This window comes from Rhodamnia argentea, chromosome 11 (genome assembly GCF_020921035.1).
Source record: "Rhodamnia argentea isolate NSW1041297 chromosome 11, ASM2092103v1, whole genome shotgun sequence".
Classification (NCBI taxonomy): domain Eukaryota; kingdom Viridiplantae; phylum Streptophyta; class Magnoliopsida; order Myrtales; family Myrtaceae; genus Rhodamnia; species Rhodamnia argentea.
Window position 1 is genome coordinate 21,906,247 of NC_063160.1, and position 253,748 is coordinate 22,159,994.

A 253,748-nucleotide genomic window follows, 5' to 3' on the forward strand; every position below is an offset into this window, starting at 1 on the left:
CGCTAAATTGGTCCGAAGCACGAGCGGAAGGCGGCATGCATTTTTCTGCAGTGTCTGAATAAATTACGTGGCCCCTCCCCGAATGGGGGAGGGGGAATAATTGGTCCTTCCACGAGGACAGATAAGTAATTGCGAGCCGAGAAGATCCTTTTATAGTCCGAGGAAGATGCCCCCTCAATAATACCTTCGGATTGGGCCCCGTCTTATCGCAGGGGGGAGAGATCCCTGACATTTCTGTCAAAAACCGAAAATCGAATCGGCCCCTGAATTTAAAGCACATTCATATTTTTTCCCGATTTGTGACAAGTGTACTGAAAATTAAAAAAATTATCGAATTCGACCTTAAAACTTTTAAAAAGTTGCAATCAAGCTATAAAACTTATTATCATAGTGCAATTAATTCATAAAATTTATTAAATTTGCGTAACCAAATACTTCCAATAACTCCGTCCAATTTTTTTTTTTATCAAAATAGTATTTCATTCATTTCCTCGAAATAAAATAAAGAAATATCGCAATTTAATTACAAATAAAAAAAATCTCGGATAATTTTAAAACAAAACGAGCTTTAAATAACAAGAGAAATCATCGGAATAATATTATGGGTCATATTATTGTCACAAAATCGATGGTCAATCGCCACATTCGTCTTCGGTAACGAGCACACGCCGAGATCTCCATCTATTGCTATGGCTTTTCCTTTCGATAATGCGCGTCTAGGTTTGGTATTTTCAATACCATAACCGAACAGAGTAAAAAGATTGAATGAGCACGGATATGACACCTGTGAGAGCAAAATTTTAATGAAACTCCTATGATCTTTTTCGAAATTGGACTTATTCACCAACGAAATCCGAGAAAAGTGAAACCCCGAAAACATACATCTAAAAAAACCTCAAAACTAAATTAGATCGGAATAGAAATCTCCCCAAAACGGGATAAAGAAGCTTTTAGATTTAGACTAAATCAAAAGAGAAAAACTCCCAAACAGGAGGAAGGCCAAAAAGAAAATAGAAAACCAAAACAACTTAAGAAAAAAAGGGAGGGGAGAGAGTGATCTAAGTGGAGGTAAATGTCCATTAACTGCTTGCTTCTTTTGTTGGGACAAGCGTGCCCATTCCGTAGAAGACCAATATTAAACGAGATTGGAGGGAGGCCCGCATCGAATTGAATCGAGCGTTTCAATCGCTCTTCATGACGTGGAATGATCGAGGACACTGAATATTTGGTATATATAATGCCCGATAAAGACGAGGTAATCGCGACATTCGAATCGAAATAAATTTTAGACGTACCGAATTGAGCTAGACAAGGAGGACCACGAGATGGACCGAGAGACGACGTGACTTAACATAGAGGAAATTCGGATCTCGACGTGCTCATATGCAATCTTGAAAATCGTAAACAAAAAGGTATATGTAGCTGAGGTTCATAAAACTGCATACTCAAATCTGAACCGTCGAATCTGGTGGATCCTTCGCATTTGAAACGCCTCAATCCGACGGTATTACTATTATCACGGGACATCAAGTGTCCGAAGAAATTTTGTGACCTTTCGCAACTATTTCATGACATGTCTTTTCCCTTTTGTCCCCTTTTTCGTCTTTTGCCACGTTATGTCCCTCCCACTGGACCACCATCTTGTGATTATCAACTCTTTCTTTTTCTTTTTTTTCTGGTTAAATTACCGGTTATTCTACGTTATCAATTCTTGTTTGAGTTAGTAACTTGCGTTTATTTGATTTTCTTTGAATTTACTAATTTTTGTCATTTCTAACGGGGAAAGAAAATCATCTCGTCTTGTACGAATTTTTATTAATCTTCCTTATCATTGTGTTAAATTATCAACTACCATGTACAGTTACCAACACTATTTGAGTGTGTACCAACTTCCATCGATTAAGCGATAAATTGTTTTTTGAGTTAGTGGCTCCTAATTGAGTTGCTTATCAAGAATTAGTCGTTATATTTTTTTTTCAATTTATCAACTTTTATACGGAGTTGCCGCTCTTATTTACCTTACTAATTTTGTAAACTTACCACCCATCTTTAGTAATTACTTACCTCAAGTAGCATGAGTAATAACTTTTCTCCAATTATGTTGCCGATCAGTCTTCTGTTACCTACTCTTATTTGAGTCGGTTGCGCCAATGTATATTTGGTTTATAAAATCAACAACTTAACTAATCTATTTCGGACCAAAAACTTTTCTCATTGTTTACCAATTATTATTTACTTTTCTTATGAAGATCTTAAATTTGTCAACTATTACATGAAATTACCGACTTTTTGTGTAACTTATTAACTTTTCTAAGATTAGATTATCAATTAGTTTTGGGTTATTAACATATTTGAGTAACTTACAACCATTACCATTTATTTTCCTAAACTTATAAAATTTTCTTTAGTTACCTTTTCTATTTGATCTTGTTTATTAGCTTTTTGAACTCACTAACCAACCTTAATTTCAATGCTTACCAACTTTTCTTCGATCATATTGCTCACTAACTTGCATTATCAACTCTTATTTGAGTTAGTAAACGGCATTTATTTGGTTATTTTATGTTACTAACTTTTCTTATTTGCGAGGAAAAAAAAACTTATCTTATATTCTATAAATTTTTATTTACCTTTCTTACCAGCACCTCCAATTACTAACCATTACATGAGATTACCAACATTTTCACGTGACTTATCAACTATATTCCGTTTAAGTAACTTTGGGTACGGACTCTCATTTGAGTTGATTAATAATGTTGATTTGCGCCATTCTTTTGGAAGAAAAAAAAAACTACCAACTTTTATTTACCTTGGTTAGCAACCAATTTTTACAGTTAAGTTACCAACAAATTTTACGTTAGCAACTTTTATTTGAGTTAGTTAGCAATGTTTATTTGGTTTGTCTTTTTATTACTAACTTCTCTTATCTCAAACGAAAAATACTTATGTTATCTTTTACTATTTTTTATTTACTTTTCTCACCGGCCCTTTAGATTTACCAACTATTGTATGAAATTATCAACATTTAATTGAAAAAAAATTCTCATAAAAAATAAGGAAACGTCAATAACTAACTCAAATGAGAGTTGGTGACCCAAAAGTAGTTGACAGCTTAATATGAGAAAATTTGATAAATCACATAAATTAGAGTTTGTAATTTCACACAAGAGTTGGAAAATTCAAAGCATAATTAAGAAAGATAACTGAATTTTGGAAAAAGATGAGAAAAGTCTGAAATTAACAAAAAAAAAAGTTTGGCAAGTAATTCAACCGAGATTGGTAACCTAAATGTTATATGGTCATTTGATGGGAGAAAAGTTAACGAGTGACGCTAATTTAACTAGTGATATCGGGAAAGATACGATAAACGTAAGGGTTGCTAATCAAGGAAAATACAAATTAGTATCCGCCATTAAATTAAAATTACGCATTGGCAACTAACTCAAACGAAGTTGGTAACCTAGAACCAATAGATAATTAATCCAATGAAAGTCGATAAGTCATTCTAATTTGGATAGTTAGTCAAATTCGAAGTTATACAAATAAACTATGGTAAGTAGAAAAGTTGGTCATTTGCAAACTATTAAAACAAGTTCGACAAACCTAGCCGAAAGGATAGGATAGCCCTCCATGAAGATATACCCGAGCTTCTCATGCAATTTCTCACGAGTTCGAGTGACGATAATTGCGTAGTTCCTTTGAATACGTTGATGCGTACATAAGCTGTCAATTCCTTCTTTTCCTTTGATAAACTCTTGTCTTTCTCCATAGTTTGCAACATAGCTTCGAGAGCTGCATACCGTGGGACATAACTCCACTCGAAAGCATTCGTGTTTAGATTAATTTTTGCCGGTTGAATGTAATAATCTCTCCAGTAATAAGATGGTCGAATACGGAGCGTAGGGTTTTCGAAAGACAGGTGACGAAAGTGCGAGTCACGGAGGAAGATCTTTTATTCGGGGTCAATTCCGAAATTTCAGTCATATATTCGAATGCAACAGCAACATAAAGTACAAAAAGAAGCATATTCGCATCACTTCTCAAATCCAGACTCCGAGTTACGTCAAATGCGTCATTCGGACCTAACTTAATCGAGGCAGTAATCTGATGCGGACTCGTTCAAAATGAACGAAGAACAATAAAGCGAAACTACAATATTATAAAGCCACTCTCGCGAGTCTAGCAACGGAGCTCGTACTTCTTTTCACTCATGGATAGCAACATAGTACGATTTTATATATCACAAAAGTAACACGCATGGTCGTACCAAAAAGGTTTATTCTCGGTTTATTCCCGATCTGAGGGGCTCGTCCAACATGACAAACGGATTTTAGATTAGCTTCATAGCAAATCCTACCCTAATTTAACTACGAGAATAAATTTTGCCCAATGTCCAAGAATGACGACATCGTGTTGCTACCCCCATTGGAAATCTCAATCGTAACTTAAATCTCTCGTTCAATTCATTAGATAAGATGCTGATAATTTCAAAGACAATTCATTTAAGTAGTAAGATACCCAACTGCTGGGTAATTGCTGGAAGACCCGATTCATGGGGAAGGCAATTTTAAAGTATAATAATAATAATAATAATAATAATAATAATAATAATTTATTATTATTATTATTATTATTATTATTATCTGATTTTAATGCATGCTTGATTGAGACGAGGAAACTCGACCTGATGAGGCGGGTTTGACTTGCTTGGGAGTTCGCATCGCGTCCACAGAGGAAAAAAACCCGCCGGGCTAGGTTGGCATAGTGGGCACGGGGGCCGACGTGGGATGATGACGTGGCCGCGACCCTTGGAGGTGACGAAGGGCCAGGTTTAGGGGAGCTGGGCTGCGGTGCGGCAGGGGCCACGAGGGCCACGGTGGTCTCCCGACATTTTCACTTAAATTAATTGGAGGACGAATACCGGCAAGCCGCTGACTTAGAGCGCGCATGACAATATCTTCTGCTAAAAAAAAGACGTACGATAACATGATAAAATTTATCTGAAATAGATATTCGTTTGGTAAATATTGAAATTTTTTACTTTTAGAATATTATTAAGACAAAATTTTTTACGAAAAATTATTGATTCTAACCTAAAATGCATGTTATTAAAAAAATGTAAAATGCAAATACTGATGGATTTATGTATAATTTTTCATTTAATTATTTTATGTAAATAGAGACCAGTTTTATGGAGAAAATGCTATTAATGAATACGATGGCTGAGCTAGTATATCCACGTTAAAAGCACGGTTAGTTTTCGATGCTTCCTCATCTGTATCTCTAACATGGTTTATGTTGGAATGGGCATAGTATATAAATCTTCTTGGTGCCTGAATCGTCTCTAGTTCAAAAGTGCGTCATGATACATTCGGTAAACAATTCTGCCGTCACAGCTTGAAACGGTCACAATTTATCCAGAATGCTATGCTTCACCTTTAAGAACCATCTACACAAATATTGCATACAAGTTTCCCTGTTAAATCTATTAATCCAACAAATCAACAAAAGTAATGCATCTTTAAGTGCCAAGTCGAATGCAGGAAATATCACCATATGACCTTGGAAATGCCGGGATCTTTCCAGAGGCCTTTATCGGACCTTAGCCAACTCCCTCGCCCAACACAAGTGCAGCTACTATCGAGAAATTTATTCGTAAAGTTAAGAAAACTCCGGGGTCTAGATGAAAAATGTTACGCAAGTAATAATAGTTAATATTCTGTTAAAAATTAAATGGACACACCTACCCAAGAAAAAACAAGAAGAAAATTGAAAGAAGCATGAAAGCTTCAATTACCTTGCATCAATTATCTCCAACAATCTGGTATGGTACTTGTTGATAATCTATGAGAAATTTCAAGTAAGTGTATCTGAAAATGACATTCACATACCTTGTATAGTGCTTTGAAGGGTATGAAGAATATCGACAGACAGATACATACATGTATTTTGCCTTTTCAATATCAAATTTCATTGCTTTCAAGAATCTGAGAAACAAGACGGATGACTTGTGAAGTTCAAATACGGCAACAACAATAGTACAATTGTGTTTTTGCGGGATTGCTCGGTCCACTTTAAGATATTTGCGGGATGCTATTTAACCAACTTGAGTCATTTGCTCTGTCCATTTTGCCATGATTGTGTTTTTGTGGGATGCCATTCAACCGAATCATGGAACATTTATTTCATATAGTTTGTCATATGATACAAATTTAGTGAAAAATTATCACAATCATTTTCATTTTTTTAAAATTTTATTACGTTTTTTAAAATTATTATTTTATTTAACGGCTGAAGGAGATTCGCGCCGGCGGACGACGGTCACCAACGGCGGATTGTCTCATTCTGATTTTAACTCACGGAGGGAAGTAACTTTTTTTTTTCACTTCTGAAAATTACTCAAAAACAACTTCTGTTCAAAAGTTGAAAAAATAAAATTGCTTAATGAAACGAATTTCTACTCAAGAAGTATTTTTAGAGCATAAATTCTATTTCAAAAGTGTTATCATGTGTGTCCCGACTTATCTTCGCATATCGGTTGCGCGCACGCACTCATCAACGCTTTTTTAAAAAGAGGCAAATTGCTCTATTTAAAGCACAAGCTTTCGTACATTTGAATTCCGATAAGATCTTACGGGCGGCCCTGCGAATTTTAGTGACACCGATCGACTTCGACGGAGCACACGAGCAACACGTGAAAAACACGAGTAGGTGGCCGTGTTTCCGTCGTCATGAACTGAAGCTCGCTCCAAACAGTCGAATGATGAAAAGCTTGCTCGAAATAATTGTTCGAATCTACTGGACGCGCACGGAAGAGAAGCTCACGAGATAAGCCCGTGGGTGGGGCCGCACCCGACCATGCATACGTGTCATCGGGGGGGGGCCCGGGGGATGAGCCTGGCCATGCCAGCGAGGCGGCGAGTGGGAGCCGCGCTGGTGAGACTCGACGAGACGAAGCACGCAGCAACACGCGACTTTGCGGAGTTCCGCCCGAGGTTAACCCACGTTTCCTGGTCGTGTCGCCCTTTTTTGGATATTTAATTACAACAATCTTAGATTAACTTATCCACCCACCCCTCGGGACAACATCCAGCTGCATTTCTCCACACTCAACAACTTTGCAGATAATTTTTTTTTTGGGGCAAGGACTTTCCAGATAATTTTGTTTTCGTTATGTACCATAAATTTACGGATTTCTTTATAATTGAAAAAAAAATCGGGTCAAAAGAAGAAGGATAAGATGGAGTGGTAATACATGTGGCAGAAGATGTCATTTGCAGAAAACGAAGTTTAAATTAGGTCCCCTCGAGAATTCATTAGTGATGACTTTACTCGCTACTCTTAATATATATATTTTGGGGAATGAATAGCTCTTGCGTGGCTGAAATCCTAGAAAGAAATAAAACACCTTGAAAATGTCACTATCCAGAGATGTTGATTAAGTACATGTTGACATCGGATGATAATTATTGGACCCGTGCGATGGCAATTAAAGAGGAGTTTCGAGGTTGGTAATCGCCGACCGGAAAAAGAGACACGATAATAGCGATCGAATTTGCTGAATTTATCTTTGTAATGTATAAAATTGCCGCCACTATGTTTCGAGGTTTATTCAAAGCTTAGTCCGAAAAAGAATGCTAAAATAATCGGAAGATAAGGCATGCGTGCTCGGATCTCGACAGACATTAATCGGAGTAGCGGTTAGAACGGGCTCGTCGGCATCGGCTAGAGCATAAGAAATGTGCAAGGAAACTCAACGCTTATAGCTTGCACCGGTTCGGATGGGGACGTTCACATGTCGCGTGATCAGATGTTTATTCCACGCTTATTTCGTAAGAAAGTCGGTACGACTGAATATGAAAAGAGAAATGCCGAAATTGTCCAGCGTTTACTTATCCAGCTCCTAGTTTTGCATATTTCAAATGGCGCAAGGTTGTAAGAACCCCAAACAGAGCACATGCTTTGAGAATGGAAGGATTATTCTCCGATTATTCTCACAGTAGAGCAAATGGGTGGACGCGAGACCGTGAACCCGTCGCGTAGGATGACTAACTTTTTTAGACGTTAATCACGAATTTATGTGTTAAAAAGTAAACTAATCATAGTTATTCTGCTCTACTTATTAGTTGTTGGGAAATGAAATCATTATCTTAACCTACACAATCATATAAACAACCAGGGCATGGGCGATACACGTGGCCTCACCCGCTGCCATCATTTGTTCATTAATTTTCCTAGACATTTGTTTTTGGTACGTCGGATTGGCTGTTGATTTCAAGCGCCCCCCCCCGCCCGCGCCTCTCTTCCTTTATAAGTTGCAAATTCCTGAACAAACCAATTAGGTCTACTCCTGCTCACGGGGGCGATGTGCATGATTGATATACCGACAAGATTAGGATTTGATTCGAATTGATTTTCCATTTGCTCAATTTAATTTAAGAACTTTCCTCTCTTTTTTATTAATATTAACAAAGGTGGCGCAAGACATGTGTACAAAATACGAGAACAAACATTTGAAACTGAAAGGAAAAGAGAGTTCTCATAGTTAGCCGGGGTACCGGAGATTTTTAGAAATCGAAGGTCACCCGCTTGAATCATGTGGGTTGCATGCGAGCTACTCCGAGTGGGAATGACTCGTATTGATCAAAGCCCGAGCTTGACCGGTTCATTAGACTTGTATAATGTTTCACGAACTTGTGAATATCGAGTCTCTAAACTGGTGCCCAGAATTATTCAAAAAGAAAGAAAAGAAAAAAGAGAAGGCGAACAATTGGTTGAATAAGGTCCTACTGATGAGGGGCGAGGATGCCAGCCACAGGGACAAGTATAGCCCTAGGATTGACAGGTAAAATCAAGATAACATTTGAACCGAGTCAAGTTGATAGAGTCATGCAAACAGCAAACATGAGTAGGAGCTTAACTTCTTTGCATCACATACTCGATGCTCCAAATATGACCGGATCAAGATCAAGTATCGAATTTTGATAACCAAACTATCAATGAACTTGATTTTAAGTGTATTAAAGAGGAGCTCGAGCTTATTAAATAGGGATGAGCAAAAGAGCCGGACTGAACAAGGAAGTGTCCCGGTTCCTAAATATTGGGTCCTAGCTGTGGATTAGGTTTTAGTTCTGCTGTTTTTTTCCCCTTCTTTGGGTACTTTGCTGTGATTTGCCGAAGCTTCATATCTGCGAATATTTGTGGTTGAAGATGTTAAACTTTTTTAGGACACAAAAACCTTAATCTATGCTGAAACGATTGACAATGCGGATGCTCGTTTGAAGTTGATATTTCTGTGTGTTACTTCTCTTGGGCCCTTTTTTTTTTTTATTCACTTCTCTTTGGCTTGTGTCGCGACCGATTCCTAGGCCTACTCGTGAACCGTACCGAATCGGTTCTCGGATTGGTCCAGAACTAGGTAGGCCGGTTCCCGATTCCACAAGTTGAGAACCGACTTATCATGGACTGATTACCCCTCGTAGTAAGCTTGAATATCTTTCTATATACACTTATATTCCGTAAACCTCTCCAGCGAGTATTAGCAAGTTTGAGATTGACAAGATAGTTGAGTAACTTAAACGTTAAAGACGCCGTCTTGACGATACATCGAACGTGGACGTGCCGTGTTGAAGTCACTTGCATGATCAATTTAATTGGCAATAATCATCGACTTATTTTACTTATTTGCCTTGTTTATTGACTTTTTAAACTTACTAACTATATTTGAGAAATTACTAACCTTAATTACAGTGATAATTAGAGATAATTAGCACCTTAGTCCATCTTCGTAGTTTGCAACATAGCTTCTACCTATATGCCACAACAACTAGAGGGACGTAGATCCGCTTGAAACATTGGTGATTAGATCCATCTTTGCGGGTTGAACGTAATAATCTCTCCGAGTATTGAGACGGTCGGAATGCAGAGCGTAGGGTTTTCAAAGGACAAGTAATGAGCGCACGAATTATGTAGGAAGATCTTTTTTATTATTATTATTATTATAAATTTGGGTTAGTTGCGGATTCCCATTATGTATGAACGTGACAATCAATATAAAAAAAATTATTAGAGAGAGAGAAGCATATTCGCATCACTTTTGAAATCTAGTTTTGAATTACGTCAGATGTGTCGTTCGGACCTAACTTAATAGAGTTAAAAATTTTATTGCAAACGTATTCAAAAAGCGTGAGGAATGGTAAAATGGAATCATTCTCGCCAGCCTAGCAACTCGGGCTCGTACTGCTCTCACTCGTCGGGTTTTATCGTAGTACAAGTTCGACGCCCATGGTCGTACCAGAAGGGTCTGTTCCTAGTTTATTCCCTGTACGAGGAGCTCGCCAAACGTGACAAGCGTACTTAAGATAGCTTCTTAACAGTGGATCGTTGCCCTAATCCAAGAGTGATCTTTGCCCTACCCGTTGTAACTCTCGATATTATTTTAAAATCTCTCGTTCGACACGTGAGTAGCAGAATACCAATTGCTGACCAATCGTGGGAAGCGCCTGTTCATGGGGAGTGCAAGCTTAAATTCGAGCAATTAATTTCCGATTTGACCACGGGTTTGATGCGATGAGGAAGCTCGGGTTTGACTTTGCTTGGGAGTTCGCGTCGGGTACATTTGGGGAGTGTTTGGTTTGAAGGGCACGTGGGACGACGTTGGATTATGACGTGGCGGGCGGTGACCCTTGGAGGTGACGAAGGGCCAGGTTTAGAGGGAGCTGGGTTACGGTGCAGCAGGGTCCACGAGGACCACTGTGGTCTCCCCCACATTTCGGTCAATTACTGGCCAAATCCTTGATTATGGACAGAAGCCGCAATCAAATGATGAAAAGCTTCCTCCCCAATCTCGAGAAATACATGAAAATAAAATAATCAAAATGAAATCCGTAATTGTATCTTAGTCCGAAAAGGGAAAAGAAAAGAAAGAAAAAAATTTGCTCAGGTTTGCACTCGCGAGATGTGGAGAAGCTCACCATAAGCCCCGTGGGTGGGACCGCACCCGATCACGCTGGCGTGTCGTGGGGAGATGAGCCGGACATGCCAGCGAGGCGGCGAGGGGGGGGAGCCGCTTGTCGCAGCCGGTCAAGACGAAGCGCGCAACAAACAACGTGCGGCTTTGCCGACTTTCGCCCATGTTGCCTGGTCGTTCCCCGTTCTGTACTCTGTTAAACTGCATTAAACTAACTTATCCCCGCTATCTGCATTTCTCACCTTTATTTAGTTTTTGTTTTCATGGGATAGCACCAATTGCGGATTTCTTTTTATAACGTCCGATAGAAGAGGTCACTGAAAATCATATTGCAGGGAAAAAAAAAAGTTTAATTAGGTCCCTTCGAGACTATATATCTATGTTACGCAAGAATTCATCGTGATAATTTATGCCGCGGTTCTTATGGATCTCACTAGATCTGTTGTGCAATAAATAACCCTTGCGTGGTGGTGGTGGCTGAGATCCTCAAAGGGAATGAAACACGTTGAAAACGTCACCTGTCTGGAGATGATTAAGGATCGTTGACATCGGATGATAATTATTGGATACATCCGAAGAAGTCGGGAGTCGGTAATCCACGACTAGAAGAGAAAAGACAATAGTAGTGCCCCGACTTTATTAGGTTTATCTCGATAACACGCCAAGTTGTTGTCGATGTGTTCAAAGGTTTATTCTAAGTTTATTCTGCAGAAACGTTAAAAGTAATGGAAGATAATTACCCCGATCTAGATACGCATCAATTAAAATAGGATCGTCAATGTTAGCTAAGGTGCATTGAATTCAACGCTTTGCGGCCCACATCGGTCCAGATAGGCCGTTCACGTGTCACCCGATTAGAGGTTTATTTCGCGCTTATCTCGTAAATAAGACGGTACGATTAAATATTTTAAAAAAATGCCGAAGTCGTCGTACGCAAAACGGAGCTAAGCTCCTAGTTTTGCATATTTCCATGGCACAACGTTGTATGGACCCGAATAGAGCATATGCTTTCGCAACGGAAGGTTTATTCTCGGTTGATTCTCCAGTGCGAGCAAATGGGGCAGCCGCGAAACCATGAAGGCGTCACCTAGGGCTAGGAGTAGGACGACAACTTTTCCAGACATTAATCATGAATTCATGTGTTAAGACTAAACTAATCTTAGTTATTCTGCCCAACTTAGTTGCTGGGAAAAGAAAATCATTATCTTATCCTGCATGATCATAGCAAGCGGAAAGCTAGAACAATCATCAAGATAATGGCATGCCAAAAAAAAAACAATTAATCTAAATATCTATGCCTATGGAGGATTTTTTTTTTTTGGGAAAATAAGTTTTATTTCGTGAAAAATGAATGATTTGAAAAATATCTTCATAAAATGATTGCTTATATCGTATACAAAAATGAACAGGCGAAAAGCATTTTCATCGTTTATGAAAATATCGAGACATAAATTGTTATCGATAATGAGAATATTTGCCGTTTATTAATTATTTCAAGCGTCTTTTTTTAGAAAAATATTTTTCGAATTATCCCATTTTTCGCGAAACAAACGAAACCTTATCAAGCAAAACACATAATGGGGAGCCAAGACAAGAAATTGTTAAAAAAAATAATTCATAACATTGATTTCTTTCTCGCGTGCAAAATAAATATATCGAGAAATTAAATTACCACATAATAAAAACTCGCGTCGAGATTCACACGAATGTCCGAAAAGGAGAATTCATTGAATGTAGACGCCTTCCTGACCATATATCGTACACGGACGTACCATATTTGAAATCACTCACATGATCAGTATTTAACCAATGATAATATAAAGGATTTTATTAAACGGCAACGATAAACTAAGATTGTAATAGCAATCGTATGTAAATTCATTGGTAACTTCTACAGAAGAAGAAAAATAGTATATTATGGCTCTATTTATTTCGAGAAAATTGATGCTCGTACTTTCGCAAAACAACCACCCCCCGGAGAAGAAACGTGGGTGGCCTACTACACTTCAGCCCTCCGGATTCCAAATTCGGGCCCACATCTTAGTTCAACATCCTAGCTTGCGTGACGACACCGATCTAGAGAAGGTGTTGGCCCAAGCCCAATCCCGGCCTGGTCCGGCCCAATCATTTCCAAGCTTGGATCTATTCTTCACACATGTGATTGTGGGGGCAAATTAAGAAGAGAGGTATCATTTAGGGGGTTGATTGGAAAAACCGGAGAAGTACAGGGACGGGGTCAAAATGTAATTAATTAATCCCTCAAACGCGCAAGTTGATCCACGTTTCATTGCAAGTGCTTCCGTAGCTCGAAGTCCAATCACCTGTAGATGTTCTCGGCAGATTTTCTCTCACTTTCTCTCGCATTTTCTCACCGATCCTGCTCAATTTCCTGGGATTATCCTGAGGCCTACGCTCCTCGTTCCTATGGCTGAGTGGAGCCAGATGCCCGAGGACCTCCTCGAATTCATCGCGCGACGCCTCGACACGCAGTTCGACGTCCTCCGATTCCGATCCGTCTGCTCCTCGTGGCGTTCCTCGGTCGCGCCGAGCCCTAGCCCCTCCCGGCGCGGTCAATTCCCGATCCTCCCGAGCGACGGGATCTCCGACGCGGCCCGGGAATTCCGCCTCTCCAGGCGTACCATCTTCCTCCTCGGAGTGCCCCGATCCCGCGACGAAACCTTTGCCTGCGGGTGGCTGGTCAAAGTCAAGGAGGACGTCCCCCGGAGCACGAATCTACTGAACCCCCTCTCCAGGTGCCCATTCACTTCTCTCCCTGAGGACTTTCCGAGAGTTTTGGATTTGATGAATCTGCGCGTGCTGGAGTTAGGGCACGAGTATGTGTTGCAGGACATGGGTTATCGTCCTTTTGGTAATGATGGTCATCTGCACATGAAGAAGGTTGTTTTTTTGTGTTTAGACAGCGGAAATGATTTTGCGCTGCTCACGATTCACGTGTCTGGGCAATTGGCCATGTTTAAATCTGGGGAAAAACGGTGGTCCATCATTCAGGACATGCCGTCGCCGTATGACGACGTGATATTGTTTAAGGGGGAGTTTTATGCTGTCGATGGCACTGGGAGGACTGTGGTTGTCGGGTTGGATTTGGGTGTGACCTTGATTGCCCAATCAAACTGGGGGGGTGGCAAGAAGTTCTTGGTGGAATCTGTCGGCGAACTGCTGTTGGTCAATATGTATTTGAGATTTAGGAGGGAGAGGACAGTCCGGTTTAAGGTTTACAAGTTGGACAGAGAAAAGAAGGAATGGAACGAGGTGAAAGATTTAGGGGATAGGGTGTTGTTTCTGGGAGATGATTGTACATTTTCTGCTTCAGCTGCAGATTTAAGGACTTGTAAAGGGAATCGCATATTTATTGCGGATAACCGGGAAGTGGAAAGAGCTTTGAGGAGCCCTGGGATTGGTGTCTATGATATGAAGAGTGGCATCATTGGACCTTTAGAAGATGATGAAGGTTGTTCGAGGTTGTTCTGGCCACCTCCGGATTGGATTGCTTCAAGGACCTCTGAAGTGAGCACTTGTTTGCTGAAAATCTTTCTTTTATCTATTCATAATCATCCAATCTTTTCATCATTGTTAGACTTATCAGTTGGTCAGTCCTAGGAATCCATGTAGGAGCACGCTAGAGATTTCCTGTATTCTGTCGCATATTCTGATGCTACATTCCATCATCGTGTTCGAAAAGTATGTCGAAGCTACTTCCTTGTGGGCATTGGTTAAATTTCTGCCAGAAGGGAAACCATGGATTATATCTACTCCGGAAGAAAATGTTGGAATTTAACATTAGATTGCACATGCTTTATCATAGTTAGCTTCGTGCCTGATAAAGCGTATTTTGGTGAACATTTTCGTCAAATTTCCTTTCTATAAACTATTTAATATTTTCTTGGTGATAACCTCAGGTTCAAAATCAATTGGAAACACTTGTAGTGTAATGCGGAGGTTGGTTTTCTTGGATATGGGGTGATGCTGCAGTTGAATCGGCATTGTACATGAATATTTGCAGTACGGAAGGACTAGAGAGGTTTATTCAGCTCACTGCATGGAACCAAGGCAACTCCTATCCACGCCGAATGAAGGCAATAAGGTGGTTTGGTTAGGTGACAACACATCCTCTGAATAACTGATTATGAGCTTAATGCTCAGATCCACCAAGAGCACCTGCATCTCTGCACAGGTCTTGTTATATATTTGACTGTTTATTAACGATGTCGCTAGACGGAATAACAGGGAAATGCTGCTTCTCTCGCTATCAGATTGTCTTGCATAGAGCTTACTGGGTCCTAGCTGTGGACAAGGTTTTAGTTTCTGTGTTTTTTTTTTGTCCTTCCCTTCTTTGGGTACTTTGCTGTGATTTGCCGAAGTTTCACATCTGCGACTATTTATGGTTGAAGATGTTAAAACTTTTTTAGGACACAAAAACCTTAATCTATGCTGAAACGATTGACAATATGGATGCTCGCTCGAATTTGATATGTCTGTGTATTACTTCTCTTGGGCCTTTTTTTTTTTTTTTATTTACTTCTATTTGGCTTGTATCGCGACCGATTCCTGGGCCTACCCGTGAACCGTACCGAATCGGTTCTCGGATTGGTCCAGAACTAGGTAGGCCAGTTCCCGATTTCACAAGTTGGGAACTGACTTATTATGAACTGATTACCCTTCGTAGTAAGCTTGAATATCTTTCTATACACACGTATATTCCGTAAACCTCTCCGGCGAGTATTAGCAAGTTTGAGATTGACAAGATAGTTGAGTAACTTGAACGTTAAAGACGCCGTCTTGACCATACATCGAACGTGGACGTGCCGTGTTGAAGTCACTCGCACGATCAATTTCATTGGCAATAATCATCGACTTATTTTACTTATTTGCCTTGTTTATTGACTTTTTAAACTTACGAACTATATTTGAGAAATTACTAACCTTAATTATAGTGATAATTAGAGATACTTAGCAACTTAGTCCATCTTCGTTGTTTGCAACATAGCTTCTACCTATATGCCGTAACAACTAGAGGGACGTAGATCCGCTTGAAACATTGGTGATTAGATCCATCTTTGCGGGTTGAACGTTATAATCTCTCTTGAGTATTGAGACGGTCAGAATGCAGAGGGTAGGGTTTTCAAAAGACAAGTAATGAGAGCACGAATTACGTAGGAAGATCTCTTTTATTATTATTATTATTATAAATTTGGGTTAGTTGCGGATTCTCATTATGTATGAACATGACAATCAACAAAAAAAAAAATAGAGAGAGGAAAAAAAAAGCATATTCGCATCACTTTTGAGATCTAGTTTTGAGTTACGTCATACGTGTCGTTCAGACCTAACTTAATCGAGTTAAAATTTTTATTGCAAACATATTCGAAACGCATGAGGAATGGTAAAACGGAACCATTCTCGCCAGCCTAGCAACTCGGGCTCGTACTGCTCTCGCTCGTTAGGTTTGGTCGTAGTACAAGTTTCGGATCATAAAAGGGGACGCCCATGGTCGTACTAGAAGGGTCTGTTCCCACTTTATTCCCGGTCTGAGGAGCCCGTCAAACATCACGAGTGTACTTAAGATCGCGTCTTAACAGTGGATCGTTGTCCTAATCCAAGAATGATGACATCGTGATGCTATGCCCGCCGTAACTCTCGATATTATTTTGAAATCTCTCGTTCGACACATGAGTAGCAGAATACCAATTGCTGTCCGACCACTCGGGGGAAGCGCCTGTTCTTGGGGAGTGCAAGCTTAAATTCGAGCAATCAATTTCCGATTTGACCACGGGGTTTGATGCGATGAGGAAGCTCGGGTTTTCACTTTGCTTGGGCGCGTCGGGTACATTTGGGGAGTGTTTGGTTTGAAGGGCGCGTGGGACGACGTGGGATGATGACGTGGCGGGCGGTGACCCTTGGAGGTGACGAAGGGCCAGGTTTAGAGGGAGCTGGGTTGCGGTGCAGCAGGGTCCACGAGGGGACCACTGTGGTCTCCCCCACATTTCGGTCAATTACTGGCCAAAATCCTTGATTATGGACAGAAGCCGTAATCAAATGATGAAAAGCTTCCTCCCCAATCTCGAGAAATACATGAAAATAAAATAATCAAAATGAAATCCGTAATTGTATCTTAGTCCGAAAAGGGAAAAAGAAAAGGAAGAAAAAAATTTGCTCAGGTTTGCACTGGCGAGATGTGGAGAAGCTCACCATAAACCCCGTGGATGGGACCGCACCCGATCACGCTGGCGTGTCGTGGGGAGATGAGCCGGACATGCCAGCGAGGCGGCGAGGGGGGGGAGCCGCTTGTCGCAGCCGGTCAAGACGAAGCGCGCAACAAACAACGTGCGACTTTGCCCGACTTTCGCCCATGTTTCCTGGTCGTTCCCCGTTCTGTACTCTGTTAAACTGCATTAAACTAACTTATCCCCGTATCTGCATTTCTCACCTTTATTTAGTTTTTGTTTTCATGGGATAGCACAAATTGCGGATTTCTTTTTATAACATCCGATAGAAGAGGTCACTGAAAATCATATTGCAGGGAAAAAAAAAAGTTTAATTAGGTCCCTTCGAGACTATATATCTACGTTACGCGAGAATTCATCGCGATAATTTATGTCGCGGTTCTTATGGATCTCACTAGATCTGTTGTGCAACAAATAGCCCTTGCGTGGTGGTGGTGGCAGAGATCCTCGAAGGGAATGAAACACGTTGAAAACGTCATATGTCGGGAGATGATTGAGAGTCGTTGACATCGGATGATAATTATTGGATACATCTGAGAAACAATGAAAAGAAGTCGGGGGTCGGTAATCCCCGACCGGAAGAGAAAAGACAATAGTAGTGCCCGACTTTATTAGGTTTATCTCGATAACACGCCAAACTGTTGTCGATGTGTTTGAAGGTTTATTCCAAGTTTATTCTGCAGAAACGTTAAAAGTAATGGAAGATAATTACCCGGATCTAGATGCGCATCGATTAAAATAGGCTCGTCAACGTTAGCTAAGGTGCATTGAACTCAACGCTTTGCGGCCCGCATCGGTTCGGATGGGCCGTTCACGTGTCACGCGATTAGAGGTTTATTTCGTGCTTATCTCGTAAATAAGACGGTATGATTAAATATTTTTTAAAAATCCCGAAATCGTCGTATGCAAAACGGAGCTAGCTCCTAGTTTTGCATATTTCCATGGCACAACGTTGTATGGACCCGAATAGAGCATATGCTTTCGCGACGGAAGGTTTATTCTCGGTTGATTCTCCATTAAGAGCAAATGGGGCAGCCGCGAGACCACGAAGACGTCACCTAGGGCTAGCAGTAGGACGACTATTTTTATTAGACATTAATCATGAATTCATGTGTTAAGACTAAACTAATCTTAGTTATTCTGCCCAACTTAGTTGCTGGGAAAAGAAAATCATTATCTTATCCTGCATAATCATAGCAAGCGGAAAGCCAGAACAATCATCAAGACAGTGGCCTGCAAGAAAAAAATTAATCTAAATATCTACGCTTATGGAGGATTTTTTTTTTTTTTGGGAAAATAGGTTTTATTTCGTGAAAAATAGATGATTTGAAAAACATATTCTTAAAATGATCGTTTGTATCGTTTACAAAAATAAACAGGAAAAAAGCATTTTCATCGTTTACGAAAATATTGGGACATAAATTGTCGTCGATAATGAAAATATTTGCCGTTCATTAATTATTTCAAGCGTCTTTTTTTAGAAAAATATTTTTCGAATGATCCCATTTTTCGCGAAACAAATGAAACCTTAGCAAGCAAAACACATAATGGGGAGCCAAGACAAGAAATTGTTAAAAAAAAAAAAATCGTAACATTGATTTCTTTCTCACGTGCGAAATAAATATATCGAGAAATTAAACTACCACATAATAAAAACTCGCGTCGAGATTCACACAAATGTCTGAAAAGGAGAATTCATTGAATGTACCATATTTGAAATCACTCGCATGATCAGTATTTAACCAATGATAATATATAGGATTTTATTAAACGGCGACGATAAATTAAGATTGTAATAGCAATCGTACGTGAATTCATTGTTAGCTTCTACAGAAGAAGAAAAATAGTACATGATGGCTCTATTTATTTCGTAAAACAACCAACCCCTCCCCCCCTCGGGGGAAGAAACGTGGGTGGCCCACTACACTACAGCCCTCCACATTCCAAATTCGGGCCCACATATGTCCCAAATGGCCCACCGGTCCATCTCTGCACATGAAAGATCGTGTCCTAATGTTAATTCTTTGCCATCACATCCGGAAAATTGGGACCAGCCGAGCGTGTAAGAAAGAAACCTGCGAATCTGGGCCGTTCATGTCCGAGCCAGAGCAAAAACATACACACGCGCCCTCCGATACCCGAGTTTTAACATTAACAGAGACGTTCTCTGAATCTCTTTCGGCGGGTCAATGCTCTCCTGATCAACCATGCCGCGATTGGGATTGGGTTGTCTACATCGGAAGAGGCAGAGACCACATCACTTTCTGTGGCCTTCCCGCTAAAGCTAGAAAGGTTTAGCCCGAAAGGCGGTGCGCACGTATCTTCCTACTAAGGAGGGACACTAGCGACGCCCGAAATGGTTAAGTAGTTGTTCGAATCGAGTCGAACGCAGTCGTTGGTCTTCTCAACACGAGACTCTGGAGATTCAATTCGGCAGAGTTAGTAGTTTTTCGAGAGGCGCGGAGGTACTTGCAAATGGAATACGAGAACGCCCGGGAAAGTTTGGGGATCCCGTCCTAAAAGGCCCAGGATGACCTCATTCTTCTTCGCCTTTCAGAGTGCAAGAGCTTTCAACCTAGTGGCAATTGGCTCGAGACAAGACAGCATTGCAAGTGTGAGATTCGTATGGTTTGCTTCGTCGAGTTCTAAAAAGCAAGATTCCTTCGCGGGACCACAAACAACAATACATTGCCGGAAGACTATATGAGGTACCACAAACATTAGAGTGGGACAAATGTCTTTGAAAATGAGATCTCTCCATGCACCAGTTCTTCCTCTCAGTTATCCTTCCGCTCAGAACCAGATCAGTCTGGCTTCTGAACCCAGCAGTACAAGGAAGAAATTCCCATGTCTTAGGAACTGTGATGTTGCACCGATTGCTATGTCCAATACCACATCAAAGGACTCGGACTAAATATCATTGGCAACTCACCGTGGAAGCGATCTCGCAGGAATGACAATGTCACATGTATGAAAGAGGATACACTCCGCAAGTTCAAACAAATAGAGATTATATGAACAAATGCCTTAAGCCACTCGTTAATGTAATGCACTTTTCAGCACATATGCAGCTAGTCATCAACTGGCAGTGGAAAAGGAGTGCAAAAGGGCATGCCCCTACCAGGAGTTTGCAATAAACAGTTCCAATATGTACATTCAGTGCTCACCGAGCAACAGAGCACAACTAAATAACAATACCTATCGTATAACAACAATATCCTGAGTCACTCTTCCATCTCTGCATCAAATTCCGCCACCTCCATTGGGACATCTTCGTCATCAACATCGTCGTCATCATCGTCATCCCCGCTGTCCTCTCCTCCTAGCAGCCACTGTTCAAACTCGTCTAAGTCCTCATACTCACGCATGTATGAATCATCCAAGCGATTAGATGGGTCTGCCCCCAGCTCCTCCCCATGACATGCCACATGCAAGAAAGGCCTACTCCGGGCCAAAGCATCTACCATATCCCTGTTGACACTTCCCGTCAGTCCCAACCATCTCAACCTCGGGAAATAAGGTCGCTTCAACCACCTAAATGACAGTTGGGTAATGCCACCACAATTGTGCAGATCCAACAACCTCAGCCTACTCCCTTGCCACCCTTCTTCACGAGCCTGCATAGAGGCTAATGCCATTATCGAAGTGTCACCAATGAGGGGGCATTGTCTCAAGCGGAGTTCAACAATTGGAAGACGAGCTCTTGCCAATGAAAAGATTCCGTCATCAGAAATGCTAGGGATGTTGGATAGGTCCAATTCTTGCAGCTCATACTTAGAGGAGCCCTCGAACAAAAGTGATATGCCTTTGTCTGTAAGTCTCTTGCAGCCTCTCAGAGACAGCGACGTGAGCGAAGCGATCACTCTCCATCTCAAGTACGACAACCCCATATCGGTAATATCAGAACCATCCAACTGCAAAATTTTCAACTTTGGAAGAGTTCCAATGGCTCGGAGAGCTTCATCTCCAAGACTTTTACAATCCCTGAGATCGAGAACTCTCAAATCCACATTTGACACCAAATTTTTAACGCCAAGATTCGTCAGAAGATTGCACCATCTCAAGCTAACATGGGTCAAGGAGAGTGAAGTTGCACGGATGTCATGAAACACCAGATTTGTTAATAAAGTGCCATGAGCAACCCTCAGCTTGCATAAGCTCGAGCACGAATGCAAGATTGTTCTGAAACCTGTATCAGTGACACGACAAAAGCCACCAAGATATATACTTTCCATGTTTGCACAGCTATCGGCCATCAGTAGGATCCCGAGATCGTTAACTCGTTTAAAATAAGTAACAAGAAACTCCTGGCTCCTGACAAGTGAAAGATGCCTCAGTTTCCCATGCTGATTAATCTGTTGAAGACCAGAGTTAGTGAGGTCAAATGTAAGTCTCGGTTCAATAATCGGTGCATCTGGAAGATCCAGATGGGTAAGGGACAGAAGACCCCTAGAAATAGTTCCGACCATAGCATCAGTGATATAGTCCACTGAAAGGCTTAACTTTTGAATTCTAGGAAGCACCGATGGTTGAATATGTGGCTGTTCCAGATTAGGGTGCAGAAGCTCAGTGATCATCACTGACGAGATATAGCCGATTTCGAGAGAAGTGAGTTTTGTTGAAGCTAATGCCCAGGCTCGAGCAAAATTATGACGTATAAATATCGACACATCAAACATGAGGAACAGGGCCTGCAAGCCAAGAAAAGGCATACACAAAAGTGATGCAAACCAACTAGCTGAAGACAGTAGCTTATACTATGAACCTATATACTCGTAATAGGCGACAAAATCAGCCAGATCTAGGGAGTAGCTTAAAAAAACACAGAGATACGAAGCGGTCATTATATGACGATTTTTCTCAGACTCTATCATGCTAAAAGGGTAAATAAGAAGTCGAATCTAACACATCATTAATTGACCATAGTAATTGCTCAATTTATGCAATATTTGCAATAAGGGTCTACCGATGATTCGAGAATATGAAGCTCACTTCTAACTGTGTGCAACCACTCAACAACTCCTCGAGATCGGAAACATGAAGAGCTCGCCCTCTATTCTCGGCAACAGAACCCAAGTAAAGAGACCTCCATGAAATGAATAACACAGAGTTAACAAAAGCGAATCCTCTACAAGCTGCACATATAGCTAAATTAACCATAACCGACAACAGACGCAGGCGCAAACAGAAATTAAAGACAGATTGTTTGTACAAACTTTAGGTCCCCGCATTGCGATCCTATCTCGGAAAGCAGCTTGCCGCTGAAATCCGCACAGTTGTGGAGATGAAGCTCGTGCAAAGACGGCCTAACCAATAACCTTATGGCAGAATCGTTGAGTCGAGTCGATCGCAGTCCATCTTCAAGCTCCTCATCAGAGGATTCGGCGGCAACAGAGGCCGCAGCAATTCGATAGAAGGCGCGATCTCCTGAAACAGAAGCCCACCAACTAAATCGACAAGTTCGACTTCGACCAAAAAAGTAAAGTAAAAACCAATTTTTATAAGTTCGATCCATCTTTTGTCCCCTGATCTCTCCCACAATCGCAAGTCCGAGACTTCCATTTCTTTCCTCAATTTTCGCGACCACGCTATGTAGATTGGAACCGCCACGTGACATTATGAACATTAAGATCAATGGGTTTGGTCAAGAAACCCCAAATCGAGCCAGGCTACAGAGAAAGCAGAGACAGAGACAGAGAGAGTGGGAACGTACCAGGAGATGGATAGCGGGGATGAAGGAGAGGACGTGAGAAGCGCAGTGGCGGAAGGTCTTGCATGTGGACCCGACGGAGCAGATCGACGACACGTCCAGCTTCACCATTATCGTCGCCAGTAGAACCGACGGAAGCTGGTCCAGACCCACCATGCTCGCCTCCTCCTCCCCCGCCTCCTCCATCTGTCTTTCTCTCGTGCTTGGAAGGAAGACGGATGTTATCGCTCGATCTTGGTCCGATGAGCAAATGAGATGAGCTTCTCCGATTTCGTTTCACACGGTGACAACTCGCAGCATTCGGGAGATAGCTTGCGTGACGACACCGATCTAGAGAAGGTGTTGGCCCAAGCCCAATCCCGGCCTGGTCCGGCCCAATCATTTCCAAGCTTGGATCTATTCTTCACACATGTGATTGTGGGGGCAAATTAAGAAGAGAGGTACCATTTAGGGGGTTGATTGGAAAAACCGGAGAAGTACAGGGACGGGGTCAAAATGTAATTAATTAATCCCTCAAACGCGCAAGTTGATCCACGTTTCATTGCAAGTGCTTCCGTAGCTCGAAGTCCAATCACCTGTAGATGTTCTCGGCAGATTTTCTCTCACTTTCTCTCGCATTTTCTCACCGATCCTGCTCAATTTCCTGGGATTATCCTGAGGCCTACGCTCCTCGTTCCTATGGCTGAGTGGAGCCAGATGCCCGAGGACCTCCTCGAATTCATCGCGCGACGCCTCGACACGCAGTTCGACGTCCTCCGATTCCGATCCGTCTGCTCCTCGTGGCGTTCCTCGGTCGCGCCGAGCCCTAGCCCCTCCCGGCGCGGTCAATTCCCGATCCTCCCGAGCGACGGGATCTCCGACGCGGCCCGGGAATTCCGCCTCTCCAGGCGTACCATCTTCCTCCTCGGAGTGCCCCGATCCCGCGACGAAACCTTTGCCTGCGGGTGGCTGGTCAAAGTCAAGGAGGACGTCCCCCGGAGCACGAATCTACTGAACCCCCTCTCCAGGTGCCCATTCACTTCTCTCCCTGAGGACTTTCCGAGAGTTTTGGATTTGATGAATCTGCGCGTGCTGGAGTTAGGGCACGAGTATGTGTTGCAGGACATGGGTTATCGTCCTTTTGGTAATGATGGTCATCTGTACATGAAGAAGGTTGTTTTTTTGTGTTTAGACAGCGGAAATGATTTTGCGCTGCTCACGATTCACGTGTCTGGGCAATTGGCCATGTTTAAATGTGGGGAAGAACGGTGGTCCATCATTCAGGACATGCGGTCGCCGTATGTCGACGTGATATTGTTTAAGGGGGAGTTTTATGCCGTCGATGGCACTGGGAGGACTGTGGTTGTCGGGTTGGATTTGGGTGTGACCTTGATTGCGCAATCAAACTGGGGGGGTTACAAGAAGTTCTTGGTGGAATCTGTCGGCGAACTGCTGTTGGTCAATATGTATTTGAGATTTAGGAGGGAGAGGACAGTCCGGTTTAAGGTTTACAAGTTGGACAGAGAAAAGAAGGAATGGAACGAGGTGAAAGATTTAGGGGATAGGGTGTTGTTTCTGGGAGATGATTGTACATTTTCTGCTTCAGCTGCAGATTTAAGGACTTGTAAAGGGAATCGCATATTTATTGCGGATAACCGGGAAGTGGAAAGAGCTTTGAGGAGCCCTGGGATTGGTGTCTATGATATGAAGAGTGGCATCATTGGACCTTTAGAAGATGATGAAGGTTGTTCGAGGTTGTTCTGGCCACCTCCGGATTGGATTGCTTCAAGGACCTCTGAAGTGAGCACTTGTTTGCTGAAAATCTTTCTTTTATCTATTCATAATCATCCAATCTTTTCATCATTGTTAGACTTATCAGTTGGTCAGTCCTAGGAATCCATGTAGGAGCACGCTAGAGATTTCCTGTATTCTGTCGCATATTCTGATGCTACATTCCATTTCGTGTTCTAAAAGTATGTCGAAGCTACTTCCTTGTGGGCATTGGTTAAATTTCTGCCAGAAGGGAAACCATGGATTATATCTACTCCGGAAGAAAATGTTGGAATTTAACATTAGATTGCACATGCTTTATCATAGTTAGCTTCGTGCCTGATAAAGCGTATTTTGGTGAACATTTTCGTCAAATTTCCTTTCTATAAACTATTTAATATTTTCTTGGTGATAACCTCAGGTTCAAAATCAATTGGAAACACTTGTAGCGTGATGCGGAGGTTGGTTTTCTTGGATATGGGGTGATGCTGCAGTTGAATCGGCATTGTACATGAATATTTGCAGTACGGAAGGACTAGAGAGGTTTATTCAGCTCACTGCATGGAACCAACGCAACTCCTATCCACGCCGAATGAAGGCAATAAGGTGGTTTGGTTAGGTGACAACACATCCTCTGAATAACTGATTATGAGCTTAATGCTCAGATCCACCAAGAGCACCTGCATCTCTGCACAGGTCTTGTTATATATTTGACTGTTTATTAAGGATGTCGCTAGACGGAATAACAGGGAAATGCTGCTTCTCTCGCTATCAGATTGTCTTGCATGGAGCTTACTGGGTCCTAGCTGTGGACAAGGTTTTAGTTTCTGTTTTTTTTTTTTTTTCCTTCCCTTCTTTGGGTACTTTGCTGTGATTTGCCGAAGTTTCACATCTGCGACTATTTATGGTTGAAGATGTTAAAACTTTTTTAGGACACAAAAACCTTAATCTATGCTGGAACGATTGACAATATGGATGCTCGCTCGAATTTGATATTTCTGTGTGTCACTTCTCTTGGGCCTTTTTTTTTTTTATTTACTTCTATTTGGCTTGTATCGCGACCGACTCCTGGGCCTACCCGTAAACCGTACCGAATCGGTTCTCGGATTGGTCCAGAACTAGGTAGGCCAGTTCCCGATTTCACTAGTTGGGAACCGACTTATTATGAACTGATTACCCTTCGTAGTAAGCTTGAATATCTTTCTATACACACATATATTCCGTAAACCTCTCCAGCCAGTATTAGCAAGTTTGAGATTGACAAGATAGTTGAGTAACTTGAACGTTAAAGACGCTGTCTTGACCATACATCGAACCCGGGCGTGCCGTGTTGAAGTCACTCGCACGATCAATTTCATTGGCAATAATCATCAGACTTATTTTACTTATTTGCCTTGTTTATTGACTTTTTAAACTTACTAACTATATTTGAGAAATTACTAACCTTAATTACAGCGATAATTAGAGATACTTAGCACCTTAGTCCAGCTTCGTAGTTTGCAACATAGCTTCTACCTATATGCCGTAACAACTAGAGGGACGTAGATCCGCTTGAAACATTGGTGATTAGATCCATCTTTGCGGGTTGAACGTAATAATCTCTCGGAGTATTGAGACAGTCGGAATGCAGAGGGTAGGGTTTTCAAAAGACAAGTAATGAGAGCACGAATTACGTAGGAAGATCTCTTTTATTATTATTATTATTATTATTATTATAAATCTGGGTTAGTTGCAGATTCTCACTATGTATGAACATGACAATCAACAAAAAAAAAAAATAGAGAGAGAGAGAAAAAAAAACATATTCACATCACTTTTGAGATCTAGTTTTAAGTTACGTCGGACGTGTCGTTCAAACCTAACTTAATCGAGTTAAAAATTTTATTGCAAACGGGCTGGTTCCAGGCTACAGTTCCAAAACGGAACAATTCTCGCTAGCCTAGCAACTCGGGCTCGTACTGCTCTCGCTCGTTTGGTTTGATTGTAGTACAAGTTTCGGATCATAAAAGGGGACGCCCATGGTCGTACTAGAAGGGTCTGTTCCCACTTTATTCCCGGTCTGAGGAGCTCGTCAAACGTCACGAGTGTACTCAAGATAGCGTCTCAACAATGGATCGTTGTCCTAATCCAAGAATGGTGACATCATGATGCTATACCCGCTGTAACTCTCGATATTATTTTAAAATCTCTCGTTTGACACATGAGTAGCAGAATACCAATTGCTAGAGGTGGCCATTTGAAACCGTGGCCTGGAACCAGCCCGTTGACCGAGCCCACGGTTTCAAACCGGAACCGGCCCGGAAAAAAAAAAATGACAGTGGTTGGGCTCTTTGCCCCACGCCGGGCCCGCCCCCCCTCTCCCCCTCCCCCCCCCCAAAACCCAATGGCTCTTTGGGCCGTTGGCCCAAAGAGCCGTTGCCATTAAATAAAAAAAATTGAATTATTTTTATTTTTTGCTTATAAATACCTATTCTCTCTCTTTCATTTTTCTCACAAATTCTCTCAACAATTCTTTCAAATTTTCTCAAATTCTCTCAAATCCTCTTAAATCGCTCAAATTCTCTCAATCCCGATTCAATTCTCTCAATCGAATTTCCGATCAATTCTCTCAAAAATGGCAAGTGGAAGCGTAAATGCTGAGAAGGGCAAGATGGCTATGGGAGATTCCAAGTATCCCATTCCCGAATATGATCCTCGTGAGTATACATGTTGGGAAGACAACGACGATAATATCAACTATGTCCCAATTCCGAATGTCGAGCACATCCCAACACAAGAAAGTCTTCATCCTCCCACCGATGTCGAAGAAACGTCAACGGCAAATGAGCCGGAACGGAAGGGCCGAGATAATACATCCGACTTGTGGCTACATTTCGATAAGGTACGTGATGAAGGCGAAGGTAAATATAATGTAAAATGTAAATATTGTTCGCAAACATATAGATTTACGAAAGGAGACGGCTACGGAACATTCCGTCGGCATTTGACGAAAAAACATCCAACGCAAGCGGGGATTGACAATACGCAACAACAAATTTCCGAGTACGCCACGTTTATTCCGCGTAAACGCTAAAAGTAATGGAAGATAATTACCCGGGTCTAGATGCACATCAATTAAAATAGGATCGTCAATGTTAGCTAAGGTGCATTGAACTCAACGCTTTGCGGCCTGCATCGATCCAAATAGGCCGTTCACGTGTCACGCGATTAGAGGTTTATTTCGTGCTTATCTCGTAAATAAGACGGTACAATTAAATATTTTAAAAAAATGCCGAGACCGTCGTACGCAAAACGGAGCTAGCTCCTAGTTTTGCATATTTCCACGGCACAACGTTGTATGGACCCGAATAGAGCATATGCTTTCGCAACGGAAGGTTTATTCTCGGTTGATTCTCCAGTACGAGCAAATGGGGGCAGCCGCGAGACCATGAAGACGTCACCTAGGGCTAGGAGTAGGACGACTATTTTTATTCGACATTAATCATGAATTCATGTGTTAAGACTAAACTAATCTTAGTTATTCTGCCCAACTTAGTTGCTGGGAAAAGAAAATCATTATCTTATCCTGCATGATCATAGCAAGCGGAAAGCCAGAACAATCATCAAGCTAGTGGCATGCTAAAAAAAATTAATCTAAATATCTATGCCTATGGAGGATTTTTTTTTTGTTGGGAAAATAGGTTTTATTTCGCGAAAAATGAATGATTTGAAAAATATCTTCATAAAATGATTGCTTATATCGTATACAAAAATGAACAGGCGAAAAGCATTTTCATCGTTTACGAAAATATCGAGACATAAATTGTTGTCGATAATGAGAATATTTGTCGTTTATTAATTATTTCAAGCGTCTATTTTTAGAAAAATATTTTTCGAATTATCCCATTTTTCGCAAAACAAACGAAACCTTAGCAAGCAAAACACATAATGGGGAGCCAAGACAAGAAATTGTTAAAAAAAAAAATTCGTAACATTGATTTCTTTCTCGCGTGCAAAATAAATATATCGAGAAATTAAATTACCACATAATAAAAACTTGCGTCGAGATTCACACGAATGTCCGAAAAGGAGAATTCATTGAATGTAGACGCCTTCCTGACCATATATCGAACACGGACGTACCATATTTGAAATCACTCACATGATCGGTATTTAACCAATGATAATACATAGGATTTTATCAAACGGCAACGATAAACTAAGATTGTAATAGCAATCGTATGTAAATTCATTGTTAACTTCTACAGAAGAAGAAAAATAGTATATTACGACACTATACCCGCCATAACTCTCAATATTATTTTAAAATCTCTCGTTCGACACATGAGTAGCAGAAATTGTTAAAAAAAATTCGTAACATTAATTTCTTTCTTGCGTGCATAATAAATATATCGAGAAATTAAATTACCACATAATAAAAACTCGCGTTAAGATTCACACAAATGTTTGAAAAGGAGAATTCATCGAACGTACCTTATTTGACCAATGATAATATATAGGATTTTATTAAACGGCGACGATAAACTAAGATTGTAAAAGCAATCGTACGTGAATTCATTGTTAGCTTCTACAGAAGAAGAAAATAGTATATTATAGCTCTATTTATTTCGTAAAACAACCAACCCCTCCCCCCCTCGGGGGAAGAAACGTGGGTGGCCCACTACACTACAGCCCTCCACATTCCAAATTCGGGCCCACATATGTCCCAAATGGCCCACCGGTCCATCTCTGCACATGGAGATCGTGTCCTAATGTTAATTCTTTGCCATCACATCTGGAAATTTGGGACCAGCCGAGCGTGTAAGAAAGAAACCTGCGAATCTGGGCCGTTCATGTCCGAGCCAGAGCAAAACATACACACGCGCCCTCCAATACTCGAGTTTTAACATTAACAGAGACGTTCTCTGAATCTCTTTCGGCGGGTCAATGCTCTGATGATCAACCATGCCGCGATTGGGATTGGGTTGTCTGCATCGGAAGAGGCAGAGACCACATCACTTTCTGTGGCCTTCCCGCTAAAGCTAGAAAGGTTTAGCCCGAAAGGCGGTGCGCACGTATCTTCCTACTAAGGAGGGACACTAGCGGCGCCCGAAATGGTTAAGTAGTTGTTCGAATCGAGTCGAACGCAGTCGTTGGTCTTCTCAACACGAGACTCTGGAGATTCAATTCGGCAGCGTTAGCAGTTTTTCGAGAGGCGCCGAGGTACTTGCAAACGGAATACGAGAACGCCCGGGTAAGTTTGGGGATCCCGTCCCAAAAGGCCCAGGATGACCTCATTCCTCTTCGCCTTTCAAAGTGCAAGAGCTTTCAACCTAGTGGCAATTGGCTCGAGACAAGACAGCATTGCAAGTGTGAGATTCGTATGGATTGGTTCGTCGAGTTCTAAAAAGCAAGATTCCTTCGCGGGACCACAAACAACAATACATTGCCGGAAGACTATATGAGGTACCACAAACATTAGAGTGGGACAAATGTCTTTGAAAATGAGATCTCTCCATGCACCAGTTCTTCCTCTCAGTTATCCGTCCGCTCAGAATCAGATCAGTCTGGCTTCCGAACCCAGCAGTACAAGGAAGAAATTCCCATGTCTTAGGAACTGTGACGTTGCACTGATTGCTATGTCCAATACCACATTAAAGGACTCGGACTAAATATCATTGGCGACTCACCGTGGAAGCGATCTCGCAGGAATGACAATGTCACATGTATGAAAGAGGATACACTCCGCAAGTTCAAACAAATAGAGATTATATGAACAAATGCCTTAAGCCACTCGTTAATGTAATACACTTTTCAGCACATATGCAGCTAGTCATCAACTGGTAGTGGAAAAGGAGTGCAAAACGGCACGCCCCTACCAGGAGTTTGCAATAAACAAGTTCCGATATGTACATTCAGTGCTCACCGAGCAACAGAGCACAACTAAATAACAATACATATCGTACAACAACAGTATCCTGAGTCACTCTTCCATCTCTGCATCAAATTCAGCCACCTCCATTGGGACATCTTCGTCATCAACATCGTCATTGTCATCATCATTGTCACCGCTGTCCTCTCCTCCTAGCAGCCACTGTTCAAACTCGTCTAAGTCCTCATACTCACGCATGTATGAATCATCCAAGCGATTAGATGGGTCTGCCCCCAGCTCCTCCCCGTGACATGCCACATGCAAGAAAGGCCTACTCCGGGCCAAAGCATCTACCATATCCCTGTTGACACTTCCCGTCAGTCCCAACCACCTCAACCTCGGGAAATAAGGTCGCTTCAACCACCTAAATGACAGTTGGGTAATGCCACCACAATTGTGCAGATCCAACAACCTCAGCCTACTCCCTTGCCACCCTTCTTCACGAGCCTGCATAGAGGCTAATGCCATTATCGAAGTGTCGCCAATGAGGGGGCATTGTCTCAAGCGGAGTTCAAGAATTGGAAGACGAGCTCTTGCCAATGAAAAGATTCCGTCATCAGAAATGCTAGGGATGTTGGATAGGTCCAATTCTTGCAGCTCATACTTAGAGGAGCCCTCGAACAAAAGTGATATGCCTTTGTCTGTAAGTCTCTTGCAGCCTCTCAGAGACAGCGACGTGAGCGAAGTGATCACTCTCCATCTCAAGTACGACAACCCCATATCGGTAATATCAGAACCATCCAACTGCAAAATTTTCAACTTTGGAAGAGTTCCAATGGCTCGCAGAGCTTCATCTCCAAGACTTTTACAATCCCTGAGATCGAGAACTCTTAAATCCACATTTGACACCAAATTTTTAACACCAAGATTCGTCAGAAGATTGCACCATCTCAAGCTAACATGGGTCAAGGAGAGTGAAGTCGCACGGATGTCATGAAACACCAGATTTGTTAATAAAGTCCCATGAGCAACCCTCAGCTTGCATAAGCTCGAGCACGAATGCAAGATTGTTCTGAAACCTGTATCAGTGACACGACAAAAGCCACCAAGATATATACTTTCCATGTTTGCACAGCTATCGGCCATCAGTAGGATCCCAAGATCATTAACTCGTTTAAAATAAGTAACAAGAAACTCCTGGCTCCTGACAAGTGAAAGATGCCTCAGTTTCCCATGCTGATTAATCTGTTGAAGACCAGAGTTAGTGAGGTCAAATGTAAGTCTCGGTTCAATAATCGGTGCATCTCGAAGATCCAGATGGGTAAGGGACAGAAGACCCCTAGAAATAGTTCCGACCATAGCATCAGTGATATAGTCCACTGAAAGGCTTAACTTTTGAATTCTAGGAAGCACCGATGGCTGAATATGTGGCGGTTCCAGATTAGGGTGCAGAAGCTCAGTGATCATCACTGACGAGATATAGCCGATTTCGAGAGAAGTGAGTTTTGTTGAAGCTAATGCCCAGGCTCGAGCAAAATTATGACGTATAAATATCGACACATCAAACATGAGGAACAGTGCCTGCAAGCCAAGAAAGGCATACACATAAGTGATGCAAACCAACTAGCTGAAGACAGCAGCTTATACTATGAACCTATATACTCGTAATAGGCGACAAAATCAGCCAGATCTAGGGAGTAGCTTAAAAAAACACAGAGATACGAAGCGGTCATTACATGACGATTTTTCTCAGACTCTATCATGCTAAAAGGGTAAATAAGAAGTAGAATCTAACACATCATTAATTGACCATAGTAATTGCTCAATTTATGCAATATTTGCATTAAGGGTCTACCGATGATTCAAGAATATGAAGCTCACTTCTAACTGTGTGCAACCACTCAACAACTCCTCGAGATCGGAAACATGAAGAGCTCGCCCTCTATTCTCGGCAACAGAACCCAAGTAAAGAGACCTCCATGAAATGAATAACACAGAGTTAACAAAAGCGAATCCTCTACAAGCTGCACATATAGCTAAATTAACCATAACCGACAACAGACGCAGGCGCAAACAGAAATTAAAGACAGATTGTTTGTACAAACTTTAGGTCCCCGCATTGCGATCCTATCTCGGAAAGCAGCTTGCCGCTGAAATCCGCACAGTTGTGGAGATGAAGCTCGTGCAAAGACGGCCTAACCAATAACCTTATGGCCGAATCGTTGAGTCGATCGCAGTCCATCTTCAAGCTCCTCATCAGAGGATTCGGCGGCAACAGAGGCCGCAGCAATTCGATAGAAGGCGCGATCTCCTGAAACAGAAGCCCACCAACTAAATCGACAAGTTCGACTTCGACCAAAAAAGTAAAGTAAAAACCAATTTTCATAAGTTCGATCCATCTTTGGTCCCCTGATCTCTCCCACAATCGCAAGTCCGAGACTTCCATTTCTTTCCTCAATTTCGCGATCACGCTATGTAGATTGGAACCGCCACGTGAGATTATGAACATTAAGATCAATGGGTTTGGTCAAGAACCCCCAAATCGAGCCAGGCTACAGAGAAAGCAGAGAGAGAGACAGAGAGAGTGGGAACGTACCAGGAGATGGATAGTGGGGATGAAGGAGAGGACGTGAGAAGCGCAGTGGCGGAAGGTCTTGCATGTGGACCCGACGGAGCAGATCGACGACACGTCCAGCTTCACCATTATCGTCGCCAGTAGAGCCGACGGAAGCTGGTCCAGACCCACCATGCTCGCCTCCTCCTCCTCCACCTCCCCCATCTGTCTTTCTCTCGTGCTTGCAAGGAAAACGGATGTTATCGCTCGATCTTGTTCCGATGAGCAAATGAGATGAGCTTCTCCGATTTCGTTTCACATGGTGACAACTCGCAGCATTCGGGAGACAGCTTGCGTGACGACACCGATCTAGAGAAGGTGTTGGCCCAAGCCGAAGCCCAACCCCTGCCTGGTCCGGCCCAATCATTTCTAAGCTTGGATCTATTCTTCACACATGTTATTGTGGTGGTAAATTAAGAAGAGAGCTATCATTTAGGGGGTTGATTGGAAAAACCGTAGAAGTACAGGGACGGGTGCAAAATGTATTTAATCCCTCAAACGCGCACGTTGATCCACGTTTCCTTGCAAGTGCTTCCGTAGCTCGAAATCCAATCACCGGTAGATGTTCCCGGCAGATTTTCCCTCACTTTCTCTCGCATTTTCTCACCGATCCTGCTCAATTTCCTGGGATTATCCTGGGGCCTACGCTCCTCGTTCCTATGGCTGAATGGAGCCAGATGCCCGAGGACCTCCTCGAACTCATCGCGCGACGTCTCGACACGCAGTTCGACGTCCTCCGATTCCGATCCGTCTGCTCCTCGTGGCGTTCCTCGGTCGCGCCGAGCCCTAGCCCCTCCCGGCGCGGTCGATTCCCGATCCTCCCGAACGACGGGATCTCCGACGCGGCCTGGGGATTCCACCTCTCCAGGCGCACCATCTTCCTCCTCGGAGTGCCCCGGACCCGCGACCAAACCGTCCCCAGCGGGTGGCTGCTCAAAGTCAAGGAGGACGTCCCCCGGAGCATGAATCTACTGAACCCCCTCTCCAGGTGTCCATTCACTTCTCTCCCTGAGGACTTTCCGAGAGTTTTGGATTTGATGAATCTGCACGTGCTGGAGTTAGGGCACGAGTATGTGTTGCAGTACATGAGTTATCGTCCTTGTGGTAATGATGGTCATCTGTACATGGAGAAGGTTGTTTTTTTGTGTTTAGACAGCGGAAATGATTTTGCCCTGCTCACGATTCACGTGTCTGGGAAATTAGCCATGTTTAAATCTGGGGAAAAACGGTGGTCCATCATTCAGGACATGCCGTCGCCGTATGACGACGTGATATTGTTTAAGGGGGAGTTTTATGCCGTCGATGGCACTGGGAGGACTGTGGTTGTCGGGTTGGATTTGGGTGTGACCTTGATTGCGCAATCAAACTGGGGGGGTGACAAGAAGTTCTTGGTGGAATCTGTCGGCGAACTGCTGTTGGTCGATATGTATTTGAGCTTGGATGCGGAGAACGATCATGATGGTGTAGTCGCAGAGTTACCAGAGAATTTTGATTACTTTATGAGGGAGAGGACAGTCAGGTTTAAGGTTTACAAGTTGGACAGAGAAGAGAAGGAATGGAACGAGGTGAAAGATTTAGGGGATAGGGTGTTGTTTCTGGGAGATGATTGTACATTTTCTGCTTCAGCTGCAGATTTAAGGCCTTGTAAAGGGAATTGCATATTTTTTGCGGATAACTGGGAAGTGGAAAGAGCTTTGAAGAGCCCTGAGATTGGTGTCTATGATATGGATAGTGGCATCATTGGACCTTTAGAAGATTATGCAGGTTATTCGGAGTTGTTCTGGCCACCTCCGGATTGGATTGCTTCAAGGACCTCCGAAGTGAGCACTCGTTTGCTGAAAATCTTTCTATTATCTATTCATAATCATCCAATCTTTTCATCATTGTTAGACTTATCAGTTGGTCAGTCCTAGGAATCCATATAGGAGCACACTAGAGATTTCCTGTATTATGTCGCATATTCTGATGCTACATTCCATCATCGTGTTCTAAAAGTATGTCGAAGCTACTTCCTTGCGGGCATTGGTTAAATTTCTGCCAGAAGGGAAACCATGGATTATATCTACTCAGGAAGAAAATGTTGGAATTTAACATTAGATTGCACATGCTTTATCATAGTTGGCTTCGTGCCTGATAAAGCGTATTTTGGTGAACATTTTCGTCAAATTTCCTTTCTATAAACTATTTAATATTTTCTTGGTGATAACCTCAGGTTCAAAATCAATTGGAAACACTGGCAGCGTAATGCGGAGGTTGGTTTTCTTGGATATGGGGTGATGCTGCAGTTGAATCGGCAGTGTACATGAATATTTGCAGTAAGAAAGGACTAGAGAGGTTTATTCAGCTCACTGCATGGAACCAACGCAACTCCTATCCACGCCGAATGAAGGCAATAAGGTGGTTTGGTTAGGTGACAACACATCCTCTGAATAACTGATTATGAGCTTAATGCTCGGATCCACCAAGAGCACCTGCATCTCTGCACAGGTCTTGTTATATATTTGACTGTTTATTAAGGATGTCGCTAGACGGAATAACGGGAAATACTGCTTCTCTGCTCCTTAGAGCCTGCCGTCTATGTTAATTGATGCAGAGGCAGAGAGAGCAGTTCAGTGTACATAGATTGGGAAGGCCATTCTTTTTTTAAGCTATGGAAAGTATGGTCTTGTGACTGTCTTTTACCCCGTGTATTCGCTTATGGATGCTTTTCTTAATGTGCGTTATGCTTCAAGGTCTTTCCTAAGCTTCGAGGATGTCATTCACTTGCCAAAGCACCATCATAGGGCAAACTCTTGCCAGCGAGTTCTTTTGCCTGAATCGTTTGCACGGCTATGACCACTGTTGTACAGTCGAGAAGTTTATGAACTGGTATCGGTTCTATTTTGCTCCTTTTGACGACAGACAACCTACCCAAGGCAGGGTTGGATAATAATTTCGCGAACAGAAATAATAATCTCGTGAGTCACAAACTTCAGTCAAAGGGATTGTGGCTTTCATCAATGGAGCGTGCATTTTCTATTGGGAGGAATTCTTGAATCTTTATGTTCATGTACCCATCCGTCTTTACCACTGGAAGATTCAGTTCATACGACCTGAGGTCAAGTAATGTGTACATGCAACTCATATGAACAGGGCCCTTTTTGTCACTTTCGGCACCTTCACGGGGAATCTCTCTCTCTCTCTCTCTCTCAAGCACAAAGATAAATGGGCAACCCAATAGAATTTCACAGATGCCTGGTTCCTTGATCTTCATAGGCCAATAGAGTGATTTTCCCAAAACATGATACTAGGAAACTCTAAAACATTATCACCTCTTCTCTACTCATTTACTCCTAACACATATACACCTCGCTTGCTCTACTTCTCAATGAATATAAAACCCATCCCACGACCGCATGCCGCTAATATTTGCAGCATATGGACCCAACAACACATCATCAATCTCGTTCGGGTGCATCCCCAGAAGCCCACCTCGCGCTGATATTTCCAGCATACGACCACACCTTTTCGGATTCCGCCCCCACGGGTTTCTTATCATGTTTTTTGTGATTGTTCCTGCTTGTGGACGAGGGCATCCTTCCTGGACTTCCACCTGCAGGAGAGGAACAGAAAGATGGGGTCGCAAAAGGAGAGCCGTAAGGTGTGTGCTTGATCGATAAGGGACTGGGAGACATCCTCTTCTGAATGGGAAGACAACCTAGACCTCCCCGGCTAAAGAGGGGCATTGACTCTACTGCAGCACATCTCTTGGTGGTGTCATCTACATATATGACATCGTCAATCCTTGCTATTATGTTAAAGGCAAGGCTCTCCATTACTCTTGAGTAGCTTTCGAGAATTGATTGGCCAACATCCTGCAAGATTACAAACCATTTCAAATATCAACCAATTTGGAAGAGCCCGTGCTCATATAGACAAGTCATCAAGCGGATGCATGAAGTCGCATGCATGCGATAATAAACTAACCTTCCACATCGTAAATGCTTAATTACAGGAAATTGCAATCTGAAGATGAGATCGCGATGAGCTAATATACCTTGTTATACTGGATCTTGTTCATATCCAATGCAGTCTGGGGAAGGCCAGGGAAGCGAAGCCTTAAGCTCTGCAGTAGGGTCTCTGCTCGTTCAGCTAGAAAATGATTTTTCTCACCATCAGCAACTAGCCCTTTAACCTTACCACCCCATGATGACTGCCTCGATTTTGTGCGGTTTATATGTTTCTTTTGGTCTTTCTGCCTCCAGACATGGACCGCCGCCTCAATCCTGTTAGCCACCTCCAAGGTGTGATGCTCAGACGATAAGTCGAGACAATCAAGCAGACATTCGGGGGAGAATTGCTCGGCAGTAATGTAGCGGTATATAATATGGCCCAGACAATCTTTTCCACTCTGCAAGGAGAGAAAGCTTATAGTCAAGCTAAACCACTGAGGAAAATTGAATATCTCTCTCTGTGCAACCTTCACTTCTGTATTATCAGCCCCTCTCCTTGTGCCTAATCTCTCTCTCCCTCACTGCACACTTCAGTTCTGTAGCATGGTCACTCTCCTCGCACCTAACTTATATGCAGGATGGATTCAGATTGGCAAATAAAGTTACAATGTCACATTAAGTGATTTTTAAGTGAAGCAAAGGACTAAAAGCTGATAAGAAATTATTTACTAGTAATATGCATTTGATATGGCTATAAGATCTAGTTATCGCACTAAAATAAGCAAAAACGTCCTCCCTTCCAGAACATTTACTAAAAGTAAACACAAGAAGAAAATGCACGTTTACTAGAGTATCTTATTCTATTAGTTAGTAGCTACACTGTGCTAGATAAATACGTAATGAAAACTCCTGGCCAAAAAGAAACAAAGAAAAAACTACTAGGGCCTTTAGTCCCAAACGTTGACAACAATGAACAAAAGATTCAATACATCAAAATTACCATAACGAAAAACAGGTGAAGTAACTGTCGTAGAAATTCTGTCATTCATAACATCCGAAGACCTTTCCCTTCACGTTTTAGCAATGTGGTAGTTGGACACCACCTTGAAAGAAATCAGATGCTCGAGGAACTAGAGCAACCGTGATGGCATTCTTATAGTGACCAAAATGAAAAGCAGGTCAAGTTAACTGTCATAGGAATTCTTTCGTTCGTAACACCTGAAAATCTTTTCCTTCAGGTTTTTTGCAACATGGAAGTTATATCCCAAATTCAAAGAAATCAGATGCTCAGGGAACTAGACCGACCATGACATATTCAATGAAGCGCATCATGTGTGGAGCAACAAAAGGCATTTTTACAGTTAGAAAAATGATTATTTCAAAATGCATAGGAAGTCCGACCCAAAAAAAAATCGCATAGGAAGAACGAGATGCAAATTATTACCAAGAAGAACCCATGGAACCATTAAGAGGGCATATATAATGGCCAGACACCGAGTTGCAAGGAAACAAGTTAGTCAAATGAAATGGCATTTAATGGAGAAACATATTGCAGCAGAGAAGGCAAAAAGTCATCCAGGTATTTGAGCAAAAATGTTACAAGCAACTCACTTCGGCACAACAGCCTTCCAGGGCTTTCCATCGTACTTTTAAGATTTGATTATTTATTGCCAAGCAGCAGCACAAAAAGGTTTACCATATGCATGTTAATGCACATGCCTATCACTTGGACAACAATATTGGCTAACAAATCAAAATAAATAAAATGAGCAAACACGTTTTGGACGGTCGAGTTTCGTTAAATGTTTGTCGCTCCAATAGGTAAAAGATAGTTGTACCTTGGGCAATGTTTCTAAGTATGCATTAGGAATCTCCATTTCAGCGAGTACACTGCTATTAATTGCCATAGCTGCCTTCAATATCTGATTCGCACAGTCCCTGCACTGCTGCAACCTCTTCCTAGCTTCATCAGATAATCCATTAGATGGCACTTTCGGGCAAGGCAACCACCATTTCTCTTCCTGTCTAATGGACGGCCTACCACTGGACATGCCAGACGAATTCTTATCATGGTCGTCACCATCGTCCATTAATATCCCACGATCAACATACCAAAATTCCGTCTCAGAGAACCCATCAAGCATGCCAGTTAACAATGCGTCGAGCTTCTTAAGAGCGGGGAGATTTATGTATAAATCAGAGCGAGGACGAGTTGCCATGACCTCATATGTGCCCCCACCCGGGAATTGTTGTATCGATGGCACAAGCTCCACAATGGAATCACTCACACATAAGAGCCATTCCATTTCTCTGTGCCACATCAATTTCTTCTGAGGTGCCAAAGGCTCTAGCCTCCATAATTCACCAAAGACAGTAGCTGCAATCCAGTCCAATATAGCTCTAAGCAAGAAGGATTTCTTAAACTGCGACGCACGCACGCATATCCTCCCTATAAAAATTGAACTACCCCGATAGAAAATTAAAAGTATTTAAGCAGGGAGTGTTACCAGAGAGATTGGTTATGGCGTTTGAGATGGCAAGAGCAGTGCACACTCCTTTACCGCCTCCAGACATGTCTTCTCCAAGAAGCAGCTTAGCAAATCTTTCCTTCATCATCTCAATTTCTGGAAGGCCGAAGAAAAATGAATAAAAGTCCAAATAACCAGCACCTAGGAAAAATCTGATGCAAGGAGCAACAAATTTCTGTTCTGGCCAGGTTACAAAAGAAATCATAAATTACGCAGACATCCCATAACCCCAGAATACTTAGAGAAATGCGAAAAAGAAAAGAGAAAAGACAGAGAGAATACTGCGAAAATACTGTAGGATGTCCAAAAGCCGCAAATCTTATCCTTAAACGGTTAAACCTTGTTCTCATTTTTCATCGCAAGGAACTCGCTAATCGGGAATATTTTGAGGCGCATTGTCGGAATTAGACGAGCAAACCACAAATTAAGCACTACAGGGCTAGCGTCCTTCACCTATTGACCAGCATTACCAAAAATATAAGCCGGAAACATTACCAGACAAATCACCATCCTTCTTCTCTCTCTTCTCGCCCCAAAGCACCACGTCTCTCCCTCCGATAACCGGCGCCATCACGGTCGCCGGGAAGCTGAAGTTCCAGGCGGCCGGGCGAGGAGACGAGGCCATGGAGCTCGACGCGCCTTCGCCGTCGAAGCGGTGGCAGGAGAAGCTGCTGCAGCTCTCGGACTCGCTGATGTCGGCGCTCAAGCTGTAGCTCCCGCAGCGCTCCTCGCTCTGCCGGTCGCAATCGTCGTCGGACGACGTGGCCGCCATTGTCGGGGAGATCTGTCGGCGACGGGGGGAGGGGTAGTAGATCTCAGTCGCGCATTCGCAGCGAGCGAGCGAGCGAGCGAGAGAGAGAGAGAGAGAAGCCGAAACACGTGAAACGGAACAGAAGCACGGAGAGAAAGTAGCTCGCGTGGTAATGATAGTGGGGACTGTGGAGTGAGCGATGGAGGAAAAAGCAGACAAAGCTCGCACACCTCTCTCTCTCTCTCTCTCTAAAAGTGTGAATGATTGTTGTTAATGGCGCTGCACTGTGCGAGGTTAGGTACTCTCTCTCTCTCTCTCTCGGCTGAAAGTTTACCGAAGAGAGAAAAAGCTAGTCACACCCCGCACTATCTCTCTAGAAATGCTTGTGCAAAATGGCCGTGGCGATGGACGGCGACGGTGACGGTCACGGAGGGGCGTGCGAGGGGCAAGAGGGAACGGCGTCTGCAGAGATTCGTCTCCGTTCTGCCTTCCGTTAGAGCAGGCTGGGAAAGCTGCCTCGCGCCCGACACGGCCCTTTTGCTTTGGGACCCGCTAAGAATATTGCTCTCTTCCTCTTTTTCGATTTTTCTTTTTTCCGTTTCTATTTAATATTCCTTTTTAATTTTTCGCGCCAGCCAACCGTTTGTGACGGAGTTAGTGATGTACTTTTTTTTTTTTGGTCATATAGTTAGTGATGTACTTGGAAACGTTTGATTTTCCTTTTTTTTTTTTTCTCGTGCAATGGGATCGCATTTGAGGAGAGATTATATTCCCGAAAAGGGAGGAGAGAGTTTACGAGAGACCAATGAAAGGAGTTGATTTTCATATCAATTTGCATCCTCGACCGTCAATTTTTTTTTTTTGAAAAAAATAATCAATTATATCGCTTGAAATAATTAATTGTCATGTATAATAATTTATGTCTAGATATTTTCACGGATAATAAAAAAAAATATTCATTTATTTTTATAAACAATACGATTAATGATTTTTAGAAAAACACTTTCCAAATCTTTCATCTTCTGCGAACTAAATGGGAGAACGGTGTGTTTTCTACCTCCTCCCCTCCTTGCTCCATTTGCTGTCAAATTCAATGGCTCCAAGATCTCAGCCAAGTTTGATGACCTTAAGCTTTGTCGTAAAGTCAAGGTCGAACCTCAGATTTGAGGGTTGTAGTTCCCCGCGGCGGTGTAAAGTCATAGCTCGAGCTTAAGCACTGAGAGAGAGAGAGATGTTGAGAGGTAGCGGTGTGGACCACAAAGGTAGTGAAATACAGTGTTGCAACTGGCCAGCGTTTTGTCTCGAGACGTAAAAATCGGGGATGGAAAGCTTAAATCAACGTCGGTAAAATCCGATAATGATGCGGATAAAATGTAGTCAATAGGGACGTTCCTGCAAACATTCCGCGTTGCGAAAGCTTCACCGCATTATTTGACGGTCGAGTCAATTGAATTTGATGACGGAATGATTTAGTTAGAAAATTAGCGAGAGTAAAACGACTCGATTAAATAAATTAAAAGTCGAAAAAAAATGCATCGACATAAAATATAATTCTGAAAACTTTTTTGTAAGCTCTCTGTGAATTTTCAGAGATGCAAGAATCAAATTCACTTGGATTCGCTCAACAGCGGATCACATGCAGGTAACTTGGCACTCAAAAGTAAACATTTGCAAATTTAACAATCTCACTGTCCTGTGACTCGAGTACACGAAAATTCCGAAGGATTCGAAACGAGAGGAATTCTAAACTGCCCCTACATTTTTTTCGCGAGAATTCCAATATGTATCCGCACGGGCAATCCCCAGGACCGCCGCAAGACACCCCCCCGTAGGCCTGCGGCTACGGCTGGTCGAGTGCGGCGGAGCTGTGCGACCCCGGTTATGCGTGCAAAAAGCGTCCGAGAAGCCAAAAAAGAAAGGAACAGCAACTCGCCGTCACGAGCCGTTCGGTTCGGTTCACGCAAGAATCTATGACACCAACAGTACTTTCACTGCGTCATCATCACCGCCATTATTGTTGTCGATCTCAATTTGCAGAAATTATTGCCCTTGTTGGCCTCATGATGCTGCCCCCCCCCCCCACCTTCGCCCAGGGCCTATCCATCCTGACCGTCCATCCGGACAGGGTGGGGACCACGATAATTTTTTCTCCCTAAACTACGCCAGCGGATCGGATGGGTTCGCCCGATTGATCATCTCGGAATAGGAAAAGTTTGACCAGCGCCGCCTGAGAATTAGTGTGTGATTAGTTGCGATTAATTTAATTGGAGACTTAGAAGGGAGGAATTGAAATCATGTCAACTGATTAGTAGCGATTAACCCTTAAAGAAGAGTATAAATGCTGACGGTTTTGAACGGCGTTTACGGGATTCTGGTTATTGATTTGTCCTTTTTTTTTTGGGGGGGGGTGGGGTTAGGAATATTAATAAGGGGTTGCTTTTTGGTCATGTTGATTCACGTCCCACGGTGTTGGCGCAAAAATGGATGAGAAAACTGGACCGGATTAACCTAGAATTGGATCGGATCGGGCGGGTTGGTCCGATCCTTGAGGGGGGCGGTCCGGTCTCCGACCCCAACAAACGGGATCGGTGATCGGGGGTCCTAATTTCCAGGTGGATGGGAACTGCCCGAACCGCTCGGACCGGATCACCCATAATATATATAATTATTTATATATAAATATATACAATTAAAAAAATGAAGTTTTCATTTGTTTTCAATGTTTATTTCTCAAGCCATTTCTATTGTTAGACTGTACATTATTGCGAGTTATCTCCAGAATGTTCTGCATATACGGCATGTCATTTGCCTGTCAACAATGATAGGAATTGTGAAAGAATTGAGTGGCAGTTCGGTTGGAATTGTGAAAGCATGTCCAAGTTGAATGCTAGTGAAACCACTTTACAATAATGGTTTATATCAATTTCTCTTTGAAACTTGGATAGCTCATCAATATTATGAATGCAGTCTATCCTATTTATTATTGTCTTTTCTAATGCATTGTGTGGTGAGTGTACATTGGCGTGTTCTTTCCAGAAATAAATGATTCAATCGGTTCATTTAATACGGTGGTAGCAATTTCTTACTGTTCATGCGTTTCAGTTGTTCATTTCAATGAGAAGTCCCGTATTTTGTTTCTGCACACTGCTTGGATGTGGAATTCGTTTAGTGAACAACATCACTATTAGTATGTCTTCGTCGGCTAGGTTTTTTCGATTCTGTCTTTTATATATCTCCATAGTGTCGGCGGATAGACCAATGCCATTGTTAAGTCTACCATTATGTATAGACGACTTCATAATGAAAGTGAGTAAACTAGACTAGAGTATTTTTTTATTCAATCAGAGGTATATATTGCAAATTAACATGCAATCAAAGCATGTGATATTTCGAGGGTTAGATTTTTATAAACAGTTGATATTAGTGATCCCATTGGGCCGGGGCCGGGATCGGACCAAATCGGTCGATCTTGGTCCGATCCGATCCTTGGTCTCGAAAATTTGGGGATCGGGACTCACGGTCCGATCCTTAGTTCCATACCGGGATCGGATCGGCTCGGACCATGCATATCCCTATGCGAAATGACGTTTTCGTTTCCCGTGGTCAAATTGACGATAGCTCGGAAGTTTACCATCGTTGCGTGGTTCGACGGCGTGATGCATTCCATCCTTGGAAATAATCGATTCGCAGAAGCGGTTCGAAGGCCATTTGACTACCGCTGGTTCAAATCCCTGTCGCTCCACGACCTCGGAAAATCCCAATTCAAGCGCCAAGTGTACCGGACAAGATCGCTCCGACTTCTACTTTTATTCATGTTTTGTGTAGATGCCGCAACAAGAGGCTCGTCTCAAATGAATAGTAATTATGGCTTAAATCGACCATTCAAGTCGGGAATATCGTATTCAAACATGCCTAAATTGTTACGTTCCGTCGATCGCACTTAGTTTCCATTCTTGTTCGCGTGTTATTATTCAATTTTATTGGCCATCCTATGTTCCAATAATGCGCGTACACGTGCATTGAGGACCGCATGTATATCTATAATCCATCAATATGCTTCAAGGTGTGTTTTCGTCTAGATTTCACATTAAATTCATCATTGGCTATACATAAAACGACCAAACACGCAAATCTTAAAGATAGGTAATTTTTTTTGGTAAGGACTTAAAGATAGGTAGTTGATAAACAGTTAGTCCATGAACCACGCGCATTTACCGAAGCGGCTCCTGCTACGAAAGGTACCGCTCGTAGGATCGATACTCGGTGGAAGAGCAATCGAAGTGTTGGCTTCCCGGGGAGCAGCGGGTCCGTTTACTTGATAACCGGCCTCGGAGAGCCTTTTAGAGCTCAGCTAACCCTATGGAGGAGGTCACACGTCCAATCGCCTCTTCCCATCACGATAAGGTGAGATGATGATGATGGAAACGGAAGGCGCTTGATCAAATCAGAGGCGGTTTGACCTCCTTCCCCCTCGTCGGACCCATCGTCATAAGACGAAAGGAAAAAGGAAAGAGAAGAGAAAAGGAACAACGATGTGCAAGAAAAGCGGACCGCGGATGAACGAGGTGTGCCCATGGATTTGTCTGGAAAGCGCTTGGTGGGGCGGCGGACCGGCAGGAAAAGATTCATTGCTTGGCGTTGACGGGGCGGGGCCTCTCTCCCACTCTCTCTGTGTCTATTAATAAAGCAGCGGCTTGACAGGAACCTCAAAAAAAACAAAGCAAAAACCAAACAACGGGGGACTGCTCCTGCCTTCCCACACACTCCTCCTTTCGCTGTTTCCTCTTTGTTCTTTTTCTTTAGGTCAAGTCATCGTTGTTGTCCGTGTCCCCCCGTTCCCCGCCTTGCCTTCCGACCACTGCCATCCTTTTTCCTCCGCTGGCGATCCGTATTTAGTTCATGTCTCTGCCAGGGTGATCGTGGGATAGTCTCGAGCTCGGGGTTTGATCCGGAGCCTCGGTAACAATTGGTGGGCTCCGTACCTAACCGCCGGAGGCTCAAATGCACCGACGCCGTTCTAACTTGCCCCGATCGTGCATTTGCAATTCTTTCGAACGACCGTTTGTGGATGCACACGGCGGGAGGATTTGTTATTCGGCCCGGGAGTTGCGACTTGTTTAATACGTAAAGGGTTCTGGCGCGATCTCAAAGCTCTCAAGCCCGAATGTGTAATTACACGATAATTAATATAAAAAAAAAAACTCTCCGAAAGCTTGCTCTTGGTGCATTCGCAAAAATTTCTGTGCCTCTATTCGGCACTTGCAACAAACTTTATCGAGAGAGCAATTTCTGCTTGCTCTCTCGACGTTCTACTAATGCGCATTATTACGATAACAAAGAGTGGCCCTAGTGATGTATTGTATCGGCTCGATAAAACATTCGTTCATGATCATTGATTTTGATATTAATTGTACTTATTGTTTTGTCACGTCGGACACTCGAGTGCTTCCCAAAGGATATCCCGCATCAACATTTTGCCCGCGAATTTGATCTAACAACATAGAATAAAAATGGAGAGTGGTGGATGTCAAGCGTCAAAGGTGACATGGCCAGCGTTAACATAGAATTTTTTTTTATAATTTTATAATATTCAATCTTTACTTGTTTATTATCTTTTTATTTATTTTTAAATGAGGCCTGGTGAGGGGCCATGAGCCCTCGCAACCACAAGCGAGCACCATTGAGGCCGTGGATCGGGAGGGAAATAAGAGAAAAATGAAAAAGAAAAGGGAGGAAAAAGGAAATAAATTAAAAAACTTAAGACTGAATTGACATGAATGCCGTAGGTTTATGACTTTCTCGTCATGTTCTCATTTTGTAAATGGGACACACGAAAAAGAAAAAGAAAAAAAAAAAACACTCACGAAACCCGATCCGGACCCCGAACCGATAGCGTGGGCCTCGGCCTTATGCGGATTCACTTCTTCAAGCCCGAGAATCGGAGGTCGGTGATTGATTGTTCTTCCGATGGGCAATTCGGCATCCAACTGGATCGTCACCGGGGATTGAAACCCACAGTCTCCGTGTCCGAAACGAAAACCCTCACTCCCAACTCTGGAAACTTCAATTCGATTCGATTTGATTTGGTTCTCTCTCTCGACGTCTTGAAGCGCCGGATAATCTCCGATTGAACCCCGATCGTTCCGAATCGGTCGACGATTCTCGAAAACATGCCGAAGAAGATGGGCGTCAACAGCAAGGCCGAGGAGGCTAGGGCTCGGAAGTCCGCCACGGAGGCCGAGCGCAAGACGCGCGAGTCGCGCGAGAAGGAGGAGCAGTACTGGCGCGAGGCCGAGGGCTCCAAGTCGCGCTCCTCCAAGAAGCGCGAGGAGGAGGCCGAGAAGCGGGCCGAGGCCTTGGCCCGCAAGGCCGAGGCGCGACGGCTGGCCGAGCAGGAGGAGAAGGACCTGGAGAAGTCGATGAGGAAGCCGGACAAGAAGGCGACCCGCGTGTCGGTCCCCGTGCCGAAGGTGACGGAGGCAGAGCTGCAGCGCAGGAGGGAGGAGGAGCAGGCCGAGATGGCGAGGAAGGCGGAGGAGGGGAAGCGGAGGCAGAGCAGGACCGCCGCGGAGGAGGAGTACGAGAGGATGGTGCTCGTGAGCAATACGAATCGGGACGATTCAGTCGTTGAAGCAAGGACGGTGGAGGATGCGATAGCGCAGATGACGGTTGCCGATAGCTTGCCTGTTGATAGGCATCCGGAGAGAAGACTCAAGGCTTCTTTCAAGGTGAGGTTAATTGAATCGAGTTGGTCGTTTTGTCTGAATATTGTTGGAAATAAACGCTTCTCATATGGTTGGCATCACGATGGCTCATGTTTCCGACAGTCGCCGTAGTTGTGCCGTAGACCGCTATCGACAACAACATTTGAGCCTTATTGAATACAGTCTGTTTCATGCATCCTAATATATCTGAACAAGCTCTGTGACTTTGATGGTTTTCTCTGTTTTGCGAAAATTTTATTTGAACTTCTTTCGCTGAAAGTTGTGCGCTCCGCACCTTTGCTTTATGGGAAGCCAGTGTTTGTATAGACTTGTTGCAAGAAGGCTTAAGATTGTAATGTTCGGAAGCCGAGGTAATGAATTTGATCCTGTGAATGTGAGAATAGGGAGGGTGTTGTCTGTAGATATTGCAAGCGACCTTTTGCACGGGTGCTTGCTTGGGCATCGACCGTATGTAGAAATGCCAAAGCAAAGCTTTTTTAGGATGCTTAATGAATTTGGATTAGGGTTACTGGTCAGTCTGGGCATTATGGGGCGGAAATAAAGCTCACAGTTTTTATGTGTTAAGAAAGTTGGGCAATGCTCTTCACAATGGCTTGGATTGAAGCTTTATCTTCCCTCTCTTCGCTTTGGTTATGTAATAGAAGATATTTTTGTAGTATTGACTGCTTAGTTCGTCATGCTGCGAAGTTTGAAGGTTCCTCTTGGAATGCTTTATGGTTATATTTTCTGGAACAGGTATTAGAGAGTTTGCATGTGCCGTATAGCTTAATTATTTTCCAAAGTTCTCTGAGATGGTTACGGGTTTCCACCGAAATGGTTATTATTGCTTTATATGATAAGTGGCTACTCACCTATAAAGAATAGAAAAACTAGGGCGTAATACTTTTTCTCATACTTAACTCTTTTGACCTAATCTTTTTCTCTTAAGTGAGTATCCTGTAATTTAGAGTAAGGTGCTGCAAACTTGTTGCTGGTTGTGATCTAGCCTGTGATTTCCTTAATATAAAGCAACTGGTTGGCTGTATAATGCCCATGTGCTTGGTGTCCTTTGGGGATTCTCATTTGACCGATCATCATTATCAGCAGAGAATCTTTGGTTGACATTTTTTATAGTTCGTGACGATTGCTCAGACGTCATTTTGTTACTTTTCCATGATGTATTCTACTAGAAGATTTTAGCTTCTGATGCATGAACTTTGGTTCTAGGTATAAATTTTACTGCCTTTCCTTCCTGTTTGTGGTCGGTTGATTATTGATATTTTATGCTACTTTTAGGCTTTTGAAGAAGCTGAGCTCCCGAAACTGAAGGAAGAGAAACCGGGTCTAACTCACAATCAATACAAAGACATGATATGGAAGCTCTGGAAGAAATCTCCTGATAATCCTCTTAATCAGGTCAGTTCACCGTTCTCCTGTAACACGCGTAATATTTATTTATGTTTTAATTGATGTGATTACCTATTTTTGGCTCTTCTATTCGTTGAAGAAATACAGTTAAAAGTACCGTTGGCTGGTTGATCTCTGCCATGAGTTATATTACAGCTCCTTAACGTTCAGAATTCTAATATTACAGTACCTCCCTTTCCCCTCCCGTCCCCTCCCCTCCTCATTGTTCTTCTGTATTAATAATTGCTTAAGAGTAAATTGAAATTTGAAATTGGAATTCAAGGTGGAGTTTCACAAGACATTTTAAGGAACAAAAGAAGATTTGCACATTCTGATTGGGAACTTAAAGGCTTTCATGTTTCTCTAAGAATGATCACTTTATGGTCCAACAGGTCAACCATTAAGGTTGGTTGGTGGATAGACACAGTTTTGACGAGATTGCTCTGAAATCCACTAGTGAAATGTTTATTTTTGGTTTTTATATGAGAAGATGGCTCATACATGACTTTCTATGTGCAGATTGCTGAGTGATTGCCGCTTATATTCAGCTTTTGATGGTAATGGGTTTTTGTAAACCTAATTGCTATCAACCGTTGTATCCTGATGGATGATTTGATCACGGTTCTCTATCCCCAGGGACTGGCAGAGTTGTATCTAAAACAATGTCTATTCACTATCCTCCATGAGCTCGTTATTCCCAGCATTTCTTGACTTGGTTTAGTATTCTCCATGCTGTGGTTCTTCTTTTTCACCTAGTAAATACTGTATATGCAAGAGACATTGCACTGGTTTGATTGCGAGTTGGTTACCCTCTTATTGTCTGAGCAAATGGCAAATGAAAGTTAGTCATACTCATTGCTGTGTATTGTACTGGGATACTTCCGCCCTGTTTCCTGTCATCCTGAATCTATTTACAGTGCTGTATTATGTAGTGCACTTGTGCTAGGAGCACCGAAGGACCATGTCTTGCTGGAACAATTGTCGCGAGGCACTTAAGTTTTACCGTGAGCCTTTTTTCTAATTTTTGCGAGTTCAGTGCCATGTGCATCTCCGCAGCATTCCTTGGTGGAGTTAGCCGTGGAAGTTGACCCTGCGATCCAGAGTCTGGGGAGGTCATAATCTATCCCGTTGGACTGTTTTGTCTCTGTTTTAAGGACATATTTAAATATAATATCGTTGCATGTGAGGCAACGCTGACTCTTCCCTAGCTCAGCATTCAATTGGCGAGGCTGTCGATATGATGGTCACATATGGCTAATTTCATCTTCATATGTAAACTGAACAAGCAGGTTTGGTGGATTGAAGGGTTTCTCTGTTGTTTCTTATACATAAAATGGTCACATGCTGCTTATTTCATCCTTACGAGCCAACACTGTTCTGCTAGGTTTTTTGGATCGGGAAACTGAATTTAGCTGTAAATCTTTTAATGGTATGAATTTAGTTTTGAACCTTTTGACTTATAGCCAATTCAGTCATTGTGATTAATTTGGGTTGGATATTACTAACGTGGACGGTGGATGGCTATGAGTATGTGGAATGAGCGATGTTGACGTGGATATTTTTTAATTATATTTTAATATTTTTTTTTTTTTTTTCCTGTCTTTTTCTTTTTCAAATTTCTCCGGTGGTTGGTGAGGGCCAGCCTTGTCGGACTTGGGTGGCGGTCAGCCTCGCCGGCCACTAGAGAAATCTAGAAAAAAGGATAGAAAAAAAAGGGAAAAAAAAGGAAAAAAAATAAAAAAATATTACAATATTATTGAAAAGTGTTCACGTCGGTGCTCATCGTGTCGGCGCCGATCGTGTCACATAGGTCGTTTGGCATTCACATTAGCAATATTCTATCATGCCACTATTCCTAAGAATGTCTTTTGCATCTTGTTCCAGGAAAGGGTGACCGAGAGAACGCGAGTCTGGAATGTCATGAACTATCACGGCAACTATCCAATCCACTTCCGCAGTTAAATTGGAACTGAAATCAAATCCTGGCGAGGCAAAGCATGGTTGAGCCAGTAGTGATGTAAATAGGAACTGATGTGCATGGTGGAAGAATTCTCCAGGAACCATGTTCATTCCATAGTTCTTCTTTCTTAAAAGAAACGACTTCTGTACACGTAAAACCATTTTCTTTCCTATAGCTCATGCATGAGCTAGTTGACTCTTTGTGGTCTCCATTAATTTGCAAGGGACCATACTACACGAGTCGACACGATGATGGCTGGACATGTAGACATTTAACTTAGCGGAGAAGCGGCGGTGGAATGCCTAGGCTAGGTTTCTCTAATTGGCGATCAGAAGTTGAGCACTGGCCGGAGAATGTCATCACTGCTGAGGACGAAAACTTCTAGGAGCAAAACCATCGTTGTCGGCATGGAATCAAATTAGACAGTTCCTTTCCCCGGGTTTATGTATCACAGAGACACAGGGAATCTTTCCTAGGTTTGTCATTGCTTGCAAAGTCGAGTCCTCAGGTCCTGCACGTAGTATTTAAGTTTGCATTCTTCTTTTATTAGTAACAGATTTGAGGCTACTAGAGAAGCCATAGACCTGATTGAAGATGATTAGAGAGGTCGACGGGACGAGCTCTTGCAAACTTAATTATTTCAATGGTTTAGCAGTCATCTGCAGATACGATCCTTTTGATTGCAGCAGATGATAACCTGAAAATTCTTCTAAAGGTACGGTTTTGTACCGATGTTAGCCGCGCTTGTCGTCCGAAAGAAAGTGCCGTGATAAGAACGTACCCAAGGTCTTATACTGCTCTCTCTTTTTCACATCCCGATTTCCCTTGTTGAGGTCATTCAAATATGTTCAATAACTCGATTCGACTGAATCTTCGCATACTGTTTGGGTTTTCCTTCCAGTTCTAACTTGAATGCAGGCTCCGCCGTGTATTCATCCACCCCCTTGGGTTTTCTTTCTTATCGATCGTTAGATAGACAAAGAACTCTTTCTGAAGACGGCACGGTGAAAATACATTTCCTGGTGAAGCAGAATACAAAATTTGTAACATAGATCGGCAATTTGTGCCTATAATATGCATGAATGCAAGAAACAGAACAATGGCCCGAACGGGCGATACAACTGTAGTGATGAACTGATGAGCACTATTTTTTTTTACGGTGGATGAATACGGGGAAAAAAGTCTTGGAGAGTCCATGGCGATTGCATCTTTGGCGATCAACAGGCGCTAACCAACTGAGAAAAGTTCATTGGAGTGACGTATCTCGGCCCGCCGGTGAAGAGAGTTACGGCCGCCAACTTTGAAGCTGTGTGTGTCGGGTGGTATAAATCCCAGAACAAGTACTCATGGCGCTTCAAGCAAAGACGTGCGTTCGGATCGCATATTCCTTCTGCATTCAATGCTCCTGATCCACAACATGCACTTTTCACATCCTTGAAGACTGCAAAATCCAAAAGAAAGGAAGATCGGCCTGTGACATTTCTCTTGAAGTCAGAGAATGACAGGTAAAAGTCTCACATGAAGATCGATATTCTAAGAGAATTCGATCCAATAACAAGCCGAGACGAAGTTATTATTTCTGAAAAATATGCAGAAGGGGTGGATAGACTTCATTCCACTTTACTTCAGTAAATGCTTCTTTTGTTTCATTGCTCCGATTAGTAATTTCTCGCCTGGCAAAATTGGGAAAAGAAAACTAGCAATCCATGGATGCAGGATTTGCAGAGTATCATACATGGAAGAGGGTTCACGTTAACATCGATGGTCATGTTGTATGCATTCCCGAGCGAGTACTTCATGCTCTCGTGCTCTGAACTGAGTTTCTTCAACATGGCTCTGAGTTGTGAATGGAAAGCTACCGCGAGTTCATTTAGGACCTCCAAACACTCCCCTGTACCACTGCGAACCCTCTGAGATGGACAACATCCTATCGGAGGCACGCTTATAATGCCAAACTTCCTCGCTCCGAGGCCCATTAGATTCTGCCACAGCAACAGGAGCAACGACTAATGAGTGCAGCGTTGCGATATAGGCAATGTTCGCTATATAAGGCTTTCAAATGTGCACGACATGCTTTTGTTTCAAAGTTGCTAAGCCTAAAACAGAGGGAAATGAGTGTTCCTATGTATTAAATATTAGAACCTAGGAAAAGGAATGATTAATCAACTTCAGGAGAATCTAGTAGAACCAACATAAGCAAACAAGTTCTCGGGCAAGCAGAATTTGAAAAGGAATGCCACCTTCAATTGATTTTCATAGGCCGATCCTAAAGTGGCAATGAACTCTTGCTTGGGCACTGTACTGTTTGAGTAATAGTAAAGGAAAATATCGTTGCTGCCAATGCTGATGAAGAAGAGAGACTTCGCAAGAAACTCCTCGGTCTCGGTAGGACCCATAATGGTAGCGATAGTATCACGAACTGTTGAGAACTGTTTTATCTGTTCCCCTAACGTGATCACGTTCCGCATCTTTTTATCCTAGGTGCCGGAGGGGCTGGTTGCTACCTGGGGAAAATATCCAGCAGATATATGAGGCAGAGTTGGAGGAACAAGAAGAGAGATAGTGGGTGGAGGATGGGAAAATGGGCCATACCCCCATTATGTCGAGAAGTCCGGAACCTCCTGAGGCAAAGTTTATGCCGTTTAAACTGTGCCGCTTCAGGGCCTTTGTACTGTTAAGAGAGAGGAAGGGCGGTGGACTCCGCCTGTGCCCCAGTAGCTTTGCTGTTCAATGGAAATCCATCAGAAAATAGGACTCAGATGAGAATTTACAGGATTCAATGCTGACATAAATTCACTAAGATGAGCACAAGCTGTGTTGGTTTTAGCCGGTCAGGGACAAGTGTAGACTATGTTGTCCATTCAGACTTGGTAACGTAGGAAATGAAGCTCTTGTTGTTAGTAGGGACCGGGAAGAGAGAGATTTGGTTTATCATAATGTACCAAGGAAATCGGCGCTGTTGAAGCCATTGGAGAACCTTCCGGTGGCTCTCGAATGCGGGAAGTCGATTCCATTGGGAGGGAAGTTGGCTCTTGCATTACTGCCGGGCAAGAAACTATTAGTCCCGACATCAGCAGTCGAGTCGCCTAATATGAATACCGCAGGCTTCTCTTCACTGGCCGAGCCACACTCCAGGGTTAGAAACACGGCGAACAGTAACAGCACTGCCATACCACCTTTCTTTGCCATGATCAGTTCAACAAATTTTGATTCCAGTACTTTTTTTTGATGAATTTCTAATCAAGAATGTACTACACAAGTAATTAAATGAATAAAGAACCAAGCAGACCTTAAAGATCTTCAGCAATTTATAGGCAAGTAATAAGCAAGAGATTCGGGGAATGGTACAAGAAAGTGCCGGTAAGGCGGTCGCTCTCGTCAACGGGAAAATCTTCTAAACATAACGCGTCTCATTGGGCGGATTCACCCAAATGCCTAACTAGTGCCGTATCAAATGTAAACCATAATGACCAAGTCGCCCTTTGTCTCTTCTGAATCGGGTTTACCGATAAGGATGAGATGCTCAATGACAAGGAGTAAATACTTTTGACAAAAAGCATTAGAAGATGATTATGATAACAATTTCTTCATTGTCATTAATTAACAAAGAGCCTAATTTGTCTTTGTGGTTCGAGAGTTAGCTTTGCCTCAGTGAGACTCGGTCAATACTGCATTTTTTTAAGTCTGAAGTTCTGTTGCATAGTCTGTGGACTCGGCCATTGAGTTTCCAATGGTGCAGCCAACCCCCGTATGGAATTCATCATATCTCCAGAGAATATACGCAGCATTTGTCAAGCAAGTACTCTTCATGAATCAAAATCCTGATGTGGCAGATCAAAGGACACTATGTAACATTCCTGAGTTCTCAGCATAGCTGGAAATATTTCGAAGGCCTCGGGCAGTTCTGTAATCAGGCTACCGAGTATCAAGGACGGCTTCTTCAGCCGGGCTAGTTTATTTCTGCAATCAACATACACACATCAATCTAATTTATGCAAATCTTTAGATCGCCAACGGTCCGTGAATTGTCGAGTGAAGGAAAGATGATTTCTGTATCAAAACTGTAAAGAAATACACCACTTGTCTGTGTCTAGCTTATTGGTTAAGCAACAGGAATTGATCGTAGAGTGCTTGCGAAACAGATTCAGTCTTTCGAAACAAAGAATCGGACCCAAGTAAGGGTTGTTTTATGTTTACTTCCAATAGATATGTGTTCTGCATCTCTATGCAGCATCCTGTTCATAGAGGCCTTGTGCTTTTGCCGCGAGCCCTTCCACAGAGAAGAGCGTTCTTCGGAATTGGGTACTCGTCCCTCACGGACTTGGACGGCGTGTAGACTCGCAAATAGAATTGTTGCCCAAGGTACTGCCGTGCCCAGAACTCCGTCCTCATGTTCCACATTCCCACGTTATCGAGCGCTAAGTAGATTGCTGTCCATGATTTGGGATAGACCTGCAACAAGAGACTTGAGTCGTTCATTTCAAAGCCAATGTATCATGATTCTAATAGCAATTGTTACTTGGAGTTCTGGGTATAACCTGTGTGGTGCAGCGAGAAATCGCGTCCCGGAGATTGTATTCATTACGACTCGCCGGTGTCCATCGTCCACCATCCATTCTGCAAGTTCAATATTCGTACCTGTGAACCCTGTGAAATTACTTAGACATGACTAGGTACTTGAAATTAAGTAGTCAAGACTCTTACCCAACAACCCAGAAAGCATAGCCATTGAGATGCCAACTCTGGACAATGTCCTCATGATTCTCAAAGACGACCTCGACAAAGGCTCTATAGTCCGCCCCCATCACCGACGTATCGAGATACAAATTCTTGGCAGTCGGACGGTCGGAGATGCTTCCGACCCTGAAGACGCCGCTGATGTTGAAGTAGTCGGCCAGCTTGAGGGGCGTGTCGGCGGGGACAAAAGACACGCCGTTGACTCCATATCTCTGCTTGCCATTGATCGGAGCAGCTGAGCTCACCAGCTTGATAGTCCTAGTGATGTTTATCAGTCCATAGTGGTAAGAGCCTTGCGGGTTCGGCCGCGGCCCGCTCGCCGTCAGATTAGTCCTAGGAAGATAATGCGAATTGCGACGAGTCAAAGCAAAGTGATGAACGAAAAAAGATCGCCAGAAACACTCGGATTGAATTTGTGTGGTATTACTTCCTAGATTAATGGAAAGTGGCAGGAGTTCTTAAAAATTTGGAGTTAAACACGTTTGCTAGGATGTGCCTTAAAACACGAGTCACTGCTCATACTAGTACTTTCCCAATCCATCAAGGAGAATGCTGATGTAGGGTTCATGTAGTGCTGACGTGGCGTACAACTAGATGCCACGTCACTGGATGCAACGCGAGCAGTAACGCTAGGTGGTGGCCACGTCAGCATCTAGTCGAAAAATTGATCGGATTCCACTTAAAGCGCATCATTAGTGAAGAATTATCTTTTAGCAAATGATCGATTCAAAATTAAAATCGGATGATCTAATTGCGGACATGAAAAAAAAAATGGACTCGTGAATTTTTCTATTTACCTAATGGTGCGGGCTTGGTTGAGGGACCAATCAATTTGGGTGGTGGGCCCTCCGGGGATGGGCCCGGACACGGGGCTGGCCGAGTTGGCGTAGCGGAGGAGGGCGGTGGAGGTGAGGACCTTGGTCGTGAACCGGGTCGAGACGGCGATGTAGTAGTCCCGAGCCGGTTGGTCGGCGGTGACGAGGACGGAGTAGGACTGGCCGACGTGGACGTCGAGGGAGGAGTAAGCGGCCTGCACGGTGTGGGTCCCCTCCACCTCCACCAGCTTCATCTCGTGCCCTTGGATTCGGAAGTTCAGCGTGTTCTGGAGCCCCACGTTCGATATTCGCAACCTATACGTCTTTCCTGCATTTACGCACATAAAATTACATAGGTGAATTTCATGTAATAGAATGTACAACACTACGAGCACATAATAATCATCGTACTTCTCTTGGTTTTCTTCGCGAATTGAATTTAATCATCGTCCATAATGTTTTTTTTTTCTTTCGATAATTCGAGAAAATTGACCAGAAATTGATATAGCTTGGAACTTCGTTGAAGATTGAAGGGGATGATTAGTGATCATTGATGAGACTATACCTTGCTCAACCGTGAAGGAAGCACCGTTGGGTCCACGGCCATTGATGAGAATTCCATCTGGGAAATAAAGCCTATGGCCACCATCCAAAATGGCCTTCAATTTCTGAAACAAGGAAAAAAAAATGGAAAACGAATTAATAAATCAACATTTTTTCTCACAAGATCAATGTGAAAACAAATTTTGATTAATTACCGTGTGACTAGCCTTGTACCAATCTCCAATGAGGATGGTGTAATCGCCGGCGGGCTCCTCGAACGGGACGGGGATCATTGGCCTGCTGAGGATCCTGATGCCTCCGAAACCGCCGGCTGCCTTGTGGAAGGCCAGGGACGGGAAATAAAAGAAGCTGCCGATCTGGTCTTTCACTTGCAAGATGTAGGTGAAGTTCTTCCCGGGAGGGATCGGGCAAGTGGTTCCCTGCACTCCGTCTTCGTACGAGTTCTTCCTCTGCTGGACTCCGTTCCTATCGACATGTCGTTTTCGCCATGTTAAGTCCAGTCGAATTAGTAGAAAGAATCGCGCGAATAACCAACTCATGGCTAGCTTGTCACATCGATTGTTGGTCTGTCGGATAAAAATAATATCGAGCTGCAGGAATGATTCATTCCAAACTCTCTAGCATCTTACTGCATGTGAACTGTACGGTGCTACTAGCCCATCAACTCATTCCATGAACTGTTATATAATTTCAGGAATCAAGATCCATTTCGATAAGCTTTTTTCGAAGTAAAAGTGAACTCTCTAGCTTCTAATGCACTGTTACATTATCCGTTTCGTCGTTCTAATTTCAAAGATTTTTCGATCAAAAGCCAGGTGGAGAAATATATGTTCATCAATCTTGTTATCACACTAAGCCGAAAGAAGACTGACAGCTGATGAGCGAGCTTAACATTCATCTTCTTTACCATCTTTGATGAGCCCAAATCCGATAACCCGATATAGCAAGTTCTGAAGCTACGGACTTCGCCAGTGAAGGAAAAGAGAGAGAGAGAGAGAGAGAGAGAACGGAACGCCACTGAGTTTTTTTTTTACTCACCATGTCAAGAGAAAAGGCTCGGGCAAGCTGTTATGGACATTGATGATGAGATTGTCGTTCGTGACCGAGTATACGTCTGGCCCTGGGAATTGCCCATTTATCAGAATCCCCTGCAACACATTGAACGGGAAGCATGTTCAACAAAAAGTGCAGGAAAACCTTAAAGCCAGAGTCGGCAACATGGATTCACGGAACCTGCTGGCGAACGCCGAGAGGATAGATGTCGCCGTACGTTACGTTCCAGTCGAAGAACCTGTAGGGATCCTCTGCGGTTACGGTACTATCCATGCCCACTACGAGGAAGAAGAAGGCAAGAACTCGCCATCTGTAATACTCCCCCTCCTTTAACTTCATCTTTACAGGACCAAGTGATCCAAAAACGGAGACGGGTTTGCACAGATCGCGCAGAAAAAAATAATAAAGAGAATGGGCAGAAGACTGTTCTGTACAGAATCGAGATTTGACGTGGGCTTGCGTGATAGCCAGCGGTAACCGAAAGAGGACGTAGTTATGATCCCGGCATGAATGACAAGAGAGAGAAGCAAGAGAATAAATATCAGGAATCAGTGAAGATCATCAGAGCGAAAACAACACTTGTTTCATCCCCTCCGGTGGGACGGTCTGTCTTTATAGAATAAGTTGACAAATGAAAGCAACTCCAGTCAAGAACCAAGCAAACGCGTAAACCTAAGAAGCCTCTTTCTCTTTCTCTCTATCTCTCTCTGGAGCTTAACTTGCATGTAGCTGGATGCATGCGAGCGAGCGATCGAGCGAGGGAGGCCCGTGATTTCCGACGCGACACACGGAATCCCCATGTGTTGCTTTTGTCTGAACTTATGAAACGGGGGAGGAGGGATCACTGACTGACCATCAACGGCCGCGATCGAGTCTCCGGGGTGGGACCCCTCGTATTGGGTGTCGACGGCTGTGACCGTGGGGCACGTAATGAGAGTGGGGCGAGGGGGAGGTGGGTGACGGCTCGAACCGGTCAAACATTAAACGCGGAAAGCAATCGAAACGACATCCTCTCGTTCTCATGCCTTTCTAGTGATTTGGGCAGGAATCAACCTCGATCATTGTCTGAAAAGGCGCTTTCTCGAAGGACAGCGTTTCCCGCTGTCACTTGTTTTTTAATCGATTGGTTAGGGCAATGATTTTTGACCCAATGAAAGGTTAATTAGATCACGAGGTTGTCGTTCTCACACTGGAATGAGCCGAATCGGAAAGTTCCACCCGGGGGGGAGGTTGTGGTTTGTCTTGCAAAATGCGCTCAAGAGTCAAGACCATCGCGCGAAAGGCACTCCTCGGCTAATTTTCCCTCCACTTTTTCCGTCCTGCAAGGCAAAGCCGCTTTTCGATTGGCCGGAAGCGAGCAATTCGCATCGGCCATTGGAGAAGAAATGAGTTGCTTTGCCTCCCAAAGACGGCGTATCGTGGAATTGTTAGGGATACCGATAAATTGAATGGATGATATCTTTTTCATTTAGAGGTTGAATCGGTCGTCGAAAAAAGAATTAAGCAAAAAATTAGGATATATTATTTCAACTAAAGGCCTGAAGTGCCGTCGTTATTTCAAAAAAAGACATAATCAATGGTATTTTCATTTATATTTATATTTTTTCCATGTTTTATTATTTTTTTTCCTCTTCATCCTCATCGGTGGCCGTGGACTGGGTGGTCTCGTCGATCATAGGCAAGGGCTAGCCTCTCCAGATCGGGCTACCCTTCCCTATGGTTGCAAGGGCGGCTTTAGCCAGATCGGACTAGGGCTCGCCTTATTCCGCCTAGGCGAGGGTTGACCTTGCCTGTGGCCGGTAAGGCCATCCAGCCCTCACCAATGGCCCAACCACGGGCGAAGATGAAGGGGAAAAAAGGAAAGAAAAAGAAAAAAAAATTAAAAATTTTAAAAGATGAAAATACCCTTGGTTAGACCCTTTTTTGATACAAAGAGAGCACTTCAAGCCCTTATTTTTTAAATAAGGTCCACTTCCGTGCTTATTTGAGAAAATGAGGGTATTTCGAGTTCTTAATTAGAATTTTTCCTTGTTGTAACAATTTGTCTTGTTATATGGAATTTGTTTTGTTTTGAAATTGTTTGGGATTTTTCATGGTTTGCAATTGGCCACGTTGTTTCTCTCTTATAGTTTTGTGGAAATGGATAAAATTTTACTTTGAAAAAAATACCGAAGATTAATATGAGGCAGAAAAGTTCCTTTCACACTAATAGATCTATAATGTTAAACTAGAAGAGAAATTAGTGCATCAAATTCATATTAACTTAGATATGGGTACAATCTCCTGTAGATTAATATTGCAATGACTTCAAAATGTTTAAGACTAAATTGATATAATCGAAAAGTTTAGGACTAAATTAACGAACCGTCAAAAGGTTTGGAATTAAATTGGCACGATTGAAAGGTTTAGGCTCGAATTGGCCACCATACAATAAGTTTAAGCCTTTTTGAACAATTATCCTTCTTGAAATGTGTTAGTCCAGAAATGGGGTTTAACCTAGAAGGTGAAACGAGACCAAAAAACATATACATCTTTCACCAAAAAGTTGACTAAAACATATACATCTTTCACCAAAAAGTTGACTAAAACATATACATCTTTCACCAAAAAGTTGACTCTAGTTCTTTATGGGTATTGTAAGATACGATGGCTTCTTATTCCACAACAACGAAAGCACTTTTTCAACCTTTTATATATTAGGAGATTTCACTTGAAAAATAAATTGTTCCATACTAATAATGAATTCGGGTCCATAAACATGGGTTCCAAACTTTCAATGCACGAGATCATTTAGAACTTACCAATGAGGCCCTATTGATTAGTATTACATAGAAAAAGTCAATTCTAGACACGTTGATATTGGACGGGAAATTGGAAGTAAATAGAAAGACGTACTTTAGAAATGAAGGTACTAAAATGGTAAAGGTGCGAAGAAGATGGAAAGACCGACAATAGAATTTCGTTAGTTTTAAGTGTCTGGAAAACAATATTTACTGCGGGCATTTGTAGCCCACTAGGCACTAACTACATGCAAGCAGTTACTACTCTAAATAACGTTACAAACTGCACATTCCGTGAGACTCCTAACATGCTTTTTGCATGTTGATAATCACTATCCATAAGAAACTACAGACTTCTAAGACCGCTAAGACACTCAACCGTCACTTGGCACTTGATGCGTCCATTTGCGTCCTTGATCACCGCTAGAGGTGTCAAGTGGGTGGGACGGGTCGGGTCGGGTTGGGGTTGGGGTTGGGTCAAATATGGTCCGACCCATATTAACTCATTTAACCCGTTTTGATCCATATTTATCCAATGCAAATTCAATAACCCATACCCGACCCGTATTTCTTAAACAATTCTATATTAAACCAAATCATACTAGATAAAAAAAATGATATTTAACTAAATCATACAGTACAAATTTTGTGAAAGTTTTTTTTATTATATATATTTTAAATTTTGTAATTTTATAAAATGTTTATAATTTCGCGACAAAAAAATGTTTTAAAATTTTATTTTATTTTATCTTTCATTTTTCTTCTTTTATCTTTTTTTTTTTTTTTCTCCTTCCTCCTCCCTCTTTCGTCCGCAACCTCCCTCCTCCGTCCGCCGGTATTCGGGGCTTTGGTGACGGCGGGAAGCTCGGCAACCGGCCGCTTCCCGGCGAGGCTCACTCGATTTAGGCCGGCAACTCGACGCTAGATCCCGACGAGCCTCGAGCTCGCCCGATGTTGGTGAGCTCGAGGCTCACTTGATTCCAACCGGCAACTCAAGGCCGGATCCCGAGAAGCCTCGAGCTCGCCCGGATTGGATCCCGTATGGTGACTTGAGCTCCCCTAGGCTCGTACGCTTAGGCCGAGCTTCGGCTTGCCTAGATCGGCCGCGCCTCGAGCTCGCTAGCGCTTGGTCGAACCTTGAGGCTCGCTAGATCTCGGCCAGCCAAGCTCACCCTAGGCTCGCCGATAGCCGTCACCGGCCCTTGGCAGAGCCTTGAGGCTTGCTAGATCTCGCCCGGTCGAGCTCTCCCTAGGCTCGCCGGTAGCCGTCGCCGGCCGGTGGCGGCCAACGCAGGAGAAAAAAGAAAAAGAAAAAAGAAAAAGAAAAATTAATATTATAATAAAATATTAAAAGTTCGATTTTTTTTTGAAATATTTATAAAATTTATTTATAACTCTCTTAAGATAGGTGTTTTACTTGACCAATTTATGATCCATTTAGAACCCATTAGATTTTTAAATAACCCACTTATGACCCATTTAAGCACTTAAGTTATCCTATTTTTGACCCACCACCATCAAATATGGATTGAATATGGGTTCTAGACCCATTTTGCCACCTCTAATCACCGCATCCTCATTTCTCACGTTCAATACTTGGCAAATTTTAAAGTTATCGACCATCCACAGGCGTCGTCGCTCGGCCATGGCGTTCATCGATTACCCCTCGTTGTTGTCGACGATTTTTTCAGAATAATTGTCAATTTTTGTTCGTCCCTCGAGCTCATTGATCCACAATAATATTTAATTGACCGACGAAGTCTCGTTACTTATCGATTATAAAGAGCTAGCTATTTTTTGGTTTGCAACAAAATGAAATGAATAGTTCCTTCGGTTCTTTTCTTTTTATGTTCTAGAGTCGATTCGAGGGCCTTGGTGAGCGCGATCCTTCTTGATCGTGTGATCCTTGTTGATCTGTTGCCTAGGTCTTGATGAACTCAACCCCGAGAGTCCAAGTAAGGTTGCCTATGCGATTGGATTGGATTGGATTGGATTGGATGGGGTTACCTTATCTTCAACCTGTGTTTTCCAGTAGGACACCGCAAGTGACGTGGCGCTCCCTCCCACTCCCACTCTAATCCCCGCCCTTTCGCCACCACTCGCCACCACCCGTCTCCGCCTCCCTCCTCCTCCTTTTCGTCCATGGATGCTCTCTTCATCAACTCCTCTCTCTCTCGCCTCAAACTCACCCCTAAGCCATCTCTCCACCCTCCTTTTTCTCACTCTCTCTCCCTCAAATCCTCCTCCCCGGGACCCAAGTTCACCACAACCGTCACTTTCGCCGTACAAAACCAAGAGACCCAAAAGCCTCCCACCTTCTTCCAAGACCAGATCATCGCCGACGGCGGCGAAGACGAATCCTACGGCGAAGTCGACAGGATCATCGGCAGCCGCGCCGCCCTCGCGGATGGCGGGCCGGGCATGGAGTACCTTATCCAGTGGAAGGACGGCCACGACCCTTCGTGGGTCCCCTCCGCGGCCATCGCCGCTGACGTCGTCGCAGAGTACGAGTCCCCCTGGTGGACGGCCGCCAAGAAGGCCGACGAATCCGCCCTCCGCAGCCTTCTCGAGGCCGACGGGGACTTCCGCGACGTCGACGCTGTAGACGCCGACGGCCGGACCGCCCTCCTCTTCGTGTCGGGCCTCGGCTCGGAGCCCTGCGTGCAGCTCCTCGCCGAGGCCGGCGCCGACCTCGACCGCCGCGACGGCAGCGGGGGGCTGACTGCGCTCCACATGGCGGCCGGCTACGTGAGGGCCGGGGTGGTGAAACTGCTGGTGGAGCTGGGCGCGGAGCCGGAGGCCGAGGACGACCGGGGGCGCACGCCGCTGGACCTGGCGCGGGAGGTCCTGAAGGCGACCCCTCCGGTGCAGTTCGCGAGGAGGCTGGGGCTGGAAGGGGTGATTCGGGAACTGGAGAGCGCGGTGTTCGAGTACGCGGAGGTGCAGGAGATCATGGAGAGGAGGGGGAAGGGGAAGAACGTGGAGTATCTGGTGAAGTGGAAGGACGGCGGGGAGAACGAGTGGGTGAGCGCGAGGTTCGTGGCGGAGGATCTGGCCAGGGACTACGAGGCGGGGCTGGAGTACGCGGTGGCAGAGGCCGTGGTGGGGAAGCGCGTGGGGGACGACGCGGGGCTGGAGTACCTTGTGAAATGGGCGGACATGGAGGACGTCACGTGGGAGCCGGAGGAGAACGTGGACCCCGAGCTGGTGGCGGAGTTCGAGGCGGCCCAAGGAGGGAACGGGAGTGGGCCCAATTGAGGGGAGTTTGGGCCCCATTCTTTTTTTTTCTTGTTTTGTCATTTTTTAGAGTTTGATTTTGTGTCGTGCAGAAGACGAATGGGATGTTTCTCTGATTCTTACTGTTGACCGAGTTAAAAATCATAAACGCATACTCTTGGAGTTTGAAAAGTTACTCACCGTGATGGAAAAGTTCACTACCAATTCTTGATGGGGACTTTCGAGCATAGTTGAATTTTGATGTTTTGCATGATAAGGTAAGTCTCTGAAGCGTGTTGCCATGACGGGCTGGTTTCGCTTCCACCGGAAAGTTCTCTTGCTGGATAAAGTACCGGAGTCTAGGATTGATCTTCTTGACAAAATCCTTAGAAATTAACCTCCACGTTGTCATGACCTTAGCAGTCCACGCCCGCCAAACTTTGCTCAGAAAGAATGGCAGCGAAAGCATTTGCGTAGATCATATATCAGCTACGGCCATCAACGGAAAAGAAAACTTATTGACCCTTAGCAATTATAAAATTGTGAAAAAAACATGTCCATTGTAAGGACACGGTCAAGGTGTTTAAAATGTTACATAGCAGTTGCTGATTTAAAGTTAGACGGAACAAAAATAACCAGCCATTTGTAGCTTAATTGTTTCATAAGGCTAAAGGCACACCCATTGTCGTTGTCAAAGTCATGATCATATCATTATATTTGTCACGAACATAAAAAATCATGTGCAACGCGAAATTCTTTTGAAACTTGCGATTGTTATGAATCATCATCTTAAACGTTAAATTCATCTGTCAATATAATTTCGGGGTAGCTCCTGGCAGCCGTCCCCTCGAACTCCAATCGGACGACCTTGGCGAGCAGTTGGAGATCCACCTCATCGGCTTCGAAGAAGAGCCTCCAGATGGTGTAAGTCGAAAATCATTATATTAATATCTAGTTTCTATCAAACAATGAATATGATATGATATAATGATATCCGACTTTAAGTCCGTTGTTCACCAAACAATAAAAGGGATATAATTAAATCCTTAGGTTTATTATCATATCATATTCGATCATATCCTGGTTAAAAGTCCGGACAACCAAATGCAGTCTTGGAGTTTGAAACGATAGTGAAAACAATTCCCCAATTCTTGATGGGTGCGTTCGAGACTCGAAACTCAATTCTGCGTGCTGATCCGATCCCAAGCACCGGACGCTCAAACGGTCTTGTTTACCGCGCGTACCCAGCTCGGCGCACAAGAGAGAAGTAATCATCAGCCTGAGTACGACCACGAATGGGCGATTCTTGGGAGGAGGTCGCGCGAACAAAACATCCAGTTCCCTTCTGGGGCTTGGACAGACTAGACCACATCAAAACCAACCTTTCTTTTTCTTCTTCTCGACTCCTGGAGCAAATGCGCTTTGCTACCTAGGAAAAAGTGTATAAAAATTACTAAACATATTATATTTGTACCAATTTAATCTTAAATCTTTTATATTAATGTCAATTCAGTCCTAAACCTTTTATTGATGTCAATTGAGTCCTAAACATTTTGGATTGATGACAATTCAGTCTTAAGACTTTTTGTATTTATACAGATTGGGTTAATTCAGTCAATTTTGACTCAAAATTGCTAACGTGGAGGTCAATTGTCCTACGTGACATGGACAGATCTGACGTTGACATTTTTTAAATATTATTTAAATTATTTAAAATAAATTTTAATGATTTTTTAAAAATTATATAAAATATTTAAAAATATCCACGTCGGCGTCGACCGTTCCACTTGGGACAACCGACGTCCATGTCAGTGATTTTCAATCAAAACGTGAACAAAACGTCTAGGTCCTTTCTGGGGCTTGGACAGACTGGACCACATCAAAACCAACATTTCTTTTTCTTCTTCTTGACTCCTTGCGCAAATGCGCTTTACCACCTCTTATCGCGCCTTTGGAATCGGAGGTTGCCAGTTCGATTTTTGTCGTGGAATGTTTACTTTGAACAATGTCAGAGTCGTCCGGGACTGAACTAGGCTTGGAAAGTTCACATGGATTTCGAGAAAACAACAGATACATACACCGCGATTGTATCTAATATGCAGTTCAATAGTAGACAGTTAAAAGCTCGAAGAGGATGCAAGTTCAACGGGCCTAGACCTTTAGTCTATGTAGCTCTCGCCTCGACTCAATCAGTTTGTAAATAGTTGGTGGGATTGTAACGATTGACCTCCACATACCAAGCCAAAATGCCTCGATCGACTAAAATCGTTGAGAGATGATGTGAGGAAAGATTTCACGTTAAAGTTTTCAGCGTTCATCGGTGATGTTTTAAGATTATTTTTCGTGAGGGTCATGTAAACATGAGATCGTCAATGCATCGCATTAGAAACTGCAAAGTTTCCTTGATCATCGTTCAACAATGGCGCCCTAAACAGTCGTTAAGAAAATCCTTTTCGTAATAAACTCTGCATTTAATACTAAGGTTATGATTGGTAGTCGGGATGTTAGTCAAGATTGGATAAGATTTATATAATTCGTGTTAAAGATAGGATAATACTGGATATAAGAAACAAAAGTATCTCATGTGGGAGTGGGATAAAGGATGATAGCCTTTGTTATGTTCATGGTGCAAAAGCTAGTTGTTAATGTCTAACTTCTGAAGTTAATAAAACTAAAATAACAACATAAATACAAATATTATTTAACCATGAAGTAGAAAAACGCAGATTTTAATCGAATAAAATGAAATTGAAAATAATCTTTTTAGTTTTCTAAGAATGAGGAGCAAAGAGATTTCTAAAAGAACCTTACTCTCTTATTCTCTTTCTCTTTCGTAGCTCCGATTCCTCTAGAAACTTCGTGAATTCTCCATATATCTTCGGTTCACGTTGAAGCCTCTTCTTTTCCATAACTATTTAGTTCACGTTGAAATTTCACGAAGGCGACAAGGGTTAAATCACTATACTTTTTGGAATTGCGAAGGTAGGTGATCATACCTTTTCTCTCTTACTAGATTTGGCATTCACTAGCCAATCTATCTCATCGATGTCATTGTAGACCGTTTTACAATTGTTATCATGATCAAACCCGCGGCTTTAGAATGATGCAATAAGATCCTTTGTTGTTTTCATCTTACTATAATTAATCATAGATTGATTGCTGGAAGTTGTGTCCGCCTGTACATTCGTGGTTTCTTTAGTAGCAAATCGTGAGAGATTCTTAGCATTTTTGTTTGTGCATTTTTAAGTTCATTTATATTGACATGCACAGTTCTTACCAAATAAAGGACTTGATATAATAATATCCGGCTTTATTACTATGATTTATTGGATAATTGATAAAAATATAGACACATTCTCCGATTTCATGTATACTAGTTAGTCTTGTCCCGATTAAAAATCGTGTGCATAGTAGTTATGGATCTTCCATTAGATCAAAGTCCCGCAATTAATTCACGTTGTTTGTAATAGTAATCGAATCAACAACTTACATAGACAATGCGGTCCCACCTTTAATCGGGTAGATGACATAAATAATTTCTGAATTTTGGTTTAATGTGCAATGTGGTTCTTGAACTTTAGCCCAATGTGCGGTGTCATCCCCGAAATTTTAATTTGTTCAATGTGGTCCTTGAACTTTTGATGCATATTTAGTCTAGTCCCTGGATTGTATGAATATGTTCTATGTTGTCCATGAGCTTGAATTCTTGAAAGAACAATATTAAACATTTTTCGTATAGTTCATGGACTAAATTGAAGGTGTTCCAAAAGGTTGAGGAACGACGTTGCTCGTCGGATAAAAATTTAAAGACCACATTGCATAAATTTAAAATTTAAGACCACGTTACACGTTGGAAATAGATTAGGAAATGCGAACCCATGCATGGGGACATGTTTCTGACTTTAACAAGGGTTGTCGACGAAACTAATGACTAATAAGAGACTAGAGTCCGTGATCTTTTACAGTACATAAAATTGTCATTATTCAACATTCAGTGCTTTAATTTCCGTGAAATCATTTTTTAGCCCCGCCCATTTATTTCGCCCTCTCATTTCTTCCTCAACACGACCCGTCACTTCCTTTCTTGAAATCACCCTCCGCCCCCCTCACTCGCAAAAACAGGAAAAAGAAAAAATAAAATCAATCCATCACCTTCTTCGGCAGCGATTCTCTCTCACTCCGCACTTGCAAACCCTCTGCCCACCAAAAGCCCCTCCCGCACGCACGATGCCTCTCGCAATTCACGCCAAGTCGGACTCGGAGGTGACGAGCATGGACGCCTCCTCGTCGCCGCCGCGGTCTCCCCGCCGGCCTCTCTACTACGTCCAGAGCCCCTCCAACCACGACGCCGAGAAGATGTCTTACGGCTCCAGCCCCGCGGGCTCCCCGACCCACCCTTACTACCACTGCTCCCCCATCCACCACTCCCGCGAGTCCTCCACCTCCCGCTTCTCTGCCTCCCTTAAGAACACCAACCCCCGCCACCTGCACGGGGGCGCGTGGCGGAAGCTCCACCGCGGGCAGGAGATCGAGGACGAGGACGAGGAGGACGAGGAGGGCCGCGGCTTCTCCTCGGGCTGGCACGGCGCGAGGCTCTACGTGTGCTTCGTCTTGCTGTTCGTCTCGCTCTTCACGGCGTTCTCGCTGATTCTGTGGGGCGCCAGCAAGAGCTACAGGCCCGAGATCGTCGTCAAGGTAAATGCGAAATGCGCGTTTTGGGTTCTTCTGCGTAGAGTTTCCTTTTTTGGGGGGAGGGGAAGTGAGTTGGGTATGGTGACTCGGCGGGTCGACTCGCTCTGCCGGTTCGGCATTGAAGCGGAGGACAGCGAAAATCTTCTTTCCGTTTTGATCGAATTGATTACTCGTCTTTAATTCGTTGTTTATTGCAAACATGGAAAGTTCCTGCCGCTTTTGGCCCCCTGAAAAGCAAGAATTATTAAAAATTTTTTTTCCAAGTTTTGGTTTAAAATTTCCATAAAAAAAAAAATTTTCAAAAACTTCCGTAAAAAGTCCCTCCAATCAAATATTAAATTTGGATTTTCAAGATGTTGATGACATGGTAATGAATTAAGGATGATGGACGGGGGTGGTTTTCTTGATTTTGGTGGCAGAACGTGGTGTTCGAGAGCTTCAACGTGCAAGCCGGGAACGACCCGAGCGGGGTGCCAACAGACATGCTGACGCTGAATTCGACGGTCAGGATCGTGTACAGGAACCCCGCGACATTCTTCGGCGTCCACGTCACCTCCTCCCCGCTCGATCTCCACTACTTCCAGCTCAAGCTCGCCTCCGGACACGTAAGCAATCGAATCTCTCTCTCTCTCTCTCTCGAGAAAATATTACGCCTCCACCCGGTCTTCACGTCCGCGAGGGTAGCACGGTCATTTCACCGGTCGTCCTCGTGTCGCGCGACATTAGGAAATCGAAAAAGTTGCTTAGCCCGAAAACGGGGGTCGTTTCTTTCTCGACCTGTTGGCATCGGTGTCAGTGGTCGTATGAACAAGCTGCAAATTCCGACCAATCACATCATTTCTCTTTTATAAAAGAAATATATGATTTTAAATTCGTCGGAATGAGAAATTTAGAAAATTGGGAAAAAGCATGGGGCGGGGGCGTGCTGTGGTCTCAACTCTGTACGGTCCTGCACTTTCTGCAGCTGTATTTAATGCAGACACAGCGCCTCAGGTAGCCGTTGGATTCTCTTGGGCGGCTTGGGACTGACCATTAGCCGGGGTTGGGCCGGGCCAAAGATGGGACATTGGACAGAATGACAAGGATTGCATTTATTTCTTCTCAAGATTCTCAACTAACTTAGGCTTGTACAAATGGAGTTGCTTCCCCTTAATTGAGTTCCAAGACATGCATGCTTTCATGGTTTTTCTAAACTCGGTATTAGTATCATCTACTGCTTCGTTTTCTATGCGCACAATGCTGTTACGTAGACATTTCGGGCTTGCAAAACCATAGGTGTGACAACATTCAAATAATTTTGGAAGTGATTGATTTTTTTTTTGTTGTTCTTTCATGTGAAACTAGGCAATGCCATTTTCAGTATGGCTTAGCCCATATATGTCATAATATTGTAAGCTTAAAGCACATAACTAATACTGTTTAGTCGGCGAGGTTAATAAGATATTCAAGCTGATCACAAGTATTGATTGAAAATTCTGAAGTGGCAATTGGAATACATTACATAAAATGCATTTCTCTTCCTTTGTATATCTTAGATATGAACTCATGTAAGACATTAGAATCAGATCGCTTTGAGCTGTGAGAGGGACAATTCAGCAAGTTTTTGTTTCTTTCCATTTCCCTATTTACACCATCATGGTTATGCGAGCTTTACTTAGTTTCTGCAATAAATGTGAAAAAAAAAACAATAGATGAAGAAGTTCTATCAGTCAAGGAAGAGCCAGCGCACAGTGGTGTCGGTGGTGGCAGGATATCAGGTTCCTCTTTATGGCGGGATCCCAGTCCTCAGCATGGCCAGGGAGCACCTTGAGAACGTGGCCGTGCCATTGAACCTGACATTCACGATGAGGTCGAGGGCATATATCTTGGGGAAGTTGGTGAAGTCCAAGTTTTATAGGAGAATCAGATGTTCAGTCACCTTAAGAGGCAAGCAACTCGGCAACTGTCAGAATTTGGCTGATTTGTGTACTTATCACTGATGATTTTGATGTTTCAATTGCTGAGAAATATACGGTCTTTTCGTTCGCAAGCAAATTAGGAACAGATTTTGCCTCTTCAGCTGCTAAAAGAGGAGTTAGCCTTGTAGATTTTATGCGGCCTATCTGCAACGACAATATCGATAGCGATTCTTATTTTCGATGTTCTTACCACAAGTATTTATTTGGGACAAATCGTACCAAAGAAGCTCAATGTTATCATGCCAGCCAGCTATTGTGCTTCAAATGATTCTTACTGTGAGTTGGAGCTAACATTGTCTGCTTTTGAGAGATATGTTCTCTTTTCTGCTTACACGCCTAGGATTTTTGTGAACACATTTTCATGCTTTCTGTTGAAAGCACATACTTGCGCAAGCGGGAGCTTTATCAAAGCTTTCTGTTGTTCTCTAATGGGGACATAATTTCTCCTTGTCCTAGAATGAAAAACACTTTGGGGTAGACAGAAAAACACATTGGTTAAGTGATAGAAATTACCTTGAAGTCCCATTTCAAACAGTCTTACAGGTAGGAAATATGAACAAAAGCTAACAGCATACAGCAAGAATATTGCTTAGAAGTTAGAACACCCAGCGCATACTAGCAAGTAAATAGATTATTGCCAGTCATCCTTCCTAGCATCGCCTCCGACCTTGTGACAACCGGGGATCTTCTCCTTGATCTTTTCCAGGATCCCTTTCTTCTCCGGAGCGCACTCGGGTGCAACTTCTTCATCTTTTCTATGACCAGGAAGCTTCTCTTTTATTTTCTCCAAAATGCTGTTCTTTTCCTCCAGATGCATTGCTTCATCAGGTTTATTGCCTGGAAAGGACTCTTTTTCAAGCTCCCTACCTGCTTCTAATTCCTCATCTGTTATCTTGTGCTCGAGCTCTTCCTTAGCTGCGTCCTTTTTCTTTTTCTTCTCGCACCCTGCTTCTTCTTCATCGCCAGACTTCAAAGTTTTGAGAACAAGCGAGCATAATGAGTCATTTGCATATGGATGGCTGAAACTTTCTCACTTCATGCTTTCTTTCACGATAACTAAGCATTTGACTATGCATGAAAGATAACTAGGTTTATTTTTTTGTCTGGGAAGTAAATTAACCAGTTTTTCATCCTTTCATGTCTTGACATCACATACGACTTGTGAAATAACTGGAAATTATTATGATCTTACCGAGCTCGAGTTCCCGTGGGAAAGTTGGAGTTCCTGGGCGAGAGTTAGCTTTTCTTCATCCTTAGCCATAGGTGTCATTTCTGCATCCACTACGGTATTGGTCATCTCATGCTGTGTTCTCTCTACAGAAACATTTGTGGTGTTGCCATTTTCGGGGGCTTGAGGTTGTTGATGACTCATTGTGTAACTTTTGCCAATGAAGCACAGGGAAAGCTTTTGAGAACTGCGTTGTTGTTGTAGTGAGTAACACTAGCGACGAGCCTGCTCTCTGAACTGGTATTTATAGAAGAAGCCAGGGCATACAACTTCAGTTTTAGAGAACACTACCCAGCACGCGCAGTTTGGTTTACATCATGAGTTAATTTAGCAGATGGAAATAATTTCCCATCTGGTCTAAAAGGTAAAAAGATTTACTTCATGCATGTTGTAATAAATCAGGTCAATCATCCTACTGTAAACACTAACCGATGGAGATTACGTTAAATCATGCCATGAAGAACATGGTTTTCACATGTTTATGCATTGTGGTTAATATAATTTGCCTGTGGATTGAAGATATCATTGGGTGAGAATTTGGAGGTCTCAGCCTCATTCATTGGAGTTCAAGCTTGGACATGTCAGACCAAATTAGAGTTTGGTGACTTGAAAACTGGGGAAGATTCCGAAACAGCTCAGGGTTCTTGCACTGGACATGCATTGAGAAGAGGGAACTGTGTCTGTGTGCAGACCCCATACGGACAAACATTGAAAGAGGCACGTGTTGTGTTATGGGTGAGCATGAGCGTGCTCGTTAGGAGAAAACTAAAGGATGGTCGGTTTGGACGGCTGTCTCTTGCACTGATCAAGAGGTGAAGCTGATGGATTTTCGAGATCAGCAAATTGTAACATCATTGGGTTCAGCAACTCAGAGTGTCATGGTCCAACCAGGCCATTACTACTGGTAACCAATGCCAAGAATGTAAGGCAAAGTTGTTGCTGTTTTTCGTTATTTTTAAGACAAAAGAAGCATATGACACCTTACCAAAAAAAAAAAAAAAGCAGCATATGACATAATGCTGCTAGGAGTTAAACATATGTTTTGAATAGACTCTGTTGGAATACGAATTAGGAACTGCCATTTTTGCTGCAATTTTCTCATTATGTACATTCTAAGGCCTCAAGAGAAGAGAAGAGTACACAAAGCATCAATGGCTACAGACTAGCAATTGTTGCACGGTCTGACTCTGCTGGAGAGAGTAAGATGATGAGCATGTGTTGGTTGCGATAGACAGGATGAGAGCTTTCTCGATTTCTGCACTAGTATGCCGCTGGATCATTGAAATTATGTAATCCATGAACGCCGCGTCACATGGCAAGGTGATGGGTCCGTCCCTTGGCAGTCCGAACTCTTCCCTGGATAATCTGAACAGCTCCTGAATGACACAACTGTTCAGGTACCCTATGGGAAACACGAACCGCTTTTGGTCGACCGTGTAGACAGCACAGTGGCCTCTATCGGCGAGCTGCAGTTCCTTGTGTCCACCAACTTTTGGAAATGGGATTCTCTTCCTACTCATGGCAGCTACTCTCCTCCATTTTCTTGCAATCTTGAGCAGTTTCTTTGTGCTGATCATTTTCTCTGGGCTGGAATGAGGAAGAAGAAATGGAAAATCGTTCTTCTAGTTTGAGAGCTTTGAAATGTCAAAGTTGTGGTGAGTTGAAGATAATGGACTATGGGGGTCCTTTAAATAAAGTGCATCAGCAGACACTGCAATAATGTGAGCCACCTGGTGATGGTGCAGAGCCATGTGATTTGGGTAATGGTAGGGAATATCAAGGGTGGTGGCAATATCTGTTTCGGATAAGCCATCAATTCATCTTCCAGCAAGTGCATTTCCGTGGCTTGGGATGATCGTAGCACCATGTTCTGCAAACCACATAAGAATGACAAAATGATGAAATTAACTTTGCAGACTCCCTTTATTCGGATGAAGTGTCGCTTGCTGGTAAAGACAGTTTGGTGGTTTGTGAGTGAACGGAGTTGGCAAGTTTAGGGCATGTGCAAGACATTACTGCCGGACCCAGGATATCATAAAGCTCCCTGCAAACAAGCCCTAAAATATGTGGCTCAAACTAGCCGAGTCTGATGGTTGTTCCTAGATCTGGCCATCATCACTTGATGCAATATCTGAATGGCTCAGATTCTTTAAGCTTTCACTAATGTTTGCGGCCCCGTTAAAATCATATGGAGGGTCTTCAGGTTCTGCAAATGTTGAGGGGACAAGCAGAAAAAGGAAAAAGAAAATCTGTCCCCTTGATGAATGGTTTCTGTCTTCCTTTCGTTTTTTTTCCTCAATATGCCTAACACCTTTTCCTGTGGGATTGGTTCAATCCTATCTATGTGCTTGAAATGTCCTCCGCCAACCTTACAGAAGGTGGGAAGCCGCGCATATCACCTATCCGTGTGCTTGAAATGTATGAGTTTTCTGGGTCAAGCAGAATTGCTTGCCAATGCGACCAGGAGTTTCTGATATATTATTCAATGTGTCGGTCGACATTGATAATACAAGAACTGGCAGGAACCGATTATGGACAGATTTCCTGTGACTTTGAGCAATTTGTGGTTGATCTTGTGATTCATTAGGAGAGAACTTGGTCAATCAAGTGGGCATCTAAGCTGATCTGGACCAACTTCGTAGTTGAGCTCTCTCACAAAATAGTAAGAGAATCCTTCTCTGCGGTTATACAATCATGTACTCATGAGCCCCACAGAACCAAAATTCTATTCCCTCTATCAAATTTTTCTCAACATAGCCACATGGGTTTGCTACCATGTGTTTTCACGTTGGAAAGATGCATTGAATGCCAAGTTGTTTGGCTCTCCCAGAATAAAACGCGATAAAGGCCAGGGCTTTCTCCAAAACCAGAAACAGCACTCCGATCCACAGCAAAAAAGCAAGTTCGCTCATCTGTTGAGAATTACTGTGAGATGAACAAAATGATAAGCACCAAGAAGCTGATTCAAATGGCAAGGAAGTGGCAGAAGATGGCCACCATTGGAAGAAGAAGAATCACGTTTCCGAGGACGAACAGCAAGTCTAGTTCAGCAAATGCAAAGGGATCATCGGCTGCTCAGAAGGGTCGTTTCGTCGTCTATACAACGGATGAGAGACGCTTTGCGATCCCCCTCTCATATCTCAGCAACAACATCGTAAGGGAGCTCTTCAGGGTATCGGAAGAAGAGTTCGGTATTCCGAGGGATGGTCCGATCACGCTTCCCATTGATGCTCTCTCTATGGAGTATGTAATTTCGTTAATTAGCAGAGGCTTGGTTAAGGACCAAGAGAACGCTCTGCTTATGTCCTTGACCAGAGGAAGCTGCTCATCATCCTCAGCTTTCGATCAAGCATTAGAGAGCCCACAAATTCTTGTTTGTAGCTGACTGATGTAACAATACCAGTATCTTGTAGATATGAAATTAGTTTTGCCACAGTATATGCATTGTTCTAACTCGTTTACCTTCGGCTTAGATCATCCTAGCGTTTTGTGATGGCTGGTTTCGACTTGGATCATTTATGTCTTGCATAACAGATCCACTGCGCTGCAACTAAAAAGTAATATGTAAGCCTGCTAAGTATACTGGGCCACTTCGACCGAAAAAAAAGTATACGGGGCCACTTTAACATAGTCAATAAAGACTCAACCTTAATATTCAACTGTTTCACCAATTGTCGAACTATTCATAGCATTAGCAGAAGGTCTGTAACCAGAATCTAAAAATTCATCGTTAATCGTCTTTCTTGCTATCTGATCATCGGGATTATGTTGAAGATGAGGTGGATAGTAATTATCCAACCTCCCATTTTTCCTTTTTTCTGTGGAAAGAGATGGATAGCTTTTGGATTTTTTAATTGCCGAAGTTACTATGACCTTCTGAATTTGTACTATCAACGACAAAAATATTTATCGTCTACTTCTTCGTAAGTTTGACATGAAAAGCTAGTTGAACTCTAAGATTTCAATCAAAAGGTGCATTTTTATTAGATTTTGTAGAACTACAGATTAGAAACTGCAAATTTCTCGAACAATTGTGTGAATATATACATTTCAAGCCTCAAAAGATGGAAAAAAATAATGTACACATAGCATCAATGGCTACAGACTAGCAATTATTGTACGGTCTGACTCTGTTGGAGAGAGTAAGATGATGAGAATGTATTCGTTGTAATAGACATGAGGAGAGCTTTCTTAATGTCTCCGTTAGCACACGACGCTGGATCATACTATTTCACCCGTGAACATCGCATCACATGGCAAAGCCATGGGTCCGTCACTCGATAGTCCAAACTCTTCCTCGAATAATTTGGATAACTCTTGAATAATGAAAATTTTCAAGTGCCTTATTGGAAAAATTTGTTCGATCTTGCATGCAGAAATAGGAAAAAGGATCTGACATTAGCCAATATGTCCCCACTGAATGTTTTCTTTCTTGTTTCTTTCTTTTTATTTTGCAGCTTGCCTAAACTAGTGCATGGTGTGGATATATACCTTTTCCTGTGGCATTGGTTCATTTTCATCAGTTCATACTGCTATTTAAAATGTCTTCTGGCAACCGTACAGAAGATGGAAGACTGAACATATCACCTACTGAAAGTTCAGAAATTTATGGGTCCACCAGCATTGCTCGCCAATGTGACCCGGCATGTCTGATAAATGATTCAATGCCTCTGTTGATATTGATAATACAAGAACCGGCAGGAATTGATAGTGGACTACTTTCCGGTGACCTTCTGCAATTTGTGGTTGATCTTGATTCATGGAAAGAATGGGGTTAATCAAGTGGACAACCAAACTGACCTGGACCCTACTCTGTAGCTAAACTCACTTGCAAAATAGCAAGAGAATCCTTCTCTTCTGTTATGCAATCTTGTCTTCATGAGCCCCACAGAACCAAAAAGATGACCACATGGGAAAGTAGTCCACTATCAACATGACCACATGGGTTTGCTTACCATGTAACTTCACAATGGAGAGAGATACGTAATGCCAATTCGTTAGCCCTGTCAGTATAAATCTCGGGAAAGGCCAATACTTTCTGCAGAACCAGAAATAGCACTCAAATTCAACAAAAAGCAAGTTCTCTCTTCCGTTGAGAATTTCTTGGAGATGAACAAAATGATAAGCACAAGGAAGCTGATTCAAATGGCAAGGAAGTGGCACAAGATGGCCGCAATTGGAAGAAAAAGAATTTCTTTTCATCGGACGAACAGCAACTTCGCTTCAGCACATGCAAATGGATCATCAGTTGCTCAGAGGGGTCACTTCGTTGTCTATACAACAGATGAGAGGCGCTTCGTGATCCCTCTCTCGTTTCTCAGCAACAACATAGTGAGGGAGCTCTTTAGAGTATCAGAAGAGGAGTTTGGGATTCCATGCGACGGTCCAATCATGCTTCCAATAGATGCGCTATCCATGGAGTACATAATTTCATTAATTACAAGAGGCTTGGCTAAGGACCAAGAGAATGCTTTGCTTATATCGTTCACCAGACAAAGCTGCTCATCATGCTCAACTTTCAATCAAGCATTAGAAAACCCAGAAATTCTTGTTTGTAGCTGACAGATGTAGCACATGCCAGTGCTTAGTAGATGAATGAAAGTAGTTTTGCCGCAATATATGCACTATCCTGATTCGTTTCTGTATGGCCTAAATCATCATAGCATTTTGTGATAGCTGGTTTTAACTCAGATAATTATGTCCTGCACTACAGATCCATGCAACCAAAAAGTAATATATCAACCTGCTAAGTTCGCAGGGTAGATTTTGAGGTATTTAATCAAACCATTACTGTCATTATTCAAATGTTTCGGCTCTGTGCTGACATAGTTATAGGATTAGCAAAAATGTGCTTCCTGTCAGAAACTTAAGAATCATCATCAATCGCGTTTCTTACAATGTGATCATTGGCATTATGTTGAAGATAAAGTGGGTCAACAACCTGGACAGAAAATAGTGAAGAAGTGAGCACGCTAAAAATTGTGTCTGGTCCAAGGCAGATTGTTATCTGAAGATGCAAATTACAGTGGTTTTTCTTACACAGGGTATCTGATAGATGCTAACAGACAATAACTAATCATGCAGATTTATACGGTTATTCCCATTAAAATACCTATCAAGCCCGATTTTGCGGCGCCTTAACCATGCTTTTATAAAAGTCTCTGAACTGAGAATTTCTCTGTCATTAAACAGCACTTTAAGTCTTCATCTATGCCCTCCGGAGATCAATACGGAGAGAAACTGTAGATTGGAGAGCTCTGTAGTTTAATAATTATGAAACTATCCTAAACAATCAAGAGTTGGGTCTAGAAGTTCACTCTGAAAAAAGTATATGATTTCTTTCTTTATGAAGTGATAAATTTCTCTTGTATTTCCTAATCACCCCATAGAACTCTATGACGTTCTAAGTTTGTTCTAGTGATGGCCAGATTTCTTATTCCGAAGTTTGACAAGAAAAGCTAACCAAGCTCTAGGAACTTGAAAAGTGGCATGCAGATCCCATCTTCCTACCCGTTACAAGCCATTAGTACTTTGGGTACATTACTTTCATTTCGTCTTCTACTTTAAGCAATGCCCTGACCAAATCCATCCTGTCCTTGCTGGTTCTATAAAATATCAAGCACTTGGAGATGTGATCACAGGTAAAGGCACCGAACATAGTGCAATAATATTCGACCATGGGTCACACTACAAGATTTTGACTGTCATATTGTTACTGATCTGGTGAGTAGAAGGAAAAATGCACTGATGGAGTCCCTAAATTAATGCTGACTCAGAAGGGCACTCCATTAATGTCAAGTCTCCTGGTAATGGTGCAGAGCCATGAGAATGTTGGATGTAGAAGAAGGCGAGGATGATGTCCATGTCTAGGGTCAATACATCTTCCAGCAAGTATATTCTTTGCCCAAGGTGATCATATATCAGTGGATATCAACCACAAAACAAGGCCGGATTGATGAAATCTTGGTCCCTACCATTTGGGATCTTTGCATTAAAATGCATGGTATTCCGGGCCTCACATTATCAAGAATTAGACCAGGAACTTTTCAAACAAAATCTCATTTTATATATAACAGCACTTTAGTTTTCTCTTCCTACAAATAATGTTAGAGCATTTCAATATCAAACTGAATTCATTTTTCCTACAATTGTAAGTTTGTGGATAAGTTGACCGGTGGTCCTATCAGTGCCATCATTTATTACTTGCTTATTCACTCATATTGACTCATTATCCAAAAGATCATGGCAACACCTGTCGTCTACACCCAGTGATAAGACATCTATCAGTGTTCTTGAAATTTCAATCTGTTTGAGATGCCAAATTATGATGCATAAGCATGTCATGCTAATCTTGAGTTCCTAGTAAACGGTGAAGGGGTTCAGTTGAGGCTTTGCATAGAGTACCTCTAATCCTTTGAGCTCGAGCAAAATTTGTGGTCCAAACTTGTTGGTTGGGACTTAGGTACAGAATGTAATCAAGTGGACAGCCGAAATGATTGGGCCAGGGGTGTCGTCAAACCACCGGTACCGTAGAAAGGACGGCCTTCCTCTATGTTCTGCTGTTATGTGTTCAAGTCAAAAGAACCAAATATTTGTCCAAGAATTATCTCTCAACATAAGCACATGGGTTTGCATCCCAAGCCACATTGGATTGGCAAGGGGCCATCCTCAGTATAGAGGAGGTCCAGGCCAATGCTTTTTTACTCAAGGCGAAACAGATTCAATTTCCAGCGTTGAAAGTTCAAGTATCCTCCTCTTCTCAGAATCTTTCTAGAGTGATTCAAAATGATAAGCACAAAGAAACTGTTTCAGATGGCGAGTAAGTGGCAAAAGGTGGCCGGCATAGGGAAAAAAGGAATTTCCTGGCGTCAGTCTAATAGAGATTTAACATTGGGAAATGTAATTGGGTCATCGGTGGCTCGGAAGGGTCATTTCGTAGTTACACTACTGACATGAGGCGATTTGTGGTCCCTCTTTTGTATCTCAGCAATGAGATTGTCAGAGAGCTCCTGAGGATATCGAAAGAAGAGTTTGGGATTCCAACCAGTGCTCCTATCATAATTCCAATCGACTCATTGTCCATGGAGTACATCATTTCGCTGATCAGCAGAGGCTTAGCTAAGGATGAAGAAAATGCTTTAGTTTTGTCATTTACTAGAAGCAGTTGCTCATCATCCTTAGCCTTGGATAAAGCATCCACACACGAACGAATTTAGGTTTGTAGCTGACTGATGCGGTGTTCACCAGTCTTTTGTAGATAGTACAAGGACGATGATTTCTTATGTTCATGTCGTTCTGGATTAGATCATAAGTACATCTCTAGCTTGCTTCGTTTGACTTGGACAATTTTATTCATAACAGATGTATGCAAAGTAGTACATATCTTAATTACATACAAAATTGTACGTGATCAATAAATTATATGGTAACTGAACTGAAATTAATCGGAGATGTCAGCTTAGCATGACTGGACAACTTAAGAATCTGAGATCTATCATTTACTTAAACATGGTTTAGCCAGAGTGGATATGTTTTCAAATTATTCTGTTCACAGAATTGTCCGAGGTTTGGCTATATCGTCAATGACCTGGTGTAGAGAATATTTGGCCCATGAGGGCATATTTGTCTATTTTCTTTATTATTTTCTGAATAGTAGTAATAAGGGTAATATTGTAATTCTTGGCCTTTTGGCTTTATTATAAATAGATAGCTTGGGTTCACATTGACCTAACCAAGCATTCGGTTCGGTTTTTTTCTCTCAACATGGTATCGTAGCTAGGGCTGAACCGAAACCGTAACCCTAATCTCTTCTCTACGCAAGCGTTCTCCTCTCTCTCTCTTTTAGCCTTCACCCTCTCCCACCGCAGTTCCTTCTCACCTTTTTCTTTGCCTTCTTTCACAAGATAGGGCAGCACTCATGAGGTGATTCTTTGAATCTGGTGTCTGCCCTAAATCTCACCTCTTCGAGATAAATTAAAGCTTCTTTGCGGTTTACGATAGGTGGTTCATCCTCTTCTGCGATTTTTTGAATCTTCTTATTTGAGATTGTTTACGCCTTGCCGCGGGCCCACAGTTATCTCGTTGCGAAGACCAAAGTACTGCAGTTCATGGACTACAATATTTTTTTTCAGATTCTATGGGAAAAAATCAGAATTATCAATTTTTTTTTTAGGTTTTCAAAACCCTAAAAAATCGATTTTTTGCCTTCCCTTGATCCGATTTGGCTGATTTTTGGAGGACAAATTCAGACTACAACCGGAGGACTTCGTTCCAAGTTTTTTTGGTGGTTTGATTATTCCCTTCACGCTTTAAGACATAATGTTTGAGGGTTCGGGCTCTACACCTACCGGAGATGGTCGTACGGATTATATTACTTTTGCCGCGATTCCCGTGAAGCTTGATGGCACAAATTATTTGATATGGTCTCGATCGACATTCTTGACCATTGCAGGCCATGGGTTTACGGGACATATAAACGGCACTTCTGCGATGCCGACTACATCAGGTACTACTCGGGAAAAGTGGATCTCGAATGACTCTTTGATAATGTCTTTTTTGCTTAACTCGATGCAGCCACATATTGCAAAATGATATTTGCTTCTTGATACTGCGGCACATATTTGGATGGCTGCAAGGGATACTTATGGTCAACTTGGGAATGACGCACGGGTGTATGAACTTCAGAAAAAGGTTCATGACACCACTCGGAAGGAGATGACTATATCTCAATATTATCTTGAGCTTCGGAGTCTGTGACAAGAGCTAGATCATTATGCTGATTATCATCCAACTAATGATGCGGATGTTGCTGTCTACAAGAGGCATGTGGACAAGGTCAGAGTTTATGATTTCTTGGCAGGATTAAATGTTGAATATGATCGGATACGTGTTAAAGTTCTTAGCCGGTCTCCATTCCCTACTCTGGAACAGTCCTATGCCCTAGTTCACTCTGAAGAAAGCCGTAGAGCAGCAATGCTTCATTCCTCTGTTGATCGATCTGCTCTACAAACCAATGTTGGCACTATTGCCAAATCTGGTTCGTTCTTTCATTCTGCTGATACCTCTAAGGAAGTGGTCAAGTGTGAACATTGTCATAGGCCGTATCATACTAAAGCTACATGCTAGAAATTACATGGAAAACCTGCAGATTTTGAGGCAAAAAGGGCATAAAGGAAGGCAAAAAACAAGGCAAATCATATTGAAATTGTTCCTGCTGCACCTACTAATGATATCGGTTTATCCCGGGAAGAACTTCGGGCATTTCGACGTCTACTAAAAGCTTCTACTGCTGCTACCTCCTCTACGGTTGCCAATTCATCTTCTCCTTTTGCTTCAAACCTATCCACTTCAAGTATCTTATTTGGGGGGTTTAATATATCTATTGTTTCCAGCCCATGGATTATTGATACAGGGGCTACAGATCACATGACAGGTTCTTCTAGTCTCTTTCAACAATATACCCCTACTTCTAGTAGAGACAAAGTTCGATTAGCTGATGGAACCCTCTCTTCCATTGCTGGAAAATGGGTTATCAATTGTTCCTCCGCTCTTCCCTTGTCTTTCGTTTTACATATTCCATCATTCTCCACTAATCTCCTTTCTATCGGTAGTCTCACTCGAGACTTAAACCGTAAAGTAATCTTTTTTCCTTCTTATTGTGTTTTCCGGGATCCGGTAACGGAGAAGGAAATTGGACATGGTAGATTGGAAGGTGGTCTTTATCTGCTCGAGGGTAGTGGGATTTCTACTTTAGCTTTGTCTTCTATGCCTCATCAAGTTAATTTGGCATTGACGGACCTTCATCGGTGGCATTGCAGATTAGGTCACCCCCCTTTAGGAACTTTAGAAAAAGTTTTTCCTAGTCTCGTCTTAGCTTGTAATAAAGACGAGTTTTTTTGTGAAGCCTGTGTTCTGGCTAAACAAACTCGTTCAACATATTCATCTTCAAATAATAGAAGTCGTTTCCCTTTTCATGGGATTCATGCTGATGTGTGGGGTCCTTCCCGGCATACTTCTATTTCCGGTCACCGTTGGTTTGTCACTTTTATTGATTGTTATTCTCGCACAACTTGGGTTTATTTGTTGAAACATAAGAGTGTCGTTTTTCACTGTTTTCAAAATTTTCACAAAATGGTCTAGACTCAATTCAATGCCACTTCGAAAATTCTTTGCAGTGACAATGGCACCGAATACACCGAGGGTCGGTTTCAACGGTATCTCTCTGATCGTGGCATTATTCATCAAACTAGTTGTGTTGATACCCCCGCACAAAATGGTGTTGCCGAAAGAAAGAATCGACATTTGCTAGAAGTTGCTAGGTCTATTATGTTTTCCCATCATGTCCCATCTCGATATTGGAGTGATGCTATTTTAACCGCTGCTTATTTAATAAATCGGATGCCTACAAGAATTCTTGATTTTCGCACACCTATTAATGTTTTGCGGGAATCATCAACTTTTATTGTTACCCCAAAATTTTTTTGTTGTGTTTGTTATGCTCGTAACACCACGTCTAAGAGTAAGTTGGAACCCCGTGGTCTCCGTTGCATTTTTCTTGGGTATTCATCTACTCAAAAGGGTTATAAGTGTTATCATCCTCCTTCTAGGCGCACCATCGTATCTATGGATATGGTTTTTCACGAGTCTCATTCATATTATTCAGCTCCACCTCTTCGGGGAGAGTGTCCTAGTGTAGAGGTGTTCCCTACTCTGGATGTTCCTAGGGATATTACTTACCATTCTTCTCCGATAGTCTCTGACGATTCTCCTCCTTCACAAGAGTGTTCTCCTGCTAAAGAGGAGAACAATGCAACACAAGAGGATAGTACAGTAACACAAGAGGAGATAGCAAAGCAATCACTTCAGGGGGAGTCTACTCCCACTCATGTTAGGCAAACTATAGATAATAGCAAGACATTGAAGACATATCGTCGTAGGGAGCCCATTACCAACAAGCAGGTCAAGATCACCGAGACATTACCTGTTCAATCATCATCTCCTGATCTGGATTCTCCTACTCCCGGTATGGTTTCTTCTTCTGATCTTCCTATTGCACTTCGAAAGGGTACTAGAGCTTGTACTCAACACCATATATCCCAATTTGTCTCATATGACTCTTTGTCTAGCTCTTATCGTACTTTTGTGTCTTCTATATCTTCTATTTCTATTCCACAAAATTGGCGGGAAGCTTTTGCAGATGAGAAGTGGAAGGAAGCAATGGTGGAAGAGATGTATGCTTTGAAGAAAAATGACACATGGGATCTTGTTGGTCTTCCTCCTGCGAAACAACCGGTAGGATGTAAGTGGGTGTTTATAGTCAAACAAAATATAGATGGTGCTGTGGACAGATATAAAGTACGGTTAGTGGCAAAGGGATTTACTTAGACCTTTGGAATTGACTATCAAGAAACCTTTGCTCCTATTGCCAAGTTGAATACTGCTCGAGTACTACTTTTGTGTGTTGTTAACCTGGGATGGGATCTTCAGCGGTTAGATGTGAAGAATGTCTTTCTTCATGGAGAGTTAGAAGAGGAGGTGTATATGAAGATTCCTCCGGGTTTTTCTTGTGACAAAACTCAAGGTAAAGTGTGCAAGCTGAAACGTGCACTTTATGGTTTAAAGCAATCACCTCGAGCTTGGTTTGGTAGGTTTCAGAGAGCTATGGTCTCTATTGGGTATAAACAGAGCAATGTTGATCACACTTTGTTTGTGAAGAAATCAGGTGCTAAAATTTCTATTCTCATTGTCTATGTAGACGACATTGTTGTCACAGGGAATGATAGTGATGAGATCGGTCGGTTGAAGAAGTTTCTAGGACAAGAGTTCGAGATAAAAGATCTTGGAAAGCTGCGGTACTTTTTTGGGATTGAAGTTGCTCGATCTTCAAAGGGTATATTTCTATCCCAAAGGAAGTATGTCCTTGATCTTTTGATAGAGGTTGGGTTATTGGGATGTCACCCTTTTGATACGCCTATTGAGACCAATACTCGTCTTCAAGAAAAAGAAGGTGATCCAGTGGATAAGGGTTGTTATCAACGGTTAGTGGGCAAGTTGATTTATTTGTCCCACACCCGACCCGATATTGCTTTTGCTGTGGGCTTGGTTAGTCGGTTTATGCATGATCCACACTCTACTCATATGAATGCTGTTCTTCGGATCCTTCGGCATTTGAAATCTGCTCCTCGGAAAGGGGTGCTTTTATCTCCTCATGATGGCTTGAAGGTTGAAGCTTATACAGATGCTGATTGGGCTGGATCTCCGGACCGGAAGTCTATTTCTAGGTATTGTACTTTCTTAGGAGGGAATCTTATGGCTTAAAGGATTACTTGAAGATCTTGGTGTATCTGTTCATCTTCCTATGATGCTATATTGTGATAATAAGGCCGCCATTAGTATTGCTCACAATCCTGTACAACATGACCGTACAAAACATGTGGAGATTGACAGACACTTTATCAAGGGGAAGTTGGAAAGTGGATTAATTTGCATGCCCTTTGTACAGTCCGATGATCAACTCGCTGATGTGTTCACTAAAGGATTAGGGAGTAAATCATTTCATTCTATTTTAGTCAAGTTGGGCATGTGTGATATTTATGCTCCAACTTGAGGAGGAGTGTAGAGAATATTTGGCCCATGAGGGCATATTTGTCTATTTTCTTTATTATTTTCTGAATAGTAGCAATAAGGGCAATATTGTAATTCTTGGCCTTTTGGCTTTATTATAAATAGATAGCTTGGGGTCACATTGACCTAACCAAGCATTCAGTTTAGTTTTTTCTCTCAACACCTGATTCGGTAAGGAATGCATGTTGTAGATGAAATGGATCGAATTGGAAGGAATGGCTTACTACTTTGTACAGATTTAGTCCGCTGCGAATGACCGCCAAGTATCTCTCTAGGTTAAGCTCTGTCAACTGAGGCCTTTCAACTATAACACCCAAAATCAGGTCAGGGAAATAGTAGTGGTTTGTGTAAATAATAAAAATGGCTTATTCTTTTGAGTTAGTAAGCATATGCCAAGATCTTTTCGCAAGATTTCTTGACCCAAGATTTCTTCAAATGGACTACCAAACAAGCAAGAAGGCTGAAACCGGCCAGCTTTAATGGGGTCCTCACTCTTGTTTTGCAACGCTGATATCCTTACGCAATCTGAGATCTCGAAATTTCTATTGGCATGTCAAATCTGATGATGAGTTTCTGTCAAACAAAGTTATGTAGATATTAATATTGGACGTCCACCGATGGTTCAGCATCAAATGTTGCATTTTCATTCCTGTGAGCTCAAGCAATATGTGGTTTCTCTGTGATTCCTACCAGGACTGTATTAATCATGTTGACGACTAAACTAGCAGGATCGTATTCAGAATAGTACTAGACTGCTTCCTCTGTGTTCTTCTGTAACCGCTGATAGGCCAACTAAACCAAGAAGGTTAAATTATTGAGAAATACTGCACATAAGCAAATGGCTTTCCATTCCATGATCTATGTTTGTACTGGAAGGCAAGTTGCCATCCACTCTGTATATAAAACAACCGGGGCAATTGCGTTTGACTATCAAAATAGCCTTCTAACGTTGACAAGAAAAAAAAGTCTGTCTTTCAGAGTTGTTTGGCACGAGAAAGAATGATAAGCACCGAGAAACTGATCCAAATGGCCAAGAAGTGGCAAAAGTTAGCTCTTACCGGAAGAAAGAGAATACTGTTGCAGAGGATGAACAGCCATGCCGCTTCAGGAAACAAAAGCGGATCATTGGTTCCTCACAAGGGTCATTTTGTAGTTTATGTCACCGATAAAACAAGCTTTGCAATGTCTCTTTCATGCCTCAGCAACAATATTGTTTGGGAGTTCTGAGGAACTATCCTGGTCATTCTTCTGCACTCTTGTTGCCAATTTTCCATTTCGTTGTCTTCGCTTGCTGTCAAAATAATCATTTAGACAGACCGTAACCACATAAGGTAACGAATGACCATCTAGGAACAGATTCCTTTTCCTTAACGAGAATGTCGATGACTGGGATGACATATTTGGTGGTTTGCAAGTGATAAGATTTGGTAGATTTAGCATTTGGCAAACATCTTCAGCTGGGTCATGCTAATGACAGTGGTACTTTTGTACCTCGTGCATCCAATTGATGCTATGAAACTGCAGAGGGTTTCAATGGTAAATAAATACTAGTTGATATAACTCAAATGCTACCATGGAATTTTTGGAGGATGTGTCCGCTTTCAGGTTTTTCTTCTTTGTCCATCTCCACACCCTGCAAAGAAGAATGCATGGCCTATTTAGGACTTGGAAAGTTTGCATTATATTGAGATCAACAAGAGTAAACCTTTCAGAACCCATAGCACAGCCAGAAATTATTTCACCTGTAACCAGTTCTTTCTTTTGGTTGCGGCGGCGAGTGGGGGAGATGAAATTTGCATGTAAATCATCTATTTTTCCTTCCTGCAATTATAAGGGGCTACAATTTGATTGTGTTATTTTCCACCATATACTCTAGTGACCCAACAGACAGTCACCTAACATTGTCAGCTGGTGTTAGCAGAACCTATCTTGGTTCTTCAAATTTCTGCTTTTGCTGGCCCTGAGAAAGCAACTTATAATACCTTAACTCATCAACCAGACGACAAGTTCTTCTTAAGCGATTAAATGTGTTTGTTGATATCGATCATGCAATGACGGTCGTGGCGTCAATAAGGCTCTCTTATTCCACCAACTTAAGCAATTTTCCACCATATACTCTAGTGACCCAACAGACATTCACCTATCATTGTCAGCTGGTGTTAGCAGAACCTATCTTGATTCTTCAAATTTCTGCTTTTGCTGGCCCTGAGAAAGCAACTTATAATACCTTAACTCATCAACCAGACGACAAGTTCTTGTTAAGCGATTAAATGTGTTTGTTGATATCGATCATGCAATGACGGTCATTGGTCAATAAGGCTCTCTTATTCCACCAACTGAAGCAATTTGTGGTTCCTGCTGTGACTCTTGGACGTGATGTGGTCAATCTGACAACATCCAAACTAACTGGACCCGGAATGTTTTTGAAAACAATTGCAACCACTGTATGAGAGGCCTTCATCTTTGCTATGCATGTGCTCATAGCCCTACATGACCGAACATTTCAATTCTCAAAAAGCTTCTGCCAACAGAAGCACATGGGATTGCTTCCCAAGAGACTTGCCTCGAGGAAAGCAGCAAAGGATGGCAAGCTGCCTCTGTCCTCTCCTTATATAAAGAACCCAAGGGAATACTTTCCCATCAACCAGAAGAAAAACAAAAGTATTCCAACTTATACAATAAAAATTCTGTCTTTCCAGTTTGTTTGAATTGAGAATGATAAGCACCAAGAAGCTGATCCAAATGGCAAGGAAGTGGCAAAAGGCGGCTGCGGCTGGAAGAAAAAGAATTTCACTACGGAGCACTAATAGCAGGGCCACTTCAGGAAACAAATTCAAATCATCATGCGCTCAAAAGGGTCACTTTGTAGTTTACAGCTCGGACAACAGACGTTTTGCGATCTCTCTGTCGTATATCAGCAACGACATCATTAGAGAGCTCTTCAGGATATCCGAAGAAGAGTTTGGAATTCCCAACAGTGGACCTATCAGGCTTCCAATCGATGCGCCATGTATGGAATATATAATCTCAATGATCGGCAGAGGCTTAGCTAAAGACCTGCAGAATGCTCTGCTTATGTCCATTACGAGCTGCAGCAGCTCATGTACAGCTTTAGATGAGAGATTTTCATGTCCACGACTTTATGTTTGCAGCTGCTGAATGGAGTAGCATGCCATAATTATGTGAATAATATAAGTCATTCCATCACATGAAAATTGGTCTGTCATTTATTCTCTTCGCATTGGTTCATGATTTCTGATTACTACTCAACACTCTCTGGTTGCAATTTAAGACAGTACATTTTACTTTCCCCGACTATTAGATCCACGCCAAGTTCAGGCTGTCATCAAACCTTTTCTTGGAGCCTAAATTGAAAGTATGCAGCATTTTAACTGTGATTGGTTAACATACTCAGCACGAATTTCAGGTCTAAGGGGCTTCAGATCTCATCTCATGATAATTCTGTAACTTACAGTTATGATCTTCCAGGAAGACAAATTTGTTATGATCTCAAAGTCTGACATCTGTCAACTGGATATTGATGTGGAAAAGCAGCAGAACTACAGATTGATCTTCACCTATTCTCATTATCGAGAACCTCCGATAGCACCAACTGGTTTCGTCCCTCTTACGGAAATATATTACAAGTCTATTCCTTCTCCAATAAAGCCCTAAGATTATAGATGTAATCCTGCGGAGGACATACGGAGTCGGCAGTCGGGAACTTTTCCATATCAATATCAAGCAATTTGTGTGCATGATCTCAATCCAACTTAGGATGAGCTTGCCTAACAACAAAACTATGTTCAAAGAACCATAGAGTCAAGCTCTGGGATTCCATTTCTTCCAATTTATCTTTGACCATTTATTAGGATAATTGCCCTGTTATTGAAAGTCAAGTGTTCTGTTCAAGTGGCTGAAGCTGAAGCAGCTACTTTTGAAGTAACAGAATATCAGATCGAGAGTCTTCGTGCTTCTTCTTTGAGATATTCATACACATTTATTGATACGTATCTAGGACAAACCCATTATAAAATATACTATCTAGGATTTTGTATACTTCACATTTGAGAATCATAAGCTGAGTATATTTACAAGCTTCATCTGTGTGGTGTGGCCTAGTTACACGTTAGAGTTGGTGCTATCATTAACTGCGAACAAGAACTTGGAAACAGACTTCGATAGCAAGATGCCGTCTATGAGCACCGTCTACAGAGAATTGAATTCAGCAAAGCTTTCTCCAGTTCTTTAGCCACGCCTTGTTTGACTAGGGACACTATGTACTCCATAGCAGCTGCATCACAAGGCATGATGATAGGGCCGTCGCTTGACAGCCCAAACTCCTCTTCAGACATCTCAAAGAGCATTTGGAAGATGTCGCTGCAAAGATACGACAAGGGTATCATGAAGCGCCGTTCATCCGTCGTGTAGACGACGAAATGTCCCTTATCTGCCACTGAAGGCGTGGCGAGAAACTTCCCTCCGGTGGCATCCAAGTTCTGCCACTTCCTTGCCATCCTAAGCAGTTTCTTGGGGCTGATCATCGTTTCTTGCTCCTTATATCGAGCTCCTTTAGCTTAGGGCTATAGTGTTTGCTTGCTTATCACTGATTAGAGTTAATGCAAGGGAAGGAGTTTTATAAGCAACTTCTGAGACAACATTCGGAAGAGGTAGTTCTATTTGTTTTTGTGTTTTCCTAGGCAAAAACCATGTGATTAGTTATATCAAAGACAGAACACCAGGATCAGATATAACTAACTCTTGTCTGGTGGACGATGGACTAAGCAGGTCCAGCGTCTCTACAGCTGCAGGTTGTTCATGCACTGGAGAACCATAATGTGATTCCACAGTTGGAGAGATGGCAGTCAAAAATTTCTGGTGTCCTGCCCCTTCTGATACAACTGTCACTGTGACAAATGGGCCTCTGTAAAATAATTTAGCCCAAGATGCAAAAGCCCATGTCTGATTTAAGTCCATGAGCTATGACCTCAGCCCATCTCTACTTCTTCTTGTCCGCGACTCTGTTCTCCTCCCCCCTGCAAATTATGAAAGAGGAATCGAATCATGTGATAATTATTAAAATGAATAATGGGGTTTAGAGCCCATTTGTTTCACACAATCGGGTCGGGCATTTTCTAACATTTTGGCTCCTTGAAATTGCATGGTGAAGTTTCTCTTGAAATAGTTGACGATGAGTTCATTATATGTAAAATGGATGAAGAATCTCACATGAAACATATCCTATGGAAGGAATTGCGAAAGGTTACATATATTGATTCATGAGCCGATTTGTTGAATTCAATTCTGAAATGATTTTATGACTAGCTCGAGTGTTGTGTTGATGGTTTTATTCTCTTGTCACTATAATTTGAACCCGTTGAAGAGCAGTGAGTATGCATGTTCTTCTCAGGACATCATGTTTGTGCCAACCTGGTTGATATAGGCAAGGTGAATTTCTCTATGCCTTGTCACATGTCATCACAACTTAATATTAAGCATCAAATTGATAGATGGATTGGACCATTAATGCTTGCTTTGAAATCACACACCTTATACGTACAAAGCTTTGTTGAAGTTATATAACTCATCTTGGATCTTGTACACATTGTATGCTGGATTTGAATAGAAGTGTTTCCGGGCACCATTTGTAAATGTGTATAGTGGATACTCGATATGTGTGTAAGAGATTTGAACTCACCACTGATCATCAATGATTTACCCATGTCATTCATCGCAAATCCTTTTTAGATTCTAAAGCTACAAGCAAATAGAACAAGCAATAGCGGCAAGAATTTTTGGGAGTTGGATTTTGACATGTGTTCTTTTTTAATGGACTTCGTAACTCTGATCCTATAACCAATTTGGGCTCCACGGATGCGTTCCTTATTTTAACGTGTCGGTGCCCACACACCCCACACCCCTAATTGTCAAATGAATATTTTTCTTCCCCGTTGACTAAGAATACCCCTAAAATTTTACATCTTAGAGTTTTTTTTTTATCAAATACATCCCAAAGTTCAGATGAAGCAATTTAAAGACTTACTTAAGTCCGAGCTTTGTTATAAGATAGATGGATAGATGTATAATTATATGACCGACTAATATTGATTATGTGTATGGGTTCGCGTTCCTTCGGACGTGAGGACTGCCGTATCATGTTGCTTGTACTTGTAGATTGGAGTGTGACAATAAGTGCCTTAACTTCTATTCACGGGGGAAACAAGTAAAAAAGGAAAAGAAACACGTGTATTTGTAAATGCATTATATGCTAGTTTGCCAATGATTAGGGAGGAATGTTTCTGGCCACATGAGTGAAGAGAAGGACACGTTACCATTTAGGCAACTGCAGGACATGAACTGCTGTTCCAGGAGTAACAGAAGGGCTGCCAAACAAGCAAAATATGTGTCTCATCGATTAGTATTGAGATATCGCGTGTCGCTTGATAACATAATTTATATGCTCTTTAATAGAAAGTTCAACCTAAAAACTTAAGCTCTTAGAACGATTGACAGCAATTTTACAAAATCTCAAGTTATATCATAACAGAAGGTCCCGAGTTCGAATCTTCCGGGCTCTATTTGCCTTCCCAAGTAAATATGTCCACGTTTCGTACTAGGTAAAAAGACCGTACCAAGCAAGAGAGGGAGTGTTAGAGTAATTGAATACTAAACCATGCTTTCATCTAATAGCTCTGATACAGTGATAGAAAGTCCAACCTAAAAGCTTATGCTCTTAGAACAGTTGGCAGTGGTTCTACAAAATTTCACACTTTTTATATGCATGCGGTCTCTCCCCACTTATGAGCAGAGCTGGGTTCTGCCCTTTTTCATTTGTGCCATCCACCAGCTTTAGTCAATTTTCACACGCCACTCCTAATCCGATTCGCACGTGAGAGGGGTAACTTTCTAAATAATTGGCATGTTAATTTGCTAAATTATGTGGTGTGCAAGATTCAGCTCAGGCCATTGCTGCAGATTTTTATCACTGGAATGGTTTCTATCCTGTCACTCCCTCGTAGGATGGTAGTATCATCTGCATTATTGCTTGTGACAATCAAGCACCCGCATATAATTAGCGAACATTTCAAGATCCTTAACCAGGACCTCAAGTTGGCGATTACAACATAACATATACATTGGTAGTGATTAAGAACCCAAAAGCTTCAAGTATCCCCTTTGGGGTTGAGATGATCTTGAACTGTTTGCTTAGGATCTATGACCACTCAAGCTGGCAACCAAGCTGACTATACCAATCCGAAACATTTGAATAGTAATAGTATGGTTCGATTAGATACCGTTAAATCAAGCCTGTATACTCTTTGGTTGCACGGATCCGTAGTGCAGGACACAATGATCGAGTCAAAACCAACTAATCACAAAGTGATATGATGGTCTAAGCCAATTGGAAATGAACTAGGACAGGGCATATATTGTTGCAAAGCTACTGTCATTAATCTAGTAAGTACTGGTACGTGCTATATCTGTCAGCTACAAACAAGAATTTCTGCGTTTTCTAATGCTCGATTGAAAGCTAAGGATGATGAGCAGCTTTGTCTGGTGAACGGCAGAAGCAAAGCATTCTCTTGGTCCTTAGCCATGCCTCTTCTAATTAATGAAATTATGTACTCCATAGATAGTGCATCGATCGGAAGCATGATTGGACCATCGCATGGAATCCCAAACTCTTCTTCCGATGCTCTAAAGAGCTCCCTCACTACGTCGTGGCCGAGAAACGAGAGAGGGATCACGAAGCGCCTCTCATCTGTTGTATAGAAGACGAAGTGACCCTTTTGAGCAACTGATGATCCATTCGCATGTGCTGAAGCGGACTTGCTGTTCGTTCAATGAAACGGAATTCTTTTTCTTCCAACTGCGGCCATCTTGTGCCACTTCCTTACCATTTGAATCAGCTTCTTTGTGCTTATCATTTTGTTCAACTCCACGAAATTCTCAAACGGAAGAGTGAACTTGCTTTCAGTTGAATTTGAGGGTTATTCCTGGTTGTGCAGAAAGTGTTGGCCTTTCATGAGTTTTATACTGAGAGGGCTAACGAATTATCTCTTTCCAACGTGAAGTCACATGGCAAGCAAACCCATGTGGTCATGTTGAGAAAAACTTCATGGAGGGTCAAGATTTTTGGTTCTGTGGGGCTTATTAGGACAAGATTGCACAACAGGAGAAGGATTCTCTTACTATTTTTGCAAGTGAGTTTAGCTTCACAGTAGGGTCCAGATCAGTTTGGTTGTCCACTCGATTAACCACATTCTCTCCACGAATCACAAGATCAACCACAAATTGCTGAAGGTCACGGAAAAGCTGCCACTATCGGTTCCTGCCGGTTCTCATATTATCAATACAGACAGACAGTTGAATAGTTTCTCAGAAACTCCTCACCACATTGGCAAGCAATGCTGCTGGTCCCAGAAAATTCAGACATTTCAAGCACAAAAATCGGTGATAGTTGGGTAATCCCACTCCTGTCTGTCGAGTTGCGAGAGGACGTATTAAATAACAGTATGAACTGATGATTTGCACCAAGAGCTAGGAGCAACCATCAGGCTCGGCGAGTATGAGCCACATCCTCTAAGGCATGTCTGGTGTGAGCTTAAGATATCTTGTGTCCATCAGCAATGTATTGGGCCTGCCCTAAACTTGCCGAGTCCATTCACTCACAAACCACCAAACTGTCTGCCCAGCAAAGAACATATCATGTGAAATAAAAGGAATATGCAGTTCCATTTCATCATTCTTATGCTGGTGCAATACAGGTGCCACGGTCATCTCGAGCAACGGAGCTGTACTTGTCGGGAGACGAACTGATGGCCTAACCGAAACCGACATCGCCCCCGCCCCTAACATTCTCTTGCAAGACAAATCACATGGATCTGCACCAACACAAGGTGACTCCCATTAATGCAGTGGCCACCTGATGCACCACTATTTAACAGACCCCAGTCAGTCCATTATCTTCAACTCAACAGCTTTGGCATTTTTCAAAGCCCTCAGGATCAGAAACAAAAATCTCCTATTTCTTCTTCATCCACATTCCAATACAGAGACAATGATCTGCCCGAAGCACTTGGTCAAGATTGCAAGAAAATGGCAGAGAATAGCTGCCATGAGAAGGAAAAGGATCTCATTTCCACAAGTCGATGGAGGCGAGGAAGTGCTAGGTCAGAGAGGACATTTCGTCGTCTACTCGATCGACCAAAAGCGATTCATGTTTCCGATTGAGTACTTAGACAACCGCGTCGTTCGAGAGCTGCTCAGGTTATCCGAGGAAGAGTTCGGGCTGCCAAGCAATGAACCGATCACTTTGCCATGCGATGCCATGTTCATGGACTACATGGTTTCGATGATCCAGCGGCGTGCCGACACAGAAATCGAGAAGGCTCTCCTTATGTCTATTACAGCCAACACATGCTCACTATCTAACTCTCTCCAGCAGAATCACACTGGACAACAATGGCTAGTGTGCAGTCATTGAAGCTTTGTATTTATGCTTTTGCCTTTCATGTATTGAGGCTTTTAGGATGTACATAATGAGAGAATTGAAGGAAAATTACAGTTCATATTTTTTGGTTCGTCAGATTCTAATGAAAACAGTTCCTTCACTCCTATGATTTAGCGTACTTTTCTCTGTTGAGTGGACGCAATTTGATTACAGTCAACTCCAACGTCAATATTTAGACCGACTATTTTGTGAACTTTACCCTCTAATTGCATCCTGATAAATATTTTGTACTTTTGTGATTCCATGTTTCTACTTTGAGTCACAAACTTGAACATGACCAAAATCTAAGCACATTCTCAAGTCGCTTCTGAAGAAAATTACTAAAGAAGTCCTAAACTTATTTATGGTGGCCAATTCAGTCTTGAACTTTTCAATTTGACAAATTCAGTTTTAAAGCTTTAGATAATTTGCCAATATGGCCTTTGCAGCCAAGTTTGATAAGAAATCGTTGATATAGATGCCGGTTGTTCTACGTGTCATGATGGCAACTGGTGCTGACATGGATTTTACAAATTTTTTTTTTCTAAACTTCCTATAGTACCTTTTGTTTTTGTTTTTCTTTTCTTTTTTTCACTGTGGGCCGGCGACCATCGCGGCCCTCGCCGGCAAGTGTGAGGGCCACAATGTGATTCCATAGTTGGAGAGATGGCAGTCAAAAATTCTCGTCTCCTGCCCCTTAGTTCTGATAGAACTGTCACTGTCACAAATGGGCCTCTTTAAAATATTAGGCCCAAGATGCAAAAGCCCATGTCTTAGTTAAGTCCATGAAGCCATGACCTCAGCCCATCTTTATTTCTTCTGGTGCGCGACTCTGTTCTCCTCCCTCCTGCAATTATGAAAGAGGCATCGAATCATGTGACAATTATTCTATATATAGAATTGGTGAACCGGTTTGTTGAATTCAACTCTGAAATGGTTTTACGACTAGCTCGAGGATTGTGTTGATGGTTTTATTCTCCTATGACTATAATTTGAACCCGTTGAAGAGTTGTGAGTATGCATGTTCTTTTCGGGACATCATATTTTGGGCCAAATCACTGTCTGATATAGGCAAGGCGAACTTTTCTAAGCCTTGTCACAGGGCATTAAGTGGCTACAATTTAATATTGAGCATCGGATTGATCAATGGACCGAACCATTGTTGCTTGCTTTGAAATCATACTCCTTATACGTACAAATCTTTGTTGAAATTATATAACTCATCTTGGATCTTGTACACATTGTATACTGAATTTGAATAGAAGTGTTTCCGGCACCATTTGTAAATGCATATAGTGGATACTCGATATGTGTATAAGAGATTACCCATGTCATTCATCTCAAATCCTTTTTAAATTCTAAAGCTACAGGCAAATAGAACAAGCGATATCAACAAGAATTTTTGGGAGTTGGATTTTGACATATGTTCTTTTTTAATGGACTTCAGAACTTTGATCCTATAACCAACTTGGGCTCTACGGATGCGTCCCTTATTTTAAAGTGCCGGTGCCCACACACCCTGCATCTCTAATTGTTAAACAAATAATTTTCTTCCCTGTTGACTAAGAATACCCCTAAAGTTTTACATCCCAGTTTTTTTTTTTTTTTAGGTCAAATACATCCTAGAGTTCAGATGAAGCAGTTTAAAGACTTATTTAAGTTCGAGCTTTGTTATAAGATAGATGGATAGATATATAGTTCCATGACCGGCTAATATTGGTTATGTGTATGAGTCCGCGTTCCTTCGGATGTGAGGACGGCTGTATCATGTCGCTTGTACTTGTAGATTGGAGTGTGACAATAAGTGCCTTAACTTCTAATCACAGGGGGGAAACAAGTAAAAAAAGAAGAGAAACACGTGTATTTGCAAATGCATCATGTGCTTTTCTGGTCGAGTTTGCCAATGATTAGGGAGGAAAGTTTCTGGCCTCGTTAGTGAAGAGAAGGACACGTAAACCAATTTAGGCAAGTGCAGGACATGAACTGCTGCTGTTCCAGGAGTAATAGAAGGGCTGCCAAACAAGCAACATACGTGTCTTATCAATTAGCATTGAATATCCCATTTCGCTTTATAATGTGATTTATACCTTATTTATACGCATGCAGTCTCTTTCCACTAATGAACATGGTTAGGTTCTACCCTTTTTCGTTTGTGCCGTCCACCCGCGTTAGTCAAATTCCACACGCCACTCCCAATCCGATTCGCACGTGAGAGGAGTAACTTTCTAAATGATTGGCTTTGTTAATTTGTTAAAGTATGTGGTGTGCAAGATTCAGTTCAGGCCATTGCTGCAGATTTTTCTCACTGGAATGGTTTCTATCCTGTCACTTCCCCCTAGAATGGCAGTGTCATCTGCATTAATTTCCCTGATCAACATGCTACGGTGATGGAAGGAGCAGCACAGATTGGGCTTTACGTTGTGGCTTGTGACAATCAAGCACCCGCGTATAATGAGCGAACATTTCAAGATCCTCAACCAGGACTTCAAGTTGGCGAGTACAACATAACATATAAATTGGTAGTGATTAAGAACCCAAAAGCTTCAAGCGTCCCCTTTGGGTTTGAGATGATCTTGAACTGTTTGCTTAGGATCTATGGCCACTCAAGCTGGCAACCAAGCTGACTATACCAATCCGAAACATTTGAATAGTAACAGTAGGGTTCGATTAGATGCCGTTAAATCAAGCCTGTTTACTCTTTAGTTGCATGGATCCGTAGTGCAGGACATGACGTTCCGAGTCAAAACCAACAATCGCAAAGGGATATGATGGTCTAAGCCAATTGGAAATGAACTAGGACAGGGCATATATTGTTGCAAAACTACTGTCATTAATCTAGTAAGTACTGGTACGTGCTATATCTGTCAGCTACAAACAAGAATTTCTGGGTTTTCTAATGCTCGATTGAAAGCTAAGGATGATGAGCAGCTTTGTCTGGTGAACGACAGAAGCAAAGCATTCTCTTGGTCCTTAGCCAAGCCTCTTCTAATTAATGAAAGTATGTACTCCATAGATAGTGCATCGATCGGAAGCATGATTGGACCATCGCATGGAATCCCAAACTCTTCTTCCGATGCTCTAAAGAGCTCCCTCACTACGTCGTGGCCGAGAAACGAGAGAGGGATCACAAAGCGCCTCTCATCTGTTGTATATAAGACGAAGTGACCCTTTTGAGCAACTGATGATCCATTCGCATGTGCTGAAGCGGACTTGCTGCTCATCCGATGAAACGGAATTCTTTTTCTTCCAACTGCGGCCATCTTGTGCCACTTCCTTGCCATTTGAATCAGCTTCTTTGTGCTTATCATTTTGTTCAACTCCACGAAATTCTCAAACGGAAGAGTGAACTTGCTTTCAGTTGAATTTGAGGGTTATTCCTGGTTGTGCAGAAAGTGTTGGCCTTTCATGAGTTTTATACTGAGAGGGCTAACGAATTATCTCTTTCCAACGTGAAGTCACATGGCAAGCAAACCCATGTGGTCATGTTGAGAAAAACTTCATGGAGGGTCAAGATTTTTGGTTCTGTGGGGCTCATTAGGACAAGATTGCACAACAGAAGAGAGGGATTTTCTTACAATTTTGAAAGTGAATTTAGCTACACAGTAGGGTCCAGAGCACTTGATTAACCACATTCTCTCCATGACTCACAAGATCAACCACAAATTGCTGAAGGTCACGGAAAAGTTGTCCACTATCGGTTCCTGCCGGTTCTCGTATTATCAATACCGACAGACAATTAAACAATTTATGAGAAACTCCTGGTCACATTGGCAAGCAATGCTCCTGGACCCAGAAAATTCAGACATGTCAAGCACATATATAGGTGGTAGTTGGGTCTTCCCACCACCTGTTGGGTTGCGAGAAGATGAATTAAATAGCAGTATGAACTGATGATTTTGCACCAAGAGCTAGGAACAACCATCGGACTCGGCGAGTTTGAGCCACATGCTCTAAGGCATGTCTGGTGCGAGCTTAAGATACCTTGTGTCCAGCAGTGATGTATTGCTCCTGCCCTAAACTTGCCAAGTCCATTCACTCACAAACTTCCAAACTGTCTGCCCAACAAAGAACATATCATGTGAATAAAAGGAATCTGCAGTTCCATTTCATCATTCCTATGCTGGTGCAATACAGGTGCTACGGTCATCTCGAGCAATGGAGCTGTACTTGCTGGGAGACGAACTGACGGCCTAACCGAAACCGACATCGCCCCCACCCCTAACATTCTCTTTCAAGACAAATCACATGGATCTGCACCATCATGAGGTGACTCCCATTAATGCAGTGTCCTCCTGATGCACCACTATTTAACAGACCCCAGTTAGTCCATTATCATCAACTCAATAGCTTTGGCATTTTTCAAAGCCCTCAAGATCAGAAACAAAAATCTTCTATTTCTTCTTCATCCACATCCCAATACAGAGACAATGATCAGCCCGAACTACTTGGTCAAGATTGCAAGAAAATGGCAGAGAGTAGCTGCCATGAGAAGGAAAAGGATCTCATTTCCACAAGTCGATGGAGGCGAGGAAGTGCTAGCTCAAAGAGGACATTTCATCGTCTACTCGATTGACCAAAAGCGATTCATGTTTCCGATTGGGTACTTAGACAACCGCGTTGTTCGAGAGCTGCTCAAGTTATCCGAGGAAGAGTTTGGGCTGCCAAGGAATGGACCCATCACTTTGCCGTGCGACGCCATGTTCATGGACTACATGGTTTCGATGATCCAGCGGCGTGCCGATGTGGAAATCGAGAAGGCTCTCCTTATGTCTATTACAGCCAACACATGCTCACTATCTTACTCTCTCCAGCAGAATCACACTGGACGACAATTGCTAGTGTGCAGTCATTGAAGCTTTGTATTTATGCTTTTGCCTTTCATGTATTGAGGCTTTTAGGATGTACATAATGAGAGAATTGAAGGAAAATTACAGTTCATATATTTTTTAGTTCGTCAGATTCTAATGAAAACAGATCCTTCACTCCTATGATTAGCGTACTTTTCTCTGTTGAGGGGACGCAATTTGACTCCAGTCAACTCCTATGTCAATTTTTTTCTTTTTTTGGGTCGAATTCTCCTATGTCAATTAGACCCACCATTTTGTGAAGGGGAAACTACTCAAAAAAGTCCTAAACCTTTTGACAACTTGCCAATTCAGTATTAAATCTTTCAATTGTGCCAATTTAGTCATAAACTTTTTGACGATTTGCCAATTTAGTCCTAAACCTTTCAATTGTTTCAATTTAATCTTAATCTTTTCAAATTGTGTCGATTTAGTCCTAAGTCTTTTGAAGTTTTGCCATTTTAGTCTTAAGCTTATTATTTGAGTAATTTGTCGGAAGGACAAAATTGGTAATTCGTTAAAAGGTTTAGGTCTAGTTTGGCAAACCATTAAAAAATGAAGGACTAAATTGATATAATTTAGTCTAAAAATGAAGGAGGACTGGGGATCCGTAGATTACTCAATCGTAATAGGGCTGCCACACTGAAGCACTTATGAAATTTGTTCACCGATAAGGAGTCCCTTTGGGTCATATGGATACACTCCATCTTCTTAAAAAACAAGAACTTCCGGGTGGCCTCTAAACCCACCGCCTGCTCATGGGCATGGAGGAAAATTTTGGATCTTCGTGAAGAGTTCCGCCGGCGGTTTGTCCGGAAAATTGGGGATGGTCGAACAACATCCTTTTGGTTTGATAATTGGCACACTAGAGGCCCTCGTTTTAAGCTCTTCACAAACAGGGAGATCTTTTGTTACGGCATCCCAAGGACAGCATCTGTCCGAGACTTCTACTCCTCCGCTTGGCAACCGTCTCAAATGTTGACCACATACACGGATTGGCCAAAACCAGGTATACTCTTGGTGGAAAACAGAGAAGATCGGCTGGTGTGGAGAGGAAATGTGTCGGGCATTTTCACGGTGGCCTTGGCATGGGAGCTCATTAGCCCTAGAGGAAGGGTAGTTTCTTGGCACACCTTCATATGGGATCGATCTTTCGCCCCAAGATACGCTTTTCTCTTATGGATTATCACTCTCAATCACCTGCCAACACAAGTCATGTTACTCAACTACCACAGAATCTCGGAAGGTGTTTGTGCCTTCTGCCAGGTGAGACCGGATTCCATCAATCACTTATTTTTTGGATGCACAATCACCAGCCAGCTAGCCCTTTTATGGGCGTCCAAATGCAACATCAAGCGGCAAAACCGACTATGGCATGACTTCCTTCATTAGGTCGTGCAGAGGTTCGGAACTCGGAATTTCCATCACCGGATTATTCGGTTCTCCCTTGGGGCACTATGCCATATTATTTGGTCGGAAAGAAATGATATTCTGTTCGGACATAAGACCTTTTTCGTCCCAGGAATCACTAAGCATATCACCAAGCTCATGAGGGACAAAGCTTTCACCTTTGGACATGTTGAAGACAGCTCTTCCAATCGGCGGTTGTAGGCTAACCGGGGTATTTCCTCTTCAATCCTCCAACCCGAAAGACTAGTTGAGGTTGGTCCCTCTCTTTGTTAGTGGCTACTACGATGGGGTACTTGTGTTATTTTTCTCCTTTATTGCTTGGTTGTATATAGTGCCGGTTGCTTAGTAGTTGTTTTACCTTTAGTGGTCTTTTGCTTGGCCGTACACCTTTGCACCCGTGGTGACATACCTATGTAACCTTGAGTACGAGGTTTTTGTGTTCGGCCTACCATCTTTTATAAGTATCGCTTTTAGAAAGTTAATACACGACTCACTTTACCCAAAAAAAAATATTTGATATAATTTAAAGGTATAGGACTTAATTGGCATGTTGTCAAAATGTTTAGCATTGAATTGGCACAAGTACAATATGTTTAGAATTTTTTGAATATTTTGTGCTTTTGTGATGCCATGTTTCTACTTTGAGTCACAAACTTGAACATGACCAAAATCTAAAGTAGTCTCAAGTCGCTTTCGAAAAAAATTACTAAAGAAGTCTTAAACTTATTTATGTTGGCTAATTCGGTGCTAAATTTTTTAATTTGACAAGTTTTAAAGCTTTAGATAATTTGCCAATATGGCCTTTGCAACTAAGTTTGGTAAGAAATCGCTAATGTAGATGCCGGCTGTCCTACGTGTCATGGTGGCAACCGGTGCTGATATGGATTTTACAATTTTTTTTTTAATTTTTTAAACTTCTTATCTTAACTTTTGATTTTCTTTTTCTTTTCTTTTTTTTCAGTATGGGCCGGCGACCGTTGCGGCCCTCGCCGATAAATGTGAGGGCTTGCCGCCCTCGTCAACCACAGCTAAGGCCGTGAACTAGTTGAGGGAAAATAAAAGAAAGGAAAAAAAAGGGAAAAAATTCAGAAAAAAGGGATAAGTGTACTAGAAGTTTTAAAACTTATCATGTAAAGTGCAAATAAGTCTTAAAACTTTCAAAAAGTTCAATCAAGTCCTAAAACTTGTCACGAAAGTGCATTCGAGTATTAAAACTTTCAAAAAGTGCAATGAAGTCCTAAAACTAGTCATGAAAGTGCAATCAAGTCCTAAAATTTTCAAAAAATGCAACCAATGGAAGGACTTGATTAAACTAATATGACAAGTTTTAGGACTTGATTGCACTTTTTGAAAGTTATAGGACTCGAATACCCTTTCGTGACAAGTTTTAGAACTTTCAATGCACTTTTCCTTTAAGAAAAATGTAAATAGAGAGAAGGGGTATGCAAATAGAGTAGGAACAGAATTTTTGGGTGTACACGCCGGTAAAATAGGTATTTTTAGATTGGGAAGATAAAAAATACAGGTTTTGAAATGAGATGAGAATACACCTATCTTTATTATGATAATTCATCTTATTATTTGGAGTTTGTTTTGTTTTGAAATTGTAACAGGCTAACAATTGGACTGCGATGTTTCACTCTAATTTTTTTCAAAAATGACTGAAGCATTATTTTAACAAAAAAAAAAATCGAAACGAGAATATTTCATATGAAAAGAGTAATCATCTACTTCGTCCATTTTATTGTTCTCTTTTTTTCTTTCGCTTCGTGCAAGCGTAGCATGCGTGTATTTCAATTTTATATCGAATAAATGACGAAATGTCCGAGAATTTACACATAAAAAGGTAAAATATATATATACATATATATATGTTGCACTTTTTGAAAATTATAGGACTCGATTGCACTTTCTTGACAAGTTTTAGAACTTCCAATGCACTTTTCCCTTAAGAAAAATGTAAATAGAGAGAAGGGGTATGCAAATAGAGTAGGAACAGAGTTTTTGGGTGTACATGCCGGTAAAATAGGTATTTCTAGGTTGGGAAGATAAAAAATATAGGTTTTGAAATGAGACGAGAATACACCTATCTTTATTATGATAATTCATCTTATTATTTGGAGTTTGTTTTGTTTTGAAATTGTAACAGACTAACAATTGATCTGCGATGTTTCACTCTATTTTTTTTTTTAAAATGACTGAAACGTTATTTTGAAAAAAAAAATCGAAACGAGAATATTTCATATGAAAAGAATAATCATCTATTTCGTCCATTTTATTTTTCTCTTTTTTTTTTGGCTTCGCGCAAGCGTAGCGTGCGTATATTTCAATTTTATATCAAATAAATGATGAGATGTCCGAGAATTCACACATAAAAGGTAAAAAAAATATAATCGAAGAAGTTCATAACAAATAGAATGCGTGCAACATAATCTTGCGAATTCCGACAAAAAAAAAACATAATCTTGCGAATTATTTCTCATGAAAAAGTTTTTTTGATGGAAAAATTATCTGGCGGAAAACCGCTTTAAGTCGAAAAGAATAAATAGTTCTTCAAAGACAATGAATGGAGGGATGGGACATGGGAGTCCCCTTCCCCTTTGGTCTCTTTGCCTCTGTGGCTCGCTTGTGCCCACAATTCTTGGGGGTCGTGGCCATGGACTCGTTTCTGCAGTAAACATCTCAGCGGGCATCCACCTCAGAATAGGCTTATCTCCTTCTGTCCACTCTTCTCTTTCGACTCCCGACGGATCAAAAAGCTATATTTTTTTTTTCTTTCCTTTTTGTCCCTGTGAATACTTTGAATTAGCCTGAAGCAGCATATGAGTACACTGTGACTGAGTGAGCGAGTGACAAGGAGAGAGGCCATGCAAGGGCTGAAGCTGCCTTCATCTGTGCACAGCACGTCAAGCTTGTTCCCCAAATTCGCCTTCCCCATCCGACCCACTGCTCATGCGGTCCATTCGGCTGGTATGTCTCTTGCTTTCGGAGCTCATCCCCTGCTTTTACTTCTCTTTTGAACTTGCTACGATTCAATTAGTAGTTCACTTGACGGAAAAGGGGGTGATACGGAAGCAAAACAATTGTGGGTGATTAAAGAAGCAGCGAAATTTCCATGAGCGAAGAGTTCCCGATAAGCCCTTCAGTTTTTATCGGTTTGTTTTGCATGGAAGTTGTTTGCTCTTTGGCCTTGTATCATTCTCAGTATCAACGACATGTACCCATATACCGCGTAGTTCCCTATGAGCTTAATCGAGTTACTGATTACTTCAAAAGCTTGAGCTTAAGCTCGTCGAAGAGGACATGTTATACTTCTCATTAGTCATGTTATGAAGTGGACTTCAGTAGTGGTGTAAAAATGTCCTGCCTAGCTTTTGTTTTGATACTGCTATTATAATTGCACGTTCATTGGTGGCCCGTATATTGAACTGTTTAATTGCTAATGGCTCCCAAAGAGAGAATGTGCATCGCAAATCCGGAAATATTATTATTTTGAGAGCTGGGAACTAGCTTGAGTTGTGGTCTGTGGATATAATGGGCTCATCTGACAATGCAAGTGTTTTCTCTAGTAAAAGAGGCTGGAATTGGGAAGTAAGGCAGAACCTGAGGCCTTTCTTTCTCTATCACTCTTTATGAAAAGGCTAAGTAGCAGCAGTGGTTGTTGATATTGATGATGAAGATGATGGAATTGGAAGCGAGGCAGAACCTGAGGCCTTTTTCTTTAGTCTTTTTTTTTTTTTCCATTGCTTCGGCAATGTAATTTTAGCCATTGTTTCTGCTTATGAAGCTTCATTGTTGGGATTTTATGAACTATTCTATGTGTTGTACACTGCTGTGACTTACTATATTGCGCAACACCTGGTAATTTGAAGCTGTTTATTGTGCAGGCCTCATCAGAAGATCTCTTGCCATTTCACCTTGTATAATATCCTGTAAATACTTTGATCTAAAGGGAGCGCACGATTCACATATTAAAGGAAAAGGTGCTAGATTGTATACCTCTTTTTTCCGGAACTTCACTAGTGACTTTGTCTATTGTTCTCCATCTACCATATTCCACCTATTGATCATGCCTCTTTCAGCATCTGTGCAGCCCATAACGGAGGAATTAATACCGGAGAAACCCAATGATCTTTCAGTCAGTGGGGATTCTATACGCCGTCGATTTCTTGATTTTTATGCTTCACGTGGTCACAAAGTACTTCCAAGTGCGTCTCTGGTGCCAGATGATCCCACAGTGCTATTGACTATTGCCGGAATGCTTCAATTTAAGCCTATATTCCTTGGAAAGGCACGTTAGGCATATCTACTTGAACAATTTCAAAATGTGCTTGAACCATTTGAATCAACAATTTCGTATCTTTTCCTACAGTGAAGATGTTATAGCATAATTAGTTTTACTTGAGTGACATGCTATATCGTATTAAAGGTTTATTTGGGAAACAACTGGCATAACCTGCTTTTTTATCAGCTATAACATTTATAGATGGATGGCTTTTTGTTTAGGAAATTTTGACCTACCTTTGCAAAGATCCCTACTTATTACTACATCTCCAACATACTTAAATCTCATGGTACTTGAAGGGGTAATGACACTTGATAGATAATGAGAAGCGGAAGAATACAGTTATTGTACCACAGATCTAGAGCATGTATATATGTGTGTATCAATTTTCTGGTAGTTATCCTTGAATTTAAAGTTTCACATTTTTCATTCGAAGCAAATCTAAATCTAGTTCCCTGAAGTTCGATATAATTTTTATACGTAGAACTGTGGGTATTGTGCGTAGGTTCCCAGACAAGTGCCATGTGCTGCAACTGCTCAAAGGTGCATACGCACAAATGATGTGGAAAATGTGGGCAGAACAACTAGGCATCATACATTCTTTGAGATGCTTGGAAACTTCAGTTTCGGTGATTACTTTAAGAAGGAAGCGATTAAGTGGGCATGGGAGCTTTCCACAGCAGAGTATGGATGAACTTTTACATGGCTACTGGCCTCTTAAGCTTATATGAATGTACCCATTGAATGCTGATCTGTGGCTTGGTTCCCCCCGCAGATTAGGATTGCCAGCTGAGAGGTTGTGGATCAGTGTTTTTGAAGACGATGATGAAGCTTTTGAGATATGGCATCAAGAAGTAGGTTTTTGTGAAATTTTTGATTATAGCACCTGCAAAACCATTCTTTCCGTTCAATGCTATTCTCTCCCTTCAACTCTATCTATGCAGAACTATTTCTTTCGAAATTCATTTGACATACTTGTCATGAATGCTTACTTTTTGTCTGGTTCTTCTCATTCATTTCTGTCGCTATTTATTTCAGTTGATACAATCACAGAGATGATGAATGTATCATATATATTATTTTATTCATTCTCCAGATATGATGCTTGAAGCATTACTGCTTCTTCTAACTGTGCTGTGGCAGCAACTTTGATGTTGAAAAACACATGAGATATGCTTTCCATAAGGAGTAGCAATTGAACTAAATCACACCAGCATCTCTGCTAGAAATGCATAAGAAATGGTGATAACACTATTGTGATGTTTACTTATCATTATTGAGACTGCCCCAGGTAGGAGTTCCTGCTGATCGTATAAAGAGAATGGGCGAAGACGACAACTTTTGGACCAGTGGAGTAACTGGCCCCTGTGGTCCTTGCTCTGAGATTTACTATGATTTCCATCCTGAGAGGGGAACTTTTGATGCGGTACTATTCCTGAAATAACTGGTTCTCTCGAATGTCGAGGATTTACAAACACATTTGTGTGATCCATGTGATAGATTGCTTTTAAAGAACATTACTATTGCTGTCATGTTTTCCCTGCTTTAAAATTTTTTTAATGTCTTTTGATTTTCATTTGCAGGATCTTGGAGATGATAGTCGGTTTATAGAATTCTATAACTTGGTATTCATGCAATACAACAAAAAAGATGACGGGTCACTTGAACCGTTAAAGCAGAAGAACATAGATACTGGAATGGGACTGGAGCGGGTTGCTCGCATTCTTCAGATGGTAAATACCACAGGCAACACCACTGATAAATATCCAATTGACCTCACTTAATTAACATGTAAATTACTACATTTGGTCCAAATATTTTCTAATTGTAGCGCAAACTGTTCTTCCAGGTTCCCAGCAATTATGAGACAGACTTGATTTATCCTATAATTGAGAAGGCATCAGAATTGGCTAATATTCCATATGGCCTTGCAGATGATTCAACAAAATTGAAGCTCAAAGTTTGTATCAGTAGTAATTTTTAAGTGCCATTCAGTCTTTTGGATTAATTTACAGGATGTTGATCGTCTTTTTCTTCAGGGAGTGCTGATATCTTCACACACGTGTTTATTTTGCAGATTATAGGGGACCATATGCGGGCAATTGTATATCTCATCTCGGATGGAGTGAACCCGTCGAACATAGGAAGAGGATATGTAGTTAGGCGTCTTATTCGGAGGGTTGTACGTACTGGCAGGTTACTAGGAATAAGGGGTGATGGCAGAGAAAATCTTGAAGGAGCATTTTTGCCAGCTATAGCAGAAAAAGTTATAGATTTAGGTACTCACATTGATTCAGACGTGAAGGCTAGAGCACCCCGCATACTCGAGGAGATAAAAAGGGAAGAATATCGGTTTGTCCAGACTTTGGAGAGAGGAGAAGAGTTACTGGAACTTATGATAGCTGATGCATTATCAAGTGCTCGTGAAAAGGGTACAGTACCATGCTTGGCAGGCAAAGATGCATTTCTATTGTATGACACGTATGGGTTTCCAGTAGAAATAACAGTTGAAGTTGCTGAAGAGCTTGGTGTTACGGTTGATATGAATGCTTTTGATAATGAAATGGAGAAGCAAAGGCGTCGATCGCAAGCTGCACACCATGCCGTTAAACTTGAAGTTGGAGATGATGCTGACCTCACAGCTAATGTTCCTGATACTGAATTTTTAGGATATGATACACTTTCTGCTAGAGCTGTAATTAAAGGCCTTTTGGTGAATGGAAAATCAGTCATTCAGGTTCCTGAGGGAAGTGAAGTAGAAGTCTTGCTAGATAAGACTCCATTCTATGCAGAATCTGGTGGTCAAATTGCAGATCACGGTCTAATGTGTGTTTCTGATGGTGAGAATCAACAGAGAACTGTGGTGGAGATCAGAGATGTTCAAAAATCTATGGGTAACTTATTTGTTCATAAAGGCACTATAAAGGAGGGAGTTTTAGAAGTTGGCAAAGAGGTGGAAGCTGAAGTGGATCCAAAACTGAGGCAGTGGGCTAAGGTACTTCTCGATTGTGTGCAATTATGCCTGCCTGTAAGGAGTTCTGAACTATTAAGATGGCTGGATTTGAATCTTTGGTCCTTCTTAATCTTGATTTTCCATAAAATACGCACAAAGTCGATGCTATGCCTTATATCTACTGAACAGCCCTCTTTTGGATGATGGAGATGTCCTATTATTTGCCATGAATTCTTTACTAGGAAATCTTCCAGCTTCTAATTTAAACTGCTTAGTCTTTGGCAGGTTCATCATACTGCTACTCATCTACTACAGTCTGCACTCAAAAAGGTGATAGGCCAGGAAACATCACAAGCTGGGTCTTTGGTGGCCTTTGATCGTTTGAGGTTTGATTTTAACTTCCATCGGCCACTGCTTGACGATGAGATCCTGGAGATCGAAAGACTGATAAATGGTTGGATTGGAGATGCTGCGGTTCTCCAAACTAAAGTTATGCCTCTTACAGAAGCAAAAGAGGCCGGCGCTATTGCGATGTTTGGAGAGAAGTATGGTGAAGAGGTGTGAAAGTCTTCTGTACTGCTTTTGGAGACTGCAATACATTTGCTTCTCTTTGAGGCATGTTGTCTGATGTATGTTTCTGTTAAAAGATGGTTTTACATAACTTTTGGTGAGCAAATGAGGTGCTTCATTGCTGCGACTACCTTTATGGTCTCTGGAGTTGATTAGATGCAGAACCCAAATCTATCCCCAACTCTACTGAATTCCACTCAGAGTGGAGAGCTTTACCAACTTTTTACATTTTTCGCACTTGATTCTTGGAGATGCTGTGCGAGTTACTACTGCCCTGTCATGCATACTTCCAAGTTTCTGGTGGTGACTAAAAACGAGATGCATATTGAAGTGGGTTCTAACTTGATAAAGTACAAATATTTTTCTTGTCAACATCATTCTTCGCTGTTTTATGAGCCATGATTGTTGAACACACCGCAGGGAACTTAATCGTATTGTTTGTCATCTGATGTGCCATAGGTACGTGTCGTAGAGGTTCCTGGCGTATCTATGGAGCTGTGTGGTGGGACCCATGTCAGCAACACAGCAGAAATACGAGGCTTCAAAATAATCTCCGAGCAGGGTATTGCATCTGGAATCAGGCGAATAGAAGCTGTTGCTGGGGAAGCTTTCATTGAGTATGTCAATTCCAGAGATTACTACATGAAACAGTTGTGCAACAATCTCAAGGTTTGCTTTTCTTTTAGCCAGTTAAAAAAGTCAATCCGTTCTTACTTTTTTCAAAATTATATGACTTCTCCAAAGGCACATAGGGAACAACAAGGCCCAATAACTTTTTTCTCATTAAGGTGAAAGCTGAAGAGGTCACAACCAGGGTAGACAATCTCTTAGAGGAGTTAAGAACGGCGAGAAATGAAGTTTCTTTATTGCGTTCCAAGGCTGCTGTGTATAAAGCGTCGACCATTGCGAGCAAAGCAGTATTAGTGGGCAGTTCGAAAGAAATCAGGTAATCACGTATATCTAGTCCGTTCCTCAAATTTGACATGAAGATTTTTTCCTTAAATATCTCTTCTCAGTGATTAGTCTCTTGAATGTTCTTGCTGCATGAGTTGTTAGTGGCATCTACTCACTAGTGAATGTTTTGTCATTGTGCTTATTGTTCTTTTTAAACTCTTTATACTATGAAACCGATGCTTTTTCATCTGATATGGCTCAACACACATGATTTGGCACAAGACGATTATACGTTCATGTCATCATTAAAGGCACTTTGCATGATTTCTGTGAGGTCTGTGAGCTGGATAGTGCCTCGTCTCATGCACCATACTTTGTGACTGTCATTGTCTTAACATAATGAAACCATCTCCACTTCAGGGTACTAGTGGAGTCTATGGATGACACTGACGCCGATTCACTTAAAAGTGCGGCAGAATATTTGATCGATAGCTTACAAGATCCGGCAGCTGTAGTGCTGGGCTCGAGTCCAAGTGAAGGAAAGGTGAGTTTAGTCGCTGCCTTCACTCCAGGAGTTGTTGAACTGGGAATCCAAGCTGGGAAGTTTATTGGGCCCATAGCTAAATTATGCGGTGGAGGAGGCGGTGGGAGGCCCAACTTCGCTCAGGCCGGAGGCAGAAAGCCCGAAAACTTGTCGAGTGCTCTAGAGAAAGCTCGATCAGAGCTCATGGAGATCCTATGGTAGAAGGGAAGCTGACGCTCCCTCTATGGAATGTGGAATTGCTTAGGTCATCCTCCCATCTCTTATCAGATTCAACTACTTAGCTCTCAAATCTCTCCTGTTGTCCATCGCAGAGTGGTCGGATTTGCCGATCCAGCAGTTGGGTTGGGATGGATTAACAGTTCTCAAATGCATTAAGCATAGTATGAACTCCATTCATTACCAGGCTTACCACACAAAAAAAAAAAAAAAAAAATCCGTTCATTACAAGTAACAAAGAAAAGGAAAAAGTTGTGAGACTCTGGTTTCATACATCAACCAATTACAGAATATAAATTATGGGTTGTGTAAACCAAGCAACATCCCTAATTGCTTACCGCGATCATCGGAGTTTAGTTTAAAATTGCTGGGCATGTCTGTTGTTTGAGTGTCCAGCTTGCAATCCCACTCGATAATTCGTCGTCGTTGTTTTGCCGGAAACAAAATGACTTTCGGACAGTGGGATGCGACTACAATGCCTAGGTGGCAACCATTTACAGAGTAATAATGGGTCCCAACACATCAATCTTTGACTTTGGCGGCTTCTTGGCTTTGACTAATATTCCCACTTCCCAATGCGAACCCGATGTCAAAAGGACCAAGCTGGTCGGCAGACCCAATAGGAATTCTCTCTCTCACGAAATTGAGGTGGACCGTTCTCTCGCGAACAGAATTTTTTTAAGGTCTTATTAGGCATAAAGTCTACTTTGAATTATTTCTTAAAAATTGGATTTGCTTCAAACTCTTATTTAAAATATCACATGAATTCAATACATCGCTTTCAAATTCAGATAAGTAATTAAGTTGGACAACGAGCGGATAAGGTTTTCTAAAAGGGATTCCATTGCATTGTCTCAACCTCCCACCCTATTAAGCAGTATAAAAATGAAATAGGCTCTGATCATTGAGTGCTTTAAAAAAAAAAATTTAAAAAGAGGGAAGGTGAAGTTTCGTAGCGACTAATTAATAGTGGTGGGTGAAAAAAATCTAGGACAAGAAGGTTCCTATTGGCATCCCATTGCCTACCTTTGATAGCTGTCGGATTTTGGCAATATTCTTAAAAACTTTTTTGGCGAGTGGGCAAAGGCATGATGGCAAGCCCTTTTGCTCTCTCTTATCTCCTCACTCGCTGCCCGAAAACAACAATGACTCACACATGACACGGCCACATACATTACTCACTATCTGTCTTTTCTTTTCCCTTCTAATCACACCTAAAATAGAGCTCCAGCCGATGTAAAATGTACGCAAAAAAGGAAGAAAGAAAGGGCGAAAAAAGTGGGAACACGAAAGAGAGAAAAAAAAAAGTAGGGGTCGTTGAAATCACCCTCACATCAATTGCTTGCAAATTGCTTTGAGTAAAGATCGCTTGCACAATTCAAAGGTCTGGATTTAACTGATTCACGGTGCTTTTAAGGTGTTTCATAGATCTCTGGATAGTTGCGTAACGCGTGTCTATTCTTTAATTATGAAAAAAAAAAAAAGGTGTCATTCTTAAGAGAAAATAACCGCAACACTTTTTGGGCACAAAATCTTAGATGCTAATCCACTGAATAGTCAGCATCGCGATCATTTATCCTCTCTCTCTAGAGAAACTTTTGCTCTTTTCCTGGCACGATCCAGCCTTTCCTTCCATGAATTCAGCACATATCTTTCAAAAGACGCGTTTCAGGAACAGAGCAGAAGCTTCGACTCGAAGGCTAGTGCAGAAAGAACTGTCACTCACTAGCAAAGCATCGCTCTCTCTCTCTCTCTCTCTCCAACACAATATCACGGACACTTGCAAAATGTCGGTAAGACGCCATGATTTTTGTTTTAAATTTTCTTAATCTGGAGAAGTTTATTTGACGAGATCGGATGAAAAAGCTTATGAACTTTTTTCTGACGACGCTCTTTGAGAACCGCGTCTGAGTGAATGCCCGCCCGCGTCTTTCCTTATCATGGACGCCACCACACCAAGGAACAAATTTTGTCCGACCCAAGAAAGAATCACTGTCGATCCTAATCCTTTTCGGAAAAAGCTGACCTGTAGTCCACACTCCAAAGCTCTGACCTCTCCCTCACTACTGGCCACTCTATAAATGCCGCATTTCTCCGTCGATCTTCATTCGACACCGACTCGACACCGGCAACAAACCAAGATGGCCTTCTTTGTCTGTTTCGTCCTCTCTCTGATCATCTCATGTGCTACTGCCTGCGATCGCTGCGTCCACCAGTCCAAGGCTGCTTACTTCAACAAGGCCTCTGCACTCTCGTGTGAGCACTCGGTCCTTGATCTTGCTTGTCGTTCCTTTATAGTCAATACCCAGATGGATTTTATGGCGAAAGGTTTAGTTTTGGCTCGGACCCAGATGATGTTTTTGTATGAGTTAAGAGGGATTGATCTGTTCTGGGGTGGAAAATTTTGCAGCTGGAGCATGTGGGTATGGCTCTTTGGCTGTGGGCTTCGACAGTGGCCTTCTCGCAGCAGCCATTCCTTCCCTTTACAAAGATGGGGCTGGCTGTGGTGCTTGCTTTCAGGTGCGTCTCGAAACTTCCACCGTTCCGCCAACCGTCGCCGGTAGACTCGGCCGATCACCGTACGACGCGGATCGATGTGATTGGCCAAACTTTCTAAATTATTAAGCCGTTGGTACAGTGTGTACATGCCTCTTAATGTTGTTAACGACGTCTTTTTGACTGATTTGGGGAAAAAAATATGTATGAATTTGCAGATAAGGTGCAAGAACGCGAATCTGTGTACCAAAGGAGGGACTAGAGTGATCGTGACTGATCTCAACCACAGCAACAAGACAGACTTTGTGCTCAGCAGCCGAGCTTTCACGGCCATGGCTCGCCAGGGGATGAGCCAGGACATCTTGAGACAAGGCATTGTCGACGTTGATTACAAAAGGTGAGCAGATGATGCAATTTGGCAATTATTGGAGACTAGGATAGGAAACAAATGAGCGATCAAATCCGTTTTTGTCTTGTTTTTTTGCGTTTGTTTGCGCCTGTTCACGTGGATTTCTTCTTCTGATGGTTCTGGTGCAACTACTCCCTGGGGCTCTGATGCAGGCGGACACCAATTATTGTAATGGGTCCATGCCACCAACACCAAGCACATTGATTGCTTCGTAACGTTACTCTCTTTTGTAGGTTCAGTCGGACCAGTAGATGTGCTTTTTTATATGATCTCCGCCATTACTTTAATGATATTAAGTTGCGATTTATACGTACAACGCTCACGATAGCTCGGTCACGCAGAGTCCCTTGCGACTACAAGGACCGGAATCTGGCCGTGCGGGTGGAGGAGTCGAGCCGGAAGCCAAATTACCTCGCCGTCAAAGTGCTTTACCAAGGCGGTCAGACCGAAATAGTGGCCATGGACGTAGCACAAGTGAGCCAGACACGTTATCTCATCAACCCCCGAAACAATCTTTCGGCCAATCATGTCGATAACATCTCAATTTCCACATGCACAGGTCGGTTCGTCGAATTGGAACTACATGAGCAGGAACTACGGCGCTGTTTGGGACACGAGCCGCGTCCCCGAAGGGGCACTGCAGTTCCGGCTCGTGGTGACCTCCGGCTACGACGGGAAGTGGATTTGGGCCAAGAGCGTCCTCCCTGCGGATTGGCGAAACGGGCTCATCTACGACTCAGGAGTCCAAATCTCCGATATTGCACAAGAGGGTTGCTCTCCATGCGACGACGGGAGCTGGTGATGAGGATCTTGGACCGACCCTTGATTTTAACTATTGCCAGCACTAACTTCTTCTATGTAGATGAATCGTGGGATAGATAATGTTCTTTATTTTTATTTTTTTGGGTGATCGATGGGATTTCTCCTGCATATAGTGAATAAGGGTAAATGATGGCCCAAGGGTATCTGACTCGGGTGTAACATAGACAGGAGGGAGGGTATTTCCTAGGCACAGTTCCTTCGGATTTCTCTTTGTGACACAAATTGTACTCTGCTGAGGTTTTAATGAGAAGGCTTGGTAATAAGTTTCATATATCCTCTCTCTCTCTCTCTCTCTCTCTCTCTCTCTCTCTCTCTCTCTACAATGCTGGTTGTGTGGGCCTCCATAGAAAAGGGGCTCACGCCATAGGGTGGAAAATGGGCTTGGTCTACCTGATTTTAAGACCATAAAATTCAATAGGCCCGGCCCAAAACCCAATTCCCGCAGGCATTACAAGAAGAGGGCCCAATTCTGTCTCATGCGATGGTGTCCAAGTTTAGCCACAAAAGCTTAAAGATGGCAATTCTCTAAGGCTGTGTTTGATGGGACGGACCTATATGATATTTTCACTCGAGGGTTGGCATGTTATGTGAATATTGCCCCCATGCTCATCTCTCTCTCCTCGGCCGCGATCAACACAATCAATGTGGCAGCTCGAAAGCTGTTGTCGAGCAATTGAGCCCCAACCGCCGACCCCTCACCTCCCTCTCCCTCACTCCACACTTAGATCTAAGCTCGAAAAGTGCGATCCACATCCTTGAGCCCTGATCTTGCACCGCCGACCTTCGACAACCCTAGATCTAGTGTCACCCAAGGTCAGCGATGGCATCTAAGGCAATCATGAGGCAGCAAGGGTCGCATTGTCAAGGATCAAGACAGGATGGAGGCGGCGACCAATTGAGCCCCACAAGTTGGTGACTGGGCGATAATAGGGGATACATCGACAATGGCACGACAAGGAGGGGCAATGTCAATGGTGGCTTGATAGATGGCAGCGAAGAGCGAAACCCATCAAATTTTTATCCTATATTACAAAACCCATCGTTTTTTCTTTTTTTTTTTTTTTTATAATCCTGGTCGACCTTATCCCATCCAGCAGAAAAGTGCTAGATGGCCAAATGCAACCTAAGGATGTTAAAGATCAAAACATTCGGCACCGAGTCAAACAAGGGTATTTTCTTTCGAGGAATGACAATAGTTTGGCTCCTTTCCGGATAGGAGCTCCTTCTCTTTACATTACCATATCTTAGAGATCTATCAATCACCTTACTTACAAGCACTTTCTAATTTCATTCATCTGAATAAGGATGGTACCCCATATTTCACAACCGGAAGTAAGGAGATTTGTTCGACTTGCTCGTTGTGCGCATGTTCAAAACGAGGCAGTAGCTCCTCTGTCCTTTGGTCCCAATTGGAGTATTCTTCACGATCCCTCAAGTTCATCCAAAATGTTATTGTCGCTCATCTAGGCCCACACTCCAACCTCACTAATTGATAGGTTGAGAAAATATATATTTTATTCACGTCAATGGTGCCAACTTTTAGGAACTTTGGAGTCGTCATGCTTTTTAAAAGGGTTTCCTCATTTTTTTTTGTTCTCTATGGTTCCGAAAGAGGATTCTGTTTAGATTAGGCATCTAAACGTTCTTTTATCGATTAATCGGGTTTTGAAGCTTTAATAGTTCACATTTGACATGGTTCAGCGGCAGCGAACCACCGTTCACGGAGCAACTTTCTCATTGGTGATGCGAACAAAATTAGCATCGAGAAATTCCCTAATTAAATAAATAAATGGGCCGAAAGTTCACGCCAAATGTGCACGAATCAATAACTCAGTACTTTCAATATGACATTATATGTGACGTGTGCGAAATACCGTGAATGAGAGCGTCCATGCCGCTCCTCTCGCCTCTCGGCTCTTATAGTCTCGTGGATTACGCACGCATAGCTATATCAAAACTTACGAAAACCGTAGCTACTAAATAGAGAAATACTTAGAGCCTCCACAAACCGTTCAATTGTGGTCCCTTCAATTGAACTCACTCATTTTTTTTTCCTCCTTCCCAAAAGGGCAAATGCGAGTGAATTTAATGCAATTGACTCCATCTAAGAGAAGATTTGGAAGTTAGTCGCATGGATAACTTTCTTTGTAGATAGACTCCAAAGTTTCGGGTCCATTTCCATGTGAAAATGGCTTTGGTGGTGAAAGCCCAAAGGCTTGGCCATAGTCAAGTGTTGGGGACAGCTCCATTAACGCCTCAATTTTAGCAAATTTTTTTGGAACGACGTCGCCTTTTTTCTTCTTTCTTCTTTTGTCTAGTTGTCATCCCCATTACTTTCAATTTTTCTAATAAATTCCTGCCAAATATATATATATATATATATATATATATATATATATTTATCTAATCAAGTTTTTCCGACACAAAATCCGACTAACTTTAGCTTACATGGCCGTTAGAGGACTCCGGAGCTTGACCCGGAATAATTATTGCGTATGTAGATATAGACATCATAAATAATGAACCGGTGGGAGTTGTAAAAATAAATTGAAAGAAGTCAATCCATTCACCATCCATGACTTAGTATTTAATCCATGTCACACTCCAGCACATCCACGTTAGCTTAATTTGATCAGATTTTATGTTCGAGTGGCTTGATTAGACGTATATTTTTTTTTCCAATAGACTGACTTGATTAGAAAATAGTAAGATCACAGAAACGATCATAAAAAGCATACAGAATACAGACATTTTAAGGATATTTGTGCTAATTCGAGTGTTCTTTTTTGTTGTAACTTTTCAAAAGTGAAGATACTTGCTTAATTTCTCAGAAAAAGCAAAACGCATTCCTGGGTACCTCAGGGGGTCCTCCTACCGATCTTGCTCCGAGAGAGATCCGATATCTTTGGAGAAAGACCACGACGTCGTTCGGCTAGGAACCGGTTCGATCTTCCAGCAACTATGATGAAGGTTCTCGAGCAATTTCTCTAGGGGGTATACGCAATTACGCATGGTTGTACACAACAAACAAAGCTTTGAACTTTTCCGGGTTTCTCCTTGGCTACACTTGATTGGCAATGATTGCTCTTTTCTGGCTAAGTTCCAGGCTAGAAGCATTACGGGGATGTTTCCTGCAAGCGACCGGAATTTGCAAATCAAGAAACAACGACTGTTGAATTCCTCGAACTGTCTGAAAGATAATATAAACTAGAAGCTTAGGAGCTATCCCACAAGAAAAGAAAAAAAAATTCCATTTAACTATGGATCTGTAAGGTCAAGAAGATGCGGGGAAATTGCAGTGGAGGCCCCCACCACTGATGTGCTGTCCGTAAAGTTACTACCTCATCCGTCCTAGTGCGCTATTAGAATAAGGTTTTTCATTAGTTAAACAATTGACCTGAAAACGCGAATTGGACGATTCATAAATCCGGTCATATCGATACCTTACAAAATCGTACTGTCGTGTATTAAATACGCTTCGTATCGTAACCGGATTAACTCCTTTTGGACTTTGTGATTACGAAGTATCTAGAGATCATCGAAACTTAAGGCCAATCTCGCCTGTCTCCCAACAAAGCGGGCTGCAAACCTAGCGAATCATTTTATGTCGGTCTGAGGTCAGCCCTCAAGCTCCCCAATTCCTGCCAAATTATTTTTTCTTCCGTTGGAAGGAGAGAAGCACCACAAAGTCTTAGAAAAGCCTTAACTTCCAGCTTTCCGTTAAGCCTCTTAAGAATATGCCCGAATACGATAATCTTTTCATAATAAGTACGCTTCGCAAGTGTCTCGAAGGCGTCATGACGCTTGGTCATTAGAACACAGAACGGAAGACCGAATATTGGTGGAGTTTGATCGTGGTTACTTACTAGAAGCAATGGAAAGTCTGTGTTCTTCAGCCGATCATCATTTACCGAAGATTTTTTGTTGTGGGGGTGTGGAAGGAGACTCTATTTTGGGTCTCGAGGGAAGACTTCCAAGTCAAAGTATTCACAGAGAGAGAGAGAGAGAGAGAAGGCACGACAACGATGATTCGTCCCTTTGCCCCTAAGTTTCGTGACACACAATGAAATCAGCGTACGATAGAACGCGGAGTTGTCCAGGAACGTGATTCTGACAACCTAGGAAAAATTAAGGAAAATCCTAAAATGCCTTCCAACTTTTTTTTGCAGGACAAATTTTCAAGGGTGTGGTCCCAGACGGAATTTAAAAGATTTCTTCGGACAATGAGAAAATTGACCCGAGACGAATCAGTCCGCGGTTGCTGTATGGACTTGATTCGGTTCGATTGAGATGTTAAAACCGTAGATCACCAATCGATGTCATGCCCATTTGCCCCCCGCCCCCCACCACAAAAATCAATTTCACTTTTTGGTCGCCCCAATTGTAATCCCCGTGCTTTGGCTTTTGCTCTGGTATGGGTCGGTAAAATGTGTACGATCCCCACTTAGCGTTTTTTAATATTTGGATTTTCTCCAAAATTCTGCTACGAAGACGAAACCCGTTCAGAAGAGGAGGAGGCGTTTTGAGGGCTTTGGAGAGTGCCGATGTCCTCTCCAGCCTATTTCCATGTCTTGGAGTCTTGATGGGTGCACTAAGTAAATAGGGGACAAAAATTCGATAAATTCGGACACTCGATTATTTGTTTGGATGAAATGAAATATCGCTCTTTTTAAGTGATGGGTGAATAGAAATTCAGACAGATGATTATGTTTTGTATAGTGTTTTCGGAGGTTCGATCCGCACGAGATGGTGGGGAATGTTATTGAGAGGAGGCGCCTCCTCCGCTACCTCTCTATTGGCGACTTTAGCTATAGAAATTCGAGAGTCTTTTAATTAACGGGTTAGCGGAAGTTATGTTATCCGTTATGCTTGCCTACATGAGTCAAGTTGAATTAAGTAATCGAGAGGATATCGTTCCTTGAAATTTTAGTCATATTTGATTACTAAGGACAAGCGAGTCAATCAGGAATATCATACAGCATTTGGCTATAGATTTCCGAGACTTTTACCCAAAAACTTTGATTTTTTAGCCATGACTTCATTAAAGTATAGTACTTTGAAGTTGGAATTCTGCGATCTTTGGAGTTATTGTCTTCGTAACTAAATCATGGACGAGCGCCCGGGAAGCAACCATGAATCTTGGTTCGTTTCAAACGATCATCTTGTCTTTCGGTGTCGGTTCGAGGTGAAAAGGCGAAAGGTTCCGCTCCGGAACCGAACTCGAATTTAAGCGAGAGGCGTGAGAATGGGTTGTTACGCTAATTCTCCCTCGTCTGGCCAGTCAACGGCGGTCGTGCCCACCGCTTTCGCAGAGGATTCATGGTGCAAATGGTGTCGGCTTCGTCATCTTTTCCTCGTCAGTGGAAACAGGGTTAGCTGCAAAACGTGAATAGAATAACATTATTAAAGGGAGATGAGCACTTGTCGCTGATATTGCTGACCACGAATGGTGGCCGTTCTGTCGCTGTGGTCGTGAAGACGAGACTCCTGGCGTTCAGTGCGCGCGGCGGCGGCGGCGGCAGCGGCTGCGGCTTCCACCGCTTCATTGGGTTGAAACCCCGACTTGGTTCATTCACCAAGATTAACAAAACAGATTAAAACATCCTAATCTAGGCAAGAACAAAAGTGGGAAAAAAGGAGGAAAAAGAAAGGAGAGCTTCCATTGATGCCAAACACTGTTCATGGCAATAATCGATGCCAAACTACTTTTCTTGACGAGACACGGGCAATTGTTGTTTTGTCGGGTGTTCTAAGAATTCCGGACACAAACCCCGCTCAAAATAACATTGCGACTCCCATGCTTCAAGTATAATAGATGAGCATGGTTTTAAGGTATAATCGAAAATCAAGCCGATGAGCATGGGTCTATTTTTTAGATTAAAAATTGGGAAATAAGTTCCGACGAACTGATCTCTAAAATCTGAAACTAGGAACAAGTTTTTGTGTTTTTCTTATTTTATATCTTCACGCGATCATATGGTATTTCATTGCATCAAATCATGAGTGTGTAATCTAGAATCTCTAGTCCGAGCTTTCATTTCCAACAATTTTCATGATCAAGACTTTTACTTTATTAATGTTTCATACTATTTGTGTGTCTTAATATGAATTGTGATTTGTGAATTGTAACAACAAATAATGGTCGTTAGAAGTAGAGGTGTCAATATGGGTCTTCGACCCATATTTTAACTCACTTTTATTCATTTGGGTCAAATATAGGTTCGATAAACTTAAAAAATAGGTCAAATATGGGTCTAGGCCTACAATGCCTATTTAAATACGGGTTCTAACTTAACTCATTTTCAACCCATTTTCGACACGTGACGTATAACTTCGCAATATAACATTTATTCACTTGTAAACTGTCGCCCATTGCTCGCACGCCGTCGTCACTCGACTCCACCACCCACCCCCGCCGCCACCGTTGCCCACACGCCTTCATCGCTAGACTCCGCTGCACGCTCGCCATTGCCGTCCACCCGCTCGACTGTCGCCACCCACACCCCGTTGCCACCGCTCGCCCGACCAACGCCGCCACACGATGAGCACCGCCGCCACCGTCGCCCACCCACACCCCATTGCCACCGCCCGCCCGACCAACGCCGCCACCCGATGAGCCCACTAATTACCAAAAAGCCAACCGGTTCTCGTTGAAATTCGCGTAGAGTAGCAAGCCACCATTTCTTATTCGATGCGAATTGAGCAAAATGATCTCCTCCTTCACCCCCAAAAAGCGCCAAACTTGGCTGGGGCATTTCCAAGTTCGGCGCCAACCTCGCTTTGTTCTTCTTCTTCGTCCATGCGCTCAAGCATGTTCATTCGGTATTGCATCTCCCCGCTTAATTGTCTTCTCCCACCCGAGATCCGCGAACCATTGTTTGTCAACAACGAAATGGCAAATGTAGTGGCCACCGGATCGGGTCAAAGCTCACTGCTCTATCTTGGCAACGGATCTCTAGAGGACCGGGTGGAGAAGCCGAGGCCTTCCCGTTTCAGCTCAAAGTGCTGGGCTGCGGTGACAAAAGAAGCCCCAAGGCGATTTCCGGGAGAGCGAGGATTATTAGATGGGCGGTCGACGGCGGAAGTGCGGTTGGTTTGGTTCAAGTCTATAAGTAGTTTCATTTGTGTTGTGGAACCGGTGCTGGATTCAAATTTAGCTTGAAGGAAGGAGGGGATCGGCTTTTGATCGGTGCACTCACCGGAATGGCACTTCATCGATTGATGGGGTGATTACGGTGTGAAGACTCAAGAGGGTGATAACCAATCGCATTGTGCTGATCTTAATGAGATCAAGACCCCATATTAAGGACCCGAACGCTATCGAGATTTGCCTATGTAATCGTTTTGGGAATCTTTTTTTTTTTTTTTTTTTTTTTTTTGCAGCACATGGCGTAAGGGCAAGGAGCAGGCGGTTGAGGAGGTGGGTGAGTGGCAACGGTGGGCGGGCCAACGGTGGGGCGGCCAAGGTGGCTCCAAGCGGGCGCGCTACGGGGCAACGGGGGACGAGCCACGGTGGCCGCAGTAGGCGGGCCACGGTGGCGGTGGTGGGTGGTCTACGAAACAGTTTTAAACAAATATTTCATGATTTAATTAAATATATATGTATTTAAAATATACAAGTCGAATCGGGTTTGGGTCGGATTTGGATTGGGTCGGGTATGGGTCATAAAATTTGTACTACGTGAAAATGGGTCAAAACGGGTTAAATAGGTCAATATGGGTCGGACCATATTCAACCCGACCCAAATCCGACCAAACCCACCCATTTGACACCTCTAATTAGAAGTGATAATTTACTACAATCATTCAATTCAAAACACAAGTGAAAACCGGGTAGACTCTGAAACCGACATTGGAACATGTGACTTGATAGGTTTCGGATTTCAAGATATGCAAAGTAAGTTCCAGATTCTAAAAACTAAAAAATCGGTTACGACGGATAGGTTCCAAGTTCTAGGGAAAATTTAGAACGATTCTAAAACCGCTCATCCCTGTCAGGTATAAACATATCCTTCATGGAAACAAGGAAGTCTTTGTTCGCGCGCTTCGTTTCCTATGGCAATCCGATAGACGCATTGGCTAATTTTCCCCCCCCAAATAGAGCCGGCAACTATAATACGAGGCTTACGATCATGTTTTCTGGCCTCGAGACTTATGAACGTCACGAGAATTTCTTCTCATGGCTCGACGGCTGAAAGTTAAGATGGACGACAGTTCGATACGAGTGATCTCATACTTCTTAAAACCCGAGAATCTTGATCGCTCGCTCATACGGTGCCATTCTTGGGGTCGTTGACCCGTTAATCGAACTTAGGATCTCATCACGGAAGGAAGACTAACGCCATAATGACGATGAAAATCGACTTGTGCGGTGGAAATTTGCTTGGAAAGAAAAAAAAAGGGTCAAGCAGAATCCAAAAGTTCCATGCCCGTCACCATCATCCAGTTAAAGTCTGCGAGACTTATGATTCTTCTTAAGCGCGTGGGTTCCACAACGACGGGCAAAGGCAAGACTCCTAGGTCATCGCAAACTTCCAACGCTCCAGTGACTTCAGTTCTTGCCCGGGATCATCAGCACTTAGGAACGATGACCCGGTCATCCCTGTCCGAGCCCAAAAAAAAAAAAAGACTTGGAAAGTTTTTTTAAATTAGCCTACGAAACTTAGTTCGCTCCCTATATATACATCCCTGAACGATCCAGGAAGTGCAACGTCTTGCGCACAGTGTCCTTCGAGACGTAGACAGAGCGAAAACATAGGAAAAACAAAAGAGTTCTCACCCGCTTGCCCCCAGTGTGCAAACCCGAGAGTTGGCTGACGTGGCCCAGTACCGATGGAAGAGCCGACGCCGGAGCTCGAACTCCCAGGTTTCCGCTTCCACCCCACCGAAGAGGAGCTCCTCGATTTCTATCTCCGGAACATGATTTCCAACAAGAAGCTGCGGTTCGACGTGATCGGGTTCTTGAACATCTACAACTACGACCCGCGGGAATTGCCCGGTACGTGCAGCACGTTCCGCTATTTTATCTGATTACCAAAGAAGTATATTTTTGATCTTGCGCGTTCCTGAAGTTGAGATTAATTAATTTTTGATGGAACAGGACTGGCGAAGATTGGCGAAAGAGAGTGGTACTTCTTTGTGCCGAGAGATAGGAAGCACGGGAGCGGCGGTCGGCCGAACCGGACCACCAAGCACGGCTTCTGGAAGGCCACCGGCTCGGACCGGAAGATTGTGAGCCTGTCGGACCACAAGAGGGTACTCGGCCTGAGAAAGACCCTCGTGTTCTACGAGGGCAGGGCGCCGCGAGGAAGCAAGACAGATTGGGTCATGAACGAGTACAGATTGCCCGATGACTCATCGCCCAAGGTATACATCCTTTTTTTAATCCAACGCATGGAATTGGATTAGCATGTTCCCTATCTGTACGTTGCCATGGAAAAAACATGAAATGTACCTAATATTTCTGCCATTATCAATCTCGTAACACTTCCTTATCGACGAACCCCCCTGGGAAAACCAATGGGAAGAAACCGAAGAAGAAGAGAGAATGAGAAGCCAAAATGACTTGAAAGATGTACTGTAGTTTCCTCTTCCCTTGACTTTCCTGGAAATTGCCACTAGTCTAGGCTGGTCTTTGAAGCATTGATCCATGCCAGGAAGATAGTCCCAATTAACCAAACCAGGACCACTTAGGAACTTACTATGGAATTTCCAAGCCTGAAGCTGTAGAGAAGTTTCCTGGAAGTTCGTTGACGGTTTTGATACTTATTGTGGAAATAAAACAGGATTGCCTGGCCACCAAGTTTTTAAAAAACAAAAAAAAAGCTTTGATGATCCTGTTAATGTATAACACCTGACTTTGACTTCCCAAACTCATCGCCAAGAAAAAAAATTGAAGGGACATGAACCATTCACTTGATTCGACCGCGACGACCCGTAAATCCTAAGTCCTAAACCAACCAGATTATTGAATTCGATACAACTGTAACGAAAAGAAGGGTCAAGGCACCAGAGTCGATGTCGAAAAACAGAGGACGCATTTCTCATATGTCTCTCCATTGAAAATGTTGCAGGAAATGGTCCTGTGCAAGATATACAGGAAGGCCACCTCCCTGAAAGTGCTGGAGCAGAGAGCGGCGATGGAGGAAGGCATGAATAAGGCCGTCCCTACTGCCTCTGCTCACCCCTCTCCTCCATCTCCGTTCTCACCGATGGAGACCCCCTCGTCCTTCTCCACTCAGCCGTCAATGAACACGTCTAACATTGTGCTCAAGCAGGAACTACTGGAGGGAGAAGATGAGCAGGAAGTACAGGGTTTCATCACAAGCCCAGCACAAGATTATGACATGAACAAGGTGGTGACCAAAGCGTCGTCCTCTTCACTGCAAATGCCAACTGGGAAGGAGAAATTGCCGGAGCTGCAAGTGCCCAAGATGCCTGTGGACTGGACACAGGACAGCTTCTGGACTCAGTTCAACAGCCCCTGGCTTCAGAGCTTGAACACCCCTTACGCCAACATTCTGAACTTCTAATTCGTTGATAGACACGAGTTTAATTCAAAGCCCAGTGGTTCTAGATTGTTAAGAGTGTTCCACATCGCTTGTCTACGGGCACCCTCGAGTCAGACTTTCGGGGAGCTGCGCACGAATCACCTCTATCTAACAGTGTCGTCGCACAATGTTTATGCTCCAATAAGTGAGGAGCCTCTCATGCTTAGGTTAGTGCTAGGAAGAGCTCAGCTTGGCTGTACAATCCATCGTAACAACTTCTGTCGCGAATCGAATCAAATTGGGATTCCCTCCTTTTTCCCTTAATTTCATCGCTCAAGTTTGTCGAGAATAATTTACTCCTTTTCATTTTGGGCCAGAAGAAGCCTGCAACGAGGTGATCTCTATCGTCTAATTTTTCTCAGGCCCTGTGAAAACACCATGAGTCGATTCTTTCGCAAACTTTAAAACAGAGGAATTCACGAGATTATGAGGTGACAGCCCAGGTAGAAATTGCATTTGAATCTCCTAAAGCTCTGTTCGTGCATGTTCTTTGGTTTAGGCAAAGATCAGATAGCCCACAACGTAGCCAGCCAGACAAAGGAAGACCTTAAGCTTCTTTATTTCATAGGTTGTCTCATACACAACGAGTCACGGTCAACAAGCATGACTTTTCCTTGATCGGTTTAGCTCCTCACGTTATTGAGTATTTTATACGTCGTATCATCGCCAACCGCTAATCATGTGGATACCTATCCACAAAGCCCACATGATTAATAGTTGAGATGAACTTAGATTTGTGCGATCCGTGGACCGTAAGTTACATGGTGTCAACAAAGAGACCGGACCCGAACGGCCTCTGGCTGTAGCAGTCGAGGTTGTTGCCGTAGCCGACGCCGAGCACGTCGCAAAACCTCTTGTAGAACCCGATCCGGTCCTCCACCCTCGCGTCCTTCCCTCTCCCGCACTCAAGGCCTCCGTTGATGACGTTGGTCACGGCCCCGTACCCTGCGACCCGCCCTGCAGACTTGTCCGCCGCGGACGGGGTCCACCGCCCCGTGGTGACGTCGTGGCAGGACGGCTTGGGCGACTGCGCGGTCATCCAGAACCATATGGCCGTCTTGAACGAGACGACCGCGTCTGTCGCGACCAGGTCCGGGTTCTTGAGGAGGTCCGCTCCTATTGCCTTGCCGCATCTCCCGTAGTTGTAGTTCCTAAAGAGATCGGATCTTAGTTATTGCAAATGCTTGGAACGGTCGAGACAAGTAGACAAAGGCACATCTTAAAGTTCTCGACAACATTACAGCTAGTGATGGGCTAAAATTATGGGCCAATTACAAGGTGGTTGCAAAGGATACCATGAGAGCTGGATTGGCCCACGGCCGTAGTATTGCTTGCCAGGAGCACAAGGGTAGGTTGGATCAGGAGAGCAATAGGCGCTTGGGTTTTGTTCCTTCACATGGCAATATCCCCATGAGTATGGCCCGTCCGGTGCACTAGCCCACCCACCTGTTTCTCCAAAAGATAAGATAGCACGCTAAATCATGGTTTAATAGATTAATTACATCATCAGTAATACATAAAGAGTCCTTGGTTTACTTATCATTCTCATCGTAATTTTCTGCCGGAAGAACCCACCTGTCGTTTCATGGGATGTCTGTCCCAAGAAAGCCGCGATCTCCCGCTTGCGTGTGGCGGCATCACCGGTGGTTCCGAACGCCGGGAACGACTTGGCAGCCGCGACGAAAGCGTCGTACGTGTAGAACCCTTTGGCAGGGCATCCGGCGTCGTTCCTGTGCTTCAGCAACTGATTGAACGTATCTCTCGAGATGAGGCCACTAACGTCGCCCCCGATGCCTCCTCCGCCGCTGCATTGGCTCTGGCATCCGTCCGCACAATACTCACTCGTGGTGCCACACCACCCGTACTGGCTGCAGCACAGCCCTCCCGGGCACACCTGGCCGCCGGCTTGGCTGCCGCATTGCTCGGCGGAGGCGCCGCGGGTCAGGGCTGAGAGGAGAGAGAGAATCGCTAGGGTTTTGATCAGAAGCATTTTCTTGGTTTGCATGGATAGGTTCTAAGGAGTGCGTGAGGCGGCTAACGAATATATAGGAGGAGAAATTAATGTAGGAGCGACAAAAAAATTCTTTGTTTCCTTTTACATTATATCTCTCAATTAAGATTATAAAATATGCTTAGGCTTCACTTTTGTTAAAGCTTCTCGTCCTCATCTTGCTAACTTTTAAGAAAAAAGGGCACGTGGGCGGCTGTAAGAAAACACGTTTTGGCTTCATCTACATGAATGTCCTGAAGTCAAGAAATGTGGATAATCGTTGTGGACCTTAGAGCTTTTTCTTCCTGGTACAACTAACGAACATTAGCATTAACAACATCTCTACGATCCAACTTGAGAGTTTCCTTTGGTGATATATAGCCAATGTTAGTCCAACCCCTTTAAAAATTAAACCAATTTATCTTTTGTACGGTGATATACAAGAAAAATAATGGGATAAATTCGAAATCTCATGACCTTCAATCGAACAAGAAGATCGGTATTTTTACTCTTGAAACAACACATTATATATTAAACAAGTTAGAAATTAACATCTAGATCGTTCTAATAATATGAATCGTCTCCTAGATACTTTTGGCATAACATACCGGATATTGAACAAGTCGGAAACTAACATCTTGATCGTTCTTATGATACAAGTGGCCTCCTAGATCTATTAGCGCATCTGTCATCTATGACTTCAAGATCATGATCAAGATATAATATCTACAACTTGGAAAGTGGAAAGTACCCTCCTTGAATATCTTTTTTTTTTCCAAGGCATGCTTTTGATGAAAGAGGCTTTAACCACATATGAAAGTGGGGATATGCTCTGGTGAAGTGAGAATATGCTCGGATCTATCATTTGGTTCTCTTTTTATCATATCCGCTCCGGTGGAAAATAGTCGAGCCGAAAGTGACATATGATCGAAACAGTATCTTATTATGGCATTTCCCAGTCTCAAATATTTAAATATTAATTCACATTTTTCATTTAACAGTTTAAAATTTTAAAATAATTATTGATGGTTCCACAATATTATTCATGTTATCGAAAGATGAGATTCTGAATTCAAATTTTTTTCACTTTCTTTATTCGGTTATTTGAATTTTTAGAACAGTTGACAGTAATTTCATAAAATTATTTAAAAATTAAATTGCTTTTTTGATTTCGCAAGTTCATCAACTTATACTACATCAAACCAAATACATGTTAAAGCTAGGGTCATCGGCATCACGATTAATTTTCTTTTCTAAAAATCTAGAGCAGTTGATAGGATTTAAGCATATGATCTATGATGTCCGAGCTAAAAATCCCTCGACATCTCGATTAACTGCGCTATACCGTAGGACGAACTTTTCACTTTGTCCTGTCGGCCATACATCAAATGAGTATGATCTTAAAGTCGAACTAATTAAGAATGCTCCAGAAGTTATCTCTACAGGGATTAGCCTCAAAGTGCAATCATTGCACGATGCAATTGGACAAGGAATCATTTCAGCTACCCTGCCCACCCTAATCCTATAGACCTCCATGTGTCTTATACTCACCCGGCGAATGCATGCATACTTTATTGAGATGGGACATAAAGGAGAACCTGGTGGTTTCTAGGGACGCTTTGATCATTACAGCTTGGACCCATTCAAAAGTATAAATGTCAAAAGCAAGCTTTTTTCCAATCCTTATCCTTCCACGTACTTCCTAGGTCCCTCGTTAATTTCTCAGTCGGGGTCACCCGGGAACGTCACTGTCTTGTCAATCGCATGTTCGTGGTGTTCTGAAATCTGCCTTTGCTTTATTTATAATGGAGAGACTTTGAATAATGCGTGCCCGTTTTCGATTGGAACGACGATGTGGGGGTGGCGAAGCCTCCCATTCTTGACCATGGGCGACGACATTGGCTGTCATGAAACGCGATTTGGATCGGTCTAAAGTGAAAGATGTTGGTGCACACTGCATATCCTTTTATTCATGAGTATAGTCTAGGGGTGTACAATCGGATCGGATTTATCCGGAATTCGGATGGGCTCATCCGAAAAATAGGGTCGGAAATCGATTCTTATTCAAATCGGTCCGATTTCGGTTCCAATTTTTGGGAACCGGTTGAAACCGGTCCGGTTCTCGATTCTAGATGAACACCCACCCGGTTCGGTTTTAGAACCGATTTTTAGTTACTTTTAAAAAAAAAGAAACCCTAATGTAGTGTCCAAATAATTATAATTTTGATTTTATGCTCGTGGTGTTTGAGTTTTTCTCGTGTTGGTTCATGCGCGCTTAATGTGGTGTCTTTTAGCATGTTATTTGGATCCTACAATTTCACTTCTTTTTTAATGGTTACAATGAAAATTGAAGTGTGATAGAAAGACTTGCACTATATTAATTCAGCGTTCTAGAGAATCATGTTACTTTTAATGGATTGTAACTTTTATTTTTTATATCGGGGTTTGTTGCTTTTGGTGGATCATACTATTATTATTATTATTATTTTTTTTGGATTGTTGCTTTCAGTGTATTATAATTTTTGTTGCTCATTTCATCGATACTCGTATTATTTTAATGAAAAAAAAAGGAAAATAGGTTCTCGGGTATACCTTGAAACAGGATCGAAAAACAGGGTCGGTTCCAAAACAAGTTCCAAGACAAACGGGATCGATTCTCGGTTCCAAAAATTGGAAATCGGTTATAACATGGTCGGTTTCGGGGTCTAGATTTGGACTCGGCTCACCCGACCTATGCTCACCCCTCGTATAGTCTAATTATTATCGAATATTATAAAGCAGAGGTACCCTAAAAAGAAAATTTTTATATCCATCATTGTCGTTTGGACTAATATGAGGAAGTAGTCCTTGGACATTATTATAGTTGTTGTCAACCTATGGGATGGATGTGCTTGCTTGCAGTCTTGTCCGAGGACTACTTCCTCCCACCTTTCGATTCATTAATGCACTCATGAAGTGGGATAAATCGATGAGTGTTCGTAAGGAAGAGTGTTTTGGGGGAAATTTACTGAGCATATACAATAAAGAAATGTTCGATTTTCAAATCATTTATTGCGCATAGAAAACAAGTAACATCTTCTTATTTCGTATCTTAACAAAGTGCCCCATGGGCACTCGTTAATAAGATCTCATTAGTAAAATTATTTTGATAGAAGCAAGAGATTTGAACTACTGGGTATTCTAGATTCACAAAGCTCGTAATGAGATGAGGTTAACATGTTAGATGTTACCGGTTATAGAGGACACAGAGGACGAGATTTTAGTCTTATCATGTGCATTTCATTGAAATTATCTTCTCCCAGACAGATGGAATCTTGACAGCTCTGGTTTGTGTTCTAAACTTAAGAATTCAGATTCCTTCCTTCATTAATAACCCAATTGAAACACACAAACCAACACGGTTGAACTGCATATTCCATTTAACTAAGAAAATTCAAAACTTTACAACATGAAAATCATCAAATTTGTTCTCTTTCCCTCTTTGACTGTATTATGTTGCAGTGATTCAGTAACTGAACTGGCGATTTGTTCATCATCTTGAAGTCTGCTATAGTCAGGATTTTGAACTTGTGAGAATTCATCCCCAAAGCAAAAACATGTAACAGATAAGAGACATGATCAAGATATGTATTCTCTCACAATGTAATGCTTTCCTTTACAAGATTTCCTACTATCTCATTGTTGTCAAGATCTTCATGAACTAATAATGGTTGAGGATGTTGACAACTGATGCTCTGGTTCTGATTAAGCGTCGGACAACAAATTCAAGTTCTTCCCCCCAAGATCTTGAATGGTTAGCTCCAATTGTCTCAGCTCATTTTGTATGCCTTTGTGTTGGGATTATCCCATATCGATTGTGAAAGGGGCTGGTAATCAATTTATAAGTGTGAGGAAAAGTCTTATCCTTTGAGTTAGCCTTTGAAATGAGAGAGATCCAAAACCGTCTAATATTGATATTAGAGTTCAAATTACTAATAAGTCTAGACCCAACAGTCACATATACAGATTGTCGCTGCCTCCGACCCATTCGATCTGCACATCGATTTCCAGTTATTGTGGCCGATGAAGGCTTGCAGCACAGCTGGTAAATCAGGAGCCAGCACCCCCTCCTGCACCCCCCAGGGGGGACTGGCTGCAGGTAAGCCAGCGTATTCCCACCTCCTCCGGGAAGACAAATATGGGAGGAGGAACTGGGCATTCGCCCGTAAAGAGCTTCTTAACCGGGCATCCACCTTTTCAGACCACCTTTTCAGATTCGCTGAGCACAGTGGCTTCTTCCTCACAAATGACCCGCATGGAGGAGTGCATCAATTTCGAAAACAAGGACCGGACGCATTGTTTTGACAGTGCTTTATTTTTGCGTGTATGAAGGAAAACAAGGATTCGAACACTGCAACAGTGACCGGTTCAACTTGTCTTAGCATTCTAGATGTGGCTAGTGTCTTGCTGTCGAAAGAAGAAAAGGTGCAATTGCTCTAAGTCCCTCGGGGACTTGTTGGCTACCTTTTTGGCCTTGATCCTAGAGGCTAAGGGGTGAATGAAAATCATCCTGTTTGAGATATAGATTTCTGGCTAGACATAATTTTTTCTATTTCTGTTTCTGAATGAGTTTTTAAGTAAAAAAATACGTTTGATAACGACATAAAATTTTTTATTGTGAAATAAAAGTTCGGCCGGTAGGTAAGCAACGGCGGTGGTGATCGGCGAAGGCAGTGGAGGTCGCCGACGGTGGTCGGCCGAGGTGGCCGCTTGCGGTGGGAGATGGTGGTGGTGGTGGAGGTTGCCGGTGGTGGCGGTGGCCGGCAATAGTGGCCGGCGGTGAGTGGCAGCCGGTGGTGATCGACGATGGCGGCCGGTAGTGGCGGCGGTGGGTGGTGGTGGTGGCCGGGGTTGGTCGAAAGAGGTCACCGGCTGCGGGTGGCGATGGGTGGGGTGAGGCGACGGCCGATGGTGAGGCGGGGGCTAAATTTTTATTTCTATTTCTCCGAAAAGTAAAAAAAAATTATTTCTCATTTCTCTTTCAAATCTATTTATGAAACAGAAATTTGTTTCATAAATAGAAAAATAGAATTACATTACCAAACAAGTTTTTATTCCAAACCTATTCTAAAAATAGGTTTGGAACAAAAACAGAGAAATTGAATGGATTTCATGCACGCCCTAAGGGCCCGCATGAAAACACTTCAGAAATTTCATTTCTCTACCAAATGCCCATATGGCAGAGAAATGCGTTTGATAAAAACCCGATCGAAGTAGAACTCCGTTTGGTAAAAAAATTGACTTATGGTAGGATTTTTGGCCAATTTTGAGAAGTAAAAAATTTTAACTTCTCGGCTCCAGAATCATTTCTTGGACCACATCCGCCTCCGCCGACCACTCTTGCTGCGACCGCTGCCCGCCTGCCACCGACCACCGCCCACCCACCGCGGCTGGCCACCAACCACCTCTGCCGCCTACCGCGGCCGTTGACCACCGTCGCCGCCTACCACGGCCGCCAGCCGCAGCCGCCGCCAACCACCCCCCCTTGCCACCGCCCGACCGCCGACCACCGAAGCAGAGCACCGCCGTCGCCGCCCGCCGTTGCCATCCCCTCCTCTCTCGGCCGCTGCCGCTACAACCCACCGCCGCTACGGACCACCGCCTCCCACCAACCGTCGACTACCACCACCCGTCAACCATAGCCGCCGAAGATTTTGTTAATAATGTTTCAAAAGTATAAATTTTCAACTGTTACCAAACAAATTTTTCTTATCAGAAGTCAATATGGAACAGAAGTATAAAAATTAACTTATACTTTTGAGGAGAAGTAGAGAAATCAACTTTTGATCAGAAGTTGATTTCTCATAGAGAAGTGTTACCATGCGCGCCCTAAATACTTCTCAACTTCCTAGACCCGTCTCCTATTCATTGCCTCTCTTGCGACACGATATCAACTATAGCTTTTGAGCTTGCTCTTTGGTCTACATCTGATTGAGCGGGTGTGGCAACCAGCAGTTTGATTTGCAGGAAGGCGAGCCATTTTTCTCTCTCAAATGTATGTATCTCTCTATACGTCGTTGTATGGTTTGAGACAGGACGAACCTCCTTCTCTTCGCAGTTGAATGATCGGAAGCATTATTCTATTAGAATTCGGGCAACATCTCATCAATTTCCTTGCAGTGTTGCCTACCAGCAGGCTTTCACCCACATCACACCCCACTAAACAATTGTCCAGAGCCAACGAAGCATTCATGGAAGTAACATATTTGTGAAATGATCCGAAAAGTATGCGATGCACGAGCAAGTCAGCAACCTTGTCTTCTATGACCAGACACAGCAGATTCCTGCATTCACCAGACTCATTAGCTTGTAACTATTCTTCTTGTCCGAAAGGGAACATCTTGGTGTCAGAGATTTGAATCTGTCCGTCGCCCTCGTGCCAATAAATTAGTCCTATGAGATCAATCAAATCTCAAGAGACAGCGACCGTGTGGTGCTCAATTCTTCGTGCTTGAATGGAGTCCAAACAATTTTCATTTGATCAAAGAGAGTACGTCGGCGATGTTTATGCGGCGTCTCCTTCCCGCTGAGATACCAGCTCATCTTTAAGTCACCTGAACATAACTTAACAACAGAGGACTGTTGGCAATAATTGTTCTACATCCAGAGCAGCGAAATGGATAAAAATAAGTTTGCGCACGAGCGGCATTAATGGTGAAGTTGTTCCGCGATTAGATTAGATAGACGTAGAAAACAAGTAGAAAATTGTTTTCTCTGCACTTGTTTATCTCATTTCGCCTGCTTATATCAGAGAATGCCGGCCCACGACGAAGTTGATTCCCCCCATCCAGCTCATCCTGCTGTTCCTGAGAAGACCATCTTAATGTAGGCATGTGACATAATTCCATGAAGCTGACATTTTCTCTGTATTGCAAACGTCTATACTTCATCTGAATATTTGGCAAAGCATGTGAATATTGTATCCTTTTTCCTTGGTTTTCTTCTGATAATGTTCTCGCTTGTTGGCTTATGCGATGCTGCTTGTTGCCTTCAAATCCATGTTCATAACTTTTTTACCTTGCACAACCTGACCATCCATAACCTCTGTTTTACCGATCTTCTGTTTTACACTACAGAGGTACTTGTTAAGTCTCAGTGGTTTCTTCTTAAGCTAGGATGGACCAAATGTCTCTCGGACATCAGTCTCTTTTTTGTTTGCATACTTAAATAGATCATAAGTTTCTGTAAAAGCTGTAATAACTTTCACCCGGTGCCTGGGAGATGGTGTTTGGATCCTTCAGGAATCAAGATGACCTGAGATTTGGTTCTTTTATTATAGTTTGCGGTAAATATTAAGATTGTTCAGATTACAACGTTGACCTTTCTTCTGTAATTGATATTGATGCAATGGTAAGTCCCATGAAACCGACATCTTAGTCACCCATTACTGAAAAATGATGATCACCTGAGATTTCATTCATCTTGTCGAATTAAGGTAAGCACTTTGGAGGAAGGACAACATCAATTTTTTGTGCATTGTTGGTTTGATAGAGTCATTCGACACAGGATTTCCCCGTGCAATCAATCGTTTAGTTATCAAATGCTTCAGCGAACGGAGAAAAGAAACATGTAAAGTGAGGCAATCTAGTTTGGCAGCAGATCTGATTTGCATTGATTTGTGTTTGAGTTGTACACAAGTAATTCACCAAAAATATGTACTATACATATGCTGGACACTACTACATCCTAGGATTCATGAATTGCCAGCTAGTGGTTGAGGATATTGAGTAGGGACACTCGGGTTTTGATCAAGCGCCTGATCAGGCGCTCGACTTCTTCTTCGAGGTCCTGAATGCTGGACTCGGTCTCTCCCACTATTTTCTGCACGTATTCCATTTGGATCGGTTTTCCATTCTTGTGGCTTAGGAGGTTGTGAACGGCAAAATCCACCTTCTCTAGCTCGCTGTTAGATGCTCTCTCATCAGCTGCCACTCGTCTGGAATGAATCAACTTGCCGAAGAAAGAGCAGCTTCTCGACTTTCCATGTACCAACAATGTCAACAATGATTCAATTGACCTGAGAGCGACTTCCTCCGCTTCTCTTAACATTGAAACTGTTGTCATACGGCTTTGACCCTTAGAAGAAAAGGTCGATATGATCTTCAAATTTTTCAAGCAGTTTTGAATTGTCTTCTTTGCTTTCTTCCTTGAGGTCAAGTATGCCTCGGCCTTGTTTCTCAGTGCCACGTCATTGCCCCATCTCCTACGCAACGTGGATTGTAGTTCCTGCATGTTTTCCTTCGTCTGCGTTATGACATCTTTTCCGGTAGTGCACAAGTCCAGGAGACTGAGGGATCTCTCGAGCACCTCTTCGCAGCCCTCTTGAACCAAGGCATGTTGGGTGTCTGGAAAGAGAAGCAAGTCTTCGACAGAGTCGTAGAAGTCCACGACACTGCTCATCGTGTGGCTCACCGATGAAAATGAACATGCGGTGGCTTCGGAGCTCCTGATCCTCCTCAGGTGCTCCTCCGCTTGAGGAATGAGTGGGTTTGGCTTCGAAGGCAAGCTCACCGAGCGAGCGTGAAAGTGGGATTTCGGGTTTGGTGAAGCCATTGTATGAGAGGCGGTCTTGCTACTGAAATGTTTCAGAGGCAATTGGATTGGGTTGCCTTATCCTGGCCGTGGCAAGACTCTATATATGTATATATGCAAAAGAAAAGAAGGGGAGGCAATGGGAATCAAAGTTCCTAGAATCAATGAGTCCCTAACATGATTTTGAATTGGATTCCAGCGCTTTGTTCACCGATGTTTGCGCAGTGTCCCCCACAACCCTTCTCATTTTCCAATGAATTAGAGACTAATTAACACAAGCTCAGTATCGTATTGCAGAGAGTGCTGCATATGAAAACTTTGCACAATCGGCGCTACGACCTTGTCTCGCCTCTCAATGGACAAAAAAGAATTATGCTAACATGTTGGATCCTACATTATAATGCTCGACAAATAGCCACAAAAGGAATACTGAATTCATCATGCATCAAGCGCTGTTGAATGAATCTAATTCGGTTAAAACGTCACATGGGCGATGTTCATGCGTTGTCTCCTTCCCATGACATACCAGCTCATTTTCAAATGACCAGACCAGATGCAGCAGCAGAGGAACTCTTAAGAGACATTGTTCAGCAAAATGTGCTGCAGAAAGATAAAATTAACTTCATGCACGAGGGGCTTTAATGATAAAAGACTAGCATCATTCGAGAGATGTAGGATATTATTTTCCCTGTACTTCTTTATTTTATTATTTCTGCCTTGCATCCATAATTGCTGACAAATTATCGTGAATGCGTAAGCCAGGGAACATTAGGAATTCCAGTTCCTTCTGTCCAGCTCATCCTGCCATTCCGGAGAGTACTGTGATAATGCAGGCATGTGAAATAATTCCACGGAACTAATGTTTTTCTCTGTATTGCAAGTGCCTGTATCCGTATGACTATTTAGCAAGTAAAACAAATGTGTCACCGTTTTTTCTTTGGTTTTCTTTGATAGTGATTCTGCTGGCTGGCTTACTGCTTAGCAGTCAGCGATGTCTCCTTGTTGCCTTCTAATCCAGGATTATACCTCATTGCTTCTTTTCTTGTAGTCTGACTATCCATAACATGAACTTAATGATTTTGCACATCTGCTTATTCATGCTGCAGAAGTATCTCGCAGACATCGGTCTGTTCCTTGTATATATGAGTCATAACATTCATGTAAAACCTGCAACACTGCGTCTGATGGTGTTTGGCACCTTCACGAATCATTGGTTAGATGAGGTTTTATTCTTTTTCAGGGTTTGATGGAACATTTAATGTTCAGTTATAATGGATGTAAAAATAAGCCAATTCAACCAATATCTTAGTTACCGATATTCCGCCAATCATCTCAGATTTTGTTCTTCTCATGAAATCAAGATAGCCACTTTGTAGGAATGATGACATTAAATATTTTCATTTTGTTAGTATTGATTGGATATTCAGACAACAAAATGCATGTCAAATGAATCAGCATGAGGAGAAGAGAAGCAAAAAAGAAGGGAAGCAAATTAATTTGGCAAAAGATCGGATCTGTTATATTTGTATCTATTTGAGTTGTATACAAGCAGTACCACAAATGTCTCAACCAAGGATTCATGGCTTCTCAGACTAGTGGTTGAGGATATTGAGGAGGGACACTCGAGTTTTGATCAAGCGCCTGATCAGGCACTCCATCTCTTCTTCGATGTCCTGAATGTGGGACTCGAGTTCTGCCAACACTTTCTGTACATGTTCCGTTTGAATGTTACTTGCTTTTCCAATCTTATGGCTTAGGAGGGCATAAATCGCAGCGTCCACGATCTCTAATTCGCTGTGGGACGCTCTCTCATCAGCCGCCACTCGGTTGGAGCGCATCCACTTGGAGAAGAAAGAGCAGCTCGTCGACTTTCCGTGTACCAATGTCAACAACGATTTGATCATCTTGAGAGCAACTCCCTGCGCTTCTCTTAACATGGAAACCATTGTCACACCGCTTTGATCTGCAGAAGAGATGGTTGATTTGATCTTCGAATTTTTCAAGCAGTTTTGAATTGTCTTCTTTGCTCTCTTCCTAGAGGCCAAGTATGCCCTGACCTCGATTCTCAGCGCCAGTTCATCGCCCCGTCTCCTGCGCAACATCGATTGTAGCTCCTGCACAGCTTCCTTTGTCTGCGCTACAACATCTCTGCCAGTGCTACAAATGTCCAGGAGACCGAGGGAACTCTCAAGCACCTCGTCACGTCCCTCTTGAACCAAGGCTCGTTGGGCATGTGGCAAGAGAAGCGAGTCATCGACAGAGGCGTAAAAGTCCTCAAGGCTGCTTATCATGCGGTGCACCGATGAAAAGGAACTGGTGGTGGCTGCTTCCGAACTGCTGATCCTCCTCATGTAATTCTCTGCTTGAGGAATGAGGGGGTTAGGCTTGGAAGGCAAGCTCACAGAGCGAGCATGAAAGTGGGATTTCGGGTTTGTGGGTGAAGCCATTGCCTGATAGGTGATCTTGTTACCAAAATTTTCTCAAAGGCAATAGAATTTGGATCGCCTTCTCCTGGCCGTGGCAAGACCATGTTTATATGGAAGGAGAGAAGGGGAGGCAGAGGGAATCAAAATTCCTAGACTCAATGTGTCCTAGCATGATTTTGAATTGGATCTGATGCTTTGTTCACCGATGTCTGCGCAGTGTCTCCCACCACCCCACTCACTTTCCAATGAATTAAGAGACTAAATTAGGATCAACTCATCTCATCATTAGAAAATGATTGCACGAGTGGTGCGAGGACGCTGTCTCACCTCTAGAGGAATAAAGCAAGGATGCTTAACTTGTTTAAATCTACATAATACTGCATGATTCAGGAAGGCTACTTAAACTATTCTGCATTATTGTATAGCTACAGAAGGGAGAATTTCTTCTGCGAAATGGTGATGAGCAAGTGTTGCCACCTATCTGGTCAAGGGTACACAAGATGTGAAGGAATACTTTCTTTAAGGTGCCTTCTGCTGAGGCTATGATAAGCAATAACCATGTAGGAAAGAAGAATTAAACAAAAGGTTAAAAAAAAAAACTTCACTCCGATAAATTACAGGCAGGCTCGAGAAGGGGCTTGCCTGTGTACCGGCGATTGCTGATCTCGAATTGACGTATCATCGGATATCCAACATAACTTTACATGGTTTTGGCTTTCATTCCAGTGTACTTTTACATGGTTTAGCTTTAACTCTGACTCTAATGTAGTTCGGTTCACCTGCTGGGGGAGCAAATTTAGCAAGACTGCAATAAGAACAGTAGTAACAGAAAACTGATATCAACACAAAGTACTTTCATTGCTTTAGTTGGTTTCTGCTCATTGCCTACCAGAAAAATTTATGTTATTACTCTGGTCATTAATACCAACAAAATTGTTGCCTTGATTATATGCCACAACAGAGCCAAATTCTTTTCCTTTTTATCCTCCTAATCTCATTCCTGGATAATTTGTCGGCTTTTCTCGGGTGATAATATACTCGAGAAGTGCTTAATCATATACACATAAAAGCTAGTCAGAACTTGGAATGAGATGGAACCGATGTAATATCTCATGTGATATCTCAGATATTAATGCTGATAAGATAGAATGGCCCGAATGTCTCTCGGACCTCGGTCTCTTCCTTGTACAACATAGATCATGAAATTCCTGTAAAATCTGCAACACTGGGTCAGAAGGTGTTTAGCACCTTCGCTAATCATTGTTTGGAAGAGATTTTATTCTTTTTCAGAGTTTGATGGATAACAACATTGTTCAGATTAAAACATTTAACGTTCCGCCAATGGTAAGTGACGTAAAAATAAGACAATTTAACCGGCAATTTAGTCAACGATATACTGGTAATCATCTCAGTTTCGTTCTTCTCATTGAATTACGATAGCCACTTTGTAGGAATGATGACATCAAATATTCGCGTTATGTTAGCTTGATAGGATATTCAGATAACAAAATGCACGTCAAATGAATCAGCGAAAGAGGAAGATAAGGAGAAAGATGTGAAGCGGCTTAGTTTGGCAGAAGATTGGATCCGTATCAGTTTGTACTCTTTGAGTTGTATACAAGTAGGACAACAAAAATCTGTACTACAAATGTGCTAGACATTTCTATACATCCTAGGATTCATGACCAATTAGACTAGTGGTTGAGGATATTGAGGAGGGACACTCTAGTTTTGATCAGGCGCCTGATCAGGCGCTCCATCTCTTCTTCGAGGTCCTGAATGTGGGATTCAAGTTCTGCCAACACCTTCTGTACATGTTCCATTTGGATGTTGCTTGCTTTTCCACGCTTGTGGCTTAGGAGGGTATCGACCGCAGTGTCCACGATCTCTAGTTCGGTGTTCAACGATCTCTCATCGGCCGCCACTCGGTTGGAATGCATCAACTTGGAGAAGAAAGAGCGGCTGGACTTTCCGTGTACCAATGTCAACAAAGATTCGACCATCGTAAGAGCAACTCCCTCCCCTTCTCTTAACATGGAAACCATCTTCAAACAGCTTTGATCCGCAGAAGAGATGGTTGATTTGATCTTCAAAACTTTCAAGCAGTTTTGAATTGTCTTCTTCGCTTTCTTCCTGGAGGCCAAGTATGCCCCGATCTCGTTTCTCAGCGCCATTTCATCGCCCCGTCTCCTGCGCAATGCCGATTGTAGCTCCTGCACAGTTTCCTTTGTCTGTGCTACAACGTCTTTGCTGGTGCAGCAAATGTCAAGGAGACCGAGGGATCTCTTGAGCACCTCGTCCTGTCCCTATTGAACCAAGGCCTGTTGGGTATGTGGCAAGAGAAGCGAGTCATCGATGGAGTCGTAAAAGTCCACGAGACCACTTATCATGCCGCTCACCGATGAAATTGAACAGGTGGTGGCTGCTTCTGAACTCCTGATCCTCCTCAAGTGATCCTCTGCTTGAGGGATGAGTGGGTTAGGCTTGGAAGGCAAGCTCACAGAGCGAGCATGAAAGTGGGATTTCGGGATTGCTGGTGAAGCCATTGTCTGAGATTTGATCTTGTTACTGAAATTTTTTCAGAGGCAATTGAATTTGGATAGCCTTCTCTTGGCCGTGGCAAGACCACAGATATATATAAAGGAAAGAAGGGAGGCAAAGGGAATCAAAATTCCTAGACTCCATGTGTCCTAACGTGATTTTGAATTGGATCTGAATTCTTTGTTCGCCGATGTTTGCACAGAGTCTCCCACCACCCTGCTCATCTTCCAATGAATTAAGAGACTAAATGTGGATCAACTCATCTCATCATAATCTCAACAATGTATTGCAGCATCGAAAATTATTGCACGAGTGGTGCTAGGACACTGTCTTGCCTCTAGAGGAATAAAAGAATGGTGCTTGACTTGTTTAATCCTCCATAATAATGCATGATTCAGGAAGGCTCATTAAACTAGTATGCACTATTGTATTAATCATAGAAAGGAGAACTTCTTTTGTCAATTGGTGATGAGCAAGTGTTGCCACATTTCCGGTCGAGGGGACACGAGAGCTGAGGGAATACTTTCTTGAAGGCACATTCTGTCAAGACTATGATCAGTAATAACTGTGTAGGAAAGAAGAATTAAACAAAAGGCCATACAAAAAAAATCATTCGGATGTATTACGGCCGGGCTTGAGATGTAGCTTGCCCATGTACCGGCAATTGTTGATCTCAAATTATGCGTCATTGGGTATACAGCACAAATTTACTCGGTTTCATCTTTAAATATCCAGTGTACTTTTACATGGTTCAGCTTTTTAACTCTGATTCCGATGTAGTTTGGTTCGTGTGTTGAGGGAGCAAAGTTGGCTTGAATTAGATGCCGCGGGAACAATTTGACAGAAAATTGATATTTACACAGTGATTTTATTGCTCTAGTTGGTTTCAATTCACTAACTACCAGAAGAATTTCTGCTATTACTCGGGTCATAATGCCTAATAAACTGTTGTAATTGATTAATATGCAACCAAAGAGCCAAATTCATTTCTTTTTTTATCCTCCTAATCTTGTTTCCTGGATAATTTATCCGTTTTTCTCGACCAATAATGTACATGAGAAACTGAGTCAGAACTCAGAATGAGATGGAACTGATATGATCTGCTGATTGGTGATTCCATGTGTAAAAGCCATCTGTTGAGCAAGTCGTTATGCATACATAATATATGATCAGGCATAAAAATGTTATGGTTCTACAGTTATCTGATTCCGTTTCTTCATTTATAGTCTGCGAAATGTACGAGTACTATCTATGATACAGATGTTGCTACGACTCTCCTTTGTCGACTAATGCCGGGGCGAAATTTCTCGATTAGTGAATCAACATATTGAGAAGGGATGCCCTGGTTTTGATTAAATGCCTTTGCAGGCGCTCCAGATCTTCACTGAGACCCTGAATGCTTGACTCGATAGCCCTCAACATTTGCTTTAGATCTTCCCCTGGATCACCGAACGTTACCAACTTGCTGCCAAGGAGGGAGTCCACTGCAGCATCTGCCGTCGAGAACTCATCACCCGTTACTCTCCCCTCGGCTTCGGCCCTTTTGGAATGCATCAACTTGGAAACTAAAGGCCAGCCTCTTCTCTTGTCCTGTGCCTTTGTCCCATTTAACAAGTGCAACAAAGACTCGAATGTTGCTAGAGCAATCTCCTCAGCTTCTCTCAACATGGAAACCAGCACCATGTCGTCCGGGTCCGAAGGAGAGAAGTCATGTGAGCTCTTCAAGTTTTTCAAGCATCCTTTGATCATCTTCTTCGCCATCTTCCCGGAGGTCAAGTATCGTGCCACCTCGTTTCTGAGCCCGAATTCGTCGCGCAGAGCCGATTGAAGTTCATGCGCACTTTCATTGGTCTGTACAATCACGTCCTTCATGCTACTGCACAAATCCAAGAGCCTGAGAAATTGGTCCAGCAGCTCGTTGCGGCATTCTTCATGGGCAAAGCACTGTTTGGAATAGAGCAACAGAAGCGAGTCGTCCAGAGAATTGTAGACTTCTCTGAGACAGCTTATCCTGCTGCTTGCCAATGACAGCGAGGGAGATGATGCGGCATCCGAGCATCTCAGTCTATCCAATTGCTCGTCGGCTTTACGAATGAGTGGGTGATGTTTAGAAGGCAAGCTGATGGAACGAGCACGGAAGTGGGATTTGAGGTTCGACGCAGAAGCCATCCTCCGAAAGACCACGCTGTTTGCTCCAAGTTCGTTCCCAAAGACAGAGTTGAAGCCTCAGTTTCATAGTCTCTTGCCATTGCCAAGGACTTAAATACAAGGAGAGGCGAGAGGCAAAGGAGAACAAATAATTCGACTCCTCGTGCGGCCTAATATGATATTTGATCAGGATCGAAGCTTTCTTCGCCGATGTCCGCTCATTGTCTCCCGCCACCCTGTCCAATGTGTAGCCTTATCGAAAACTATGGATCTAATAATTGCAAGAGAAGCTAGAATAACGAGTTACGAGTTTTATAAATCGCGCACGAGCGGGCGGTGATGCTGGCCTGTCTCCGATGCCTGCGGATCAGAATAAAAAGATACAGCTGCGTACCTGTGTCTGTCCATTATATAATGGTGCTTGATGCAGGAGGACTGGTTAGATCATATCACTTCTGATCAACCAAATGAAAAGGGTTGATGAGAGAAATTAGGTGCGTTAGGAGTAGACATCAGACCAGATCGAACAAGACTCATTTTTTAAGTTGAAGTTCATGGACGAAGATCATCAATGGCTGCCCCGGAACAACGAGAGAGACGAGAGAGAGTTGAAACTGAAGGGGACAAAGCAGCAGCAGCAACAGCTCATTCAAGATTTCACAGGTTCCAAAACCGCCTGTCCCTGTTGAATTCTCACCTGCGCACGATGCTGAAACCTCAACTCACATACGTTCGGAGCACATACAACACATCACATTTGATATGAATTTACATGTTCTTTTTTTTTTCCAACATTAAATTTGGAAAAAATTAACTTTCAACCTTAATTATTTTTTTGTAATGATTGCAACTTCTCATTTAGGAACTTGTCGTAGTCCTTTAAAACAGCGTCTATGAGAAATTATATTCGAAATGTTCTTTAAAAAATCGCAATATAACCATATTTATTTGTGATGATTAAAAAATTCTCGCTAAATCGGTATCCAATATCTTTCAAATTTTATTTTTAAAAAATTTATTTTGAGATTTGCATATTCAGGAATATATTAACTTTTATTTTTTCTGCTATGAACTAATTGTAATTAATAGTCATTAATTCAACAGCTATAAGGGATGAGAATTCGTTCATTTAGATTTTGTTATAATGATTACCTTTTAGTATTATTATACACCGAGCCTTATTGACAGTGCTAAGAATTTTCGTGTAATAAAACCTCAACACATGGACTTTGTTCCCAATTTAGTAATAAGAATATTGTCGTGCAATATGCCTTAAATTAAAGAGAGAGAGAGAGAGAGAGAGAGAGAGAGAGAGAGAGAGAGAGAGAGAGAGAGAGGGAGAGATTTGAGAACAAAATAGAATTTACCAGCCCTGGATCTTTGACCATACATCTCAATAGAACCTATATATACATAGATTAATGTTCTTATTAACTACAGAGTAGAATTTAATGATTAGAGATTTATCGAAAAAATGATATTTTTAGTGCCAAAAGTCATGTACGGAGATCATTTTGGTGCCAAAAGTTTTTGCTGGATCACTTAAATGCCAAACGGAGACAAAAGAATCACTTTGGTGTCTCTGGCGAAAAATTCCGGCCACTCTTAATACGTGGCATTTTTAATTAATTTTTGAATTTTAATTAGCATTAAAAAAAAAAAAAAGAAGCCCACGTGGCCTTCAAAATTCAGAAAAAAAATTAAAAAAACAAAAATTAACAGCAAATTTTTAAAATAAAAAATTTATTTAAAATAAATTGAAATAAGCTAAAAAATTAGAAAAAACTAAATAAATAAATAAAAAGCAGATTAGGCAGCAAGGATTGCTGTAACCCTTACTTTCGCCACCCCACCATCGCCAGCAATGGCCGGCAAGAGTGGGGCATGGCCGGCAGGGGTCGCCGGCCGGCTATAGGAGAAAGCGTCTCGGCCCTCGCCCAAATTGAGAGAGCACCGGCCCCCGGCCGGGGCTCGACGACCCCTGTTGGCTATGCCCCACCCTCATTGGCCATTGTCGATGATGGTGGGGCAAAGAACAATGGGCTACGGCCCTCGCTTCCTAGTTTGCAGTCCCTCCCTTTTAAAAAAAAAAATATTAGTTCTTTCTGAATTTTTCAGCTTATTTTTTAAATTATTTTAAATAAAAAAATTGAAATTTAAAAATAAAATGCCACGATGGACCTCCGACGAGCCACATCGGCGTCATGTATTAATAAAAGAAAAGTACCACATCAGATTTCGGGCAAAAAATATCTAAGTTAGACTGAAGTGATCCTTTTTCAAAAAATTTGGCACTCAAGTGATTCGACGAAAACTTTTGAAACCAAAAGTGTCCTTTTCTCGAGATTTATCAGTAAACTCTACAAAAAGACTAGACAACATGCTAGGACTTAATTACCAAAATATCAGATAACTCTATTACCTTCCACACGTCAATTAGAGATTTATCATCAAAATATGCACAAGAAATTAGAAATTTACTAGGATAGAGATTTTCGAAAGTATCATGAAAATTAAATTGCAAAATAAAACACACGCGAGCGTGCCATGTGGCTCGACCTCGTGCAAGCTATATAGAAGCCGACGAGCAATATACCGTATAGAACAACATACGCAAAAGGAGTTACCTGTGTTATGTTTGTAAATGGTATGTTTCCGCTCACCAAAATACTAAAAGATGCTCTCTTTTTTCATCGAAATCAATCTAACTAAAAATATTTCATCCCACTTTTTTTTTTATGCGATCAACATAGAATAGTAGGCAATCAAAAAAAGAAAAAAAACATAGAATAGTAACATGAATTTCATTAGAAAGTGTACTGATCCAGATTTGAAAATATTATTAAAAATGGGGAAATTGTTAAACTTTATGCACGAGTGATTTCGAAAACCTTTTGGCTGCTGTGTTTGGTTGTCTGGATTTGGATAGTTTAGGAGAAGGTCGAATTAAAAATCCTTCAAATATCCTCCGGATTTGTAGAAAATCCCATCAAATGTTTGGTACAATCCAAAATAGGATAAAAATCCTTGAAGATTTTTGAAAATCTGCTAAGGTTTTTGAAAATCTCACTTGCCTAATACAAACCAGATCAAAGAAGATGCGATAGTATTGATGATCAATGCCGGACATGAAAAGAGAAATTCAGAGAGCTTTTTTTTTTAGCTCGCTTGTTTTTTACGTTCCCACTTGTTAGTGAGCTGTCTTCTGCTCTAGGGAGGAGACGATTCGTTAAGGCACTTTGAACGAGTTGATTACGTTTTTTTGTAGGCTATAGAGTTTTCACTACTCATCAATGAGTTGCCTCAATCGATCGATCGATGAGAGAGCGATAGCTTCAAGTAGAGAAGAAACAGAGCAATCTCCTCGGCCTGGACAGCGAAGAAGAGGATGAACTCCTTCACCAGAGATTCTTCAAAAAATTTTCCTTGAGGCCGATGGTGTCAAGCCAACGGATTGAGAGGTGCAAAGAGGACCATTTTTATTTTTTTTTGTTGGTCAGTAAAGAGGACGATGTTGAATAGTGAAAAGGAAGCGTTTTATCCTTTTTATATGTGTTTTTTTTTCTCAATTTTTTATATTAGATATCCTACCCGGCTTTATCTTATCTCTTAGATGGGATTTTTTTATCCGGATTATATCCGAATCCAATGTTCTTCCAAATATCGAATAGGATAATTATATCCGAAGCTGCATCCGATTATATCCGAACATATCCGAATTCAGTGTTCTTCCAAATATCGGATAGGATAATTTTTATCCTATCTGGAGTTATATCTAATCCCCCAAACGCAGCTTTTGAGAATCAAGTCATTGTTGTCTTACTCACTTGGCCACCTTCTCGGCTTATCTATCCTCAAATGAAGCATTGAAAAATCTATTTGGTAACAATTCTGTTCCCGAAAATAATTTCTAAGCAGAATTAAATATTTTCTAATTTTGTTTCGTAAATAGAGTAGATTTTTTTTATTCTCGTTTTTGTTCCAAATCTGCTCCCTAGCCACTAATATGTTTTCGAGAACAGAAAAATTAACTTAAATTACCAAACAGATTTATATTCTTTTCCTATTCTCGAAAACAAAAAGAACAAAAATCAGAAAAAACAAAAGTGTTACCAAACAACCCCGGCGCTTCTCTCCTTAAGAAGCCAACATCACCATTTCTCACTTCAAGTTCCTCATGTTACTTCAACAGATTAAGCAGAACATAAACGCAAGAACCAAACCGGATAAAAAAGTCAAGCGAGTCGAGAAAAGTAAACTGCTGCATGACTGGCTGGCTCTGCTATAATTCCAAGATCCCCCTCAACTCTTAAATCTATCAATGTACAACAATAAATGAAATGTTTGGTAGCAGCAAATTAGATCTTACATGGTTCCGGTTTAACATACAGGCACCTTCAGTGCATTTACTCTAGAGAAACTTCCTAACCCTCAAACTATACTGATGCAAAACTGAGGGAAATGGAGCTGTACAAATTGTGGCGGACATCGGACCGGTTGCTTAGTTCTGTCCGTCCATCACAAAAGGCAAGTGAGAACGAGAGACGTTGCTTTACGTCGCAGATGCAAACCTGATCTCCAACAGGAGAACCTTCATTATGTTAAACATGACACTTTGCCTTAGTTTTCGGATATCCTCGGCACTCACTGCCATTTCTCCGTGACAATGCGATCCCGTCAGCTCTGGACTGATGTTTGCACTGCTGTTCAATGTCTCTCACACTCACTGTTGTCATTATAGTCATCCCGAGATCCACTATACTGAAAAAACTGTTGAGTCCAGATCTCCCATTGCCATGACCAAGTCCTTTCCCAAATAAAAGAAGCTTTCACCAGACTCTTTCATAAGGGGAGGCCCAGCAGGAAATTCAGATGTCCAGCAGGAGAGACAGCAAACTGTGAACCCTCGAATCAATATACAGGCGGCAAGCCAATCCTCAGATTGCAGATCAATTAAGATGAACGCTTGTCCTCACTCTCATGAACGCGCTCCCGAGCGATCTTGATTTCTTCCTCACTCCGTTGCATTAGTTCCTCGTATGCTCGCATAGAGTCCGCAGTATACCTCTCCATTGCCTCGAAAACTCGTTGCAAATTTGCCTGGAAGTTATTACTACTGACATCACTCTGATATACGAGCTGCCCAGTTACTGTTGGGATATCACCATTCCCTGAGACCTGAATCATTTTCTTTTTCAGTGCCTGAATTTCTTTCTGTATTTTCTGGTCCTCTCTGTCCAAGTCCTTAGTTGCCGTCATCCCCGGGTGCATCTCCTGCTTGTCCCGCTCCCTGAGCTGAAATACACTGGATGTGAAGCCAAACATCGCAATTACAACTTCCTTCTCAGATATTCTATCCATAGCTTGCGACCACTGATGACAAATTACGAATATTGGAGGTGCGCCTATCCTACCAGGTGAGAAGGGAACTACTCCATCAGGAGTAACTTCAGGCTCATACAAAAGACATTTTAGAAGCCAATTGTTTAGAGCCCTGACGTATTCCTTCTGCACAGTTACCCAACTGGTGAATCGGTTAGCCCAGTTGACAAGTTCACGCTGGAACGGCAGTATCGCGTCAGGAGACGCATCTCCAAGCTTTCTCGCAGAACCAATGGGACCAAAGCTCTGAGCTTCCTTCATTGCTTGACACTGATTCCGGTGGCATTCAAGTAGACATTTCCACATTCTCATTAACCTGTAGTTAACAGATCATGAATTAGCATGATAGGACAACGCATGTGCCATTAAAGTGCAATGAGCATCCCATGGTGAAGTCCTTTCATCTAAACCCCGAATCCATCATCATTCATTCCATGCAGATTATGGCTATTAACTAGAAATTAGATTGCTGCATACACATAGATCAACTGCTCACGTTGTGGTTGACCCCCTATGCCAACAGGCAAATTTAACTTACGAAAAGCGAATGCATGGGATTGACCTATGTCAACTTTTTAAATTTAGGCACTACTTTAGCATGACATCATACCTCCGGAATTTTCTAAATCTACAATCTATTTTCATCAAGAAAAAGCTGCAAGGTATTTGCCACTTGTCAGCGTATGGAAGTCAAGGTATTTTATTATCTAGGGGCACACCACACTCGACATGAATAAGTACAGAACTACCAAAGTAACATACTTAAATGTGCATATCTATACAAATTGTACGTTTCAGACATTCATAATTTCAACCCAATCCAACAACCCATGGAGAGATCGAGGTACATATAGCTCGAGCAAATATAATAAGTACAACCTAAAATGGCAAACAAGCATCTCAGAGGAACAAAGAAGTGACATTACTACTACACGAGCTCACGTGCACATGGACAAAAAGGTAAAATTATTCTGAAGGAAATCATGAAAACAGCAACTCTTAGTCACAGTATCGGGAGTTGAGTTGGTTCCAGTGCAAACAAAGGTGGGGAGGAACAACTAAAAATCCAGCATTTTGAAGTTAGTAAGTGGACATACCCTTGTATCAATTCATTTATCTGCGGCCACAGTTCTTCGTCTCTTATCTTGTTGATAGTCACAGATATCTTGTCAACAACCTGAATTGCAATTCTTATCTTTGTCGATAGACTTCTGATCATGTTCCTCGTTTGCTCGACCTTGGAAGCGTCAGCACGCCTGTCATCCAAATGTTTCAACCTCTGGACCTTCCTATCATGAATGACGCGCATCTTTTCCTCAGCCTGCAAAAGGACGAAGACCAAACGAAACATGAGACGAAGGCACCAGAAGAAATGGCCAGCAGAGGATGAGATTCAACTTAAAATGTGCACCACACTAAAGAGTATCCAAAAAAATTGCTCCCAAGGAAATTACATTTAGCCTCTTATAGATCCCCATAGAAAGGCTTCAATTTTCATAGTATCAAACACGAGCAGCATAAAATTGCACCTGCCTCTCCATCAAGTTAATAAAGATTGAAAATGTTGCACCGCGGCGAGATACGATAAGAGAGTGGAGAAAATAAAATGCAGATGCTATACCTTAACCTCGTTATACAGCTTCTTCTCCCAGAGATAGAGCTTGTGCAAAGTGGAAGAAAGATTTCCCGACCTCATTCCCATTTCTTCATTAACACCCAAGGAAGCTGGCCCAGCATTCTCAGCAGAGGCTGACGGCTCAGCACCCTTGGAAGAAGGGTGCTGTGCCGATACAACAGACCATGAAGGAGTATTGCCATGTGCCTTCTTCGAAGAAACTGCCGGCAGAACATTAAGTATCAAGTTCAACAGTCCAAAAGAGAAGTCGATGAGGCTAAACTCTCAAACTCAATGAAGTAAGTACAGTAATCATAATAAAGTCTAGTACGCACAGGACAAAAACACAACCAAATGATCTTAATACCAGACAACCTGCAAATAACAATGGCTTTATCACTGAATAAGAGAAAACGCATGTATCGAGCAAGTATTGAATACAGTAAAAGCCACTCACTCAAAAAGAAGACAACTTGCGCAATCCAAAGAATCCGGAGATAGACTCACCGTGACTTTTACGCCTATAGGGAACCTTCCCCGCTTCCAGCATCTTGGCAATCTCATGTCCTGACTCTGCTGCTCTTTTAAATTCAGCCTCAATTTCCCTCACCAATTCAGAAACACTCCGAATACCCTTGAACCTGGAGGCATTACCGCCTTCGTCCGACCTTCCTTCACCATCAACGACGTTCTTCTCCACCACGTGGACCTCATACTCCGCCGCCCCATCATTAGCTTTATCGATCGAAACACGAGGCCTGGCTTGATACATAGACGTCGATGCGCCACTATCGACTTTCCCATCTTCTTCCTCACCTTCATCCTCATCAACCATCACAGATTTCAAATGATTCCCTACATCAACAAACTTTGGCTTTCCATGGACTTCCTTCACCACCTCGTGCTCGTCCTCCAGATCAGGAATTCCTTCCTCCTCCCTCAACTCCTTTAAGTCCCTGCTCAGCCTGTTAGCCGAATAAAACCCCTCAGAATCCCCAAAAGGATTCAGAAAGTCCCACGGGAAAGACTGAGGAGGCGAGGGGGGCGGTGGTGGCGGCTTCTCCTCAACATGCCGCCGGGGCGGAGACAAAGATCCGTAATTTATCTGAGAACCATAGTACCCACCAACTGAACTACCGTAGCCAGGATTACTATTACCATAGGGATAAGGAGCTAAGTTATTATTTGAGTAGGAAAAATAATTAGAAGACGACGATTCGCCCATGTAAACAGTCTCCGAAGTCACGGGCTTTTGCTCGTAGACCACAGAAGGCGTCGCTTTACTCTTCATGTAGTTCATGTACGAAAAACCACCTGAATACGAGCTCATACCCATACCCATACCCATACCTGGCGGCTCCTGATCCGAATTCATGTACTCAATGTGGTGGCCATCGTAACCGTGCAGAGGCGAGGAGTGGCCCGAGTGATGGAGCTCGTCGGAGAGAGAGCCGTCGTCGGAACCGGAGGGGAAGTGGAGGTGGGAGCCGGAATTGGAGCCCTTGGAGGGGGAATTCGCGAAGGCGACGGCGGCCGCGTGGTCTCCCTTCCTCTGCGCGGGCAAATTGAGGACGGGGCCTCCCGAGGCGGCGACGCCGTGGGAGAGGAACTCGCGGAGGGACTGGCCGACGTCCCTCAGCGACGCCATGTAGGTGACGTGGGCCTGGGCCAGGTCGTACCGGTGGCGGATCGCCTGGTCGAGGGAGGAGCACCGCTCGCGGCAGAGCGCGACGGCGGGGAGATCGTCCAGCTTGGAGCTGGCGCAGCCCATTTCGCACGCCAAAAGAAAAACCCGAACTTTTCAACTTAAACCCACGACCAAAATCGGCGAAGGGCAGACAGAGAGAGAGAGGGAATGATAGCTAAGTTGGTGGATAGATTATGGAGGCCATGGTGGATGGAGGAGAGCGAGGCGGCGAGTTAGAGAGAGACAGAGACAGAGACAGAGGAGTGGGTGTTCGTTTCTGGAGAAAATTGATGGGAAAGAGAAAGGGAAAGTAGAGAGAGAGAGAGAGAGGGAATCTTATGACAGCACGGCGATTTCTCGTCGGCATGTAGCAGAGAGAGAGAGAGAGAGAGCGTGGTGGAACAGTGGGAGCATTGTGCGTCGGTGTTGCGATGTTGTAATCTGTGAAAAAAAAAAAAAAACACTGTACCTTTTCCCTTAGACTGTAAATAATCTGTACAGCAGCAAATTAGATCATACGTTAATTTGCGGTAATAAAATAACATTAACGTAGACAGAGTCCCGCAGGACTGAGCGAGAGATTCCCTTTCTGGGAATATTTCCTACTTAATTAATCCAGATTAGATTAAATTACGTTGAAGGTTGAAGGTCCTTGGAGTGGACCTTCAGTCCATGCCAATTCTTAATTGCCGAGTTTAGTCAGTTTCTATAATATGAATAGGTAAAAAAGAAAAAAATCATAACATTGTAATCATTCATTCGCCGGACGTTATATCTACGTATTGTGCGAGTCAAGTTAAAACAGCTATAAAAATGTCGTAAAAAATGATAAATACTTTGAAAACCGCAGCTTTTACCTCTCTCATACATCAATCGATTTCACCGACTGATATCATTCGATGAGATATTTTATAAAATGATTTTTGGAACCGATGTTTGGCAAAATGCTTCAATGCCGAATCGAGAATTCATTTAACCCCCAAAATATTCGTAATAGTTACGGAATGCATGGCTCGCGATTAAAAAATATGCTACCCTTGCTACGTTGAGTTTAAAAAAAAAAATCAATTATTAAGTCGGGGACGTTCACGAGTCGTGACTGGATCGGCATGTATTTTATTTTATTTTTCATATGTATAAAATCAATGCGAGAGTGATTGAGGGGGTGGTTAGTACATACGAATTGGATGTTGGAATTTTTTTTTTAATAATCGTATTAAGAAGGAGGAGGAGGAGGAGGAGGGATTATTTTAATTAATTAATTGGACGGGGAGTTCAAATCAAAGGGTCGCCCATGGAAAAAGGGAAAGGAGAAGTTGGACTGGGAACTAAAGGAGGAAGGAAAAGCTGGTTTGGTTTTGACGGCAAGCTGAACTTTTTTGACGCTCCTTGTTGCCGCCAATTGGGGTTTGGGTTCGGTGCGATTTCTCCATATTGCCCCTCCTAATCCTTCGTAATTGTTATACTAACCTCCCAATTCCCAAATCTAGACCCTAAACCCTAACCCTAACCTCACCTTTTTTTTCTAGCCCCCTTTTTTTTTTTTCGTTTGGACAAAATTCTTGCCTTTTTTTTTCACTTTTCGCGATATTCGTACCCGTCCAACCAATCTCTGACCCGTCAAATAGTGGGTTAGATCGAGTTTGATTCGAGTCATGAATGATCCAATCGAAATATGCCTGCTTAATTCGTTTATGACGATTTATGCAATGCAATTTCAATGACACATGCTCAATCCGACACACACCTAAACATATTTTCTAAAATACTTATATATTTAATCTAATTTTTTAAAAAAATCATATCCAAATTAAGATAAGAGTACGGAATAGCTGAGCATAAAAGAGAATGAATAAATAATTATAGATCTCGATTGGGTCTAAAATAAAGTATAAACACGACTCATTTGACACTCGTATTATGTTTAAATCCATTTTATGATATGTTAATCAAATATAACCAACTAATATAACAACTCAATTCATCATGCATAGATCAAAAAATGCATTTATGATTCATTTTGAAAGGCCTAGTATCTCATGAGACTCCATACGTAAGTTGTCCATATGGTGATAAACTCGTTTCAAATGACGATAGCGGCAAATATAAGCAAGAAATTTTATTCTTTAGATCTCGCGTATTTAATGGTTTGGTCATTCACAAAAAGAGCTCGGAATTCATCAAAATGTCGTCTTTCCTCTAAATTCCATGAGAACGTCTAATTCCAACTTTTAATGCCTCGAATGGTTCGTATATGGATGCATCATTAACACCAGAGATATCCTAATTAATGACCAAGACTCTCTAATTATCCCGAAATTTTCCCTCGATGAAGACAAGCTTTGTTTCCGTTCGACATCGGACGACGTTACTCCCCATTGACACGATCTTCATCTTCTTCTCGTTGTCCGCATGCTGGGGGAATCGTGACCCTCCCAATTCTTCAGATTTACGTTGATATTTATCCCCGAAATTTTTTATTTTTTATTTTTTATTTTTTTTGGACCTTGGCACTTAGCGGGAAGAAAACGTAAGGAGAGGACAATCATCAGTTTCTGCGCAGTGGAACGGACGAGTAACGGCGTTAAGGCTCGTGAGACGACAAAGGACCTGCCCCGACTGGGGTGAAGCCGACGTCGCGTCGATCGATTGAAAAGGCAAAACTGTCGAAAACTTTTGTTCCCGTCCGGTCCTCTCGGCCAAATCCGAGATGGATGCTCATCCATCAACTTCGATTCTCTCGTCCGAGAACGCCACGGTCGCCTCGGCCGTCCGGTCGCCGCGCCGGCGGGCGGGGGCCGGACCATTCGTTGGCCCATAGGAGGGCGCGAGAAGGCAAGTCAAAACAAGCGATTGACCCGCCTCGATCTTCCCCCAAATTCCAGAGCGCACTCCTTTCGAAGAAAAGTCGCGGCGGAATTTGGAGACGACATCGAAGACGTGTTGGACTTGCGTTTCTCTCTGCGGCGGCCGTTTTGAGGTAAATGCCCAAAGCGTCTACCCACGCAGGGGGAAACACGTACACGGGCTTTTGCTCTTGTCATCGGATTTTACATTTACATTGGATTTGGTGCACCGCCCCTCTAAAACGCAGACCGTTTTTAGGAAACTCCTAACCAGTGGCGGTCGGGCGCGTTCGTGCATAAACAAAGTCGTCGTCGGAATATGGTTCCGCGGTTGGTGGTGACCTTTCCTTTTTCTTTTTCCTTTTTCTATCTTAAGAGTTGTAAATCTTATGGGTAAAGGCAGATTGGTACACAACTATTTACACAATGGGTCACCACATAATGCACCAACCGTATGCGTACAACCACCCTCCTAACTGTATCTATAACTCCATCTAGTTTCGCACGAGCTTCATCCCCAATCATCAAATTGGATCTTACAGATTCAAGTTCATGAGTAGCAGCAATCGCAGTTCCGATAGATTTTCTTAAGATAAAAGTCGCCTCGCAATCCAGACGGCTTTGATTTAGCGAATTGTTCCACCGGATCGCATGACCTTTTCGATACGCAATCGATGTAGAGAAATTCACATTCGTCCTCACAAGTCTTTTTCTGTTTAGCAAGAAAAAACATCATATCTAGCAACAAACCCCACTCACCCACCTCAGCTCATTTGCTAAAACCCTCTTAGGGTTTTTCTTTTCTCAGCTTCAATAACCTTCTTACTTGAACCAAAGGGTTTTCTTCTTACTCCCATTTCGCCTCACAAATAGTAATGTAAATGGAAAAGGGAATTGCTGCACGTTCAAGGAAAGTACTTTTCTAGGGTTTTCTTGCTACCAGCAATGAACCTCGTCACTTTATCTTTTTTTTTTTTTTTTTGGGTTCGCTTTTGATAAGGCTGCTGCATTTATATTCCACATCAACCCCAACAACAATCTGAGAAATGTAAGAGTCAAGTCATCCTCCCCCTGGCCAAACCTAACCCGAAGAACATTCGACAGATCAGCAAAACCCCACGAAAGAAAGCGACAGATTGCATACTGCGCTCTTTCTTTTTCCTTTGAAAGAGCTTTGAAAGCCGTTTAGTTTTGGAATATTCAAATTTACTGGTGCACGTCGTGGAGGGGCTGGGCGGGAGGAAACCCTATGTGCTATGCTTCCAGAGAAACAGTGGCCAGTTCGGGGAGATGTTGCGTGCTGCTTATAAATGTCGTTGGATACACCTGATGAAAAAGTGATCTCGATCCATGTTTTCCTTTTTAACCATAAGAGGTTTTGGTTTTGGACGGTTGAGTTATTGCGCGTGGTTGAGAATTGTTATCTCGGGCTGGCGTGGGTTAACTTCAACATCTATGTAATTGATTGATCTCGAGTAAAGTTGATTAGAAGGGAGAGACGATCTTTATAATGTAATTTATGTGAGTCGATGTGTCTATCGTTTGAAGATATGGTCGATATTTCGTAAAAGCATGCATGGATAGTACTTTTGAAGTTTTTTTTTTTTTTTTTTGGGGGGGGTTTAAGATGGGTAACTATAAAAATGAAGAGATTTTTGGAGTACAATATCACTTGACCCCATGGTTTGATATTTGAGAAGGCATGGAACAATCTCTCTGCGATGATAACCGGATCATGAAGACAACTTCTTTTTTTTTCTCGAATTAATGAATTATAACCATCCAAAAAGTCCAACTTTTATTCCGTCAACAAATATCATGATGGAAAATATGATAATGGCAGGTCCCATTCGACACGAAATGAACTTTGAGACATCAATGGAAATTTGGGAATATACCTGTCCTCTCATAAGAAATTATAGCCAACTCGAACGCCCTTAAAAGCTATCTCTCTTGATTATGGTAAGGGCAGCCAATATATAGGAAAAAAGATTCGGATGTATGGGAAAATTATATCAACTCCGTACATATTGGTGTTGTGATATATTTGATACGTAAAATTTGATGAACGAAGAGTAGTACACGTGATATAAATCGGGACAAATCGCGACTTTGATACTATGTTATAATTATTAATCTAAAATTTAAATTAATAAATGAGGAGAGATCACGTGTATATTTATCACGAGTAAACAAACCCTCCATGACCACATATGACTCAACCCCAAAAGTCAAATCGAGTGGCCCCGCAATAAGTTGAATAGCATACATAGGCTGGGTGGCTGCTTTATGTCGACATCAATTGTACTGTGAAAATTTCTGTTCGAAGATTGATTGGCCAATTAGTGGGTGAATAATGACTGATCCCTTGACATAATTGTTGCGGAAAAAGGACTGGCAATTACATTTCCATGATGGAATTAACATTGCAAGCCAATCTCTTCTCCTCCACCAGCTTGTTGGTTTCACTGTAGGTAAAGGATAGTCAGAGAGAAATGCGTTCCCACGTCAGAAACAGCTCCCTTTTGTTAGTGGCCACGATTTGCAGATAAAGAAAACAACTACGATAACTTGGGAAGAGCAAAATGGATCGATCTAATTTGAAATAGCTTAGATCAGATCAATTTGGCCCGAGCAAGACGGACTAATCGAATAGAAAAATCGCCCAAATTGGACCGAATCAGCCTAGTTCCCAGTTTCATAAAATTAGAACCAGTGATTTTCGATCAGATTCCTTATTTTAGGGGGAATCGGATTATCTGGACTTATTATTTTTTATTTTTCAAATGCAAAAATAATTTAAGATTAAATTCCGTATTGCTCGCCCCTATTAATAATCCACCAGTCCGGTTCTCAAATTCGCGGTATGACAAGATCTGACCAGGAATCGATCACTCCTAATGACGACTTTTAAGCATGCTCAAGAGTTTCTGATTGAGTTATATGTGGTCCTCCTGCATATTTCTGGATATAAGATAATTTTCTGGGATAATTGTCCAAAAAATATTAATTTATTGTAAACCTTTCAATCGCGACAATTTAGTCCCAAATAATAAGTTTATGACTTAATTTACAAATCTTCAAAATATTTTTTACTAAATTGACAAAATGAAAATGTTTAGGGCTAAGTTGAATTATTACAGGTTATTGCTTTAAGGTTGCCTAAAACCTTGAAACCTAGGATTTTAGATTTGCTAAAAAGGCCTTCTCTTGGTTGCATGAAATGATTTTTATTGCATTTCTTCGCACCTAGCGCAGCAAGCAAATAGCATGTTGAATTACATTGATTTCTCGATAAAACCAATATCGAATTGCATTAAGGAGCGTTACTTGAATGATCGTGGGGACTCCAACGATTTCAATACATCATTTAAGGATTTTGAAGACTACTTCAGTGATTTCGTGGATGTTGTTTGTTCGAGCGCTTCGCAAGTCTCCAAAGCTCCTCCCTCATTACATTCAACGGTGAGTTTATCTCAAATTATTTTGATCAAGTGCAATTGTTTTGCAACTTTTCTCTCCCGATTTAAAGTTAGATCTAAATTTGAAAGTTCTTCTATCTCAATCTAGATATAGATATGGAGTTTACAAAATGTTATTTGTGCTTTTTCAACATATTAATGTTTTTGTTATCTCTATACGGTGATGGCATGTGCTCATCATCGATGCAAGTTTCGATGATCGGTGTCGATTGTGCTATGATGCCATGACAAATCCCTTCTTGTAGAAGGAGGGAGTTGTTGTAGATTATACAAAGCCGATCAATTGTTCATATTTGCACTGGATTGTAAGCCTTTGTGATTGGTTTTGCCTAGAAATTATGTACCTTTTCTTTAGTGAAATGAAAATTTCTTTCTAACAAAAAAAAAAAATGCTTCTAAAGTTGAATAAATTGAACGATATTGGCAGCGCAGCCCTATTAACGTGGAGGGGTCATTTTCTTCTTCTTCTTATATTGAGATAACAAAAGAGGTCTCCCCGAAACAAGTGAGTGTGGATGTTTGAAACTTCCAAGAGGAAATAATCAGTCGATTGGCTTCCTTGAGTTTGCTCTTACATCTCTAATGGTGAAAGTATTAACATTAGGTGTGTTTGTTTTGCTAAAAAAAAATATTCGAGCATCATTTTCCTAAAAATGATCACTTATATGCATATAAAAATGAATGATCGAAAGGTATTTTCGTTATCTACAAAAATGATTTTGCATAAATTGTTGTCGACAAAAAAGAAAAAATGTCGTTGACTATATATTTTAAACGTACAAACAATCATTTTTAGGAAATTCTTTTCCTAAATCATTCATTTTTTACGAAACAAACGGAGTTTCAAGGAAAACTATTTTCAAAAAGTTATTTTTCGACTTTCCGGTGTTTGGATAACGGAAAATTAATCGATATACGAAATACCTTTTTTCCATGAAATGAAAATAACATGCTTAAATTAGGAGAAAACATAATCGCTTATATCACTTGAGATAATTAATCAATAAAAAATATCTCACCGCTGATGACAATATATGTTTAACATATTTTCGTAACTATTAGATTTCGTTCATTCATCTTTATAAGCGATACAAACGATTATTCTTAATAAAATGTTTTTCAAAATCATTCAATTTTCGCTGTTTTGCTAACAACTTCATGATAAAAGAAAATATTTTACGTGAAAAACCATTTTCAGGAAAATTTGTCGGTTTTCATTTGTTTGGTAATTTGAGGAAAGTGATTTCCTTCCTGTCGTAAGGGAAACCAATCAAAACTAGTTGCTTTTTAGACTTTCAATTCATCAAAAACGTTTTTCGTACGTCGATTAGTTTTTTTTTTGCTATTCAAACACCAAAAGTCGGAAAAACAAATTTTCAATCAAACAAAGGGACCGTTGCGTAAGTTTAGCTTCAAGTGTGAAAAACAGGGCCGCGTGGAATTACAGCATATCTCTAAAGCGAACAGTCTTAAAAGTCTCCATCGCTTGCATCGATCGTTTCATCTCTAGTCCGAGGATATGCACACGAAAGCGACGGCCACCAATCATGGTTGACGCGGAATCCGCAAGGATGCACGGCGACCTCGATCCAAGTCCTTGACGTCTAGGCAAGAAACTCTCGAGTGTGATGTGGATTCGGTTGTCTCGTCAATAACGTAATGCACGCTTAAGTCCGAAAATTCTCGTCCTTCCCTCCCAAATTCATCGCAGTTGATTGATCGGATTTAGACTTTTGTGGTCGATCGCCGATGTATCAGCGATTTCGCAATGATATGATTAAAGATGTGAAATCTCCCTCGATTTAGAAGGTCTTGTTCCCATAGTTAACATTTCAACTACGGATCCTATAGCGTAAGGCGAAAACGAGTTGTTATCGGACGGATCAACTCCAAATACTTGTAACATCCAATCCATCAACAATGTGAACTCATTATCGGGATTGCCTCTCGAACAAAGAAATGTATGAGGATCCGATTGACCACGCGCTCAATCTAATTTTAATGAAAACTCGGAGGATTTGTTCGGAGTGATATTTTTCTTGTTTTTGCTTTGCTTCTCTGACACTATAGCGTTCGAATATGGGAAAATATTAGACATAATACTCACGAATATTGAGCATCATTGCAATCACGCGCGTTTGTTTGTACGATGTTAAAGATGAATACACACACGTGTATATATAACCCCCCTCAAAAAAAAAAAAAAAGACGTTTACTACCGTTGAACGATAAGAAATCGAGAGGTAAGTAAAAATACCATAAGAAATTAAGGGAAGAAGATGTCCTCCTCCTACCCTCTTCCCACAGGGGAAGATCTCACGGCAACGGTTGCAAAGAGGCGCGTGGACCCACAGGAAGTCCCACGCGACACGCTTCCACGTCAGCAGCGACCGTAAGTAAGCTCTCTTAGTCTTCTCCTCCGAGTCCTCTTCTCGTCTCGGGTCGACAATTTTCCCCAGTACGGATGTTTGTCTGGGCCCGCGGGGGAGTAATGATCGGGGCGCGACCGCGACCCGTCTGATTCCGCCACTTGGGGGCGTGGTCCCCACCGAAGGATTTTTAATCGAGTGGGGGGGCTGATGCGGAGAGGTGCGAGTGGGAGTTGGGGCCCAGCGTCGATGATTGCACGAGCACAGTGGGCCCAAGACTGGGGATCCTCTTGTCTTCTTCCGACCCCCTTCATCTGCTATTTGTCTTAATTTTTGTTTGCTCAAATTTTTACCGTGCGGAGCGAGTGAAGTGAAGCGACTCGCACTTTCACGTAGCTGGCCCGCGCGCGTACGGTCAGGCCTGCGATTCGATCGAGCGATTCCGATCCGGGCTGTGTTTTCGGGGACGCGCCTAATAACCAATCATCCAATCGTGCTTGCATTTCGAGACATCGGCATCGGCGGAACCCACGAAAGATTCGAGGATCCACGGCGATAACGGGAAAAATAACCCCGTACTTCAGTTTTAAATCGACCTTTGTTCGCTTTGTTTTGCACCATGCATCGGAACGAGGTGGGGGGAAAAGCTTTGTGATCGTTGTTTGCACACTTCGTAGCCGTTGTAATAAAAAAAAAAAAGGAAACGCTCCCTGCATTCTTGCAGACAGGAGTAGCAAAAGACAAGCGAGATGACAGGCCTTCGTTCTTGTCCCAACAAGAGGACAAAACCACCCACGAGCCGAAACCCTGGTTCGTTCCCCGCTACAGCATAAAGAAAACACAGTCCCGCGGTATTCGTAACAGGAACAGTAAAAGGGTAAAACGAGAAGAAGGGGAGGAGGAGGGTACATGTGAGTGGGGCTCGAGACAATCAAGTCGTGGCGTTATTACTAGAGAGAGAGAGAGAGGACAATAATTCTGCAATCTTTTAAAAGCTGAACCATCGCAGATGTACAGGCCCCACTCCCCACCCTCCCCTCAAGATCACATGCCCCATGCAACTTCTCTTGAATCTAGTTTCCCCATCGTCTGCTCATCATCATGGACTTAAAATTATTGTGGGCATCGATCGATCGATCGATCAGGAGAGGAGAGAGATGACTTTTTTGGAGGATCTTCGAGATTAAAACATTCGTAAGGGGGTTCGAGTGCTCAAATCTGCAAATAAACATGTGTTTTTCTTACGGGATGAGCTAGCCAACCGCGAGAGCCGTCATTAGACGAGTCTATCTTAGCGCTTAAGTTTTAATCATAAAGTATGAGCAAATGATAAAAGCATTTGTTGTATCCTTGAAAAAAAATAGCATTTTACGCTTGTCTTTTATTGATATACGTGTACATATTGTTTATATAATCGCCAATGATTATAAACTTTATGCAGGGGTACATCACGTAAGTTATTACATAATCGAAACCGCGGTATTAAGTATAGAATGTGAAACGCTGTAATTTAATTTCCTAAGATGCCGGATACAAGACGTCTAACCACGTCACCAAAGTTTAGAATGTAAATGCATCGGAGAGGAAATCGTCCACGTGACTATAGAAGGATCCTGATCTAAGCCAGTCCTCGACCCCCACCCCCAAAAAAAAAGGGAGATCTAAGCCAGTCACGTGACAATTAGTGTACGGTCACGTGAGAAACTGTGTGGTGGTAACTGGCCACATCGTTATCGTCCTCTTCTGTCCAAATTTTTTGGGCTAGAACCTCATTTTCATGAAAGGAAAAAGAGAGAGAGAGAAAAAAAAAAAAAAGGGAGAGTGAGGACAGGACTGGACATGATACGATAAGCTTTATTACCGGTCACTTTCACTTTCATTTTAATTTTTATTAATTTATAATATTTATTTCAAATTCCATTTTTTGTTTTTTTACGTCTGATCAGTTCATGCCCCCCACCACCATCACGACCACCAAAGACTGATCATATAGTGGGAGGACATGGAAAGAGATCCAAACCAAAAAGAATTTTAGGCTTTTGTCTCTGCTAACACTTTGCTGCTTTTGCTTTTATGAATCGATGGGAGCTAAAATGATTGTCCTATGGTCTTCATCTGGATCATACAGCTTAACAGTTGAGGATAGTCCGGGTTGAGCTTTGATTTGTTGCTTAGGCCTGCCTGTTAATAAGAGAAACTCCGCGACCGGAACTCACGGGGATAAGCAAAAGTCGACTCGGCCCTAAAATGGGTCGCTTCGGGCGGGATTTTACGAGAGAACGGTCGAGTCCGGACTAGAGGTGCTCATGAGTCCGACGGCTCGTTGGGCCGCATTAGGTTCAGGAGGCTCGAAGCGCCAAATGGGTAGTAGACACCCTCGCTCAAAGCGATTTCCTTTTGAGCCTTATCTGTCCATTTCAGCATGTTTCGTGAGATACGAGCGTTTTTTAAAATCATCTGTCTAAAAATAATTGTTCAGGTCACTAAACCCCCCCCAAAAAAAAAAAACAATTAACTAATGAAAAAAGCTTTCATCGACAACTACTAATATTTGAAATTTTTTGCTGGCGGCAAAAAGTACTCAATCATTTCTCGTAAGGGATAGCAACACAAATGACTCCTAAATTTTGATTCAATGTGTAATTTGGTCAATGAACTTTTAATTTGAGTAATATAGTCTATAAATTTTAGCTCAATGTAGAATGTGATCCCTCAACTTTTAATTTGATCAATATGGCCTTTGAACTTTTGAAATATGTTTAACTTAGTCCCCGAATTATAGGAAGATGTTCAACGTAGTTCTTCCATTAATTCAAGTTTAGAGACCGACTTTGAACATCTTCTTATAGTTCATGGACTAAGTTGAATATATTTCAAAAGTTCATGGACCATATTGAGCAAATTGAAAGTTTAGGGACTATATTGGTCAAATCAAAAGTTCATAGATGACATTACATATTGAGTCAAAGTTCGGGGATCATTCGAGTCATTTTCCCTTTCTCGTAAATGATAAAAGCCATCATTTTCATTTTAGGATCGGTGCTTGCCAAACGGGCGATATCTAGAAAAACGAGCTTAACGATATTCTAATCATGGGCGATTTGGGCGGGATTTCCGGGATTGGCCAGCTTGTTGATCGGGTTTAGTCCAGAGTCTCCCGACCTGCTCGGATTGGTTTCCACGTTAATTCGGCTGGTGCGACCTGCGAAATGTCGAGTCCATGTTCAGGGCCTAACAGATAGCTACTCCCACGTTCCAATTCAAACATTCTTCTCTCGTCGATTTGATCCTAAACTTGTTAGATCATTTTGGTCCTAAAATTGTCCAGTGACTTATGCACAGCACGAGAATGGTGTCATGCTTTGTTATGGTTTCATCATCTAGCAAAAATCCGGGGTAACGTCATGAAGCAATCTGCGGAGCATCTTTTGCGAGTGCGAGTGCGAGTGTGAGTGCGATTGCGATTGCGATTTCCAAGCCCCAGCTCACGTACATCACGTTTGATAACGACGATCAATATGGTCAACCCGAAATTATTCATATTCTAAGAGATGCGTAACGTAGCTCATCTTCTGTTCGTGAGGTTGCGAGAAACTTCGACATCTTCTTATAATTAACGGAATGCGGCTTTGGCTAGGCACTATTTCGAGCTCGGGACAATCAATTTTTCGCCTCGCGAAACCAGATGGTACACGATCGCCGACACCTACATGGTACATATGCCTTCGACGGTACATCAAAGTCGGACCCGAGTCCTGATTTTGGATGATAATCTTGTAGATTACGCATGAATACACATTAAGTCCCTCAAATTATCAAGAAAAGAGAGGTTTTCTCCAAGAGAGGTTTCTTCCATCACGCTCCCCTCCACTCAAAAAGACGATGACTCGTTCCTTTCAAGGACGCACCAACCGCACTTTCATGTGCAGACAACCAGCTGCTTAAACTAGGTTTATCCCCCGTACACACAATGCATCATGGATTGGGACATTGTAAAAAGAGAACATACCAAAAATAATTGATGATATAAAATCGAAAAAATAATAAAACGTTCAGGGACCTTATCGATTGTGACTTCATCTTATCATTTTTGGCTTCGCATTTGGCGAGCGAGTCGATTTCGATCGCCGAGGAGCGGCTGTAGCCGCTCGGGTTTTGACTCGCGGCTCACCTGATTTGTTAGATCAAGGGGATCTCTCGTTACGAAGAGGCCTTGTTTTTTGTTGGTTGGTGGTGTGGGTAGGGGGGTTTTACAACAAAGCTTGAAGAGGGCTTTGGTGAGTTTTAGTTGACGAGCTGGGCTCAGCTGAAGTGGACGTGTACGCGGGCCAGAGACGAAGGCTTTGTGATTCGACCCGCTGAATCACCAGCCGAGCACAGAGCACGTCCTTACAAAAGATAAGGTGCATTTTCCTCAATAGCAAGTTCTTGTTCACTAGTTCACTCGTAGAGGCAGCTCATGAAAGTCCAACTCAAGCATCCGAAAACTCCCTAAGATTGCTCTACCATTCTTTCCTTTCCCTTTCAGGTTATCGGGTAGGCGGCACACGGTGTTCCCCTATTGATCGAGACGAATTGATCCAACTTGGACGATTTCTGTGCCTACCAGACTTCTGGGGTGGATTAATGAGATACCCATGAAAAACGAAAATGCTGTGGCATTGGAAGCACAGAACTAGATCATCTGATCACTCAGACTACCCGAAAGTGAAGGTCTCGATTTTGAGGACTGACCTCTTTCGAGGAGCGTCACTGTTGCTCGTGTCGCGTAGTTCTTGCCAAGCATCAGCATTTGCCCGAAAACGATGGGGAAGTACATCACTACCTAGTCACCGCAGAGAGGCTCCGAGGAGAGGTTTCCGAGAGACCGATGTTTGGCAAGTCTATGATTCTTACAGTAGATTGGTTTCTAATTGGGTGCATTAACATTTGGTTTGAGCTTCCTTAAACAGAAGAAAGCTCAAGGAGCTAGAAGATTGTTTGTGGGTGGTGTGCTGCAGTGTCTTCAATGCAAGTTCATTTATCTGAGAAATAGGCTTCCTGCCATTGATAATAGTCGGCGAACGGTTTAACCCTCCACCTTGTCCCGCTCTGTTTGCTTTTACAAACAGGAGGACGAATCGAGGTCTCCCCTGTTCTTCGGCTGTCTGTTATCTTCTCAAAGTATGGAGGCAGGCATTGCTGTTATGTTGCATCAACAGATCTCCCGGGGCGGGGGTCGGGACGCGGAGTTCTCTTGGGCTGAAATGCAGAGTGCCAAAGGATGTTATAGCTTCGAGTCTAGGACGCTAAAAGTCAGCTAGGAATGCCCTCGATGACCGTCTTTCAGTTGCAGAGTCCTCTTTCCATGGAGCCAGTGATGAAGAGGATTAGATTTGCTGCGTGTCCCGCTACAGCTTTGTAGAACAAAACCTGCTAGCATCCTACGAACAGCTAATCCTTAGGAAACACTCCGCAAAACTAACGTGCCAATCAACGCAAATCAGTTGTCCAAAAAGTTCTTTAAGCCTATTGCAGTTTCGCCAATTTGGCTCTATAATCAGATCCACCCAATTTAGGAAAAAAAAAAAAATTCCCACTATCAAAAATACTTATTAAGATTTATTCGGCCGTCTCTTTTGAGAATGTGATAAATGTCAAAATTACGGTTCATTGATAAGAGTCGCCCTAAATCCTGCGTTGATTCCGATCTTTTCCACGTTTAATTTTGCTAGTTGAGTCATAAACCTTTCCACATTTTGCCAATTGAGTCCATCCGATCAATATTTGCTTAAAACGGCTGATGTGAACGTCGGCCGTCCTACAAGGCATGACCGGTGCCGACGTGGATGATTTTTGTTAATTTTTTCTTCTTTCTTCTTTATTTCTTTTTCTTTTCCGTCCAAACCCAGCGAGCTGGCCAACCCTCGTCGGACTTGGTAGAAAAAAAATGTAAAACTTGAAAATAAAATAATCTATAAAAATTTATCCATGTTATCGTTGGCCGTGCTACATGGCGGGATCGGCGTCCACATAAGTAATTTTTGGCTCAAATTAGTTGTACGAACTCATTTGACAAAAAGTGAAAAGGTTTAGGACTCTATTAAAGAATTAGAAAAGTGCGGGACTAAATTGGCCAAAGTGCAATAGATTTATGATCTTCGTAAATATTTATTAAGATTCCCACTATAAAAAATATTTATTAAGATTTATGCAACCGTCTCTTTTGAGAATGTGATAAATTTCAAAATTACGGTTCACCGATAAGAGTCACCCTAAATCCTGCGTTGATTCTGATCTTTTCCACGTTTAATTTTGCTAATTATGTTATAAACCTTTTCACATTTTGCCAATAGAGTCCATCCGGTCAATTTTTGCTTAAAATGGTCGACGTGAACGCCGGCCGTCCTACGAGGCATGACTGGTGCCAATGTCAATAATTTTTTTATTAATTTTGTCTTCTTTCTTCTTTGTTTCTTTTTCTTTTCTGTCCAAACCTAGCGAGCTGGCCAATCCTCGTTGGATTTGGTAGGAAAAAAATGGAAAACTTGAAAATAAAATAATTTATAAAAATTTGTTCATGTCATTATCGGCCGCCTTATGTGGCATGACCATCATCCACATGAGAGATTTTCAGCTAAAATTGGCTAAACGAACTCAATTAACAAAAAATGAAAAGGTTTAGGACTCCATTGAAGAACTAAAAAGGTGTAGCGATTGAATTGGCCAAAATACAATAGATTTATGATCTTCAAATCCGAGAAAAAGAGCAACAATAATCTTTTTTCCGAATGGTTCATCCGAACTGCGCACGTCACCGGTCAATCCAATGATGGAAACCAAGTCGACAAGCTAAAGGATTCGGAGATGTTTGTTCACCCACTCCCCGTCCAACGCAGTAGGTGCCATGGCCACCTCATCGAGTTGGTGATCCCCGCTTTCTCGGCTTCTTGGTTCAATCACACGAGTTTTAGGTTTCGGCAGATGCTAACATTACTAATCAATTACCAAAAGAGCTAAACAAAACTCTTGGAATTCCCATACCGTGTCGTGTGAATTTCATCTAATGTTTTCCTTCCAGGACACTCAAATCGTATCCCCTTTTTCGGACGATGGCCATAATAATATCTACGAGCAATGACACGGATAAGCGAGAGTTCTTATCCATATAAAAAGGGGAATTTTATCAAAAGCATATGTACGTTGTGAATCTCTATCTTTCTCCTTGAAATCATATCACACCGTACTTTATGGATGCCTTAATTTCACGAAAAATAAATGATTCAGAAAATATTTTCTCTTTAAAATGATCTCCTTATCGCTTGTAAAACCGATCGAATCAAAAATACTTTTATTATCCATGAAAATGTATAATCGCTGTCGATAATGAAAACATTTTTAATTAACTAATTATTTGAGCGGTATAAACGATTTTCTTAGAAAAATACTTTACAAATCACTCTCTCTCTCTCTCTCCTCTCTTTCGCGAAATAATCGAAGCCTATGTCATCATATTCCATACCGTTGAAAGATATGCACGGTGTAAAATTTTTCAAAATCTCAAATGTTGTGGATGGGTTGATCTAATATGCGAGTTCTTTCGAACATTTTCGCTCACAAGTGTTCCGAGCGCATTTAATAAGCGGTCAATTAAGAAAATTTTTCCGATTCCAGGTGAATCTTATATTATGCATAACTGCTCTTTTAAAAATTAAATTATTTCAAGTAAAGTATATCTAACAGATGTCTTGGTCACACGTACGTTTTTTTTTTTTTTGGGCAAAGTAAGAGACGCTAATAATAAGTGTGAGTTTAGGAAAAGGGGGATGATTTATTTATTTTTTTTGGAAATTTTTTAAAGTCACGTCGGTATTCAATTACATCAATTTGATAAATTTTAGGATTCGAATGTATTTTTTTGTAAGTTTTAGAATTCAATTGTAATTTTTTTTAAAATTTTAGGACTCGGCGAGCATATCTCGTTTTTTTCCGATAAAAAAAAAGGGAAAATATCTGGTTTTCGAAAAAAAAAAAAAAGAAGAAAAGGAGAAAATATCTCATTAAATAAAAACCCAAAATGAGCGAAGGGAAATTCAGGGTGGTCGAGAAAAATTCAATCACCGTTCCCGTTCCCAGGGTGACAGAAACATCCTGAAAGATGCCTTGACGTGCGTGTGCGTGGGGAAAGCTAAGCGCGACTGTGAGCCAGTTCTGTCTCCTGCCCGCGAAGAGGTGGAGGTGGCGGAAGCAAGCGAGGCCGACCATGGCGAGCCCCGGGAACCTTAAGACCTCGAGCTCCGAACTGGACCTGGATCGCCCCAACATCGAGGATTACCTCCCTTCCGGATCCTCCATCCACGAGCCTCGCGGCAAGCTCCGCCTGTCCGTTCTCCCTCCCTCCCTCCCTCCCTCCCTCTCTCGATCGTTTGCTGGTTCGGAAACGATGGACCGCGTGTGCGATTGAGCTCTCGCGGAAGTTGCTCCCAGTTTTAGCCACCCGTTCTTCTTTTCCAGTCATTTGCACCAGACCGACCGAGATCAGTAGCGTCCGGCGCTTTTCTGACCGTTCGTTTCTTTTGGTTGGCAGGCGCGATTTGCTTGATGTCACGCCGACTCTGACCGAGGCTGCCGGTGCTATCATCGATGTAAGTCGTGCTTCACTTGGCTTTGTGTAGGATTCGTTGTAAACCGAAAATGCGAGCATCCGCGTTTCGAGGCCGCCTTGGTCGACGCCGTTTGATTTGGGAGTTGTTTTGTAATGGTCGGGCCAGGACTCTTTCACGCGGTGTTTCAAGTCGAATCCGCCGGAACCTTGGAACTGGAACATATATCTCTTCCCGCTGTGGTGCTTCGGGGTGCTGGTTCGGTACTTGATCCTGTTCCCAGCAAGGTTAGTCGCTCAAAAGTCTGTTAAATTCTATTTGAATGTGACGCACCGATAGAAATTCACTTCACTGAATCCGGGTTGCTAATCCTGAAATCTATATCTGATCAAGAAAATGACGAACAGAACGATAGTAATGTGCATTTCTAACTTTTATGTTTCATGTTGGTCTACGTTTGTTACTAATCTTAGCATGTTTTTTCAAATGAGTTAAATTGCCATGAATCTTGTTCTTTTGAATATAAGTGGCGCATCAGTTCATGAGTACATCATCAAGGATGAAACAGGGTTTTCAGCTTTAGTTTATAAAGGAATTGTTTCTTCATGCTTGCTTGCACTTATTGGGCATGTCCCATGAAACTTTGCTTTAATCTATCTGTTAACTTTGGCCTTTTTGGATTTTATTTCTAATTGGTTTTTTTTCAATAATTATCACAATGTATAAGTCTTAAAACAGGTCTAATGCATGAACGCATCCGACAAAAAGCCCTTTGTTGAATATTAGGTTCTTACATTGAGGGCTTTTGAGTTTTTCAATTTGGAGATTACAGTTTCTGGCAAATTTATGTGGAAACTGTGATGCGGCGACAATTGATAGTCACCATAGCTGTGGCAATTTTTGTCTATTGTGATGTCTAGTCAATCTATGTTGCGGCACTCAAAAGTTCTGGGCCCTTCATTGTCGGAAACTGAATGGTGCTAGGCTCTTACATGGGAGAAAATGTTTTGCTAGGACCAACTTGTATTTTGGTTGTTCTACTTGTATTTACCATGTCCTTCGACATAACGCCTACTGAAAGGGCCTTCCATTTTGTCCTGCAGCTTTATTGTTCATCTTGTCGGTGTGATACCTTTCTTAGGCAATATGGAAACTGACATGACTAAATTGACGTTACATCGCATATGGATGATGTCTGGTGCTTTAAGGGACAGAAAATGAATGGATCTTCTCCTTCTTCTTCTCCTTCTTCTCGTTCTTTCTCCTCCTCCTCCTCCTCCTCCTCCTTCTTCCTCTTCTTTCTTATCTTAAGGGGTTTGGGAATATCTGCATTGTGCTTTAAGTTTCCAAAATTATCATTGTCATTATACTTTTGGAAGTCATCATAGTGGCCTCTCTTGGTACAGGTTTTGATTTAATGATCTTTGACTGCAGGATTTTAGTATTGACAATCGGGTGGATAATATTCCTCTCATCATTTGCCCTTGTTCATTCTATGCTTAAAGGGCATGATGCACTGAGAAAGAAGCTGGAGGTGAATGCACTTTTGTTAACGATGTTGCTATTTTCACTTACATCTGTGGGTTGTTTAGTCTGTTTATTTTTGTATCGCTGGTTGGGGGCTTTTTCCCTTTTGATTTCCTTACTAGGTCGGATTGAGTTCCATTCTTTGGGTGCAAATCAGATTCCACTTTTCCCACTTTTGAACTTCTCGACCGTTTATTTGGGATTTATACGCAACGTTTCCTTTATCTTATTTAACTTTACGCTTCATTGTTGGGTATCCATATTTCATGTTTCCTTTTTCTTTACAAGCTAAACCTTTCAGAAGTATGAGGTACTTCTCTCATTCATGCGGACCTTCTTATTTTCTATGTTTTTTTCTTTTGGGGATTTTATGCACGCATGCTGTGTGCCTTGTTTGGGGGAGGGGCTTTGGAGGGACCATGTATTTGACACGCATCTTATATCCAATGTGCTTGAAGGCTACTAGTGTCCGACTAACCTTTCCTTATGTTCTTCTAAGTGATTGAGCTTTCTCACGAGGTTTCTTGTTGCAGCTAGCTATTAGACGCTTTAAGTCAAAAAGTTTTCTGATGCTTTGGTCCTTGCAGAGGTTGCTGGTGGAGTTAATTTGCAGCTTCTTTGTCGCTTCATGGACTGGGGTGGTCAAATACCATGGGCCACGGCCAAGCATTCGGCCCAAACAGGTAATAAAACTAAACTGTTGATGTTTATCTTTTCACTTTTTCCATGTCCTGTGAGTTACAATTTTTATTCATGTATAGGGACTTCATGCAGTTTAAATTTAATTTTGTGTGTTGAACAGGTTTTTGTTGCCAACCACACCTCCATGATCGATTTCATCGTCTTGGAGCAAATGACTGCCTTCGCTGTTATTATGCAGAAGCATCCTGGATGGGTTGGTTAGTAGATTGTAGTGTATGCTCAATATATTCGGGATATCTTTATCTTTCGTAGGGCATCGAGAGTTTTACCAGAGTTTCACATTTTCTTTTTCGGTGAGAGAACCCTAAAACATTGCTGTACATACGCTGTGATAGAATAATAAACAGTAAATCACACCTCATCTAACAGCTTAAGCTTTTAGAACAATTGGTAGTGGTTCCTCAAAATCTCACATGTTCTTTGAAGATGCATTGGTTACTCCTTGTAGTCCTCAATTGCTAGAGTGATTATGAACTCTTAATTTTGTTTCTTTCATAGGACTACTGCAAAGCACTATTTTGGAGAGTGTAGGATGCATCTGGTTTAATCGAAGTGAGGCCAAAGATCGTGAAATTGTGGCAAAAAAGTAAGAGCACAGGTGCAGCACAAGCATTGCTCAATTTGATTACGGTGAATTGCTATGTAGATATCTGTTAAAATTTTCAGGTTGAGAGATCACGTACAGGGAACTGATAACAACCCTCTTCTCATATTTCCTGAAGGGACTTGTGTGAACAATCACTATACTGTCATGTTCAAAAAGGTACTTTAAATTATTGTTTCCTATGCAGAGAGCCATCATAAAGAATGGATCTGTATGTCCTCGTCCTAAATTGGGCAGTACTCTGGGTCGTAATTTCTCTATATGTCAACATTTGATCGTTTACTGTAAATGTTTTTCCTATGAAATAGCTCGTTGCTTCAGATTGCATGCTTCTTGGATGTCTTTGATAATTTACTGCTCCAAATTTCGATAAAAAGATATGTGCAATGACTAATTTTTTAATAGGCTGTTTGTTTGAAACTGATTCTGTCTTCATGATACCTAGGGTGCATTTGAGCTTGGATGCACTGTTTGCCCTATCGCAATCAAGTACAATAAGATCTTCGTGGATGCCTTTTGGAACAGCAGGAAGTATGGGACTGCCTACAAGAACTTATGTTGTACAGTTTGTACTTATTGGCCATAAATGAATGCCTTGGGAACACTTGTTAAGCATGTCCAATAAGGGAAGTTCCACTTTTGAAAGCACAGATTGCACTAATCACAAGAATAGTATTCTGGAATTTGAAACTCCCTTTATTTAGCTGCTTAACAAATGCCTCGAGGGCACTCTTCCCATAACTCCATGTAATTTTATGGACATAGAGTGAAGGATTAGCTGAATTTCCAAAACACTTAACTTTTTCAGTGGTAACTAACAAAATGGCATGACTTCTTTGCCATATTCGAGGCTAATAATTATTCGATGCATCTATGTAGGTAGAAAAATCTTGTCTGAATCAGTGAAATGCCTCTTCTATATCATATTGGTTCATTAGCAGCAATTGGAGGCTAATGCCCCAGTCACTCTGTATGCAGACAATCTTTCACAAAGCATCTGCTGCAGCTTATGACATCCTGGGCTGTTGTTTGTGATGTCTGGTACTTGGAACCCCAAACCTTGAAACCCGGTGAGACACCAATTGAGTTTGCAGAGAGGTAATTGTTCACTTTTTATGCACAATATGCTGCAAGGTTATTAGGCTGAGGGTACTTTAGTTTCCTATATTGGGTGGCTTGATGGGCAACTTTGATGTCGACAACCTTCTCTTTGTACTACTATGTCACTCTTGTACAGGGTCCGGGACATCATATCTGCTCGAGCTGGTTTGAAAAAGGTTCCTTGGGATGGATATCTGAAATACTCCCGCCCTAGCCCCAAGCATAGAGAAGGGAAGTAAGTCAAATCTAGTCCATTTTCTAAGATCCAGTTTGATTTGGCAATTTGCACCAAACAATGATACTGGAGCATCCCATCAACTTCCCCTTATTTTGTTTGAGGGGTCGGGGGGTTTGAGTGTGTGTGAGCCTTTGCATAGTTACATGGTAACTGGCTACTATGTTTGCTCTATTTGATTTTTCTTTCTACAAACAGGCAACGGAGCTTTGCTGAGTTGGTGCTGCAGCGACTTGAGGAGAAGTGAGGAATTTTGTTGATCATTTCAGCTGGTAGTACTCCTGCTGTATAGCATTTGTTAATGCCTTAGATCTGATTGCCCGATCAAATACATGCTTCGCCGGTTTTAACGTAGTAGGCATATTTTTTCCAAAGCAAGTTGTTAGATTTTCTCCTTCGGATCATTTTGCTAGAGAATAAGTTTTTAGCGAAAGCAGGCCCTCTTAGCTTCTCTTGAAAGGTGCGATGAGTTATGACACGAGTCTGGACAAGAACTGACGACTGTGGGAGACCAAATCAGCACACAAAGGGCATGCGTATCTAGTTATCTTCATTTGAGGGCTACTGTCTACAATTTTGAGACTGTAGGTATGATTTGTCTCGTCTTTAGGACATTGACCTGCTGTGGCAAGTGAGAACTAGTGTGGATTGCTGCTAACTACTTTTTAACCATGCTTCTTTCTTCGTTCCCTTAATCATTTGCATGTATAGATGTTCGAGATTGTAATTCTTGACTTTTGCCTGAGATGGTCGAGGTTTTTCATTTGCAAAAAGAGTCCTCCCAACAGTTTCTTCCTTGAAATAGCAAGTAGATTAAGCAATCTTCTGTTAGGAGGTTATCAGTGCATGTGGTGGCGGTGATGTCCAGGATCTGCAGGGTGTTTTTATTAAGCGCAGAGGCATTGTATAGTCTCCCGAATTTTTGCTCAATCAAAATCTTACCGGAGAGTCGCGCTAGGTAGGACTCCCGGCTTTTCCTGCCCAATGTCAGATTCTAAGTACGAACGATTCCCGAACACGATCGTGGAATTGTATCATTTTCCTATGACAGATTGTCAAGGGCATTGACGTTGACTTGTCTCAATTAGCTGGACTATTCGAAGGCCAAAAGGGGGAAAACATCATTATCCTCGTCCGGTGCCAGCGGTCCATCTCCTAAGCGAATCGAGACGTAATCATGTGAACCCCTCTCTTGACTAATGAAGGCTCCGCTGACGTTGTGCTTGTTCTAAACAAGAATGATCGTCCCGTCAATGCTCCAGTTTCGGGTTGAAATGGGAATTCCTCTCGCGATATGTTGCGTACCAAAGCTGGCTCATTGGCGACTCATTCCACCCAAAATTTAGTATCCGTCTCTTCCCCACCTTAGGAAAGAAGTCGCACGTTCACGGTCTGGACGTCATTTTTCTCCGTCGTTGGCGGGTAAAAAGGGGCTCATGGAAACAGGCTTGCCTGTAAAGTTATTATGCGAAAAGGGTTTTTCGAATATGGTCAAATGGCATGGAAAGCGGATGGATGTCCACCGCATGGCACTCCGGATGACGATCTAGAGACTTAAGGTTGATACGCCAGTCACGAATGGACCAATCCCCATAAATGCGTTTGGTTCTTGAAAATCAAACTCGTGCTCTCGCAAAAGCAAGCTTGGAAAATTATTGAATTTGACCGTGCTTGGTCGTTCGCATAAGTCCGCTCCAGATCCTGTATAACCAAATGAAATATTAGAAACATGGAGAGTTGAAGTGGACAGGACTCACTTAAAGACTTAGAAGCAGTCCTTTCAATTTAATTCAGACCCCAGCTGGATCTTCACCAATTTGACCAGCTGTTCCTGTTCTCCATAGAGAGAGACAGAGAGAGAAGGGGGAGGGGGAGGGATTTTCTCGAAAGGAAGCGGCAAATTTCCTTCTCCCACCAAATTTGTCAACATCGATCCACTCATTCTCAGGTCAACCCCAAAGTCTCCGGTCAACTCTTGCTCATCGTCATGCGCTCGTTTTCTACTTTGCTGCTTCGCCACCATTTCAAGCGTCGCCATTCCATTTTGCTCCTCCTCTAACAGAAACTCAACCCTCACCGATCCTCGCAAAAAGAAGGAACAAATCTTTCTTAGAGAGAGAGAGAGAGAGAGAGAGAGAGATGGGGTGCGTCGCGGTGCTCGTGTGCCTCTCCGTCCTCCTCTGCGCGCTCGCGCCGGCGACGTACGCCCTCGGCTTCCGCTGCACCTCCCAGCCTGAGGCCACTTGCCAGGCGCTGGTCGGCTACAAATCCCCCAACACCACCACCCTCAGGTCCATCCAGTCCCTCTTCGGCGTCAAGTACCTCCACTCCCTCCTCGCCGCCAACAACCTCAGCCCCACCGCGCCTCCCACCACCACCGTCCAGGCCCAAGACACCGTCATCATCCCCTTCACTTGCAGGTAACCCCCCCGAAAAAAAACGAAAAGAAAACAAATCATGATCGACTCGAGTCGAGTGGACCCATTTCATAATAAACTGCGTTCGAAGTGGCAACCTCTGTTTCTTCACATCGCGCTTCATTAAAAGCTTAAGCTTGAAGAAGAGATGCTTGCGTAAGTAAAATGCTCGACTTTGTTGACGAGGACGTACGTGCAGATGCTCGAACGGGTCGGGTATATCGTACCCTGGCCCCGTGTACACAGTCCAGAAGGACGACGGCCTCTACTACATCGCGTCGTTTGTGTTCTCGTACCTGCTGGTGTACCAGGACATCCAGCTAGTGAACCACATCGAGAACGCCAACCTCATCAAAATCGGGCAGCTGCTGCGGATCCCGCTGCCGTGCAGCTGCGACCCAGTGGATGGGCAGAGGGTGGTGCACTACGCCCACGTGGTGGCGGAGGGAAGCTCTGTGGAGGAGATTGCCAGGAAGTTCGGCGCGCCGGAGCAGACCCTGCTGGACCTGAATGGGTTGGCCAGCGCCAAAGATCTCATGGCCGACACGGCTTTCGACGTCCCTCTTAAAGGTGATCTCTCTCTCTCTCTCTCTTGCGAAAATTAGTTTTAACGGTTGGTGACCGTTGTTGGTTGACGGGGTCTGCAAGATAAAATCCTTCTGTTTTTTCCGATGGAAGTAAGGCGAGCGATTTTGGTAACTCTGTGTGAGTAATTGACTCTGATGTGTCGATCATCGTGCAGCTTGTACCTCCAAGATCGGTAACGGATCGCTGGACGCCTCGCTGCTCGTGCCGAACGGCTCTTACGCCTTCACGGCCAACAACTGCGTGCAGTGCAGCTGTGATTCCGTGAATAACTGGACGTCGGTATCTATTTTCCGGCCAAATGTTTTCGAGTCATCGGTTCGGTTCCTTTTTCGTTTGAAGAATCTGCAAGTTACTAAGACATCACCGTGCTTTGGTTCGTTTCGTTGCGGTTCAGATTACAATGCCAGCCCTCCAAGATTGCGGCTTTGGGTGATTCGAAGTGCCCGTTGATGCAGTGCCCGGGTGCCGATAATCTGACCATCGGCAACACGACCGTGGCGTCTTGCAGCAGTGCGACGTGTTCTTATGCCGGTTACACGAGCCAGAACACCATCCTCACGACCCTCGACACGAAATCCACTTGTCCCGGTACGTGCTCCTTGCTAGCATTTTTCAAGCGATTAACTTTTAGTCCTCCGATTTGTTTCGAGCGCTCCCTGTCCTAGGATTTAGGTTTCTCCAAGAGGCCCCGAGATCAAACGCGTAGACTACATTCGAGCGATGTAGACGGTATGTCCGCAAGACGGGTGTCCCCTGCCGCTAATGATTGACGAACTTTGTTTGGCTTCCGTCGACTTTAGCTGATCTAGTCCGCGGTTAACTAGCATGACAAGTCGATCGAAAAGGTCAGAGACTGGTCGAGCGCGTGTCCTGATGAAGTCCGAGTAGTTTTAATGCCGAGATCACGGGCATGTGCGCACCTGCTATAGTGTCGGGCCGAATTGTGTCGAGCATTGCCGATTTTGTCTGCTTTGCTCGTCGCATTATTCGTCTCTGTACCCGAAAACTCACCCCGATGCATATCTGTTGTTGGTCGTTGAACAGCTCCCCCGCCCAGTTCCGGTGACAACGGCAATAACCATGCGGCGAAGATAGATATGGGAACATTTAGTTGGAACTTCCTCGCGACGGTGACGTCGATACTGCTTTTCGTGCGACGTATTTAGCGACATTTTTCGTGCACGCTCCGTATACATTTATGATAGAGCCTCAATAATTCTCGGGACAGTACATCACTACGGTTTTGTTCTGCAATTGTAAGGAATAATGATCCGTTCGGAGTTCATTCAGCGCATCTGAATCCGAATGTTTTCGCTCGAAGAGCCATCTCGCACATTTCCATGATGACGCACGTGCTTCATTCGACTTGCTACGGACTCCGCGAATCCATCACGTAACGTTCTTCGATCCATCATGTAAGAATAGCATTAACAATCTCATTGACAAACCGAAGGCTGTCGTGACCTAAAAATTGGTTTTTTCAGGTTAACGGATTATTAGGTTAATTAGATTAACTAACCTAATTCGGACTCTTCCAAGTTCTACCGAATCGCGACTTAGGTTTAATTATATGCTAAGATTTTAAATTAGAGCCGCCACTAATCTTTTATGCTAGGTAGATTAGAAACCTAAATAAAGTATTCGGGAGAAAATACTTTATTTCATACAAACCAAAGATTAAATGGATTCGAGGACTTGGTTACATTAACTTTTCAATTAATGCCCTTTCGGTACTCGATTTTCATGAAAAATCCTTAGTTTGATGATTTGGATTAATTTTTTTTTTTGGGGTTTCTTTTATTAAATGCAATGCTAATACAATCTACCTATATGACATGTGAGATGTAATGACATGGCAAAAATGCGTGACATGGCAAATATGTATGACAAGGAAAATATAATAATGCAAACTAAACTATGATGCTGTGCAACGTGAATGGTATTTTTTGGTATATTTTTGTGTATTTTCGGATTTATGAAAAAATAAAAGTAAAAACTACCCTAATGTGAAGTAACATCTAATTTAACTTAAGAAATTGATTTCTCAAAGTCCTAATTTTATTAGAGTTATTCTCATGCAAAAAGTGAAGAGAAATGTGATTTAGCTTAAGAAAACGTGGCATCTTTTTTGGGATTTTTTAGGAAATTATTTAAACCATGAAAACAGTGAAATTTGAACAAAAATAAACAATATTGCCCTTAAAACACCTTTAAATCCGAAATTCCGATTTTTATTCACAACATCCCCGAGATTAGGGTTAGCAATTGAATATATTATAGAACTACCGTAATCCCTATATACATAGGGCAAACCTTGAAATTCTATTTAGGAATTAGCGATCCGCTCCTCGAGATCGAGGATTTGATATCTAATTCACACGTACGGGCACGATCGTACTTCGAGATCGAAGTCATATGTTGCCTTTAATGTACATTTTCCGAGGGATAACACACAAATAGGGAGCATGTGTTATGGGCAAGATTGTTTATTTAATTGCAAATTTTAACAAACAATCAATCACATGAATAAATAAATGTGCATAAGGACATAAAATGTAGAGACTACGAGTTACCGGACGAGATGTAAAAATGTCAACCGGACATCGAAGTAAAGTCAATAAATCATCACAAGTATTTCAATCAAAAGTTGAAAGAAATTACCTTTTTTTTTTTAAGCAAAAATTCCAGCACTAGCAATTCACCCTAAAAGTCTTCTTTTGATCCAAATTCCCACTGAATAGGGGCTGATCCGAAACTTGAAGGGACGCAACAGTAGGGTGGCGTTAGGTAAGGTTGCTTGGAATGCGCCGGTGGTGAGCGGATGGTGGCCCAAGTCTTCGAATGGGATGTTCGGTTGAGCACCTTCCTTGGTCGAGCACCTCTATCACTCTCTCCCCTTTTTCGTTCTCTATTTTCTCAGCATAACCCCCTCTAAATTCTGACGTGAGTGCCCCTTTTATAGGCGAAGTAGTCTTGGATTCTCAAGGAAGAAGCCTTGATTTTCTTAAGATATTGTAGTTTATATTGTTTCTTCCACCTCCTTCTGCTTTCTTCTTTCTCATGTCCATGGACACATGAAAATACCTTGAGTGAATTCTTTCTTTCTTGTTTTAACACAAATTGTGTTGCCCTTTACTGACCGAATCATATATTTTCTCTCTTTAGATATTTCATTCAAAATCGAAGTCCTAAATGATCGTATTCTTCCCAAACTGTGAACCACTTATGCATGAGAGTGAGATCTTTCGCAATATATGGTCATGTTCAGAAGATCAATGGCTCGATTCTCACGTTCATGCGAGCATGTGGGCAAGTTGTAATGATTCCGTTAGTGCACAATCTTCCTTTATTATTTATTATTTTTACCAACGAATTCTTGGGCACATGTACATTTTCCTTCCAAGTTTTCTTTCAATCAAATTGCAAGCTGCACGGCCAAGAAATCGATTAAATTTCAGAAGAATTGTACTGACTTTTTTTTATTTGTATTTCCCCTAGGGATAGTGCTATTTTTCCATTGGGATTTTCGGAGCACACATTCCCTGCTCCCGAGGACTTGATAAGTTTAAAGTTTCACCGAGCCAATCTCGGGCACGATTAACTAAGTTCCGAACTTACATTTAAGCATGTCCACTGCCAGTTCAAAAATGTGCAAATTTATGCAAATGCTCCTACTATCTATGTGCAATAGATGATTTTTTGGTTGATCCCTAATTTTCATGTGAAAAATAAAAATCAAAATTTATGTGTCAACAATTGCCCCTCTTTGAGTGGAAGTTCGCAGAGGTTTCGCTTAAAGACCAAAATTGAAACCTAAATTTTGCCAATAAAAATGATAAATAATGATTTTTGTGGGAGTTCTAATCCCATTTTCTTGATGCAAAGGAAATGATGCATGGTACGCAATTCAGTAAATAACATGTGCAAAAACTTCTCTTTTTCCCATATTAAAGAAACCCGCACACGGATCGCATACTAGAATACCTGTTTCACCGGATACCTCATAAGTTGATGATTCCCTTAATTTCCAAGCTTCTGATGCGAGGATTTCAAGGTCTTGGGCCCATCTGTTATCAGAGACCTCTCCCTCACGCGAGACAGCGCAAGATATGTGTAGTGTTGAAGATATGTTTTTCGGGATCACAAGAGCAAATCGAGATTATGAACCCGTAACAAAATTCAAATCACAAGAGCAAATCGAGATTATGAACTAAATAAATATTAAAGCCACAAGAGCAAATCGAGATTATGACTCGAAAAACTATTTAGATCACAAGAGTAAATCGAGATTATGAACTAAATAAATATTAAAGCCACAAGAGCAAATCGAGATTATGAATTTAATAAAAATTTATCGAGGCCACGAGAACAAATCGATCCTGGTCCGATAAATTATCACATGAGGTTAATCATGAGTTGAATAAATATCCGGATCACAAGAGCAAATCGAGATTATGGAGTGGAAAGTATTCAGATCATAAGAGCAAATCGAGACGTAATCATGTGAACCCTCTCTTGACGAATGAAGGCTCCACTGACGATGTACTTGTTCTATACAAGAATGATCGTCCCGTCAATGCTCCAGTTTCGGGTTGAAATGGGAATTCCTCTCGCGATATGTTGCGTACCAAAGCTGGCTCATTGGCGACTCATTCCACCCAAAATTTAGTATCCGTCTCTTCCCCACCTTAGGAAAGAAGTCGCACGTTCACGGTCTGGACGTCATTTTTCTCCGTCGTTGGCGGGTAAAAAGGGGCTCATGGAAACAGGCTTGCCTATAAAGTTACTATGCGAAAAGGGTTTTTCGAATATGGTCAAATGGCATGGAAAGAGGATGGATGTCCGCCCCATGTCACTCCGGATGACGATCTAGAGACTAAAGGTTGATACGCCAGTCACGAATGGACCAATCCCCAGAAATGCGTTTGGTTCTTGAAAATCAAACTCGTGCTCTCGCAAAAGCAAGCTTGGAAATTATTGAATTTGATCGTGCTTGGTGGTTCGCATAAGTCCGCTCCAGATCGTGTAAAACCAACTGAAAGATTAGAAACTTGGAGAGTTGAAGTAGACAGGACTCACTTAAAGACTTAGAAGCAGTCCTTTCAATTTAATTCAGACCCCAGCTGGATCTTCGCCAATTTGACCAGCTGTTACTGTTCTCCATAGAGAGAGAGAGAGAGAGAGAGAAGGGATTTCCTCGAAAGGAAGCGGCGAATGTCCTTTTCCCACCAAACTTGTCAACATCGATCCACTCATTTCCAGGTCAACCCCAAAGTCTCCGGTCAACTCTTGCTCATCGTCATGCGCTCGTTTTCTTCTTTGCTGCTTCGCCACCAATTCAAGCGTCGCCATTCCATTTTGCTCCTCCTCTAACAGAAACCCAACCCTCACCGATCCTCGCAAAAAGAAGGAACAAATCTTTCTTAGAGAGAGAGAGAGAGAGAGAGAGAGAGAGATGAGGTGCGTCGCGGTGCTCGTGTGCCTCTCCGTCCTCCTCTGCGCGCTCGCACCGGCGACGCACGCCCTCGGCTTCCGCTGCACCTCCCAGCCTGAGGCCACTTGCCAGGCGCTGGTCGGCTACAAATCCCCCAACACCACCACTGTCAAGTCCATCCAGTCCCTCTTCGGCGTCAAGCACCTCCACTCCCTCCTCGCCGCCAACAACCTCAGCCCCACCGCCCCTCCCACCACCACCGTCCAGGCCCAAGACACCGTCATCATCCCCTTCACTTGCAGGTAACCCCCCCCAAAAAAACGAAAAGAAAACAAATCATAGTCGACTCGAGTCGGGTGGACCCATTTCATAATAAACTGCGTTCGAAGTGGCAAACTCTGTTTCTTCACATCGCGCTTCATTAAAAGGTTAAGCTTGAAGAAGAGATGCTTGCGTAAGTAAAATGCTCGACTTTGTTGACGAGTACGTACGTGCAGGTGCTCGAACGGGTCGGGTATATCGTACCCTGGCCCCGTGTACACAGTTCAGAAGGACGACGGCCTCTACTACATCGCATCGATTGTGTTCTCGTACCTGCTGGTGTACCAGGACATCCAGCTAGTGAACCACATCGAGAACGCCAACCTCATCAAAATCGGGCAGCAGCTGCGGATCCCGCTGCCGTGCAGCTGCGACCCAGTGGATGGGCAGAGGGTGGTGCACTACGCCCACGTGGTGGCGGAGGGAAGCTCTGTGGAGGAGATTGCCTGGAAGTTCGGCGTGCCGGAGCAGACCCTGCTGGACCTGAACGGGTTGGCCAACGCCATCGATCTCATGGCCGACACGGCTTTCGACGTCCCTCTTGAAGGTGATCTCTCTCTCTCTCTCTCCTCTTTTGCGAAACTTAGTTTTAACGGTTGGCGACCGTTGTTGGTTGACGGGGTCTGCAAGGTAAAATCCTTCTGTTTTTTTCCATGGAAGTAAGACGAACGATGTTGGTAACTCTGCGTGAGTAATTGACTCTGATGTGTCGATCATCGTGCAGCTTGTACCTCCAAGATCAGTAACGGATCGCTGGACGCCTCGCTGCTCGTGCCGAACGGCTCTTACGCCTTCACGGCCAACAACTGCGTGCAGTGCAGCTGTGATTCCGTGAACAACTGGACGTCGGTATCTATTTTCCGGCCAAATGTTTTCGAGTCATCGGTTCGGTTCCTTTTTCGTTTGAAGAATCTGCAAGTTACTAAGACATCACCGTGCTTTGGTTCGTTTCGTTGCGGTTCAGATTACAATGCCAGCCCTCCAAGATTGCGGCTTTGGGTGATTCGACGTGCCCGTTGATGCAGTGCCCGGGTGCCGATAATCTGACCATCGGCAGCACGACCGTGACAAATTGCGGCAGTGAGACGTGTTCTTATGCCGGTTACACGAGCCAGAACACCATCCTCACGACCCTCGACCTGAAATCCACTTGTCCCGGTACGTGCTCCTTGCTAGCATTTTTCAAGCGATTAACTTTTAGTCCTCCGATTTGTTTCGAGCGCTCCCTGTCCTAGGATTTAGGTTTCTCCAAGAGGCCCTGAGATCAAACGCGTAGACTACATTCGAGCTATGTAGACGGTATGTCTGTAAGACGGGTGTCCCCTGCCGCTAACGATCGACGAACTTTGTTTGGCTTCCGTCGACTTTAGCTGATCTAGTCCGCGGTTAACTAGCATGACAAGTCGATCGAAAAGGTCAGAGACTGGTCGAGCGCGTGTCCTGATGAAGTCCGAGTAGTTTTAATGCCGAGATCACACGCATGTGCGCACCTGCTATAGTGTCGGGCCGAATCGTGTCGAGCGTCGCTGATTTTGTCTACTTTGCTCGTCGCATTCTTGGTCTCTGTACCCGGAAACTCACCCGATGTATATCTGTTGTTGGTCGTTGAACAGCTCCCCCGCCCAGTTCCGGTGACAACGGCAATCGCCACGCGGCGAAGATAGATATGGGAACATTCAGTTGGAACTTTCTCGCGATGGCAACGTCGATACTGCTTTCCATGCGACGTATTTAGCGACATTTTTTTAGTGCACGCTCCGTATACATTTATGATAGAGCCCCCAATAATTCTCGGGACAGTACGTCACTGCAGTTTTGTTCTGCTATTGTAAGGAATAATGATCCTTTCCGAGTTCATTCAGCGCATCCGAATCCGGAAGTTTTCCCTCGAAGAGCCATCTCGCGCATTTGTATGATGACGCACGCGCTTCATTCGACTCACTACTGACTCCGCGAATCCATCACAGAACGTTCATCAATCCATCATGTAAGAACAGCATTAACAATCTCATTGACAAACTAAAGGCTTCTCATTTCTCGCAAAGTTTCAAAAGATGCGGGGGGGCTTTGTTGTTTTTCTGAACATGACACATGAAAGCAATATTCAATAGGCCCGCCAAACGGGTGACTGAGGCCGGGTCGAAACCGACCGATCCAAATAGGCTCATTTAATTCGTTTTTTACCCATTTTCATGCAATGCAAATCTAGTGATATATGTCGGACTTGACCCGTACCCTATCCATATCCGATTCGATTCGTGCTTCTAAAATATTTCCATATTTAACCCAACATAGGAAAAGTTATACGCAAACAATGTAGAAAATAAAGGTTGGCTAAGTCTAAGTAAATTATAAATCTATTTAACAATCATATTATGTTAAATCCACTTACGACTCATTTATTGAGTATAAATTATAACTAACATATATAATGACTCGACCTATCGTATATGAGTTAAGAAACGAGTTTATAACTCATTTTTAACGGGTATAATTCTTGAGTATGGGCTGCAGACAAAAAAAAAACATTTACGAGTCTCATTTTCGTTATGAAATAGTATTTGAAATTTTATCAACATTTTTCACGAAATTATGAATGCGCATCGACTTTCCGTTTCGCGCTCCGGACTCAAAGATTCCGCTGCGCAGATGTGCTGATCGGGCAATGGCATCGTCGTCTTTACACGACACGTGGAAAATTCAACGTCGAATCAGCACGACTTTCATTAATTTCGCAATCGGCAAGTAGGGTTAAGTATGGGTTTGATCTTCTTGAAGTTTCCGTATCTGGTGCAATTTAGTCCTCTTTAATATGTTTATTTAGTTCAGCCAAATTTTCTAATTTTCTCGATTTATGCAATTAGGATAACTGCATCGGACGCTTTAAAACTTGTCGAAGTGCAATTAAGTCTTGAATTTTCAAAAAGTGTAATTAAATTCCAAAACTTATCGGAAAATATAATTCAGTCCTAGAATTTAAAAAAAAAATGCTATCAAATCTTAAAATTTGTCAAATTTATGAAACCAAGTCATTCTGTATATTGTACTTTGTGAAAATTTGAAGATCCGATTGTCACTTTTGTGATCAATTTTAAGATTTGATTGCATATTTTGAAAATTTTAAGATTTAATTATATTTTTTTGAAAGTTTTAAGATTCAATTATATTTTTATGATAAGTTTTTTAGGACTTTCAAGCCATTTATTCCAATGCAATTTGATCTTCTCATATTTTTATCTTTGTGCAATCCGTCCTTTCTTGAACTTTTGTGCAACTAAAACGCATGGATGACACGAATCGAAGCAAATTTCAGTTTGGCAACCATTCTTTTCTCCCTCGCTTCCCAATAAATGAAAAACAGCAGTATTATAATAACGATAAAAAAAAAACAAAAAGGCAGCCTCCGCGCAGCAGTCCATGGCCATGGCGGTGCTTACGGTTACGGCACTTCCCTCGCGCGCTTCGTCCGCCATTTCGCCGCTCTAGGGGACTTCGCCGCCGTATGTTTCTCTCTCTCCGTCCCTCTCCGGTCTTTTCACCTTGATGCTCGTGCGAGATTGAGGCTTCTTCTTCTTTCTTGTGCGCGGTGATGCCCGAGTCGTGTTGTGATTGTCTCGTCTTAGCTGCGGCGAAGTTGTTGTTCATTTCGAGTCGCGCGATGAGGAGTGGATTGTTTGCTTCATGTCGTGCTCGGAGCTTTTTGTTTTTTTATTTTTTGCGCGGTTTTGCCTGTCCGGTTTCGATTCCGTCCTCACGCGTTCGTTTTTTCCATTGAGGTTGCAGTTGTGTAGTGGAAAATTGTGCGTCTTTCTTGCCAACAATAGAGAGCGGTGCGATGTCGGGAGCGCAGCTCGCTGGTGCTTCGGTTTCTAATGGCCCGACGAGTAGGCATAGCGAATTGAGCGCGGCAATCAGAAGGAAAAGATTGCTCGCCCCTGTCCGCACAAGTGGTGTCTGTAGTTTTTCGGCTTTGGTCGATCGAAAGAGATTCTACGGTTGTGGATGCCGTCTATCTGCGAATCACGGGAGGTCCTCACTGCTTTCGGTCCATAGTCAGTTGAGTTCAGATTGTGGAATAGGTTCTCCAGATGTTGATGAATACGTGGGTTCTCTGTCTGTGGGGGATGAGCTCCCTCCAAGAGGTGATCCTCGTACCAAGAAAACAGAGGAAGCCGCGTAAAGTCCTTAACTCCTTGCACTTTATTTTATAGTTTTGGCTAGAAATATGTGCTGCTGACATTGCTGGGTGCTGCTTGAAGTGAAGTGCACTTGTGGTATGCATCTTTTGCTTAATTTTTCCTTGGTAATGTCAAAATAAGTCTAAGCACATGGCAAAGCGTATGGTTATCTGCTTTGACGACCAACATACAAGTATTGACAGATGATAATTCTACTGGGGTATTGTTACAGTTGACTCAAAGCGAGGTGAACTCTAATTTGGGTTTGCAAGATGGTATTCTTAGTCTTTGTCTTGATTTATGCCAGTGAGTTGACAGCGGTTTCTCAAGGTCAATCACATATCACTGATGTGAAAAGAGAGCTCATAGCACTCTCACTGCCTGCACTTGCCGGACAAGCTTTTGAGCCCTTAGCACAGCTGATGGAGACAGCTTATATTGGCAGATTGGGTATGTAACCTTCTCTTTTATGTGAAGTTCATTAACTACCTCGTGTGGAAAAAATATGGATTGGCGAAGTCTTCTTGCTTTATGTTTGCTGGAAATGTTCTGGAAAATGTTCTGTCATCAGAGAACATGTTCGGCGCATTTTCTTCGACTTTGAATTTTTGCATTCTTGAGATGATTACAATCGGATATCAGCAGAAATGATAATCTTTTGTCTTATCATAGTTCTCATCTCTTTTCCAGTCGGGGATGTGGATTTTACTTCTTAGTTATTCAGACAACTTCGCTTAATTCTTTGTTTGAATAAGGAAGCAGAGGGAAAGAAAGGGAAACAAGTTCTATACATGCATGAGATTCTTCCCTCTTTGCTTCTTGTAGCATTTCCTAGCTATGAGTCTGTAAAGACGTCCTTTAACCCAATGCATCATGAGTTGGTCCTAAGAGCTTATCAAGCAAGAGATTTGGTTATATACTTTTATATATAGCTGATTTGATGAAGCCTTCTTTCTTTCTTGGTTACCCTACATTTCCACCCATCACAATTTATTTTCCAATAGAGCCATCCCTCTATGTCATATTTGAATGTCACTGTTGGTTCTCAGCGGTTTTGAATTTAGTGCCTTTTATTGCAAAAGGCTTTTCCCTCGTCCAGGAACAATATGTAGATGCAGTATTTTACATATAAAATAACGAGTACTGATTGTCATGCAATTGTAGCCTTGTAGACTTCTTTAAGTTGCTCTTCCCATGGTTTCTCTCCTACTCAAAAGGTTCAATAAGAAAAGAAAGGGTCTATACCGCTTTTGATCCATGTGTTATTTCTCTTGAAGCTACATATTTGAATGAAAGAATTTGTTTTTGAGGGGAATGAAATGCAAACGCAATTTTCTGTTAACTCATGGTGGTAATTTCCAAATGCGTAACTTATTCCATCTTGTGCAATTGTTTTTTCTTGATAAGTGTCTGGAACGTTTGGTGTTGGCTAATGAATATCACCAAGTGTGTCCATTCAACTTGTGAGTATTTCTCCTTGATTTTTAAGTCCTCAATGTCATTAGCTTTCATTAAGGTGTCCACAATCCTATAAAAAGATGGGTGAGTTTTTTTACTGTCAAGATATGAATAATTGTCCCTTTCTTTGTTTGATCAAGTTTATGCCATAACAATTTTCAGTGATCATTCTATGTAACCTTTTTGTGGCAATTTTGTTCTTCTTGTGGTCCCCTTCATCTTCTAGGTGCTGTGGAGTTGGGCTCAGCTGGGGTTTCCATGTCAATATTTAACATCATATCAAAGCTTTTTAACATTCCTCTGCTTAGTGTTGCCACTTCTTTTGTGGCTGAGGACTTATCTAAAAGTGCAAGTAAAGATTCTGCTTCAGGTGAAGTGAAATTTTGACATGCTGCTCCTGCTAGGTTGATTATTACTACGCAACTTGTATTTTTTTCGTTTTCTGATGGGATCCTTTTGATGTTACACAGGCAAACTGTTTGCAGTGCCTGAGAGGAAGCAATTATCATCTGTGTCCACGGCTCTGCTATTGGCAGTTGGGATAGGCATTTTTGAGGCCATAGCTTTATACTTTGGATCTGGACAATTTTTAAATGTGATGGGTGTATCGTCTGTGAGTTTTATTTACAAGATTTCATATTATGATAAGCCATGCAACACTCTTTGCAATGGCCTGTTATAAATCTTCGCTGAAACATCGTTTACACTTGCCTTTCCATTCTCCAGCATTACTTCGTTATTTGACTTTAGAAGAACCTGTCACCCAATACGTTTCAATTTTGAAGCAGTTCTTTTATACATGTGTATGGCTTGTTATTAAGAAGTTTAATATAGTCTCTCGAAATTGTTTACAGGCATCACCCATGCACAGTCCAGCACAACGCATTCTTTCTCTTAGAGCACTTGGAGCCCCTGCAGTGGTAGTGTCCTTGGCACTGCAAGGAATTTTTCGTGGGTTTAAAGATACAAAAACTCCTGTTTTCTGTCTAGGCAAGTACTTGTTAAGATTTGTGTAATTATTACTTGTTAACTTTTGGACGGTTGCTTTTCTTTCTTCTTGGTATATTGCACATAATTCTGCTCAAAATTATCACAGTTACATGTTAATTCCTAGAGCTCTGGACGTCTCTTCCTCCCCACATCAAGTAAACATAACAATTTCCTGTAACTCTCCAAGTTACTGTTGGAGCGTGTGGCTATAAGAAACTCATCATTAGAAGTTACCTTCAAATAATGATATTAAGCTTATCATCCTGTGTGATGTTTTCCTTCTCCAACCTTCAAAAAATGATATTAAGCTTATCATCCTGTGTGATGCTTTCCTTCTCCAGCCTAGACATAGGTCACATTTTTCTGAGCTTAGTCCTATTATGGCCATCAATTTAATGATGGCAAAGGGACGGTGCAGTACATGCAAAAAGGAGGATAATCAAGGAAGACTGCACCACTTCCTGAGTTATGCCCAGTTTCTTTCTTGGCTTCTTGTGATTAGGTGCAAAGAAAGCAGCTTCAAAACCAGTTTTAGTTCCATAGATTATTTCTAGGGTCTTATTTATTTATATTTTTTTAAATATGAGATTTTATGTGCAATTTTAGTAAAATTGGACATCTAGTAAATTCACTTGCCTGACTTTGTTGCTGAGGAGGGTAGAAGTTAAAGGTAGACCTCAGCATTTTCATATAGAACCTCATGTAGTCATGGACTCGTGAGAAGAGTCAAACTGTATCTCATGAATTCAATGCCTCTGTTGATGGAAATAGTTCCTTATATGCAGGCATTGGTAATTTAGCAGCAGTTTTCTTGTTTCCCGTACTTATGTATGGCTTTCGACTGGGTGTAGTTGGGGCAGCCCTTTGTACTGTTGCATCACAGTAAGTTCCTTCCTCTGTTTTATAAACCTTTGGTTTACCGAAGAACGGCACTATATGAAGATTTATGTATATGTATCAGGTACCTTGTCGCCTTACTAATGATTTGGTATCTTAATAAGAGAGTTATTTTATTGCCTCCAAAGATGGGAGCACTGCAGTTTGGGGGATATATAAAATCTGGCAAGTGTTTGATTTCCTTCAGCATTGTTCATCTCTCTCTCTCTCTCTCTCTCTCTCTCTCTCCCTCTCCCTCTTTTCCTCTTCTCTTTTTTTGTGAAAAAATTTGTTCCACACTAAGTTTTTTACTGGTAGTGGAGAACTTTTTGCTCTGACTTCTCAATAAGGGGTTCGCATCAACTTGAGAGTTCACTTGCTCTTTTACTTTATAATCATATGCATCAAGACATAGGATATTATTCTATCTCCCTCAATGTTGGGATCCAATAGGTGGTTTTCTTCTTGGAAGAACTCTTGCCGTTCTTACAACCATGACTGTGGGAACATCTATGGCTGCTCGTCAAGGTCCATTAGCAATGGCTGCTCATCAGATATGCATGCAAGTTTGGTTGGCTGTCTCTCTTTTGACAGATGCACTGGCTGCATCTGCCCAGGTGAACATTATTTTCTTCCCTCGATTAGATTTGTAATTTTCTCTTTCCCTTGTAGTAGTTTGCTTAGCCTCTATTTTAAGGATTAACCAAAGCTCTTTATTTTTCTGGCCAAAGACTAAAGCTCTATAATTGTCATCCATCTAATCAATCAGTTGCTGGTTTTTATAACTACGTCAAATTTTCTTCTTCAAAGAGTAGGATTGAGGAGTGGACTAACTATTCCTGGGAATAGAATTAAGGAAGAAGGGTATGGCGTAGCTCACTTAAAGGGATACAGATACCTATTTATAATTTGCTTCTTGTCTTGGTTTTCCATATATAATGGGTACAAATAATTGTCAGTGGCATGTTGATTCCAAAATTTCCCGTGACTGCAAAACTTAAATTGGTAAGTTCAATTGTGGAATTATAATGCCATGGATCTTGGAATAAAGGACTTAGCCATCATAAGAGATATGTATCCATAAATGATTAATGGAAACTGACATATTTTTCGGGGAGAAAAGGCGATGGCTGTTGTAATTCCAGTGGAGAAAAACTGTTGAAACCTTTGTTGTACCAGTTTAAGTGCAGCAAGTTATTTTTTTCCTCACCTGTCCCTATGTAAATTGGTCCAAAAAGAAACAATTGTAGATGGTCTACATAGAAATTAACGTAAAGCCCAATTACATTTATCTTTTATTAAGTGATTATCTCAATAATAAACGCTTGTCGATAACTTTTAGGCTTTGGCCAGATTTCCGTGAGTGTTCTGATCAGAGAGCTGTAAAAATAAGGGGGAAATAACCATGAGAGCACTTGTGAGGGAGAAAACTGAAGGAAAATTAGCCGGAGGGAAAGCAATTCGGCTCATGGCCGTTTACATCGGAATAGCAACTTCATAAAAAAAGACCAAGAATGGGATAGCTATATTGTCGAAACCAAACATACCTTAGGCATAAATATTGGCTAGTGAAGTTTTATAGTTAGGCAACTAAACAAGTTCTTCGTAAAGATGTATTATATTATTCCTCGATAATGCGATTCTTTCCTAAAATTTCTAGTATCTGTGTTTCCTATATATGTTTCATTCCGTCTAACTTGCTGTCAAACTAATTATCTTTTTATTCATCTACTTTATAGGCCCTGATTGCTGGTTCAGTATCTAAATCTGACTATAGAACTGTAAGAGAAGTGACAAACTTCGTCTTAAAGGTGAGATTTGATAGCTTGCATCTGCCAGAAGTACCTTTATTTAGGTGGAATGTTTCAGAACTCTCTCATAGGATTGAAGTTCACTAGCTTGGCTATTGCTCTATTTTGTTTCGCATAAAACTGATGCTCCTACTATTTCAGATAGGATTATTGACAGGAATCTCCCTAGCTGCAATTCTCCTACTATCTTTTGGCTCTTTAGCGAATTTGTTTACCAAGGATGCTGATGTGTTACTTATTGTAAAAACTGGGGTCCTGGTATGTATGGTGGATTATCAAGATTCTGTTGACATGAACATATTCGGGGTCTCACCTCATCTCTCTCTCTCTCTCTCTCTCTCTCTCTTTCTTCCTCCCCTCCAAACAACAAAAACACAGTTTGTTAGCGCTAGTCAACCGTTGAACGCTCTGGCTTACATTTTTGATGGCCTCCACTATGGTGTTTCCGACTTCCCATATGCAGCTTTCTCCATGGTGAGTTGAGAATGTGTAATGATGGACCTTGCGAGGATGATTTTTACGGGCCTCGGGTTGCCTAACAATGGAATTTTCTCCTTTATAGATGTTGGTGGGGACAATATCTTCGGCATTTTTGCTGTTTGCTCCTAGGATGATTGGTCTTCCTGGGGTTTGGTTGGGCTTGTCTCTCTTTATGGGCTTGCGTACAGCAGCAGGCTATTTCAGGTATACCGTGTCATACTTTTGCAAGTTTTAAGGTTTGATTATATATGGCATGTAAAATAGCATCGACGTTATGACACAGATAGTACTTTGTCTTTGCTCTCTGTGGTCTTCACAATTTAAAAGGATGTGATATACATTGTTCTAACGATAGGCCCTGGTATCATACATTAATAATTTTTTGATTCTTTGCATCCAGTTCAGTTCCTGTACATATATATGAACACCGTGTATATAAGGGAGACAGTTTCCATATATATATATATATATAGTAAACTGGCAATGCTTACTGCATGATACTTGCACGAAAAATAGTTTTTGCAGCATTTCTCTCATATAGCAGTTGTCTAAGGACATTATTTCCACCAATTTTCAGATTATCAGCAAAGACTGGTCCATGGTGGTTCATGCACAGAGAGATGCTGAAATTCGATGTGAGTGAAGTATACTCTGGTTTTTCACCCAGGTTGCGTTAAATTTATTGATGCAAGCTCATGATGCGATTACTAGTGTATAATTGCTTGTTTATCTTAAGGTCTGTTAATATTTTTTTCCCTAAAACAGCTTTCTACAAGGGGGCTAATCATTAGTAAAAGAAGTATTCCCATGTTTGAGGCATTTTCAATGAGTTCTCTTAAAGAAGTTTCAGGGGCATTGATCAGCCCAATAAGTCACGAAGGACCGCTAGTGGTGGTGATGTGTCATTGTCTTTGGTGGCAACCAGCCTACCGGTTCCCCCAATTTACTTTCTAGTATTTTGTTCCTATCTTTGTCCTTTCTATTTTACTGCGGCATTAGATTTTTCCACTTTGTTAGGAAAGGCTAACTAGTTCTGTCTTGTTGTTGGAAGTTTATTTCACTGGAAGTGGAATGGATATTATCAAGTGAATTAGAAGGCTATGTCTGAAACTTGTAGGTCTAGCAAAAACTTAGAAGACATTAGGGTACTAGCCTAAATGGTACTGATTTGAGAGAGATATACAGCAGTTTCTGCTCCGCAAATATATAAAGCTAAGTTGTGAAGAAGTCTTGAGATGAGCTTTAGTGGTTGTTCACAACTGTACATCTCTTGTATTAAAATTGAATGAATACTTGAGTTATTATGAGATTGAATGGTTTGTTTTTTTCAAATTACTCCAATGTAGGGAATGCTTAATTCTCTTGAAGCTCTCTTCAGCCTCATAGTCATCCAGTCTTCTTACAGTTTTATTGTTTCGGTCCTCTAGCTAAATGATGTTAACCTTTCTGTTAACTGTTTATGATGAATGTCATCGGGTACACATAGATGATTATGATTCCAGTGTTTCCTTTGAGGGGGAGTTTATTTGGCCGATTTCCCATAGAAATTACCGAGTTATGCCTTATGTCTTTCTAAAGCAATTTGTTCTAACGCATGCTCGTTATCCAGCTGGCTGGTTGAGATGGGGATATTGTTCAGTTACGAGGTGCTTCACGCTAGTGATACTCTGATCCAGGATTAGGCTTCATGCTATTGACAATCCGATCCAGCAAATGCATATGACGCAGATTTTTGGCGCGAAGGCATACTTCCGTGCCTGTGCCAACTTTTGAGTCTCTATTAGGAAAAAAAGGGATGAAATCACGCAACTATTTCTTCATTCCCTTGTTCTGTTTCAATCTCTCTTCAGTTTTTGGTGGGGGGTTAAGTATTTGTGAATAGCATGGTCATTAATTAATCTAGCTGGGCTTCCTATAAGCGAGGTTTGAAGACGATGTCTAATGGCGAAGGTCGAAATGGGCAAGCTAAGGACTTTTTACAGATGGATTCAGCAGCTTCAGAATATCATGAGGGATCGATCATTCCGGCACCTTCAGTCACATCACTTGTGACGCAATTCGCGGATCAACTCCCTTTCGATATGTCACTAGTTTGGGGATGATCTGTTGAAATCGATATGGCATACATAGAAGTGAACATTTTGTTTTCTCAAATGGTATATCCGCTCCAATTGTTAGGCCCCACCCCACCTTGGCTATGAGAATGGAGACGCATTGCCTTTTTTGTCCCCCAGATTTTTTACTTTCTTGAAAAGAACTGAGATGGAATAAGCTATGTGTGTATTCTTTGATAATCGTTACTGAAGTGGGGGATAGCTTGGCGAAAGCAATCTCTCATTTTCCAGAACATGAGGTTGAGTAGTAATTCCTCTGTCAACAGCTGCTCGGTTCACATATCAGCGATAGCTTGATCAAGAAAATCCCCTGGACCGTCAGAAGTTCCAGTTGAATTACGCCTCTCCTTTATCATGTTCCGGAACAAGTCTTTCATTTTCTTCTGTTCCTGAGCATCAACAGAGTGTGAGACCATTATACATCCACGATCCAAAGGATGTCTCAAATAGCGGGTCTTTGCTCTTTGTACCTTCAGGAAATTATGGTACGATTGGTCTAGACTTGATTAATTTCTCGCCGACCTTCTCTGGTGATTTGGCAAAATTGTAGCCGAACATGAACTCTGACCTCAAACTTGAAAATCATCTGCAATATTCAAGTACTTCGGTTATCCACTGAGGTACATGTATAGATTTTGTGTTACTTGTAACGAGAGTTTGAAGCGCTCTCTCAGTTTACCGATGCAAACGAGTCGTGGACTTCTACGGACTCCCGCTCAGTGTTCTGCCAACCATCTCTTCCATCTGAGTAATAATAGCTCAGTATAATGGCTCAGTGTAATGCTTCTCAGGTACTAGTGAACCGCTCCGAGAGTGTTTCGTTTTACTCTTGCCTCGCCATCAAGCGTGAAAAGCTTGGATACTCGGTCCACGTACCAAAGCTCAACCCGTCTTCCTTCTTGATGGATGATACAAGTGTTGAGGTGAGGATCAGTGGACACGGCAACATGTTGCCCTGCCAAGTTTGTCAGAGAAAGACGTTCTGTAAGAAGTGTCCTCCGACAGGTAGACACACAGTACAGGTAATCCAATTAGGAGCAAGTTACTTTCAAACTCTTTCTACAATGAATGGATGAAGACCGGACGAGTAGGGGTCTCTCCAATAAGAGGCAAGCCCTTGTTGCCTGGAGGTGGAGTACCCTGGTTTGTGGTTGTCGTGGCGGTGCTTATGCATCTTCCGATCAATCTAGGATCGAGACGCATCCATATCCGGTCAGAATGGTCTGATATTTAGGTTTTGCAATTTTTTCCCCTATCCGGAGGGGATAATGCCGAGGACTAATCCCCGCCAGAACTTGTCTGAGAAGTTGGCAACGGGGAGGATCGCCCTTGAGACCTCTCGCTTCTGGAGGTGGAAGACTCAAAACGCGCCACCAATTGGCTCAACGCACTTGGCCTTTTAGCTTAGGCAAATTACTTATCGGACACACGCCGAAAGAATTTTCATGTAGGGTTAACGACGTAAGTAGCTATCACAAGTGGTCATATATGTGCGCATCGAAAGTGGTTGTATATGCGCTCGGTACCCATCTAGGATGGATTTGAAGTAGATTTTCCTTCTTTTGGTCAAAAATTTGTAAGTAGATTAGAAGGCATACTATTCAACCCAGACTTGAACCACCTCTTGCTTCCTAGGAATAAGAAACAATTATTCTGGTACCAACCCTAAGCCGGGGTGATTCCACCCATTTATGAGGTCAAACTGCAACAAGAGATGGTGGAGCTTACAAGTCGGCAATGTAAATGCATGAGTGGCCCCATGCTCATCTGTAGCCTTTTCGCTGAAAACCCAAAGTCGTGGGTACTTATTGCCGACTAGTAATTGCCTTAGTCGACATATGAAGTGCTGCTGGAAATCCAAATTGGCTCCGAAATGCATTTAAATTTTGGAGCAGGGCAATTTCTTGGCAGAAATAGAAACCTCAAAGAACTTCACGTGCAAGAAATAATGGTTTTGAGTTCCATAACCTACGGAAATAAGAAGAAGCATCTTCCGAAGTCCGAAAACACCGATAATATCAAAATCCGAAGCCGTAGTGGTCGCATGAGGAAGTGATAGCTGCTCAGACTCGAAGATATGCCTATAACTATGTCAGGGCGAGAGCATAGTTAAGTCGAAATCCTCCTTAGAGAACAGATAAGTTACTTAACGCGTTAGCTATATCACTATACGGATCGACCTATTAATTGCAGCTTTCTCTAGACCTTGTGGAAAAGCATGAAAAAAAAAAAGAGGCTCGAATGATATGATTCCTCCGTCACCCTAGAATGAAAGGGGCAATCTCGTAGTTCTTGGTCTGCAAAGATACGTTGTTAGGTGCTCCATTTTATTTTCCCATTGAGGCCAAACCTAAACCTGTTCTCGAGAGATAGCTGTCCATACACCGATAAGGGATGTATGGATTCTCGAGAAGAGAGGAGCTGTAGGGGTCCCCTACGGTTTGCCGGGATCTCACGAGTGAATAGAAAGTTGGATCTATATTACATCTCACCCGAATTGCCACATCTATATTCCCGAGGAGAGGTTTGATTTCAAACTTGTCTCGAACAAGAGAAGTATGCCATGCTAATGATCTCGTGGTCGGGCGCTAATGAGCACATTGAACTATCCATGCGACTGAAATCTCTCACAACCCAAGCACAACAACGCAATTATCGGGAGTGCGCTCTACTACTGAGCTAATGGCTCGTCCTGTGGGCTTCCCATCGGGGCCCGCTATGTTAAAAGCGAGAGAAACCCCATCCCCTTTTTCAAGATCTAATAAAAAAATCAAATAATTCAAATTCCTTTTTCAATTAACGGGTTTTTGATTCCCGAATATCCAGCTGACTAATTAATTCTTTATAATGTATTTTGCTTTTCTTTGACAAATAAGACAATAATTGTTGACGTTTTCCCCGAATTTTACGTAGCCCTCTTTGAGATAAATAATCTTTTTTGTGCAATTTCAAATGGGAACTAAGTCTTCGTATCTTATTGGTGAAACGGAATACGTGAAATTCAACAGGCCCCCTATTTTCTTCTTTTTCTTCTTGTGAAAAACCTAAAATTAATGAATTTTTCACCATAAAATGGATTTTCTATCCTTTTTTTAATGGATTTTACTGATCAGTAAGAATAATGCTAGTCATTTTAATACGCACAGCGCCTAGTATCCATTTGGGGGACGAATTATCCGAAACGGATCGATTAACCGTAGCAAGAGCACATCAATCCCACGAGCCTCTTATCCATTCTCATTGGACTACGGCGGAGGAGTAGGTCAAAACCCCAAAATATCGCTTTGGTTTCAAGGTATATGGAATTTTCACAAATAAACTATCCAAGACTACTTATCGTGGATCTTTCTTCCAAATTACATGAACGGATTTTCCTCTCAGAACTCTTCATTTATAGGTACTAATCACACTACATAAGAAATACGCAGGGTTAGCCCAAAAAAATTGACATTGGAGCAATTTCAAGAACCAAAACATACAAGAATGGCAAAAGGACTGTACTCAGAAGTATTAATCAGCTGTCACAAGGAGGTTCTAACAGTTAATCCAGCTTAGCAATGACGGCGTCTACAACCTCCTGGGTTGTACTGTCTCCTCCGAGATCTTTTGTCCGGACTTTACCCTCTGAGATTACTCGCTTTACTGCAGTCTCGAGTCGATCGGCAAAAGATGGAAATTGCAAGTGCCGCAACATCATAGCAGATGAGAGAAGGAAGGCCACTGGATTTGCCTTCTTGTGCTCCACTATCTTTTCGTTCCCAACATTTCCTGCTGACGCACCTTGTTCAAAAACAGCAGTATCTGCCCCCACATTGCCTGGACCATTAAAAAGTTCACAATTGATGAGACATCCGGAGCAATTGCATGACAAGGCAATTTCAGGTAACTCCCTTAAAATCGACTTAATCCCATGAGAGTCTAATTCCGGATATCATCCCCAGGAAAGCAAAATTTTCAAACAAAGAAAGGGCTAAGTAATGATACCTCCGGGCATAACACCTGTTCCTCCAGCAATACCTGCTGCTGTATTGGCTACTAAATTGCCATAAAGATTTGGAGTCACCTATTTATTAAGAAAGATTAAAACTTGCACTATTTGGATGGAACATAAAAGAAATAGAGCCACACTAGAAAAACATGGTGATTAGAACTCTTAAACAACTTCCTAAAGACTAAAGTACATAAACCCAAACAGGAAGAGAAGTGAAGAACAACAACTGAAACATACCATCACGTCAAATTGCTCAGGCTTTGAAACAAGTTGCATGCAGCAATTATCAACTATGATCTCGTTGTACTTGATGCTGGGATATTTTGTTGCAACCTCCCGACAAGATTCTAAAAATAAGCCATCAGCAAGTTTCATAATGTTGGCTTTGTGGACAGCTGTCACCTTCTTTCTGTTGTTTAAGTATGCATATTCAAATGCATATTTTGCAATGCGTTCCGAACAGAACTTTGTAATCACCTAGCAAATAGTTTAATGAGCAACGGAGGCCACAAAATTCCTTAACTTAATACACGCATGGACACACATGCTTGGACGCACAAGCACACGGACGCAGAGATGGCAGAGGAACAATCTGACTCAAAAACACATAGCATTTGATGGGAGCCGTGATAACAGATTACATGTCAAGTAATTGGTAATTACAATCAAGAGAGCTGTGCTTGGTGACACAAAACACAATGGAAACATAGGTAGAAGCAGACCAATCGATAAAGCTTTGAAGTTGTACTTGTCTAAGAAAAAATCCTATCATCAACGCATTAACTATTGCCGGCTACAATCCCTTTCATCGTTAAAGAACAACACTGAGGCAAGTTACGCGTAATCATCTGTTCATGAAGGACTTATCCGAGTAAAAATTAGTCTCTGAACTCCAGCCAGCCAGACCTGATGGCTCTCATAATACTAGGGGAGTACGCCATTCCGAACCCTCAACTTACAAACCCACAATTCTGCAGTGACAACCTACTTAATTTCTCAGAAGCAGTATAGTTTTCAATCCTCAGTCAGCATTTTCCACAAGCACTTGAGTATGTGGCAAAACTTTCTGCCGAGTTTCACATGCAAATCCATCAACATATGAACATGTCTACATTCTAAGAGAGCAAACTAAGCATACAAAACCCAAGTGAACTCTTATTAAATTGACTAGTTCGTAAGCTAAACAAGCAAGAACAGCAGTTGTTCACACAAGCCGAAAACAAAGAACAACTTTGCCCGTACCTTCAGGCTCTCCACGACGCCAGGAACAACCTCGTGCTCGAGCCCAGAGTACTCGCCCTCCGTGTTCTCCCTGATCACCACGATATCCACCCCCTCGTGCCGCGTGGGCAACCCGGGCAAGTTAAAGCAATTCACGAGCGAAGCGTACAAGTCGAGCTCCTTCCTCAGCTGCACGTTCAGCGAGCTGACTCCGCCGCCGACCGGAGTCCTCAACCCCCCCTTCAGGCACACCTTGTTTTTGCGTATCGACTCGATCACCTCCTCGGGCACGCGCTTCATGTTGCCGTGGACCTCGTAGGTGTCGAAGTAGACGGGCGCGTGCATCGCCGACATGACCTGCTCGACAGCGTTGGTGACCAGAGGGCCGATTCCGTCTCCGGGGATCAGGGTCACGGCGCGCGGAGCCCCGTCGCCGGGGCGGGGCATGTAGGTGACGGTCCGGGCGGGCTGGGAGGGAGGGAGCAGGCGTGTGGCGCTGGCGGTGGAAGAGTCGGAGAGGCGTTTGAGGATGGGGAGGGTCAGGGCTCGACGAGCCATGACGGAGTGATCGGCGGTGGTTGAGTCGAGCGTGGTTACTGGGGAGGTATGGCCTTACGAGCAAGGACATGAACAGCAGAGAGAGAGAGAGAGAGGGCGGGTAAATAAACTCGCGCGCGCGGGCGCGTGGGCGCGTGGCAAAGAGAGAGCAAGCGCAAGCGCGCGCAGTGAAATAATGTTTCTTCTGGAAGTATCTTTTCCTTTCTTTTTTATTTTGGGCCCATCCAAACGAGGAAAAATTTTAAAAAAATCTAAAACCCTCTCATTTTCTCAAATAAAAACCTCAAATAAATTACAAATAAAGACTTAAAGTGCCCTTATTTTCTTAAACAAGAGTCTGAAGTAAATATTATTTCAAATAAGGGCTTGAAGTGACTATAAAATCTCAAAAAAATGCATAATTTCAAGGGCATTTTTTTTAGCTTATTTAATTTTTTTTTTTTTTTATTAGACTTTTCTTTTTTTTGTTTCCTAAAAAATTAACATAAAAATTAAAAAGAAAAAAGAAAAACACAATCTACATAGGCGGGCCACCGCCCCACCGCCGGGGCGGAAGGAGGGGTGGCATCGAACGCCGGCAACCCCGCAGACCGGAGGTGAGGGCCAGCAAGCCCTCACCAAAATATGTAGAGGGTCGGGCCCTCTTTTGGATCTGGGAGAGAGTCGGGCCCTCTCTTGGATCCGGACGAGGGTCCAACGACCCCTACCAGGTCCTAGGCAAGAGTCGGCGACCCATGCCCAAATAAAGGAGAGGGCCCTATAAGGGCTAGCAACCCCCACCCAAATTCGGGAGAGGGCCCGACCCTCTCCCGATTTTTTGCCCTCACCTCTGGTTGGTAGGGTCGCCGACCCTCACCGAGGCGTTGGCGACCCCGCCGGCCTTCGCCTCCCCCGCCGACCCCCCACGAGTGGTGGGCCAACGACTACATGCGGGAGGGGTGGCCTTCCCGCCTGTTTGGCCGTTTTTTTTTTTTTTTTTTTTACTTTTAAAAAACATAAAAAAAAAGAGGAAAAAATAGAGAAAAAACCAACAAAAAATCAAAATAAGAAATGACGAAAATGCCATTTAGCCTAGACCCTTTTTTGAAATACTATAACCATTTTAGGCCCTTATTTAAAATATACTATACCACTTTGGGCTCTTATTTAAAATAATGTTCACTTAGCGCCCTTATTTGATAAAACGAGAAGACTTTGGGCCTTTATTTGGAAGTTTACCTCAAAACAATTTTGTCTCTTTTTTTTTTTTTTTTTTCGGAACCAAAACGATTTTGTTACAAAGTATTGTAATATTTTTTTTTTAGAAAAATTTCAAATAAATGCAATCTTATTTCAAATAATGGTATGATATATAATTATCCTCATTTTTTCAAATAAGGATTTAAGGTATACATTATTTTAAATAAGGGCATGAAGCGATCACGTCATTATCGAAGAATGGCATAACCTCACCGGTTAATCAAGAGCATTTTTGTCCTTTTTTTTATTAATAATCCTTTTCTTTCTTTTTTCTTTTCCATTTATTGCGGCCTGCGAGGGTCTCGGCTCTCGCTCCCTCTCTGGTGGCCGATCATTGCCCAAGATCGACTATCGACGAAAAAGGAGGGAAAAGACAAAAAAGAAAGAAAAAATTAAAAAAATTTTAAAACGCAAAGGACAAAAATGCCTTGGCCGAAGAGGTTGAGCTTTTCTTTTAAATTGAAATAGCCACTTCAGACCCTTATTTGAAACGAGTCTCGTTTCGTGTCCTTGCCCAAAAAATTACGAGTATTTGGAAATTTCCCTTTTTTCAGTTAATAGAAAGTTTAAATTTTTTCCAAATGCGCAGAATTAGGAATATCAAAGGGTATATGTCACCACCATCGGAGAACATCGTATGAACGGAAAACGTGTCGTTTCGAGAATGGTTGGCCCGAGATCCTGTCTGTTAAATGTACTGGGATGAGCTCCGAGGAGTGTCAATCCCATGGAAATGGAGACGGCGTTGGGGTTGAGGAACCGGTACTGGGTCTTGCGGCACGGCAAGAGCATCCCCAATGAGAAGGGTCTCGTTGTTTCCTCGCTGGTTACTCTCTCTCTCTATCTCTCGCTCGCTCGCTCGCTTTCTGATTCTGGACAAATGACAGACAATTCGGGACAAAACCCAGTACTAGATTCTGGTTTCCTGTGATGCTCGATTGTCTCTGCTCGCAATGGATTGGAAAAAGTCGCTTGGTTTTGGCTTCTTTGCTCGCATTTTTAGCTAACTTCCGGCGTTGATTATGCTGTGCTTGTTTACTGTTGCTATCTGAATTGATTTTGGGTTCGTTGCTGATCCGGAGTCTTGGGGGTGATGTTTTTTCTAGGAAAATGGCACACTTCCGGAGTATGCATTGGCCTCGGACGGTATCGATCAGGCGCGAGTGGCCGGCGAGCTGTTTCTCCAGGTTAGGGAGTTTCCCCGAGAACTATGCTTTTGTTATTCGTGAGATTCTAGCCACAGAATGGGGCTCCAATTCCAATTCAATGGGTTTCCGCCTCGGGGATGCAAGCGCGAGTCTTTGATAAGGGAATCCAATTTGACATGGAGAGATTTAATTATGGTAGTTTCAAGGTGTTGGTTTAGATTTATGGCGTAGAACATACATGCTTATCGACTGTTTCATTGTCGGAGACTCTTCTGTTTTCACGCGAGGAAGAGGGGTGAAATTAACTTCAAACTTCAAAGAAGAATTTTTTCCATGACAATGACATTTTCTGCACTAGAGGATTGTTCAGGACTTGACCAGCAATGGAAATATACTTCCGATAATGACAGAGTAAATATTTAGAGGAGGCATTGTTGCAGGATCACAGTGCTTTAGCGAATTGACGGCGCTGTTTGTGCAGGTGCTGAAAGAAAATAATATTCTGCTAGAGAATGTCCGTATTTGTTACTCGCCATTTGCAAGGACAAGCCACACTGCGAGGGTTGTTGCGTCGGTTCTGAATATTCCATTCGAGGGTCCTCAATGCAAGGTAAGCTAATTTCTAATTCAAGAACATTGTTCAGTGTGAGCTTGGCATAGAGAAGTATTATGCCCGATAGCCATTAATAGATGCTAATGGACTGATTCACAAAACTTCTCCGGTCAAGCATAATTAGTGAACTTGTTGAGGGCGTTCTAGTCCCATTTGATCCATTTTGCTTCTATGAGATTAATGTAATTCAACCACACTAAAACTTGGACAGTACATGTTCTCCTTGTGAATTAACAAGTCAGCATGGCAGAGCTGCTGCTTCATATTCGCTACTGACATGCGTTAAGCAACGACTCGGTGTGGATAGGTGATGGTGGATCTTCGGGAACGTTACTTCGGACCTTCGTTTGAGCTCAAGTCACATGATAAAGTGAGCATGTTTCAGCTACTTCATTCTCAGTATGCTGCTCTCGTGCTATCCAATTGGCTGATTGGTGTTTCTCCTTCCTGTTTGCAATCAGTACGCTGAAATATGGGCACTCGATGAGAAAGATCCATTTCAAAGGCCAGAAGGCGGAGAATGCGTCGACGATGTTGCTTCCAGACTTGCAAAAACTATGGTTAATATTGAGACGGAATTTCAAGGGTAATTGCGCTTTATCATCATTCGCTTGTTCAATTAGCAAGAGGAAGAACTAAAAATGCGCCAATGGTATCTATCTGGGTGCACGAGCAAAACATGCGCTTCCTTTGCACCATGGTCTGCTGGGTCTATGCTGACATATTATCTTTGCATTTGTTGTTAACCGTTCGTCTCTTTGACAGATGCGCTGTATTGATCGTTAGCCATGGCGATCCACTGCAGATTTTGCAGACAATAGTTTCTGCAGCTAAACTAGGAAATCCAAACGGAAACGAGTTTTCATCAAGCATACAAGCAACCAGAACCTTTGCAGTATTATCACAACACCGAAAGTTTGCCTTGCTTACCGGAGAACTCAGGGCACTCGCATAGTTCGGGGCCTTTTCCTTTGGTTTATCAGCCTTTCAGTTCAGCGGACTTACATGTCTGGACTAGATTCTGATAAATTCATTTGACACTTCTTCATTGACAGTGTCGAGTAATTATGAATACATCTTTGCCATATTAGTAGCTACATACTATAGAACTTGTTTGTTATCCACGTATACATACTATAGAACTAGTTTGTTATCCACGTATAGGTAACTAGAGCCAGCTCTTTAGCTTCGAATTCATTCAGTCGTACTGTCGGAAAAGATAATCTGCATCTATTTTCCCTTCAAATTATAGTTACATTCTCCAGAAAGTTTCTCGCTGAAGAACGTCCCATATCGAATCTGCTGCAAAGTCCAGACACCAATTTCACTCGCGACTATGGCCCTATGAGTCAATCCACCGGACACACTTGCACAACTGGCAGTTCTGACTATAGTAAAGCATGTAAATCCAGCAGCAGAGAGGAAGCTGTCCTACATAACCACGGTATTTATCTGTTTTAACATGAAAGCGTTTTTTCTTCTTTGGCCAGTAACACTGGAAGCATTCGAAAACAAAGAAAATAACTCACAAGTGACACAGAGATCCCTCATCCTTGGTGCCAATAATGAGATGAGCCACAGGGACTTCAAAAACCATCGCCTATGGCACGTAACCACAGTCAGTGACCATCTTGCAGATTGCTTCCTCATTGGTATGAGCATCTGGGAAGAGAATATACATATGTCGACCAAAACTTGCAAGGCTTTTCTCGACATGCAGAATGAAGTGGCCGACCTAGACGACATCGACCCAAGATAAAAAGCCATTCTCGGAGGGAATGCAAGTTCAACCAATCAGAACCAATTTCAGAAAAGAACATCAAATTGATGTGCTTGTTCCTCACATACTACTCCTTGGTAATCCACCGCCGGCCCCTGACCTGGTACCCACCATAACTTTGGTCGCTGCTGCTTTCACCTCCACTTTCTCCGCTGGTATGCCCTGATTTCCGGCGATGCTTCTTTGCTCTTGAAACACCACTGTCACTAAAGCTGCCATTCAACAGGGGGTCATCTATTCCACGAATCACTCTCCTTGTGGATGATGACGAAGCAATGCAGCTGTCATCCTTTGTTCTTCTCTTCTCTTTGTCATGTCTCTTTATATTTTGAGAGATCTTGTGCAGCTTCTCATTGAATCTCGTAAGCCCTTTCTCCACAGGTTCTACTGCCTGGGTCACTGTGAACTTCACATCATTCACGATCTGTTCAAGAGTTGAAATAGCAAGTTGTAAGAGGAGATGCTATAAGAAATATTTTCACAAAATTATAACTGCACGAGTATTTCCATGTCCCTCAGTTCACAAGAATGACACAAAGATCCATAAGCTTTCCTCTTGTCCCCTAATGTCGTATATCACTTTCTTCCTTCAAACAGGTCCTATGAGCTTGCATTGAAAGAAGAAAATACACTAGTATCACCCTGCTGTAAAATAAATCTCTGATCATTCTTCATCCTCCAAGAAAAAAAGGATTCTAGCATGTTTCCGGAAGTGACTCTGAAAGTGACTTCACGAGGAAATAGTTTGTTGTTGTTTCTTTCATGTATGCAACAAAGACAACACACAATCAGTACAACTGCTAGTCAATACTTACATCAAATTGACTTTAAAATCACAAAAAATTGTAATTGAAATAAAAGCATCATGACCATAACAATTGCATTGCAGAGGCAGCCAGCAATTTATTTGGAAGTTTTTAAGGTGGATTCCTTCTTTAAGTATTCAGACGTATTTAACAAAGCCCCACTGAATCTCAGTAAGGAAGGATCTGAAACAGAGAAGTCTGATACTCTTCCTTTATCAACAGGACCGTATTTGGAAAACAGAATGAGATACATGCACACACTACCCGTAAAAGGGCCGGTATCAAACTGTACTAAAAAATCAGTTCATTTGACAAAACAGAAACATGCATCCAAAATGCAAAGGAAAAATTATAGTTACTAGGAATATAATAAGACTGCACGGCCAATTTGCCACCAGCAAATTCCTCTAAGCAATATAAACATTCATTCCTGCATTTATTCTCCAGGTGGTTATAAAGGTTAACTTTATGATTGACATAATTCAACATCTTTAAGTTCATGAACAGATTAGATAGTTGTCATTGTAAAACAAAAGAAAGAACTCAGTGAAATGCATTAACATTGCTTGCTATTCAATGCTTAAAAACAGAACAATCAAAAGAATTCAATTTTTCTCACAAAATCAGGGTGGCTTTTATTTTGTATATAGCAAACTCAAAGCTTCATCTTAAGGACAAATGTAGAGCAGTAGATTAAAGATGAGAAAATAACTTACATGTCCGCCACCACCTACAAAAACATCCCGCACACTTTCTGTGAAAGTCATTCCACTCCTTATATCAGCATCAGGCTGTGGAAGGCGTAACTTAGTGGGCCGCTCACTGTCCCTAACCTCATCTGGATCCAGGGGGCAATCGACAGATGCATAGTCTCCAAGAACTGAGACAGTTCCAGTAAACCGGTCTCCCATAAGCTCATATGGTTTTGCTGGGAATACATACAGATGTACAACAGAAGCTATGCCCATCTGCACTGGTGAATAAACAGACCTGTTAAACCCCTTTTTTCCCTGGGAATTTTGGACAGTTAAACCCTCCACCTAATAAATATCAAGCTGAAAACATGGGAAAGAAAATTCTTTGCGAGGATCCTATGTATCAAGTGCCAATATTGTCCAAAACTCTTTTGCAGATGCACAAAAGACAGCAATGCAGATAGGAGGAGCAAATACATTAGGCCTTAACGAGTATATCTGTGATAAGCATTCCTACATATCACATTTAAACGGAAAGATGGACATAACTCAAGTAACAAAGATAATCAATCATCATGCAAGGAAACATCAATCCATTAGATCATGACAGAAAACGATCTGAAATCAAACTTTCCTGCAATAAAGAAGCAGAGTTTCTGCAGCTATATGGATCATATGCAATAGCCTCTATTAACCATGCTTAACTCAACCTTAACAAAACATATGGCATATATAAAATAAGCCCCACCAATATTCATACCCTTACTAATGTGATGACAGCCTTAGAAAGAAGACATGCGTAAGAAATGGAAAAGATCTACCTCTATACAGATAATGAAGTCTTGCACACTTGACTTAAACTGCAAAGCTTGAGCTATAGGACTTTTAAACAAACCAAGGGCGTAAAGAAGAGCTATTGCAACGCCCTGCCACCAAGTCAAAAACACAATTGACTTAAATGTGAGAAACTTGGCCAAGGGACTTATATGTGCCAATTCGTCCTTGGTGACAGTGTAAAACTGAACTAAGCAGTACAGAGCCCAGGATTGGCTGAAATTTAGAACAACAGCCATGTAAGGGTATCTGCAAGAACAAGAAAAGACAAACAAATTAGTAATATCTGCAAATAAGACTTCAAATGATGCCAGAGTCTTGTGAACCGTAGGAATGCTGTTAAAGCATTTAGGGGCCTATGTGATCAAGGTTTAAATAAATAAAAAATACATGTTGCAGTAAAGGCCAATTTGCACTAACGTAAGTGCAAAATTTCTTGCTACTGCTTAGCTTAAATGGTAAAAACATTCGACTCAGATAGTTTTTCTTTTGAATAGTAACATAATAACCTCATTTACAGGAGATCACAACAATATTAAGACCCACTGATAATTTGAAAGACAATCTAGCATCCTCCAGATGAGAGGGTCCCTTTATCCTTATGTCCTCAATAATATTCTCTGGACATGCCATGAATATGAACCTTCATAGGTGTTGTCAGTGAGTTTCTTAGATGTCCAAACTCATTTTCACTTTGAACAGAAAAATATTCCTCTTTTTTCCTGCAATCTAAGCAAACAATTGATGAAACAATCAAGCTACTGACTAGAGAAGGCACTATGAAAATAGTGCCTGGATGAAGGGATGAAGAAGCTAATTCAAGTGCTAGCTTTATAAAGGCTCAAGTTAGCTTGTCATTAATAAAAGGGAAAGCAGCTGGCGTGCTTTCAAGTGCAACTATTCAAAATCTCGGTTTAATCAGTTTATCAATGAGAAGCTCGAAAAGGCAATCGTCAATCCACACAAACATTAAGAAAGAGCATGTATTTTAACTATAGTAGAAGCCTGAAAACTGATAAACAGAAAACACCTCAGGGTATAATGAGCTATTAACAGGCAGGTGCTCCCCAACATAAAATAGCGAAGCTTAAGTTTTAACAATATTTGAGAAAGCATAGCATTATTGCCACTCGCATAACTTCTAGAAACAGTAGTCATGATATACTCACCCGCATCCCCACTCAAAATCTCCATCACAGTAAACATCGAAGGCTTCAAGAATTACGGCTAAGACAGCACTTAGAGCCTTTATTATCATCTGCCAGACAAAAGCACATTTTGCACTGTCTAAGAATGAAATAGCTAAGCCATGAAAGAAAATTTAAGAGCAGAGCTGCAGAGTGATGCTTCGCAAGTCATACATACATATTGAACAATCCCAATCTTGATAACTTGGTAGAACCATTGACCGAGTTTCCATGGTTTAAGGAAGTAGTTCATTGGAAAAGGATGCTTCACAATGCCGTGTTCAGAATAATGTTCTAATAGAGGATCTTTAGCAGCCGTACGTCCTTGTCTTTCCATAAACTCAATAGTCCTTTCTTCGCCCCCTGAAAGAAAGGTCAATGAAAGAAAAGGCTATCAGACAAGAACTCATCCGATATCTGTTAGATATCCAAAGAGAAGTCAGGAAAGTAAATCAAAACTCAGAAAATGGGCATACCCAAGCATGCAACGAGGTATCTCCCGAAGCAATACATTGCAAAGGATTCATAGCAATCTCGCAATATTTCACAATCAACACTGATTGATGGATTCACCAATGAGACAAACTGCTAGTAAAACATCCAAATTAGAAATCAACATATTACAATATATGAAAAGTGCCAAAAGGTGGCACAATACTATCCCACACGAAGGCAGCATAATTGTGAAAGAATCCTTGTAAGTATACATATGCAAGTATATTAGCATTCAAAATATAGTGCATGCGTACGTGTTAAAACATAGTCATTTCCTGTGCCAAAAAAGGGTATCAATCAACCAAGAAAAGAAGGTACACTTGGTATCACCAGACATGAACGTAAAATATTCTGCATCTCAGACTTTTAAACACAATGAATCAAGTTTATCTCTGTACAACTTACGGACTCTACCGCATAACAGGGAACCATAAGGATGACGCCAATGAGAAATTTTTGCTCCTGGAAAGCACAAAAAGAAAGGGAGGGGTCAAAGTGATAATAAAATAATGTGCAGTCACGACCTACACATAGTGTTGACGAAGATCTTAGCATTCAAGAGAAGGAATATACCTCAGGATTTTTGTAGGCAGCCAAGTGCTCAAATAAAAGGTAGATGGAGAGAGCGAGAGTCACGAGCACCAATGCACCAGCAACTACGGTTGCCCATGTAGGAGCTGTGTATGTCAAGAAAGTGATGAGATCTCGATAAGTAGTTATCTTCATCGGCTATCTCTTCAAAGATACCCAGCATAATGGATTGACAGACGCCCCAGGTATTGCACCCAGTGATTAATCATTAACATCGCTATCGAGATAAGCAGACCTGCTCATAAAAATTGCAGATGTCAAGAAAAGCGAGAGTTCCAACCTAAAAGAAACTCTTCTCGCTTGAGAGACTACATTTATGTCAAATTACAAGGTACAAGAACTTCACCTATCATTCATAAGGTAATATTACCTCAAAATGATGACCGGTTCATCACGATACAATTAACCAGACAACTGAGGAGTTACAATGTCAAATCAACGACATGTAAAACTACAAGAACGCGCCCATGGACCACAACTTAAACATAATGACAGACAAAGCATGCTTGCACTCAGACTGAACTGATTTACCTCCATTTTGCTTGCCTAGAAGTCAACAGAAACGCATAGAACTGAAGAGAACAACCATATGACACAGAGAAACAACACGCTAACAGAAACAGGAGAAACTAGGTTCAGTAGGTGAATCAATCCGAAGAAGTAGGGGACGTATTCCCCACATTTCTCCAGAAAGAAGCAAACTTTAGGTCAATTTGAGAGCATGCTATCAGCCAAATCTAGGCTCAAGCCCTAAAATGCCAAAACACCCATCTGAGACCATTTCTCATCAATCCAAATCGCCATCAACGACACGACCATCTTCTTCCGGCACGTGACGAAATCGAAGCAAGGGATCGACGCCCGACAGTAAATCCACGGATTCATGCAAACGAGACGAAATCTCCGGTGTTCCCATCGAATTACAGTTAATTACCTCGAAAAGTGTCGAAGAGAAGGCCTCTCCCTCACATGCCCAGCTCGATTACGTTGCCGGACATAGATTCTTGTCTCTACCGAAATGAAATTCCTTCATGAGCCCTAGAATCGTTTCTTCCTTCTGTTTTAACGATTTCACAGAAACTTTTTAATAAAATTTCTAGCGAGCCGTCTTTGATGATATTTTCTAAATTATACGAAAATCATTTTGTATATCTACTGCAAAAATATTATGTAAGATATATGTGAAAAAAACTGGAAAAATAACCAAAAAAAATCTTAAATGAAAGAATGTCAATTTAGTTATAAATCTTTCAAATTTGCCAATTGAGTTTTAAATATCTTGACGATTTGCCGATATCTTCCTTCCAATGAATTTTGGCCAAAAATTGTTGACTGAACGTTCATCGTCCTACATAACATGATCAATGCTGAAATAAATAGATTTTATAATATTTTTAATCTTTTATAATAATTTTTATTTTTATTTTCATTTATTTTTTAGTTGTTTTTTTGTTCTACCAAGTTTGGGGAGGATCGACCGGTGAGTAGAAAAAAGGGGAAAGAAAGAACAAAATAAAAATAACAAATTACCCATGTTAATGTCGCCCACTTCCACGTTAGTAATTTCCGATCAAAATTAACTGGAATGACTATATTGACAAATAATCAAAAGGTTTAAACTCAATTCGCATTATGATTTTCAACAAACAAAAAAAGTTTGATATTATGACTAAATTAACATATGTACAATAAGATTATGACTTTTTTTTTATAATTATCCTTAGAAAAACTAAATCTCGAGCTCTAGAGCTGAAGACTTGTGTCTGGCAGCTTGATCCCAAGCGTGGTCACTAGGTTTTTGGGCATGGGCGTTGAGGTCCCATCCCAACCTCCGCAAACTCGGGCTAGGAAATTTAAGGACTCGTGATCAGCCTCAAGTGATTTGGGCAAGAGCATTGACAACTCAGGCACAAGCCCAAAGGACCTTGGCCGTACCTAATAGGTCATACGCCTAAGTGTCGATGTTAGGGTCCTTGAACTATTCGTAGATATATAATATACTCTCTAAACTATATATAAATATTTCAAAAATTCATTAATCATATTGAACATTGGACTAAAATTCAAAATTCAGGGACAACGTTACACAAATTAAATAGGCCAAAATTCATGGACCGTTTGTGTCATTTTCGCAAATGAGAATGAAATTTTTTTCTCGAAACAAACATGCTCATGAACAACGAATGATTTCACAAATATTTCCCTTCCACAAAAATGTTTAAACATAAATTATGCTCGATAAAAAAATATTTTTTATTAATTAATTATTTCAAGTGATCATTTTAAAAAAAATATTTCTAAATTATTTATTTTCTGCGAAATAAATAGAATTTCAATATTTATTTGGCAATCATGGCCCACAACTTTAAAAATACTATAAAATTCTCGTGTGGCCCCATCAATTCTCTGAGCTAAAGGATATCACGAATTCCATATTATGATTATTATTTTTTTTCCATTTTTTTTCTTTTCCTAAACCAAGAAATTGAGGAGGGGCGACCAGGGCACTCCTTGACGTTATCACGAGAGTCACACCTATTATAGAATCTTTCAAGATGGTCGAGTGTGCGTCAGTCAACACCATTGGAATAGGCGACCCCGTAACCATAATCGGACCACGGCGTTAGGGATCCCAAAACTATTCACCAGAGTAAGATGCACGTGCTTCTATCGCAAATAGGTTTGAACTCGCGACCTCGTGTTCAAGGTTAATAGCACGTGCTACTAGCCGCCACCGTAGGCGATGGATCCTATGTTAGTAGTTTCGCACAGAAGGCAACTGTAGGCATGTCATATATTCCACCATATATTCTCTGAATCTTCGTATCATATCCCCCCCGACAATTTCCTAATTTCGGTCCGAACCCATTATGGCGTTTGACAAAAATATTCTCAAATCTCCCTCGTTGAAAATAATTGAATATTTATTGGATAAAAGCAGTATCAGCTCATAAGAATCATTTTCAATTTGAAACCTGAGACAGGTCATTCGAAACCGATGCGTTTTCATTATGCAAATTACAAACTACAAAGTTGCTCAAAATTCACGTGATCACTTAAATTAATTTGTTACACCATGCGATATCCGCCAGAACGTAAAACACCATCTAGGATTTTTCTCTTTCTCTCAGGCTGGCGTTTATTGAAATGGCTTATAGTTGGAGCCATTGCAGTACACGGAGCTTCTAGACATAGGGATAAACTCCTCAACAACATCAGATTTGCTCTTCTTTGCATGGAGAGGATCAACAGCCACAGCCCGGACTTCAGTAGGACATCATTTGCAGAAGACTTTATTTTCATCGGCTCAACAATCTTGTTGTCACCTTCCCCTCAAGTTTCAGGAATTTTCTGAATGTTCTGTGTCCGGTTCCAGATTCCTCTGCATCTTTTTCCTGAGCTTTACTGCGCTCAGGCTTCAAACTTGAAGCTGAACCCTTTAGGTTATCAGCAGCCTCGACCATCCTCTCTCATAATCGTAACCATACTGGAAAAGATAAGTATTTGCTCTTGCTTCTTTCCCTTGACAAAAAGACCTTCTCAAGTTGTTCGGAGCCACCATCAGAAGCTTCTGTTAAGAACTTTCTTTCACCTTTCCATCCGTTATCATTTCTTAGATTGTTCTTTGTCCTGAGGCCCACTAATTTCAGGACTCGAGACTCTTTTACTCTCCCTTCCGCTCTTCTTAGTTTCCTCCTTGTGACTGCACTGATGCCACCATCCATCTCAACATTGGAATCGGACCTCATGAATTCCACCGGCTAATTTTTTGAAGAACTCTTTATCATCAACACCGGCTTTATCAACATTAACTTTTTCCTCTTTCACATATGACCCTGAGCCTTCTTTGCCTTTATTCCCCTGATTAACAGCCACCTGAGTATCGAGGTTGCCACCAATAATTTCAGCAGTGCTCTTCTACTTTGGTTTCTTGTACCCTCCATTGGCAGATGCATTATGGCATTTCTGCAACACAGCCTTTTCAGGAGGTCTTCCAATGGCGGCCCCTGAAATGGGATCCCTACTTTCCCATCAATACCTGAGGGACAGTTTCTTGAGCAGAGCAAAGAGCCCTTTAGACATTTTCATGGTTGAGTTCCATGAAGTTATCCTGATTCTAGTAATAAAAACACAAGTAAAGAAAAAATTAGAAAGAAGAAGGCAATAAACCAATTTATGATTACAAAGTAAAGGAAAATAAGACAGAAAAGCAGAACTAAACATTCTGTTATGCAAAGTTTAGGAAAGAACAACAAATTTACAAATGACATATTTATAAAGACAGTTGACCAAAACTCACCTACAAGATGTTCTACGTTGCTTCAAAGCGACAATAGGAAGAAATAACTATAGGGCCCATACAGTAAGGTAGAATCCACACATACCCAAAAGGTGTAAAGTCAATCTCCAGCAACAAGTATCACAATAAAACCTAGTCACCTCTTCACTCACCCAAAAGATAAAAATCCTAGCTGCTACTCGTCCAGTTGAAACTCTCCCAGTGCTAACCTTTTCCTTCCCAGTAAATCTCAAGACAGCCACACTGACTCCAGCATACATGAGAAATTACTCATGTTCTACCCTGTGGTTGACGTCTGGAGAGAACGTGTTCTGCACCAATTTCAAGGACTCATACTCTTTCCTTGAGATCGATATAACAACTCTGTGGTTTTGGATATTCCAGACCATTCCAGCAGGAAATATCAAGGTCATTTTAATGCGTTTCACCAGTTTAAAGCTACACCATTGCATGCCGACTATTCTATTTTTGTCGATATGCGAAATCTATTTAAAGTGTCAATTACTATACCAAATGAAAAATCTCATGAAAAAAACACATCTCAATAACCACTCATATTTGATATCACACTCGTGCGAGTCTACATATATTTCCACCATTAGTTGGTTTCCAAATGGCACCCAACAGTTGTTCCAAATTGCAGCCAACATTCTTTCTCAGTCCATTAAGCTCTAAGCACACAATCAAGCAAACAGTAAATGATTAGCCCGTAAATTCATGCACAAAAGCAGCTTATCCCCTGTCACTGTCCCAACAAAAAACTTCTAAAACGAATACAGAAAGATTAGGGAACTAAAAGAGTCTCCTTACAGAATATTAATTTGACAATGGAAAGGCATAAGAGATCAACTTTTGTACTCTCCAACTGCTGAATCTGGTGAGCTTTATTTTTTCCAACCCAAAATTCTTACATCCAAAAATTACGTATAAAAATGCAATTTCTCTCTACCAATTAGCAACTTTACTAAAAAGATCGAATTGACATAAGCAAGAAATAATACCATAAATTGAACCAAAAAGAACAGGCAACAAAAATTTCAAAAACTATGATGTAGACCATCATCAAAACGAGACGACCACCTCACTGCAAGTGAAATCATCGGAGTTCCCAATCAAATCCTCTGGCCACAAGTCTTGGAGCAGCTTCAGCAGGAGCTGGGCCTGCCTCTTCAACCTCTCCATGCAGTCGCTCTGCATCAGCAGCAGTAGCTGCCTAACCATGCCTGTGGAAAACGCCTTCCTCTGGCACTGCTCCAACACTGAGTACAGCACCAGCAGCACCCTCGGCGCATACTTTGTCGCGCTGTCTGACACCTTCAGGATCATCCGCACCAGCAGCAGCGCACTCAAAGCATACAGACAAGAATAACTAATAGATCTTATATTCAGTATAACAATATCAAATGAACAACTAAAAAGTACTCAAGCTTAACTTATCTTAAGCATAAAATAAATCAGATGGGAATATGAGAAATTTCTCTCTGATGCGAGTAGTCAGATAAAATAGAAAATGATGGGAAAATGAGTGCATCGGAAGAAGTGCAAAACTCTGATGCAGGAAGAGGGGACAGAACGCGAGCCTGTTTTGTTACCACGGGAATGCTATTGGAGTTCTCAAGAAATGGACAGGGCAAGCTTGGAAAATGCTCTTCAAATCTTTTTAGTGACAGGATAGGGTAGGAATCTACATAATATCTATTTTCACAATAGATGACTCAAATTTATGAAAGCATGCAGAAACTGCAGTCCTGTTGTATATAAGGTCATGTAGCATCTTACCTTTAGTGCAACCAATTAGCTTTGTGTCATGAGACCATATGCTTTTCTTCGCGAGCGTTCTGAGGAAAGCAGCCAAAAATATTGGACCTGCTCAAGCCTTGGGCATCAAAATAATTGGACAACCATAAAACTGCAGAATTGTTGATTGTAAGCTCAGCAGATTCAGAGAAAATAGACTCTCTGTCGATGCTTTCGACTTTCTCAGAGAACTCAGCTAAGCTAGTAAATAGCTTTGAAGCATGAGACACGGCCCACATTTGGAGGACGGCAGCAGAAAAGTTATGAAACACATTATTGGGTAACAGCAAGATTGCCCCAACAAGCTCGGATGTAGGTAATCGAGAGCAGCACAAATCTAAAAGGCCTCCCACTGCAATAGCACTCTTACATGCATCTATTTCGCCTGAGCAAAAGAATTTTAAGATCAACTTCTCCAATTGAAACTGAGAACCCACAAGTTCCAGCCTAATCAGACTCCAGAACTTATGTTGCTCATCAGCTCCCCAGTGAAGGGAGCTTTGGATCAAACCAAGAACAGTTTCCACATTCTCCCCCAGTATGGATAGCTTCTTTAGCCCAATCTCAAACTTTATATTGACAATATCGCCATCATTCAAGTGACTCACAAGTAATCTGATAGCATGCTCCTTGCCAATGGATAAATCAGAAAGCTGAGAAAAGACACTGTGGAACAAAAGCTTCCATTTTACCTCCTTCCACTCTGAGCATGACGCCAAATCAAAAACAAGAAGCTCTGGGAGAGTTCTATCAGCTTCTTCAGGTAAGATGGTCGTTAGATGTAAAAGGTAATGTCTATAAGCAAAAAAAGCATCCTGTACCACTGTAACAGCTAACTCTCTGTCTAAAACAGCTGCAGCTAAAACTGGTTCAGGAAAGTTCTCCCGCCTTTTATCTGAAAAGGCAAGATAACGATCAATGTGACCCATCAGGAATGGCACCCGGGTGTTGATCAACTTGTGAAGACTATCTCCCGAGAGTTCATGAATCATATGATTTGCCACGTCTGCCTCATAAGCTAGTCTTGATGCGTAATATAGAAGGTGTGCTCCCACAGGAAAACCATTCATCGACCAAAACAAAAGCAGTTGAACTAACCTTTCGTTCTTAGAAGAGAGATATTTCCGAATAATTAAGGTTGTGGGAGACTCGCATTCACCAACATCAAGATCATATTGTGGGTGCTCAAGAGGTGCAAAGAGTTTGTATCCATTCAACTCTAGTTCCCTCGCTTTAGTTGAAGATAAAACCTCAGGAGATGTTGAACAATGCGTGGACAAGTCACTGCCAACATCCATATACAAATCGAGGAATTGCTCTAAAGCCTGAAGACTTGATGCATTTGAGCTCTTAATTGCTTTGCTGAGACCTTCGACCAATTTTTGGATATCATTCTCTTGGATTTCTGAAGTGTCGGTCAATAATCTAGAAGGAAAGGAAGCAGAAGTATCAACCGACTTGGCCCCAACTTCATCTTTCTAGACATCGGTAAGGTGTTCCTCTGGCAAAGCTGTTCCGACCTCCATGGGAATTAAATGACCAAGAGTTTTAGATGGTTGTATTTCTTGAGCAGTCCCAACTCTCGTATCTGATAAGAAACACCTAAGCTTCTCCTTCAGAGGTGGAGGAATTATTTCACCTGATGTCAAATTTTCAAGATTGCGGCTCAATCCTTGGTTAATGAGCAGAGTAAAAGATGAAGTCTGTTAGCTATCATATCCTTGTGGATCAATCCTTGGTTAATGAGCAGAGTAAAAGATGAAGAAACTCTGTTAGCTATCATATCCTTCTGTTCCATGTCATAGTTATCCACAAGAAGAAACAAAAATTCAAGAAGAGCATGTGTTAGTTCAATGTAATGAGGTATAGAATGAACCATTAACGACAATGCTGGTTCGATGTTCTTAACTTTATCCACTCTTTCATCAAAGAAAAGCCAATCATAAAATAAGGCCAACTTTGCATTGGCTTCCACATAATTTTTCCTGCAAGACTTCAGAAGCCAACCAATGACAGCCCACCTCGGGATAGTATTAGAATGAATGATTTCTCTAGGTGGGTAGTGCGCACAACATATGAAGCGAACAATATCAACTATAAGAGTCTCTCTCTCCGGAGAGCAAAAAAACTTGCTGGCAAACCAGGTTTGATGCCGCTTTTGGTTCCCAAACTTCACGTGTGTGAGCATAAACCTTAATTGCGTTTCTGCCTCTGGGGTAAGTCGAAGCGAGAAATAACGACTCGAAGTCCTCATGGAATATATCTGCGCAACATCCAAGAATCCAGCGACCCCAAACTCTCTTGGGTTCGAAACCAAATCCCTCCATATTGCTCGAAACTCGGGCACATGGACCAAGTCTTGCAACAACCGTATTAAATCCCTCCCAAACTTCAAACACAAACCAAACTGCTCTCTCAACATCTTAACACAAAACTCAATTTCCAACCTCTTCAGCGCATCCAGTCTTGAATCAACAGTCGCCCTACAATGGTCAGCTAATAACCTCAGAAAGTTATACAACGCACTAGTCAAAATCAACGGATCCTCTTCCAGCAAGCAGTCCCATTTACCCAAAAACAGGCTCACCATCTCGAAACACAACCACAGATTCCCACTGCCAAAATCGCCCCCGACTATTTGCCTCAACAATGAGACCAGCAATCCACTAAACCCCACTGCAGAAACATCAACCATCTCGCCAGCAGCCCACAGGACCTGAGTTTTGGCCGTCTCGGCGAGCTTATCGTACAACTCATTGACAATTCGAGCCAGCAGATTCACGAAGAGTACGTACCCGTCGGAGACGGTGGCGTGCAAGTGCTTGATGTGAGTTTTGGCGAGATGGGTCTCGGTGAGAGCTCCATAGAGGATGGCGCGAGTGAGATCGGGGCATTCGTCTGAGGTTAGGATCTTGAGAGGGAAGGGCGGTCTGAGCTTGGGCTCGAGGAGCTGGAAGGCTTGACGGAGAGAGAGCTCGAGATGGTTCTCTGCTTCGTGAGGTGCGAGTTGGAGTAGCTTCGAGGCCATGGCATGACTGGAGAAGAAGTAGGAGGAGGAGAAAGAATTTAACGGTCGGCAGTGTGCGTAGCGATCTGGAGGGGTTTGTGAGCAAATTGCGAAGGGTTAAGAAGAAGAAAAAGAATGTCGTGCCGGCCGTTGCGACGGCGACGGCGACGGCGACGGCGCTCGCCACAGTCGCATACCTTAAAATCCCTTTTTTCTGCTGTCTTAAGGATTTAACACAAACTTTTTAATGGAATTTCTAGCGAGTCATAAAAATAAATTTTATTGAGGAAATATTTTGGAAGTGACTTATTTTCAAGGAAAAAACTATTTTCCTAAATTTGATTGTATTTTGTAAATAATACGAAAATAATTTACTTTTGAGAAAATCTGAAAAAGAAAATTACCATAATAGTCTTAAACATACTGCACGGACGGACGTCAATTCAATCATAAAACTTCTGACAATTTATCAATATAGTCCTTCCAACCAATCTTAATCAAGAATTGCTAAGGTCAATGACAATCATGTACCTAAACATGATCGGTGCTGCATGAAAAAATTTATAATAATTTTAAACATTTTTTAAAAATTATTTTTATAGAACGCACCCTAAGGCAACATGGGTAATTCCAAGTCCTTTAAATCCCAAAACTTAGTTAATGTACCCATTTTTCATCCGAGCTTTATTAAGCAAGCAAATTTTACTAAACAGAAAAGCAAAAGACTTAAACATTTTCCACAAATGGAATGTGCAGTAATAAATGAATTTTAAAAATTGAAATTGCTCATTGATGCCAAAACCGAAGGTCGAATCACATAGCCAGAGGTTAGTGAAGAATCGAAGACGGAAAACTATTTTTGCATTAAGGGTAAAAGGAGACGGAGAACTGAACGTGTAGAACTGTCGTTCCAAGCACAAACACGCCTCTCTTTCCATGCACTTATCACATTGTCGAGTCTTGCACACACACATGCATATCTCACCAAAGATTAAGGAAACGCATGTCTCAAACTCAAAGCCTAACCAGTCATGTCCTGAGTCTCCTCGCCACAAAGCGTTCTACCAGTTCGGTCCCGAGAGTCATGGGAAGACCCACAAGATGAGTGAACTTAAGTTGGTGGCAGAGACGACTCCGCAATTTATAGGGAATCCGCTACTTCAAAGTTTAGAGCGAAAGGCAGCATCGCCTTTCACCTCTTAAACATCATCAGGGGCAAGATATCCATGACCCGCATAAAAATTGGGAAACAAGAAACAAACGGTATGTAACTGTCTGAGAAAAGAACCAGCCTTAGAAAAACAGACATGCTTCTCATGAATGGCGAGGTGCATCTATAGCTCAACAATTGCAATATAGAAACAACCAAATGATCTCAACAGCTTCACAGAGAGAGAGAGAGAGAGAGAGAGAGATTGACATTCAACTATTATGAACAAACAGCCGCATGTTTCTGTAGGAACTTTAGACTATAAGACTCTGATCATCTACTTTAACCAACATTCGATAACCTGACTATTGTATATCCCTAAACAGACAATAAAAGCAACATAAAAGGTTGAGGTTGCCTGCACAACTCAATACATCCGATCTCTAATCTAAAATGTTCAACACCTGCCTGAGGAACTTACCTTCTCCAAGAGGTCCTTTATCTCGCCCTCTAGACTGGACTTCATCTTTTTCGACAACTTTCCATGGGACTTATCCACCATTGATGTCATCTTCTCAAGCTTCAGCTTTATGTATTCAAGTTCAGATGCTTCTTCTGTTGATGGTTGCGAGGCAGATTGCTTCTTAGGGGTCATGTTGCTGTGCTGGTTGGGAAGAGGAAAATCTTCAGCATTTGCATTACCACCATGTCCATGTGTCTTGGGAGTAGCTGAATCGCACTGGAGCTCGAAGCTGGCATTGGCAGATCCAAACGGATTCTCTTTTTGTGAACTTTTCAGGGCTTCTTCGGCATTAGAGTTCTTTTGAAAGACCACGAGAGCATATAAACTGTTGTAGCACATATCTGTTTCTGTTTCAATCAAAACCCCAAATTTACTATATATCTTGATGAGATCGTCTTTCGTGGGTAAAATAGCACCTGGACTGAACGTAACTAGAAGCCGTCCTGGGACTTCTTTTAAGTTTTTCTTCCCACTTGATCTCTTAGAGGCTGGTTGACTTTTAGGAGTATCCATTTTTGACTCGTCCTTCTTGATTCTTTTCCTCCCTGGTTTACTTGGAGCTGATTTGCCAGAAGTTTCAGATTGGTCAGTCGGGGCTCCCTTCAGTGACTTTCTCTTTCTCCCAGGTTGGCGTTTATTGAATGTCTTATAGTTCGACCCATTGCGGTACACAGAGCTTCTATACATAGGGAAGAACTCCTCAACAACATCGGATTTGCTCTCCCTTGCATGTACAGGATCAACAGCGACAGCCCGAACTTCAGATAGGACATCATTGGCAGAAGCCTTGACTTTCATTGGCTCAACAATCTTGTTGTCATCTTCTCCTTGACTTTCAGGAATATTTTCACTGGTCCCGTGTCCGGCTCCAGATTCCTCTGCATCTTTTTCCTGACCTTTACTGTGCTCAGACTTCAAACTTGAAGTTGAACCCTTTAGGTTATCAGCAGCCTTGACCATCCTCTCTCCAAATCTAACGATACTGGAAATTTTTAAGGATTCAGCTTCAATGTCACCCTTTTTCTGACCCCTACCTATATTCATGTATGGTGGAGACAAGTATTTGCTCTTCTTCCTTTCCCTTAACAAAAAGCCCTTCCCAAGTTGTTCAGAGTCACCATCAGAAGCTTCTGTGTTAGAACCTTCTTTCACCTTTCCCTCTGTTATCACAGAGTGCTTGGATTGCTCTTTGTCCTGAGGCCCAATAATTTCAGGACTTGAGATTCTTGTCCTCTTCCTTCTGCTCTTCTTAGTTTCCTCCTTGTGACTGCCACTGTTGCCACCACCCATCTCAACATTTGAACCGGACCTTTTGAACTCCACAAAGTCATGTTTTGGAGAACTCTTATCATCAATGCCAGCTTCATCAACAGTAACTTTTTTCTCTTTCACAGATGACCCTGCGCCTTCTTTGGTTTTATTCCCCTGATTAACATCCGCCTGAGTATCCAGGTTGCCACCAATAATTTCAGCAATGCTCTTCTGCTTCGGTTTCTTGTACCCTCCATTGGTGGATGCACCATAGCATTTCTGCAACACAGCCTTTTCGGTAGGGGAAGAAAGCCATTCTTCCATTACTGGCCCCTGAAATGGGATCCCCACTTTGCCATCAACCATTGCAACATCTTCTCTCAGGTCTTCAAGACCTGGTATCTCCACAGCTTCGTGGTAACCAGGCAACTGATCGAACCCTTTCGCTCTATAAAAAGCTAAGAGCCAATTCTTCAACACTGTCAGCTCAAGTATACTGGATGTAGAAGCAAGATGCGTCAAAAACTTCAAATGAGAAAGCAACTTCCCGGGTTCAGTCCAAACAACGGAAATCCTCTCGATCCCATCATCAGAAAAAAAAACTTCTTCCTTAATGCCAGAATTCCCTACCAAGGGCCTAGTTAAACGCTTTTCCATGGGCACACAAGAGCAAGTCATCCTCATATTCACGAATCTACCTATCTGGTGTAGCGCAGCCTCTACAGCGTTCAAAAAATTCTTCGAAGTACTCTGCTTTGTCATTACCTCGAAATTCTCCTCGAAAGGCTTCAACTGAGTAGGGTGACACCAGGCAAATGTTCCATCACCAAAGTACGACACAAGGAGCTTACCCTTGGTCCTGAGCTTTGCAGCAAAGTCCGAGGCATCTGACGAATCATAAATCTGCCCCGGCCACCACGGATGGCTCTTCACTTTACCCCACACCAAGTCCCCAACAGAATACTGACATCCTCCAACATCCTCCCCGTCTCCATCGGCAGGTTCGCTCGTCAACTCACTGATTTCCCCAATATCCTCTGCCGAATCAGCTAGAGTTGCACCATTTTCATCGGGGGCGAGAAATTTTCCTCCGCCATCAGGCACCCCACCGGCCAAAGAAGGTGTGTTCAATGGACCCTTAACGGCCCCCACATCCTCACCGACCCCAACCGAAGATCCCAACGACGCATCTTTGATATCGACCACTCTCCCACTTCCCTTCATTTTCAACAAAGACGACACTCCATTCATCTCGAAATCTTCTAGCCCGCCAACCCTACCGCCCGAAACGTCCTCATTCCCGTCCCCACGCTTCACCGCTTCCACGGCCTTGCCACCGGGACCATCCTTCCCATTAACAGAAACCCTAGCCCCGTCCTCGCGCTTCCCTTGAACAAAACCCGGGTCCGCACGAGCCCCGCCTCCTCCATCGACGCTCCCCTCTCCCGGCGCTCGGGCCGCAGCCGCCTTATCGGCCAAAGACTCGACCTTCGCTTCGACCGTACCCATTTCAGCGGAAAAAAGGAAAAAACCCCTTCTTCTTTTTTTTTTAAATCCTACACACAAGGCAAGCGCAACCACCCACGTATAATATATATATATGTATCGGGGAAATGAAATGAACCGAAACCCGCGAAGGCAGAGAGAAAATAATAACAATAATAAAGAGGGAAAGAAAGAAGAAGAAGAAGAAGAAGACGAGGAGGAATACGTTTAGCGTTTAGGGTTTTCTCGTAGAGGGAAGATGCGCACCCCAAATAGAAAGAAGAAGAGAAAAAGACAAAAGAGAGAGAGGGGACTAGAGGAACGTCAATACCTTAGCGCGTGCGCGAGAGAGAGAGAGAGGAATAAGACCAACCCCTCGCCTAAGCCTACAGATACTGGTTCTCTACATACGCCGCCGCCGCCGCCAACGCCATTTTCTTCCACGCCGCGAGCTAGAGAGAGAGAGAGGGAGGGAGAGAGAGAGGAGATGGATTTTTGGGGGAGTCGGTAAATTTCTACTCTGGTGGACGTACGACGCTGCGAAGAGAAAAGACGAAACTTTTTGCGTATTTTTTTTTTTTTTTGGGGTGGCGGTGAAATCAAAATGGGGTTTTAATTAAACGACCAGCAGAATGGTCCCGCGCCTCTACCGGCTAGGCTATATACGCCTACCTCCTTTTTGTTTTTTGCTCTTCTTCTTCCGTATTTTCAAGAGCTTCGCAGAATATAAAGCATAAGATAAAAAGATTGCCAACCACAAAATGACACGCGCACTGCTCGTAGTGCTTAGCCTAGGTCTTTCTCTCTTTGGTGCAAAAAAAAGAAAAGAGTCTCGTCGATTGATTTTACAACTTCATGACCTTCCGTGTTGCGCATTTTGCCAAGCAATTATGAAGAGGTATAAAGAGTTGCAATCAGAAGATTCATCCCTCCATGAATCATAAAATTTTTCTATGGGACAGGCATTTAAGATATAAATCATGTCCACAGTGTCTCAGCTATAAGTTATGTTAATATCATTAGTATTTTTCGTTTTGAAATAGATGAAAAACGTAACGATTTCAAGTAAAGTTAGTTGTGTAATGTCATGTCGAGTTTGAGCCCTTTTTTTTTTGTCCTCGTACAATGCTCGAGGTGTTCTCCCATGCCCTCAAACCATGACAAAAAATTCTCCATCCTCAGGGCTGCAAACGGGCCGTAAACAAGTCGAGCAGACCAAGTCTAAAGATATGTTTAATCGGTTCATCCACTCCGGATCGGGAAAAAGGAAAAAAAAAACATACCGACACGACTTTAATGTTTAAATTCATGCATCTCGACTTTACCCCAAATACATTTAAGTTATGCAAAACATGTAGTATGCCTTTTAGAGTTCCATTTTTGAAAAATGGCCTCTTTCCAATTCATGATCTGTGAAATCATGTAGCTCCAAGCTTATGCTGTGAAATGTAATTGACCATTGCAAAGTCAAAACCCCAAATGCACGTGGATTTTGTATTACGAAAACACGCAAGTGATTAGCGAACCTTATGGGAAATCACCGGGTGATGTGAATCCTGCTCAGGTGGAAACCAGACATCGTTCTAATGGTGGAAATGTCAATACTACTTTCTATCGGCATAACCGAAATTGGTCACTAAATCTTCTGAACAAAACAAGCTCGCGCTAGAAAACTATAACACTGACATACTTGCATCCACATCGCTATTGCATAGACAAACCTTTCAATCACACAATCGCTAAAAATGTGTACACAAGTTCATGGGAAGAAACAAGTTCATGAGAAATGTCATGTTTCACGTAGCAACGTACGGCATAGTGATATGAGAAGAAATAGGTCCATGAGAGATGCATTGTTCTGGAAAATTTTCGAAATAAAAATGTGATTAGTCCATATTGTAGGCAATTGACTTTGTTGGTTACACAATGTCAATCACACAGCCAAAACATGAAACGCTTTTCTAAAGCGACACAGAAGGAGCAATCGCATTAGATTCCATGGAACTATTTCGGTTTAGTGGCTACCACACTTTTTCGTCAGGAGGATTGGACCTGCGAAACAAAACAATGTCTCCAGCAATTTTTACATGCATTTGATCGTTCCTTCATCCACAAACCGGGCCTGCCCGCGAATACACACAATTTTGACCTAAGAGTGAATCTCGTTCTTGAGCATATTATATCAACAAGATGCACCCATAATAATATGCTTCAAACATGAAAGAATCGATAATAATATGCATCAATAAAGGGTGAGTGATTTTCCCTGGGAAACAATCTTGATGCTTCATGTAACATGAACGAATCTGCAACTATAGTATGATATACAAGAAAAAGAGGGTCTTCAAAGTACAAACATGCCTTTCTCCTCTTTCACCAATGATGTCGTTGAGTCTGTATAAACATGATTTCTCGTACAGCTTTCGCAGTTGCATTGACTTCATGTGAGTTGTTTTCATATCCGACAATTGGCAGCTGTACAGCCACATGAATATTGTCAGAACTTATTCATTAGTTCACTACGCGACAAAATTCAAAACATCTGTTTCTCAAACTAAGCCCATCTGATAAACTTTTATGGAGTCCGTCTATCTTTTCCCTTTCTCACCATCATTGATATCGAATCCAAAGGGACTAAAGATAATTCAAAATTCCCTTCACCTATTTCTTTGTATTAGATAGGATGTTTGATGACAAGTCAGCACACGTTTGGACTAGAAAAACAGGTAAGCATGACTAATGCTTGAGCGAACACACAAAAATTTAAAGAACCATCAATTCTACCCATTTAGAGTCAACATTATGAGATTATCAGGACATATGAAGAGAGGAAAAAAAAGAAGACCGAAAGAATGTATTTCTTCGATAGTTTTTTCAGACAAGTTGAATACAAGGTAATTGTCCAACAAAAGTACTTACTGCAATAGACAAATTGGTTGAAATCAAGAGTAACCCTCCCCTGCTTAGCTGTATCAAAAGAACTAAAAAGATTCCTGCAACAAGCAAAATGGAGCGCAGGCTTAACCAAGTATTGAGATGAAGTAGATTGAGTATACCAGGATATTCACATAACTGCAATAACAACTTGCGCCAATACTGGTTCTGTTCACATCATATGAAGAATTATTTCCAAATCACAATAATAAGCATGCCAAATTCTATACATGACCAATGAGAGGTGTAGGCAAAGCACTCAAATTGCGCACATTTGAACTATTCCTTCTCATACCAGGATTTCACATAACTGCAATAACAACTTGCGCCAATACCGGTTCTGGTCACATCATATGAAGAATTATTTCCAAATCACAATAATAAGCATGCCAAATTCTATACATGACCAACGTGACATGTAGGCAAAGCACTCAAATTGCGCACATTTGAACTATTCCTTCTCATACCGTAGTATTTACATTCTTGAAAGAAGCAACATCATGTACTTTTTGACGTGAGGAACACTTACCTTGTAGACTGAACAAATATACAAAGAGACATGAAATCATCCAGCCGAAACCTTCCATTCTTCTTCTGATCGAAGCTCTTCATAATGAAGCAAAAAGAGTGTCAATAATTAAATAGCGGCTGGCACTTGCAATTATAAAACTTAAATGTACTAATTGACAATCTCAACATCTGTTTTCCTTGAGCTAGACAAATGATCTTCATTAGAAAAATAAAAATAACATCCATCAATTCTCCAAGTGTTCCCTGAGAGAACCAGGAAGTTATTTTGACAAAACCATACAAGGGAAACTAATAAGTGGAATAATCACAGTTGCCCGTCTACATAAGTAGAGTGATTTCCAGAATGTAACTAGAATGAAAACAAGAAAATATTCACCATAGCTTAAAGTTTGAAAGAGAGTTTCACAAGGGAAGCAGGTCAAATTTATGAACTATAAGGCTACATTTATTTAGCTGAAAAATAAGTAATTTGAAAAACATCTTTATAAAAATGATCACTTGTTTCGCTTAAGATAATTAGTCGATGAAAAACATATCGATAGCAATTTATGTCTAAACATTTTTTGATTAAATACTTTTCGTTCATTCATCTTTGTAAGAGATAAAACGACCAACTTTAGGAAATATTTTTCAAATCATTCATTTTCCGCGAAATGAACGTTGAGCCTAGCCTAATTATCTTCAATAGCATTGGACAGCAAATGTTTGCCCTGGTAGAGGAATTGAACTACTTATTTTATTATCAATCTGAGCAGAAAGCAGTTTTGTGCCTCTATACTCATATGAGTATACCTCTCTCCACAAACAGACCATGGATAAAATGTCCACAGAAACCTTGCGGCTCAGATTCTGTTCCTATTAAATATCCAATACAGGTCCTGTTAAACATCCACTAGCTACAATCCTAGGAAGTAAAAGACAGCTTATACTTCACTGTCCTAGGTCAAAAATAGCAGGGACATCCACCAGTCATCACTATGATCATGCAATAAATCTCATTAACCAAAAATCTTGTCAGATCTTGCATGCACAATAGGAAATATATGTTACCTCACAGACACTGTAAAATGATGGAGAGTCAAGAGAGAACCCAATTTTCACCAGGCCCTGCAATAACACTAAGGACGTGAGGTAGGAAGAGGATAAAATTCATGAACAACCATCACAAATGTCCAAATGTCAACGGAAAGACCATCATATATGTCCTTCGTGCTTCTTTAAAGATTGACAAAATGAATGTCCCAAAGCATGACTGATAATAGACAATCGGGACATCAATGAGTTTTACCAGTTCAGTTTCAAAAGTCAAGAGAAGACAAGAAACTGAGTGAACTGAAATCTTGGTGACAGAGAAGACTCCACGATTTACAGAAAATCCACTACTTTAAAGTGATAGGAAGCAGCATCACTCACCTCATACACATCATCAGGGACAAGATATCCACGACCCCTGTAACAATGAAAAAACAAGAAACAATTGTTTGGTATTGTCTGAACAAAGTACTTGAAGAACCAGTCCAAAAAAATAGACATGAAATGAAAGCGGCTAGAATCTCCAGGTTGCCAGTTTAATTGAGATAACGTGGGGCTTATTCTATTCTCAAATAAGCTCAGGTGATGTTGCCTCGAGTTGGAGTTCATTCAAAACCTCATTAAAGAATTTCTTCAAGCTTTGGCTTACCTGTTCCGTACCAATGCCATTTTTTTTTTTTTGAAATGCATATAATCTGCATATCTAAAATCTCATAGGCTTTTCTCTCTTTCCAAAAAACAATTTTTGAGCTGGTGAAGAAAGATGTTCATCAGAATGGGTGAAAGTGGGTGCCTTGAGGTATGCCGTTAATGTGATTGCAAAAATCCTTCCCATTTTTGTTGACGAATGGCATTTTACAAAAACTAATATAAGATCACAGGAGGACTGATTTTCCTTTCCCAAGTAGGATTGAATTACATTGATTAGAAGCACATGATCGATGTCGTCAAAGATGATGAATTATCATAGGTGACTCAACAACAAGCAACTTGTAGGAAACAATCACTTGCCAGAGAGATCAGCACAAGTATCACAAAATCCAATGTGGAAAATCAAACTTCTAGAAAGGAATTTGCAGTTCGATGTTAAGGCAGGCTAGCCATCGTAGCATCATTGGATAAAAAGGTTAATTAGTGAAATACAATGTCAAACTTGCATCATGCATCAGCTAATTGTTGCATTGATAGCAGATTTTGAGATTGTCAAACAAGAGGAATCAATGTGTCTGAAGGACCTGACTGGACATCCAATTATTCATTTCTCCAAGCATTCTACAACTTACAGGGCAAGCAATATAAAGCCCAACCTTGATATCCATACCTAATCATGCTGTTATTTATACCTTTTCCTTGAGTAGGAAAAAAGACCCACCCAAAAAAAAAGGGAATGAACAATTCTGTCAAAGAAAGCTTGCAATTGTGCATGTGTCTACTAGAACCATGGATGGGACCAATCGGCCTCTGCAACATAAAATGTTGACTCACCTCTCAAGGTCTGAGAAGGCATGTTGAACCTGCAGACATCAGAAGAAATTAGTCGCTAAGACCCTCGAAGGCAGATCCTTCAATATGCTTCGGTATACAATTTAATTGAGTGCAGTAATAACATGAGACTCCTTAAAGGCAAAGGCAAAGATTGTTAGAGGCTTTTTCCAGATCTTTTGCTAATAAAATATAGTCACGAAAGAGAACCATTGGAAATACAAATGGTACCCCCAATTGCTTCATTTGCTTCAAAAAAAGTTGAAGGGAAATGGACGCATGGAAAACTGAAGTAATTTGATTTTCAAAATTCACATGCAAGGTGCTTCAGTGCTCTGGTGCAAAATGGGGAGAATCTTGCATGGAGCGAACTATTCTAGATGTCACATATGCTATGCAACGTTTCTCCATGAATTGACGCCTTAGTGTTGTTTCATCAACCGCAAAAAAGAAAAGAAAAAAGGCATCAAATACCAGAATACTAACCTTAAGAAGGAACTTGTTGAGAGCAACAAATTCTGTGCAAAAAAAAAAAAAAGAACACAGAGAAATCAAATAAAGGATCTTCAGATTATACTATTTTTGAAAAAGAAAAATATTAATTGAGATGATATCAATTCAAACTAATCTGAATCTGCAAATAACGTGTCCAAAGATAACTAACAGATGGACAGATGATTTTCACTTGATTGCAACCCCGAGACTTTGTACCAGCTTACATTGAGATCTTCTATTTCTATACCAGCTTACATTGGAATCTTCTATTCCTAGACCCTGATAATTTGTTCCATTGGTACCCCAGAGCAAGAACCATTCCTCCATTAGACGAAATCAGAGCCTAGGTCCTTGTGAAATCACGTACGTCTTTTAATTTAAACTATTGTAGCAAGCCAGCTCTAGGCACACTCCGATCAACTTCAGCATAATCCTTGAAACGACATAAAACTCCTGCTAACCTTTCGGCACATGGCACAACAAGGTCCTGTGAAGTCTAGCCACAACATGGTGGACGGAGAATACCAGTCCCAGATTAAGCTTACTGAGTACCTCAACTAAGCACTTCTACAATAAAAATTGGCGAAAACAACCCACATAACCTGGACCAGCTTTTCTCAGCATTTGCACCGAGTACATTCTCAATTTACGCGCATAATACCTCAATACTATTATACTACTGATACATTAGGCAGCACGCATCGCACGAAAAAGTAAGAGTATCGACAATCAACAGGGGCAGCATCCACTTACCTTCGAAGCTCATAGTCCCGTTCCTATCAAAATCATACATCCTGCCCAAAAAAGAAAACATCCGCAGAAACATCCGATCACCTTCCAATCCAATCGACACCGACACGAACACATACGCAAGAAAAAAAAAACCAAATCGGACAGCGAAATTCGAGGACCTGATCATCTGCTCCACGACCGAGATGGACAATTCAAGGTTCCCAACCGCGAGAGCTCGCTGATTCCCAAAAAAAAAAAAAAAGGAGCCAAAATCAACGTCCCTCAACGACGGAGTAAAGAGAGGTCTTCGATCCTTTCCAGTTGACTAAGGGAGGTCAGAAGAGAGGGAGCGAACGAGAGAGGGAACCTTGAGCTGAACGGCGGTGATGCTCCCGGTTCTGTCCGAGTCAACTCGCTCGAACCACTCCTTCAGAATCGCCTTGTTCTCCATCTTCCAACTCGGAACTCCAAACTGCAGCCAATCGCCTCTCACTCGATCGACGCTTCCCCGTCTGACAACAAAATATTAAAAATAAGAGAAAATCCGAAATAAGGCCCCAAAGTCAAAGCCATTTTCTCAAAATTACCCGAACCGAAGTGTATTCTTATTTCCAAAGGCTCTGAAATGACCATATCAGTCTCAAATGAAAGCATTTTTTTCCTAAGTTCGTCCACGGCGGCGAGCAAGTGATTTTTCCAGCTGCCGAAATAAGAGCATTTTTGTAAACACAAAATATGAACAAAAATATTACAACGCTTAAAAAAATAAAAACTAAAACTCCAAATTTGTTTTTCTTTGTCATGGATGCGCTTGATTAATTCTGATATCGATATCGAAATTTCATTTCAACGGAGTGATTTTACACGTAAATAACATTTGGAAACAATAATCGGATAAGCGCTTCAAGTTACCGTGTGGATCAACATGCAACATAAATGATTCGGCGCCATTTCAAATTTCATCTGATTCGATGTGATTCGTTACGAGGAAACATGGGACATTTTACGATATGGCGTTTCTTTTTTATTGTTTTGTCCTTGGAAATTCTTTTTTATAGACAACTTGCAAAGTTAATGAGGGTAGGGTCGCATTTAGATTGCATCCTAGCCAAAAGGAGGACTCGTTAGAATGATTATATATGATCGGGCCGGGCCGGGTCACGGGCTCAGTGCTAGTTGCCTTCGAGCCTCTGTCCAAATTTGAACCCTCTTTTAAGTTTTGGGCCTCAACGAATTCCCCTAACGAAACTTATAAGTTGCAAGCAAAGCATCGATCATGTTAAATTTGATCTGATGTCGCGGCCTCTGTGCTCCCCTCTATTGCAATTTTATACATGTGCTCTAGCAACAAAAAGGGACAAGAAAATGACATTTCATTGTAGAAACTTTGGGTTCACATGCAGCATCGTTTTTTGACTTCTAATTCTTTCGATGTGGCATTGAATTATTCATTGAACGGACAATGTACCTCTGATCGGACGAGAAAAAAATGCACCGTGAGTCCTTAAATTATTGCGAAATGTACATCGGATCCCCTGATTTTGAATTTGATCAATCTAGCACTTCACTTTTCCATAACAAAGTCCAATCAATTCATGAGTTTCTATTACCCAGATTTCAAAATCTCGGTTCGCACAATCAATTTCCTAAGGTTTAACAACAAAAAAAAAAAAAGCAGGAGCAAGACAGGTGGGGAAGTAGGTAATTACATGATGGATTCACCAGAATAATTCACACACTCAGCGCCATAACTCAGGCTGCGCATGGTAGAGTAAAAACAAAGAAAAATATGTCGTGTCCATGCAATCCTAGCATGAATGCTAATTAATAAAGGGAATCGCTTGATTAGGAAGCAAGCTCAATCGAAATTCAACCTTCACCGCCAAGTAATCTCTTTTTATCTTTTCGCCTTTTTTGGCCAAGGCATCATTAAGTTTAGAACGATGATAGCCCGACCAACATTTCAACGTCTATATATACGTATACATATAAATGTATGTACATAAGTATGTATGTAAAATATAATTTAGGACATTGAATGCGCTAAATTTAATGGGATGGGTATTTTCTTTTTTAATGAAAATAAAGAGTTTTTTGAAAAGTGAAAATTCTTTTTGAAATCTCAATGCACTTATAGGAAAAAGTGTAAAAAAAAAGTTATAAACCTGTTATATTTGTGCCAATTCAATCCTAAATCTTTTGCGTGAGTGTCAATTCAGTCCTAAATCTTTTTTTAGTGTCATTTGAGTCATAAGTATTTTGGATTTGTACCAATTTAGTGTTAAGACCTTTTGCATTTGTACAGATTGAGTCAATTTGGTCAATTTCGATCAAAAATCGCCGACATGAACATCGGTTGTCCTATGTAGAACAGTAGATGAAGGTTTGAATATTTTTTAATATTTTTACATATTTTATATAGTTTTTTAAAAAATTATTAAAAAATTAGTAAATATTATTAGAAATGATTTAAATCATATTTAAAAAATATCCACATCAAGAACGGCCGTGCCACGTGGGACAATTGAGGTCCACGTTAGTGATTTCGGGTGAAAATTGACTAGATTGACTCAATTTGTATAAATTCCAAAAATATTATGACTAAATTGGCACCAATTCAAAAGGTTTATGACTCAATTGGCACCAATTTAAAATGTTTATAATTGAATTGGCATCGATGTAAAATGTTTAGAAGCGAATTGGCACCAATGTAATAGATTTAAGACGTTACGGACACTTTTTCCTGCTCATGTTTTATATATGCAATGAAACTCACCGTGCACAACAGTCACGAAGTTGAGAGAATTATTTAAGAATCTCTAATTCCATTGTGATTCATACGTACAAATCACACAGATTGAACCTATCACCGTATTCATTAAATTAAGGAAGCATAACGCCATGCACAGATTGGCCGGCGAAGTTCGACCTATCTAGTTTCCCTGTGTATCCAGACCACGAGTAGCATTCCTCGAAAACCCGTCTCGCGATCTCAACCGATTCGTTGATTTTTGGCTTCTTTTTTTTTTCTCTCTATTTTACCCACTAAGATATTGGCTCTTTTTTTCCTCACATGGGGGTGGAAAATTGTGAATTCAGGATGACTTCGTTGGCGATACAAAGTGCATCAATCCCCACCCCTTTCATCGACGACGAGGGAGGGAAGGATTGGAGAGACATGGTGGGGTCGTGACACCAACCCGAAAAAACCCAATCCGTAAGAACTGTGCTAGCAAACAACATTAGCTGTCAGCCATTTTAACTCATAATCTCTCCTCAAAGTTGCAACTTTCTTTCTCTCGGTGGCCCCCAAAAGAGAGGTGGGAGTCTATTGGAGCGTGGACTCCTTCTTCTGATAATTTTTCATTTAATTCAACCGCATTACATTTAAAATGCGCGAACAGTTCCGGATTACGCTTTGGATAATTTCTCGTTTAACTCACTCGCGATATGTATGAAAGGTGAGTAATTTGGATAGGATCTCGTCTGTTCATTCTCGAAATATTTCGAGACAAAAAAAAAAAGAGGAAAGAAATTTGCTCTAAAGTTAATACAATCGATTGATCAATCTTATTGTCTCATCACCAAGACGAAACAAAAGGCTCCACCCTTCTCAGATTGCCCGTGTCCCACACGAATCGAGACAGGACAGGCACAACCCGAAACAGGCAGTCGAAAATTATAACCCAAAAAAAAAAAAAAAACAATACAAAGGAAAAAGGAAAATAGACAAAGAACACCATTTGGGACCCACCACAAAACTGAGGAATTGTCGCGACAGTTGGCATGTCAATGCGCGCCAACCCATGTCAAAAAACCGCGTGAACCGCCCCCCTCCCCTTCATGTAACATGATTAACTGATTTTCGAGATCCTTCTATCTTCTTCCTCTATAGATAGACGCCACAGGATTCGCGAAATCACGTACCGGGCCGCCATCATTTGATCTTCTGGATCCGATTCGAGGAGCTTGGAAAGAAAAAGAGAAGAAATCCCAGTCGTCCTTTAGATGTTTTGGGATGCAATGGAGTCAAGTCTTGGGCGCGGCCCCTTCACGTGAACGGGCCCCTTCAGCACCCTCTCAGTCGCTCTCGCTTTGCCTTTTTCTAGGAAAGGACTGCTCGTTTTCCCGGAAAACCGAGCGGCGCTGAGACCCTTTTGGGGAACAGTCCGACTGGAGGGCGATGGAGAGGCGGGTGGAGGGAGGAGTGAGGGAGCGCTCCGTCTCTAGCTCGCCGAGCTCATCGTGTGGTGGCGTGGACGGTAATGGAGGCGGCGGCGACAGCATCGTCGAGGACTTGATAGGAGCGATCGAGAAGGCCGGGTCCTATGGCGGGTACAGGAAGACGCAGAAGAAGGAGTGTGTGAATCTGGCGAGGAGGTTGAAGCTGCTCGTGCCGCTTCTGGAAGAGATTGGAGAGGCCCGCCGCGCCGCGGATGTCCCCGGCGATGCTTTGGACGCTACTCTGGCTCATCTCAGGCAAGCTGTGGTTGCGGCTAACAAGTTGTTGAAGCAATGCCACTGCGGAAGCAAGATTTATCTGGTTTGCTACTGTTACCTAGTTGTGTGCTCATTCGGGTTGCTCGTTTCCGATCTTCTAAATTAAGGTTTCGGTCGAAAATGCAGGCGCTGGAGAACGAGGCGGTCATGAGTAGATTCCATGCTGCTTACGATCAGTTAAATGAGGCCTTGGATGAAATGCCTTATGATGAGCTCGGTGTCTCAGTTGAAGTCCAGGAACAAGTAAGTTTGCAGAGACTCTTTAGTTTGACGACATTGTAGTCTCCTTCAGATCAAGTTCTCGGGTTCAGTCTCGACGAATCAAGAGGAACACAACTGACTGAGTGAATTCATGAGCTCAAAGCTCAGTATGCGATTTCGCGATCGAATAACATATGGCCCTTATGAAGCCAAATTAGTAGATTTAGATGAATTTTGTGTGTTGTTCCATCGGTCATTCGCAGACATACTGATGCGTCTTATGTACACGAAGGTTGAGCTTATGCGGATGCAACTCAAGAGGGCTCAGAAGAGGAGGGACACCCAGGACATGGAGCTGGCCATGGATCTGATGGTGGTGCTATCGGAGAAGGACGACCGGAATGTGGACAATGCCATCCTACAACGCCTCGCTAACAGATTGGAGCTACGGACCTTCAGCGATCTGAAATCAGAAACGGCTGCTCTCAGGAAGCTTGTGAAGCGGTTTGGAAAAGACGCGCACAACGTCCGGCAAATGACGGGCTTGTTTGGTAAGTTCAAACGGATTGCGGGGTTCGACGAGCCGAACGCGCCGGATTGTTCTTTTCCCTTGAGGACTCTGGAAAAGTCGCCGTCCTTCTCCGTTCCACATGAGTTTTTATGCCCGATCGCGCTAGAGATAATGACGGATCCTGTTATTGTCGCCACCGGACAGGTAATTCCACCAACCACCACCAAAACACACGCATTCTTGCAGAACTAAATGACAAGCAGTTTAACTGAGACACTTCGAGGTTAATTAAAGCTCAGTCCTCTGCAAATTTTTCTAGACATTGATGTTCACTTCATACAACAGTGGCAATTCAGAGCATGGATATAAGTTGTTTGTAAGCTGAGACATCGTTTTTTTTTATGTAAGACCTATGAAAGAGAGAGCATACAGAAGTGGCTGGATTCGAATCATCGGACGTGCCCGAAGACCGGACAAATCTTGGATCACTTGTTGGTGGTGCCGAATTACGCTCTCCGCAACTTTATTCTCCACTGGTGCGAGAAGAACGGCTTCGAGCTCCCCAGAAAGGCTATCTCCGTTGGTTTCGGCGGCTCTTCAATTGAACTCACGAAGCAAATATCATGCCTTGTACAGGATCTGTCATCTTCTCAGCCAAATGAGCAAAGGGATGCGATCCTGAAGCTCCGGGCTCTCTCCAAGGAAAATCCTGATAACAGGATCCTGATAGCCAACCTCGGAGGAATCACGCCGCTGGTTCAGCTCTTGTCGTTTCCAGACTCTAAAATCCAAGAACACACCGTGACTGCACTCCTGAACTTGTCCCTCAACGAGGCGAACAAGAGAGTGATTGCCCGAGAAGGCGCTATTCCTGCTATAATTGATGTACTGCAGAACGGAACGGATGAGGCAAGGGAAAATTCTGCGGCGGCCTTGTTTAGCATATCGATGCTCGATGAGAACAAGGTGCTTGTGGGATCCGCGAATGGGATTCCCCCTTTAGTGGATCTTCTGAAAAATGGAACAGTTCGAGGCAAGAAGGACGCGGCTACCGCACTTTTCAACTTGTCCTTGCACAAAGCAAACAAGTCCAGGGCCATCAAGGCGGGCGTCATACTGCCATTGCTCGATTTGCTTGAGGACAAGGATTTGGGAATGGTCGATGAGGCGCTCTCGATCTTGTTGCTTCTCGCATCGCACCCCGAGGGGCGAAGCGAGATGGGGCGGCTGTCTTTCATCAAGACACTAGTGGAGATCATCAAGAACGGGACACCCAAGAACAAGGAGTGCGCAACATCGGTGCTGCTGGAGCTGGGGCTGCAGAACTCGTCTTTCGTGTTGGCCTCACTTCAGTACGGAGTATACGAACATCTGGTGGAGATCACCAGAAATGGGACTAATAGAGCCCAGAGAAAAGCCAATTCTCTGCTGCAGCACATGAGCAAGTGCAAGCACATTCCCTGAGACGGCTCGAAATGTGCGGCTTTTCTTTCGACCCCTGATCACACTTTCCGAGCTTTCGACAGCGACTCCACGTCTGTGTGGTCCTTTGGACAAGAGGCGAGTACCCGAATGGTGAGTCCTGTTCTTGTTCTTGTAAGAACATGGCAATGAAGTTTCGGTTTGAGTTGAATTAGCAGCGAGAGAACGTCTTCTATCAGCCGAGACTGTGAGCTTGATGGATCTGCAAGGCGTGCAAGAGTTCTGGTCAGCCGCCTCCGATAGTTGCATATGGTGTTTGCTCAAAGGGCAGCCAGATGCAGTCTTTCCAAGATAATCTCACTAAACAGTCTGTTGCTTCAACTGCTGTAACAGACAACTTTAGAAGCGATTCTTGAGAAGTTCTTACGGCATAGTTTCATTGAGTGTGAGAGTAGTCTACGGCGTGTCCGCTCTCTTTCGTCTATAAAATATTCGGCGATTTGCGAGCGTCACGTCAACAGCTGACGTGGCATGCATTTTTTTTTATCATTGGCGTGGATTTTGTCGAACAAAATGAAAAATCTCAATCCACCTTACTTTTCCTCCTCCATCTCCGGCCACCTTGAGCCCAACTTCCCCATCTCCCTCGGCCGTCGCCGCCGAAGCTGCGTCCAACCCTCTCCGTTATCTTTGTGGACGGCCTTCCTTCCTTTTGACTTCTTTGCCGCAGATCAAGATCATTGCGACGGACTTGCACCTGGGTTTTTTTAATTCAAATTCTTTTTTTTTTTTTTTTTTGGTAAGGAAATTCAAATTCTTTTTGAATATTTGTCAATTGCTAAATGTTCAAATTATACTTTTATGCATTGCATTCCAATTCCATGTGATAGTAGATTCTATTGTGTAGCGTGTAACCAAATTGATTACATCACTTTAACATCTATCATTGTATTGTTTGTGTAGCTGAGTTAATTTGATTATGTATACGGGAATAACGTGAAATCGGACATTTTAAAATATTTCTTTCTATTTCATAATTATTGTATATTGTCAACTTTATTAATTAGCAAATATGACCACACAATTAAATATTTGTATGTGCGCTGAGATTTCAAAAGATTTTTCTACAAATTTTTTTTCTTTTTTGGCAATACCATTTAAATTTTTATTCGTAAAATAAAAGGAAAAAAGGTTCATATTAAATTAAGTACGTTGAATGTCCCAAAGTCACTTTCACTATCATATATTAGGTCATCCTAGATTTCTTTGGTTAAAAGTCTCAGTAAATGAATATCAATTGACATCGACAGTTGCTGCCATGCTGGGGAGTTTGGGAAAAATGGGAGTGAACGAAATTTCGAATGGAAAATTTGGAAAATATTAAAAAACTTACGAGATGGGAAAAAGAATAAATTGCGAATATTTTTCTCTCATTTCTTCATGGAGGGGCTCTCAAACAGAGTTTACTACTCGACGGATCAACCGTTGCCGCCATCTCTACATCTACCTCTACCAGCGATAACTATAGTTATCGCCATCGTCATCACCAACTTCGTATCAACCATCCCCAACCAATGATGAGTAATTTGACCCCCAAAAATAAAAATCAATGACGAGTAAAATCCATCAATCAAAACATAATTTTTCAAGTACCAAAAGTAGAAAACATCATGTCCTGAAGTTCTTATCGATAGCAAAATATTACGCTCGCAAGAGTGGGGAGAATTATCAAAAAAGTCCCAAACCTATTAACCTTTTTTTTTTGTCGATTCAATCATAAACCTTTTGCAATTGTGTTAATTTAGTCCATTCGGCCGATATTAATTAGCTGATTTTTTTTTTGAATTTTTTTATTTTTTTATTTACTTTTTTTTTGTCATCTCCTTCCTCTGGCCGGCCAGAGGGGACACCCAACCTGGCGAGGTCAAGCCTTGCCCCAACCATGGCGAGGTCACATGCTATGATGGAAACACACACACTAACAAGTCAAAGCTTCTATTACTTCTAATTCATTTTTGCCTCAAATTCAAATTTTCGTATCCTAAATTTAGTGCGTTTTCTACCCATTTTCATTCAATACTCATAATCTTTTTTTTTTTTTGTCTTTTACCGGAAAAGCAATCAAATACAAAAAAAAAAAAAAGCCCTCCGTATTCGTTTGCTCCTTGTGCTGTACTTCTGGGTGTATGCATCCACCGGAATTAGGCCCTATTTGGTTCAAGATTGAAAATGAGCATTGGGGCTCTAAAGCCCCTTGGCCAAATGCAAAGGGTATTTGGTTTATTTTTTGGCTCACTTTGGAAATATGCAATTGTATCTCAAATGCTCTCAAAAATCATTTAGCCCAAAGTACCTCAAAGTCATTTAGCCCAAAGTACCTCTAGAGGTACTTTGGGCTAAATGATTTTTGCAAAATGCAATTAATTTTTTTATTATTTTAATTTTGTCATCTTCGCTTGCCGCCGTCACCGCCGCCGCCCACCGCCATTGCCCATTGGTCGCCGGCAGTCACCACCCCCGGGCCGGCCATCGCCATAGGTCGTAGATCACCACCGGTCGACCGCCATTGCCGCCTTTTTTTCAAAAAGAAAAAAATATTTTATAAAGTTTATTTTTCACTAAATAATATTTACGTCAAAGTTGCTTTCCAAATGTATTTTTAAAATACACTTTACCAAACACTACTTGCATTTTGAAAAAGACTTTTAGCCTAAAGGTATTTGTATTTTCTCAAAGTCCCTTAGCCAAATACTGAACAAATCGGGGTCATAGTGCTAACACGGAGGGTATTTTAGGGAAGAAAGCCCTAATTTTCACCACGTGGCGAAACACGGTTGGTCGTCTTTATGGAACGTACGATACCAAACCCATTTTCGTTGGTTGGAATATGCGAACCAAACTGCAGAGAATCCAAACCCTCCCCTTCCCTGTCCCCCCCCGCGTCTCTCTCTCCCCCTCTGCAAAAGACTCCTTCACGTTGGACGCACCCGACGCAAAATTCCGCACCTCTCCTCCTTTTTGTCCCCTCTCTCCCCCGTCGTAATTCGATTCCACCTGCACAGGATTGTCATTCGAAAGCCGCTCGATCCTCTCTCTCTCTCCCCCCCTCTCTCCCTCTCTCTCTCCAATTACGTATTTGATTGGGGAGGTGTTGTTTTCTTCCGGGTTTCTCTAGGGTTAGGGTTTTCTTCTTGATCGATCGGTGTTGCGGCGGAGCAATGGGATCGGAGGGCGATTCGAGCGACGCCAGAGTCGGCGGCGGCGAGGAAGGGGTGGTCGTCAACATACGGTGCTCCAATGGCTCGAAATTTACGGTCAAGACCGGCTTGGACTCCACCGTCGAGGCTTTCAAGGCGGTCCTGGCTCAGAGCTGCGACGTGCCAGCTGATCAGCAGAGGTTGATCTACAAAGGTCGCATTTTGAAGGACAGCGAGACCCTCGAAAGTTACGGTATGACCTCGTGGTCTCTTCTCTGATTTATGGTACTTTGCTTGGGTGAGGGGGTTTAGCTGAATTGTACGTCGACATCAATGGAGGGTGGGCCGACGTTGGTTTTGATTGGGGAATTGGCTGCTTAATAGTTTTGGTTCCTTGAAGCGGTTGATGGAAGGCGTGGATTTCAGCTATTTCCTCTGCTATTAAGTATGTTTTGTTGTTATGAAAGTGATTTCTTATGCTTTGGCGGCTTAGATTGGGATTTCTGGGTTTCATGCCTTTAGGTCCTTCTCCTAGTTTGGTATATCTTGACGGTTACGTTCTTGTTTGACATTCCGTTAAACAGGGCCAGTATGGGCCTTATCAAATTTAACGATTTCATAATTGTAGGTCGTAGAATGTTATATACCATAGATATTTGATATCAGAAGCTCTGAGAATCTGGAGAAAACCTGCCAATTAATTTTCATTTTATCTACACGGAACATAAGCCTTTTCGTGGAAGCAGGGTAGTCCCCTTAATTGGAGGGATTCTCACCTAGACTTGAGCTACTGAATTAGGCGATCCAGAAATGAATCTCTTTCTCCTATTTTCGTATATTTTGATGGTTACGTTCTCGTGTGACATTCCGCTAAACAGGACCAATATGGACCTTTATCAGCAAATATAACGATTTCATAATTGAATCTGGAGAAAACCTGCAAATTAGTTTTTCATTTTTCTCTATATGGAACATAAGCCTCTTCATGGAAGCTGGGTAGTTCCCTTAATTCGCACATACGTCATAGTTAGTTCAGGGATTCTCACCTATTTTGAGCTACTGAATTAGGCGATCTAGAAATGAATCTCTTTCTCCTATTTTGGTATATCTTGATGGCTACGTTCTTTTGTAACATTCCGTTAAACCCAATATGGACCTTTTACAGCAAATATAATGATTTCATAATTGCTGGCCGTAGAATGTTATACATGACATAGATATTTGATATCAGAAGTTCTAAGAATCTGGAGAAAACCTGCGAATTAATTTTTCATCTCATGTGACATTTCGTTAAACAGGGCCAATATGGACCTTTAACAGCAAATATAACGATTTCATAATTGTAGGTTGTAGAAAGTTATACATACCATAGATATTTGATATCAGAAGTTCTAAGAATCTGGAGTAAACCTGCGAATTAGTTTGTGATTTTCTCTATATGGAACATAAGCCTCTTTGTGGAAGCCGGGTAGTCCCCTTAATTGGCACATATGTCACGGTTACTTCAGGGATTCTCACCTATTTTTGAGCTACTTAGGCGATCCAGAAATTAATCTCTTTCTCCTATTTTGGTATATCTTGACGGTTACGTTCTCGTGTGACATTCCATTAAGCAGGGCCAATAAGGACCTTTAATCACAAAGATAAGGATTTCATAATTGTAGGTCGTAGAATGTTATACATTCCATAGATATTTTATATTGGAAGTTCTAAGAATCTGGAGAAAACCTGCGAATTAGTTTTTCATTTTTCTCTATACAGAACATAAGCCTCTTAGTGGAAGCTGGGTACTCCCCTTAATTGGCACATACGTCAAGGTTAGTTCAGAGATTCTCACCTATTTTTGAGCTACTGAATTAGGCGATCCTTCCGACAAAAAAATAAAAATAAAAATTAGGCGATCCAAAAATGAATCTCTCTCACCTCCCTTCTATTGGAAGAGGAGGTGTCGGCTAGGACTTGGTGGTAGTGCAATGTATATATCAAGGTAGAATAGACCTTGAGCTCCCGGGCTTAGTTCCTCTGAGTCTTGTTTGTGATGGCAATTACTGACAAAGAGCTCGTGCGCGAGGATGTATTTATTTTTTGATTGTTAGTGAAGGTTGGAAAAGTACATTAGGAATGTTGCATGGTCATCCATCTGGCGTCAGAAGTATGATGAATGAGCACTCTGTTGTCAACAGCTGTATTGATATCTTGACAGTTGCCGGACACAGACTAGATTCAGATGTAAACCTTTTTTATAGCAAGAACAGCTTGGTCTTAGGAAATTAAGTTTGTTGTCATGTTATCAGACTACCATTTTGCAAGTCATAGATGGTCACATAGTGTGATCCCTCTCAGTCACCCGAGTGAACTATTCTTAGGGTGAAGGAGATGGCTACCTCTGTTAGTCCAAAATCCATTATTAGTTTGAATCCACGAAAACTGGACCAATCACAATAGGATGTGGGATAATTATGTCTTTCCCTCCCGAGATATCAAGCTATGTCTGATAAATGACCCTGGAAGCACTTAGCACAGACTGTCTCTGCATCAGAATTTCTCTTCTTTTTTCTTTTCTCCTTCGTTTGATATCATATAGTCCTCTGCGAATAACTTTTCTTTAGGGTTTCTTTATCGTCTAGGTATTATTCCTATTAATTTAGAAAACGATGATATTATGAATATGGATAAATTTACAGATAGAAAATATTTTGATTGGAGAATTTTCGGTTTTTGTCTCGGAAATAAAGTCAATATCGAGTCCTGGATTGATATCGATCCCTATGGTAATAGAAATACTCAAGTTCTCTGGTGAGATTTGTAGCCTGAACTTGGTTTTCAGTTGCTTATTTACTAGGAGAGCTTCTAATCTTTTTTTATGGAGGCATCTGTGATTGAAATAGTGGGTTTCTTCATGGTGCTTTCAGCTTCAATCCCGTCTTCGTGTGTCAGTGCAACCACCTTTTTCTAGTTCATATTCATGTTGGGGAGACTCGTCTGTTATTTTTCTTCTTTGTTTATGAGATCCCTTTTCATCAGGTGTTTTTTCTTGTTGCTTTTCCATTTATTAAGGTTTGCAAGCTGATCACACGGTTCATATGGTCCGGGGGTTGCCATCAGCAACACCTCCTCCCCCTGCTACTTCTGGTGGTGGGATTTCCGACACTGCACCAGGTGTCACACGAGGTGTTGGTTCCAATGACAGTGGGGGAGCTGGTCTTGGGGCATCTTTGTTCCCTGGGCTTGGTCTAAATGCCTTGGGTGGTGGTGGGGCCTCTGGATTATTTGGAGCTGGACTTCCAGACTTGGAACAAGTACAGCAACAGCTTACGCAGAACCCCAACATCATGAGGGAAATAATGAATATGCCTGCCATTCAAAACCTGATGAACAACCCTGAGTTGATGCGCACTTTAATGATGAGCAATCCTCAAATGCGTGAGTTAATTGATAGAAACCCTGAGCTTGCACATATACTTAATGATCCTAGTATTCTGCGCCAGACATTAGAGGCTGCGAGGAATCCAGAGCTCATGCGTGAGATGATGCGAAATACGGATAGAGCTATGAGTAACATTGAAGCTTCTCCTGAGGGGTTTAACATGTTGCGGCGCATGTATGAAAATGTACAAGAACCTTTCCTCAATGCCACAACAATGGGAGGAAATAATGGAAACGATTTGGGTTCAAACCCATTTGCTGCTCTTTTAGGAGGCAGAGGTGGTGCACAGGGTAGGGATGGGACCAACAATCCGTCAAGCACTGGTTCTGAAACGGGTCAGGGGCCTACTGCCCCAAATACAAATCCATTACCTAATCCTTGGAGTAATGCTAGCGGTGAGTGCACACTTCTTCTCTTGCTCTTCTTAAGCAAATCTTCTTTGTCGAGCTTTGGATTCCCTTGTATGAATATTATTGCATTATGGCCAAAGCTAATAAAAGTCTCCAGCCATTGTTAACTTGGTAGGAGATGCGCCTCTTCAAAGATCAGCGGCTTTCCCTGATCTTCTGGGCTGGGTGAAATACTGTATGGATAAGAGGCCTTTATGTAGATATTTCCATCCAGAGAATTTTCATTACTCATGGGAATTTCATCTGCGGATGCTGATTCTGCAGTCAGCACATTATAATTAGTGACTTGGTGATGGTAATCTGGCAACTGTGAATTCGCTGGATTGCCTCCGTCCCCACAAAATAATAATTATGTACATCTGCAGGATGCACATTATAATTAGTGACTTGGTGCGAATGTGTAGTTTTTGTTTCTTAAAATCTAAGAATGTTTTTTGATTTTCCAAAATGAGTAGCTTTCCTTTTAAAATATTCTATGTAAAGCATTGTTTTGATGTTAATGATGTCAATCTCAAGCTTGCCCATAGAAATTGAAGTTTAATTTATTGGTGGTTTCAGGGCCAGCGCAGACAAATACTACAGCGAGGTCAACCCCTGTCGGGGAAGCAAGAGCACCTGGGGTTGCAGGTTTGGGAGGGCTTGGTCTCACAGGGATGGATCAAATGTTCCCTGGGATGCCAGACACAACGATGATGAGCCAATTAATGCAAAATCCAGCTATATCCCAGATGATGCAGACCCTAATTTCGAATCCTCAGTACATAAATCAGGTACCGATATGAATGATAATGATGTTTTCCTTTTCAGGTCGATTTTGCCATTACTCACCTTAGAAATCTTTATCTTGAATTGTAGATTATCAACCTCAACCCTCAGCTGCGAAGTATGGTTGATGCGAATCCCCAAATGAGAGAAATGATGCAAAATCCTGAACTTCTCCGTCAGTTTACTTCCCCTGAGACATTGCAGGTACTAGAAGTTTGAGGTGTTGTGTAACGCTTATACTGATACATAGTGGCATTGACTCTCACTATATATAACATGGTTGGGTTCCGTCTGTCTTCTTTGTTTGTGGATATATCGACTTGGAAATGTTTGCCGTCTCGATATGAAGTATTAAGTTGATGTCATTAATTGCAAATGGATGGTCTTGTCTACATCCTCTCTTTTTAGATGAAATGTTCTGTTGAATATTTGGTTTGGTTTCTTGTGATCTCTTTAAGAATTGTTTGGACCTTCTTTGTTTGTGGATATGTGGACTTGGAGATGTTTGCCGTCTGGATATGAAGTGTTAAGTTGATGTCATTAATTGCAAATGGATGGTCTTGTCTACATCCTCTCTATTTAGATGAAACGTTCTGTTGAATATTTGGTTTGGTTTCTTGAAATCTCTTTAAGAATTGTTTGAACCTCTATGCCAAAATCAATGAATTGTATGATGCACTCAGAAAGCGAGGAGTGCAGAACGAGCTCTAATGATGTGCACACTCTGTTCTTCAAACGGAAAAGGAGAACAGAGAGAAGATTGGTGGTGTGGAGTGTTGGGGGGGTGGGGGGGTGGGGAGGGGATTACCTTGCGATCGCTAGTGCTATAGCATTAGGAGAATATTACCTTGCAAATTCTTGAGATTGACTCTCTTGCTTTCTCTATTTTCTTACAGCAAATGCTGGCAATGCAGCAGTCACTTTTTGCTCAACCAAATCGGTCACAAACAACCCAGTAAGTTTCTTGAAGCTAAAGAAACTGAAGAAAGGGCGAACTTGGTTTTTGAGATAAGCTGATCAATTAAATGCCACTTACTCCATCTATGTAGCATCCCTTACATTGTTCCTCAGCTGAAGGGAAAAAATAAAAAAAAAATCTGAAAGCTTAATTTGCCAGAACTTGTCATTCCTCTTTCTCTCTCTCGTTCCTTTTTTATGTTTCTTGTGGTTACTGACATATCTCTTGGGCAGGGAACCGGGTCAGACAGGGGGGACTGCAGGTAGCTTGATATTATCTAGAGTCCTAATGCCTGGACATGCTTGATTTATTACATTTAGCTTCATTTTCTCCTTTGTAATTTCGAACTTGATCTCTTGATTCTGTGAATATGCTTTCCATCTACCAGGAACAATGAATAACACCGGGCTGGAGTTATTGATGAATATGTTTGGTGGTCTCGGAGCTGGCGGTTTTACAGTACCAAACGCACCAGATGGTTTGCATCTTTTCCATTTTCTCGATCTCAACCTTCTGTCAAGGAGTTTTTGCTTTTAAGTGTGATACCATTCAGTTACTTAACCATGAAGTTTCGTTCTTAATTTCTTTTTCCGGCAGTACCCCCGGAAGAACTTTATGCAACTCAGCTGTCACAACTTCAAGAAATGGGCTTCTACGACATGCAGGAGAACATCAGGGCACTGCGTGCTACCTCTGGGAATGTTCATGCTGCTGTCGAGCGTCTTTTGGGGAATCCTGGTCAGTGAGGCATGTGAGGCTCCTTTTTTTTTTTTTTCCTTAAATCGGGAGAATTCATGGTTGTGTAGGATTATCCGGTTTGGATTATACTGTACAATGGGACCATGCAGAAGAAGGATACACCCCATTTTGGACCAGCGAATAAGAATTATGGGAAAAATAGGTTATTACTGTCGACTAGCTTATCGCTCGTCCCTTTTGTGTCTCTCTTCTCTTATTGGGTTATTTGTACATACGTCAATTACAGCACTTGCCTTGTTTTCCTTTACTTTTCTTGGAAAAATTTTCCCTAATTTAATGTGAACTAGGGCATTTTGATTTTCGTGTTGAAGTTCTTCATTCTTAATCGGTGGGTTGCATTTTTGATCCTGTGGTTTAGGGGCATGATTCTCAGGTCTACAGCGAGCGCAGTTGCAAGTCGTCGTACCGTTTCTCTGCTTCTTGCCATCTAACTTCTCCTTGCCTTGTTTTGAGCATGTTGATTGTTCGATTCTCTCTCTGCGAGCACGCGTGGCTCTACCCTCCTGTTTGTGTTAGTATCATCTTTGCTGTCCGACGACATAACGAGGCAAAGATTAGTTCCCTGTCGGGCAATGACCAAGTGCCCAGGTTGATGCCCGGTAATGATTTTCATTTAAATTCAGAGGACGATGGATGTATGATTGGGTGGTTTTCTTTGGACATGTGCTTTGTTAAACTGGATGATGTCGGTGAGACTTTGAGAAGGTTTACACCTAGAAAAGTTTCTGGCGAAATCTTTTCTCTTTTATAAGAAAAAAAAAAAAAAAATTGGAGAGGCCCCTGTATTGCGGGCAAGGGTTGGGGACCCTTGCCGGTGTTGTGGCGGCCCTCGCCGCCATAGTCACTAAGTAAGGGCGAGCAAAGCGGTCGTCAGCTGGCTATAAAGGGTTGGCGCGGTGCGCTTTATATCGTTGTCTGTGCAATCCCCATTCCCTCTGTACATTTTCACTTCATATTAAGATTTTCGTGTGGGACTCTTAACAAGCTCTCAGTAAATGAAACGTTCACGTGGATGAGTAAATAACTGAAAAGCCAGCTCAGACTTTTCGATGTACTAATAATGGCAATCAAAGATGACATAGGAACTAACATGACGGATGGCGACAATATTTAGAATTCAAATACACGATTTTTCTTTTTTAGGACTAGAAACCCTGTATAAGTTAGGGTGGGTTTGATTTAACTTTTCTGAGGGACTTAGAGGTTTCAAATGAGTGAGTTGGATCGATTTGGGTCGGGTCAAATATGGTCCGATCTATATTGATTCATTTAACCCGTTTTGATCCATTTTCATACGGTACGAATTTTATGATCAATACCCGACCTGATTTGTATTTAAGTACTTATATATTAGACTAAATCATAAAATATTTATTTCATAAAATTAAAAAAACATAAAAATTGTTTTGCCAACCGCCACCGCCCACCGTCGCCGACGTGGCTCGCTATCGCATGCCCCCGCCACTGCCGCCGCCATCGTGGTCCGTCCGTCTGTCCGCCCGCTCTTCCGGCCGGTCGCCATTGCCAGCCTCTGCCACTGTGGCCCGCCTGCCGCAACCATCACCCACTGCCATGGGCCACGGTGGGATAGATAACAACGCTTAAAGATAGCTAGGGGCTCGTTCCTAGACATAGCCCTGCAACTTCTCTATCAGGACCGGCAGAAACGATCGAGAGCTTCAACTTTTAAGTTGATGCTCGGCCCCCTGCAGGTATCGCTTCCACGGCCACTCCGCTGTGATTATCCCCGTACAACTATCGAAACCAAAAACGAAACGAAAATAAGAAAAAGTACAAACAATTTCTTATTCTTCTCAGCTCGTTTTTCTACCTTTCGCTACGAGCCAAAGCTACAAAAGCGTCTCCTTTTTTCTTCTTCTTCTTACTCCTCATCGTCTCCATCTTCTTCTTCTTGATTCCTTCTTGCAGTTGCAGGGATTGTCGTGCGAAACCCGGTAGACGCATCATTGCGTCATGGGTTTCTTCTCCAAACTCGAAAGGAGCAAAAGCTTAGTCAATGCAGGGGTGGTCGTTTTTCACTCTCTGCGGCGGACCTCGGGCATCGCCATCATCATCGGCACGGCTGTTGTCCTTCATTTATAGATACCATCAAATGAGGATTCCCGGACCGTAACCATTTCGGGCTGGGAGGACCAGGTCGATCGCCGAACGCGCCGTCGAGGCGATACAGCACGAACAAGTTTGTGTCGAGGAGAAAACGAAGCATGACCAGTTCAGTCTTTGGTAAGGTCGTCATGCACGATGCAGGTCTGGCGAAATTTAGATCGCGGACCACCATCTTGGACGGTGCGTCTAGAGGGCCTCGGTTGGCGGGCCGGGAGGTGGTGGCGGCGCTCGGCTGGCAGGCGGTGGGCGGTGGTTTACAAGTGAATAAAAGTGGCATGCGAAACTATAGGTCGCAGGTCGAAAATGGATTGAGTTAAAATTCATATTTGAATAGACTTTATAAGCCTAAATCCATATTTGACCCATTTTTAAATTTATCAAACCCATATTTGAAGCAAAGGGATAAAAGTGGGTTAAAATGTGAGTCAAAGACCCATATTGACACTCCTACTTTCAACCCTCAAATCCCTTTGGAAGAATGCTGAAGCGTTTGGTTTAGCTTTATGCTGGCCTTGGGAAAAATGAAAGATCAATGCCGATCAACATTTGGCCAAATGTTAAAATTTTTTTTTTTTTTTCATTCCAAAACTATTCTCACTAATTTTCTATTTTTCCAATTTTACCCCTCTCTGTTACCGTTCATCTTCTTTGTTGAGTTCTTCACCGAGGAGGACAAATCCCGTGCTCTAGGCGAGGGCCAACCGAGGAACGACGAGGGGCCGATGACGGATAGGTGACAACGCTTGGGTCGCGTGACCCGGATGACGGCTCCGGGTTTGTGTGAACCTAGGCGTCACCCGTGTCACGCGACGACATTTGAAGTCATGTGCCCCAAGTGCGGTTGTCTAGTTCGTGCGAACTCAAAACCGGTAGCCCGATCTCGGGTGGCCCTCGCCCGGGTCGTGTGATCCTCGGCGGGGGTGGCTTGAGGTCGAGTGACCTCGGGTGACGATTGCCGATGCTAGATTTGGCTTGCCGACGGCTTGAAAACTTGGCCGGTCTAAAGAAGGGTTTAAGTTTTTTGATTAAAAAAAATAGAAAAATGCATTCAAAGCCTCTTTACAATGTTATTTTTACCAAACACTATTTAATCCAAAGCTCATTTTCAAATGAGTTTATACCAAAGACAATTAATATTTTGCTAAATCTCTTTAGGTTGAAGGCATTTCCATTTCCCCAAAGCCCATTTTAAGTTTTGAACCAAATAAAGAGTCGTGTACAAGATTAATCTAGGCGTGTAAGAAGATCTAACCTTGTTAACCAATAAAGAGTCGTGTTTAACTCATATTTGCTGGACAGGTTGACGGACTCATGTCATTAGACCCATGTCAATAAACAGGGTTGTGTTTGGCAGTCAGAAAAAAAAAATGCAAGATAATATAAAATTTATCCTTTCTACTAAAAATCGAAGACAAAAAAGATATAGTCTGGATAAAAATATTCTATAGGGGAGTGACATATTGGTAGATAAGATTTCTTATATTCATCATATAAAAGTTATTTTTCTCAAATACCAAATTTCTGAATTCTAATTCAAAATTCAAAATTTAAAAATAACAACAGTTTCGCTTTTATTTATTCACCAATTGTATTTAAATGTTTGAATTTATTTGTATTATTAATATAAATTCTATACATATATGTTTAGTATTTATAATTATTAAATATTTCAAAATTACTAGTATGGTTTGTCACTTATAGAATTTTATTAATGAACAATAGAAGGGAATAAAAAAACACAAAAAAGGGGGGGGGGAACAAAAAAATAATAAGTAAATAAAAATGAAGTAGGCAAGAAAATCGAAGCATTATACTTTCCGAAATGTGAAGATTAATGATCATATTTTCTTTCTCTTACTAAGTTTGGCATTCACTAGCTCATCTATATTGTTGATTGTTGCCTAATCCCATTTGCATTTTTTTTTTTTTTTGGTTCTAGTCGGACCTTTAGGTTTGGAATGCTACACTGAGCTTTTTTGTTGTTTAAAATTGAGATTGTACGATAATCACAGATTTATTTGATGGAAGTTGTCTCCATTTTGTACATATGTGATTTTTTGAGCACTGAATCGTGAAATATTCTTATCATTTCTATTTGTGCATTTTTAAGTTCATTTACGTTGATAAGATAGAATATGAAAATATCGGAAAATTACTGTCATTTACCAAATAATACATATGATATAATAAAATTTTTGAATTTCATATCATATTCAATACGATCTTGTTCTGATTAGAAATTCAAGCGATCAAACACAGAGGAAAGGAAACGAGTAGGGGTGAGCGGTTCTCGACTCGATCCGGTTCCCGAGAAGCTCCAAGGGTTTATGGTTATTTGTTCCGAAAAGCGGATATACACTTTGATAGAAGACGTGATCGAGGTCGAGGTCGAGGAAACAAGGGTCGGTGTACCACGAGCTCGGCGGAATCAAGGCCTCTTCAATTGGCGGCTCCGGATCGAACTCGTCCACCAGCAAGTTGGTTGCTGACGGTGCCAATGAAGTCCGAGATAAGACAAGCGGTGGGATGACTTATGACTCTTCCGTGTAGCGAGAGAAGTGGAGATTGGATAGTGGAGAGCTAAGAAAAAATGTTTGCGGCGCTACGCTGAAGTGAAATAAAGAAACCCTAAATGACTTAAACCTAAACAACAAGTAAATGTTAGGTTTGTTTTTTAAATTTTTTTTTAAAAAAGCACTGGTTCAATCCTGTCCTAGGTCCTGGAACCAGGAACCGGACCGCTTGGTTATCGCTTCCAATTTTAGGAACCGGGAACCGGATCGGATCCTCCTAAACCGAGAACCGGACCATCGGTCCCGGTCCAAGCGGTCTTTTTTGCTCACCCCTAAAAATGAGGGACCAAATCTGAAGTTCGAGTTCACCTATTGGAGGGGCTGGACGGCAAATAAGAGGAATCCGAGGGACTGATTCCGAAGTTTCTTTTCTTGGTGGAGCCAAAAGAAAGCTCTCGCCTCCTCTCCTCCCCCTCCCTCCTCTTCCCCAACAATTCTCGCGGTCTTTCTCCGAGGCGGTTTTCAAAATCCACCAGCTCACAGGTACTGCAGCACTTCATTCTCTGATTTAATGGCGGATTTCACTGTCTCTCCGATTTCTCCTTTGACATTCTTCCGTTCGACATGCTCGCGACTGTTGATTTTTTTTGTGAGCTGTTTTTTGGGGCGATCGCCCATTGATTTATCGGGCGTCCCGAGCCCCGTGTTTTCCATTACGATTCCGTTCAATCGAATCATCCTCTTATGGCCGCACGAACCCGAAGTTTGTAGTCGATTCGTTTCGCTTCTCTGTTGTGGGATGCTTTTCTCGACGGTTATCCTTTTAATTTTGCTCGGGGTTCGGCGGGAAAGTGGAGAAATCGCTAACGATTTGATGTGAAATCGATTTGGAGATTACCTACTGATGTGTGTAGTAACCATTTGTCTCTGTGTATCGGTTATATTGTTTCGGCTGTTACTCCTTTGCTTTGGCTCTGTATTGGGTTGATGCTTCTCCCATGAAGTGCATATCCTTATGGCACTTCGCTAAACTTGGAAGATATGTGTGTCCATAAGGAAATGTAATCAAAGAGAAGCTTAACTGAGATTTTCACGTACTTGAGGCCCAAGGTGCTAACCTCCAGGGACTGCTGATGATGGAGCAATAAAAGGACTTAAACAGTAAGAGCAATAATCGCTTCAAAGATGTTTTACCCGTTTTGTCCATCATCAATGCTCCCCTCTTTTGTTAGCGGAAAAGTACACGCTCTACTTTCCCGGTTACTGTACTTTCACGAGGAACAGAACAAGACAAAAATTTTCCTTCTGGGCAAATCCCGTAATGGGAGAATTAAGAGTTGAAGTGATAGTGAATAACTGCGAATGAGGAATGCGACACACTCTCCCCTTTTGAAACTGGACTGATATATTTTTTTTAGCACGAGTGCCGGGCGACTCATCCTCATGAGATACATTCTCCTCCTAGCTTATGTTATTACAATGAAGCTGATCAACATGAAGTTCCCCGACATGGATATTAGTGTATCACTGGAGTACCTTTGCAAAACTCATAGGAAAGCACATGTTTATCTCTAGTCTAGTCTTGTCATTAATAGTTACTTTCTGAAGCTTGACTCTGTTTTACAACTCAAAGACGCTATTCCGTCGGTTATTGTGTTAATTGTATTGTGATCCTAATTCTTCTTTTCAGCTTTACACTTATTCATTGCCCTTTCTTAGTCGATAATTATTCAATGGTGCACTGTCTTGGTGTTCATTGCTCAGACCTCAAATTGCTTCAGATGGGTCAACAAGCATCTGGCCAAAATTATTTCACTGAGCATGGGCAGGGAAGAAGTGAATGTAATTTGGCCTCTAGCAACAAACCCTTGCCACTCTTTGCAAAGAAGACAGCATTGAGGGAGTTGCAGAATGAGAATAGAATCCTGGTCCCTAACTCCGTTGGAAGTTCTTTTAACAATAAAGTTCCAACAGTTGATGCTGTCAAGGTTTCCGGTGCTAAGAGACCCTCTGCCGAGTTGCTAGCCAGTCCGCCTTGCAACCAGTCTTCGCCTAGTACTGCAGCAAACAACCATCTAGTCTATGTCCGGAGAAAATCAGATGCAGAAATAGGCAAGAGTGGCATTTGCGAAAGCACTTCTGGTGGTGCTGGTTGTCCGGAAATTATGCTAAATTGTCAGGAGGAATTGCCTGAACTGCAATCCCAGATAAAGGAGCCAAAGCCTTCATGTTTTCCAGCACTAGCACCTTTGCCTGTTGATTATCCACTGAGCTCATCGGGAAAACCTTCAATTCCTCCCATCGGAATATCCTGTGTGAAGTCAGCATCAACAGGACCTTATCACGACTCTGATACTGCGGGTGCCTCCGCATTGAAGAGAACAAAATATCTGCATTGGGAAGAGAGATATTATCAATGGCAGCAACTGTTGAGCAACTTGGAGCAATCGGATCCAAAGGATTACCTGCAAAGTATTCCCTTTCTGTTGGATAAGTTTCTCAGATCAATTTATTTTTCTTTTAAATTTTTTGCAGTACTAATACTTTGTTCTTGGTTTTGAATCTGTTAGTGCTAAGATCCCTCTCTTCAGTGGAACTTAGTTGTCATGCTGTTGAGTTGGAGAAAAGGTCCATTCAGTTGTCACTGGAGGAAGGTTAGATAAAACTGATGATTTCATCTTCTTGTTAAATTCATATTTTTACTATTTTTTCCCTTTCTAATGTTCTCATATCAAAATGATTTTACTGAACCTACTTTGGGGCAGAAACTGAGAGAGAACGTGCAAAAGCACCGGGCAATTATTCTTTGATAACTGACTTAAGCTATTTTTGTGCTTCAAACTGCTTAATCGACTTCCCCTTGAGAATTATTGGGTCTAAACGTATGATTTATCCTTTGTCGATGTGTCTCTGTACTGAAATTAGGATGTGCTCCGGTGTAAGTTGGCATTGTATTTCTTTACGTGATATCAATTGCTACCTATGGCAGCCCATCAAAACCATGGCGGCATGTTTGCGTCGGTAGAGCCACCTACAATGTGGCAGTGAGAAATACTTGCCTTTTAATTAAGGATTGACATCCCCATTTTTTTCCTGAATGGTGGATTTCTGATGGCTATTGTGAAAGTTAAGGGCTATTCATTTCTCTTTTCGTGCCCTGAGTATTTTTTTTTAATTTGCCTTCGGTCTGCAATAGGTAGCCAGTGGATGCTACTTTCTCACTCTTTCTATTTTACTTGTTATCACAGCAAAAGAGATGCAACGGGTTGGGATTCTAAATGTTTTGGGAAAATCCAGCTCCTGAAGCATATGTATTCTTTGGGCAGAGAGGGGGTCAGGCGATGAGCTCACTATTCTTTTCATCGACTTTGTGCACTGGTTGGCTTCATGATAGAATTTTCCCTATCGTTTGTGACACGACCGTCACAGTGTCTGCTGTATTCCTCCAGACCGGGAACTTAACTTAAAAAACACGAGCTTTCTCAATGGTATGTACTCTGTATGGCAGCTTCAAACTTCAAAGGTCGTGCACTCTGGTATATATGCATATCGTTCTTGGTTATTAAATTCAAGAAATTCCCACCATCTTATACCGTATCAAGATTATGAAGTGTTTATCTGCAAGAACATCGTATATAATTGGGTGAATCTGTACTTAAGTCTTAGTCTTTGCAGAAACTTGACATTGCTATAGTGTGTGGGGAATTGGTGTGGTGGCACCACACCGCTTTTTACTTGAACGTTTAAGTTATTGGGCGGACGGGAAGACGAAGCAGGAATTTTTTTGGGTTTGCAACTAACCGACTGCCGCTTTTGGTGTGCTCGGGCTTACCTTCAGGAATGGGGAAGCGGGGATTGATTACGTGAATGATCTTTCAAAGTATATGATGTTAAAAAGAAGGCATGAGGCTCGGTTTCGGCAAACGAACACGAAACAAAGGAAGAGTTTCAATCGCTTCGAAGCCCCGTGAGAAGTATAACAGAAAACGAAACATTCTCAAATTTGCCAGGAGCTCCGGGAAACATTTCAAGACCAG

At 42.0% G+C, this 253,748-nt stretch overlaps 40 protein-coding genes, 2 long non-coding RNA genes and 1 pseudogene across 57 annotated transcripts; 23 read left to right on the forward strand and 20 right to left on the reverse strand.

Moving 5' to 3' along the window:
* The first annotated feature begins 13,310 nt into the window (after positions 1-13,310).
* On the forward strand, positions 13,311-15,217 carry LOC115732712 (F-box protein SKIP23-like). The gene is made up of 2 exons (XM_048272372.1): positions 13,311-14,494; positions 14,887-15,217. Exons 1-2 carry the CDS (start codon positions 13,394-13,396, stop codon positions 14,917-14,919), a joined length of 1,134 nt encoding a protein of 377 aa, XP_048128329.1. The 5' UTR covers positions 13,311-13,393; the 3' UTR covers positions 14,920-15,217.
* A 4,988-nt stretch (positions 15,218-20,205) lies between these two features.
* On the reverse strand, positions 20,206-23,206 carry LOC115731438 (F-box/LRR-repeat protein 10-like). Its single transcript, XM_030662099.2, is given in 5 exon segments — positions 20,206-21,902; positions 22,204-22,297; positions 22,428-22,555; positions 22,558-22,638; positions 22,925-23,206. Coding segments are annotated over 5 exon segments (1,953 nt in total). The 5' UTR covers positions 23,108-23,206; the 3' UTR covers positions 20,206-20,435.
* Positions 23,207-23,491: 285 nt separating this feature from the next.
* LOC115731439 (F-box protein SKIP23-like) lies at positions 23,492-24,853 on the forward strand. Its single transcript, XM_030662100.2, has one exon. The coding sequence runs from the start codon at positions 23,600-23,602 to the stop codon at positions 24,791-24,793; it is 1,194 nt and encodes a 397-aa protein (XP_030517960.2). The 5' UTR covers positions 23,492-23,599; the 3' UTR covers positions 24,794-24,853.
* Positions 24,854-25,126: 273 nt separating this feature from the next.
* Positions 25,127-35,878, forward strand: LOC125312809. The gene is made up of 2 exons (XR_007196880.1): positions 25,127-25,366; positions 35,623-35,878. It is a non-coding gene; the product is annotated as an uncharacterized LOC125312809 (long non-coding RNA).
* On the reverse strand, positions 30,508-33,386 carry LOC115735575 (F-box/LRR-repeat protein 10). The gene is made up of 4 exons (XM_030666874.2): positions 33,118-33,386; positions 32,627-32,832; positions 32,403-32,496; positions 30,508-32,102 (listed from the first exon to the last, which is right to left on the reverse strand). The coding sequence occupies exons 1-4, from the start codon at positions 33,298-33,300 to the stop codon at positions 30,633-30,635; spliced, it is 1,953 nt and encodes a 650-aa protein (XP_030522734.1). The 5' UTR covers positions 33,301-33,386; the 3' UTR covers positions 30,508-30,632.
* LOC115735577 (F-box protein SKIP23) lies at positions 33,643-35,878 on the forward strand. Its single transcript, XM_030666879.2, has 2 exons — positions 33,643-34,955; positions 35,348-35,878. The coding sequence occupies exons 1-2, from the start codon at positions 33,795-33,797 to the stop codon at positions 35,378-35,380; spliced, it is 1,194 nt and encodes a 397-aa protein (XP_030522739.1). The 5' UTR covers positions 33,643-33,794; the 3' UTR covers positions 35,381-35,878.
* A 479-nt stretch (positions 35,879-36,357) lies between these two features.
* Positions 36,358-40,653, reverse strand: LOC115735818 (rop guanine nucleotide exchange factor 1). Its single transcript, XM_030667239.2, has 5 exons — positions 40,091-40,653; positions 39,575-39,691; positions 38,906-39,444; positions 37,172-37,525; positions 36,358-36,989 (listed from the first exon to the last, which is right to left on the reverse strand). The coding sequence occupies exons 1-5, from the start codon at positions 40,365-40,367 to the stop codon at positions 36,573-36,575; spliced, it is 1,704 nt and encodes a 567-aa protein (XP_030523099.1). The 5' UTR covers positions 40,368-40,653; the 3' UTR covers positions 36,358-36,572.
* A 5,709-nt stretch (positions 40,654-46,362) lies between these two features.
* LOC115735781 (coiled-coil domain-containing protein 124) lies at positions 46,363-49,308 on the forward strand. Its single transcript, XM_030667176.2, has 3 exons — positions 46,363-47,074; positions 48,347-48,466; positions 48,977-49,308. Exons 1-3 carry the CDS (start codon positions 46,517-46,519, stop codon positions 48,986-48,988), a joined length of 690 nt encoding a protein of 229 aa, XP_030523036.1. The 5' UTR covers positions 46,363-46,516; the 3' UTR covers positions 48,989-49,308.
* Positions 49,309-50,691: 1,383 nt separating this feature from the next.
* On the reverse strand, positions 50,692-54,206 carry LOC115735729 (GDSL esterase/lipase At4g28780-like). Its single transcript, XM_048272396.1, has 5 exons — positions 53,360-54,206; positions 53,010-53,140; positions 52,658-52,921; positions 52,153-52,399; positions 50,692-51,858 (listed from the first exon to the last, which is right to left on the reverse strand). The coding sequence occupies exons 3-5, from the start codon at positions 52,883-52,885 to the stop codon at positions 51,635-51,637; spliced, it is 699 nt and encodes a 232-aa protein (XP_048128353.1). The 5' UTR covers positions 52,886-52,921; positions 53,010-53,140; positions 53,360-54,206; the 3' UTR covers positions 50,692-51,634.
* A 134-nt stretch (positions 54,207-54,340) lies between these two features.
* LOC115735778 (L-ascorbate oxidase homolog) lies at positions 54,341-57,954 on the reverse strand. The gene is made up of 8 exons (XM_030667173.2): positions 57,767-57,954; positions 57,572-57,681; positions 56,728-56,998; positions 56,535-56,637; positions 55,952-56,297; positions 55,122-55,487; positions 54,956-55,034; positions 54,341-54,869 (listed from the first exon to the last, which is right to left on the reverse strand). The coding sequence occupies exons 1-8, from the start codon at positions 57,923-57,925 to the stop codon at positions 54,657-54,659; spliced, it is 1,647 nt and encodes a 548-aa protein (XP_030523033.1). The 5' UTR covers positions 57,926-57,954; the 3' UTR covers positions 54,341-54,656.
* Positions 57,955-62,313: 4,359 nt separating this feature from the next.
* Positions 62,314-63,734, forward strand: LOC115735779 (signal recognition particle 43 kDa protein, chloroplastic). Its single transcript, XM_030667174.2, has one exon. The coding sequence runs from the start codon at positions 62,509-62,511 to the stop codon at positions 63,622-63,624; it is 1,116 nt and encodes a 371-aa protein (XP_030523034.1). The 5' UTR covers positions 62,314-62,508; the 3' UTR covers positions 63,625-63,734.
* A 3,931-nt stretch (positions 63,735-67,665) lies between these two features.
* LOC115735780 lies at positions 67,666-70,543 on the forward strand. The gene is made up of 3 exons (XM_030667175.2): positions 67,666-68,277; positions 68,694-68,879; positions 69,966-70,543. The coding sequence occupies exons 1-3, from the start codon at positions 67,810-67,812 to the stop codon at positions 70,251-70,253; spliced, it is 942 nt and encodes a 313-aa protein (XP_030523035.1). The 5' UTR covers positions 67,666-67,809; the 3' UTR covers positions 70,254-70,543.
* A 320-nt stretch (positions 70,544-70,863) lies between these two features.
* LOC115735782 (phosphoprotein ECPP44-like) lies at positions 70,864-71,604 on the reverse strand. The gene is made up of 2 exons (XM_030667177.2): positions 71,425-71,604; positions 70,864-71,199 (listed from the first exon to the last, which is right to left on the reverse strand). The coding sequence occupies exons 1-2, from the start codon at positions 71,602-71,604 to the stop codon at positions 70,864-70,866; spliced, it is 516 nt and encodes a 171-aa protein (XP_030523037.1).
* An 870-nt stretch (positions 71,605-72,474) lies between these two features.
* LOC115735850 (auxin-responsive protein SAUR64-like) lies at positions 72,475-73,586 on the reverse strand. The gene has a single exon (XM_030667276.2). It carries the CDS (start codon positions 73,035-73,037, stop codon positions 72,609-72,611), a length of 429 nt encoding a protein of 142 aa, XP_030523136.1. The 5' UTR covers positions 73,038-73,586; the 3' UTR covers positions 72,475-72,608.
* A 300-nt stretch (positions 73,587-73,886) lies between these two features.
* On the forward strand, positions 73,887-74,932 carry LOC115735849 (auxin-responsive protein SAUR68-like). Its single transcript, XM_030667275.2, has one exon. It carries the CDS (start codon positions 74,393-74,395, stop codon positions 74,843-74,845), a length of 453 nt encoding a protein of 150 aa, XP_030523135.1. The 5' UTR covers positions 73,887-74,392; the 3' UTR covers positions 74,846-74,932.
* A 1,568-nt stretch (positions 74,933-76,500) lies between these two features.
* LOC115735860 (auxin-responsive protein SAUR68-like) lies at positions 76,501-77,072 on the forward strand. Its single transcript, XM_030667288.2, has one exon. The coding sequence runs from the start codon at positions 76,570-76,572 to the stop codon at positions 77,020-77,022; it is 453 nt and encodes a 150-aa protein (XP_030523148.1). The 5' UTR covers positions 76,501-76,569; the 3' UTR covers positions 77,023-77,072.
* A 12,043-nt stretch (positions 77,073-89,115) lies between these two features.
* LOC115735918 (auxin-responsive protein SAUR64-like) lies at positions 89,116-89,656 on the reverse strand. The gene has a single exon (XM_030667357.2). It carries the CDS (start codon positions 89,625-89,627, stop codon positions 89,280-89,282), a length of 348 nt encoding a protein of 115 aa, XP_030523217.1. The 5' UTR covers positions 89,628-89,656; the 3' UTR covers positions 89,116-89,279.
* A 3,967-nt stretch (positions 89,657-93,623) lies between these two features.
* LOC115735661 (auxin-responsive protein SAUR67-like) lies at positions 93,624-94,703 on the forward strand. The gene is made up of 2 exons (XM_030667027.2): positions 93,624-93,968; positions 93,999-94,703. Exon 2 carries the CDS (start codon positions 94,013-94,015, stop codon positions 94,568-94,570), a length of 558 nt encoding a protein of 185 aa, XP_030522887.2. The 5' UTR covers positions 93,624-93,968; positions 93,999-94,012; the 3' UTR covers positions 94,571-94,703.
* A 1,806-nt stretch (positions 94,704-96,509) lies between these two features.
* LOC125312769 lies at positions 96,510-114,291 on the forward strand. The gene is made up of 2 exons (XR_007196815.1): positions 96,510-96,545; positions 114,141-114,291. It is a non-coding gene; the product is annotated as an uncharacterized LOC125312769 (long non-coding RNA).
* Positions 97,387-98,009, reverse strand: LOC115735659 (auxin-responsive protein SAUR68-like). The gene has a single exon (XM_030667025.2). The coding sequence runs from the start codon at positions 97,882-97,884 to the stop codon at positions 97,441-97,443; it is 444 nt and encodes a 147-aa protein (XP_030522885.1). The 5' UTR covers positions 97,885-98,009; the 3' UTR covers positions 97,387-97,440.
* On the forward strand, positions 98,241-99,589 carry LOC115735660 (auxin-responsive protein SAUR67-like). The gene has a single exon (XM_030667026.2). It carries the CDS (start codon positions 99,004-99,006, stop codon positions 99,427-99,429), a length of 426 nt encoding a protein of 141 aa, XP_030522886.1. The 5' UTR covers positions 98,241-99,003; the 3' UTR covers positions 99,430-99,589.
* On the forward strand, positions 103,407-110,479 carry LOC115735657 (alanine--tRNA ligase, chloroplastic/mitochondrial). 2 transcript variants are annotated; one of them, XM_030667022.2, is made up of 13 exons: positions 103,407-103,800; positions 104,718-104,813; positions 104,913-105,121; positions 105,621-105,799; positions 105,891-105,969; positions 106,407-106,541; positions 106,699-106,848; positions 106,965-107,075; positions 107,193-108,110; positions 108,354-108,626; positions 109,098-109,307; positions 109,427-109,584; positions 109,953-110,479. In XM_030667022.2, the coding sequence occupies exons 1-13, from the start codon at positions 103,698-103,700 to the stop codon at positions 110,275-110,277; spliced, it is 2,946 nt and encodes a 981-aa protein (XP_030522882.1). In that variant the 5' UTR covers positions 103,407-103,697; the 3' UTR covers positions 110,278-110,479. The 2 variants fall into 2 exon arrangements, with proteins under 2 accessions (XP_030522882.1, XP_030522883.1); XM_030667023.2 differs by having other exon boundaries at positions 103,782-103,800; positions 104,924-105,121.
* Positions 112,150-114,134, forward strand: LOC115735658 (expansin-like A2). The gene is made up of 5 exons (XM_030667024.2): positions 112,150-112,548; positions 112,703-112,812; positions 113,007-113,185; positions 113,539-113,671; positions 113,757-114,134. The coding sequence occupies exons 1-5, from the start codon at positions 112,374-112,376 to the stop codon at positions 113,997-113,999; spliced, it is 840 nt and encodes a 279-aa protein (XP_030522884.1). The 5' UTR covers positions 112,150-112,373; the 3' UTR covers positions 114,000-114,134.
* An 8,438-nt stretch (positions 114,292-122,729) lies between the features above and the next one.
* Positions 122,730-124,833, forward strand: LOC115735872 (NAC domain-containing protein 6). The gene is made up of 3 exons (XM_030667300.2): positions 122,730-123,017; positions 123,120-123,385; positions 124,093-124,833. The coding sequence occupies exons 1-3, from the start codon at positions 122,852-122,854 to the stop codon at positions 124,549-124,551; spliced, it is 891 nt and encodes a 296-aa protein (XP_030523160.1). The 5' UTR covers positions 122,730-122,851; the 3' UTR covers positions 124,552-124,833.
* A 268-nt stretch (positions 124,834-125,101) lies between these two features.
* Positions 125,102-126,620, reverse strand: LOC115735873 (endochitinase). Of its 5 annotated transcripts, none has more exons than XM_048272492.1 (4): positions 126,487-126,620; positions 126,145-126,375; positions 125,865-126,015; positions 125,102-125,720 (listed from the first exon to the last, which is right to left on the reverse strand). In XM_048272492.1, exons 1-4 carry the CDS (start codon positions 126,572-126,574, stop codon positions 125,327-125,329), a joined length of 864 nt encoding a protein of 287 aa, XP_048128449.1. In that variant the 5' UTR covers positions 126,575-126,620; the 3' UTR covers positions 125,102-125,326. The 5 variants fall into 5 exon arrangements, with proteins under 5 accessions (XP_048128449.1, XP_030523162.1, XP_048128448.1 ...); XM_030667302.2 differs by having other exon boundaries at positions 126,145-126,366; positions 126,481-126,612; XM_048272491.1 differs by having other exon boundaries at positions 126,475-126,610.
* A 7,685-nt stretch (positions 126,621-134,305) lies between these two features.
* LOC115735728 lies at positions 134,306-135,151 on the reverse strand. Its single transcript, XM_030667130.1, has 2 exons — positions 134,762-135,151; positions 134,306-134,674 (listed from the first exon to the last, which is right to left on the reverse strand). The coding sequence occupies exons 1-2, from the start codon at positions 135,149-135,151 to the stop codon at positions 134,306-134,308; spliced, it is 759 nt and encodes a 252-aa protein (XP_030522990.1).
* A 1,559-nt stretch (positions 135,152-136,710) lies between these two features.
* LOC115735727 lies at positions 136,711-137,577 on the reverse strand. The gene has a single exon (XM_030667129.2). It carries the CDS (start codon positions 137,575-137,577, stop codon positions 136,723-136,725), a length of 855 nt encoding a protein of 284 aa, XP_030522989.2. The 3' UTR covers positions 136,711-136,722.
* Positions 137,578-139,250: 1,673 nt separating this feature from the next.
* On the reverse strand, positions 139,251-140,102 carry LOC115733523 (annotated as a pseudogene).
* Positions 140,103-141,408: 1,306 nt separating this feature from the next.
* Positions 141,409-142,374, reverse strand: LOC115735726. The gene has a single exon (XM_030667128.2). The coding sequence runs from the start codon at positions 142,264-142,266 to the stop codon at positions 141,409-141,411; it is 858 nt and encodes a 285-aa protein (XP_030522988.1). The 5' UTR covers positions 142,267-142,374.
* Positions 142,375-146,489: 4,115 nt separating this feature from the next.
* On the reverse strand, positions 146,490-151,331 carry LOC115735790 (nitrate regulatory gene2 protein-like). Its single transcript, XM_030667189.2, has 4 exons — positions 149,750-151,331; positions 149,249-149,463; positions 148,725-148,948; positions 146,490-147,943 (listed from the first exon to the last, which is right to left on the reverse strand). The coding sequence occupies exons 1-4, from the start codon at positions 151,011-151,013 to the stop codon at positions 147,199-147,201; spliced, it is 2,448 nt and encodes an 815-aa protein (XP_030523049.1). The 5' UTR covers positions 151,014-151,331; the 3' UTR covers positions 146,490-147,198.
* A 16,383-nt stretch (positions 151,332-167,714) lies between these two features.
* Positions 167,715-173,150, forward strand: LOC115735827 (glycerol-3-phosphate acyltransferase 9). 2 transcript variants are annotated; one of them, XM_030667251.2, is made up of 13 exons: positions 167,715-167,987; positions 168,193-168,250; positions 168,377-168,495; positions 169,643-169,742; positions 170,323-170,418; positions 170,538-170,634; positions 170,936-171,023; positions 171,104-171,200; positions 171,487-171,572; positions 172,020-172,139; positions 172,279-172,377; positions 172,576-172,649; positions 172,815-173,150. In XM_030667251.2, exons 1-12 carry the CDS (start codon positions 167,869-167,871, stop codon positions 172,622-172,624), a joined length of 1,128 nt encoding a protein of 375 aa, XP_030523111.1. In that variant the 5' UTR covers positions 167,715-167,868; the 3' UTR covers positions 172,625-172,649; positions 172,815-173,150. The 2 variants fall into 2 exon arrangements, with proteins under 2 accessions (XP_030523111.1, XP_030523110.1); XM_030667250.2 differs by having other exon boundaries at positions 172,576-173,150.
* A 1,168-nt stretch (positions 173,151-174,318) lies between these two features.
* On the forward strand, positions 174,319-183,103 carry LOC115732468 (lysM domain-containing GPI-anchored protein 2-like). 2 transcript variants are annotated; one of them, XM_048272865.1, is made up of 6 exons: positions 174,319-174,797; positions 174,994-175,364; positions 175,537-175,657; positions 175,777-175,970; positions 182,751-182,873; positions 182,921-183,103. In XM_048272865.1, the coding sequence occupies exons 1-5, from the start codon at positions 174,517-174,519 to the stop codon at positions 182,870-182,872; spliced, it is 1,089 nt and encodes a 362-aa protein (XP_048128822.1). In that variant the 5' UTR covers positions 174,319-174,516; the 3' UTR covers position 182,873; positions 182,921-183,103. The 2 variants fall into 2 exon arrangements, with proteins under 2 accessions (XP_048128822.1, XP_030518969.2); XM_030663109.2 differs by lacking the exons at positions 182,751-182,873; positions 182,921-183,103 and adding an exon at positions 176,427-176,671 and having other exon boundaries at positions 174,321-174,797.
* On the forward strand, positions 180,651-182,744 carry LOC115735724 (lysM domain-containing GPI-anchored protein 2-like). Its single transcript, XM_048272866.1, has 4 exons — positions 180,651-181,118; positions 181,314-181,684; positions 181,862-181,982; positions 182,102-182,744. Exons 1-4 carry the CDS (start codon positions 180,838-180,840, stop codon positions 182,370-182,372), a joined length of 1,044 nt encoding a protein of 347 aa, XP_048128823.1. The 5' UTR covers positions 180,651-180,837; the 3' UTR covers positions 182,373-182,744.
* A 1,367-nt stretch (positions 183,104-184,470) lies between the features above and the next one.
* LOC115735828 (protein DETOXIFICATION 45, chloroplastic) lies at positions 184,471-191,919 on the forward strand. Its single transcript, XM_048272548.1, is given in 14 exon segments — positions 184,471-184,637; positions 184,964-185,313; positions 185,623-185,765; positions 187,000-187,143; positions 187,208-187,386; positions 187,628-187,763; positions 188,549-188,645; positions 188,725-188,825; positions 189,093-189,256; positions 190,379-190,450; positions 190,592-190,708; positions 190,829-190,924; positions 191,013-191,134; positions 191,508-191,919. Coding segments are annotated over 14 exon segments (1,971 nt in total). The 5' UTR covers positions 184,471-184,487; the 3' UTR covers positions 191,608-191,919.
* A 4,499-nt stretch (positions 191,920-196,418) lies between these two features.
* LOC115735917 (isocitrate dehydrogenase [NAD] regulatory subunit 1, mitochondrial) lies at positions 196,419-198,898 on the reverse strand. 2 transcript variants are annotated; one of them, XM_030667356.2, is made up of 4 exons: positions 198,278-198,898; positions 197,273-197,500; positions 197,029-197,107; positions 196,419-196,860 (listed from the first exon to the last, which is right to left on the reverse strand). In XM_030667356.2, exons 1-4 carry the CDS (start codon positions 198,812-198,814, stop codon positions 196,586-196,588), a joined length of 1,119 nt encoding a protein of 372 aa, XP_030523216.1. In that variant the 5' UTR covers positions 198,815-198,898; the 3' UTR covers positions 196,419-196,585. The 2 variants fall into 2 exon arrangements, with proteins under 2 accessions (XP_030523216.1, XP_030523215.1); XM_030667355.2 differs by having other exon boundaries at positions 197,273-197,512; positions 198,278-198,896.
* Positions 198,899-200,695: 1,797 nt separating this feature from the next.
* Positions 200,696-202,917, forward strand: LOC115735631. Its single transcript, XM_030666988.2, has 6 exons — positions 200,696-200,879; positions 201,160-201,240; positions 201,683-201,811; positions 202,122-202,184; positions 202,276-202,400; positions 202,580-202,917. The coding sequence occupies exons 1-6, from the start codon at positions 200,781-200,783 to the stop codon at positions 202,767-202,769; spliced, it is 687 nt and encodes a 228-aa protein (XP_030522848.1). The 5' UTR covers positions 200,696-200,780; the 3' UTR covers positions 202,770-202,917.
* Positions 202,918-203,248: 331 nt separating this feature from the next.
* On the reverse strand, positions 203,249-213,859 carry LOC115735629 (protein LAZ1). 7 transcript variants are annotated; one of them, XM_048272522.1, is made up of 10 exons: positions 209,137-209,307; positions 208,185-208,437; positions 208,017-208,073; positions 207,593-207,701; positions 207,295-207,479; positions 207,099-207,187; positions 205,917-206,178; positions 205,117-205,368; positions 203,659-204,018; positions 203,249-203,549 (listed from the first exon to the last, which is right to left on the reverse strand). In XM_048272522.1, the coding sequence occupies exons 2-9, from the start codon at positions 208,335-208,337 to the stop codon at positions 203,662-203,664; spliced, it is 1,464 nt and encodes a 487-aa protein (XP_048128479.1). In that variant the 5' UTR covers positions 208,338-208,437; positions 209,137-209,307; the 3' UTR covers positions 203,249-203,549; positions 203,659-203,661. The 7 variants fall into 7 exon arrangements, with proteins under 7 accessions (XP_048128479.1, XP_030522843.1, XP_048128480.1 ...); XM_030666983.2 differs by lacking the exon at positions 209,137-209,307 and adding an exon at positions 213,560-213,859 and having other exon boundaries at positions 203,249-204,018; positions 208,185-208,288; XM_048272523.1 differs by having other exon boundaries at positions 203,249-204,018; positions 208,185-208,288.
* On the reverse strand, positions 212,583-217,465 carry LOC115735630 (integrator complex subunit 3-like). Its single transcript, XM_048272517.1, has 3 exons — positions 216,038-217,465; positions 214,282-215,975; positions 212,583-212,987 (listed from the first exon to the last, which is right to left on the reverse strand). Exons 1-2 carry the CDS (start codon positions 217,325-217,327, stop codon positions 215,778-215,780), a joined length of 1,488 nt encoding a protein of 495 aa, XP_048128474.1. The 5' UTR covers positions 217,328-217,465; the 3' UTR covers positions 212,583-212,987; positions 214,282-215,777.
* A 1,234-nt stretch (positions 217,466-218,699) lies between these two features.
* LOC115735809 (PWWP domain-containing protein 3-like) lies at positions 218,700-222,081 on the reverse strand. The gene is made up of 2 exons (XM_048272516.1): positions 222,047-222,081; positions 218,700-221,786 (listed from the first exon to the last, which is right to left on the reverse strand). The coding sequence occupies exon 2, from the start codon at positions 221,737-221,739 to the stop codon at positions 218,914-218,916; it is 2,826 nt and encodes a 941-aa protein (XP_048128473.1). The 5' UTR covers positions 221,740-221,786; positions 222,047-222,081; the 3' UTR covers positions 218,700-218,913.
* A 1,776-nt stretch (positions 222,082-223,857) lies between these two features.
* On the reverse strand, positions 223,858-229,455 carry LOC115735622 (sorcin-like). The gene is made up of 10 exons (XM_030666970.2): positions 229,289-229,455; positions 229,101-229,159; positions 228,943-228,983; positions 228,181-228,212; positions 227,698-227,726; positions 226,594-226,630; positions 226,231-226,287; positions 225,179-225,255; positions 224,635-224,708; positions 223,858-224,190 (listed from the first exon to the last, which is right to left on the reverse strand). Exons 1-10 carry the CDS (start codon positions 229,370-229,372, stop codon positions 224,171-224,173), a joined length of 510 nt encoding a protein of 169 aa, XP_030522830.1. The 5' UTR covers positions 229,373-229,455; the 3' UTR covers positions 223,858-224,170.
* Positions 229,456-232,739: 3,284 nt separating this feature from the next.
* Positions 232,740-236,000, forward strand: LOC115735616 (U-box domain-containing protein 15-like). Its single transcript, XM_030666961.2, has 4 exons — positions 232,740-233,464; positions 233,548-233,664; positions 233,915-234,337; positions 234,542-236,000. Exons 1-4 carry the CDS (start codon positions 233,105-233,107, stop codon positions 235,595-235,597), a joined length of 1,956 nt encoding a protein of 651 aa, XP_030522821.1. The 5' UTR covers positions 232,740-233,104; the 3' UTR covers positions 235,598-236,000.
* A 2,450-nt stretch (positions 236,001-238,450) lies between these two features.
* On the forward strand, positions 238,451-245,381 carry LOC115735618 (ubiquitin domain-containing protein DSK2b-like). 2 transcript variants are annotated; one of them, XM_030666964.2, is made up of 8 exons: positions 238,451-239,005; positions 241,810-242,574; positions 243,148-243,359; positions 243,445-243,558; positions 244,251-244,309; positions 244,546-244,574; positions 244,701-244,790; positions 244,910-245,381. In XM_030666964.2, the coding sequence occupies exons 1-8, from the start codon at positions 238,774-238,776 to the stop codon at positions 245,056-245,058; spliced, it is 1,650 nt and encodes a 549-aa protein (XP_030522824.1). In that variant the 5' UTR covers positions 238,451-238,773; the 3' UTR covers positions 245,059-245,381. The 2 variants fall into 2 exon arrangements, with proteins under 2 accessions (XP_030522824.1, XP_030522825.1); XM_030666965.2 differs by having other exon boundaries at positions 244,254-244,309.
* A 4,730-nt stretch (positions 245,382-250,111) lies between these two features.
* On the forward strand, positions 250,112-252,925 carry LOC115735621. The gene is made up of 4 exons (XM_048272805.1): positions 250,112-250,254; positions 251,493-252,183; positions 252,282-252,365; positions 252,477-252,925. The coding sequence occupies exons 2-4, from the start codon at positions 251,493-251,495 to the stop codon at positions 252,734-252,736; spliced, it is 1,035 nt and encodes a 344-aa protein (XP_048128762.1). The 5' UTR covers positions 250,112-250,254; the 3' UTR covers positions 252,737-252,925.
* Positions 252,926-253,748: the final 823 nt, after the last annotated feature.

Coding starts and splice junctions, on each gene's coding strand:
- LOC115732712 (XM_048272372.1), top strand. CDS start 13,394: ATGGCTGAGTGGAGCCAGATGCCCGAGGACCTCCTCGAATTCATCGCG. Junction 14,495..14,886: donor TTGCTTCAAGGACCTCTGAA/GTGAGCACTTGT, acceptor TGATAACCTCAG/GTTCAAAATCAATTGGAAAC.
- LOC115731439 (XM_030662100.2), top strand. CDS start 23,600: ATGGCTGAGTGGAGCCAGATGCCCGAGGACCTCCTCGAATTCATCGCG.
- LOC115735575 (XM_030666874.2), bottom strand. CDS start 33,300: ATGGGGGAGGTGGAGGAGGAGGAGGCGAGCATGGTGGGTCTGGACCAG. Junction 32,833..33,117: donor TCCCCACTATCCATCTCCTG/GTACGTTCCCAC, acceptor CTTCTGTTTCAG/GAGATCGCGCCTTCTATCGA. Junction 32,497..32,626: donor TCGCAATGCGGGGACCTAAA/GTTTGTACAAAC, acceptor CATTTCATGGAG/GTCTCTTTACTTGGGTTCTG.
- LOC115735577 (XM_030666879.2), top strand. CDS start 33,795: ATGGCTGAATGGAGCCAGATGCCCGAGGACCTCCTCGAACTCATCGCG. Junction 34,956..35,347: donor TTGCTTCAAGGACCTCCGAA/GTGAGCACTCGT, acceptor TGATAACCTCAG/GTTCAAAATCAATTGGAAAC.
- LOC115735818 (XM_030667239.2), bottom strand. CDS start 40,367: ATGGCGGCCACGTCGTCCGACGACGATTGCGACCGGCAGAGCGAGGAG. Junction 39,445..39,574: donor CGCCATAACCAATCTCTCTG/GTAACACTCCCT, acceptor ACTGGATTGCAG/CTACTGTCTTTGGTGAATTA. Junction 37,526..38,905: donor ACTTAGAAACATTGCCCAAG/GTACAACTATCT, acceptor CTCTCCTTGCAG/AGTGGAAAAGATTGTCTGGG.
- LOC115735781 (XM_030667176.2), top strand. CDS start 46,517: ATGCCGAAGAAGATGGGCGTCAACAGCAAGGCCGAGGAGGCTAGGGCT. Junction 47,075..48,346: donor GACTCAAGGCTTCTTTCAAG/GTGAGGTTAATT, acceptor TGCTACTTTTAG/GCTTTTGAAGAAGCTGAGCT.
- LOC115735729 (XM_048272396.1), bottom strand. CDS start 52,885: ATGCGGAACGTGATCACGTTAGGGGAACAGATAAAACAGTTCTCAACA. Junction 52,400..52,657: donor CCTATGAAAATCAATTGAAG/GTGGCATTCCTT, acceptor TTGCTGTGGCAG/AATCTAATGGGCCTCGGAGC. Junction 51,859..52,152: donor TAACGTGAACCCTCTTCCAT/GTATGATACTCT, acceptor TGGATTTTGCAG/TCTTCAAGGATGTGAAAAGT.
- LOC115735778 (XM_030667173.2), bottom strand. CDS start 57,925: ATGAAGTTAAAGGAGGGGGAGTATTACAGATGGCGAGTTCTTGCCTTC. Junction 55,035..55,121: donor TATGCTTTCTGGGTTGTTGG/GTAAGAGTCTTG, acceptor TTGAACTTGCAG/AATGGATGGTGGACGATGGA. Junction 54,870..54,955: donor TTTCTCGCTGCACCACACAG/GTTATACCCAGA, acceptor CTCTTGTTGCAG/GTCTATCCCAAATCATGGAC.
- LOC115735779 (XM_030667174.2), top strand. CDS start 62,509: ATGGATGCTCTCTTCATCAACTCCTCTCTCTCTCGCCTCAAACTCACC.
- LOC115735780 (XM_030667175.2), top strand. CDS start 67,810: ATGCCTCTCGCAATTCACGCCAAGTCGGACTCGGAGGTGACGAGCATG. Junction 68,278..68,693: donor GGCCCGAGATCGTCGTCAAG/GTAAATGCGAAA, acceptor TTTTGGTGGCAG/AACGTGGTGTTCGAGAGCTT. Junction 68,880..69,965: donor TCAAGCTCGCCTCCGGACAC/GTAAGCAATCGA, acceptor AAAAAACAATAG/ATGAAGAAGTTCTATCAGTC.
- LOC115735782 (XM_030667177.2), bottom strand. CDS start 71,604: ATGAGTCATCAACAACCTCAAGCCCCCGAAAATGGCAACACCACAAAT. Junction 71,200..71,424: donor CCCACGGGAACTCGAGCTCG/GTAAGATCATAA, acceptor AAAACTTTGAAG/TCTGGCGATGAAGAAGAAGC.
- LOC115735850 (XM_030667276.2), bottom strand. CDS start 73,037: ATGATCAGCACAAAGAAACTGCTCAAGATTGCAAGAAAATGGAGGAGA.
- LOC115735849 (XM_030667275.2), top strand. CDS start 74,393: ATGAACAAAATGATAAGCACCAAGAAGCTGATTCAAATGGCAAGGAAG.
- LOC115735860 (XM_030667288.2), top strand. CDS start 76,570: ATGAACAAAATGATAAGCACAAGGAAGCTGATTCAAATGGCAAGGAAG.
- LOC115735918 (XM_030667357.2), bottom strand. CDS start 89,627: ATGATCAGCCCCAAGAAACTGCTTAGGATGGCAAGGAAGTGGCAGAAC.
- LOC115735661 (XM_030667027.2), top strand. CDS start 94,013: ATGCACCACTATTTAACAGACCCCAGTCAGTCCATTATCTTCAACTCA.
- LOC115735659 (XM_030667025.2), bottom strand. CDS start 97,884: ATGATAAGCACAAAGAAGCTGATTCAAATGGCAAGGAAGTGGCACAAG.
- LOC115735660 (XM_030667026.2), top strand. CDS start 99,004: ATGATCAGCCCGAACTACTTGGTCAAGATTGCAAGAAAATGGCAGAGA.
- LOC115735657 (XM_030667022.2), top strand. CDS start 103,698: ATGCAAGGGCTGAAGCTGCCTTCATCTGTGCACAGCACGTCAAGCTTG. Junction 108,111..108,353: donor AACTGAGGCAGTGGGCTAAG/GTACTTCTCGAT, acceptor AGTCTTTGGCAG/GTTCATCATACTGCTACTCA. Junction 108,627..109,097: donor GAGAGAAGTATGGTGAAGAG/GTGTGAAAGTCT, acceptor GATGTGCCATAG/GTACGTGTCGTAGAGGTTCC.
- LOC115735658 (XM_030667024.2), top strand. CDS start 112,374: ATGCCGCATTTCTCCGTCGATCTTCATTCGACACCGACTCGACACCGG. Junction 112,813..113,006: donor GCTGTGGTGCTTGCTTTCAG/GTGCGTCTCGAA, acceptor ATGAATTTGCAG/ATAAGGTGCAAGAACGCGAA. Junction 113,672..113,756: donor TGGCCATGGACGTAGCACAA/GTGAGCCAGACA, acceptor CCACATGCACAG/GTCGGTTCGTCGAATTGGAA.
- LOC115735872 (XM_030667300.2), top strand. CDS start 122,852: ATGGAAGAGCCGACGCCGGAGCTCGAACTCCCAGGTTTCCGCTTCCAC. Junction 123,018..123,119: donor CGACCCGCGGGAATTGCCCG/GTACGTGCAGCA, acceptor TTGATGGAACAG/GACTGGCGAAGATTGGCGAA. Junction 123,386..124,092: donor CCGATGACTCATCGCCCAAG/GTATACATCCTT, acceptor AAAATGTTGCAG/GAAATGGTCCTGTGCAAGAT.
- LOC115735873 (XM_048272489.1), bottom strand. CDS start 126,574: ATGCAAACCAAGAAAATGCTTCTGATCAAAACCCTAGCGATTCTCTCT. Junction 126,016..126,144: donor GACATCCCATGAAACGACAG/GTGGGTTCTTCC, acceptor TTGGAGAAACAG/GTGGGTGGGCTAGTGCACCG. Junction 125,721..125,864: donor GGGCCAATCCAGCTCTCATG/GTATCCTTTGCA, acceptor CGATCTCTTTAG/GAACTACAACTACGGGAGAT.
- LOC115735728 (XM_030667130.1), bottom strand. CDS start 135,151: ATGGCTTCACCAAACCCGAAATCCCACTTTCACGCTCGCTCGGTGAGC. Junction 134,675..134,761: donor CACTGAGAAACAAGGCCGAG/GCATACTTGACC, acceptor TTTTCTTCTAAG/GGTCAAAGCCGTATGACAAC.
- LOC115735727 (XM_030667129.2), bottom strand. CDS start 137,577: ATGGCTTCACCCACAAACCCGAAATCCCACTTTCATGCTCGCTCTGTG.
- LOC115735726 (XM_030667128.2), bottom strand. CDS start 142,266: ATGGCTTCTGCGTCGAACCTCAAATCCCACTTCCGTGCTCGTTCCATC.
- LOC115735790 (XM_030667189.2), bottom strand. CDS start 151,013: ATGGGCTGCGCCAGCTCCAAGCTGGACGATCTCCCCGCCGTCGCGCTC. Junction 149,464..149,749: donor CTATAGGCGTAAAAGTCACG/GTGAGTCTATCT, acceptor TTCTGCCGGCAG/TTTCTTCGAAGAAGGCACAT. Junction 147,944..148,724: donor ATAAATGAATTGATACAAGG/GTATGTCCACTT, acceptor TGTTAACTACAG/GTTAATGAGAATGTGGAAAT.
- LOC115735827 (XM_030667250.2), top strand. CDS start 167,869: ATGGCGAGCCCCGGGAACCTTAAGACCTCGAGCTCCGAACTGGACCTG. Junction 168,251..168,376: donor CTGCCGGTGCTATCATCGAT/GTAAGTCGTGCT, acceptor TGGTCGGGCCAG/GACTCTTTCACGCGGTGTTT. Junction 168,496..169,642: donor TTGATCCTGTTCCCAGCAAG/GTTAGTCGCTCA, acceptor CTTTGACTGCAG/GATTTTAGTATTGACAATCG.
- LOC115732468 (XM_048272865.1), top strand. CDS start 174,517: ATGGGGTGCGTCGCGGTGCTCGTGTGCCTCTCCGTCCTCCTCTGCGCG. Junction 174,798..174,993: donor ATCATCCCCTTCACTTGCAG/GTAACCCCCCCG, acceptor ACGTACGTGCAG/ATGCTCGAACGGGTCGGGTA. Junction 175,971..182,750: donor CACGAAATCCACTTGTCCCG/GTACGTGCTCCT, acceptor GTCGTTGAACAG/CTCCCCCGCCCAGTTCCGGT.
- LOC115735724 (XM_048272866.1), top strand. CDS start 180,838: ATGAGGTGCGTCGCGGTGCTCGTGTGCCTCTCCGTCCTCCTCTGCGCG. Junction 181,119..181,313: donor ATCATCCCCTTCACTTGCAG/GTAACCCCCCCC, acceptor ACGTACGTGCAG/GTGCTCGAACGGGTCGGGTA. Junction 181,983..182,101: donor GATTCCGTGAACAACTGGAC/GTCGGTATCTAT, acceptor GTTGCGGTTCAG/ATTACAATGCCAGCCCTCCA.
- LOC115735917 (XM_030667355.2), bottom strand. CDS start 198,814: ATGGCTCGTCGAGCCCTGACCCTCCCCATCCTCAAACGCCTCTCCGAC. Junction 197,108..197,272: donor CTGAGCAATTTGACGTGATG/GTATGTTTCAGT, acceptor CTTAATAAATAG/GTGACTCCAAATCTTTATGG. Junction 196,861..197,028: donor AACAGGTGTTATGCCCGGAG/GTATCATTACTT, acceptor TTAATGGTCCAG/GCAATGTGGGGGCAGATACT.
- LOC115735631 (XM_030666988.2), top strand. CDS start 200,781: ATGGAAATGGAGACGGCGTTGGGGTTGAGGAACCGGTACTGGGTCTTG. Junction 202,185..202,275: donor AGCTCAAGTCACATGATAAA/GTGAGCATGTTT, acceptor GTTTGCAATCAG/TACGCTGAAATATGGGCACT. Junction 202,401..202,579: donor ATTGAGACGGAATTTCAAGG/GTAATTGCGCTT, acceptor TCTCTTTGACAG/ATGCGCTGTATTGATCGTTA.
- LOC115735629 (XM_048272522.1), bottom strand. CDS start 208,337: ATGAAGATAACTACTTATCGAGATCTCATCACTTTCTTGACATACACA. Junction 207,480..207,592: donor ATACCTCGTTGCATGCTTGG/GTATGCCCATTT, acceptor CCTTTCTTTCAG/GGGGCGAAGAAAGGACTATT. Junction 204,019..205,116: donor TTGTAGGTGGTGGCGGACAT/GTAAGTTATTTT, acceptor ACTCTTGAACAG/ATCGTGAATGATGTGAAGTT.
- LOC115735630 (XM_048272517.1), bottom strand. CDS start 217,327: ATGGCCTCGAAGCTACTCCAACTCGCACCTCACGAAGCAGAGAACCAT. Junction 215,976..216,037: donor CTTTTACTCTGCTCATTAAC/CAAGGATTGATC, acceptor CTGCTCATTAAC/CAAGGATTGAGCCGCAATCT.
- LOC115735809 (XM_048272516.1), bottom strand. CDS start 221,739: ATGGGTACGGTCGAAGCGAAGGTCGAGTCTTTGGCCGATAAGGCGGCT.
- LOC115735622 (XM_030666970.2), bottom strand. CDS start 229,372: ATGGAGAACAAGGCGATTCTGAAGGAGTGGTTCGAGCGAGTTGACTCG. Junction 228,984..229,100: donor GTCGTGGAGCAGATGATCAG/GTCCTCGAATTT, acceptor TTTTTTGGGCAG/GATGTATGATTTTGATAGGA. Junction 226,631..227,697: donor GCCTTCTCAGACCTTGAGAG/GTGAGTCAACAT, acceptor TCATTGTTACAG/GGGTCGTGGATATCTTGTCC.
- LOC115735616 (XM_030666961.2), top strand. CDS start 233,105: ATGGAGAGGCGGGTGGAGGGAGGAGTGAGGGAGCGCTCCGTCTCTAGC. Junction 233,465..233,547: donor GCGGAAGCAAGATTTATCTG/GTTTGCTACTGT, acceptor TCGAAAATGCAG/GCGCTGGAGAACGAGGCGGT. Junction 234,338..234,541: donor TTATTGTCGCCACCGGACAG/GTAATTCCACCA, acceptor TTTTTATGTAAG/ACCTATGAAAGAGAGAGCAT.
- LOC115735618 (XM_030666964.2), top strand. CDS start 238,774: ATGGGATCGGAGGGCGATTCGAGCGACGCCAGAGTCGGCGGCGGCGAG. Junction 239,006..241,809: donor CGAGACCCTCGAAAGTTACG/GTATGACCTCGT, acceptor CCATTTATTAAG/GTTTGCAAGCTGATCACACG. Junction 244,310..244,545: donor AATCGGTCACAAACAACCCA/GTAAGTTTCTTG, acceptor TCTCTTGGGCAG/GGAACCGGGTCAGACAGGGG.
- LOC115735621 (XM_048272805.1), top strand. CDS start 251,493: ATGGGTCAACAAGCATCTGGCCAAAATTATTTCACTGAGCATGGGCAG. Junction 252,184..252,281: donor TCCAAAGGATTACCTGCAAA/GTATTCCCTTTC, acceptor TGAATCTGTTAG/TGCTAAGATCCCTCTCTTCA. Junction 252,366..252,476: donor TCAGTTGTCACTGGAGGAAG/GTTAGATAAAAC, acceptor ACTTTGGGGCAG/AAACTGAGAGAGAACGTGCA.